This window comes from Ylistrum balloti, unplaced genomic scaffold (genome assembly GCF_031769215.1).
Source record: "Ylistrum balloti isolate Yb309-2 unplaced genomic scaffold, AGI_CSIRO_Ybal_v1 Utg371540, whole genome shotgun sequence".
NCBI classification, from domain to species: Eukaryota; Metazoa; Mollusca; class Bivalvia; order Pectinida; family Pectinidae; genus Ylistrum; species Ylistrum balloti.
Window position 1 is genome coordinate 5,645 of NW_026782794.1, and position 239,533 is coordinate 245,177.

At 36.8% G+C, this 239,533-nt stretch overlaps 5 protein-coding genes and 4 pseudogenes across 6 annotated transcripts; 7 read left to right on the top strand and 2 right to left on the bottom strand.

Moving 5' to 3' along the window:
* Nucleotides 1-5,872: 5,872 nt before the first annotated feature.
* On the bottom strand, nucleotides 5,873-27,598 carry LOC132562868 (regulator of telomere elongation helicase 1-like; the record flags this gene model as incomplete). Its single annotated transcript, XM_060227644.1, has 28 exons — nucleotides 27,497-27,598; nucleotides 26,907-27,132; nucleotides 26,507-26,591; nucleotides 24,614-24,695; nucleotides 23,686-23,746; nucleotides 23,082-23,166; nucleotides 22,728-22,812; nucleotides 21,959-22,024; nucleotides 21,586-21,739; nucleotides 20,585-20,623; nucleotides 19,817-19,895; nucleotides 19,235-19,335; nucleotides 18,680-18,738; nucleotides 17,504-17,578; nucleotides 17,243-17,321; nucleotides 16,926-17,058; nucleotides 16,552-16,665; nucleotides 15,766-15,806; nucleotides 14,892-14,977; nucleotides 11,719-11,765; nucleotides 11,594-11,648; nucleotides 10,990-11,067; nucleotides 9,322-9,462; nucleotides 8,415-8,530; nucleotides 8,122-8,245; nucleotides 7,353-7,506; nucleotides 6,929-7,026; nucleotides 5,873-5,911 (listed from the first exon to the last, which is right to left on the bottom strand). Coding segments are annotated over exons 1-28 (2,604 nt in total), but the record flags the coding sequence as incomplete, so codon positions are not given.
* Nucleotides 27,599-31,275: 3,677 nt separating this feature from the next.
* Nucleotides 31,276-70,276, top strand: LOC132562889 (stathmin-like). 2 transcript variants are annotated; one of them, XM_060227665.1, is made up of 7 exons: nucleotides 31,276-31,293; nucleotides 51,758-51,823; nucleotides 65,543-65,703; nucleotides 67,793-67,984; nucleotides 68,330-68,476; nucleotides 69,330-69,470; nucleotides 69,975-70,276. In XM_060227665.1, exons 2-7 carry the CDS (start codon nucleotides 51,814-51,816, stop codon nucleotides 70,035-70,037), a joined length of 714 nt encoding a protein of 237 aa, XP_060083648.1. In that variant the 5' UTR covers nucleotides 31,276-31,293; nucleotides 51,758-51,813; the 3' UTR covers nucleotides 70,038-70,276. The 2 variants fall into 2 exon arrangements, with proteins under 2 accessions (XP_060083648.1, XP_060083649.1); XM_060227666.1 differs by lacking the exon at nucleotides 31,276-31,293 and adding an exon at nucleotides 63,187-63,318 and having other exon boundaries at nucleotides 51,795-51,823.
* Nucleotides 70,277-85,155: 14,879 nt separating this feature from the next.
* On the top strand, nucleotides 85,156-95,358 carry LOC132562881 (uncharacterized). The gene is made up of 2 exons (XM_060227655.1): nucleotides 85,156-85,473; nucleotides 92,966-95,358. Exons 1-2 carry the CDS (start codon nucleotides 85,192-85,194, stop codon nucleotides 93,350-93,352), a joined length of 669 nt encoding a protein of 222 aa, XP_060083638.1. The 5' UTR covers nucleotides 85,156-85,191; the 3' UTR covers nucleotides 93,353-95,358.
* Nucleotides 95,359-118,044: 22,686 nt separating this feature from the next.
* LOC132562869 (putative surface cell antigen sca2) lies at nucleotides 118,045-119,785 on the top strand. Its single transcript, XM_060227645.1, has 2 exons — nucleotides 118,045-118,110; nucleotides 119,039-119,785. Exons 1-2 carry the CDS (start codon nucleotides 118,045-118,047, stop codon nucleotides 119,783-119,785), a joined length of 813 nt encoding a protein of 270 aa, XP_060083628.1.
* Nucleotides 119,786-135,773: 15,988 nt separating this feature from the next.
* LOC132562891 (uncharacterized) lies at nucleotides 135,774-137,037 on the bottom strand. The gene has a single exon (XM_060227669.1). It carries the CDS (start codon nucleotides 137,035-137,037, stop codon nucleotides 136,222-136,224), a length of 816 nt encoding a protein of 271 aa, XP_060083652.1. The 3' UTR covers nucleotides 135,774-136,221.
* Nucleotides 137,038-208,605: 71,568 nt separating this feature from the next.
* On the top strand, nucleotides 208,606-209,379 carry LOC132562870 (type I iodothyronine deiodinase-like; annotated as a pseudogene).
* Nucleotides 209,380-221,606: 12,227 nt separating this feature from the next.
* Nucleotides 221,607-222,386, top strand: LOC132562871 (type I iodothyronine deiodinase-like; annotated as a pseudogene).
* A 5,516-nt stretch (nucleotides 222,387-227,902) lies between these two features.
* On the top strand, nucleotides 227,903-228,676 carry LOC132562893 (type I iodothyronine deiodinase-like; annotated as a pseudogene).
* A 3,028-nt stretch (nucleotides 228,677-231,704) lies between these two features.
* Nucleotides 231,705-235,828, top strand: LOC132562885 (type I iodothyronine deiodinase-like; annotated as a pseudogene).
* The last annotated feature ends 3,705 nt before the right edge of the window (nucleotides 235,829-239,533 follow it).

Sequence of the window (239,533 nt, forward strand, 5' to 3'; positions counted from 1 at the left end):
GATGGTCGCGGAATGGTTGGCACGGTTTTATGGTCGCGGAATGGTTAACACGGTTTTATGGTCGCGGAATATTTGGCTAGGTTTTATGGCCGCGGAATGGTTGGCACGGTTTTATGGTCAAGTAATGGTTGACACAGTTTTATGGTCGCGGAATGGTTGGCACGGTTCTATGGTCGCGGAATGGTTGGCACGGTTTTATGGTCGCGGAATGGTTGGCACGGTTTTATGGTCGCAGAATGAATGGCACGGTTTTTGGTGGCACGGTTTTATGGTCGCGGAATGGTTGTCACAGTTTGATGGTCCCGGAATTGTTGGCATGGTTTTATGGTCGCGGGATTGTTGGTACGGTTTTATGGTCGCGGAATTGTTGGCACTGTTTTATGGTCGCGGAACGGTTGGCATGGTTTTATGGTCGCGGAATGGTTGGCACGGTTTTATGGTCGCGGAATGGTTGGCACGGTTTTATGGTCGCGGAATGGTTGGCACGGGTTGATGGTTACGGAATCAGTAATGGTTGGCACGGTTTGATGGTCGCGGAATGGTTGGCAGGGATTTAATGGTCGCGGAATGGTTGGCACGGTTTTATGGTCGCGGAATGGTTGGCACGGTTTGATGGTCGTGGAATGGTTGGCACGGTTTTATGGTCGCGGAATGGTTGGCACGGTTTTATGGTCGCGGAATGGTTGGCACGGTTTGATGGTCGCGGAATGGTTGGCATGGTTTTACGATCGAGGGGTGGTTGGCCCGGTTCTATGGTCGCGGAATGGTTGACATGGTTTTTGAATGGTTGGCACGGTTTTATGGTCACGGAATGGTTGGCACGGTTTTATGGTCGCGGAACGGTTGGCATGGTTTTATGGTCGCGGAACGGTTGGCATGGTTTTATGGTCGCGGGGTGGTTGGCCCGGTTCTATCGTCGCGGAATGGTTGGCATGGTTTTATCGTCGCGGAATGGTTGGCCCGGTTCTATGGTCGCGGAATGGTTGACATGGTTTCATGGTCGCGGAATCATTGGCACGGTTTTAATGGTCGCAAAAATGGTTGACACGGTTTTATGGTCGCGGAATGGTTGGCACGGTTCTCTGGTCGCGGAATGGTTGGCACGGTTTTATGGTCGCGGAATGATTAACACAGTTTTATGGTCGCGGAATGGTTGGCAGGGATTTAATGGTCGCGGAATGGTTGGCACGGTTTTATGGTCGCGGAATGGTTGGCACGGTTTTATGGTCGCGGAATGGTTGGCACGGTTTTATGGTCGCGGAATGGTTGGCACGGTTTTATGATCGCGGAATGGTTGGCACGGTTTTAATGGTCGCGGAATGGTTGGCGCGGTTTGATGGTCGTGAAACGGATTGCACGATTTTAATGGTCGTGGAATAGTTGGCACGGTTTTATGGTCGCGGAATGGTTGGCACGGTTTCATGGTCGCGGAATGGTTGGCACGGTTTTATTGTCGCGGAATGGTTGGCACGGTTTTAATTGTCGTGGGATGGTTGGTACGGTTTATGGTCAAGGAATGCTTGGTACGGTTTTATGGTCACGGAATGGTTGGCACGGTTTTATGGTCGCGGAATGGTTGGCACGGTTTTATGGTCGCGGAATGGTTGGCATGGTTTTATGGTCGCGGAATGGTTGGCACGGTTTTATGGTCGCGGAATGTTGGCACGGTTTTATGGTCGCGGAATGGTTGGCACGGTTTTATGGTCGCGGAATGGTTGACACGGTTTTATGATCGCGGAATGGTTGGCACGGTTCTCTGGTCGCGGAATTGTTGGTACTGTTTTATGCTCGCGGAATGGTTGGCACGGTTCTATGGTCGAATGGTTGGCACGGTTTGATGGCCGGGGAATGGTTGGCACGGTTTTATGGTCAAGTAATGGTTGGCACAGTTTTATGGTCTCGAAATGGTTGGCACGGTTCTATGGTCGCGCAATGGTAGGCACGGTTTTATGGTCGAGGAATGTTGGCACGGTTTTATGGTCGCGGAACGGTTGGCATTGTTTTATGGTCGCGGAATGGTTGATACGGTTTTATGGTCGCGGAATGGTTGACACGGTTTTATGGTCGCGGAATGGTTGATACAATTTTATGGTCGCGGAATGGTTTGCATGGTTCTATTGTCGCGCAATGTTGGCATGGTTTTATGATCGTGGAATGGTTGATACGGTTTGATGGTCGCGGAATGGTTGCCACAGTTTTATGATCGCGGAATGGTTGATACGGTTTGATGGTCGCTGAATGGTTGGCACGGTTTTATGGTCGCGGAATGATTGATACGGCTTTCTGGTCGCGTAATGATTAGCAGTTTTATGGTCGCGGAATGGCTGGCACGGTTTTATAATCCTGGAATGGTTGGCAAGGTTTTATGGTCGCGGAATGGTTGATGAGGTTAGATGGTTGCAGAATGGTTGGCACTCTTTTATGGTCGCAGGATGGTTGGCCTGGTTTTATGGACGAGGAATGGTTGATCAGATTTTATGGTCGCGGAATGGTTGGCTCGGTTTTATGGTCGCGGAATGGTTGGCACGGATTCAATGGTCGCGGAATGGATGGCACGGTTTTATGGTCGCGGAATGGTTGGCACAATTTTATGGTCGAGGAATTTTTGGCACGGTTTTAATGGTCGCGGAATGGTTGGCACGGTTTTAATGATCGCGTAATGGTTGGCAGGGTTTGATGGTCGCGGAATGGTTGGCATGGTTTTATGGTCGCAGGATGGTTGGCCCGGTTCTATGGTCGCGGAATGGTTGGCATGGTTTCATGGTCGCGGAATGGTTGGCACGGTTTTATGGTCGCGGAATGGTTGGCACTGTTTTATGCTCGCGGAATGGTTGGCACGGTTTTATGGTCGCGGAATGGTTGGCACGGATTCAATGGTCATGGAATGGTTGGCACGGTTTTATGGTCGCGGAATGGTTGGCACGGTTTTATGGTCGCGGAATGGTTGGCATGGTTTTATGGTCGCGGAATGGTTGGCACGGTTTTATGGTCGCGGAATGGTTAGCAGAATTTTATAGTCGAGGAATGGTTGGCACGGTTTTAATGGTCGCGTAATGGTTGGCATGGCTTGATGGTCGCGTAATGGTTGGCATGGTTTTATGGTCGCGGAAGGGTTTGCACGGTTTTAATGGACTTGGAATGGTTAGCACGGATTCAATGGTCACGGAATGGTTGGCACGGTTTTATGGTCGCGGAATGGTTAGCAGAATTTTATAGTCGAGGAATGGTTGGCACGGTTTTAATGGTCGCGGAATGGTTGGCACGGTTTTATGGTCGCGGAATGGTTGGCACAATTTTATGGTCGCGCGGTTTTATGGCGGAAAGGTTGGCACGGTTCTATGGTCGCGGAATGGTTGGCACTGTTTTATGTTCGCGGAATTGTTGGCACGGTTTTATGGTCTCTGAATGGTTGGCATGGTTTTGTGGTCGCGGAATGGTTGGCACGGTTTTATGGTCGCGGAATGGTTGGCAGGGATCTAATTGTCGCGGAATGGTTGGCACAGTTTTATGGTCGCGGAATGGTTGGCAGGGATCTAATTGTCGCGGAATGGTTGGCACGGTTTTATGGTCGCGGAATGGTTGGCACGGTTCTATGGTCGCGGAATGGTTGGCACAATTTTATGGTCGCGGAATGGTTGGCACTGTTTTAATGGTCGCGGAATGGTTAGCACGAATTTATGGTCGCTGAATGATTACCACAGTTTTATGGTCGCGGAATGGTCGCGGAATGGTTGGCACGGTTCAATGGTCACGGAATAGTTGGCACGGTTTTATGGTCGTGGAATGGTTGGCACGGTTTTATGGTCACGGAATGGTTGACTTTGTTTTATGGTCAATGAATGGTTGGTACGGTTTGATGGTCGCGGGAATGGTTGGCATAGTATTATGGTCGCGGAATGGTTGATACGGTTTTATGGTCGCGGAATTGTTGGCACGGTTAAATGGTCGCGGAATGTTTGGCACGGTTTTATGGTCGCGGAATGGTTGGCACGGTTTTATTGTCTCGGAATGGTTGACATGGTTTTATGGTCGCGGAATGGTTGGCACGGTTTTATGGTCGCGGAATGGTTGGCACGGTTTTATGGTCGCGGGATGCTTGGCACGGTTCTATGGTCGCGGAATGGTTGGCACGGTTTTATGGTCGCGGGATGGTTGGCACGGTTTTATGGTCGCGGAATGGTTGGCACGGTTTTATGGTCGCGGAATGGTTGGTACGGTTTTATGGTCGCGGAATGGTTGGCACGGTTTTATGGTCGCGGAATGATTAACACAGTTTTATGGTCGCGGAATGGTTGATACGGTTTTATGGTCGCGGAATGGTGGATACGGTTTTATCATCGCTATATGGTTGACACGGTGTTAATGGTCGCGGAATGGTTGGCAATAGTTGATGGTTTTTGAATGGTTTGCACTGTTTTAACGGTCGCGGAATGATTACCACTGTTTTATGGTCGAGGAATGGTTGGCACGGTTTTATGGTCGCGGAATGGTTGGCACGGTTTGATGGTCGCGGAATGGTTGGCACGGTTTTATGGTCGCGGAATGGTTGGCATGGTTTTATGGTCGCGGAATGGTTGATACGGTTTTATGGTCGCGGAATGGTTGGCACGGTTTTATGGTCGCGGAATGGTTGGCACTAGTTTATGGTTGTAGAATGGTTTGCACTGTTTTAATGGTCGCGGAATGTTTAGCACGGTTTTATGGTCGCGGAATGGTTGGCACTAGTTTATGGTTGTTGAATGGTTGGCACTGTTTTAATGGTCGCGGAATGGTTAGCACGGTTTTATGGTCGCGGAATGGTTGATACGGTTTGATGGTCGCTGAATGGTTGGCACGGTTTTATGGTCGTGGAAAGGTTTGAACGGTTTAAATGGTCGCAGAATGGTTGGCAGGGATTTAATGGTCGTGGAATGGTTGGCACGGTTTTAATGGTCGCGGAATGGTTGGCACGGTTTTATGGTCGCGGAATGGTTGGCACGGTTTTATGGTCGCGGAATGGTTGGCACGGTTTTATGGTCGCGGAATGGTTGGCAGAATTTGATGGTCGAGGAATGGTTGGCACGGTTTTAATGGTCGCGGAATGATTGGCACGGTTTTAATGGTCGCGGAATGGTTGGCACGGATTTGATGGTCGCGGAATGGTTGGCACGGTTTGATGGTCGCTGAATGGTTGGCACGGTTTTATGGTCGTGGAATGTTTGATACGCTTTTATGGTCTCGAATTGTTGGCACGGTTAAATGGTCGCGGAATGGTTGGCACGGTTTTATGGTCGCGGAATGGTTGGCACGGTTTTATGGTCGCGGAATGGTTGGCAGGGATTCAATGGTCACGGAATGGTTGGCACGGTTTTATGGTCGCGGAATGGTTGGCACGGTTTGATGGTCGCGGAATGGTTGGCATGTCAGTCATGTCAACATTTTTACTCTTCTCTACCACTCATCAGCTCACAGAGTTACATTTACTCTGACACTGGCACCATTTACTGTATATATAAGCCCAGACTTCATCATTTCAAATCATTCCCTCTTCAGCACACTAACAAGCAAGACATACGTGCAAAACAACATCAGGTAAGTCTGTTTCTGAACACATTTCTATTATGCTCTCCTCGTACACTCTAACAAACATGAATCTCCAAAATTTTCTATATATACACCTCTTTCCTTTCCAAGTACTTGCTATGTGCTGATTTGCAATTAACAATTAGCACTAGCCTGTGCTGGTACAGGACTGAGGTCCATTCAACTGTTCTCCTTTATCTTTCTTGATATCAGCAAAGTGACCAATAGATTTGTTTCATTCGCAAGGGCCATCTTTTGACTAGAAAATTCTTTGACAGCTGCAAAAAGTATAACTACAATGTTTACTCACCGCGTCAAAGGAATCATCCAGTCTATCAGAATCTTTCCTCTAAAAATGAAACCGACAATTAATTAAAGTTTGTGCTAGGTTGATGGCAAGGATTTTATTTCTAGACATATATCTGATTTCTGTTTTCTCTGGACGAACTCCTGATAGAATTTTATAATAGTAACAAGAGTATCAATGAAACTGATGAATGTTCCCAGAAAACGATTTTTTATTGGACACACAATTTTAACAAAAGCAATAATTCTGTAATTAAGGGATTGCAGTTCATAAATTTGATACACTGTACTTTGTCTTAGAATGGTCAATATATACACTTAGTTTCATTATCCTACTTCAAATGCAAGAAAAGTTGTCCTCCAGAATTTTAATACGACTTTCCTCCTGTAATCAGTTAGCGTGTGTAGTGTAAACTGAATGGATAATGTAGGTACGAAATGGACTCCGTTCAATTATATCCGAGTGACCGATCAACTTGCTTCACTTCCACAAACTGAACCCTCCATAAATCAGCCAAATATCCATGCCCATTAGATCAGAACCAAAAGTGAGCAGGCACCAAAACACTTTGGGCTGAAAAAACCTACATACAAAAATCAAGAACGACCTCATATTGATAAATTTCATTGTCAAAATCAAGATGGCCGGATGTCTGCCCATTGTTTGTTTCTAATGAGTACGAGAACTTTCTGAATGGACACCACAACGCAAAGGACCAAGTGCACCTACATATGAGATTCAAGAATACCGTAATTCATTTACTACTTCTCATGTAAGAGTGGCAATTTCCATTATCAAAGTTCAATATGACTGCTTGCCGGCCAATTTTCTTCTGATCAGTTTTAGAATTATAAGGAGACCACTAGCCTGACTAGGGATGAAGGGAATTTTCATAGGAAACTTGTGGACGATCCATCCACTGCCTCTCCAGGTAAAGCAATAACAAAATTGTTGAAGGACTGACTATGCACTGATGACTGACCATAGATGCAGGATGACTTGAACAGACAAATATCTGATGGCAAAGATTGTCATTTTTTTTTATAGATGAAGACTTACCTCACTTTCACACAGAGCCCCCAGCAGATCCTGTTTCTTGATTCTGACTAATGGCAGTCTTGTCTGTTCATACTGACTTCGTAATAAGGCATTTTCCTCTACAATTAAACATATTGAATGTATTTCATAAGATTATTTTGAAATTTCTCTAGACAAATGTCTGCTTATGTAACTTCTGAATACATCCTTTTATTTCTACATCACATGTATGGGTTTTTTGTCATTTTATCTACAAGTAAGCTCTATTTTGTTAGGTAAAGTTAACCTTGATCAGCGGTTTTCCTATAAATGTACATTTAAAAGAAAGTTTTCCTATAATTCTATGTGCTTGTAGATTTATTCCATAAAATGTAGACAATCTTCTATTCTAAATTCACAACCCAACCTTACACTAAGTATACAACAATTTTCTGAAACTGATTACCTGCTGTGTTTCGTAGACTCTTCACATGCTCTACCACCTTACGAGCCTGATCTAGCTTCGGTGTGACCTTTGATCTTGACACTGTGGGGGCAAAGTGTGCTCCATGACAACCTGCTGTTGACTGATTTTTCTTTTGTAGTTGTGGAGCTGGCAACTACATACAAAATAAGGTATGTTTAGTATATAAGTTAACTGAGATACATAGTGTTAAACTAACACTGTTAAGAAATATGACAAAAATCTAACATCATTTGAATTGCACCATATTAGTCATCTGTGTAGGGCTGTCATTTCGTCTAATAAGAAAGAGAACATTATGGTTTTGTTTGTCAGGTCACACAACACCTATGTCATCCTCAATACCCAAGGGTTAGGATCCATTTTTTCTTTCTGCATGCCAGGAACATTTCCTGGCAAAATAGGTGGCACAAGTGAAGTAATTTGATTGGCCTAGAGTAGGTTTCAAGTGAAAAATCTGACTAATCACACCAATACGTACCTTTGAAGATTATAATGGAGTGACACTGAACTTCAAAAAAAGTCAAAGATAGTACCAAATGAAAATGAATGACAACTTCTGACCACCAGGTTTACTGCAATGATAGGCCATCTATCAAAATATTAATCTATCTTTAGTCAAATCCAGATCTGCCACTAACAATCCTGGCTATGACAATCATGTTGGTTTTGTAATCAGTATTAAGTTGAGTCTCTTCTGTATCAAGGGTCTAAAGAATTACTTGACATAGCTGGCCACATTCTATCTTACCGTTTTCTCTGCAGTTTTGAAGAACACCATAATGTCCTTTAGACTTTGCCCGAATGTGCTGTATTTGTTGACATGTGGACGTACCCATATAGGTAACTGTTTCAAAGAGTTCTCATAGGAAAACCTATCAATAGAAATCACAACATTCTTACTGCCTAAAATGGATTAATTTCCAACTTCAACAAAATATCATTGATCTTGAAGAAAACAGTAACATATTTCACTTTCAAGGATTTCTTGTAACATGAAAATAGAAATTTACCTTAAAACTGTGTAACCATGATTCTACTTACCTTGTATCACATAGTATAATAGCACCGTAGTCGTCGCGATGCCGTATTACACGCCCAATAGCCTGATTGACAGCTCTAGATGCCTGTTGTTTATACCAGTCATTTCCAGTCAACGTCTGAAAACATAGAGTGTATGTCACAAGGCTGATTGTTTGGGCAAACAACATTCCTTTATCAAATATTTAGGTTACATGAAGTAAATGATAAAATTCTTCTACTGTGTTGATGGTGCTAAACTATAACCTTCACTAACAAGCAGAGAAGAGATGGCACTCACAATTGCTTGAACTTTATTTGGTCTTTAAAAGTTGGATTTTTGTCCCTTCTTTTCTTTAATGTTTGTTTTTTGGGGTTTTTTTTAATGAAATTTGTATATTTTCCTCAAAAAATAGTGACGATAATCTTTAACTTTCAAAACCAGGAAGGTTGTCTGTCGGTAACGTTTTTTTCTGATCAGTCCCGAAATCATAAAAAGGGCACAACTCGGGAACAAGAAGAACCATCGAGATATTGCCAAGAATTAGCAATAACAAATGTAGTACGTTAATTTGTTTTCTTGGATTAGTCCCAAAATAGTGCACAACTATGGATCAAGGGAAGCCACCCAGTACTTTTCATGAAACAACTATATCAAGAAGACATCTTTATGGTGGGCTAATATAAAGCTATGTGGTAGAGGGAATGCCATACTTCCTTAAGAGTATATTTTTGAGACAATTCAATGTTATTACTGAAAACCACTCCATCATTTTTCCAAAATCTAATTCTTAATGTTACAAACATTTCATTGGCAGACTCCCAATCATTTGTGAAAAGTTGATAAGCTTGGCTAAAATATCAGAGATCAGAGTGCTAGACATACTGACAATGTGGGCAGTAAACCTCTCCACTAGTTTAAACACTTCACCTCGTATGCCTGTTTGCCTTTCATTTCATCAAGAAACTCCATTTTGAGTTTGACCTTTGGATCCATAAGGGGCGGGTAAGGCAGGCCAGTGATGATAACTGCTCGGCCATTGATATCAGAAAAGTCCAGACCCTCGCTCACCTGACAAAACAGAATGCAGTTTTTTATATTTATACCTCTGAAATAAATCATGCATACCACTTTGAACTTCACAAACATCTACAGGTAATGTCAGTCTCCAAAAAACTATACACATAAATGTGCCATATTATAAGTATACATTTAATCCACAACAGAAGGAAAATAACTAGATTTGAGGAACATTGAATGAATACCATAACAACTCTACATAACATCAAGTCTAAAAATTCCAAAAGTTCAATATTTCAAATGCAAGCTAAAAAAAAATTGGTATTGGAGGACTACATCACTAGCCTCATAGGAAAACATCCATACAGATATCTTATCAATGCAAGGACTACAATTTCTACTGCCCTGTGATTAACCAGGTCATTTTGAGGTGGGGCCTCCTTGTAGTGGCTGGTGACTACCCTGCTGAACAACACATGGAAGGCTCATCACAAGCAATACAAAGCAATTAAGGTAAAGCATCTTGCCACCAGCCTGTTTCTCAGCTTCCTGTGAAATAAACGCCAGGGCCAACAAGCATCTAACCATGCACCTCGGATCTTCTCCTGAGGTTACATAGGGCAACACTCTTAAATGAGCTATCACAGCTCTTTTCAACGGTCTGTTAGATATTTTGACATCATCCTGAAATAACACATCCTTGCTACTGCCTTGGTAACATCAACAGTAAGGAAAATAAATCTCTGTAGCAAACGACACACCTAGACAATATAGTTGACAAGAAGGCCACATGGGTTTATGTGAAACTATATGCCATTTTTTAATTCGCAACAAAAAAAGAGTCAAAACAATTAACACCCCTAAGGCATAGATTCATAACCATTTTTTGTTAGCACACCAACTGAGTCTTATCAACAGTTATGTATCTGTCTAGCGACATCTTCCTTCTATAGCTATCTAAAACTATAGTTTGAAAAGTTTTCACTTGAAAAGTGTAGGAAGTCTTAGTAGATGCTAACTACTGCTACCCTATTTGACAGCACAATGATATTGCTTTAACAGCACTAATAAAATCTAGTAGTATTATAAGTGTTGTAGTATCTACAGAATAAATTTTCTGAAATTGTTATAGGCTGTACTACTGTGATTATTGATGTTGTTATTTGTACCTAAAAGAACTATCATGGACTTCTTTACCAATGATTGATCACATCACTTATTAGGGACAAAATATCTTATAACTGTTGCTACACATCATGTGGAAATTTTCTTTTTCAAGGAAGTGAGAATAGCAGTCATGTTAATTCAATAAATATTTTTCTATCAATTACAATTTTATGATAATATTAGGAGTTAATATAAAAATATGTAGATACTTATCTAAATACCAGTTACGTTAACTCAAGAACTTTTTTTATCCATAACCATTTCCTACAGTCTCATTAGTTAACATATCTCAATATTCCATATATATGGTCCTAGAAACTAATCCACCTTACATCTGCAGTCATATGTGACATAATGTTGAAGGGGAGTTTTAGAAAACATGGGATACAATCCTGATGTAATTCACTCTACCTTTCCTCTACACACAGCGATGAAAATAGCTCCATTGAGACTGGGGTCATTGATTTTCTCATAAAAACTTTCCATTGCCTGGAAGTAAAGCAAAATATCAGTATACTTATGAGAATGTTTACAAACATATCGCTTTATACTCAATTCTTTTAACCATCATTAGTACTGTCATATCTATAGTCATAATTATTACTGACTGATTTGACTTGGTTGGTAATGAGAGTCTAAAACTGGCTTTGTAATTTCATAATATGACATGGAAAAGGTCTATGAACAGAGAACTATAGGCATTTACATGGATTAAATATAAAATCAAGCTCATGACTGATATATAAGAGCATTCAAGGCAAATCTTACCAAAAGACAGAAAATTACAGAAATGAAAGAAAAGTACAGTCGAACCTCGTTATCTTAACTCGTATAGCTCAAAGACACCTTTTTAATCTAAGCATTCTGTCGGTCCATGCATCACTGGACACAAAACAGTCAAACTCACTTAAATCAAATACTGGGTTATCTTTTTTTCAATGGTTCCATCAAGTTTGAGATAATGAGGTTCGACTGAATATGATGGAGTGACGACAGATTCATAAATATCTCTCACCTCCTGTAGGGCCATCTTCAAAACCTCTTGTAATTTCTGAACAAAATTAACTTCCCTATATGAATACAAATTTTGTCAGGTGCATCCTATCCAATGTTGTTTTCTAATTTATATATCATATTGGCAAAATTATACTATTGTATTGGGTGATTCTGTTGTAGATATTATTTTCCTGTAAACAAACATATACAAAACAAGGCTGATCAAAGCTCAAAGGGCTAGGTTTCCTATCAATGTTGTTTTCTAATTTATATATCATATGCATCCGTAATTTCTATGGAGAAGTGACCTACCTGACAGTGCTCCAGAAAATGTACCTACATGTATCTACATCCCTAGATGGACATGAATACAAATTTTGTCAGGTGTACACAAAATAGCACACACCATCAGATATTTTGCCCTCTAGTAATACCAATGTGTATCTACAGTCTATGGAGAAGTGACCTACCTGACAGTGCTCCAGACATTTCCCCTCACTGTACCTACATGTATCTACAGTCTATGGAGAAGTGACTCACCTGACAGTGCTCCAGACATTTCCCCTCACTGTACCTACATGTATCTACAGTCTATGGAGAAGTGACTCACCTGACAGTGCCCCAGACATTTTCCCTCCCTATCACTGTACCTACATGTATCTACAGTCTATGGAGAAGTGACCTACCTGACAGTGCTCCAGACATTTCCCCTCACTATCACTGTACCTACATGTATCTACAGTCTATGGAGAAGTGACCTACCTGACAGTGCTCCAGACATTTTCCCTCACTATCACTGTACCTACATGTATCTACAGTCTATGGAGAAGTGACCCACCTGACAGTGCCCCAGACATTTTCCCTCCCTATCACTGTACCTACATGTATCTACAGTCTATGGAGAAGTGACCTACCTGACAGTGCCCCAGACATTTTCCCTCACTATCACTGTACCTACATGTATCTACAGTCTAAGGAGAAGTGACCTACCTGACAGTGCTCCAGACATTTTCCCCTCACTGTACCTACATGTATCTACAGTCTATGGAGAAGTGATCTACCTGACAGTGCCCCAGACATTTTCCCTCCCTATCACTGTACCTACATGTATCTACAGTCTATGGAGAAGTGACCTACCTGACAGTGCTCCAGACATTTTCCCCTCACTGTACCTACATGTATCTACAGTCTATGGAGAAGTGACCCATCTGACAGTGCTCCATACATTTCCCCTCACTATCACTGTACCTACATGTATCTACAGTCTATGGAGAAGTGACCTACCTGACAGTGCTCCATACATTTTCCCTCCCTATCACTGTACCTACATGTATCTACAGTCTATGGAGAAGTGACCTACCTGACAGTGCTCCAGACATTTTCCCTCCCTATCACTGTACCTACATGTATCTACAGTCTATGGAGAAGTGACCAACCTGACAGTGCTCCAGACATTTTCCCCTCACTGTACCTACATGTATCTACAGTCTATCCTGACAGTGCTCCATACATTTCCCCTCACTATCACTGTACCTACATGTATCTACAGTCTATGGAGAAGTGACCCATCTGACAGTGCTCCATACATTTCCCCTCACTATCACTGTACCTACATGTATCTACAGTCTATGGAGAAGTGACCTACCTGACAGTGCTCCATACATTTTCCCTCACTATCACTGTACCTACATGTATCTACAGTCTATGGAGAAGTGACCCATCTGACAGTGCTCCATACATTTTCCCTCCCTATCACTGTACCTACATGTATCTACAGTCTATGGAGAAGTGACCAACCTGACAGTGCTCCAAACATTTCCCCTCACTATCACTGTACCTACATGTATCTACAGTCTATGGAGAAGTGATCTACCTGACAGTGCTCCATACATTTCCCCTCACTATCACTGTACCTACATGTATCTACAGTCTATGGAGAAGTGACCAACCTGACAGTGCTCCAAACATTTCCCCTCACTATCACTGTACCTACATGTATCTACAGTCTATGGAGAAGTGATCTACCTGACAGTGCTCCATACATTTCCCCTCACTATCACTGTACCTACATGTATCTACAGTCTATGGAGAAGTGACCTACCTGACAGTGCTCCAGACATTTTCCCTCACTATCACTGTACCTACATGTATCTACAGTCTATGGAGAAGTGACTCACCTGACAGTGCTCCAGACATTTTCCCTCACTATCACTGTACCTACATGTATCTACAGTCTATGGAGAAGTGACCTACCTGACAGTGCTCCAGACATTTTCCCTCACTATCACTGTACCTACATGTATCTACAGTCTATGGAGAAGTGACCCATCTGACAGTGCTCCATACATTTTCCCTCACTATCACTGTACCTACATGTATCTACAGTCTATGGAGAAGTGACCTACCATACAGTGCTCCAAACATTTCCCCTCACTATCACTGTACCTACATGTATCTACAGTCTAAGGAGAAGTGACCTACCTGACAGTGCTCCAAACATTTTCCCTCACTATCACTGTACCTACATGTATCTACAGTCTATGGAGAAGTGACCTACCATACAGTGCTCCAAACATTTCCCCTCACTATCACTGTACCTACATGTATCTACAGTCTATGGAGAAGTGACCTACCTGACAGTGCTCCATACATTTTCCCTCACTATCACTGTACCTACATGTATCTACAGTCTATGGAGAAGTGACCTACCTGACAGTGCTCCATACATTTTCCCTCACTATCACTGTACCTACATGTATCTACAGTCTATGGAGAAGTGACCTACCTGACAGTGCCCCAGACATTTTCCCTCCCTATCACTGTACCTACATGTATCTACAGTCTATGGAGAAGTGACCTACCTGACAGTGCCCCAGACATTTTCCCTCCCTATCACTGTACCTACATGTATCTACAGTCTATGGAGAAGTGACCTACCTGACAGTGCCCCAGACATTTTCCCTCCCTATCACTGTACCTACATGTATCTACAGTCTATGGAGAAGTGACCTACCTGACAGTGCCCCAGACATTTTCCCTCCCTATCACTGTACCTACATGTATCTACAGTCTATGGAGAAGTGACCTACCTGACAGTGCCCCAGACATTTTCCCTCCCTATCACTGTACCTACATGTATCTACAGTCTATGGAGAAGTGACCTACCTGACAGTGCCCCAGACATTTTCCCTCCCTATCACTGTACCTACATGTATCTACAGTCTATGGAGAAGTGACCTACCTGACAGTGCCCCAGACATTTTCCCTCCCTATCACTGTACCTACATGTATCTACAGTCTATGAAGGAGTGACTCACCTGCCAGTGCTCAAGACACTTCTCCATGACAGGATACGACGGAAAGAACACCAACATACCATTGGGCACCACACGAGCAAAGTTCACTGGAAAGACAATCAATTTGTTTTTTTAATTTGTCACAGTTGTTGTCATTGTCAGAACAAAAGTCATTTAAGTTATCAGTAAACTATTTGAGCTGTTACAGTTAAAAATCTGATTTCCTGAGTGTTAATTCTAAGCAAACTGTGTTGGGATAGATGTTTAACATTCTTATAATGTTTTCTATCACAATAATTGTAGTCTTTTTCAATTATATATGGTAATTCTATTTGATTATTGCACAAATTGGATGATTATGTATTCAGTGGTACATCAAGCTCGGAAGCCCATCTTCTCCACACCAAAGACAAAGCAATCATTTCTAATGTAAAAATCTTATCTTTTGGTCTACCAATTTTGAAGTATGAATGTGTTAACACTTTCAAGTTAGAAGTAGAAATACATGGAAATCAATATTTTATGTTTAACATAATAAAAAGAAATTCTAGTCAGCTGATGAATATGTGCATGTGTCTTGGGAACAACTGAAAACCTAACAAATATTTCTACTGATGTCTGATAATCATAACATTATCATTACGCCATAGCTCTCTTTATTTACAGCATCCCAAGTAAAATTATCCTCAAAATAAATATACCTCCTCTCCTCCTATCATCCTCCAGTATTCATCCCTTGTTTAGCTGTTTACCATGACTGACTAAAGATAGCAATGGTCACTTTATTGACAGATTTATTTGTAAAAGAAATATAAATTCTCTTAACATATAGTCCTGTCAGTTTAATCACAAAAAAGAGAAAAAAACAGAAAAGGCTGTATCATCTTTAACTTACCTATAACATTCCCCAGTGATGACTGATAACTAGGCTTAAATCTACAATAAAGTGTGAAAAGTTCATTGTAAATGATGACTTAATGATTAAGGAATTTTACCAATCCTTTTTACCAAGTAAAAATGCAAACAATTTTTGGCAAATACAAGCTAGCATTTGTCATTGGTTGCAATACAGCAGATATAGTATCAAACCAATTATGATATCTTTTTTATTCACTTTTGAGTAAACCAGGAAGACTTTAAAACTGAAGAAATCAAAAGAAGGTGTGTCACTTTGTACATTTCTATTCATTACCTTACCAGTAAAAATCAACCAAACTGGTAAAAATAAAGGGAACAGGTTTTATTCTGAATGCATGTATTGACAATGTGACGGATTCATTTACTTGTGTAATTTGTCCAAATCAACACTGTGTAGAGAAAGACAAATACAGAATTATTGAATTACAATCTATGTAAATTCCTTCACTTAAAACATTAGAGAGTATTTCACTGCAGAGAAGAGTTCTTGCTATCATTATTTCATTGTGATTTAAACAGTTATCTACATTTGCGAAAAAATAATGCATAAAAAATCTCATTTGAAAAGATGGAGGCACTTATTTTTTATAGTGCAACAGCACAAGAGTCAAAATGATATTGTTAATGCTTGTATAATAAGCATAAGGAAAATGATTATTATTAACAGAAAGGGTTGTCATCCACAATCGATATTAGTGCACTGCATGACATGATCATCAGTTGTGTTTTTACCTCAATAGTACTAAATACTTGTAATTGATACCTTGTTTCATAATTAGAGTTGAGTACCACCCCATCTGGCCCTTTTTGCATGGTCCCTATCCAAACTTGGTGTTTCTCTATCACATGAGGATTCTCCAGTCGCAGAGGAAATGGACTGAAATACAACACATATATTTCATAGAGGTCATATCTTTTCACTTGACTTTCAGTGAACAAGTATATATTTACAATGTGATAACATACATCATGGTTTAACTCTGATTTTATGACCAGTTACCCCTTTTAATTTGCAAAATGATGAACAGGTAAACGTTTACAATTCCTGTCATTAAATATTAATTTTTTCTTGCTAAATTTTACTTGAAAAATGAAAGATAACAACATATGCTACATAGTTCACCTGTCAGTACCTACATTTGCATTTCTGAAGTGAAGGAAGTGATCGGCGATAGTGTACCACTAGTCAGGATTACATTCTTCACTCCATGAGCAACCAGATCCAGCATACTATGACCAGGGCTGAAGCACCAGTAGCTCAGGGTACGACCTAGCCACACCGCAAATATCATCAGTAAGATATACAAATGATAGAGCACAAAAGATGAAGCACCAGTAGCTCAGGGTACAGTCTAGTGACATGGGAAATAATCATAACAATGGATTCCATATTATATGAATTTAATGTTGAACCTATTTTCACATAACTTACTGTACAGTTATGTAACACCTACCCTGTTTGTCTGCCGTCTTGCTCCATAAATCTGCCTTCTTCCCAAACTTTTTGTCAGTTTTGGTTTCTTGTATATGAACCTATTAAGTAGATATCAAAAGTCATTTTCAACAGGTGGCATTAGAATAGGGACTTAAACTCAACTCCAACAGCAATTTCATATTCGTCAACATTTCAATTTTCATTCAGGTACAATTGTTGGAAAAACTCCAACAAGATTCTGACAAAGCATGTATTACTTGTTATTCTATAGATGACTTACCTTATAGTATTTAGCTATTGACTGTTGATGAGAGTGCATTGATTCTCCAAGACGAGTCTCACGAGAGAAAACAATCTACAAAGAATCGGGATTTGAGTACAGTTGACCAATAAATTAAGAATTCCTTATAAATGTTTATCAAACAACACAACTTAACAAATAGACTAGTAAAAGGGTTTAAGCCTTGAATGCCCTTACTCCTATCCAAACCAGAATCTGATCAGGTGTAGAACTTGGTGTCATGATATCAAGGAGTAAATCCATGGAGATGCTCTCAAGATCGGACAATGATTTGGTAGGAGCAAGACACAACACAGCAGAACAGGATGGGATAAGGAGACATGAGTAACACCACATGTCACACACATACACACCATACAATAAATGATGGGGGCACGAACATACCATTATAAAGGTTTGTTTACTCCAGTAATGTACCAAAAAGTACACTGAAGTGTATCAACAAAATATTGTCTAAAATTAACATTAGGAGTATGAGAATATTCATATTGTGAAGTAAAAAAGTAACTAAAGGTAACGTATAAACATTTGGGGGCTGTGGATGAAATACTCTTCTGAGCAAAGGAGCCTAAAAACCTACTAGATTTGACCAGATATTATTATGTAACCAAGATAAGCCCAGTGTCTGCAGATTCTAGTGAGTTGTAACTTTCTGTTTTATCTATCAAGGCTATTGTAACAAAATGACCCCAGGACTCCAAAATTCATCACTTCTATGACATGGTTTGGTTTTCTGTCCTTTACTATTAAGCAAATTATCAGATTATATTCTCTAGGTGGTACACCTAAATAACACCTTGAATTCTGGTGTAGATAGATGTTTTACTTGAATAGCCCTCACTACTGTTAACATACATATGTAACCAATAATCTTTGTTTAGAATGTTTTGCACAGAAAATATTTTATTAAAATATGATTGCCCTTATTGGAATTTATAAACATTATTTACACAGCACTTACAATGGACATGCTAATTCATTATTGTGCAAATTTGCCAAAAAGGTGTTACTGCCCTGAATTAGATAGTGCCAAATTAAATACATTTATAGAATTCAATTAAATTCTGAAGCAGATTCTGCTTTTTAACAGCACTACTATTGCAGTTTTTCAGGATTTTAATCTGTTCATTACTAATTTCTGATGCCACAGTGTACCTTAAAGACATCAGCCATCTTAGAAAGCCCTGTAGCTTTGGTGGTGAAGCCAGAAGATGCTGGAAAATAAAAAACAATAATGCAGGGCAGTCAGCTGTAAATCTTCGGATAAAAAAAGGTTTTAGATAAAAATTATTTTGATGGAAAAGAAATCCTATAAAAAATTATCATTAAATCATGACAAGTAATTCATTACACTGTAAAAGCATAAATTCTCATTGGGCTAAAAATTAGTGTTTTTTAAATTAAATGTCAATGAATCGTACTCAATTAAGTTTTTAAAAAAATTGTCAAATTTTGAACAGTTAAGTGATTTCTTGCCATATGCATTTGGGAGGACCCCATGAAATAAATTCCACACAAAAATAAATGATTTGATAGTAATTAAATAAATTCATTTCACCATCATACTTCAACAGATCAAGAAAAGATCAAACAACAAGTTGTGTACAACATTACAGAAAAAGAATGTCTACTACACATAGCTTTTTCTTGGTGTAAACAGATAATTATTGTATTTAAGGTGATACAATCAAGGAAGGCCTTCATACTTACTATCACTTGTAAGATAGTTGATCATCTTAAACAACAAGTCAATGAAGAAATTTTTCGTCTCAAAACCGATGTGTACTTTAGCCAGAAACTCAAACATGAATCTTAAAACAGAAAAAAGTCAACTGCATATTGACTAAAATCAAAGGTCCTTAATTTTTATACTACATAATCCAGTAATTTGATTACCGGTATTGACTAATGAAATTATCTTTCTTGAAATTCAGCATTCAGTCAAATACATAATAGTTAACAAATGTGTAACATATTACAAAAATTCTAAAACCTTTTAACAAACAAAATGCCTGAATTAGAATATCACAAATTATCCTCTAAGATAGGTATATGATATTCCAGGGTCCATACTGTCCAGCTGTCCTAATTTCAGGAACATGTAGTCTATATGTTATATGTATCAAATAAATATATATGTTTACCGCTAGAATGGAAAATATAAACATAACATTTTACACAATATATATATCTCCCATTTATCTACCAAAATCTACCAGCATTGACGGTGTTAAATGATATTCACAACTTAATTCTATTCAACGAGTGAAAGTTTTGTGATGCATAACGTACATGCCAGGGTGAGTGATACCATTTGACCCTGTGCCTATGTCCAAACTGTCCAGGTTGTCCTCCAGTTCCTTTAGGGTAGCTGTAAGAATAATAAGTCCGTGAGTAAAGAACAATAGTATTTATCTATCAAAAAGCCCACATCTGGAATTAAGACTACTTATCTTTTAACTTTTCATTGAACTATCAACAGATGCTTTTTCATCGTTTTGTAATAGACTCATACTCTACAGTTTACACCAGATGTAATGTGTTGGCAATCTGAAACAATCACAGGATAACTTGTATACCTTGACAGCTAAAGACAAGAATGTTAACATCAGGTCCTGATGTTTATCATTAATCAACATTTAAATTTCCCAAATGTCAATTTGGCCAGTTGTAATACACATACTGAAGGGTAGAGATTCACCATTCACGTTTGACTAGCATAAAACATCTGTATTTATTAATATGTGGCTTTTGAAGAGGACATATTTTAAAGTATACATGTTGCTGTCTTTGTAAACATAATTTGCTATAGAACAAAATGAAAAGCTGCAAAGATGGAGGTAAATAATGAAAGCATTTCAAAACATTTAATGAACTTCCGAAAAATGTGTTTTCTATCTATAACAGACACCTAAGCACAAATACACTGATCCCAGCCAACACAAAAACATGATATGAAATTATTATTTTGCAACATATTCTTTGATGATGAAATTGAAATTTCCCTTTAAATAAAGTGATTTTGCATAAGATGACCATTTCATGATCTACAATGCTCACATTTCATTCTCAGTAAATCTTCAAGGTTGAATTCTGGTTCTGTAATGAAAAAAGAAAGACAATCAGCATTTCCACACAAAATAAACAGAGTTTATCTATTTCTTGTGAACCCACAAAAATCCTTTTGTGTACTGGGATATAATCAAAACATAATTCATAGACAACGTGTTTCATACTATCACAATTAGAGAAAATGTGCAAGAATTGCAAAGCTCATAACAATGCTTGAGAAGTGGAAGGATGATAAGCCATTCTTTGTCCTTTTTATTTTATACTTTATGTGAATATTGCCTTGAATCAAACTTGAATAAATAGTTGTCCAAGTGCTATGATACATTTCATCTGTAAATCTGTCCAAAAACAGGACTACTGTATCCCAGTGTATTTTTGCTCTTGTTCCATCTACCTCATGTCCATTTCACCCTCTTTGATTACATAAAAGTGTTATAGAAGTCTCACAAATTTTTATCTCCGTCTTGAAATTGAAGTATAAGGACAAATAAGCCCATGCCTGGAAATAATCCTACAAATTTCTAATGCATAATCAAATAAAAATACTAACAAATGCTATTTCATTGTCCTGTAATAAGCCCATCCCTGACTTTGATTCAAATTTCATGTCTTAGTCCCTTGGGTATATCACAGGATAAATATAGTAGAATTTATCATGCATCCTCAACAAGCAACATGTGGATAAAGTTTGGGATGTGAAATTAACACTGTTTACATATAAAACATATGTTTATACATCACGACATGTAGTATGAAGATAATGTGATTCATATTCTGGACTATATTTCTCCAGGTATGAGCCCACAACTTACACAGTTTCAGCAGGAACTTCAAACAATGCTTGCTATTACCATGCACTCACTTCTACTTCGGATTTCTCACATGATAAATCAGGTAATTTATCTTTATTGTTTCACTTAACTGAAAGCATCCAATCAGAGGTTTCAAGTGACAATGCTTAACACAAATACAAAAAGATGTATGTCTACCTGGCACACTAGATTCTGTCATTTCTACCAAAGACTGGCCTTCAGCCTGAGCCATCTCTACAAACTTGTCAGCCAATCGACACACTTCTTCTATAGCTGTGGCAAGGTCAGCTGTTGTAAGGTCAAAGGAGGAGCTATCCTCACAAATTTTCTCCTGTAATATGAATTTTATACAGATACTAGAGATCGGAAGACGAACTCTCCTGTAATATGAATTTTATACAGATACTAGAGATCGGAAGATGAACTCTCCCCACATATTCTTTCATACAACATATGAATTACAAATGCAAGATTAACAATTAAGGAATAAGGAATGTCTACCACACACAGCTTTAAGATTTTAACTATCTAGGAGTAAAGAGATTCCTACCAAGTTATGGGCTTCATCGAAAATAACAATGTTCCCTTGCAACTCAACCCCATGGGCTTTCCTTGACTGAAATTTAAAACAAAATTGTCAAAACTAAAAGTACTAGTTAAAACTTTTCATAAAACTGATACATACTATGTTTCTTTTTTTTTTAATCTTAACATTATCAAACAAATGTAAAACAACAAATCGGACATATCACATAGTTACATATTTATCATTGTTACCTTATCAAGATCTGTTATATATTACAAACTCATGAACTGTCAATGCATGTAAACAAATTGAGGTATTAAAGGTTATGATCAAGATGGAATGTTACAGGAGAAAAGAAGAACAAGAAGAATAAGGAAACCCAACAAAACATACCATCAGTCTTCTTAGACTAATGGGAAGACCCCCTTGGAGATGAGTCAAGGGGATATCAACCGATGGGAACCATAAATAAGTTTGCAAAAATGAGGCTTGCTGAGTGTTTGCAACTTATCAATCTTTTCCAGAGGGTTGAGATCTCCTAATCTCACCAACAAGGCGTTATCCTGCTACCCTCCTTATGTATGTGATTATGTTGTCAAAATGCTTTGTATTGTTGAAATGATATCATAGATATGAAAGGGGAATTCCCTCTACTTCAACCCAAGAGTGAGACAAGGAAAAGTAAAAGTGCTCATGCACCTGGCCATGATAAAAGAAATAACATGTCTTTGTTCATTCAAAAAAAATCATATTGATACCTTTATGTATCCGAAGGGACACAAAAATCACTCACCTTAGCATCCAGTAAGTAATTGTATGGCATGAATATAATTTCAGAATCATTTTTCAGTTCTTTAGCCATATAATAAGGGCAAACTCTGAAACAAAATTCATGATATGCTAGACATTAATATGAAAATCAGAATTATTAAGTTGAGTTTTGATCAGATAGAATAAAAGAGAACTTGAAAATATGAATTATACAAGGTACAATTAGATTAGATCCAATGTTTGAAGTCAGTCATCATCAATGAAGGAAATATTTTTTAATACTGGCAATTGAAGACTTCTTTAAAATGGCAGAAAAATAACTATCTCTACTAAAATATTGTTGGTAAGTTTTATGTGAAGCTGTTTAATTTCCTACTTGTTTTTCTCCCCGTAGCCCACCATATCCTCAATGTCAACCACATTCCCCACCAAATGTCGGGCATCACTGTTCCTCTTGATGTCTGCAAGAAACACAAGACTACACTTCACACAAACCAGATAATGCAGGATAAATCTTTCTTAACTTTGAAGCCTATGCTACAATATTGTTACATTTGATTTGTCATGAAGTTGGAACTTCATATTATTTGATAGAAAATACTCAACTACTTTGCTTGGTCTATGCTGTGTATTGTTTGTGAATTACATTTAAGCATAGAGCAATGGAGCTAAAGCCAATGTCATAGTTGTTGATATGATGGACAAATGGATCCTGTTCACAGCTTACCTGGATACACAAAGGTATGTAGGGGAATGATAAATCAGAGTTAAACCAGTAAATCAATCAGAAAAGGTTAGGGGCCGGGTATTCTTTAGGAGTAATTCCACTGGTTTCACCACATGTGTCGAGTTCTCTGGCCTTTGAAGACACTTTGGGCAAAACCTTAAGGCATGTAGCTAATAAAGATTAAAGAAGTGGCTCAAATCTGTTTTGATAGGTTTACTGCAAAAATCATGACTTTTAAACACAAAATTCTCACCATCAAATTTGTTGTAGTAGAAACAGGTTCTGGCACTAACCTTCGCACGACACATATGAACCTAAAAGAGGAAAAATAATTTAACACTGAGGATGCTTGTGATTAAATATACATTTGTAGATAAAGTAGCATTGACTTGCCCTCCTAAAAAATGCTACATTTATCCTGCCCAGGGAGCCAGCACATCACCTCTGACTCAGGGGATGGGCTTATTACAGGACATTTGTTTACAACTTTAACACAGGTCATCAAACAGATATGGTTCCATTAGTTGATAGGGGCTTTTTGTCTGATAAATATAGTCACATAATGAATTCTCTCAAAATACAGGCAGACTGAAAATTGTATTGTCTGAGAAATCAGTTATACATCAGAATGGCATCTCACTATAAGCTCTAATAAAGGAGTACCATACCCCTAATTCCAATAACTGGGAGTGCCACATCCAAAACTCCAGTAACAGGGAGTGCCCACCCAAACCCCAATAACAGGAACTCTCCCAGCCAAACCCCAATAACAGGAACTCTCCCAGCCAAACCCCAATAACAGGAACTCTCCCAGCCAAACCTCAATAACAGGAACTTTCCCATCCAAACCTCAATAACAGGAACTCTCCCATCCAAACCCCAATAACAGGAACTCTCCCAGCCAAACCTCAATAACACAAACTTTCCAATTCAAACTTCAATAACAAAAGCAAACGCACCTAAACCTCAATAATATGTACTATCCCACCCAAACCTCAAAAAAAATGATCCCACCGAAACCTTAAAAACAGGAACTATCCCATCCAAATCTCATTGACAGGATCTATCTAAAATAGAATCAAGTGACAAGGAGTCATATGTGAAATCAAAGTATAAGAACCCCATATAAGTCAAAGAAACAGAAACAGGAAGAGTTCCCATCCTCCAGATCAACAACTTACCTTATTAGTGTTACTGAGCTCCTTCCTAACCTGCTCATGGATGCACAGTTGTTCTCTGGACCCAATCACACTCACCTTCATGCTAAATATATAAATTACAAACCAAACTTCATCCAGAGGTGACAACGGTTCAGATATGAACTACATTAGTTAAAACAACTGCCTTAAAAACCCATGTAATGTGCGCAGTTGTTTTTTGTTTTTTGTTTTTTTTTTTTAAATAAATGTCCAAAGTTGGGGGTGTGCACGTTACATAGCTAAAGGATTTTCAAGGTTTTTTCATGGAAAAATTGAGGCCGCCATCATTGTTTGTCAGGATTATCTGGTACTTAAAACTGACATATAAAGGATTTGACTATTTATTCATAAACAAAAAAAATAGGTCAGAAAATTACATTATATATTAATACAAACTAACCAAGTGGGTATCATGCAAAACATGGACGAAGTGTTTGAAAACATGATGGCAACTATACAGACAGATAACTAACAATCGGCAAAGACACTGGCCTGTTTGGGACATTGAAAATATGTTGTTTATAATTTGATTATCTTCTGAAACACTTACATGTGTAACTGTTAAGAAATTGACAGGTTTCATCTTAAAAGCAGAAGCCATGAGCACATGTCTGTTTTCATGTGTATTGATGGAAGTTAGCATTTACTTATTTGTATACAGAGTAATGATTGAGACTTATCATCAGACTATGGATTTAATTTATTATCTATTCAAATTGATCTTATTGATGTTTAAGAAGCATATATCTTCTAATGATATAGAGAGAATAGTCTTTGTGTGATTATCTTACCACAATGTGTAATGAAATGCCATTCTTCTTTAATTGATACACATTCCATGTGATGCCATTCCATGCACAGTATACCGATTTCTTATATATACAGAGTTGGGGCTTCAATTTAAATCACCTGACATGTACTCAATGTGACAACGAGACATGAAAGAAAAGTTAACTGGCATATATCGTATTTACCTGGTTTGGTCATGAATAGGTAGATAATGACTTGTACTTATGATTTCAACACTGAACACTGTTGTTTAAGGCTAGTGGTAAGACAAGTGCCTGTGTAAGTAAGATAAATAAGGGATAACTGAATAGGTCAGTAAATGATGAGACGTCTGATGGCGAAGAAAACAAACAAGTCGATGCACAAATATTAGACTGTAATTAAACAGGTTTTAGCTGAACATTCCGAAGGTGATTTTGACAGAATTTTTGGGTGTGCACATTTTGCAAGTAATATCAGTTCCAAAAACAAGTTTAAAAGGATGCAAAGTAAATAGCAAAACTTCTGTAAGACTTGTACAATCAAAATGGTAATAAAAGCTTCGACATTTAAAAGAGATTAATTGAAAATTTAGAGATATGCTTATATGATAAGTTGATTAACCAACAGGTAATTAACTCTATTCACATTCCATCAAATATTTTAGAAGAATCTATGACAGCTCATCAGTTGGTAGGTCATCTGACTGCTGCAATCTTGCAAGAAGACCTGATGTATTTATCAATTAGCCGAGATCACAGAACATTCTATGCTATTGTGGTAGTGTCCTTAACCAACACACTTACCCCAAATGCAAATGCTCTGGATAGTAAATGAGCCAGACCTTCCTATTAATGGAGGTAGCCAGGAGCTACTTCAAAGAACCTGCCTCAAAATGAATCCTGCCTTTTGACGCCTTAATAAACCCACAAACAAATATCAAAAATTTTTCATAGGCATCAACTAACCCTGAAACAATATTAGTCATGTCTCATAGAAGAAAGTAAAGTATGATACTGATTATGGCAAATGCAGCACTAGACATTTCCAAGCATCAACACAAGACACAGGAAATATATTAATTGAACCTGGAACATGACCTGTTACCTGTTGTAAGCAGTCCTCTTGAGTTCATTCACTGCCTGAGATAACTGAGAATGAGTCCGGGAAGCATATATAATCTTGGGTACAGCTATAAGAACAGACAAGAATGGCTATATTTACTGAACCATCATCCTAACAGATTATCCATTTCAAATTTTTTCAGCACAAGTTTCTCCCCTGTTTGGTATAAAGATAGTCATTGACAATGACTTGTGAGATTACAAATTATTCTGCTCTTGTCAAAATGCTACAATGTTCATGATCAGGATTTCGTCCTTCGTATTTCACGAGAATGTAAATATCTTTTTATTAATGGATATAAATTAAAGTTTACTTTGTATAAGGGACCAAACAAATGATGTAAAGAAATTATTTTTTTCTGATTACTATAGAGAAAACCCACCAAACTCTGCTCCTCCCCATGTCTGTCCAGTTGAGGCCTCCAAACTCTTCACTAGGGTATTGACATTCTCTGGCCTCACAGAACCCTGTTCCACAAATGAAGAGATGTGAATCTGTCTGTTTAGCTCTGTCTGGGCCTTGCGTCCTTGGAGCCAGGCAAGACTGGCACACAATAAACACAGTGTCTTTCCAGTTCCAGTTGGGCTTTCCAGCACAGCATTTTGACTCTGAACAGGAAATGTATATTCTTTTAATTACAGACTGTTTTTTTTCTCTGACAATAGACTTTCACATATACCAAATTCATTTCAGTTCATGTATTAAAACTTGATTTATATTTTTCTTTCAAATGTTTATTTTCTGATGCTACATCAAAGATCAGATCATCTTCAGTACTAACAACAACTTGCCAAATATGTTCCTTAGCATCATTACCAGCAGACTCAAAAGAATTTCAACTATTTTCACTTTGAAAACTGGCAGACAGTATAATACATTAACCTTTACACTGAAATTTGATAAATTCATTCCATAAATGTTCTTTATACATATTTGGTATCAAATTAAAGATCACCTAATAGAATATGTTACCGTTTGAAGGCTTTCTAGAACCTTATCCATATATGCTTCCTGACATGCATATGGGTCAAAGGGGAAGTTGATGTGGACACCTCTTAAACTAATGGTAGGCATGCTTGCTTCAGTCAGTCTATCTCAAATCAGGAGACTCTCTGAAAAACAATATCTCTTGTAATGATATTCCATGTATTCTAGGCTAGTGGCCCTGCATCATTCAGAGTGTTTTAAAGTGTCTTATAGGTAAAAAAAACTCCTAGAGGAGTAGGGGGAGAAAAATGTCCTGTATGTCTTTGGTCATCGATCAGATCCTGATGGAATCAAAGATGGATACCTATCAGTATTCAATAGAGCCTCATCAAGGAAGGGAAATGCGAATGACAGAAAAGTTGGGGCACCAATATCTCGATTCCGTGGTTTTATTATTAGTTTCGTCTCGCTAACTGAAACATGCTCCATCTTCTATGTCATTTGTCTTATAAATAGATTCCAAATAAAAGCAGTGATGTAAACTTAATTTTTTGTTATGATTTCAATCAAAAGTATCTTATCATTAACCAACTAAAAATTATGATACATTGTAAATTTAAAGGTTTAAGTATTGATTTAATTAAACTGCATATAGATTTACATGCATTGTCTACACCCAGTGACTAACAAATTTCAATACTGGGGTCGTCAATATAAAAGAACTATAGATCTTGCTGTAGATACAAATGTAGTTTCCTTCTAAATGGATTGTACACAGATGCTTGTAACTACTTACATAATACTAACTTCTTAAAAACAAAAATTCATTTAATTTAGGAAAATATCAAGCATTGTTGATAGAGTCAACCAATGATAATATTGTTGACTACCTGAAGAACATAATCAAGTGTAAACAGGGACAGGTATAATTCTTTTTCAATCAATATGCTGACAATTTCATCAAGGGAAATGCTATACACTCAAATGTTAATTCTAGATCTTGCCTTTGTGGATTGATGACAGAAACAATGATGCCTTTACTGATATGCAATGTTCCATTTCAGTTTAATGAAATATGTATTACCTTCACAGTTTGTAAATATGATTATAACATTGTGCTTTCATATAATTTTTTATACATGATCACTCGTTTTGAATAGCAATAGTTTTCATGTTCTGAACCTAAAGAAGTAATCATGCTAGGAAGTCTTGAAGCCATATGTGTTCTTTTCTTCATGTCAGTTGAATGTTTATGCTAAGTATGGAAGTCTAAATCGTTTCCATGTGAACTTAGGATGAATTTCCACACTCAAGTTGCAGGAAATTTTCAGTCAATCCATGTAGTTTCTGCAAAGTAAGTTTTACATTTCATGTAAGTATACCTGCCTGTATGTTATTACCTGCCTAATCTGTTTTATATGTTGTCTCAGAGCGATATTATATCAGATTCGTAAAAAAATGTGCATGAATGAATCCAAAGTCAATTAATACGGATAAATAATTTTTTTGATGAATGGATGAGTTGTAAAATGAATGTACAAATTACATACTGAATGAATGAATGAATGAATAAATGAATGAATGAATAAATGAACAAGATAATGCAAAGCACGACATTATCCCCTGCGCCCCTGTTTAAAAGAATGAGACACAATCACATATATATGTTAATATTACAGCAAGCTTAATTTCTATTTGTTATCTTTTTAATTCTGCCATAGAAAGTACTGAAATGAAGAACTTCTACTAGAGTACTAGCTTGATGCCTGTACAAAGTTTTGAGTACTGGGTAATTACTTTGAACAGCTTATGGAAATTGGTCTAAAAAAAGGCCTGAACTTTTTTATTTGGCCTATCTGTTTCCATGGTAACAGAAAAAGCATTTAAATGGAGAACTTTCCCATAGGAAAAAATACTAGTAGCTTATTAAGAGTAAAAAGTTTTGATTATTATCTTGAACAGTTTCAGAGCACTGGCCCAGAAAAGCTGAAATTTGTAAATTTGGCTATGTTTCCATGGTAACAGAAAATATAAAAAATGGAATATGGTCAACAGCAAAAGGCAAAACTTGGGCACTAACTTAATATATACAGCAAGGGATTATGAATGTCATTACAGTGTTGAATGAAGACATATTTGTTCAGATGCTGAATCTTAGGTCCCAACCCTGGCAGTAGTCTATGTTTGAAAGTTCTTGGGCAATAAAATTTTTTTTGAAAAAAAGAAAATCACAACATGTATATCAGTCTGATTAAAGTTCATAACATAATTCTCTATATTCTATACCTAAATATTTTTTATATATATTATGTGCATCATTAAACTGTTAACCAATTGGGGATTGCTCCTGCACTTGTCTATTGGCCTTTGAAATATTACAATTCATTATTTGATATAAAATATGAAAAATGAAGCTGTATATTCGTAATCATACATTCTTAATTTACTTAATCTCTGTAGTATATATGTAATATAAATATCATTATCAGTGTAAGGAGAAAAAAATCCCCATAATTAGATCAAGATAATTACTAAGTAGTGTAAACTACAATGTCAGGTATGCCGGCCTTTTATCCAAACTCATTTTACAGAAGGATGTTATTCTTATCTTGATAATGAACAAAATAAATCTGTGATCTATTCATTCTTGGTGCAAAATCTTGTGTCCATCAAACTGTAAATCTGTTGTCATTCTGTGTAAGAAACATAGCAAACCAATACCACATCTGCTAACATTAAACAACGTCAATCTATACTTTCTGATTTATCTGAGCGAAAGTTTGAAAGTTGACAACGGGACAACGACTGTCACAAAGTATTTTTTCCGAAACGTGCCGAGGATGAAACATCCGACGTTCAGCTGTTCAAACGTCATGCCTCAGAGAACAAATGGTTACGCACATGTAGGCCTGTGATTTATAAGAATGTGTCGGAAACCAATAATAATCATTATTATCCATATTTCCTAATTTATCAAGCTGTAGGCTAGTCAACCTTTCCCATCATAAGTTACATAACAAGAAAAAAAGGTTCACCTGTCAGTTTCCTCAGCTGATCATGAACTATCCATTGATAACCCTCAGGGTTTCCTATAGTTAGCCTATCGCAAACAAATTTCAACTACATTAATATGATTTCCATATACTTACCATTCGAATAGGTTTTAATGTTAAATTACAGCTACAACATATTGTTATTTGACATGTGCTTTCCTTCCATGTTTTTATTATTTTTACCGCTATATGACGTCATATATCAGTCACGGACAAAATGAAATGTCGCCATCTCTAAATGTAAGATATGGATATTTATGATTCACATCTTTTACAACCTTTCATTAACAGAGCAGTTTGATAGAAGTATTTATTATGGTTATTTTTATATTTTAAAAATTGTATATTTTAATGACCAATAGCATTCAAGCTGCGAATAAACGCGGATCGCTCGAGAAGCGCGCGTTGTAAACGACTAGAGAAAAAAGCCGCAACGGTGACTGTACGCAGGTAACGTTGGAAAGCGAGTGTTTCACCCGACTGTCATATCAATAATTCACCTTTGCTATATGCTGTATTAGGTGTCTCAATTTACTCATTTAATTGACTCATGACATAAGAAGCTTCATTTTGTATAACGTCAATTTTCCTTTTAAAAAACAGTGCAATTCTTGCACGAATATATTGATGAAATCCTGATGGATAAATTATGATAAAGTCCGCTACTTCTGATATTGCCAGACAGTGCATGCACACTGCAGACATTTTATGCTGTCTACAAGGTGATCTCATTCCAGATTTTGGATTTTTTTCAGACTGCCCGGGAAACATTTCCTCATTGAACGAAAGGTTCGTATGTTTTTTTTCTTCTGTCCATTGTGTCATGGGGCTCTGTAATCATAACGATGCGACCGGTAAACCATTATATTTTGTTTGGCGTTTTATTAATCAAAGTTGAATGGGTTTATAATACATGTGTTTACCTCCAGCGTGAAGAAGTTTCATTTGTTATATTAAAATATAGATACTGATCGCATAATAGAACATATTATCATAATTTATAATGACTTAATGATGGGGGATTTCTAGTCAAAGAAAAACTAAATAATTCATTGTTTCAGGCTGCATGTCGCATGAGAGATGCTTCGATTTTTCAAATGCAATTCATGAGAAGTATTTATTTCATAATGAACATAGTTTAGACTCATTTATTTATGTCCCAACTGATATTTGGCAAAGATCATACTACTGCCGAAAAACAGAGAATAAGTTGGGTTATAGAGGTTGGGAGAAGGTGCACAAAGGTCCCACACATTCTTTCATCACACAAGATGAAAATCCTTTGGACTCTTTGACACATTGCAGGTAAATCATAAAAGTTCCATGCAAAAGAAAAGACATCTATCCAATGAAAAAGACAGATAATAGATATTAAGGGCAGCTTTAGCTCAGTTGATAGAGGACTTTACCTACATAACCTCAGGTAAATATCTGATGATTTGTGTATCTCAGCTTCAACAGAACAGACTATTCCGACATGGTTGTATCTTTGGTCAATAAACATCATCCTAATAACTATGTTATACAGTGAGGTAGGCACCAATTTCTACAGACCTTGCCTAGAAATGACCCAGACTGTTCACTGGGTGATAAATATGGCAAACAAACCTTTGAAAATTCTTTGACTTCCTACTGATGAAATGTGCACCAAATTGCAATTGAACATATGATAATGATATACTATCAGTATGAAATGACGGGTCGAGAGGAAGTTACATTACAACCAAGATTTGTCTATGACTTATGTGCTTCACCAGGGTTCAGAGAAATTCAATCACACAAAATCTAATTTCATCATGTACATTTCCATTGAGAAAAAAATGTTTGCATGAAAGTTAAAGAAACAAAGGAAAGGTTCCTATCACCTATTTAGGTACATGTGAACAGCAATGTACAAAAATGTAAATAATGTGTTTTCATCGGATATTATGAATACTCCAAAAAGCGTTCCATTTAGTTGATCACATTTGGCCAGTATGATTTTTTTTCTTTTAATTTGTATTTTAGGTAGACATAGAAGTAGCAATTGCTGTTGAAATTTTTTTCTTTCTAGCCAAGATGATTTTCAACAAACATCTATTTCTTTTTGTAAGTGGACGAGGTTGATTAATAACAGTAGCGCCTTGTACAGTAATGGAATCAATCAAAAGATATTATCATTTGAAGTTGTTCAAATAAGACCATGCAAAAATATTATTCTCAGTAACATGGTTTATGCATGCTGTTGTACTTGCTATTGTAAATGAACTGCTTTGAGTAACAATTTCAGACATCGAAAATATAAGCAATTAAAAACTTGACCACAATCTTAAGTAGGACTAATCATAATTCAAAGACTGTGTAATCTAAAAGAGGGATGTCCAAAGACTAATAGAGACTACTTTGCAGAAACTGCTGCTGAAAGTGAGAAAGTGAAGTCTGGCCGCTTCAGGTACCTCATAACCTGCAGCTTGTTTTCTTATGTAATCTCATTAGGGAGGCAATGAGATAACTGCATAAAGCAGAGGTCAGCAACATGAACTTTCTATGAATATCTGTGTGACTTTGAATCATGATGCAAATCTCAATCAAATTTGCTGATCTAGTAAATTGAACCATCATTATTGAACTAACCAGACTCTTGCCTGCTCTTATCTACTTGTATGGATACTTATTAGCATTGATACTCTCCTTTGAAGATTACAAAGGAGGGAGACTAAATTTCAAAGTTCACCAGTATAACATAAGTATGTGACCTTGAGATTTGTTTGTACATCAAAGGATCAAACTTATCTTCTCATTTTATTGATAAGGTGTTAACAAGGAACCAATGTTTTCAAATTAGAATTAATTCTTTGACCTTGACCCCATATTTAAGGTCACAGGTGTCAAACTTGTTAAAACCATAAAACAACTTACTTTGCAATAACCAAAAGGCATAGAATTATGATATTTGACTTGAAGACTCCAAGAATGAGCCTATCAAGACATGCAAAACGAAATTATCTTAATCTGTACTTTTAAGGCCACAGAGGTCAAATTTGTAAAAACATTTCAAAATTTTATTCTCTGTAAGCAAAAGGCCTAGAATTATGATTTTTGCAGAAGGTAGGTGGGATGAAGCCTGACAAAGTTAGCAATATTCATGATTACAGGTTTTCAAAAAGAAATAACCTGAACTCCATGTTCAAGGTCATATGAGTCAAATTTGTTTAAACCTTCCTGTGTCTTATCAATCGAGATCTTGAATGTGAAGTCATAAATTATTTGTGAAAGGCATTACACATGAATACCAGGTGGGTGATGTAGGCCCATTGGACCTCTTGTTTTCAAATTATAATTTGATTATGCTTAACTCAAATGCTACCTTGCAAGATTTTGTAATGTGTCCAGTGCTTTTTTTTTCCCATTGCTGAAGCAGTCAATGGTAAGCAGATAGGTTTCTCTTAAAACACATGTTCCCGCTGTCTATTAAGTGATAGCATTTGAAAACTTTTTTCCATATGACAGCAAAAGGGATTATGCCAAACTACATATATTTTCTAACACCTAACAGAACTCTCACACAGCACTATTTTAAGTCAAACACTTGAACAGTTCAGGCATTCACTTTGTTTTTGATGAGGAGGTTGTTAAGGCAGTTATAAATCTACATTGAAGTCCAGTCCTGTACATATATACTTTGGATGGTACTCACTGAATATACGGAAGTTTTACAATGTGGTACCCACAATAAAGCTGAAAGAGACACACACACAAAAATTGCAGAACGATTAAGGGGAAGAAACAATATTTTGTGATAGTGATGTTCTGATTAATGCAACGAATAGCGATATTCTGATTTATTGACTTCATTGAGTATTGGTTTCGCCAATTAATTGACTTCAACTTTTCATGATCAATCATCAGTAAAATAAAAAGTGACATGCATGTTTCCTTACTTTCAGAAGAAAAATGTTTTGAATCATGATCCAGTAAAGGAATGTTACAAAGTGATCAAGTGTCTGGTTAAATGAGACATGTCCATATCACCACTAAAGCTTTAATAAATAATATGTTCAACTATGTATGGGACAACCTTTCTTTTTTTACTTACGGGCAAGAAAGCATGAAGTGCATGAAGCTCAAATTTTTAATTTTATCAATTTACCCCACAATATAAAAATGGAGATGTGTGTCCTTCCCATAAGCGATATTAGTCGATCATGGAATGGTTCTGATGATCAATCGTGGAATTGCAACTGGTTCTCAACACTAACTTTTGATGATGTATTGATCCTGGCTGATCCTCGAGGGCCTGATCTTGATTGGGATGGTTATGCCACAAGGGATAAGATTGACTGAAACTCTTCACAAAAGGACCAAAATGTATGGTAGAATAAAATTATTCATGACGGAAGGATCTTGGGGTGCTTTATTAAATTGTGCTTTCTATGACCCCAGAGTCTTGTTATTTCCACCAAGGAGGGGTAAAATTTACTCTTAATCCATTCAAGACAATTTCAGACATAATTGTTGTTTTGTCATTTCAGACATAATTGTTGTATTGTCATTTCAGACATAATTGTTGTATTGTCATTGAAAATGATCTTAACTTAAAAACATGGGATGATACTTGCATGTTACATACATTAAATACGTTTGCATTACATGTACAATGTAGTTAGGTAATTCTTTATTTCATATTTCACCAAGAACAGGAGTTTTTGTAGGAATTTGGTGAATTAATGCCCTTAAGTCTCTTGGTAGCATTCATACATAATTTTCTGCTGATCCTTCTGATATATAAAACTAAATGTATTACCGTATTGGATGTTAATTAAAAAAAGAAAACAAAAACAAATGTTTTATCTATTTGGTATCGCTAGAAATAGCCTTGAGACAGTACAGGAGATGAGCTTCCACTCCTCAGGCTACTGAAACAACCTTTTACAAACCACTTTGCAGTGAATATTGATCTGAACTGCAGACTGGAAGTCTGAAGAATAAATATGGACCATTTCATGTAGTCAGTGAGGTACCAACTACTACCTTTATATGTTTATGGGACAGAGAGAGGTATAGAAGAAAGCTGTGAACATTTCTTCTGAGCTTTTTGCAGAGTAATCATTGTCAAACTGCATGTCACTTAAGTTGAAAAAAAAAAACCAATTAATTATACACCTTAAATAAGGATGCAGCAAGCTGCTGTATGGACCAATGTAGCGAATGGTTGCTAATCTAAAATGGTAATTTCCAGCCAATCTGTATAACTTTGTTTTACATGAGTTATATACCATTTTTTGTCAACAAAACCTGCTTTATCATAATTTAAGGTACTAACATTTTAAGAAAATTGATACTTGTTCCTTTTAAAAACATTGAATTTATAATATTTGGATGGGACTGAGTAATATTTACTAGGAATGCAATGTTGTGACTTGTGTACATAAAATTTGTGTAATGAAGTATCTCAACTCCAGACTGGCAAACAAAGTGTTTCATTTTGATGCTAGGATATTATGTTTTGTCTTGTAAAGACAGAAATGTTTTCTATGTAATGTACATTGTTAATTTGACAAATGTGATGATTTTATAATAGTATATAAGTAGTGGTGGGACATTGATTACAGATTTGATGAATTTATCAATTGGAAAGAGTTGATCCAGCCAATGTGATTTTGCCGATTATAATCAGTTCAATAATTTTTAATTTCAGTATCCTTGTCTTCCTCTTGTTTTTCTTCTCTTCCTTTTTCTTTTTTTTTTTTTTTTTTCTCTCTTTCATTCATTTTTCAGTGTCAAAGTTATTAAAAGTTGTAAACCAAATATTTCCCCTAATTTTCCTCAACATTTCTCTCCAAGAGCCACCACTGTGAAATCTCTCTAGAAATGTGGTTGTAAATCTACCATTGCCACAAATCTCGCAAGAATTTGTTTTTTTGTAGGTTTATAGCCACAACTAGAGATTCTGAATAGTGGCAGCCATTGTAAATACTGGTATGCTGGAAAGTAAAGTTGTAGGGGAAAGTACACATATGCAAATTAATAGAAAAATGTTTCATCTTTCCATCGATGTGTAATTTATAACTATCACATTGTTGTAAAGTATATAAAACATTGTCTGAATGTTGATTGCCAATCCTTGCACGTTCATTAGGATTTAGTGGTTTATAATCCTGACTATCAAATGCGACTAGTATGAACACTTGAACGGTATCTTATTCAATGCATGGTCAGGTTCAAGTGATCTGATGAGTTGTGGCTATTGCAAGTGTGGAACCCTTGTAACTACTAATGGCAAAGTACTATTATAATAAAACCCTATCTCTCAAAACTTGATTTCAGTCCTTTTTTTCAAATTTAATGAATTTGATCAGGGCTTATCTTATTTCTTGCATATTGGGAGTGTTCTCAACATAATTCAGTATTTTAAGTATGTCAATCCAGGAACCATTTAATATGTTACAGACTGTTAACACATCAAGGAATATGTTTTGATAAAGATCCGAGTACATATGGCAGTATATACATGTACGAGTAGTATAAAGTGGCTAACATTGGCTGAAATCAGAACAGACAGCAAATCAATACTCAATTTGGTATACAATACACAACAGTTAGATACAACAGTTCAAGATCCCTTTTATTGTAGTTTTCCAACAACAAAACTGACTTGAATTTTCAACAGCAAGTGTGGATATGAAAAAAGGAATGTGGGTTATGGCATTGCCAAGGGATGACTTGGATGGAGTCTCAGTCTGTTGGAAAATCAATGATGGAGATAACTTAATCCCTAGTTGTTGCACAATTGTGTTTTATCTAAGGAAGCCCTCCCATGTCATACATTACATGTTACCATTGATTGGTGAATTTTTTTGTGTATAATTAGTGGTGTAGTCTTATACAGTCTGAACTCTCCCATGGTACACCTATAAATTTACTATCTTCTGGCATTTTATACATTTGTATGAGTTCAGACAGTCTTGTTCACCCTAGATCTAAAGTGCTAGTCATCTTCTTGGCCAGTATTTATACAGCTTCATGTGCATATTTGGTGATTTATTTTGTTTCACAGATGAGACATGATAATCTTACTTTTGATGGGATAAAACAACAAAGGTAACAATTATCTTGGGATTGTCTCTCTGTTGTATATTTTTCTTCAAGGGGAAAGGGATCTCATTGGTCAATTTTTAACCAATCTTTTTCAGTGATGGTATACTTGACCACCATGGCATAATGTTGTGTTTTTCTAAAAGATGTATTTCTTCAACGGTATGTGGAACAATTCTTACCCCCTTGATTTCCTAATGTTAATATTGTTCTGAAATCTCTTTTCTCAGTTTTCAACAGATTGTTTTCAATTTTGGTAGGTTTAATCACCATGGCATGAAGTTGTTTTGTCATGAATGGCAGTTTGATTCAACTTTATTTGAAGAGTTACTGTCCCAGGTTAATTTGAAACATTTTCTACAGGTTGGTAATGTTATTGGAATAGAAGTTCTTATTACACAATTAATTTTCCAGTGGTTGGGTGATAAGAACTTCTAATCTACTGCCTTTTGTTTTCAAAATGTTGATCTTGTTTGGAGATCTTGCAATTTTCAACCCATCACTTTAAAACTTGGTATACTTAAATTAAATATTACAACATTATTAGACAGCTTTCCCTCTTCACCTTTTAACTCATTACAATTTCTATACAATAAATCATCTATATCTCTCTCATGGGAGACATATATTGTTTTACTGAGTGATATTCTTATTATACCTTAAAGGACAATGTTTTCAGATCTGTTATTAGCCCACCATTATCAGATGGATTGCTCTACATCTGTTGTTAGTCCATACTCAGTCTTTGTTATTGCTAGTTCTTGAGAAGTAATGGATGGATCATTCTCAGCTTTCATATGAAGGTTCCCATTGGCTCCTAGTTGTGCTCAATTGATTTCGGAACTGATTAGAACATGATTTCAAAATGACCAATAAGAGACCATCTTGGATTTGAAAATAAATTATTATTATCACTTTTTCTTAGAGGATATCTATCAAAATAATACAAAAGAAGGGAAAAGGTTAAACATTATAGCACAAATAAAGACCAAACAATAGTACACAAAGGTAAAGGTCGCACTTTTATGAAAACAAATAAAGACTAAACAATTGTGGGTTTGAAGCTTGTAATGGTTCATGATACAGCTGTTCAAACTCTAGATACTCCATGTAAACTAGATTTATTGTACTGTATTTAAAAATAAACTAATGTTTTAAAAAAAAAATACAGTGTATGAAAATTAATATTGAAATACTATACACAGTAAGTCTTCACTAAATTTCCATTTGAAAAGAGAAAAAAAGTGGTTTGGAAAAGATTGAACACCAGGTGAATGATACATTCCCATTTGGCCTTTATTAGGACCCCGCATCAAGATGCAGGTTCCCTTCAGTAATTAGCTTGTCAGTCAGTCCATTTTTGCTTTCTGTAAAATGAAAATCTTGTTACAATTTCATTCTTCACCATATCAAAGTTTAGAAGTGGAGATGTTCTTGCTCGGGCAAAAGCCAGAGTGAACGGGGGTCCCGCCAGTGGAGACTAGCCCCTCTCCTGTCTGGCTGCAGGAACCGATACATACTGGCTAGAAAGGTGGTCGTATTTATACTAGCCATGTTAATTAACTGATGAAGTACTAATACACATTAGCTAAGAGGTATACATGGGTTGTCGACAAGGTCTTGCACGTATAAATGGCAATGGATTCGGCTGTTTACAACAAGATAAAGTTACACTGACCATCATACAAACTGCTTAGATAGGCTTCAGGTAATGACTTATATAATCAGGGACTAATACATGAACATGTGTAGTAGATCAGTGACGAGAGAATACCTCTTGCCACTGGTCAATACATAATTGTTCACAGTAGATGTCACTACTAAATTAACATAAGCAGATACATTATGATAAACCATCTGATTATGTCTAGCACAATTTTGAATAATTTAATCTTACATATTAACTTTTAATAGTTCATCTGCACAACAATTTGTGTATAATGTTGTCAGCTTCTCACCAAATTTGGTATGTTGCTTTATATTCAGGATACCTTGCATGGGTTTGATAACCAGTGTAATCCATCAGTAGTTGCAAGAGTTATGGGACTTTGAATGCCAAAAATATACTGCATATTTGCTTTTGGATCTAACTAAATTTGATATATGGGTTTATGTACATGCTACATTGCATGGATTCAATAAACATTGGAATCTCTTTCTATCTGCTAGAGTTATGGGACTTAAAATGCCAAAAATTTGTGATTTTAAGCCATTCTGCTCAATTATTTCCATGATTGTATTCTGATTTTCACCATATTTGTTTGTTGTCTCTTACACATGAGACCATGTACAGGTTCTGCTCCAACTCACCACAGTGGTTCTCATATTGATCATGTTTGGATATTAGATTGATCATTCCTAAGTCTTCCAAATGTAGACATAGTAAAGCGATAAGATGGCAATAATGCATTAAACAATCTGAGCTTAAGACTTCTACCTGGTATGTACTTAGAAACATTGTACCATTGATAGATACAATTAATAACAGAAATGACAATTTTATGTCAACTGTCCCGAAGAGTCTAGAAGACCAGTTGCTATTTAAAATACTACTACAGCTTGATGCCCCAGTGGATTTTGATCAAATTTGGTCTGAAACATCATTGAGGCAGGGCATCATTTCTTAAATTCAGAAAGTTGATTCGACCCTTGGGGACTCAAGGAACGGGGCCCCAGATGGGCAGTTAGACAATACTTACTTCAAAACATTACTCATCCTAATGCTGAAATGGATTTCATTCAAATTTTGTCTGTAACATCAGTAGAGAATGGTAAATAATTCTTAAATTCAGAAAGTTGATTTGACCCCTAGGGACTCTGGGGGATGAGTATTTGGACAATACTTTACTTCAAAACACTACTCATCTTAACACAGTGGTTGCTTTCAACCAAATTTGGTCTGAAACATCCTGGAAAATGGGGAAACATTTCTTAGATTCAGAAAATTGATTTGACCACTAGGGACTTTGTGCAGAGGCCTGAAATGGGAAGATAAACAATATTTTGTTAACTCCTGTTTTAAACCAGGATATATATCAACTAAATTTGGTCTCAAACATTGTTGCAAGTGCATTATTATTTCTTAAATTCAGACAGTTGGTTTAACAGCAAGGGAGATATCAGTGTAGAAAGGCAGACAATATTTTGCTCCAAAGTGCAACTCCTTCTTAATACCTGGGTAGATTTCAACCCAATTTGGTCTGAAACATTATTACAGTTGGGTTATTAGGGCTCTGCACCAAAGTGCAAGTACCCTATTGTAATCATGGAGTCTGTCCATCTGTCCATCAGCACTTTTGTTTTCATGCCACAACTTTAGTTTCCTTGGGCTGATTAAGCTCAAACTTCATACTATGCTTCCTTATCAAAAGTGCTGACATGGGATTGCTTTTTATCGTCAAAAGTCATGGTCACTTACTCTAAAAAGAAAAACAGTTTCTCTGCGACAACTAAGTTTGCTTTGGCAAAATTAAACACTAACCTCATTCAATGCTTCCTTACAAAAAAACCTTGCTTTGGATTGCTTTTCAGGTCACTGGGTCAGTGGTCCATATTACTGTTTCTCCAAGTAGAAAATTGGTTTCCATGGTATTACTTGGGTTTCCATGGGCCAATCAAACTCAAACTTCATACAAGGTTTTCTTACTGAAAGTGCTTGCGAGGGATTGTTTTTAAGATCCAGAAGTCAAAGCTTGAGGTTATTGTTCTATAGTGGAAAATCCATTTTGTGAAATAACTTGTTTGCTATAGCCAGTCTAACTCAAACTTGATGTAATGCTTCTTAACCAAAAGTGCTTGTTTGACATAGATTGCCATTCTAGTCCAAAGGTCATAGTCACTGTTAACTATAAGTTCGAAGCAGTTTCTGTGTGATCATTTGTATTTCCTAAATCAAACTTCACACAATGCCTCCTTACCAAAAGTGCTTGCTTGGGATATTGCTTTTCAATATCTAGTTCTAAGGTCGAGGTTACTGTTAGAAATAATTCAGAATTTTTTTTTTTTTTTTTTTTCCCCCATAACGATCTTTCTTGACTGTTGTGGCAAAGTGTACTTAAAAGTCTTGCCAGTAATCTGTCAGTCTGGGAGGGTGGGGGATTTCTAGCCCGTGTTGACCTGCCAGTGTACTAGTTATTTCTTAAATTCAGAAAGTTGATTCAACCTGTAGGGACCTTGGGGCAAGCGGGACCCTAGATGAGGAAATCAGTCAATTATTTTGCTCCAAAACACTACTCTTTCTTAAGTCTTAAATGGATTTTTGAAAGTGGAGAATCATTTCTCAAATTCAGAAATTGATTCAACCCCCTAGGGACAAGGGAACAGGGCCCAAAAAAGGGGAAGTTTGCTACAAAAAACTATTCCTTCTTAATGCCTGGGTAGATTTTAACCAACTTTCACCAGAAATATTATCAGGGAGTTGCAATGATATGAAACATGCAAGAAGTAATCCTGACCAAATCTTATTTTTCACTTTGGTCCAATATTCAACATAACTCTTCTAGAACAAATAGTCTGAACTATTTCTTAAGTACGCACCAATGAGAAAAGCATTTGGAGTTTGATTTGTTAAGGAAAAGGAAGAGATAATTTGCTGGGTTTTTTTTTTTTCCGTCTGATCAAAACTTCAACATCCATTCATTGATTGTCAGATGACTGAAGAGCCATGGCCCTCTTGTTACTTGATGGTATATTGCACCTCTTGCATTGAAACATCATAATAAATCATTGACATGGTTTATTTTTCATACCCCCGTTGTATGACGGGACATATTATCGTATGGCGTTGCCAGTCCGTCTGTACGTCTGTCAGTCGTAACTTTCCTTGTCCAAGCCATAACTTTTTAAGTCCTTGGTCTATTGTCACCATACTTTGTACACATATATATCTCAAGGTGGCGGAGTGTTGCATATAAAAATTTGCAGCCTCCCATGCACAGTTTCTGAGTTACTCCCCCTTAGTTGATTTTTAGGTCGCCTGAGCCAAAGGCTCATGGTGACCTATTGCCATCATGATTCGTCTGTCGTCGTGCGTCGTTAACTTTTCACATATTCAACTTCTTCTCAAGAACCACTGAATAGATTTTGACCAAACTTGGCACAAAGAATCCCCATGGGAAGCCGCTTCAAGTTTGCAAAGAAAAAGGGCATGGCCCCAATAGGGGCCCCAGGGGGGGGGAAAGGGTGTAAAATTAGGTAAATCTTTAACAATCTTCTTTTCATGAACCAACAGTCAGATTAAGACTAAGATTAAGAATATTGACCAAAGTTGGCACAAAGCATCCCCATGGGAAGCCGCTTCAAGTTTGCAAAGAAAACGGGTGTGGCCTCAATAGGGGCCAAAGGAGGTAAAATTAGGTAAATCTTTAAAAATCTTCTTCTCATGAACCAAAAGTCAGATTAAATTCATATTTGATATTTAGGGTCCTTATGGCATGGTCTACAAAGTTTGTGAATGAAAAAAAATTAGGTCAAAAACGGCCCCACTAGGGGGTGCTCAAAAGGGTAAAAAATTCAACTTTGACCGATTTCAACCAAAGAAAGCATGCCTTAGTGAAGGACATATGAGAATATGTTGAAAAAAGTGATTATGTCCTCTTTGGGGCCCATTAGGGGTGTAAAAGGGGCCATATGTAAAAACCTTCATTAAATGGCTACTTCTGAAGAACCAGTAGATGGATTTTGACCAAACTTTGCACAAAGCATCCCCATGGGAAGCTGCTTCAAGTTTGTGAAGAATAAGGGCGTGGCCCCAATAGGGTCCCCAGGAGGGGGGAAAGGGGAAACTTGATACACAAGGTCCTGGCAAGTGTTTTAACTTTTTGGGGCAATTCAAAATCCAAGATGGCCATCCTGGCCTCTGTTTGGCTAAGACATTATGGACTTCCTCTCAAGAACCATTGGGTGGGTCATGTTCAAACTTGGTACAGATGTTTTACACATGGTCCTGCACAAGTGTTGTTACATGTTTGCAACATTTTGAAATCCCCAGATTATTGACATATATTCCTCAGGTGACCGTTAAGGCCCCTTGGGCCTCTTGTTCGTAAACTTTCCTTGTCTTGAATAGTTTATGACAGGCGTATATTGTTTCACCCTGCGGTACTCTTGTTGGTCAAGTTATTATGAAAGGGATCATTTCTGTTGATGGATATTCAATTGTGTAGCAGATCATTGATTTTAAACCTACAAGATAATTGTTTTAAGAGCAATTTTTAGATATAGGCAAAACCTATGTGACAATTTATAGGTGGGCCCTTCCTCAACATTGGCCTATAGTTTCAAATTCAAAGTTTTGTTTACATCTCACTTAGGCTAGTTAATAACTTACTTTTGGGAATTTTTATTTTATAGATTCACTGGTCCAAGGAATAGTCACCTTACATTGTAGGGGAAATGTCAATGTCTTATAGGGTGAAAAAAATTGATTATGGCAAAATTTTAGGCATATAATGACCATATGGCTCATGATTTAGCTGAATACAGAAAGTTAATTGGTAAGCAGAAGACTGCCTCATATTAGGTCAGGATCAGTACATATTTGACATGAGCTCTTTTTCATTTATTTTTTTTTTCCCCTTTATATAATAATGCCCGTTTTGTTACTTCAAAATTGTAAGTGAAATGGACAGTTTTTGGTGTCTGTTTCAGGGCTCACCCTGGACCTAAAAATGCAGTAGCCAAAAAAGATAGCCAAGGGTGCTTCATAGTAGCCAATTTTTTCAAACAGTCTTGGTATATTGGTGATCGTTGGATACAATTACATCTTGAAATGGTATTTTGCAAGAAGTAATGGAGTACTCTTACAAATCAGATTTTTTCACTATATGTAATGTAATTCAATTACCTTATACAGTTTAACAAATTACATCCTAGTTTGATATTCCTCGCAACAATTCAAAATGTTTGCAGAAGGCAATTTTTTTCTGCATTTAAATATGATTACAAAGAGAGATTCCTGCTTGAATAGTGTTGCTGTGCACTTTGACCTACCCAAGAACAAGTGACACTCTAGGTGAAGATGCACCTTTCCCAGTTATTACCCATTTCAGTATATTACTTTTTTTAAATGCAATTTCCTGCATCAGAATGTATTGGTATTGAAAGCAACAGTCTGTTATATACATTTAGTATTGAGATCAATACTGTTTTAACTGCCTACGTGGTTTGGAGAATCAGATAAGTGCTGGGACAGGAGTTGTGTGTCTGGTTGCGAGGTGCCACTGGGCAAGTATATGTGCAGTTTTGAAGGCTTTGATGTAGTGATTTTTACCAAGCCAGGAGTTGTATTGATTGATACCTGTCTCCTATTTGCATTAAACCTTTGATAAGGCTTATACTCTGTTGACTGATATGTTCCCTATGTGTCTGGATGTCCTGTCCAGGTCAGCAGTCCCACAGGACTTTCAAGTGCTTCCAATCCTTAGATACATCCAAGAATACATTGTATCAGTTTATTGCCATCATCCTGCTGTGAAGTATATTTCCCTACCAGTGTTGTATGTTCTTTTTTGTTCTTTTTACTATTGTTTATACATTAATGATGGTCAGTCTTCATTTAAAATTTCCTCAGTAGATTTTTGTGTTTAATTACTCATAAGAATACCCATTTTCCAGTTAACATATAATCAAATTGGTAATTTGTATTCTAGGTTTTAGGTTATATCTTCATCACAAGGTGAGCCTGTAGAATTTGGTCACTTTGTTCCAGGATGCCTTGGATTTTGTGTTTTGATGACTCATCTCTTTGTGAGCTAAATATTTAGGTGACTGCATAAATTAGTTTATAGTATCTTAATTACTATGAAGCCTAACAAGTTATATACATGTGGTAAATGATTTTGTTTTTAATTGCTCATAAGTTGAGAGACATCCTGATTTAGTTAATTACTAGGCATTTAATTACTGCATCATGTATGGACAATTACCTCATGTCTGGTTATCTTCAGAAATGCTAACAAATGTTATTTAATTCAGCTAACTCCATCCACTCTCAAAGAGTGATATGAGTTGCCTCTAGAGATTATTTTGTTTCAAAATTGTCAATATTAAGATATGTTTTTACAGAAATCAGTAAGTATAATTATATTAACAGTTTTAAATTAAGTTTAATATATGCAAGAATTGATCTGAATTCAGGTTTTTTATAGTTTCTGTTTTCATCTAATAAGGTAATTACTTAAATGCCTGTTATTTAATGTTAAGTCTAATGCTGCCCTATTAATTGCTGTACTTTACGAACACTTGTTGGTCATCAACATGGGAAATGCAGAGGAGGATTATTTGTTACCTAATCATATAATTGTTGAAGTCGAGTCAGACTTGAACACCATTTTCATTTCCTGATGTAGTGCAGCAGACTGCAGCCTCTGCATCTTCAACACAAGATCAATATACTTAACTAAAACAATATTGAATTACCAGTTTTATATTTACCATAGAGTAAATGCAGTTCCTTCCCCTAAACATCGTCTTAATTAACTGCAAATGGCATGCAAATATGAATATTCATGTTGAATTGTGATTGGAAGGTGGTTTTCTATGGCCTCGCGATGACATCATGGAGTTGGTAATATCGCTGTACAGAGGAAATTGTCAATAATGAGGTGTGTACGTAATGCTGCTGTTCCGAATGTAATGTTAATGTTGGAGCCTTTCTGAGTGTGCTTGCTGTGTGCTTGCTGTGTGCTGGCTGACTGGCACAGAGAGCTGGGATTGTCAGAGCTGTAGTGAGTAGTCTCTGACTCATTTTCTGGCATTGTTAGAAGTAACAGACACTCCGAGAGGTAGCAACAGGTTCAGGAGGCCTTGTTTGATCCGTTCTAAATTTCATTTCTGACTTTATTTGTTTCACAGTATTTACTTTTGAAGATTTATTTACTTATTTTCTTGGATATGCTTTACGGAAGTTAAAAAGTTTGTGGATGAATGACGAAGAACCCTGAAGTGGATTTCCTCTTGATGTGTTTTGTTGGAGTATGTAGAGGTAAATGTGAAATTTCTGGGATTTAATTAAAATTAGGTTTCCAGTATTAAAAAGTTTCTGTGATTTACTTCCAGTATATAAAATCTAATTTCAGATCCACATTCCACTTGAGCATATAATGATTTGGTTTTTATGTTAATATTTAATGTAATGCAGCAGACAAAACCAAGCTTCATGTATGAAATCATCTGTCTTAAATGTGCCTTCAAGCTGCAGTTGAAATAGAAACTACTGGTAAAATTTCCAATGTATCTAATTGACTTTTAATGTATCAAGTTAAAAAAATATTGATTAAGAAAAGATTAATTGATTATTGAAGCAGTTTCAGAACTTGCTCATTAGCTGATTAGTTATTTTATATGGTATCTAGTGAAACCTGGGAAAAAACAAAAATGTAAAGATGTTTCACGTTGCGACAAAAGATTGATTATTGGTTGGTGTGTAGGTTGTGAGAACCTGTTTATGTATGGATATGATTGATGTAGCTCGGGATGACTCATTCAGCAGGTACTGATCCTGATAATGGCTCCAGATCCATGATCAGGTGAACAGGTGTAGCCTAGTGGAGCTGCAGTGACCTACATACAGCTCTCTAGACCAATGGCCTGACAGGTACTCTGTCCCTGAACTGATTGGGGCAGTTAAAGTACCTACAATGTACATTGGTTAATCATGATTAATATTGATCATATCTATGTAGGTGGTGTTACAATGGGTTAGTGGAACTTACCATTATTTATATTAGAATTGTTTTAGTAATGCTAATTGTGTATGTTTATGATAATGACAAGACATTGGTTAAGTGGCAGTGACTCATCATGGTAATTAATGGGGAATGTTTTATCTATTATAATCAACTAGACATGAAAGTTATTCTTCCAGTTGACCTATTTTCAGTTAATAAATATTTAATTGCAGAAGGATGTTTGATGAACTAGCTGGAAATAAAAGCATTAATTTTGTTTTCCACAGTTATAAATGGTTGATGAGTAGTAAAAGGTTTTGATGATATAATTGTCATTGTAGTCCTTAATGTATGTCGATTCTCATCTGTTATTAAGTTTATTGTCCCTGTCTGAGTAGAGATCAGTGCTAGACATTGAGATGTAAATTGTTAACTTGGGTTATCAGGTATACCAACACCATGAAAAAAAGAAACTAATAAGGAAGAAAGAAAAAATAACAGATTGAGGATATTACCCAATATCCACCTGTATGTGAGTTAATATCGTATCATATAAAATTCTCAACAGATTTGCTTCATATTGACCCTTTGGTATCAGCACGATTTGTCTACTCCTTGTATTAAGTTTTACAAATTGAATTTAATATTTCTTCATATACTGTGCTAGCACTTTTGCTTGACAATCTTTACTGGCTCTGTTACTGGTTTAAAAAAAATTAGCAAACCAACAGTTGAATTATTCAGGATATTATTGCCAAAAAAGATGCTGTTGTGAGTAGAAATTTAGGTTTGCAGTCAAAACACAATTTATGGAAACATTTCTAGAGTGTGGTTATGCAGTGGACTGTGCAAGGTCAGCAAGTTTACAGACAAGGTCATATCAAGACAATATACAAGCATTACAACTTCCACATCAGCTTTAAGTGCAAAAAGCATTCCTGGACTATGGAGAGTCAGTCAAAGAACCATGAAGAAGCCCATTGATTTGGCTACAATGTTGGAGTTATGCTTGTTTTTGTTTTACTTGGTTTGATTTGTTATTCTTTAATATCCTATCATGCATTGGTGGGCTGCAGCGCATCCATGTCTTGCATTTAAAATCATTTTGTGGTGCATCTTGCTGGTGCAGCTAAAGCAATCACTCTTCACTACACAGGATTTGACAAAAATCTTGTTCCATGATGAATCTTGGTAACAGTTGGACAGTAGTGATTATAGACACCCTAGAGTGGAGATCATCCCTTTGAGGAGGCAGTGAATTGAAGTACTTATTGATTGGCAAGTGCATGCTTCTGCGATGAGATCCTGCAAGCTCACCATCATACTATTTATGCAACTGCATTATTTAACACTGCAATATGAACAACATTTCAAAGTTATAAGTTGTCACAGATTTCCTTACTTGGTAGAATGTGGATGTGTTACCATTGTATGCAGTATACTTCTATTTTTCACTCATTGAGCACATATGGGACAAAATGAATTGTCAAGTCTGTTGTAATGTAAGCAGTTGTAACAATCTAGATCTGTTTTTGATTGCTAAATATATCTAAACAATTACGGAATCCTTGGTGTTGATGCTTCATCCTTATTCTACTTGTTAATACCTATCATCTATGGAGCTGTATTAGAATACCTCCGCATCCACCTTTGGTTCCTAGATATTTCTCAAATTTCATATATAGGTTCCTTTGATCCCTAGGCGTGCCCAGTAGATTTTGGGTCTGATCAGGAAAACAATGGCCAACAGGTGGCCATCTTTGATTTTGACTTTGAATGATGGTTATCGCTAATTTTGTGGAAGTACAGGATGGATCTCTTAAATTTCGTATGTAGGTTCTCCTTTGTCCCTAGTTGTGTCCATTTAATTTTGGGACTGAACAGAAAAACAAAATGGCAGACAGGTGGTCATATTGGATTTTGACTTAGCATGTTTGTTATCACTTTCTTGAGAACTACAGCATAGATATTTCTCATATTTCTCTCGTGTTGTGTTTTCCTTGATCCCTAGTTGTGCCTGCTTGATCTTGGTACTGATCAAAAGAAATAAATGGCTTCCAGGTGTCCATTTCAAATTTTGCACATAAAGATTATAATTAATATTTTTGCAAAGGAATGCTTAAATTTCTTATTATTAAGAGCAAAAACAGAGAAGAGAAAAGGAGGTGGAAAATCCAACTTGCAAAGAGCAGATGAAACAATGGTGGGCGCCAAGATCCCTTTTTGATATCTTGTTTTTATGTAACTTTCAATATTTTGATGGTGCTAACTTGAATAGTGGTATGATTCAAGATATACAAATGCACTTGACATTCTTTTCCCATAAATGAAAATTATGAAATTTATTGAATGATGGGATTAGTGCATCTCCCCATCTGGATATTGAGATTTCTTTCAAGCAAGTTCAGTTTTCCACAGTTGCCTCCTACAAAAAGGCTTTATTAGAATTTAGGCACTTAGCATCATTAACAAGTCCTAGAAGGCGAAAACAACTAATGGTCTGGTTAATTATAATCAGGCTCTACGAGATCATTCTAAATTTGTATTGAAACATGCTTTTCACCTGTGTTTGTTTTGTAAAATCTCCCAAATATCTGACATAATTTATTTTTCTCTTCCTTTTTATATATGTAGTTAATTTCATGGGGCATCTATTTCGCAGTTGTCCAGTTTGGACTTCATCTGGTATGTTTAATTGTACACACTTCTGTCAGCTGGTATCAATGTATGGTATTGTGCAGACTATAAACTGCACCCGAGTACAAGCCGCAGGGTTGGATTTTAGAGATTTTTTTTCTTTTTGATCCACATATAAGATGCACCAGAATATAAACCACACCCTTTCTTATGATATGGTAACTGTTATGTTGAGCAATTTAAAAATTTGTTTATTTAACAGACAACAGAAAGCAATTAATCAAGATTGTCAGTGCATTCAATAAAAGTTTGCAAATGAATTATGCACAGATAATCCTTTATTTTATTGATGTGATTGGAAAATGTAAAATAGCAATTACAGAAATTGTTTGGCTTTGGAGCCTTCAAAAATTGTCTATGCATATATATAGGGTGATGTTACATACAATTATCTTACTAATATCTTCATCGGTGTCTATACTGCAAAGGCAAAGGGTCTTACATATTGACAAAATTCTTATGGTCCCATATTATTTCTTGTAAGTTATATGAAGCCATTCTTATCATAAACAAGCATGGCGATTGTTCTAGAATTTGACCCGATGATCCATCGATCCCAGGATGCAACCAGCAATTGTAAACTTCCGCTATGGCTTCCAAAGCAACCACAGAAATTCAGAAGATATTGTTGTGAATCACATTAAAATGTATGATTAATTAAATTCTAGGGACTTACTTTTATTTCAATCTTAAAATCATCCAGTATATGGTTTTCGAATAAAGGTTCTAGATGATCTGTTTCAGTCACAAACATGTGATGGACAGGTACCCATTAAAAAAATTGGTACATGTGTCTCGTACTGGTATCCTTGGTTTAAAACACTTATTTTTTGTTCTTTCTGGAAGCATGATATGTTACACCAACCAAAATTATCAGGGTGCCAGGTCAATAGTGCTTGTAATATGCCTTGACAAAATGGCCATTCCGAAATGCATAATGTCCAGAATCAATGTCCAGACAACACTCTTTATTTTTTGTTTTTTTCATTTTGCCGAATTTTTTCGTACACATTAAGTGGCCCACCTGACTGCCAATGAAAAAATCAGAGGCTTACAACAGAAAATATGGTATACAAGTATTATACAATTATTTTCTGAATTTTTTATTAACTGAAAATGTTTGCTGGGTATGTATTATCTTTCCTGACTGTGAATATAAAGCAAAATCAAACATGACACAGGCTTTACCTTTATGACTAAACTTTTCAGCGTTTCAACCTTTGATAATTTTACTTAAATTTGTGCTTTTTTTTTTATTATCCCCTGCACAACGAAGATGGTGGGGTTATTCAAATGGGTTCCATCTGTCCATCATTCTGTCCATCCACTTGATATCTTTTGAAGGACTGGTCAGATTTTGACGAAGTTTGGTTGGTCAACTTGTTACCGTAATCCCTTAGCCAAATTCAATTAATAGCAACTCAGCACATATTTAATGAGGCTGCTGTGACCTGATTGGATGATTTCTTTAATCACTGTCGGATGCTTTCTCATATCTTTTGGAAAACTGGTAGGATTTTTATGAAACTTGGTTGGTACCCTTGTCACCTTAATCGCCTAAGTTTGATTAACGGCAAATTCCATGCATATTTAATGAGGCTGCTTTGATCTGATTGGTTGATATCTTCTCCAGTTTTCCATGTTGCTCGCTTTAAATGTGTATATTTTACAAATGAATATAGATGGTGGGGGCTCTTGATGATCTTAGTTTACAAGCATGTACATTGTGTAACTTAAGTTGTAACTTGTCAATGTGTCATGATACTGTTGTTGCTTTTGATGTAAATTTAGCAGTATTTCTTCCTTTATTGCAGGAGTGAGAAGACCTCAAGTGCCTTGTTTGTGTGTGTGATAAAGATAAAAAAAAAACATGACGACAGGTAAGGCAAATTTTGTGAAAAAGAATCTTTGTTTTGTTTCCAGGAGGAACTGATCAAAGGTAGAGTATTGAGCAGCATTACATTGAAATATCACATATGACAAGGAAACAGTTTCAATTCATATTTCGTATTATCTCAATCATTGATTTGATTAAGCTATCCATATATGTACTGCTTGCAGACCCATTGTTGCCTTGGCATATTTCTGAAAAATAATTCTTATCATAGAGAAGAACTCTAATTTGATGGCCAGAGAGGGGGACATTAACAATCCAGGAAGTATGCTACATTTAAGTGTCTCTGTCATTCAGCTTTAGATCTCTCTGAATACAATTAGGGTGGTAAATTGTACTGAATATTTGAATACTGTTCAGGAAATAAGTATTCAGTCACAAGCATTTGTTCCAGATCTAATAGGTAAAAATCTTAGCAAAACAGGCAGGTATACTTTTGAATTGTCACCCAATCTGTTACAAGTGTACCGAATTTTAGCAAAATTATTTCAAATATTTCTTTCTACAACATCACTTATCAGACACAACTTTATACATGTAGGTATGCAAATGAAGATTATTACACTGGCTACATTCAGATGCATAAATCTATTGTCAAAAGGACTTATTTGATACAAAATTACAATTCTAGCAGACAGAATCTTTAGTATTTGCAAGCACTGTCATGTCTTCCAGACATATTCCTAGTTTTCATTAAAGTTCATTGAATTTTATGTACATTAAAACATGGGTTTTATTGCTCTTTTTGCACATAATGCTATTGGTTTCTTGATATGGGTAACCAGCATGATAAAGAAAAAAAATGAACCTGTGATTTTTGAAGAGTCTATTAACATGCAAGTTACCATTCAAAAGACATATCAATGCATTTGCCAATATTCCAACAGTCTGTTATCTTTACCAATCTATATGCAATTCAGATCTTGCTAGCACATTTTGAAACAATCCAACATGTTTTGGACAAACCTATAAAAAATTGAATTCAAGTTTATTTTCACAAACATTCACCAATGTTTACTTGTTTTGACTGACCAGAGGTTTAACATATGTTGAACTGGTATATATAACAAATACCTCTAAAATTACAACAAAGAGTGCATGACAGTAATGATGAAAAGTATTCACCTGCAAAATCATTCACAATTAGTCAAGGAAAGGCCATATTGTTACAAGTTCATACTCCATTATCTGGTTAGCTAGTGCAGTCTTGAATGTGATTTAAATTCAAATAGCCATACGTCCATGTTCCATCGTCCTTCCATCCATAAACAATTATTGTTATCGCTATTTCTTGAAAAGTACTGGAGGGATCTTTCTCAAATTTCATATGTAAGTTCCCCTTGGTTTCTAATCGTTTTGATTTTAGAATTGATCAGAGAAACAGAATGGCTTCCAGATAAACATCTTGGATTTGGCAGTTAAATATCATTATCACTATTTCTGTAAAGGATAAATGTTAAAATTTCTTATCATTAAGGGCAAAAACAAGGAAGAGTAAATAAAGGAACAGATGCAACTTTTAAAGAACAAATAAAGATCAAAGAATGATTACCACAATAACCTTATTAATTTATGTTGACGAGTATTAGAATAAGATATTGTTTATTAAAAGTATGCAGTGCAGTTCATAATAATTGATACTTAAGTTTTTTCAAATCTTGTGCATACCATGTGTATATTACATAACTACTCGTTACCCACTAGCCAAATAATCTGAGTGAACAGCAGCAAAAACAAGTTCAGGGTAATTTTTGTTTTATAGTAGTTTCTCAAATTTCAATATGCTGCCAGTATTTTCTAGATGATGGAAGCCTGTTTCTGCTGTCCTTCCATGACCAATAACTTAAACCATGTATTGGACTGAAGATGCAGATACACCTGCTACCTTGTCAAAACAGACCCTGAGGAAATATCTAGTGATGATATATCACTTTAATTTTCTTCTCAGAATTTCAAGTAAAGCAATTATTTACAACATAAATAATAAATGCAGAAATTTAAGTTCATTATTAGTAAGTAAAATGTAGGGTTTTTAGAAAATCAGCTCCTGAATACCATAATGATATTCTTTTCATGATCAGAATGACGGTTTTACTCGGTATTATTAAACTTAGACTTTAATACATATAATAAACAAAAAATGCAAGCCATGCATTCAACAGCAAAAATGTCTTGCCTATTGCCAGGACTAGGCAATATGTTGAATCTGATTACTTTATCAGTATTTCAACATTGATTTCAGCTTTTCCAAGTTAATAGTGTAATTGATGCTGCAATTTTTTAAATATTACATCAAACTCAAAAAGCATGGCTCAATGATATGTAGATTTGCAGGATGCAAGAGAAACCTTCCAAATATTCCAGTTTTATTATCCACTCATGTGTTCATCATCTGTTCATACCATTGTCTTACGAGAAGATAAACATACCATTGTTCACTTTGGATTTTCTGACTTTTGTTGTAATCAATACTCTAAGCTTGCCTTTTATGCATAGAGATGTGGGTAAAACCTAGGCAAGGTTTTAAAGTGTGCTGAGAGAGCACCAGTATTGATCAGGTACCACCATACTCTGCTGTGATGTCATACCTGCTAATCGTATGACTTGGCATTATTCCACAATACCTCACATGTTCAATCGGCTTATTTTTTTTTTTTTTTTTTTTATGTATATATATATAAATCAGATTTAAATGTGCCATTGCAAGTTGAGGCTTAGTTAGGAAACATTTGAAATTGTCCCAGACTTAAGGTCAGCTAACTGTTCGAAGAAAATTAGTATCAAAACAAATAAAAAAAACACAGCTTTGCTACCTTTCCTTATCAAGATCCTTGTCCAAACTGTCAGGATGATATATAATTGGATATGTAGGTCTTTCTTCATTGACAAGTGTTTGCATTTGTGTAATGCAACTTACATGAACAAAAATTTAACAAAATATTAAAAGAATGACAAAAAATACAGAAAGGCAAAAAATGTCAGTTGAAAGATCAGCATGTGAATTGCAATGTATTGGTGTCTTGTAATATGATCTTACATTGATTTAGAAGTTTTAAACATCTAGATAAGAACCTTGGGAAGAGTTCTTTGTATAGCAGTATTCTTGTGATACAACTTTATGAGAGAAGTTGTCATTAAAACTAGCCTGTTTCCAAATGACTTTGCCAAAGGAATTTGTCATGTTAGCTGAACTCCCCAAAGTATGAATAATTACACTGTATTTTGCAACTGCTATCTATTAACCAAATTATTATTGAATACGAGGATGTGATGTTCTTTAGTTTTGCATTATGAATTGCTCATTTTACAGATTATTGGGCACATGGAAAACTGGCAAAGCCTGAGGTGTGAAAACAGCCTTTATTGCAGGCTTTTATCCACTACAACTCCTTGGTAGTTAATTCTACTCCAGATTACAAAATGGTTTTTTCCTGTTTAAATTAGATTTGCATTGATCTAGTTCACATAGTCAGACTTTCACTTCTGATAGTGTTAAGGACTGTGAATAATCAGCATCAGGAAGGATCACATGTCAGCCCATTGTCAGATCCTTGACATCAGGTTATAAATAGCAGGTAGTGTTATACTTTATTTGACCTACATTATTGCCTGGCTACTATTTTGAAATTTTATTAAAAAGCTTTAATTCAGCTTAATAATGCATCCTAGGAACAACTAGCTACTAGGTATATGTAACGCCACATGCTTCGTATCCGCTATGTGTTTATGTAAAAAGAGTCTTTCTTGTATATTTTGGGTTTTCTTGTGTTATTTGAGGCTAAGAATCAAACATGTTGGCCATATTTGTGAGTAATTCATCAAGGTGTAGCAATGGATGTTAAACTGCATTGAACAATATAGCAAACCTCTGCTATTGGTCATATTACTGCACATTTCATTGGTGATTGATCTTTAACCGTCATTTGCAGTAAAATATATCAAATATTCAATGTTATGTTATATTAGATTTGCAAGGTCACCTGAAACAAAGTCTCAGAGTGACCTATTGCAATCCCCTTTATCAAACATTGTGTGTCAAAAATTTTAACATTTTCAACTTCCTATGGAAAACTCCTGAACCGATTTCAGTGGAATTTTACAAAAACCTTCCATAGCTAAATGTTCACCAAAATTGTAAATTATATGGTCCCAACCCCGAGAGACCTGAGGGGTGGGGCCAAAAAGGGTCAGATTGACTGAAACTTCAAAAATTTCCTCAAATCCCAGGTATGGTAGAATCAAGTACTCTTAATGGATGGAAATACCTTAATGCTTTACCAAAGTAAGTTTCATGACCCCAGGGTCTCACATTTCCCTGAGGGGAGGGGGTAAAGTGTACTATATTTTATATAGGAAAATTACATTTTTAACATTTTTTTTTCAATTGGAAATAGGTCAAACTTGGTAAGAATTATTTATGTAAGATAGCTGCACATATTGGCCTTGGCTGACATCCTGGGGCTATTGAGCAGTTCCAGAAAATGGGTCAAATTGACTGAAATTTCAAAAATCTTGTTATGCGGGGGGTATACTGGAATCAGGTTGTCCGTCTGTCCGTCACTCTGTCTGTAGACACATTTTGTCCGGCTAACTCCTCCTAAACCTCTGAACCGATTTTGATGAAACAGGAATATTAAGGACCATGTGTAGATATGCATGCCCCTTTCTTTTTTTGGAAATTTTGGTTGCCATTGTAACTGGTCACTATCAACAAGTTTTCTAATAAATGTCCATAACTCCTCAGTTATTTGACCGATTGTATTCAAACTTAGTAAAAAGATGTAATTCAGTAAGGCCAATAATTGGACATATTAGACGTTTCCCAAACTGTTACCGTAGAAACACAATCCTGGCCTCTGATTGGTCAAAATTTAGATATTGTCCAATTTTGACCAAATTTGGTATATAGGGTTATTAGGGGATGCCAAACATAAAATAGGTTTCGTTGCCATAAAAAACATGAGTGTTTAGTGTAGATCAAGAACATAAGGGCAGACATTTTTTTGTCTCTGTGGCCCTTCAGTGGAAAATATTACTTCAATAAAGATGTAGGTATTGCAAGACTCTCTTGATCATGAACAACATGTATTCCACCCCTTCTGATTTCCAGAAATACAGGCACATGCAGAATATGTCAATTACTCTCAGAATAACACTAACTTATCTATTGACTCGTTGCAGTGTGTGGGGGTATTGGTCAGCCATCTAGGCGACAGTTCTAGTTTTCAATACCCAGATAATGTATAACCAAAATACTCTTCATGGATAAAAGTGTCTTTTTAATTCAAAGTTTGTGAGAAGCCATGCATTATGTGTATAATAAAGTTATATTACTTTTTTTTAACAAAATGATTTCTTTGACATGTTACAAGAAGAATTGTGACTCAGGTGACTGCTACAGCCCTTGGTGGGCCTCTTGTTTCCAATAAAAACATTTTCAATATTCATCTAATGTCTGAAATGTAACTTTGGACTTGCATCATCACCACTCCAGTATATAGGTCATCTTTTGCATCATGGTAATGCAAACAACTGTTAAACAGCCGGAAACCAATCAATGACATGCGCCTCGAACGTGATGTCGTAAAACATATATACCAACATATTCGTAATAAGAGAGAAATTGCTTTCAGTCTCCATGTCTGGGATGTAACATTATGGCATGATTAGCACAAGCACCAAATGATTTAATTTCTTAAAAACCTGTTCGGAGGCTTTTCACTAAATTCGCTATTATTGAGACACCAATCATAGTTTTTAAAAATTTTCTAAATGTGAGTTAATGTAAATTTCTGAAAAGTAATTACATTTCATCTATCTTTTTAATCTTAATCCATTCACCTTGTCTCATAACATTGAACAAAACAGAGATGTTAACATTTATTTTTGCTTGTGAAAACAACTCTTGACTAAGGACACTAAATTGGTGTGGAGCAGATGTAACATATTTTATGATGCTAAATTTTGCCTCATATTATAACCAGTTGATGACTTGATATTTCATCATTCTCCTTATTCTATCTATCTTGATACTATCTTTCATAATATGCTAATGATGTTGAAGTCACCATGGTAGTAGTATATCTTTGAAAAACAAAATAGAAAGGAATATGTTGAACATCATTAACTGTATACAGTTCTTGATCTCAGTGACTGGAAAATGAGATTACTGATTAGGGTAGCTGAAGAGTAAGACCAAGTGTAAATATCAGTCTGTGAGGTGATTCATGGCAACTAATCAGACTGGCAGGCCATTGATCCATGTATAGATGATTAGCTGCCTGTCTGTTGGGTGGCGACTGTTTACCTGGGCCCATTGGCAAGCTCATGTCTTCAGGGACAACATGCCCAGGTCATTACTACTTGTGTCCTATGAAACACTATGTAGCTGCTTTTAGAAATTGTGCAGCAAACTTCCTGACAAGCCTGTTTAGTGTAGTTGGTAATGTCACTGTGCATGAATCAGTGTTTTCCAAATGTTCATGTCTAGAAAGGAAACCAGGAAAAAAACTTATTTCATTGTTATGAAATTATTCAGTATGTCTTTCATTGAAAAAAAATATTCAAGCACAAGTTTTCTTCGAATGTAAAACAAATGACATTCCACTTAGATAAGAATGAAAACTGTTTAAATGCAAAATGAAACACCCATTATCAGCACTCTACTGTAATTTCAAAATATGCTATTGATTGTTTGCCTGTTAAGAACATACTGTGTAGGGAGATTTCTCTAACCTTTGTCAGCTGATCTCTACTGAAAATATTGATTCATGCAAATGTGTTAACATAATGAATTTTTCACCAAATTCAATTGGAATATGTGTTCATGGACCCAATACTCAATTGAATTTTACACGAACATTGTGATAAGAATCACATAACAAGTTAGGTTAATATTTCCATGAAATTGTTTTATTGACAAAACTCATTTTGGGTGCAGGTCCAAGATCAAGATGACATGAGAATGATTATAGTGAAAAGAAATACATATGATACCCATTCTATGCAATATGTTTCCCTTTGGGGCAGCTATTGGTTTTGTCAAGGCAGGCTTGGCATTGGCGTCATGCTTCTGTGGAAATGCGACACCCTGACTCATCTGTGACTCAGGGCCTGCTGCCATTCCATACTGTTTCACAACACCTGATTTACTCGCAGGCTTTCACATGTTGAATCTATACCGACTAGTTCTGACTGAGCAGAAATTAACAACAGTGTCAATCAAGAACATTTACTCTGGAACAATGATAAAGGACATCATATCTATTGCTATACAGTAGCCATCAGTTCTAGAGTATTCTTTCAACATACTGTGTATTCTTATCTATTGAAGCTTACTTGCTGAATCAATCAACATGTTTGATTTATAGACAGATAAGCATATGTTAGTAATTATGTATAATTAAAAGAAAGAGAAACAATATCTTGTAAAATATCTCAGAAAGATATTGATTTTGTACCAATGATTTATTAAAAACCAACATGAGTCAGGTTTTTTTCTGTGAATCATTAGCACTAGATTGTTTTGTTGGGATGATGAACAATATTATACCAAACTTATATTTCCTTTTTCACCCAAGAGGTTAAACAATATTTTACCCAATCATATTATCACTTTGCTCTCTTCAATAGTAATATCTTTTTGTTGGTAGATTTAGGAGCATGCCTGCAAGTGTTTTAACACACAATTGCCTTGTTATTCAGTGAATTGATATACTCATGAAATATATTAATGTATTACATATGTGTGATATTTAACCAATTATGGCATCAAATTTCAGTAATGAAATGGTATCACACACAGACTGCATTGTAATATGGAGACAATATAGATGTAGAATTGAGATTACCTTAGCCTCACATGGAAATGTCCATTCTCTACAACATTTGCATAATTAAATGATCATGTAAAAAGAGATCTTAATTAGTTTTTGTTTGACATGATATATGGATTTTATAATAAAACTTTTCTTTTTGAAATTAATATTCTTTTTTATGCTTTCCATAATTCACATATCAAATGAAAAGTCTTACAAGATCCTCCAAAACAGACGTTAATGTAAAGCTAGGAATTATCTTAAGAACATTTGTTGTTCTGTTGTAATGACAGTTGTTTTGTGTAAGAGGTTTTGTGTTCTGGTGGCTTACTGTAAAGCTTATGAGGAACACTAGTTTTATGTTATTGTGTAAGCGTCTGCTGAAGTGTCATGTTGTTGGAGTTGTAGAGACTATCCGGCTGTTCTCGGATGTTCTGTTTACCACATAGTCACTAGAACCAGACATTCTATTGATGTGGCACTTTGGATCCCTGCCCATGTCTTGGCATATGTGCTGTGCTGCAGATCTCTCAAGACAACATGAGAAGACTTGCTGCACCATCTACTGCAGGTTGACAGAGATTATATATGTGTGCTTGCAAGAATAATTCTATATTATTACCTCTGTCTGAGGCAAGGTAGTTGTATTCTCAAAGCCTGGTGGTGTAGTCTGCTGTCATTCAATATGATGGTAGAAATGGAGGATACACCCAATAACATTACAGATTCCCTGAAGCAATCCTAAAAAACTATCTGAATTTGAAATTTTCATTAGGTTGCACATTTAATGGTTACATGTAATCACGTGAGTCAACAGAACAACCAGAAGCATGGATTAAGCTTCAAGTCATATTGGATATTATCTCTTGGTTGATAATTACACCAACAATATTTGATGGCTTGCAGAAAGATAAGATATATTATTGCTAGAACAGAATTTGTTTGAACAGTTGTCATGACCATGCTGAATTTATAAATATCTGTCGGAAAATAAGGAAGGTAAAAAGAATAATTAAAACTTTTATCATTTCTTTTTGTAATATGATGTAAAGTAAAATTTGCAACAGTCATCTTACATTGTATTTCAATGAACCAAAGTTGTTCGTAAAACAGAAAAAGATTCTACAGAATCAAAAACAAGATTAAAAACAAGCTGTAAATTTATCAATAACTACTGATATTTTATTACCAGTCATCTAAAAAGACCAGCGAGTTCTGATTTTAAAATAGGTAATTAGGTCATCTGCCATTCCGTATCTATTAATAAAGTAATTTGTAAATATTCAGTAGTCACATAATCTAAGAATTGTTTCAGTCTTGAATTTGTTTCATTCATCCAAACCGAAAGTGTCATTTTATCAGTAGTTGTCTACCAAACTGACAGGTCAACTTTCAACAAAAATCAAGAGGTACAAAAAGAATTTACCCCTTCATGAGATCAGAAATGACATCCTAAAGATCAGTTTATTTGTTCCATTGTTGGGAGTACAAGTGACATTTACAAACCCAATGCATTAAGTTAGGCGACTTCTGACCACCAACAAGATGTACCAACAAAACAGTTGTGTGGAAGTTCCATGTACAGTTGGAAACTAGCCACAAACTGTAGCATTCCAGATAAAACTATGGAAATGCCAAAGCATATTGATTGATCAACTATGGTAGACGAAAAGGATACTGAATACAATGGTCAGATCATTTGAGATTTTGGAACTTTGCCCAAAACGTTTTCTCTCGGTGCATATGAGGGAGGATTTCAATAAAAACCCACATTATCTATAATTCATGTGCGCTAGTATTTCTACAATGTTATCCGTAGTGATGGGAATATGACAAATTCGTTAGACAGATCAGATGAGGCAGTTAATGTAGCAGGAAACAATAGTGAAAATGTTGGTCATAGTCAATTAGATGGACACATCAATAAAAAAGTAGAGATCTAGAATACACAGTAGTGTCACAACACTCTGGACCGGACAGAAACAGCTATGCAGCCATAGACTGTCCTTATACCTAGGTCAATAGCACTTGTGTATGTGCCTTATTGCTCCCCAAATCCCAGATGTGGAATGTCATCCTAGGGATGTGAGGACAACTTAATATCAGTCATAGGGATACCAGAATATATAGCATACTAGGGGCTTTTATTGGTCGAGATCTTCAACTTCCAACTTCAACTTCACTTTACATCATCAAAAAGGCACAGTTTTCATTGTGGCTACTTGCCATTTAATCTTGATCATTGCAATGCAAATGGGACACAAGAGAATCAACCTAGTTTTATTTGTAAAGACAGAAATCTATATGTATATTCTTCTGGCAATTTATTGGTTCTTTTGTCTGCACTGACAGAACTAGAATGATTCGTTCTTCTCTGATGAAATGTAACTAGATTGGGGACAAAAGCGTTTTTGTTTGATTGATTTTGCGTCTTTGTCAATCAACGCTACATCAAACAGAAACAAAGTCAGTCATTAATTTCTGAATAGAATCAATGATACTGTGATCAGCATTGCATAAGACCTCTCATAACTTATATTTGTGTTGAATATTACCTTCTTCAGCATAATATGTAACAAGCTGTTTACTTTGTATCCTAAAGTTGATTGAAGATCTCAGATGTGAGGTTTATGTTTCTAGGAAAGCTTAGGTTATGGTCCACTTTGTGCCTTTGTCAGTGTTTCCTTTGACACTCCCATCAAGTGATGTATCTATTAGCTACAGCTGTAAGGAAACTGGTTGTTCATGGGTGGTTAAACCTGCAAGCTATAAACAAAATGAAGAATTTGCTAATAGCAAAAATAAAAGTTAGAAATTTGCAGGTACATATGATTGATTGTTTGTATGGGTACCTAGTATACTGTAGATAAAGACTAATCAATACTCTGTAGTTCAACTGTACACTGGCAATTACTTTTTTTTTTAACTTGACATGAAACCTTATGAAGACAGAATCTGTCAAATCTTTATTCTAATATATTGAAACTTGTATGTTATTTGGCTGATTAAATTCTGAAAAGTCATTTGAGAACCAGATTATGTAAACAAGTGTTAAGAAAAATCCAGTGATTACCAGCATTTTATATTTAATGCTGTTTCATATCTTAGATCAATAGAATAAAGTTTCTACTGACTACATCTCTGTATAATACATATTGAATACTAATATACTGTTTCTATAGTTACTCTGAATAATACATATTTAATACTAATATACTGAATAATACATATTTACTAATATACTGTTTCTATAGTTACTCTGAATAATACATATTGAATACTAATATACTGTTACTATAGTTACTCTGAATAATACATATTGAATACTAATAAATTGTTTCTATAGAACTAATATACTGTTTCTATAGTTACTCTATAAAATACATATTGAATACTAATATATTGTTTCTAAATTAATACTGACATACTATTTATTAATACTGACATGTAGATTCTGATTCTATTATTATCACTGATATCTTACTAACATGCTCTCTCTTTTGTTACTAATCCTGTTCTTTTAAATCAACAGTTTGCAGTAACTGGCTGAACATATTTTCGTGTATGCGACATACAGTTCCAAAAAAGCCAGCTATCCACCCACAGGTTCACCCGAACAAACGGGCGTTCGATGCTATAATTGTATGGAAGGGGAAAGGTGAAAGTCAGTACCGTTTCACACTCAAGTCTTGCATGTCATTGACGTGCAAATTTGGTGTTGTCTTGTGAGTGCTGTATTTCATTTTAATTTTGATAAGAAGAATCGGTTTATTATGTGAAGTTTGTCTACATTAAGTTTGCTTATTTTTCATTGTAGGTAGATTTGCTGTCTTTTTTATGCAATATGTGTATTTTGTTTGAGTTTTGCTGTTCTGTGTTGGGTTCATAAAAAAATGAATTCCGATTAATTAAACAACATGCAATTTGATTTTATTCTTGTTTAGAATCTACAGTTTTATGAGTTGGTAGCAACTTGGTATATTTTTGATGTATTTGTAAATTTGCCTTGGGAATATTGAAACCATGAATCCCAGCTGAGTTAATAAACTTGTTGATTTTTCTGAAAAAACACCAGCCTGTAACATTATTTGATTTAAGAGATCCCTGGATAGATCACATCAATATAGAAAGCAGATTATGGAGTTGTTGATATTGTTTAAATCTCCCAAATAAATACATTTGAAAGTATCTGAGTTTGATTTCAGATAAAGTATTAGCAGTAACAGTATGCCCTCTTCTATTCTATGAAACTTATCTGTGATAGGTCAGGCTGGTGTGATCAGATGGGAAGTTTGTTTATCTGTGATAGGTCAGGCTGGTGTGATCAGATGGGAAGTTTGTTTATCTGTGAAAGGTCAGGCTGGTGTGATCAGATGGGAAGTTTGTTTATCTGTGATAGGTCAGGCTGGTGTGATCAGATGGGAAGTTTGTTTATCTGTGAAAGGTCAGGCTGGTGTGATCAGATGGGAAGTTTGTTTATCTGTGATAGGTCAGGCTGGTGTGATCAGATTGGAAATTTGTTTATCTGTGATAGGTCAGGCTTGTGTGATCAGATGGGAAGTTTGTTTATCTGTGAAAGGTCAGGCTGGTGTGATCAGATGGGAAGTTTGTTTATCTGTGAAAGGTCAGGCTGGTGTGATCAGATGGGAAGTTTGTTTATCTGTGAAAGGTCAGGCTGGTGTGATCAGATGGGAAGTTTGTTTATCTGTGAAAGGTCAGGCTGGTGTGATGGGAAGTTTGTTTATCTGTCAGGCTGGTGTGATCAGATGGGAAGTTTGTTTATCTGTGAAAGGTCAGGCTGGTGTGATCAGATGGGAAGTTTGTTTATCTGTGAAAGGTCAGGCTGGTGTGATCAGATGGGAAATTTGTTTATCTGTGAAAGGTCAGGCTGGTGTGATCAGATGGGAAGTTTGTTTATCTGTGAAAGGTCAGGCTGGTGTGATCAGATGGGAAATTTGTTTATCTGTGAAAGGTCAGGCTGGTGTGATCAGATGGGAAATTTGTTTATCTGTGAAAGGTCAGGCTGGTGTGATCAGATGGGAAATTTGTTTATCTGTGAAAGGTCAGGCTGGTGTGATCAGATGGGAAATTTGTTTATCTGTGAAAGGTCAGGCTGGTGTGATCAGATGGGAAGTTTGTTTTCTGTGAAAGGTTATCTGTGAAAGGTCAGATGGTGTGATCAGATGGGAAGTTTGTTTATCTGTGAAAGGTCAGGCTGGTGTGATCAGATGGGAAGTTTGTTTATCTGTGAAAGGTCAGGCTGGTGTGATCAGATGGGAAGTTTGTTTATCTGTGAAAGGTCAGGCTGGTGTGATCAGATGGGAAGTTTGTTTATCTGTGAAAGGTCAGGCTGGTGTGATCAGATGGGAAGTTTGGTTGATGCATGTATTATATTTATTTTCTGATTAGCTGATGACTCTTGATGTACATATTTTCTGCTTTTTTCAAATCTTAATTATTCTCCTCTTTACATAATGGTACATAAATGTGTGTTTATGCATGTGCATTTGGAATATTCCCTGTAAATAGGGAAAATATTGTCAAGGGAAAGTGAAAAATGTTATTGAAATGAATTTTTCTTACCAGATACATTTTTTGGGGAGTTGATTGAAGTTAAGTATTCTGCATGAAATGCATTAAAAAGCACAAGAAGATTGCTAACTTAAAAATACAGTTTCAAATTTGATCATGTAGTGTATATAGAATTAAAATAAGATCAGAACAAGTGATCAAATGCAGAAATTAATTAGTCAGTAATGGATGAATAATTTTCTAGTTTTATTCCCCATTTTCTTTGACTCTACATACCCAATTTTTCATGTCATTTCTTTAAACCTTATTTATGTGTCTACAACAAATCTGACATCAATGTATATGTTGATGCACAGAAGGAACCAAAGAGAGCTATGGAGGTGTGGCCTATGACTACATCCTGAAACCTGCCATGGAGGCCTCATCCAGACCTGTCTCACCACCCAAAGAGAAAGAAAGACCACTTACACATGATCAAATTGTCAGAAAACTAATGAAAGCTGAAGAAAGGAGACAGGTATATATTTACAAGTTGTCGTGTTAACTTTTCATGTCTCATATTTTAAATTAGATATTGTAACTTCATGCTAGGAATAAAAATCTACAGACAAGGTAGGTAAGTATGTTGGAATACCAGTTATATTGCTCATAACAAAATGCAAAGGTAGTGTTTTGCCTATAGCAAAAGGTCTAAACTCTGCAGTAAAACTAACATTAAAAAAATTATATTAGCACATGTGAAAGATATCAGCAAGGCCAGAATTGGCAAAATGACAGCATCAAGTAAAGTCTGATTACTAAAGACCAGCCCGTTTCATCACCTTTGATAATTGTCATTATTGACTTAGGCTCCTTGAACTGATCACTACAAATAGAACTGTTCAACAAAAAGACTATTTAATTCTATGCAGATATTTTATGTAATCCTGAATGGACATGAAGAAGATTGTATATAAGTGTAACACTGTCAAGTTGCTTAGTTTTTAATTAGAAGTTTAATACTCTTGACATCAGCTAAAAGGTCATTTGGACACAGTGTTACTCTCTAAGTTCATGTCCATCAACTCCAAGGCTAAAATTAAGTTATTATGTCATTTCATCTTATGGGTCATGATGACCTATAGCCATTGTGCTTCATCCATCATTGTCAGTCATGCAAAAACTTTTGACATTTTAAATTTGTTCTAAAGTTCCACAAGTGGGATTGAGCTCAATCTTATCCTGAGGTGGTCCCGACCAAATGTTGTTATTTTTCAGGTATGTCTGAAATCCAAGATGGCCAACATCTTGAAACTTCTCTTTTAAACTTCTCTAGTTCCACTGGTGCCATTGAGCTAAAAATTGGTGGTAATGTTAAGGAAAGGTAGCCAACAAAGTGTTGCTATTTTCGACCTTGTTAAAACTTTGATATGGCAGTCAGGGAGGTCATTTTGTAATGTGATTGTGTAATCGTGGTTTTTCTGCACAACACCTATTTTAAACTTCTCAAGTTTCACCAGTGGGATTGAACTCCCAACGTGTCTGAAATTATCCTGAGATGGTCCTAACTAAGTGTTGATATTTTTTGGGTTAGTCTGAAATCCAAGGTGGCCGCCATGGTCGCAATAGCCACCATCTTGAAACTTGAAAAACATATTCTAAACATCTCCAGTTTCAGTGGTGCCATTGAGCTAAAAATTGGTAGGGATGTTAGGGAAAGGTAGCCCACAAAATGTTATTTTTTGCTGTGTCAAAGCTTTCACATGGCAGCCAGCTGCAGCTTTGCCTTCAGAAAGGAAACTGACTCAGATTTTGGGTTGAATGCTGTCTGAAAACTTTACTACTAATAGGTAACACTTGTTACAGTTACCTACTGCTCACCAAAACTACTATCTACAACATGGGAAACAGCTTCTTAGTAAGATTTCATTCAAAGTAGAAAAAAATAACTCTTCTCCCTGCTGAAAGATTTTGTAGTAGGATGACCATTAAAGCCCATAGGCCTCTGGTTGTTAAGAGAAGTCATTAGGAAAGAGAAAGATATGAAGATCATCAGTTTTATATGGCCAGCTTTTACAATAATGCCAAGGAACAGCTCTCAGTCTATATATACCTCCAGAAGTTAAAGCCTAAATGGGTGAATGGTTCAGATAAAGCAGATCAGACTATTTTGTTAAATACCTTGGTGCTTAGAGGTCAGAATATCAGGGTTTGTAGAAGAGTTACAATGTAGGGTCTGTGTATGTTTCTGGCATCATGATATATATGGTGTACTTTTTTTTAAGTGTAAAATTCCAAGATTAAGACAGACACCAGCACCACTCTTTAACCAACCTTTATATTTTAATATGTTAAATAATGAACCTCTCGGTGGTCTACATTGTCATAAGTATCATATATTGACATTTAACGTCTGCTCTTAAAACTTTTTATGATTCAATGTGCTGGTGGAGATATTACTTTTTATTGGTGAAGTCTACCCTGGTTTTTATATGATTGATGTTTTATGACAGTGAGATTAGCATGCTTCTGTCAAAAGCTGCAAATAGAATAATATAGTGTGTCACAAGTATGACTAGTGATCATGTTTAATTCTGTATTGCATCACTTTTCTATCTACTTTATAGTCCATAGAGGCACAGAAAGTGGAATTTGCTGCACGAGAGAAAACAAAAATCCAAGAAGTAATGTCAAAATCGATGGAACAGGAGGAGCAGTTTGCCAGAGCTGCACACGACAAGCTACGTAGGTCTATGGAAATCACAAAGGAGAACCGCAAACTCCAAATTATGGCTCTTCAAGACAAGCTCCGAGATCATGTACGTTATTACCACAACTTCATTTGTTTGTTAGATATCTTGATGCCTTTCAGCTGGTTGGATAGTTTCAGATTTTACCATTAACTATATTAGAATTACTGTTTTATATGGTATTCAACTTCAATCTTCCCCGTCTAACTATAATACTGATCATTTACGGTTAATGAGTCGCATTGTTGTTCAAGATATTCCAAGCACATTCTGTCAAAGTATTACATAATATATGTATGAGAAAATTATAATGAGTAAAACACATACAAAATGATGTGGAAGATTTGACTCTCAGTAGACTGGATGTTGTTTTAGATATTGATGTTGTCTTTGATTTGTGTCTGATAACAACAGTTGGCCAGGGTGGAAGAAGTTTGTAAAAATAGTGACAGTATGGCCAAAGATCTCAGCTTAAAAGAAAAAATTGATCAGAAACTTGAAGCAAAAGAGGAAAACCGTAAAGCTCAACTGCAAGCCTTGCTAGTCCGCCTCAAAGATCACGTAAGATCAGTGTTTGCCTGTCAGTATGATGTTCTGGAGTTTGGGCATGGCTTGTCATTTCACAAAATATCCTGGCATGTTACTTTGGAGAATCAGTCAAAAAATTATATTTCTCCTGTACGGTGTTAAGCAAATCAATCAAACATATGATTCAGAAGAAAAACATTTCATGTACTCGAATGTATACATACAGTGCTTGTTACTATAGTAGGTGTGAAATGACCTGATTGGCTGAACAGTCCTCATGCCCATTCTCTCTTCATCACCTTTGTGTTTTATTCTGTTGGCTTCTTATCTATCATTCTCATTATTTTAGAATACATTGATAAATATATTTTCATGTGAAATGATAGTTTTATTTCCCACAAACCATCCTTTAGTACATTAATATCTAAATTAAATTGCTGTTTAAAGAATGCTTTTCTGAATATCATGTATAATTGTTTGATTCAAATTTTCACATATTTTAAAATCATAGAAGCTGTTTGAGATATCTATCTCCCTAATCCTTTTTATTTTTCTGCTTGTAAACCTGTCATTTTTAACTTATTGTTCTGTGTATCCTTGTCCTCATGTCACTTTACTCTGGTGTGTCTTCTTTCTGATTTCACCAACATAGAGGAAGAAATTTCCTCATATCTGGCCATTTATTACAATTAGAAGAAAAGTTATTTCAGGTATAATTTTCAAAGGCAAGTGCCCTTTCATCATTTCATGCCAAAGTGAGGCTTCCTGTTTTTGACTTACATTGTTGTAAAATAGAGCAGAAGATTACACTTCATAAAATTTGGTTGTCATTACCGTACATAAATTTTCTGTTGCTAATTTCTGTCGCATGGACTGTATTTGATAGGCAAAACATATTGAGGATGTTTGCAAGGCCAGTGAGAACATCAACAAAGCACAGGAAGAGAAAATGATAAACAAGATGGAAAATGCTCTAAGGAACCGTGAAGAGCACTTGCGAGCACTGCAAGATCGGCTCAAGGAACATGTAAGATTGAGGACTATCTGTTTTTGGTGTGGGCTTCAAGTCTAGCTTTCAATTTTATATGAGAAATGGGAAATAATTAGTGAATACAATGCTGAACGGCCAACTGTTGTTTGTGGTGGTGACTTGGATTGTTTTGTTTTAGAAAAATACATGAGCATGCTGTTGTAAACTTTTATACACTTAAAATTTTCTAACTTTTTTCATGTTTGTCTCCTTTATTAGAATGAAACAAATAATGAAAGGTTTTTTCTTTTCTTTTCTTTATTTTTTAATTTCTTATTCAGTAAGATAATTCTGGTATTTTAGAAATTAGTTCTTGACTAAGTATTCCCATCAAATATGGAAATATTCTTTAATGGAAAAAGAGAGAGAAATTTAAGTTTGAAAAATTGTTATAAGACATTGATGATAGAGAAAAACATACAATATTGAAGGAGACAAACTCAAAGATATTTGAAACTATTTCTCACAATGCAATAAAATATTTTCACTGTTGTTTTCCAGGAGCGTAAAATTGAGGAAGTCCGGAGGAACAAACTGAATTTACAGATCACCAATTCTGACTAAGGGGTATAACCCCTACCTATCTACCCCGCCCTTTTACTCTGCCCTGTGTTCACGGTGTCGTCAAATGAAAGGACAAAGAACAATGTCTGCACAGTTTTATGGATTATTTATCTACATTAAACCAACCTTGTACTGTTTTTGTGAGAAAGTGTGATTGTCAGTTTTCATGTTGATCTCCCTGGATGTTAAGTTTTGTTTAAATGCATACCTCTTTATCGTACACAGTATTTTCTCAATTTATTGGCAGCTTCTATTTTAAATTTTTTTTTTTTTGTTATATTTTCTCTGTTGAAGGCTTTTTGGCAATATTTAAATTTACATTGAGCATTTTCATTGGTTGCTGAGTATTCATGTGAACAGAGTTTTATTTTGTACTACAACCAGTTAAGAATCAAAATGCTGACTACATGTCAAAGTGATTTACTGCAGTAACACATTGGTATCAAACTGGTTGAGTTATTTTGAAACCCTAGTCATATGGAAATGTTTACGTTTAAACATCATATATTTTGTACTTTTTTTGTTATCAGTTTACATTCCATGTCATTGATTTCAGGTTTTCATTTCTGATTATTTTTTTACAAAAGCACAGCATTGAAGTCATCTGATTTTTGTCTCAGAGATGCACCCCATCATCAAGCAGTTTCACATTGTTTATTTAAAAGCATCTTTCCTCTTCAACAGTATTTTTGATTTTGAGTTGTGTGTAACCTGCACTGATTACGAAATATAATCAAGTCTTTGTTGTTAGTAGTAGTTAGTGCAGCGATTTGTGTGAACGATTACTTCCTCTAGAAAAGACACATAGAGAGTCTATAACTAGAGTAAAGAGAGTAACCTTGTGTATGTAAACACTTGCAAAGTTTTTTTTTCAGAATTCTTTTTCTTCTTAATTGTTTTCTGTCTCCAGAATAAATACAAATAAATAGAGAATCAAACGCATTCTGAGAGTGATCATTCAGAAGACATTAGGTCATTGTCGTGTTTTGGTAATGGAAGATACAACAAAGTGTTTATTGTTAGTGACTATGCAATTCTGGAAGTCTGACCAATAATTTCAGTCCTACTGGAACAGAAAGATTGAAAACAAAGGCTGTTATTAATTAAGAATGAATTTGTTGTTGGATTCTGTGTGTTCTTTATCAGTTCGGTTTATAGACAGTGCCAGAAGTTGTTATTCAGAAGCTGTTAGGTTCTCTTTTATGTTACAACAATAATAAAACTTACTTCTCCGAAAGGATATAATGTATAACATAGTAATAGTACTTACCAGGGGTAGTTGTAGTGTTTGTTTACCAGCTGAGTTTGGGTAGGCCTAACAAATGTCGCCAAATATTGATAACAAAATCTTAGTATTTTCTTAAATGAAATATGCTTAAGTTAGGCAGAAAAACAAAACTAGAATTTAATTAGTATAAAATATTGACATTTTCCAGATACCTAATTGCGCAAGGTTGGCATGAGAAAAGACACTGAGTATAGAAAGACTAGTGCTGGATAGTTAAATGGAGATACTCAAGTGCTGAATCTGTAAATAGCTGTATACAAATAACAAGTAGTAGCTTAGTGTCTGGTAGTTAATCTCTTGTATGTTTATTTGCACTAAGCAATGCATACCAGTTTGTACAGTTCCTCTCCATATAGGCAATATCCTAGGTTAGACAGTCAATCATAACAATGAATGGTGCTTTTGCTGTGTACAGCTCAAAAAGTGGTGTAAACGTAATTCCTTAGAGCAGAAGAACTTTTAGCATCAACATCAAGTGTGGACAAGTTTGTGTTACGATAAAATTCTGCACAATGCACGAAAAAAACTGCATGCAAATAAATGTTTGATGAGAAATATTTCTTGTCAGCAACTGTGTTAGAATGTTTTCACCCTGTACAAGTTTAGTGCTATTGATCAAGTTGGTGTTTGGGACCAAAACAAAACCATGACTGCCATGCATGTTAATACTATGTATGTTTCAACACTGTTATGTATCCTCCGTGTAATCTTCATACTCCATGTAACAGTATCACAGTTCATAGGTATTGTTTTGTGTGTGACTTAAAATTGCCAAGTTACTATACTGTACTGTGTCAAATTTTTGTGCCATTGATGGTGAGAATTGTCATGTTGATGGAAAATTTGTAGACATATAATATATTTCTTCATCAGTATAGCTTAATTGTGACAATTTTGCTTCCAGTTTTACATTTCAACTTCATGGAGAATTTCATCTATACATGTATGTACATAATGAGCTTATAATACTAGATTGATAGTGGACAACTATCTTAGAAGTATGTATCATTGAGTGGTTCCAGTATCATCCTGTTGCTTTTCTAGCCATTTGTCTTCATTCAATTAACAATTGATATTTAATTATCTTCTAGTCAAATCCATGTTATCTAAAACTGTTTGTTTGACAATCTTGTGTATTTCTGTTTCATATTGATAGCTTGGTGTTACGGGTGTAGCTTCAATATAAGGAACTTCCCCACAACATGAACATTTTATCGAAATGTAACAAAACTTGTGTTAGGAAGAACTTTGGAGTTGGGAGTGCCAAGTGCTACACCTGTAACAATAAATTTATAAAGATGTAACCACAAGTTGCTAAGTATGCTTGATAGCAAAACGAGTCGAGCCGACAGAATGACACCATCAAATGGCGGTATTCAGATTGTCCTGTTCAAAGTAATTGTTCTATGGCATGCAACTTTGTGTCTAACTGTAAGACTGCAAATTACAGTCCTGTTCACCAATAGATACAATTATTTAGCTTTTGTATGTTTGTATTTTTTGCCGAAATTATCTCTTTTTCTGTAATGATCAATAAAACGCTTAGTTTATGAAAGTCTTTGTTTCTTATTTCTGTCATAAACAGCTGGACAAGATTTATGTGCATATTTGCAGTAAGACACTGGGTCTTAAAAGCAAATGTGATACTTCTCTGCTAAATTATGTATTTAGTCTTAAGTGTCTCAAGTTGTCAGTTCTCATTAACACGACTTGTACTGATAATTAGCAAAAGTTTTGCTGTTGCAGGTAAAATTTTAGAATAATGCTGACTACTCAAAAGTACAACCATCTTCTCATTGTTACTGGTACCTTCCGGAGACCACAAAAATCGCCCCATGTACGAGTTTGTTTCAATCCTCCAAGGTCAAAATAAGACATTTTCAAGAGATGTAAAATTGAGCTCTCCATCCATCTAGGGCAGCTTTTCTGAGCCACAATTTAAAAACTAGATTTATGAAACATTTCGGTGTAGTGCTGTAGTTGTGTGTAATAATGAAAACTAAAGACTTATAGCATCTATATTAACTTACTATAAGGTAGATGTGACTATTGAGATGTTTCTACCAACAGCTAGGTACACAGGTGTCCTGAGATTTTAAGGTGTGTTAACTTCTCTACCTTACATACTTACTATAAGGTAGATGTGACTATTGAGATTTTTCTACCAACAGCTAGGTACACAGGTGTCCTGAGATTTTAAGGTGTGTTAACTTCTCTACCTTACATACTTACTATAAGGTAGATGTGACTTGAGATGTTTCTACCAACAGCTAGGTACACATGTGTCCTGAGATTTTAAGGTGTGTTAACTTCTCTACCTTTACACACCTCTACTACATCCAAGTGTGGATTATTACCCACCATCATATGTTGATGGACTGTTCTAATTGCTCTTCATCTGTAGTCTATTGTCCGTCTGGCTGTCTGTAATTCTAGAGACTTTTAACTTCCACAGGTGTATACACGTACAAATAGTGCTACTACCTGTATGTAATTCAGTACACCCGTCTCTTTAATCATTATTTGATATTTACCTTCGTTGTCGGTACTCTTGTTTCTTTAGAAGTACTGAATAAATCATTTTCAAATTTCCAGTGTAGATTCCCATTCATTCTTTGTTCTCCAGAATGCATTCTCATGTTAAAGGGGAAAACAAAATGACCAACAAGCAACCATCTTCGCTTTTGACAGTCGAATTTTATTAGTTATTTTTGGAGAAGGATGGATCCTTCCAAAAGAAATGTGTATATGTAGGTTCCCTTTGGCCCATTGTTGCGTTCTTTAAATTGTAGGAATGGTCAGAAAAATAACTGACGAGTGGCTATCTTGGATTTTGTCTTTGTAATTTTCTTAATATTTTGATTTCTTGGTAAGTGCAGATTATATTCCTTTTGATTCTGGGCATGATCAGAGAGATAAAATGGCCGACTGGCAACCATTTTTGATTTTAACCCATGAAAATTTATTATGGCAATTTCTTAACAAGTACTGGATTGATTTTTGTCAAATCTTTTAAATCGCTTCTCCTTTGTCTCTAATTGTGCTTTTCTGATTTTGGGAATGATCGGAAAACCAAAATGTGGGATTTGACATATGGTTGATAGTGGGAACGTTAAGAATTGAAAAGATCAAAATAAAGCCCAAACAATATTCGGTGCCAAGGTCCCTCTCGGATCTGTTTGTATTTTCCAAAGCCAACCATTTCACTTCTAGTGTTAAAGGTATATTGTATTAGTCCTGTCCCTCCAGTTTGTAGGGAAGGTGGACATATAGCGTTAATCTTGTCCCTCTGTCTCCGTCTAGAGAACTTATTGTATTTGGTTCATACATACTTGCAAAATGTCATAATATTATGTTCTGCATCCTATTTTAAAGTTTTCAAGGTTAAAGGGGTCTAAGGTCAGCCTGACAACCTGTGAAAATCCAATGCATAGAATCAGGACATCCTTGCATGTCTTAGTCTCTAGTTTTATATCTGTTCGATTGAAACGGAGAATTGGTGCATTTAAGTATCAATTTAGTAAGGACTCTCGTTGAAATGGTTTTCTATATAAACTTAGCTATATGTATAGCTTAGTATGTACTAAAACATCAGTTCTTTTATTGTTTAGAAATCACGTTGCTTCTGTCATAACATGAACTAGATGGAACATAGTAACATCGCCCAAGAGATCGACGTTCATTATTGCTTACAAGCTACAGTGGATTTTGATTAACTACTAACTCAACCTGCCTTAAGATTGTCAGATTTCAGAATACCTTTAGATGTCTTTACAGACAGACTTTGTTCAACAGCAGAATGATACAAGTTTGGATTTAGTATTTCTTAAACGTGAAGTCTGACATTAAGGTTGTTATAGCCAGAAGAATGGTTTTTGTTGATGATTAAAATAAAGAATGATGGAGTGGATTTGGAAGAAGATTTCCAATTATGCTTAACACGTAAAAATACTTCCTCTATCTATATAACAACAAAATCGTCGTGGACGAAAATTGTGTTAAAATATAAGTTATTTTCATACTGGTATATAAATGACTTCTGACAAGGCTACCGATAATTGTACTATTACCCTGAAGTGGGGACTGGATATAGAATTTGATGCTAGGAAACGACCGTTATCAATGACAGCACGACAAGCCATTAGTCCATCAGGACCATTTAATTACAGACCTCTCTAGGGTGATATCCATTGTATATAAACCGATTGATGTCCAGCTAAGGTTCTGTACTAGGTACAGGACTTGCGACCTTCTACGTGGAACCGTCTGGTATTAGAATCCATCGCTCAGGAAGTCGGGGACTTAAGTAATTACTACTAATATTGAGGTTGAAACGTTATCAATATACACAGACCAAATGGTTCAGTGTCGGGAGAGTTCCACTGGGAGTGCTTTACTTGTCTTGTCAGGCAAAAGAACAATATTGTATGTGTTGATGTTTTCATTTATATTCATTTCCCGTCGTTTAATTTTGAATATATTTGCCCGTAAGGAAGACAAAACTGGCAGGAACACGACATAAGCCTGGCAAATGCCACGTACTTTGACGATCGACGTTTTCTCTGTGACCCTTTGCTCCTGGTCAACAGACCTGCTCCATAGTGTCTACATTTTATCCCGAAATATACCAGACAAGTCCAGGTACTATTACTGGGGAATCGATAGAACGACAGGCCAACATCATCAAAGCGAGTTCTGTCCCTTACACTATGTTTGGTTTGGTTTTAATATTCCAGGAAGAATTATTAAAAGTGAAGCTAAGCATATATTTGTATCCCCGCCATGGTCTGTCTGTCCGTCTGTCTGCCTATCTGTCTGTTACAGACTGAGATTTCTTTCATTCGATTTTAACTAAACTTGGTATATTGCTTTATATCGATACGATTACGGATGAGTTTTTATGGGTCAATATTTATAGGGCTTTATCTAATGTAAATATGTGATATTGTTAGTATTTCTGTGTGAAATAACAAGCAAGCGATACTTAAACAATGCCATACAAAAGATCATCTTAAAGTGCTATTTTGAAGTGTAAGTAGCAAGTATTCGTAAATTGATAAAAAAACGAGCATTGCCCTTTGAAGTGTTACGATAGCAAAGCTTTTACCAATTAAACAAATCTATTACTTATAAATGAAATATTGAAAATCATCGTCGATAAAAATGTGTTCTTTACTTTTTAAGTAAAATAAGTTTCATTTTTCTGTTAATACATATTGATTTTTTATATATGTTTATAATTAAAGAGCTGAAATCTATGCATATATCACAAAAGAATCAGATCTGACGTATTATTTCAAACTATGTTTTTCATTGCTTTTGCTATGGTAAATATTTCTCTGTCTAAGACAAGAACTAATAAGGATTTTTTTTTCCACTTTCCTGCACAAATTGGTGATTTTTTTTAACAAAGTGGACACGGGTTGTCTCTCTTTAGATACATTTTGTAGAAAACAAAGACGGAAGTGGTAAGATTTCTTCTGTATATCAATTCCACGGTTATTATCATCAGCACCACGGTTATTATCATCAGCACCGCGGTTATTATCATCAGCACCATGGTTACATCTACGATGCACGTTTTAATATCAAGAAAGAGATTAGAAAGTTTAGAAGAAACGCCGGATAAACGATTACTTTACATCTAAGACATTGGATACACGTACGTTTAACCCACCATGATCAGATGAAGGGCTGTTCAAAATCGCCCGACGTCTTTATCTGTGACCCGTCCATGAACCGTCCGTGCAATCAACACTGTTTCCTCTGTGTTGTGTTGAGTCATCTAAGGAGTTTTAGAAGAGGGTTTTTTTGTTTTTTTTTCTTTTTGACCGAATTTTATAAATAAATTTTAGAAGAGTTATTGTCTTCGTTCATTTCAGTTTTTTCCTCTTTCAACCGATTGCGATTCTGATCACACTTAATAGCATTATTGTCATGACATGAAATTGTGCATTTGACATTTGATGAGACAATTATCGTATAGTATTGTGTTGTGTTAAAGTGTACTGTATTGTATTGTGCTGAATTGCATTGTAATGTATTGTATTGTGTTCTGTTAAATTGTATTGTATTGAATTATATTGTATTATATTGTACTGTATTGTTTTATTGTATTTTATTGTGTTAAAATTGTGCTGTATTGTATTGTATTGTTGTATTGTATTATTGTATTGTATTGTATTGTACTATATTGTATTGTATTGTATTGTGTTAAATTGTGCTGTATTATATTGTATTGTACTGTACTGTATTGTATTGTAATGTATTGTATTATTGTATTGTATTGTAGTGTAGTGTATTGTACTGTACTGTATTGTATTATATTTACTGTACTGTATTGTATTGTTTTGCTTTGTATTGTATTCATTGTGATACAATAACTTATTTCTTGTATCTGAAATAATATTCTATTGATATCGTTTCCTTAGGAATATGATCCGCGTTACATTTGTGAAGTCATTCACCTCAGTGTATGTTGAAACTCGACAGTAGTCAGGTTTCTCCCGAACAAACGGGATTAATTATTTAACTTCCGGACTGAGAATTTTATAAGAGTTCACTTTATTTTGCTCTCTGTTGACAGTCAGGCTCTACCCTTTGGTATATACCATCCATATTACCTGATCTCGAGGGATATTGTCTCTTGTAAATGGCAAACAACTTCAGTGACTTTTTACGTATTCTAAATTCGGAACAAATCAACACAGTGTAAATGTTCTATCCAATATTTCAGCACTCAGCTTTTTCAGAACATTAGTTTTCACGCGTACGCATGGGAATCGGATTACTGTGGACGTGCCGAGGTCCATATCACCTCGGTAAATTATTTCATGTGAAAAACACATTTCAACACGTTGGGGTATTACGTAAGACCAGAGCAACAGACTTACATATACAGCTTCTCAACGGTATAAGACCTCAAATTCTTTTAGGTCTATTGGGAAAAAACTCCTTACTGGTAAATATGTTGGCTGCTTCCTCATTTACATTTGTACAGTGCTGATTACTGCCACTGCTGCCATAATTTTCATATAAACATGCTTAACTACGCAATACACCATATTATTTACTTATATTTTTGTACCTCGTCCAGAACATCATGCTGAGAACAGTGTACCACGTGACCCTCTCTATTACATTACATCGGTATATCGACACCACAGTACTACATAGCATTCTCTGTTACATTACGCCGGTTTATCGAAACCAATATACAACATGACACTCTCTGTTACATCGCGCCGGTTTATCGAAACCAATATACAACATGACACTCTCTGTTACATCACGCCGGTTTATCGAAACCAATATACAACATGACACTCTCTGTTACATCACGCAGGTTTATCGAAACCAATATACAACATGACACTCTCTGTTACATCACGCCGGTTTATCGAAACCAATATACAACATGACACTCTCTGTTACATCACGCCGATACATCGAAACCAATTACAACATGACACTCTCTGTTACATCACGCCGGTTTATCGAAACCAATATACAACATGACACTCTCTGTTACATCACGCCGGTTTATCGAAACCAATATACAACATGACACTCTCTGTTACATCACGCCGGTTTATCGAAACCAATATACAACATGACACTCTCTGTTACATCACGCCGATACATCGAAACCAATATACAACATGACACTCTCTGTTACATCACGCCGGTTTATCGAAACCAATATACAACATGACACTCTCTGTTACATCACGCCGGTTTATCGAAACCAATATACAACATGACACTCTCTGTTACATCACGCCGATACATCGAAACCAATATACAACATGACACTCTCTGTTACATCACGCCGATACATCGAAACCAATATACAACATGACACTCTCTGTTACATCACGCCGGTTTATCGAAACCAATATACAATATGACACTCTCTGTTACATCACGCCGGTTTATCGAAACCAATATACAACATGACACTCTCTGTTACATCACGCCGATACATCGAAACCAATATACAACATGACACTCTCTGTTACATCACGCCGGTTTATCGAAACCAATATACAACATGACACTCTCTGTTACATCACGCCGGTTTATCGAAACCAATATACAACATGACACTCTCTGTTACATCACGCCGATATATCGAAACCAATATACAACATGACACTCTCTGTTACATCACGCTGATTTATCGAAACCAATATACAACATGACTCTCTCTGTTACATCACGCCGATATATCGAAACCTTCACACCACGTGTAAATCTCTGTTACATTACGCTGGTATACCGACACCAATGTACGCCGGTATTTCAACACAAACACAACACGTGGTACTTTCTGTTACATCACGTCGGTATACCGACACCAACTTACGCCAGTATATCGACACCAACATACCACCTGGCACTCGGTGGTACATTACGCCGGTATATATACACCAACATACCACGTGGTACTTTCTGTTACATCACGCCAGTATACCGACACCAATGTACGCCAGTATATCGATACCAACACACCACATGGCACTCTGTGGTACATCACGTCGGTATACCGACACCAATGTACCACGTGACGCTCTGGTACATCATGTCTGTATAATGACACCAAAGTACCACGTGACGCTTGGTGGTACATCACGTAGGTATACCGACACCAAAGTATCACGTGGCACTCCGGTACATCACGTCTGTATAATGACACCAAAGTACCACGTGACGCTTGGTGGTACATCACGTCGGTATAACGACACCAAAGTACTACGTGACGCTCGGTGGTACATCACGTCGGTATACCTTCACCAGAGTACCACGTGACGCTCTGGTACATCACGTCGGTATACCTTCACCAGAGTACCACGTGACGCTCTGTTACATCACGTCGGTATAATGACACCAAAGTACCACGTGACGCTCGGTGGTACATCACGTCGGTATACGAAACCAAAGTACCCCGTGACGCTCGGTGGTACATCACGTCGGTGTAATGACACCAAAGTATCACGTGGCACTCTAGTACATCACGTCGGTATACCGACACCAAAGTACCACGTGACGCTCTGGTACATCACATCGGTATACCGACACCGAAGTACCACGTGACACTCTGTTACATCACATCGGTATACCGACACCAAAGTACCACGTGGTACTCTCTGTTACATTATGTCGGTATATCGACACCAACGTACCACGTGACACTCTGGTACATCACGACGGTATATCGACATCAAAGTACCACGTGCCATTCGGTGGTTCTTCACGTCTGGCCTATCCCAAGACTTGTTCACGACGCCTGATCACTGACTTAGAATAATGACGTGTTCAAGACGCCTGGCCAATAGTATCTTCGCGACTCGCAAATGACTTGTTCCCGGCTCGTGGCAAGTGATACGTGCATGACACCTTGTCAATGACTTGTTCATTATGCCAGGCCAATGGCGAATTCCTGATGCCTGGTCAGTGACTTGTTCCCGTTGCTTGGCCAATTGCTTGATCGCCTAGCGTTGGACTTAATCTCGACGACTGGCCGTTGACTTGTTCCAGACGCATGGACAACGATTAGGTCCGATGCATGGACAACGATTAGGTCCGATGCATGGACAACGATTTGGTCCGATGCCTGGACAAAGACTTATTGGCGACACCTAGTCAATCACTTTTTCCCGGAGTCTTGTTCACCACAATGTTCGCAATGCTTGGTCGTGACTGAGGTTTTCGATATAAGTTTTGTCCCAGAAAGACTATGTTACAATTGACACATGGTGGTAGGTCTAGTTTTCATGAATTTACCAGAATGTGATGAACTTGTTTATCTACCTATCTATCGAACGTATTGATTGATTGATTGATTGATTGATTAGTTGGTTGTTTGGCTGGTTGGTCGGGGTGCTTCTTCTCAGTGTTTCGGACAGCAGCAAAGTTTTAACAGTGAAGATGGGGAAAGTCTAGCTGTGAAATTATTACAAAGTACGCTGTAATATGTGTGAACACGTTTGCTTAACACACAACTAAATGAATTCATATTATATTAGGACAAGAAGCCATTAGTAAATGGTTTTCTCTTTATAAATGGCCCCTGTAACATTAATCATAAGCCCCCTTCCTTTCTCGGACTCCTAGTTTCTGATTCCGTTGAAAATATTCTCTTAAGAATATTTGTATGAGTAACCGATGTGTAAATCTCCAAACACGGTTTCTAACGGTCAATCATTGTCAAAACTAGACCCGTGTTCGATGTACGGAAGTGTACCATTCATTCCTATAATATCGCTATTAATTGTTGATAGGTCCGTCTCTAATCTAAACATACAGCGCAAACCCCGCAGACATTTGTCTACCTGCACCAACACGAGGTGTTGTAAGTGTTTGGTATTTACAACCATTGTCAGACTTGGTGATAAGCGGATACCTGTCGGATACCTGTCGATATGACTCCTCTTGTGACGTTGGCTGTGGTTTTGGCAGTCCGTGTCAGGGACTCAGCACTGATAAGGAAAAACGGGAAGGCCCTATCTTATATCACCACGCCACCTGTAGAAGACCTGTCCGGCATAGTTCATGCTAATACAAAAACTCATGAACAGGTTAAAAGAATTCGAGGCATGTTCGGAAATTCCACCGATATCTATAACTTACACGTCACGTGTCAATTTATCACAACATTGCGGGGCGCTGTTTTATTGTCTCTTAAATTTCCCTTGTTGGTTTGGGATAATCTGACTCTTGGAAAATACGGGGATGTGATGTCAAAATCTAATCATGAATTCCACTTCCATTTCCCAATCTTTGATCTATTAATAGTATTTCAATTTATTTTGATAACGTTTTGATATAACTGTTGATTTTTTTATACAAAATGTTATGATGATAACCAAACACGGCGGTTATTATGGTCGACGACGATGTTAAAACTAGCCAAGCCCTGCTACATATCCCATAATGCCTGGTGAACGTATTAACGTTAATGTGTTTTCGGTATATTGAAGACTTTTTGGGTTGGTTTCCTTATGTAACATTTCTGATCATCGCTTTTACCAACTTGTAGACAGTTATTTTAAATACAAACGTCAAGTAAGGAGCGAAATGGCTGAAACATCCACGGTCCCTCAGACTGGATTCTGTAATAGAGAGTGCTATTTGGGACGAAAATGCGTCCTGATAATTTGACAGCTGGGTTACAGATGTTTTCAAAAGCTCGAAAAATATGCAGTTGCTGTTTGTGGTGAAAAGAAATGTCTTCCCGGCTAAGTATAAATATATCTAGTGGTGATTCTCATTGCGAACATTCGTGAATTATGTTTTGATTGGTCGCCTGATTCTTACCACGTCAATTACGGAACTGATTGTAAAATAATCAATAATGATATATGATCGGTTTCACGGAAAGGGGTGTGTTTTATTTAGAGAGGAAAGAGTATGGATGAAACATAGTTATATAGAAAATTTCTATGAACGTATTGTATTTTCTAGAAAATATCTCTCGCGCATTTTGGGGGCCTATTTTAACATTTGCACGGTAGTGTGTGTTTATATTATCTGTGTAAGTTGTTGGATCATTGTATTATATAATTAGTTAATTAACATAAGCAAGGCACGTGTTAAAAAAAAACGGTGGGGTCTCTTCATTAACATTACATTTGAAATAGTATACCCATTCTTATAGAAGTCAGGGGTTTAACTGACTGAGACCTTCTGGATGATATTTAAACAGATCTGCTCGGCAATTATCAAAATGTCAACGAAACACATAACGACTAAACTAAATCTGTTTGTGAAGTTTGGAAAAACAACAAAAATCAAACCAAAACGAGGAAATTATTATCAGTTATCAAAATAATGTGTTATTAAAATACGAATTGTTTACCGTTATTAACTGACTGCAAACTATTTTTTTTTTTTTTTGAAAATTGTCACATTGATGTTCATTACAAATCATAATATATTATCGAAATATTGATTTACCGATAGCAGAGACGTATATATCACATGTGATATATACGTCTCTGCCGATAGTATGTCTACTATATTAACCATTGAATGTGTTCTCTCACTGCTCACCAACAATCAATCACTCAAAACAGTGAGAAATATTACCAACAGTTTGTACTGTGACAGACATAGTGTTCTCTCACTGCTCACCAACAATCAATCACTCAAAACAGTGAGAAATATTACCAACAGTTTGTACTGTGACAGACATAGTGTTCTCTCACTGCTCACCAACAACCAATCACTTAAAACAGTGAGAAATATTACCAACAAACAGACATAGTGTTCTCTCACTGCTCACCAACAATCAATCACTCAAAACAGTGAAAAATATTACCAACAGTTTGTACTGTGACAGACATAGTGTTCTCTCACTGCTCACCAACAACCAATCACTTAAAACAGTGAGACATATTACCAACAGTTTGTACTGTGACAGACATAGTGTTCTCTCACTGCTCACCAACAACCAATCACTTAAAACAGTGAGAAATATTATCAACAGTTAGTACTTGGTCAGACATAGTGTTCTCTCACTGCTCACCAACAACCAATCACTTAAAACAGTGAGAAATATTACCAACAGTTTGTACTGTGACAGACATAGTGTTCTCTCACTCCTCGTCAACAACCAATCACTTAAAACAGTGAGAAATATTACCAACAGTTTGTACTGTGACAGACATAGTGTTCTCTCACTGCTCACCAACAACCAATCACTTAAAACAGTGAGAAATATTACCAACAGTTTGTACTGTGACAGACATAGTGTTCTCTCACTGCTCACCAACAACCAATCACTTAAAACAGTGAGAAATATTACCAACAGTTTGTACTGTGACAGACATAGTGTTCTCTCACTGCTCACCAACAACCAATCACTTAAAACAGTGAGAAATATTATCAACAGTTTGTACTTGGTCAGACATAGTGTTCTCTCACTGCTCACCAACAACCAATCACTTAAAACAGTGAGAAATATTACCAACAGTTTGTACTGTGACAGACATAGTGTTCTCTCACTGCTCACCAACAACCAATCACTTAAAACAGTGAGAAATATTACCAACAGTTTGTACTTGGTCAGACATAGTGTTCTCTCACTGCTCACCAACAACCAATCACTTAAAACAGTGAGACATATTACCAACAGTTTGTACTGTGACAGACATAGTGTTCTCTCACTGCTCACCAACAACCAATCACTTAAAACAGTGAGAAATATTTCAACAGTTTGTACGTGTGTGCTCACCAACAACCAATCACTTAAAACAGTGAGACATATTACCAACAGTTTGTACTGTGACAGACATAGTGTTCGTGCGAGTTTTTTTTTCACATGTGTGTCTAAACAGAAACAGGTGGACAATCTGACTTGTGTGTGTTTCCTTAGCTACCAACAAATAGTACATTTATTGTGCTATCATCAAGATCACGTGTTCTCATGTCAAAATATGTGACACTGACCTGATATAAAGTGATTATCAAATATATAGACTGTTTTTCATATTAATTTCGGAAAATATCCCCAACCGATAATTACATGAAATTTGTGTTGACTTTTTAATAACTCCGTTGAATTCGCCCTCTATCATTACTCAGTTGAAAATGTGTAAATATCAATAGCTCTTTTTCATTCCGACTAAAGCTCTGTATATTAACCTGTGTGCTTTTTTTATATTATTAGCTTTTATGCTAAATCTCTCAAGTCTGTGTGAGAGTTTTGTGTGTTTAGGAGCTGACTCACTGTGTACATTCCCCAGTGTTCGTTGGTTGTCAGGTCCCCCTAAGGTAGGAAAAAACGTGGTACATATATACAACACACCATCGGCGCGGCCTTCCCAGATAGTACATAGCCTCTGTCGACGACGGTTCTCATACATGAACCGAACATTACCGAACTTTAACGATCTTCGCCGAGGAAGGAAACAATTTCGTTTAAGGAAAATGGATAGCACTTGTGGAGAATTTAACCCTGCAATGGACAATCGTGATAAATACACAGAATCAATAGAACTGTCCAACAAATGTCGAGAGTTTTACAGACGTAGAATGGAGAGCATGGAAATGTCTAAACAGCGACTATCCCCGACTCTCCGATCCGGAAATAAGACCAAGAAATCATCAATTGACGTTGCTATGGAAAAGTTGGGTACAGAAATGGTAAGTAAGATTCCTTGTGTTGTTAACCCAGTACATGGAAATACTCCGCACTATTGGTGATACATTGAAACGGTGGTATTCTGGTCCCTGTAAATATGTTAAAACTCCACGAATACAATAATTGTAGTTGTAGCAATGGTTATTTAACAACCATAAATTTAAATTTCTGACAATTAATGGAGTACAATGACAAGGAGAGTAAAGAATAACTCCAGTTATAACACTACTAGGGATAAATGACTGGTTGCCCACCAACATTCGTTAAATTATGGCAAAGCATGTTGCGTGTTGTTTGTTTAGGGAATTCCTTAACAATAAGTGACTAGCTCTTCATATCGTCAGTCTATATATCAAACACCAGTCTTTTAGAACGATAAAATACAAATAAAAACCAAACAACACGGAGGATCGATATTCGCGGAAAAGGTTGTAAATTATTTCCAATTATGGATAGAATTTGTATTTGTTTTCGTTTTGTTTGTGTTTTTTTTTTTTTTTAATTTTTTTTTCATCCAACGAAACAGTTACCAGTTGATGGATATTAAGACTATAAATGAGGGAAAACATGTTTCCGTTCTCTCTGAAATAATGCTAATAAAATGTTTGGCATTACTGTGTGGTGTTCATATTAATCAAGAGAATATTAGAATTTTTACTTCTATTTTTACAATAAAAACGTTTTCCAAATAGAGTGGAACTTCTCCAAACCGACCATGCATTGGACATGAATATTTGGTCGGTTTAAGGATGGTTCGGTTTGTAGAAGTGAAAAAAAAAATATAGAGAAATGCATTTGTGAAAAAGTGAAAGAAAAGGTGAAAAAACAATGATACTTGTATCTGGTACATATATACCGAAATCCTGTCATTAAACTCATGAACCTGGCAAATATATGTTACAGCTTGCAATACTAGTTTCATAAGGAGTGCGACAACAGTGTACGTGCATATGTAACCAGGAGGACTTAACCATAATTTATGTAACACAGTATCACCGAGTTAGCATGAGGGAGATTTAAGAGTAGGGCCCTTACAAAATTAGTTCATAAATTACTATATACTGTACAGGCCACGGTAAACCTATCAAACTGGTGTTCTATTTCCAACCCTACCTCATTTCCTACAACTTCCCTTTCCGTTATTTCAAGTTCATTGTGACCTTTGCTATCATCACTGCTATTTTCATCAACGTTCTTTCACGACTCCGTGGTTTTTGAGTTACATACAGAAGGAATTTCAGTGTTTAAGTGTCCCTACAATATCGTCTTTGTAAAATCGTCACGTACGTTTAAGTGGTGAATTTTACATGGTAAGGAACGGTGGTGTTTCGTGGTGAAAGTTACTTCATAATAGTTGTTGGTGTTTTACTGGCGATATCTAACTGTGAAAACAGACGTTGCTTCATTTTAAATGTTACTTTGTAATATTTTCTTGTTTTTAACTTCGAAAATTACTTTGTTATTGATATTGATAAATAGCAGTGAAAGTAAGGTAGTGTTTTTATATTGTCGTGGACGGTAGAATTGTAATTTTTATAGTGTGGACACTAGTGTTGCTATTTTTAATGGGCGGTAGTGTTATTATTTTTTGATGGACGGTAGTGTTGTTATTTTTTAATGGGCGAGTTTGTTATTTCTTAATGGGCGAAAGTGTTGTTGTTTTTAATGGGTGATGGTGTTGTTAGTTTGTAGTGGAATGTAGAATTGTTATTTTTTAATGGGCGATGGTGCTGTTATTTTTTAATGGGCGAGTTTGTTGTTATTTTTTAATGGGCGAAAGTGTTGTTTTTAATGGGAGATAGTGTTGTTAGTTTGTAGTGGAAGGTAGAATTGTTATTTTTAATGGGCGATGGTGTTGTTATTTTTGAATAGACGGTTGTGTTGTTATATTTTGATGGGTGAGTTTGTTGTTTTTTAATGGGTGAGTTTGTTGTTATTTTTTAATATACAATAGTGTTGTTACTTTGTAATAGACGTTGTGTTGTTATTTTTTAATGGGCGATAGTGTTGTTAATTTGTAATAGACGTTGTGTTGTTATTTTTTAATGAGCGATAGTGTTGTTAATTTGTAATAGACGTTGTGTTGTTATTTTTTAATGAGCGATAGTGTTGTTAATTTGTAATAGACGTTGTGTTGTTATTTTTTAATGTACGATAGTGTTGTTAATTTGTAATGGACGACGGTGCGTAATTTATTGCTTTCAGCAGTCTATACATATATCAGTCTTATCAGAAATTATACTGAACCACGTGGCTTAAGTTACAAAATAAAAAAACAAGGCTTTAACTATGTAATATGATGAAATGTCTGAGCGATGGTGTACCCATAAGAATACTGCAACAACACCATTCTATTCTCAGACGTGCCCCCGTAACGACCTCAGTTATCTACAGGAGGAGAGAAAACAGATGAGGATAAGAGAGAACGGGAGAGGGGGGATCAATTATATCACTGTTACGACCGTGCCACCCAATCAAACTTGTTGTTTGTCGACCCTGCCACCAGACGGCGCTCTGTTGGTGTCAGTGGTAGCAGGTTTTTTACTGAGACCACGAACACCAGTATAAAACACTACAACCAAGTCCATTATATATACAGGCGTTTAATTGAGAGTAATTAGCCGTCTCAAGGAATCCTATTCTCTAACCGACAAAACCTTCTTAATTCCTTTCTGTTATCATTAAAACATGTTTGTACTGAAAAAACCTTGGAGTTATTTTAATTCCAGTATGGAGTCTGGATTCGGTAAATACCACTCTCAGTTTACAGATAATTTATGTACGTATTTGTTCTCTCAACATGACATATTTACACTCAAACCACAATTTTAATGAAGATATACCGTGATTTTTTTTAATTTTTTAATTACACCAAAATAAACGTGAAATATGTTCACCGAAATCAATTTTACTCTTTAACCCTTAGTTGACAATTTTTCGGCAAGATAGCTCGATGTAGACAGGACTCGTTAAATAATTTCATTTTCTTTCAAAAATAATTATTGTGTCTAGGAAAATCAGGTAGATATTTGAGTGGTGATATCTACAAACAGGTGAAATAAGTTCTGATAATTCTGGTTCAAAATGGGAATTTTCATTTATAAAATGGTTTTGGCAAAACCCACAATCTTGTATTTCCAAAATATCAATAACCCCCACCCCCGAAATTGAACAATCCTGAAGGCATCTCGTGTGAAGAATAATTCACAATTATTGACGACATTGGGATAAGTTAAACCAATACAAAGAAAGTAACAAAACTGAAACAAATGTGTTAAGTATTTTGACTCAAAAATAATTTGACTTCGTTATCGAAAAAATAAAAGTCGTTATAATTCAGAACTAATTTAAATTAAGAAGCGGTGTGTTTTTTTCAATTTTTCCGTTATTGTATTTGTATGTGTTTGTAAGTGACAGGAGTTGAGTGCCGAGAGTCACGTCTCCTGACAATAGGGACTCGCACCCACAAGGGCTATATCAAGTGTTGTATGGATTATCGTTAGATGCCGAAGTGTCGGGGAGATACTGTAACGTTGTACTGTTCTCCCAGTTACCAGCATCAAACAAACGACGATGAAAGGGTGATATGATGTTTAAATTTAGATAGGTGACAAAAGCGGTTAATCCAAGGTAATGGACAAACAAACAGACATTTACTTTTATATTCTTCTATTGTTTGCCTTTCATTTACACGGCTACGGAATAACATACAGACACGCCCTCTGATTGGCTCAGGTGTCATATTGTGATGACGTCAGTCACCATGACTTGACCAAAAACGAACCGAGATATGGCGGTATCGGTTGTAAAATAAAAGTATTCTTTACACAGTAACCCGTGTAAAATGTATAGATCTGTCGAATGTCGAGTGGAGACGTCTGTTTGTGAAGGCAAAGACAGTCTTAAGGACTCGGAGTCCTTCTGTGGGTTTACAAACTTCCACTCCATAATGTCACACGGTGGCTCAGACATGAGATTAAATAAACCTAACCGTAACTTGTTCAAAAGTGAATTCAGATAAACAAGTTATGACTAAACATTCAAACATTAAGAGTAAGCCAAGTTATTTTACTTTGATCCTATACAGAATACATATCGTGGGTTTCGTTTGAGGTCTGTCTCAAATTTGAAAAGACGAGAATAGTTAACATTTTCGAGCACATACGTGTACAAAAGATGCTTCGATGTCGCTTTTGTGGTAAGGTTTGTGCCCATTTTCGTGACAGTTATATTTTTGGAGAAATTGTTTTGTGTGTTTGTTCTATTTATATTAATTCCGTAATGGCTAACAAAGGAAACACGATATGTATGTGATATATACGTTCGCGTAGTTTGAGTTGTGAAAGCCGATCCTGTAGTGCTGTCAACAGGTTCAATGGTACCTTAATTCGGCATTGTGCAGAAAATGCCAATCTTTTTAATTGAAATAATTCCAGTTTCTTAAATAATTGTCCGCCCACCTCATTAAGTACATAACTTCTCGGTGAACTACTGGTGAAATACGAGAGTTTACGATCAGTTGTCGTATTATCTCATGGCCGAACATGTTACGTGCCTGCGACAGGCACCCGGCGCCCTGCAACTATACAGAACGTAGATATTTATGTGGCCATGTTGTCTTGGTTGTCAGAGCGACTGGGAACTCCCTCTGTCATACAATCCTCTCCCACCATCAATGACAATTCACATTGAATATCCCCATTAATACCAACATTTTACTACCGATGTCAATGCTAACAACACTGACAGTTTCTCACATTTCATTTAAGTTAGTGTAATATCAAATCTTTTCAATGCATCGAAAACTTTTCAATTTTTTTCCTAGTGTTTCTTCGGATTTCATATGAAACGTGAATGAGTCACGGTTTCTATATAATTAATGATGATTATTATGAGGCGTCAAATATTCTGATATCATCTAGACAACACTCTGTCAATTGTGTTCTGTGTCTATAACAGTTTCGACGCAATGCCTTTTCAAGACATCAAATTGCAGTTTCTCATATGGCATGTTTTAGTAAATATTTCCAAAATTAAACAGTTATTATATTAAGGAGATTATTGTGATTCATCTCTAACGATATCATCGCGATGATGTGGTAATTCATCCTCCCGTAAACGAATACTGTTAAACAGCAAAATGTACTCCATGAGTTTGATATTTCAGCTTCCGGTTATTCCCCGATGTATGTGACTGGCAGGTGATTTATTTCGAAATATGACTGATGTTAATAAAAATCGATATAAATTAAGAAATTTGAAAGGGTTCTCAGATGAACTCAAAAAGTTTGTGAAAAATGATATAATTCCGTACTATCTGACCCAAAATGGCGGAAATAAATATTATTCAAAAACGAAACTCAAGGTAATGTATCCGTTTAAATTTTTGTGACGCAATTATTTCATACAAAGCATCTTTGTATAAATCAATGATATTGTAGTGTCACAGTCCTTATTGATGTGTATCAACTTTATTGATTCCAACAGTAACAAACGTTCACTACCTTAAGTGTTCTCTGTGTATGGCGCCATGAACGCTGCTTACTGTAGGTCCATGTACACAGGTGAGACGAACCAGCTCGAGGTCTCGTGCAAGGCCAAGTACGGGAACGTATTTAAGCTGGTAAAACATGTATTCTTCACGTCCATACAAAATACTCTACACAGAGGAATTAAATGTTTAAAGAATGTCAGCGTCTAAATCCCGCGATGACAAGCTGGTCACAGAGATAAGGAAACGTGCCATACCAACGATATATTAGACATATATCTCTCAAATGTACACTGTTAAATGATTTGACAGTTTTGTAAGGGTTTAAATCGTCTGAATATATTTCTTTTTACGACATGACATGTTTTTAAAAGCTTTTGATATTGCTAATTCTGTGATATATGATATTTATGTCAAGATGCCATTTCAAATCGTACATGGTTCATCTAAATGTAAGACCCTAAAGACGTAACACTGGTTTGGAGTTGAATAGAATACGTAAATTGTATATAGAATATAGGTATTTTTCACAGACCAGATACTCTGTTATATTTCTAAAACTGTATAGAAGAATACTATCTACTGTGGTAACAATCAGCACAGGATCAGCGCCATGCCACAAACACAACGACTGATGGGTACACTGACATTTCATGCGCTAGAACGATAGTGGGAGACTTCCTAACAGATCGTGATGCTGAAATACGGAGACAGAGCGAAAATGAATTAATAACGAAGACAAAAACGGGACCTGCGTATTTTCTTAAACGGTCTTAACAGACATTAATGTACAGAACATTACGGGCTGTTTATAATGAACATGTAATGAAACTGCACTCTTATATGAAACATGCACTCTTGGTTGCGCCGGTAACGCACGAGCACATCAAAGTACGACCTCTGCCGGTGTTGCGGTTTACGAGGTTTTGTCGTGGGGCGATAAAACGGATGTGATAAACACTCCCTTGTTATGTTATATGTTACAAGGACAGCTAACGATCTCCGTCACAAGTACTGTAATCCAGTCTCACAGCTCAAAGTACTTTAATAAACTAGTAGTGTACAATATCGCTCGGATATATGTACGAAAAAACGCTTTTTTATTCGTGATAGAATAACACTGACAGTATCAAATGCTATAAGAAAGCCGAGCTGATATGTATGGTGTTCTGTCTCTAATCAGACTATCACTTGGCGGTGTTACACGCTCATGGTGTCTGCGGTTGCACACGTGCATTCAATAGTTGTGACAAGAGGAAGTAGGTGCAACAGCTGACACGTGCTATCGGTGTCAAACATCTGATCATGTGACCTGGGGGAGTGTTTCTTACAGTCAAATAATGTAAAAGTACCAATTATAGCAAAATAAAATAAATTTGATAATAAGTTAAAGGTGTCGCTGTGTGCTGATGAAATCCTAAAATGTAAACTCAAACACAATCGTAATAAACCATTCAGGTACACATGAGGTTACCGTCGGGATCAGCCTAACTGCCTCCTTTATAGATAAACAGGGGGTGTTGCCTTCTTTGTTGTTTTGGGATTGTCTGGTGTAATCCACTTGATTCTCTTGTGTAATTCTTATCAAAGCAGTTTTGAAGTAACAGAAGTTGGGTAAATCATTCCACATATATCATAAATAATACATTCGCCTATGTGGCTTGTTGTAGAAACGATATAATGTGATATACATAGGTCACATGATTCTACAGATGTCATTTTTAAAGGTCACGTGCTTATTTTTAATACCAAATTGTATCTTTAAAACACATATCTTCGGGTTCATGTTCCACACATGGAGTATTTATTGTCTCTAACCGTCCTAGTATAGAGGTTCCGTCATGAATTCTGTTGATGCATACTAGTATTGGATAGTCACGTGTTATATTCTGCTATAGTACAGTATTGTTGTAGTATATACTGTCTGACTAGAGTAAATATACCTATAGTACAGTACTGTTATGATATATATATTCTGACTGAAATAAACCTTCGTTTTACAGACCTCCCTAATGGACCAGGACATGTCCCTGATGAAGCAGCTCCTGATGCTGAACGAGGCTATCGAGGAGTTGAAATTCAATCGTCGCTATAGCAACAGTTCCCTCCCTGATAGCTCAGGTGACATTGTCAGTGACTCGGACGACGGATCAGTGTCCGAGACAGACATGTTTGTGTCAGAAGAAGACTTAGTCAAAATGTGCAACAACTGTCATCTTGGTAACGTTCTGACAAACTCTGTATCTGCATCATCATGTGACAATATCAACCGAGTATCAACAAAACAGAGCAACGTCATTCACAGTGACGTATTCCTGGACAACACGACTCACGACGAGCAAAACGTTTCATATGATTCAGGGTTCGAGTCTAGCTATGTGTCGTCATGAAACTACATCACGTGACACTTTTCGAACTAAAGACGCATTGGTGCTATACATTTTTTACAAACACGTGCGTGCACGGCCTGGAATACCCTTTACAGTTTCCGATTTTATACAACGATGGTGATCGCCAGACGACAGATGTTTACAATGTATCACATCCTTCGTCACCGTACCGCAATAGAGCTGCTTGTCTGAAACCACTGGACTGGAATATAGAGTACACAAAAATAACATGAGAGAATTAACTCATTCGGACTTAATTGGCTTTGATAACTTATACGATAATTGGAATTCTATGGAAAATAAGACTGAAAAATGCAGAATAAAATATCCTATTATAATTTAAGAACCATGTAAAACAACTATGAATTAAATTCGTATACCGTGATAAACTTTGGTACGCTAGGACTGACGGACGAGCAGCTTCAGATGCGGTACGGACATCCATTATACATTCCGACCGGCTGACCATGTCGGCTACCTATCATTGTACATTAAGTAGTGCTGTGGTGTCTTACCCGCGATAGTAGAGGTTTTGCCTTCAAACTTTGGTTAACTCCAAACCCGACGGTATCCACAGAGTGGATAGACTAAAAAGGTGTAACACACCCTGCTGGGGCAGGGAACCATGACCCTGGGGAAAATGAAGCCACGGCCCCGGGGTGTGGTCATGAACCCGTATGAGTACCAAACGAGCCGTAAACGACGTGTAGATACTCATACGGAGATCATACAAAACAAATATGTTTCGTTGAATAAAATTGTACAACAATAATATAGAGACGAGCAAAAAATAACTCACAAAAACTAGATCGAGTAACAGATGAGTCAGAAACTTATACAAAATACACGCGAGCCAGTGTTACTCATTGGGTAAAAAAAAGTCACTCTCAAGATTTTCACGTGAGTCTGGAACTCATGCGAGTGGCAGATTGCTCAGAAATTCGCGCAAAGTCAAACACGCATCTGAGCAGCAGATAAATCAGTAGCGCGTGAGAAGCGTACGAGTCAGTAACTCATGAGTAGCGTACAGAAACTCAGATGATACAATTGTATGTGGCGCAAATGAGCAACTCTCTCATCTGACATACGAGTTGGAAACACGTGAGTAACTGAAAACTCAGACACTCGCCACTGAGTAACTGTGGAAAATCACATGTATCATTTGAGTATTAAACTGGTAAGCCCAGCACACACCTTCAAAAAAGTTTCTGACAACAATTTAAACCACAGGAGTGTAATTCTTATAGCAATTTATCGTGGCAAAGCTTGAATCAACACGTGATGGCGCTGAGAACGACGGCCTCGTAAATATATCAATGTTATTTTGAAAGTCCGGGTGTGTGCTGGGCACATCCGGGTTCTGAAGCTCCTTCGAATACCCGGAAACAGAATTTCGAACGATTTCGGATCAGAGAGACTTAGGATGGATTTTCACGTTTGATATAAAGTGACTAGCTGTAATTCGAGCTGTATTAGATATTTGTTTTTGTTCAAAGTAAACAAGATTTTTAAAAATCAGAAGCTATATGCCTGACAAACGTGATTGATTCCGTGACGTGTTCCATCCTAGGTTATCTGTGGTAACGAGACAACAACATCAGAGTCTCTCCCGCTCTCAGATACACGTATAACATGATGTGATCAAGTTGAACGTAAAAAAACAAAATCGTATGTTCACATTAATTCGAATAAGAAAAAGCAAATCACTTAAAATTCTTTGGTTATTTAAGCAATTTTTAATTAAGCGTAAAAAAATACCATTGATCATAATACTAAAGATAACGGTAAACCCCCACCCCCTCCCCCATCCCCCCAATCTCCTCAGTTCCGCTATATGTAATATAGGGGAACTTATTTCAAATTCAAACAAACAATTTCAATGATGTTTAGATTTTAAGTTTTATTGCATGATGTTTTGGATAACGATGATTTCTTTTATCTGTTTTGTTTTTATTTCACACTGTTTTTAGTGAAAAGAGATGTAGATGTGTAATTTTTCATGTGTAATTTTTCATTTTATTTTTTTGTGGAGGTAGGGATAAAGTAGTGGGAAAGAGGAAGGGATAATAAAGGATGGGGATGTCTTGGGAGGGAAGGAAGGAGGGACAAAACGGAAGACCTGGAGACGAAAGAGTTTGCATAAAGGATGAGGAAATGAAGTAGAGGTTGAGGGGAAGGGAAGTGGGGGTTGAGGGAAAGGGAAGTGGAGGTTGAGGGGAGGGGAAGTGAAGTTGATAGAAACGTATATAGAGTGAGAATGGAGGGAATGGGGACAAAGGGAATGACCTGATGGAGACAGGGATAGTATTTAGTGGTCTGGTCAGATGATGTGAGAAAGTGCTAAATCTATATATAACCTGTATCAATCATATCTAAACTATAATTGATGTGCCTATTTACTACCGATATATCAATATTTAAATTTATGTTTCGATGTTAAACAACCTTTGGAAAATATGAATAAAGCAAATTTACCTTAAAGATTCTTTTGTTATATATCCAGAAATGAACCTTAATTATCAAGTGTAACTGGACGGACAGCTAGTGTAAGTGGTGTCACCCTCACGGTGACAGAAATGTTTCACTCCACAGCCATTCACAGAATTAACAGAAGGGACTTTTAGATATAGTTCTATATCATTATTACTATCCTTGCTGAGCGAAAAAGCCTTCTTATCAGACAACCAAACCTGAAAAAGTTTACTGACAACAGCAGGTGACATTTTAGATGTAGTAGAATGGTGGAACAGATAGGACAACTCGTCCTTAAGAATTTGATTGGCACCCCCGTCCGGCGCACTTCCGCCTTTCAGCGGGGTTGTTTCCGTCGGTGATGATATCCGCCCCTTCGACTGACTCATAGTTGTCTCCCTTTATAAAAAGATTGAAATAGTAAAGTTTTGTCTCTCTTATTAAAAAAATAAAAATGATAAAAATTAAAAAAAAAACAACAAAAAACAACAAGAAACAAAAACTCTTTATGTTTTAAAGTGAATTTCACGTTGATCAAGGAAATCTTTGTGAACTCTAAAACTTGACTTAAGTTTTAGGTAAGTACTGAGATCACCTCATGTATCAAGCTTTTAACGATAGACCTGTCATACTTTTACTATAGTTTGCTAATAGGATTTTGTACAGTGTCATTTGTATATAAAGTGATCTACAGTAAAATAAATTGTGACAAGTCCCTGTGATATAAGTAACCTAACAATGAAGGATTATATATTAATATATATCGGTACACACACGATCATTATTCCTCTTCGCCATGATCGGTGAAATCCCTAGTTTTATAATGCTGTTTATTATTTCGTTAGGATTTAAATAAACAAACTGCTTAAAATTGAACTTATATCTTTTCTGTAAAACACATTTACTGAGCAGGTTTATCAGACAAATTAATCTAGATAAGACATGTCTGCTTCGGTTTGTTTACTTAAAAACTACACCACCTCAACGTTTTAGAGTGAATGTCCTATTTATAGCTGAGTTTGTAGATAACACTCCAATTAAATTTTCAAATAAATGTGTAGAGAATGTAAAAAAAATCCAAACATCACGGCATTTCACGGGGGAATGGGTCTATTACAGCGAATGGACTTTGTATAGGTTAGACTATCTCATGGCCTTGCGCCACATCAATAAATTCATGTTTTACATTTACGAGGTATATCAGGCTACTATTTCAATAAATATGTCTTTTAAAACAATCAACTTGTCCATATTTTTTACTTAAATCAGTAAACCAACCTTTTAAAAAGGGTCCCAATTCAATAGCTTTATCAGGGACGCGTACTACACATAAATCATGATATTATCCATGTTTTTTTTTTTAGGAATTATGTCCATATTACTTTCACATTTTCTCATTTGAGATAAATCCCACTTTAAGTAACACTTTGTAACTGGTAGAGACTGTTGAAAGGCTGTTTTCCACTGGATTTGGGCGATTCGTCTCATACAAAAAAGATTTGTCGCTCCTGTCAATCTGTAATCATATAACACAAGGCGTATTTTCATGTGATGGATTCAAAAGACAGCGCCTTTACTTCTTTCCTTTTTTCCAATAGACTATTTTCCCCTATAGGAACTGTGCAGAGTTAAAAAAAACACATCAAAAATATTGTAATATGTAGGGAAAATATAAACACATTTTCCATTTGAAGAAATTTAAAACGTACGTTCGAATGTATTGTAGACACAAGACCGTAATATAGACAACCATGACACACAATAGAGGGACAGTTCAATGAAATTCCCTTCTTCTTGTGAACTATCATGACAACGGCCATAGTTTTCTTTACGTCTTCATGAGATAGCCAATGAAAATCAAAGCAGCATTGGTACTTCTGGAGTCCCTAAAATTAAACACCTACGGTGTCCGGGGAAATGAAATCGACCACTGCGGATACCACTTACGGAGTGAAAAGTAGTGATCCCAAGATTTAGAATTTAGGGGAATGTTTTGGAACTTGTATTGAAAAAAACGAAAGGGGACAGCCCCCTTCCCCCGCCAGCACTCCTAGCTCCGCCACTGATCATGAGCTACGTATTATCTCAGTTTCAACCCTGTACACTTTTACCGGTGGTGACTTGTTTAAAGTTTCGGGCTGATTTCAATTATTTGTTAGTTGACTAAGTACAAAGTGTATACATATATGTAATGACTTGTATGTTTAGTTGTTATTTAAAGAATTATATATCAAACACAACCGATGGGATCCGACATATCATTTCGTCAAAAGTAGAGTTATTGTCCATTAATACCAAAGGAAACCCTTCACAACTTCCTAAGTTACACCTTAACTATCTACCCAGGTTTACAGGTAACGTATATTTGTAACGGTTATCACTGCAGATCTCTGGTAAATGACAGCCTCGTAGTCACTTTTCCGTTATCGTGCGCGACAGGGGGTACCTGTCTTTTATGCTACCTGTAAATCGATACACCCTCCATCAAATTACCTACTCAACTCTGTCAGAAAAACCGCGCTCGGAAGCCATCGGGAGGATCACCTTAATATCTTAATTGAATTTTACTTCGGTTCACGAGAGACTTGATACATTTGAATATATACCATAAATTTCAGCACGTGAAATTCAAAAACGTGCTAAAGAGTCCACTAATGTGTATGTGTAAGAATTCACACGTTAGATGAGGTATAAGAGATTGTAAACACATCTCCGGAACTCCAGCTTTATCAAACAGATGTATGCAGAGCAAAATCAAGTATTGACAGTAAATAGTGTAGAGAAGTGACGAACACACGCATACAAATATTTGATAAAATTAATTAAACAAGTAAATAAAGACAAGTACATACGGTCCCAGCAGGAACTGTACATAGTGGGGGTCACACCTGTCCAGGTGTACTAGCTGATGATTTCAGGTGTACGTCACTAGATCTGACGAGGCGATTGTGTCAATATGTACTAGGAAACTGGCCGTGGGTCAAGTTGTTAGTTTTGACGGGTAGAAGTAGTTAGCACCCTAACCTACCGTACAGTATGTAAATACTCATTCTATTATATCAATACTAGACTATGTTTACTCAAATATTACAGTTTTAACTTTTTGTTACTTTAAATAACGTGTTTATTTGTCAAGTGAACTGGACCCTTGTGTATCGGTAGGTAAACATGCCTTAACTAGAAAGGATAACGAATAGTCAGAGTGATCAGTACCCTCATGACCGACTTCTAATGTTTATTACTATATGTTGTGACACTAGAATTACGTCCTCGGGATTACAGTGCTACGATGTATTTCAGCTTCATATATACATGCACCATAGAATACTTCAAAAGATAAATTATCTTGGCGGTCAAAATAAGGTAAAGCAAATGTAGACGGTACTTATTCACCTCAATACATAGACGATGTCTGTTGATATTTGTCTCATCTTTATTCTCAAGACCAGTAACGAATGCTTATTAACCTACAAAAGGACTGTAAAGCTGGTACTTATTGACGCTCATAGAGTAGGACTGTAAAGCTGGTACTTATTGACGTAATACAGTATGCCTGTAAAGCTCATGCTTATTGACGTAATACACCTGGATTGTAAAGTTAATGCTTATTGATGTTCATACAGTAGGACTGTAAAGCTCGTGCTCATTGATGTTCATACACATGGATTGTAAAGCTGGTACTTATTGACGTAATACAGTATGCCTGTAAAGCTCATGCTTATTGACGTAATACACCTGGATTGTAAAGTTAATGCTTATTGATGTTCATACAGTAGGACTGTAAAGCTCGTGCTCATTGATGTTCATACACATGGATTGTAAAGCTGGTACTTATTGACGTAATACAGTATGCCTGTAAAGCTCATGCTTATTGACGTAATACACCTGGATTGTAAAGTTAATGCTTATTGATGTTCATACAGTATGCATGTAAAGCTCGTGCTTATTGACGTCATACAGTAGGCCTGTAAACCTAGTACTTATTGACGTTCATACACTAGGACTGTAAAGCTAATGCTTATTGATGTTCATACACTAAGTCTGTAAACCTAGTACTTATTGACGTTCATATCCTAGGAATGTAAAGCTAGTGCTTATTGTCGTAATATAGTAACGGTGACTGATATATAGGACATGTAACTGACTGATGGCTTATTGCTATAGACTGACATACTTAGACTCTCATGCTTATTTACTGTTTTACATTGAAACTTTATCGGGTGCTGATAACTCCTATTTCATAAACAATGCATTCTGTCCTGTAAGGCCTAGCATTCAAAAAGAATTCTGAATTTTTCAATCCATCCGTTTTAAACATACACTACAAGCTTTAATTTATTTACAATAATAACACCTAACATCACAATAGATTGAAAGTTAATACTTTCTCAAAATAGCTCATTACTGGGACATTTTACCGTTTAGTTGGTGGGTTTAGAATATAACATATATTAACAACATTTCCAGAAGAGAGGCGTTACTACAGGTTGCTTGCTAACTTGTCAAGGAGGCCGTATCAGCTTCTATACATCACACTGGCGTGCTGGAGTCGTGTTGTTTCTACAGCCGAGATATCGTTTTCCATTCCATTTCACATCTCATAGTTTACATTAAAACGAAACCCCGTTACACAGTAAATGGACACATTGAATTTGATGATATCTGAAAAATAGGATAAAAGCAATAAATTACAGCGTACTCCGGAAATCCTATCCATGTCTTATCGGATTCAAGGACGTTTCTGGTAGGGAATCAAGTCTGATGGGATAATCTATACCTCCCTGCCCCGGGTAAGATGGTGTTATGTCTGGACAAACCAACTCCCACACCACCCTCTCTATTGTCTAGATCAGACTCAGCAATAAAATGAAATACAAAGGCCTTTAAATCAGCTTATGGGTGTTATATTTCGGTTTGTAAACATTTTGCTTACAAAACAGAATATGGATTTTGCCTAATAAATCGTATTACTATCTTTTACTAGAGTTTAACGGTTTAGCCTTGAACTGCTGCCGGCACAGCTAAACTAGCGTCTGTAAACAACTAAAGTCTGACATATGTGTACATTTTTTTTTTTGGGGGGGGGCGGGGGGGGAGGGGGGGGGGGGGGTATGCAGGAATCACGCTGTCCGTTCGCCAATCTGTCTGTGTGAGGAACTTGTCCGAACAACACCTTCTAAACTCATGATCCGATTTGAAACTTGGGAACGAATTTCAACGAAAATACAGAAATATTACCGGCCATATAGAGATGTGTATGCAGATTGAATTATGAAAGCTATTAAAGCCTATCATTCGACACATCAGATGTTTCCATTATTCATTATTATGGAAAAAATAACGGAGGCTCCTGATTGGTCAAAACTGAAGTGATGTCCGATTAATGTTAAAATTAGTACATTGGAAAATACACTGGTACTTTTTCCCGAAACCTTAGTTCTCCTTTGTTTGTCATGGTAACCAAACGAAGACCTATAGTTGGACAGTTTTTTTTTCCAAACTGCTATTTCAAACCTTGTACGTTGTTAACCGAATTCAATGGAAATACACAGGAGCTAAGAGGAACCGTATGTTGATAAGCATGAACATTTATATAAAACCCCTGTAATGTATGACAAGGGATTTGTATATGTCACGGGAATTTACAGGTCATATATACAGCGCCGGATTCACTGGGACTGGAACTCAAATAATGGACGTATACATCTTATATATTTGTCTTCTTTCTAAGTTTTTATAGATAAAGCGTTTTGTGTCACGTGAGTGATAGGCACTCTATATAACTGTATAATTCAAGTAGCCCTGCAGGTAGGGCATGATGGTAAAGGACGAGTAAATTAGGGATAGGAATCTTGATATTTTCTTTCTGAACAATTTATCATAAGTCATAAATAACGTGGGTTATATCCCTTGGACCCGCGCTCGCCCGCCCCCTCCCCTCCCCATACACACACACGAATGAATGTGTAATGCATTAGGATTACCCTTGCGGTCATTTTCTGTGAAACCTACACATGGTAGGATAGGCGAAGTATTCCGATTGCGTGTGATGGAAAGCCTTATGGTTTTAACTTGTAATATAAAGTTCACAAAACAAAAACAATGAAATCGTCTTATGTATTTTCTCAAATTTGACCCTTATAGTTTCACTCTGGTCACATTTTGGTCACCGACATTTTTCTTCATATATTTATCTGTACCTGGAGTATCGTCCCGGGTTATCACGTGTCTTAAATAATTCATAATTACACAATTATTTTGACCTAAATAACCTTCGACCTCAGTCTCTCTACACAACTGTGTTGTTCTTTGATATTGCTCCTATATTTTCCCACTGTTTTCCTTTCATCACGTTTCGTGTGAAGATAGGAGGCAACTGATCTGACATCGTACGATAGTTTCTCACAGGTTATAAAGAAATTGTCTGTGCTGGTTTTAAGTGTTTTAGTACATTGGGATGGTTTTTAGTGTTTTAGTACATTCGGATGGTTTTTAGTGTTTTTTAGTACATTGGGATGGTTTTTAGTGTTTTAGTACATTCGGATGGTTTTTAGTGTTTTAGTACATTGGGATGGTTTTTAGTGTTTTAGTACATTGGGATGGTTTTTAGTGTTTTAGTACATTCGGATGGTTTTTAGTGTTTTAGTACATTGGGATGGTTTTTAGTGTTTTAGTACATTCGGATGGTTTCTCGTGTTTTAGTACATTCGGATGGTTTCTCGTGTTTTAGTACATTTGGATGGTTTCTCGTGTTTTAGTACATTCGGATGGTTTTTAGTGTTTTGGTACATTGGGATGGTTTTTAGTGTTTTAGTACATTTGGATGGTTTTTAGTGTTTTAGTACATTCGGATGGTTTTTAGTGTTTTAGTACATTCGGATGGTTTTTAGTGTTTTAGTACATTGGGATGGTTTCTCGTGTTTTAGTACATTGGGATGGTTTCTCGTGTTTTAGTACATTGGGATGGTTTTTAGTGTTTTAGTACATTCGGATGGTTTCTCGTGTTTTAGTACATTGGGATCGTTTTCTCGTGTTTTAGTACATTGGGATGGTTTTTAGTGTTTTAGTACATTCGGATGGTTTTTAGTGTTTTAGTACATTGGGATGGTTTCTCGTGTTTTAGTACATTGGGATGGTTTTTAGTGTTTTAGTACATTGGGATGGTTTCTCGTGTTTTAGTACATTCGGATGGTTTTTAGTGTTTTAGTACATTGGGATGGTATGTTTTACATTGGGATGGTTTTTAGTGTTTTAGTACATTGGGATGGTTTTTAGTGTTTTAGTACATTGGGATGGTTTTTAGTGTTTTAGTACATTGGGATGGTTTCTCGTGTTTTAGTACATTGGGATGGTTTTTAGTGTTTTAGTACATTGGGATGGTTTTTAGTGTTTTAGTACATTCGGATGGTTTTTAGTGTTTTAGTACATTGGGATGGTTTTTAGTGTTTTAGTACATTGGGATGGTTTTGGTTTTTAGTGTTTTAGTACATTGGGATGGTTTTTAGTGTTTTAGTACATTCGGATGGTTTTTAGTGTTTTAGTACATTGGGATGGTTTTTAGTGTTTTAGTACATTGGGATGGTTTTTAGTGTTTTAGTACATTGGGATGATTTTTAGTGTTTTAGTACATTGGGATGGTTTTTAGTGTTTTAGTACATTGGGATGGTTTCTCGTGTTTTAGTACATTCGGATGGTTTTTAGTGTTTTAGTACATTCGGATGGTTTCTCGTGTTTTAGTACATTTGGATGGTTTTTAGTGTTTTAGTACATTTGGATGGTTTTTAGTGTTTTAGTACATTCGGATGGTTTCTCGTGTTTTAGTACATTGGGATGGTTTCTCGTGTTTTAGTACATTGGGATGGTTTCTCGTGTTTTAGTACATTGGGATGGTTTCTCGTGTTTTAGTACATTGGGATGGTTTTTAGTGTTTTAGTACATTGGGATGGTTTTTAGTGTTTTAGTACATTGGGATGGTTTTTAGTGTTTTAGTACATTCGGATGGTTTTTAGTGTTTTAGTACATTCGAATGGTTTTTAGTGTTTTAGTACATTTGGATGGTTTCTCGTGTTTTAGTACATTGGGATGGTTTATCGTGTTTTAGTACATTGGGATGGTTTTTAGTGTTTTAGTACATTGGGATGGTTTTTAGTGTTTTAGTACATTGGGATGGTTTTTAGTGTTTTAGTACATTCGGATGGTTTTTAGTGTTTTAGTACATTGGGATGGTTTTTAGTGTTTTAGTACATTGGGATGGTTTCTAGTGTTTTAGTACATTGGGATGGTTTTTAGTGTTTTAGTACATTCGGATGGGTTTAGTGTTTTAGTACATTGGGATGGTTTTTAGTGTTTTAGTACATTGGGATGGTTTCTCGTGTTTTAGTACATTAGGATGGTTTTTAGTGTTTTAGTACATAGTCATTGGGATGGTTTTTAGTGTTTTAGTACATTGGGATGGTTTCTCGTGTTTTAGTACATTGGGATGGTTTTTAGTGTTTTAGTACATTCGGATGGTTTCTCGTGTTTTCTTACATTGGGATGGTTTTTAGTGTTTTAGTACATTCGAATGGTTTTTAGTGTTTTAGTACATTTGGATGGTTTCTCGTGTTTTAGTACATTGGAATGGTTTCTCGTGTTTTAGTACATTGGGATGGTTTTTAGTGTTTTAGTACATTCGGATGGTTTTTAGTGTTTTAGTACATTGGGATGGTTTTTAGTGTTTTAGTACATTGGGATGGTTTTTAGTGTTTTAGTACATTCGGATGGTTTCTCGTGTTTTAGTACATTGGGATGGTTTTTAGTGTTTTAGTACATTCGGATGGGTTTAGTGTTTTAGTACATTCGAATGGTTTTTAGTGTTTTAGTACATTCGGATGGTTTTTAGTGTTTTAGTACAATAGGATGGTTTTTAGTGTTTTAGTACATTCGGATGGTTTCTCGTGTTTTAGTACATTCGGATGGTTTCTCGTGTTTTAGTACATTGGGATGGTTTTTAGTGTTTTAGTACATTCGGATGGTTTTTAGTGTTTTAGTACATTGGGATGGTTTTTAGTGTTTTAGTACATTCGGATGGTTTTTAGTGTTTTAGTACATTCGGATGGTTTTTAGTGTTTTAGTACATTCGGATGGTTTTTAGTGTTTTAGTACATTGGGATGGTTTTTAGTGTTTTAGTACATTGGGATGGTTTCTCGTGTTTTAGTACATTCGGATGGTTTTTAGTGTTTTAGTACAATGGGATGGTTTTTAGTGTTTTAGTACATTGGGATGGTTTTTAGTGTTTTAGTACATTGGGATGGTTTCTCGTGTTTTAGTACATTCGAATGGTTTTTAGTGTTTTAGTACATTCGGATGGTTTTTAGTGTTTTAGTACAATAGGATGGTTTTTAGTGTTTTAGTACATTCGGATGGTTTCTCGTGTTTTAGTACATTCGGATGGTTTTTAGTGTTTTAGTACATTTGGATGGTTTCTCGTGTTTTAGTACATTCGGATGGTTTTTAGTGTTTTAGTACATTGGGATGGTTTTTAGTGTTTTAGTACATTGGGATGGTTTTTAGTACATTGGGATGGTTTTTAGTGTTTTAGTACATTCGGATGGTTTTTAGTGTTTTAGTACATTGGGATGGTTTTTAGTGTTTTAGTACATTGGGATGGTTTCTCGTGTTTTAGTACATTCGGATGGTTTTTAGTGTTTTAGTACATTCGGATGGTTTCTCGTGTTTTAGTACATTCGGATGGTTTTTAGTGTTTTAGTACATTCGGATGGTTTTTAGTGTTTTAGTACAATAGGATGGTTTTTAGTGTTTTAGTACATTGGGATGGTTTTTTTCGGAGTGTTTTAGTACATTGGGATGGTTTTTAGTGTTTTATTACATTCGGATGGTTTTTAGTGTTTTAGTACATTGGGATGGTTTTTAGTGTTTTAGTACATTGGGATGGTTTTTAGTGTTTTAGTACATTGGGATGGTTTTTAGTGTTTTAGTACATTGGGATGGTTTCTCGTGTTTTAGTACATTGGGATGGTTTCTCGTGTTTTATTACATTCGGATGGTTTTTAGTGTTTTAGTACATTCGGATGGTTTCTCGTGTTTTAGTACATTCGGATGATTTTTAGTGTTTTAGTACATTTGGATGGTTTCTCGTGTTTTAGTAGAAAGCCTCTGATAAGTGCTTTGCCTTGATAATATTTCTACAACAATATCGGTACATTTTCTGTTTTATGTTGCCCAAGTCGACATCCATTTATCTCTGCTCCGTTCAAGCTGTCTCAATAAACAGTCAAGTATGGTTTGGAAGGGCAAGACAGCAAGAGTTGTCCCTCTTCGCATAACACACGCCTCGCCAATTGACCAGGCTCTAGTCACATAACAGAATCTTTCCGTCGACCACCAGATTTTGATTTACACAGAACACTGTTCCTATAAAATATTGTAATTAAAATTGTATTAAATCCATACGGTACTATCTTCAACCTTTAATCGTCTTACACTCCCGTGTGTACAGCCCTTCACACTCAACACATTCCCTTGGGTGCAGCACACTTCATATTTCACTTCCGTTTGACACCCAAGTATGGCAAATCTAAATACTTTATTGCCAGGCTTCACCGTCAAGTGTTAAACTCTTGGCGTTCAATTTTAGTTGGACTTTGTTATTTAAAGGGATACGAAACCACAGTAAAACACGATTAGATGTACGCTCCATATTGATACGTCAATGTATCTTCAACATAATTCATTTGGTTCAAACGATAGAAGTGAAACTGTTTTACGATATATACATTCCATTCACGAAAATTGCAATTTGATTTAAACTTAGCAAAATTTATTCTGACAGGTATTCCACCAAGTGAAACAGTCACTTTGACGGTGTACCATCGTCTACAATAATGACGTCACACTGGTCACATGTAGGACACGTTGTCATTTATTAGATAACATATTGAGATTTCTGACTTCCGGCTAAAGCCATATGTGAAGCTACGTAATTTTTAACATAGGACGATGGTCACAGATTTCCTTCATCAAATTGAAACTGAAATATTGCAATATGGAGATATCTTATCAGAAAGCAGAAGAGCTTCAACAAAGGAAGGTATTAAGGTACTAAGTAGAATTCTTATAAACATGCAGCCATCTTGTCTCCGTGATCAATTCTGAGGATCGAGGAAAGTAACCTGTGATGTAAAACACTTTGAGAACTTATGATGCACAACCTGAAAACCCTTTTCCTTTAATCAAACAACATCAGAAAATTTCACCTAGAGTCGTGGAATCAACCTTTGTTGAAAAACAAGGAGAGCAACATTTGATAAGTGAGAAAGTGTCGTACTTCTAAATTAAAATCAAAGATGGTTAACCTAAGATTAAAGACATGACGCAGTTTGACCTACTTTGGTCTTAGTATAACCGGTTTTCCAACCAATTAGTCATATTTTCTACATATAAATATATATATTACGATATAAAAGTCGAATTCTTCAAATCATATGATGAGATTTCTAGGCAGTGTCGTCAATTTTATTGGTAGCCAAACTTGTTTCTTAATACAAAATTCACAAAACATATAGTTCTCCAGAAATTTTTATCATATAGCATCAATTCATCACGAAATGAAGCGTGATCTTATATATTGACCAAATATGGCCTGCTCTTGTTAAGGCTGTATCGCTGTAATCACTACAGAAATCTCCTGGAATGGAAATCTATTACGCACACTTATTTCGGTTTCGAGCTGTCGGTTTCGATATTTGTAGTAAGAGAGCCTTCGTCTCGCATCAATATAGCGTAAGTAGAACACAGCACAGACTGTCTGAGACCCCGACCTTGAACAAAATAGAATGTATGTTTTGTAATGACCATCAACTAATGAAGAAGCCTAACGGGACTGCTGACTCTCTGTCCTAAGTCCGTTCCCTGTCTTATACATATCCGGTCAGAGAGAGTACACAAGAAAAATAAACACAAGGTGCATCAGGGGTGAAACAGGGAGGAGGAGGGAGGGGCGTAAGGAATAAAGTGAAGTGGAACGGGTAAAAATCTTGTAGACAATGAGAGGGGTAGTAAGAGGGGTAGGGTGATTGGACTGATAGGAGGACTAGGGTATTTAGCCTTGATAGTAGGAGGGGTAGGGTGAATGGACTGATAGAAGGACTAGAGTATTTAGCCCTGATAGTAGAAGGGATAGGGTGATTGGACTGATAGGCGGACTGGGGTAGGGTGAATGGACTGATAGGAGGACTAGAGTATTTAGCCTTGATAGTAGGAGGGGTAGGGTGAATGGACTGATAGGAGGACTAGAGTATTTAGCCTTGCTAGTAGGAGGGGTAGGGTGAATGGACTGATAGGAGGACTAGAGTATTTAGCCCTGATAGTAGGAGGGGTAGGGTGATTGGACTGATAGGCGGACTGGGGTAGGGTGAATGGACTGATAGGAGGACTAGAGTATTTAGCCCTGATAGCAGGAGGGGTAGGGTGAATGGACTGATAGGAGGACTAGAGTATTTAGCCCTGATAGTAGGAGGGGTAGGGTGAATGGACTGATAGGCGGACTGGGGTAGGGTGAATGGACTGATAGGAGGACTAGAGTATTTAGCCCTGATAGTAGGAGGGGTAGGGTGAATGGACTGATAGGAGGACTAGAGTATTTAGCCCTGATAGTAGGAGGGGTAGGGTGAATGGACTGATAGGAGGACTAGAGTATTTAGCCCTGATAGTAGGAGGGGTAGGGTGAATGGACTGATAGGAGGACTAGAGTATTTAGCCCTGATAGTAGGAGGGGTAGGGTGATTGGACTGATAGGAGGACTAGAGTATTTAGCCTTGCTAGTAGGAGGGGTAGGGTGAATGGACTGATAGGAGGACTAGAGTATTTAGCCTTGATAGTAGGAGGGGTAGGGTGATTGGACTGATAGGCGGACTGGGGTAGGGTGAATGGACTGATAGGAGGACTAGAGTATTTAGCCTTGATAGTAGGAGGGGTAGGGTGATTGGACTGATAGGCGGACTGGGGTAGGGTGAATGGACTGATAGGCGGACTGGGGTAGGGTGAATGGACTGATAGGAGGACTAGAGTATTTAGCCTTGCTAGTAGGAGGGGTAGGGTGATTGGACTGATAGGAGGACTAGAGTATTTAGCCTTGCTAGTAGGAGGGGTAGGGTGATTGGACTGATAGGAGGACTAGAGTATTTAGCCTTGCTAGTAGGAGGGGTAGGGTGAATGGACTGATAGGCGGACTGGGGTAGGGTGAATGGACTGATAGGAGGACTAGAGTATTTAGCCTTGATAGTAGGAGGGGTAGGGTGATTGGACTGATAGGCGGACTGGGGTAGGTTGAATGGTCGGTTAGTAGGACTAGAGTATTTAGCCTTGATAGTAGGAGGGGTAGGGTGATTGGACTGATAGGAGGACTGGGGTAGGGTGAATGGCCTTGCTAGTAGGACTGGGGTAGGGTGAATGGACTGATAGGAGGACTAGAGACTGGGGTAGGGTGAATGGACTGATAGGCGGACTGGGGTAGGGTGAATGGACTGATAGGAGGACTAGAGTATTTAGCCTTGATAGTAGGAGGGGTAGGGTGATTGGACTGATAGGCGGACTGGGGTAGGGTGAATGGACTGATAGGAGGACTAGAGTATTTAGCCTTGATAGTAGGAGGGGTAGGGTGATTGGACTGATAGGCGGACTGGGGTAGGGTGAATGGACTGATAGGCGGACTGGGGTAGGGTGAATGGCCTGATAGGCTAGAGTATTTAGCCTTGCTAGTAGGAGGGGTAGGGTGATTGGACTGATAGGAGGACTAGAGTATTTAGCCTTGCTAGTAGGAGGGGTAGGGTGAATGGACTGATAGGAGGACTAGAGTATTTAGCCTTGCTAGTAGGAGGGGTAGGGTGATTGGACTGATAGGCGGACTGGGGTAGGGTGAATGGACTGATAGGAGGACTAGAGTATTTAGCCTTGCTAGTAGGAGGGGTAGGGTGATTGGACTGATAGGAGGACTGGGGTAGGGTGAATGGACTGATAGTAGGACTAGAGTATTTAGCCTTGCTAGTAGGAGGGGTAGGGTGATTGGACTGGATCGCAGAAGGATTATAGTGCTTGAATTGGGATGCGGGAGTGGTAGCATGTTTTGACTTGATTGCAGGGTCGTGAGATATGTTGACAGGGATGTATGAAGGGTACTGACTTTGGACTGAGTCCCTGATTTCCCAATGTTTATTCAAGTCGATATGCGAATCGACACTACATTGTCTTGATGAAAGGGAAACATGACCACCACTGCGTCATATAGTCATTGATAAAATTAAAATCCAGATTGCACGTGCCCAAATGAGTTTCACTAATGACTTGAGTGCATGTATATTTAATGAGGTTTGGGTAAGGCCGGTGGTGAAATTAAACGTTTCCATGGTAACATCATTATTCCGACGTTATTATGACTAATTGGTGTTTGACATTTGTCTAAATGCATACTGCACAATTACATTGGAGATTCTGTTACGGGAATGCCTTATAATGTTGAGTATTTCCTTCGTTTGTGATATAGATAATCCTACCACCTTCACTCGATCATCTTCACTCTCGGTAGATAATCCACACATCTTCACACTCGGTAGATAATCCATACATCTTCACTCTCGGTAGATAATCCATTCATGTTTGCTCTAGTTAGATAATCCACATATCTTCACTCTCGGTAGATAATCCACATATCTTCACACTCGGTAGATAATCCATTCATGTTCGCTCTAGTTTGATAATCCATTCATGTTCGCTCTAGTTAGATAATCCACTTATCTTCGCTCAAGGTAGGTAATCCAGTCACCTTCGCTGTAGGTAGATAATCAGCCACCTTCGCTGTAGGTAGATAATCCAGTCACCTTCGCTGTAGGTAGATAATCAGCCACCTTCGCTGTAGGTAGATAATCCAGTCACCTTCGCTCTAGATAGATAATCCAGTCACCTTCGTGTTTGGTAGATAATCAGCCACCTTCGCTGTATGTAGATAATCAGTCACCTTCGCTGTAGGTAGATAATCAGCCACCTTCGCTGTAGGTAGATAATCCAGTCACCTTCGCTCTAGATAGATAATCCAGTCACCTTCGTGTTTGGTAGATAATCAGCCACCTTCGCTGTATGTAGATAATCAGCCACCTTCGCTGTAGGTAGATAATCAGTCACCTTCGCTGTATGTAGATAATCAGCCACCTTCGCTGTATGTAGATAATCAGCCACCTTCGCTGTAGGTAGATAATCAGCCACCTTCGCTGTAGGTAGATAATCAGTCACCTTCGCTGTAGGTAGATAATCAGTCACCTTCGCTGTAGGTAGATAATCAGCCACCTTCGCTGTAGGTAGATAATCAGCCACCTTCGCTGTAGGTATATAATCAGTCACCTTCGCTGTATGTAGATAATCAGTCACCTTCGCTGTAGGTAGATAATCAGTCACCTTCGCTGTAGTTAGATAATCAGTCACCTTCGCTGTAGGTAGATAATCAGTCACCTTCGCTGTATGTAGATAATCAGTCACCTTCGCTGTAGGTATATAATCAGTCACCTTCGCTGTATGTAGATAATCAGTCACCTTCGCTGTAGGTATGTAATCAGTCACCTTCGCTGTATGTAGATAATCAGCCACCTTCGCTGTAGGTAGATAATCAGTCACCTTCGCTGTAGGTAGATAATCAGTCACCTTCGCTGTAGGTAGATAATCAGCCACCTTCGCTGTAGGTATATAATCAGTCACCTTCGCTGTATGTAGATAATCAGTCACCTTCGCTGTAGGTAGATAATCAGTCACCTTCGCTGTAGGTAGATAATCAGTCACCTTCGCTGTAGTTAGATAATCAGTCAGTTAGATAATCAGTCACCTTCGCTGTAGGTAGATAATCAGTCACCTTTGCTGTATGTAGATAATCAGTCACCTTCGCTGTAGTTAGATAATCAGTCACCTTCGCTGTATGTAGATAATCAGTCACCTTCGCTGTATGTAGATAATCAGTCACCTTCGCTGTAGGTATATAATCAGTCACCTTCGCTGTAGGTATATAATCAGTCACCTTCGCTGTAGGTAGATAATCAGTCACCTTCGCTGTAGGTAGATAATCAGTCACCTTCGCTGTAGGTATATAATCAGTCACCTTCGCTGTAGGTATATAATCAGTCACCTTCGCTGTAGTTAGATAATCAGTCACCTTCGCTGTAGGTAGATAATCAGTTACCTTCGCTGTATGTAGATAACCAGCCATCTTCGCTGTAGGTAGATAATCAGCCATCTTCGCTGTATGTAGATAATCAGTCACCTTCGCTGTAGGTAGATAATCAGTCACCTTCGTGTTTGGTAGATAATCAGCCACCTTCGCTGTATGTAGATAATCAGTCACCTTCGTGTTTGGTAGATAATCAGCCACCTTCGCTGTATGTAGATAATCAGTCACCTTCGCTGTAGGTAGATAATCAGCCACCTTCGCTGTAGGTAGATAATCAGTCACCTTCGCTGTAGGTATATAATCAGTCACCTTCGCTGTATGTAGATAATCAGTCACCTTCGCTGTAGGTATATAATCAGCCATCTTCGCTGTAGGTATATAATCAGTCACCTTCGCTGTATGTAGATAATCAGCCATCTTCGCTGTATGTAGATAATCAGTCACCTTCGCTGTAGTTAGATAATCAGTCACTTTCGCTGTATGTAGATAATCAGTCACCTTCGCTGTATGTAGATAATCAGTCACCTTCGCTGTATGTAGATAATCAGTCACCTTCGCTGTAGTTAAATAATCAGTCACCTTCGCTGTAGGTATATAATCAGTCACCTTTGCTGTATGTAGATAATCAGTCACCTTCGCTGTATGTAGATAATCAGCCATCTTCGCTGTATGTAGATAATCAGTCACCTTCGCTGTAGGTAGATAACCAGCCATCTTCGCTGTAGGTAGATAACCAGTCACCTTCACTGTAGGTAGATAACCAGCCACCTTCGCTGTAGGTAGATAATCAGTCACCTTCGCTGTATGTAGATAATCAGTCACCTTCGCTGTAAGTAGATAACCAGTCACCTTCGCTGTAGGTATATAATCAGTCACCTTCGCTGTATGTAGATAATCAGTCACCTTCGCTGTATGTAGATAATCAGTCACCTTCGCTGTAGGTAGATAACCAGCCATCTTCGCTGTAGGTAGATAACCAGTCACCTTCACTGTAGGTAGATAACCAGCCACCTTCGCTGTAGGTAGATAACCAGCCACCTTCGCTGTAGGTAGATAATCAGTCACCTTCGCTGTAGGTAGATAATCAGCCACCTTCGCTGTAGGTAGATAATCAGTCACCTTCGCTGTAGGTATATAATCAGTCACCTTCGCTGTAGGTAGATAATCAGTCACCTTCGCTGTAGGTAGATAATCAGTAACCTTCGCTCTATGTAGATAATTAGTCACCATTGCTGTAGGTAGACAAGTGGGCCAATGTTTGCTTCTTGATGAATAACAGTTGTATTTCTTCCAGTGGGGTTGAAACGGGTATTTTTCACGAGAAGGTAGAACATGTGAATAAACACCAGAATTTCTATTTCCCATGAAGCCTTATAATCCGACCACCTTCATTAAAGATTAATAGAATCATTCACATACTTAGAGTTCAGATAAAATGATTTCAGCACAAGAGGATTATAATTCTAAGATGGGAAACTCGAGGCTTGCAGTGATCACGAGCTTGAAAGTTTTCCCCATCTGATTGCCGTCCATCGAGAGGTAATTGCTTGCTTTGCCGATGTCTGTTGGAGATAACCACTAAACAATTGTCTGTCGGAGGTAACCACTTGGCTCATTTCTGTCGGACGTAACCGCTTTTATAGTATCTTTCGGATGCTGGTATCTGCCGCAGGTGACTAGCTTGTCAAATGTCTGTAGTGTAGCTAACTCCGCGGCTTATGTCTGTCGGAGGAAACCCCTGAGCTTATGTCTGTCGGAGGTAATCGTTTGGTAATGACTGTCGGAGGTAACCCCTGAGCTTATGTCTGTCGGAGGTAATCGCTTGGTAATATCTGTCGGAGTTAACCCATGAGCATATGTCTGTTGGAGGTAATCGCTTGGTAATGTCTGTCGGAGGTAATCGCTTGGATATATCTGTCAGAGGTAACCCCTGAGCTTATGTCTGTCGGAGGTAATCGATTGGAAATGTCTGTCGGAGGTAACCCTTCAGCTAGTATCTGTCGGAGGTAATCGCTTGGTAATGTCTGTCGGATGTAATCCATGAGCTTGTGTCTGTCGGAGGTAATCGCTTGGTTACGTCTGTCGGAGGTAACCCCTGAGCTAGTGTCTGTCTGAGGTAATCGCTTAGTTACGTCTGTCGGAGGTAATCGCTTGGTTACGTCTGTCGGAGCTTGGTTACGTCTGTCGGAGGTAACCCCTGAGCTTATGTCTGTTGGAGGTAATCGCTTGGTAATGTCTATCGGAGGTAATCGCTTGGTAATATCTGTCGGAGGTAATCGCTTGGTAATATCTGTCGGAGGTAATCGCTTGGTTACGTCTGTCGGAGGTAACCCCTGAGCTTATGTCTGTTGGAGGTAATCGCTTGGTAATGTCTATCGGAGGTAATCGCTTGGTTACGTCTGTCGGAGGTAACCCTTCAGCTAGTATCTGTCGGAGGTAATCGCTTGGTTACGTCTGTCGGAGGTAACCACTGAGCTTACGTCTGTCGGAGGTAATCGCTTGGATATATCTGTCGGAGGTAACCCCTGAGCTTGTGTTTGTCGGAGGTAATCGCTTGGTTACGTCTGTCGGAGGTAACCCTTCAGCTAGTATCAGTCGGAGGTAATCGCTTGGTAATGTCTATCGGAGGTAATCGCTTGGTAATATCTGTCGGAGGTAATCCCTTAGCTAGTGTCTGTTGGAGGTAATCGCTTGGTAATATCTGTCGGAGGTTACCCCTGAGCTTGTGTTTGTCGGAGGTAATCGCTTGGTTACGTCTGTCGGAGGTAACCTCTGAGCTTGTGTCTGTCGGGGGTAATCGCTTGGTTACGTCTGTCGGAGGTAACCCCTGAGCTTGTGTTTGTCGGAGATAATCGCTTTGTATTGTCTGTCGGAGGTAACCCCTGAGCTTATGTCTGTCGGGGGTAATCGTTTGGTAATGTCTGTCGGAGGTAACCCCTGAGCTTATGTCTGTCGGGGGTAATCGTTTGGTAATATCTGTCGGAGGTAATCGCTTGGTAATATCTGTCGGAGGTAATCCCTTAGCTTGTGTCTGTCGGAGGTAATCGCTTGGTTACGTCTGTCGGAGGTAACCACTTGGCTGATTCTGTCGAAGTAACCGTTTGGTTTTGGAACGCTACTGTTTAGTTAATATATGATGTCATTTATCCAACCATATCTAGAGAAACATTGAGTCAATCTTTAAACCAAAGAGGACTAGCTAGTTATGTATGTTATCAACTTCTGTTTGTCTGAAATGGTTATACAAACAGTAACAATACAACGACATCAATCAGTTTTCTTGTTACATTGACCAGGATCCATGAATAATCAGATCAGATCTTAAATGTATTTCTTCTCCGAACACCCAAATGTGTTATGTAGAGTTTTGAGCGGTCAGTCCTAAAATCGCTTAAAAATGTTATTTTTGCGTGTAGACTTGGATTCCGTTTTGAAGGATTGAGTAAAAACGATATTGACATTTAAATCCCGAAATGAATAGTTTCCTAGCCTTTGTGTCGCTAATGTTTATTTGGGAGAAGAAATTCCAGGCTGACATGCACGAGAAAAGATTAAAGTTGTTGCAGTGAATTATATAGGATTCAAAGTCACCTTGACTGAATTCAAACTGGGTTTAAGGCAAGGAGGTGGCTGAATATTTCTTAACATATGTCATTTTGTTTAAACTTTAGCATGTTCGTGGATAGTGAAGAAAAAAGACGAAACAACAAGTATAATCCACATTAGTCTGGCATTGTATTCAGTAACAAACTACTGTCCAGAACGCAACATGTCTACAGCTGGTAATGGTTAATAATCAGTCAAGTGGTTTGTTTCACGATCTTATTACTAAATTAGTTTGTTTCAAATCCGACGCGATCTCAATCGCCACTACAGGAAACGAAATATCAATGTAACACTACACTGAGACCGGACATTGATAGAATGCTTCGACCCTCTTCAAACTTCACGGAACATGATTTGCTGCCGATAGTGATCACGCGCAGACCAATCTTATGTGGCGATTTCTTTCCATGTCACATTCCTAACTTCAAAATGATTAAAGAGAAATGTTTAAAAGGGAATACTTCATTGTTTATTGAATTAATACCTAACATTTGATAGGTTGATGTCTGTTTGACACTGTTGACTTGTCTCGTATTGTGTCAGTTTGATCGATGTACAAATATATGGATGCTGTTTTATCCCATACGACATTTCGATCTATTAAATTCACATAGAGAGATGCAAACACATGCGCTGTCAAATATTAAAAAAATTGGCTGATTAATATTGAACGTGTAAGATACCACATATTTTTAGAAATTGTCGATCATATTCAGATACGGAAAACTGATTTCTTAAATGTTTTACATCTAGTTTATTATAGTGCCAAATAAGGAATGCGAGTTATGAGAAAATATCTCCCAGAAAGCATTGCGGATTCCTACATGACATTCTTGTAAACAAAGTCACCGCAATGCACTCTTGGGGAGATTGTTCCATGAAAGGTTTCTCTTAATTCAAGTTGATAAAATCAGGCGTATTTTCAGCAAATGACGGGAGTATTGTTTGATTTCACCTCTTTAGCATAAACATGGTTATTTCTAAGACACTTCACTTGCTACTTTGTACGCTGTGAGTTTATTGTATCGTGACTACAGTTTGAGTAGCCAGCGTACTCTCGCCATCACGAGAGCGGACGTATAATGACGCGTTTCAAATACATATACATAATTATATATATCATAAACCATCATATGTGGTACAGCTGACATGATGATGGCCAGGTTCATTTCCTCTGCACAGACTCGCTTATTTCTATTACATAATGGTCAATTATTCCAGCATATGCGTCAAAATAAAATGTGTATCTATTTCAAATATCGTCTTCTTAACACAATAAACATGAGAAGTATCACCTGTTATTTTCTGTTTTATCTAAGAAAATGCATAGGCATTAGCAAAGGATGTGCAGATACATTTCGTGCATTGCTCCAATTCCAAACCTTTGGACTGTCTGACCTGAATTTTTGGCTCTTCCCGTCACAAACTTTCTATCGACTTTGTGTCTTTAAACGTTTCACTAAATTCCTTGTAACAGTAAAAAACAACATTTTTCTGCCGTTGAGATTCATTGGCATGTTTTTGGCCGACGTTCCTAGTCATTCTCGCCAGTATAATTTTCTACTTTCTGATTGCGTGAGGTTTTGGTGACTATTTCTAATTTACCCTATTCCCAGGTTCTACTTTCTTACCTCGTGATTTTTTTCGTTACTGTTTATCGTCACAGGCTATTGTTTATTTTCTAACCGTATGACTTTTTTTTTTACTATTTATTGTCACACAATCTTCTCATTTCCTGTTAAGTGACTGTTCGACCTATACAGCTGTGACGTATTGAAGGACCGTAGAGACTTCATCAATCACTAGGTTGCTGTCCATGTTCTTTCGTTGTAAAATCTAAATGAAAATTAGTTGATGCGTTAACTATAATTATATCAGATACAATTTTAGTAACATTTTTAATGATTTAATGAATTTAATGCAGTCGGCTCGAAAGCCACTCCTAATCGTTGATGATGCCTTGATAAATTTCCTCCGCCTCGTCCCGGTACCAAAATAGGGAAAGTAACTAAACCTTTCGGGGAGAGATTGGACACATTACCACGGAAAATTGCTTTGCGGACGACCATATGTCTACTCAGAGATTGAAGTCTTGGACCAGGAAACTTTATATCGATCGGAAAGTCTTGATAACCCGGTTTGGGGAACATAGGAGGATTTTAGGTTTTGTAACGTGGTCGTCTGTTGGGAGGGAACAGCGGCTATCTGGCAAGGAACTAGTGATTTATTGATTTTCCAACATACTCACTATGTCAATAGTACACCAAACAGGTTCCACTTACTCCAGAAATCAGCTGCTATCTGAAAATAGTACCTTCTCTCTCCCCAAAGCCAAAAGGCTTTTTGATTTTACCGAGCGAAGAACTGCTTTACCATCGCAGCACGACCCCCGTTTACTCACACGAAAACATGCATCTATTTGGCAAGGCGGCTAAATGTTCCTCAAGGGAAGCATGCATACTTGAGACATTCTCAGTATCACACCTTTCTTTCTCGGAGGTGCCAAGTGATTATTGTGCTTTAAAAATTCTAAATTAATAAGATGTCCCACGACTGTTTTAAATTTTCTCTGTATTACAAAGTTATTTTTCATTATATAATACTTACCGAAGCGATGCTGTCCTTGTTGTCAGATAATTTAGTTGGATATATATAATGAAATCTTGAAACATATTTGGCATGGTAGGATTTTAAATTGTCTCTCAAGTACATGTTTGTGTCACATAAAAATAAAAAGAAAAAAAAAGAAGTTTCGACTGTAAGCCCAGGGCGACAAATCAACCTTCTCATTACAATAAAATATCCTTATTCTGTCAATCATTTGTCGAGTTGAAGATTCGTTATCTCAAAATTAACACCTGATCTTATTCTCTTGGTAAATTTTTCAAGAATTTCATTGTAAATCTTGACTCACATTTTGCAACCGTTTCATTGATTTTAAGTGTGTATTTCGGCTCTGTCTTTTTCATTTCCATGTAGACAAGCAGATGTGTAAGATGTTTTGCATTTTTCATAATACCGAAATTGATCAACATGGTTTTAATAATTTATCACTGAAATTGATTGAATAAAAACACACATTAAACAAAACGAATTGAAACAAAATTGCTTCAGAATGTCGTGATATTTCTAAAAGTAATAGGATGACGGAGGCAGTGAATTCTTAAAGCAATTAATTTGCGAAGGCAGACATTTGTTAAAGCAACCAGACGAAGAAGTCAGCTAATTCTACAAGCAACCAGACGAAGAAGTCAGCTAATTCTACAAGCAACCAGACGAAGAAGTCAGCTGATTCTACGAGCAACCAGAAGACGAAGTCAGCTAATTCTACAAGCAACCAGACGAAGAAGTCAGCTGATTCTACGAGCAACCAGAAGACGAAGTCAGCTAATTCTACCATAAGACGAAGTCAGTTAATTCTACAAGCAACCAGAAGACGAAGTCAGCTAACTCTACAAGCAACCAGACGAAGAAGTCAGCTAATTCTACAAGCAACCAGAAGACGAAGTCAGCTGATTCTACAAGCAACCAGACGCAGAAGTCAGCTAATTCTACAAGCAACCAGAAGACGAAGTCAGCTAATTCTACAAGCAACCAGACGGAGAAGTCAGCTAATTCTACAAGCAACCAGAAGACGAAGTCAGCTAATTCTACAAGCAACCAGACGGAGAAGTCAGCTAATTCTACAAGCAACCAGAAGACGAAGTCAGCTAATTCTACAAGCAACCAGACGGAGAAGTCAGCTAATTCTACAAGCAACCAGACGGAGAAGTCAGCTAATTCTACAAGCAACCAGACGGAGAAGTCAGCTAATTCTACAAGCAACCAGAAGACGAAGTCAGCTAATTCTACAAGCAACCAGACGGAGAAGTCAGCTAATTCTACAAGCAACCAGACGGAGAAGTCAGCTAATTCTACAAGCAACCAGACGGAGAAGTCAGCTAATTCTACAAGCAACCAGAAGACGAAGTCAGCTGATTCTACGAGCAACCAGAAGACGAAGTCAGCTAATTCTACGAGCAACCAGACGGAGAAGTCAGCTAATTCTACAAGCAACCAGACGAAGAAGTCAGCTATTTCTACAAGCAACCAGAAGACGAAGTCAGCTAATTCTACGAACAACCAGACGAAGAAGACAGACAATTCTTAAGGCAACCAGAGGATGAAAGTATTCGATATTAAAGAAATCAGAGGATGAAGGCGAACAATTCTTAAAGCAATCAAAAGGTGACGATAGTCCATTGATAAAGCAAACAAGCAGTCTATCCTTTCATCAGTGGACAAAGACAGCAAACTTCAAGTAGTTCAAGCATGATGGCGATAAGGGATAGAGAAAGGATCTTTCCCTAGTTTGAGGGTAATAAAGAGAAACCTTTACCCTTGAAGGAGATTCCTGACTGTCTAAAACTTGGCAAAGCCTCGGGTTAAACAGCCATTATTCTTCTTCACGGGTAGAGATATATCTGTCTACCCTCAAACTAGGAAATGGTCCTATTATTCTAAAACAACCAGACAACGAAGACAACCGAGAGAGGCAGAGAACGGCAGTACCCAGTTCTAACAGGAATCAGAGAGAGGCGCACTGATCCCAAAGGATGGAGACTAATGAGACGGTGGGTCATGTTTAGGAGCTATAATAGCAAAACCAAGGGTATGATAATTAGGAGGATAGAATGTCATTTCGTGAAAAAATGGATATTCTGAATAGAAAGATACAAATGTTGATTGAAACAGTAATTCTTTTGTAAACCAGGTATGTAATATTGTGTATTTTTACAGAATGTGTTGTTATAGAACGGGCGTTAAATTTGAACTAATGGTCTCAGCATTTCCCTCGAAGCTCTATTTTTAAATCGAGCAGGGTACAGATTTCTGTTGGACTTTCGGCTGGTGTTGTAAAATAACGTACTCGTGGTTGATTACCTGAGTGTATTAGACTAACACTCATGACCCGAGTGATCGTTATTCTTAATTTTGTGTTGTTACAGGTCAATGTCATTATCAGGACCTTAAAAAAGGTGCAACATCCTATGCCTAAACATTATCGTCAATGTTCCATGAAAATAAGACCAGATTTTCCAGAAGGGTTAAAGTCCTCTGATTCATCGACGACACCTGACATGTAATCAATTTTAATCCGAGTAAATAATGTCACGTTCCCAAATAAGGACAAGTTAAACAATAACAGAAACTCACGTCTGACTTCATATCGCTCAAAGAAATAGAATATAAAAAATGAGATCATTTTAACAATAAAACATTGCAATAATCTTCGCGAAACTGTGTTACTGGAAACCCTGTTTTGTGAATTTATCTGTCAGCTGTCTACATCTTCCACGAAAAGTGCAATATTTTGAACAAGCATTTTAAAATAGAGAATAAACATGAACTTGTTAAAATCACAGATTGCTCTTATAGTTTTTTTTCGTGAGATCATATTCAAGATTCGAAAAAGGCTCTTTGCAATTCTTTAAATTCCATATACTATTAATTCCGCTTCTTGAGTTTACAGCTTCCCTGATCAGATACACATGTAGTTGTAGGAATGGTGGTAAGAAATGCTGATTACGATTTCCTTGATAAACTAGACGAGGCGCGGAGAATTTAAGAAGTTTCGTAAAGTTTATGTATCCAATATAAACAAGGAGGGTCCGTATCCCTATTAATCGGTAATCGGTAACCAATGTATGGTTAGGTAGTTTTTTCTTTTATTTTTATATACTGAAGTGTAGATTTCACCACCAATAGAATGTACTGTTAAGCGTTTGTCTGTGGAAGTATATGATCACTGTATCACAGGGATGCTGTTAACAATACTAGAACAATATCACAATACACAGTTGTAGCAGCAAAGCATATCTGTATTATTTGCAGGCATACAATATTCTTTTTGAAAAAAAAAGAATTGCCGTCATTGACATGTACAATCTAGTACTGTGTTTTTAGTATTATATAAAACATGTTCACATATGAATCACTACATACATGTCTAGAATAGAATGCATCGTTTGAAACTGCAGCATGTCACTGAAAATAACTTCAGAAAGGAATGTTTCAATAGCATATGAAGGGTAGAATGGTTAGTTTTAATAGCTAAACTTTTTGTCAAGGCCGCGACGAGTTAAGTTAATTGTGAGTTAATGACAATTTTTGTCAAGGCCAATTCTAGGTTCAGTTTAGTCACTGTAAAGTAAAGCATTTTTTTAGTGGCAGTTCAGAAGCGTGCGACATTTTTAGCCCATGGCTATGTCTAGTTTGAGTATTGTTGAATTAGCGAGAACTTTTGTTGGTTCCTTTTCTGGTCCAATGATCAATGAACATTCGTCACTAATTTATGGCCGAACGTCACAATTTGTTAATAATTTATCTAAACAAATGCTGGATCTTATGATCAATGTAAGATACCATCAAACTTTGGTGCAAAAGATTATTCACACAATGATTTGAAATTATAACGAGCTATCTTATCAGCCTAATGTGAAATCATTTATTTTCGCGAGGTTGTATTTTGCGTGGATTTCGCAGTTACACTTAACCCATGAATAGAAATGTCCAAGTATTAGTAATCTGTTTAAAATAATGACATTTTATTCAAATTTTAAGTAGTTTCGTGGGTAATGTGAATCCATGGAAGAAAATATAATATAGATTTTATTGAAAAAACCCACGAAAGTTAAATACCACGAAAAAAATGATTTGACAGTAACATACAGCCAAGAACTTGGTTAGAATAGTGATTGCTTCTTCTTTTGGATTGGATGTTCTCAATCAGAATTTAAACACATTTTATCCTTTATGATGATGTGTCTTGGTAAGAACAAGTCCAAAATAACAAACGTTATGAAATTATAGTACATTTATTTGCTGTATGAGATATGGCAGACATAGAACAACTATTTTATTAGTTTAACACATTACAATACAGCTAAGGAGAGGACGAGAATAGTTTTTGTAACAGACGACCATGAACGTATCTAATGTAAAAGCGACGGCATGAAATATAGATAATATCATGATATCAAGAACAGCAGTAAGGCGTGTAGCAAATTCAAATGATTTAGAAGCATACAAGTAGTAGATAACCATCTTATCTCACGCAGGGCCGGATCTAGTGGGAGGTTCCTGGGTTTCGGAATCCCCTCCTCCAATTAATGTTAGCAAAATATTTCAGTCAAAGAGCTCAAAATTCTTGTTGTATTATGTCATGATGAGTGTTGTTTTACAAAATTCTATATAAGGAAAGGCCAAAATACATGTTTGAAATGCTGAAAATTGTTTCCGGACGGGGAGGGGGTAGGGTGGGGTGGGATGGGTTACCCCTGAACCCCTCAACAGGGGCGTTGCCCTCTATATCCACATTGGGGGAGAACGTTACGTAAATTTTAATTCTTGTAATCGCTTTGCCCGTGCGTTCGTGCGTACGTCTAACAAGCCTTATGTAAAAAATATATAAAGATCACAGATTTAATTTCAAGTTTCATGCTGGTATGAAAGAATAACGTTTTTGCACTACAATTTTTTCATTTACTGAGAATATTCCTATCAAAGCTAATTTCTTCGATCGGTTTCAAAAACTAGAATAAAACACAAATTAAGAAATTTCATAATTTCATGAAGGATTATTTTGAAACAAATCACTACGCATAACAGCTGGCGTGATATGGCGTTACGTCATTGACAACAAATTCGCGCCATTTCAGTAATTCAAAATTCGTTCATGAGTGGGCTAAGCGTATGCTATTCATTTTAGCACAATATATGTAGCCTATTGTTAAATTTATTTTTGTTTTAGCGGTTTAGCAATAAAGCAGATACAATCGATTTTTTGAGTACCGCCGAAGTCTAATATTTTCATGCAGTTATAGCACTATAAAACCATATTTATTCTAGTGATTTTAGCACCATGCTAGAGGTAAATTGACAAAACCAAAAGGATGAATTGTCAAAACCAAACGAGTATATTGACAAACCGAGTTTTTTTATATTTTAGCAACACGCCAGGGGTATTTGACAAAACCAAAGGGATGTTTTAACAAAACAAAACGGGTTTTTTTTAGCACTATACTAGGGGTATTTGACAAAATCAAAGGGATGTATTGACAAAACCAAATGGGTATATTGACAAAACCAAGTTTTGTTAAAAATATTTTAGCACCATGCTAGAGCTATATTGACAAACCAAAAGGATGAATTGTCAAAACCAAACGGGTATATTGACAAACCGAGTTTTTTTTTTTATATTTTAGCAACACGCCAGGGGTATTTGACAAAACCAAAGGGATGTTTTAACAAAACAAAACGTTTTTTTTTTATTTTAGCACCATACTAGGGGTATTTGACAAAACCAAAGGGATGTATTGACAAAACCAAACGGGTATATTGACAAAACCATTTTTTTATATTTTAGCACCATGCTAGGGGTATTTGACAAAACCAAAGGGATGTATTAACAAAACCAAACAGGTATATTGACAAAACCAAAGTTTTATTTATATTTTAGCACCATGCAAGGGGTATTTGACAAAACCAAAGGTAAGTATTAACAAAACCAAACGGGTATATTGACAAAACCAAGTTTTTATGTTTTAGCACCATACTAGAGGTATATTGACAAAACCAAAGGGATGTATTGACAAAACTAAAGGGATGTATTGACAAAACTAAAGGGATGTTTTGACAAAACCAAACGGGTATATTGACAAAACCAAGTTTTTATATTTTAGCACCATGCCAGAGATAAATTGACAAAAACAAAGTGAAGTAAATTTACCATTGTTTCAGCAATATATTATGCCATTCTCCAAGGACATGTTCAGCAGGGATTCTGGTAATGACCTTATGTAATGACAATGTTTACAATTTAAAAATATCACGCCGAGGTTATCGGAAACAAAGAAATTAAAAAATAAAACACACAGAAAAAAATGTTAAAGTGATACCAAACATTTGGTATTTATCTCCTCTGGGAATGTTAATGTGTGTCTGCACGATCAACAGCAAATCCAGCGAGTGTCTTCATTGTGATTAAAGAGGAAATGCAAATCGGTGTTAGGAATGACATGAATTTAAATGTCACAAAAATAAGCTTCCCCTTTGATTGTCGCTATTTGGTAATTTATCTCTAGCACAGGGAAAACAGGAAAACAGAAAAATCGTATCATTAGACGAAATGTTTTTATAACGTCTAAATGCTTTTATCAGCAAATTGAACTACTGTGTTTATCTATTACACTGTTTCTGAAATGATTCTCCTCGGAGAGCACGCGCCACTCATCGATAGGACAGCCATTACGACAGGATGTAGGAATGTGTTCATCTGCGAATTCAACGTCATCAGGAGCTGTCGTGGCGACCGATGGCTTGACAGATGAGGCAAGCGTTCCCTGGTTGTGCTGTATCATCTAAACGACCCCAGTATCAGGTCAGGCTCCAGCACCAGCGCGTGAATCACACGTGCTCCTCTTCCAATCGATTTCGGAACACTGTCAGTCAAATTTTATTTATTCCCTACAATACTTGATTATAAGCACCGATGAAAACGCTCTCGAAACCTTGTATTGCCGTGCACACGAGGGCGCTTGTAAGACTAGTAAGGACAAGGGAACGGAGATAGTAGAAGTGAGACTCAGACTAACCGCTGTCGAGGTGGTCGTTATGACGCAACAACAGGCGTTATGCATATTAAATACGCGAACTTCGTTTTTTCTTATACCCCGAGGAGTTCCGATAATGCAGGCCATTTTGTGTCGAACTGATGCATGTTCCTCATCAATAAAATCGTCGCGTGAGAAGTAATTTGCCATGAAGCCGGCAATCTGTAATGGAGGTTTACTTTTTTAAATGACAAAAACTTGACTGGTAAGATGTATTTTCTTTAAGTCAGAACATGTACGAATAATCAATCAATCAGGATTAGAATTCCTGTATCTGACAATCTAGATTTGTGTGAAACATTGTAAGAGTTTAAAATCAATAAATAAAATGGATCATTGTGGTATGTTTCCCATTGGTGTTCTTCAGTACTGCTTCATTACAAAAGTGGTAGTCGCCATGAGAAAGGAATAAGGCACAAATATATATCTTCACAGATAGATGATCTACACAGAAAGACTATATTGATAATTTACATCACAAAAGGCCTAAAGAACACCAACATGTTATACTTTTCATGATACAAACATCTATTAATTTTACAACTATGATAAACTTGCACTCGATGACTTAAAAATGTCACACACGCTGGAGTCGATGACTGTGACGTTGCCAATGAAGTGTCACAGTATTTGGTATGTTACTTAGTAGTATAAAGGGTATGCTTTAAACCGCACTTAAGATTAAAGCTTAAAAATGCACGATAGATATTTTGTGAAACACTGTTTTAAACATCCCTGCCGTCTGTCTTTTTACTAATTTGTATAAATATGCATTGAGCATGTTTTACACTTTATGTTTTATTGTTTTTATGGTTAATAGGAAAGGGAATTATATAAGTTGAATTATTTTTGTGAAAGCGCTTTGTTTTTATTAAGACAGTTATATATATATTAATTATTTGGTCTTAAGATTCTTAATCTATGTTTGATCTCAAACATAGCTTGCATTTCGTGAGAAAATGAAAATAAACAAAAAAATCTAATGTTACGTCACAACCCATGACCGATCAATTGGTGATGTCATACCACTAATCTAGACCCGTGAGTCAGAAATTCCCAGCACCGGTGGACTTTGGAATTTCAAGGTCTTCCAAATTAAGATAACCACATGCTTCTTGTTAAAGTTATGGAAATAAGTGCTGACTCATGCACATAACCTAGATTTTGACAACATGATGTGATTAATCTGTTTTATAATGGAGAATATATACTTTTACGAAAGCAAAATAGTGTTTCTAGATGACATTAATTCCAAACAAGTTTTAAAATTCCGTTTGGGATATGTTTTGACGTCACTTCGAATGAATGGTGTGCACGGGAATTTGCGCTGAAGATACAAAATGACGTGACATCCTTTGTGTACACCACTCGGAAATTTCCGTTCAAATGAATAGTGTTCAAACCATGTTAAAACTGTTACATTTTAAAGTGTAAAAAGACGGACGAAGACAGAAACTTGAACCCTTTTGTTTCGATGATGTTGAATTAAAAACGTAACTTAGGAATTATCATTGAGGTTTTATATAGATGTCTTCTTGGTCACAATCATTGGTCTTACATGGTAATCGACCTTCATGGTTATTATTGGGACATGAGGGAATTATTATTACACACAACCACGCGATACAGATTACAATGACATATCAAACAGCGGGGGAGAGTTCCATCTTCAATACCGGATAGGAAGATCAAAATCAGGTTTCTTACACATATCATATGTTTCATTGTTTCGTTTAAAGAAAGTTAATAATCACAATACGTTTTAGAAGGAGAATTATCATACGACTTTGGCTGTTGCAAGAACGTTAAACAAATTGGGCGAATAACGTCATAACAGTAAGATTCGGGATATTATGACCTTGACCTAATGACTTGTTCAATATAGAACCAAATTGTTAATGAAAATGATGTAATGAGACAGTCTGATTAAATAATAATAAATAAAAACTAAAATCCTATGATAAGGACAGCTCCTTTAGAAAGTACAATAACAGCGATGTAGAACAGTCCACCAGGCGATAACATAATTTACGTACATATCACACCCGGACATTATATGTAGGTTTAGTTATACTCACAAATTTCTACACGCTATCTTTAAATTTAGTTATGGTGATATACACCAGAATAATGTTAATTAAGCTATGATCACAATCAACAGGATAATGTTAATTTAGCTATGGTCACACACACCAGGATGATGTTAACTTAGCTGTCACATACACCAGGATAATGTTAATTTAGCTGTCACACACACCAGGATAATGTTAATTTAGCTGTCATATACACCAGGATAATGTTAATTTAGCTGTCATATACACCAGGATAATGTTAATTTAGCTGTCATATACACCAGGATAATGTTAATTTAGCTGTCACATAGACCAGGATATTGTTAATTTAGCTGTCACATAGACCAGGATATTGTTAATGTAGCTGTCACATACACCAGGATAATGTTAATTTAGCTGTCACATACACCAGGATAATGTTAATGTAGCTATGGTCACATACACCAGGATAATGTTAATTTAGCAATGGTCACATACACCAGGATAATGTTAATTTAGCTGTCACATACACCAGGATAATGTTAATTTAGCTATGGTCACATACACCAGGATAATGTTAATTTAGCTATGGTCACATACACCAGGATAATGTTAACTTAGCTGTCACATACACCAGGATAATGTTAATGTAGCTATGGTCACATACACCAGGATAATGTTAATTTAGCTATGGTCACATACACCAGGATGATGTTAATTTAGCTATGGTCACATACACCAGGATAATGTTAATTTAGCTGTCACATACACCAGGATGATGTTAACTTAGCTGTCACATACACCAGGATAATGTTAATTTAGCTATCACACACACCAGGATAATGTTAATTTATCTGTCACATACACCAGGATAATGTTAATTTAGCTGTCACATACACCAGGATAATGTTAATTTAGCTGTCACACACACCAGGATTATGTTAATTTAGCTGTCACACACACCAGGATAATGTTAATTTAGCTGTCACATACACAAGGATAATGTTAATTTAGCTATGGTCACACACACCAGGATAATGTTAATTTAGCTATGGTCACATACACCAGTATAATGATAATTTAGCTGTCACATACACCTGGATAATATTAATTTAGCTATGGTCACATACACCAGGATAATGTTAATTTAGCTGTCACACACACCAGGATAATGTTAATTTAGCTATGGTCACATACACCAGGATAATGTTAATTTAGCTATGGTCACATACACCTGGATAATGTTAATTTAGCTATGGTCACACACACCAGGATAATGTTAATTTAGCTATGGTCACATACACCAGTATAATGATAATTTAGCTGTCACATACACCTGGATAATATTAATTTAGATATGGTCACATACACCAGGATAATGTTAATTTAGCTATGGTCACATACACCAGGATAATGTTAATTTAGCTATGGTCACATACACCAGGATAATGTTAATTTAGCTATGGTCACATACACCAGGATAATGTTAATTTAGCTGTCACATACACCAGGATGATGTTAACTTAGCTGTCACATACACCAGGATAATGTTAATTTAGCTATCACACACACCAGGATAATGTTAATTTAGCTGTCACATACACCAGGATAATGTTAATTTAGCTGTCACATACACCAGAATAATGTTAATTTAGCTATGGTCACACACACCAGGATAATGTTAATTTAGCTATGGTCACATACACCAGGATAATGTTAATTTAGCTGTCACATACACCAGGATGATGTTAACTTAGCTGTCACATACACCAGGATAATGTTAATTTAGCTATCACACACACCAGGATAATGTTAATTTAGCTGTCACATACACCAGGATAATGTTAATTTAGCTGTCACATACACCAGGATATTGTTAATGTAGCTGTCACATACACCAGGATAATGTTAATTTAGCTGTCACATACACCAGGATAATGTTAATTTAGCTATGGTCACACACACCAGGATAATGTTAATTTAGCTATGGTCACATACACCAGTATAATGATAATTTAGCTGTCACATACACCTGGATAATATTAATTTAGCTATGGTCACATACACCAGGATAATGTTAATTTAGCTGTCACACACACCAGGATAATGTTAATTTAGCTATGGTCACATACACCAGGATAATGTTAATTTAGCTATGGACACATACACCTGGATAATGTTAATTTAGCTATGGTCACACACACCAGGATAATGTTAATTTAGCTATGGTCACATACACCAGTATAATGATAATTTAGCTGTCACATACACCTGGATAATATTAATTTAGATATGGTCACATACACCAGGATAATGTTAATTTAGCTATGGTCACATACACCAGGATAATGTTAATTTAGCTATGGTCACATACACCAGGATAATGTTAATTTAGCTATGGTCACATACACCAGGATAATGTTAATTTAGCTGTCACATACACCAGGATGATGTTAACTTAGCTGTCACATACACCAGGATAATGTTAATTTAGCTATCACACACACCAGGATAATGTTAATTTAGCTGTCACATACACCAGGATAATGTTAATTTAGCTGTCACATACACCAGGATAATGTTAATTTAGCTATGGTCACACACACCAGGATAATGTTAATTTAGCTATGGTCACATACACCAGTATAATGATAATTTAGCTGTCACATACACCTGGATAATATTAATTTAGCTATGGTCACATACACCAGGATAACGTTAATTTAGCTATGGTCACATACACCAGGATAATGTTAATTTAGCTATGGTCACATACACCAGGATAATGTTAACTTAGCTGTGACATACACCAGGATAATGTTAATTTAGCTATGGTCACATACACCAGGATAATGTTAATTTAGCTGTCACATACACCAGGATAATGTTAATTTAGCTGTCACACACACCATGATAATGTTAACTTAGCTGTAACATACACCATGATAATGTTAACTTAGCTGTCACATACACCAGGATAATGTTAATTTAGCTGTCACACACACCAACATAATGTTAATGTAGCTATGGTCACATACACCAGGATAATGTTAATTTAGCTGTCACACACACCAGGATAATGTTAATTTAGCTATGGTCACATACACCAGGATAATGTTAATTTACCAATGGTCACATACACCAGGATAATGTTAATTTAGCTATGGTCACATACACCAGGATAATGTTAATTTAGCTGTCACATACACCAGGATAATGTTAATTTAGCTATGGTCACACACACCAGGATAATGTTAATTTAGCTATGGTCACATACACCAGGATAATGTTAATTTAGCTGTCATATACACCAGGATAATGTTAATTTAGCTATGGTCACATGCACCAGGATAATGTTAATTTCGCTGTCATATACACCAGGATAATGTTAATGTAGCTGTCACATACACCAGGATAATGTTAATTTATCTGTCACACACACCAGGATAATGTTAATTTAGCTATGGTCACATACACCAGGATAATGTTAATTTAGCTATGGTCATATACACCAGGATAATGTTAATTTAGCTGTCACATACACCAGGATAATGTTAATTTAGCTATGGTCACATACACCAGGATAATGTTAATTTAGCTGTCACACACACCAGGATAATGTTAATTTAGCTATGGTCACATACACCAGGATAATGTTAATTTAGCTATGGTCACATACACCAGGATAATGTTAATTTAGCTGTCATATACACCAGGATAATGTTAATTTAGCTGTCACACACAAAAGGATAATGTTAATTTAGCTATGGTCACATACACCAGGATAATGTTAATTTAGCTATGGTCACATACACCAGGATAATGTTAATTTAGCTATGGTCACATACACCAGGATAATGTTAATTTAGCTGTCATATACACCAGGATAATGTTAATTTAGCTATGGTCACATACACCTGGATAATGTTAATTTAGCTATGGTTACATACACCAGGATAATGTTAATGTAGCTGTCACATACACCAGGATAATGTTAATTTAGCTGTCACATTGACCAGGATAATGTTAATTTAGCTGTCACATACACCAGGATAATGTTATCGTAGCTGTCATACACACCAGGATAATGTTAATTTAGCTGTCACATACACCAGGATAATGTTATCGTAGCTGTCATACACACCAGGATAATGTGAATTTAGCTATCACACACATCTGGATAATGTTAATTTAGCTATGGTCACATACACCAGGATAATGTTATTTTAGCTATGGTCATATACACCAGGATAATGTTAATTTAGCTAGGGACACACACACTAGGATAATGTTAATTTAGCTGTCACACACACCAGGATAATGTTAATTTAGCTATCACACCAACCAGGATAATGTTAATTTAGCAATAGTCACAAACACCAGGAAAATGTTAATTTAGCTATGGTCACATACACCAAGATAATGCTAATTTAGCTATGGTCACACACACCAAAATAATGTTAATTTAGCTGTCAGACACACCAGGATAATGTTAATTTAGCTGTCATATACACCAGGATAATGTTAATTTAGCTATGGTCACATACACCAGGATAATGTTAATTTAGCTATGGTCACATACACCAGTATAATGTTAATTTAGCTGTCACATACACCAGGATAATGTTAATTTAGCTGTCACATACACCAGGATAATGTTAATTTAGCTATGGTCACATACACCTGGATAATGTTAATTTAGCTGTCATATACACCAGGATAATGTTAATTTAGCTGTCACATACACCAGGATAATGTTAATATAGCTTTCACATAGACCAGGATATTGTTAATGTAGCTGTCACATACACCAGGATAATGTTAATTTATCTGTCACATTGACCAGGATAATGTTAATTTAGCTATGGTCACATACACCAGGATAATGTTAATTTAGCTGTCACATTGACCAGGATAATGTTAATTTAGCTGTCACATACACCAGGATAATGTTATCGTAGCTGTCATACACACCAGGATAATGTTAATTTAGCTGTCACATACACCAGGATAATGTTATCGTAGCTGTCATACACACCAGGATAATGTTAATTTAGCTGTCACATACACCAGGATAATGATAATTTAGCTGTCACATACACCAGGATAATGTTAATGTAGCTATGGTCACATACACCAGGATAATGTTAATTAAGCTGTAACATACACCATGATAACGTTAATCTTGCTATGGTCACATACACCAGGATAATGTTAAATTAGCTATGGTCACATACACCAGGATAATGTTAATTTAGCTATGGTCACATACACCAGGATAATGTTAATTTAGCTATGATCACATACACCAGGATAATGTTAATTTAGCTATGGTCACATACACCAGGATAATGTTAATTTAGCTGTAACATACACCAGGATAACGTTAATCTTGCTATGGTCACGTACACCAGGATAATGTTAAATTAGCTATGGTCACATACACCAGGATAATGTTAATTTAGCTATGGTCACATACACCAGGATAATGCTATTTTAGCTATGGTCACATACACCAGGATAATGTTAATTTAGCTATGGTCACATACACCAGGATAATGTTAATTTAGCTGACACACACACACCAGGATATTGTTAATTTAGCTGTCACATACACCAGGATAATGTTAATTTAGCTGTCACATACACCAGGATAATGTTAATTTAGCTATGGTCACATACACCAGGATAATGTTAATTTAGCTGTCACATACACCAGGATAATGTTAATTTAGCTATGGTCACATACACCAGGATAATGTTAATTTAGCTATGGTCACATACACCAGGATAATGTTAATTTAGCTATGGTCACATACACCAGGATAATGTTAATTTAGCTATGGTCACATACACCAGGATAATGTTAATTTAGCTGACACACACACACCAGGATAATGTTAATTTAGCTGTCACATACACCAGGATAATGTAAATTTAGCTGTCACATACACAAGGATAATGTTAATTTAGCTGTCACATACACCAGGATAATGTTAATTTAGCTGTCACATACACCAGGATAATGTTAATTTAGCTGTCACATAGACCAGGATATTGTTAATGTAGCTGTCACATACACCAGGATAATGTTAATTTAGCTATGGTCACATACACCAGGATAATGTTAATTTAGCTATGGTCACACACACCAGGATAATGTTAACTTAGCTATGGTCACATACACCAAGATAATGCTAATTTAGCTATGGTCACACACACCAAAATAATGTTTATTTAGCTGTCACATACACCAGGATAATGTTGATTTAGCTATGGTGACATACACGACTATGGTGACATACACCAGGATAATGCTAATTCAGTTGTCACATACACTAAGATAATGTTAATTTAATTATGGTCACATACACCAGGATAATGTTAATTTAGCTGTAACATACACCAGGATAATGTTAATTTAGCTATGGTCACATACACCAGGATAATGTTAATTTAGCTGTCACATACACCATGATAATGTTAATTTAGCTGTCACAAACACCAGGATAATGTTAATTTAGCTGTCACACACACCAGTATAGTGTTAATTAAGTTATGGTCACATACACCAGGATAATGTTAATTTAGTTGTCACACACCAGGATAATGTTAATTTAGCTGTCACACACACCAGGATAATGTCAATTTAGCTATGGTCACACACACCAGGATAATGTTAATTTAGCTATGGTCACATACACCAGGATAATGTTGATTGAGCTGTCACATAGACCATGATAATGTTGATTTAGCTGTCACACACACCAGGATAATGTTAATTTAGCTATGGTCACATACACCAGGATAATGTTGATTGAGCTGTCACATACACCAGGATAATGTTAATTTAGCTGTCACACACACCAGGATAATGTTAATTTAGCTATGGTCACATACACCAGAATAATGTTAATTTAGCTATAGTCACATACACCAGGATAATGTTAATGTAGCTATGGTCACATACACCAGGATAATGTTAATTTAGCTATGGTCACATACACCTGGATAATGTTAATTTAGCTATGGTCACACACATCAGGATAATGTTAATTTAGCTGTCACATACACCAGGATGATGTTAACTTAGCTGTCACATACACCAGGATAATGTTAATTTAGCTATGGTCACACACATCAGGATAATGTTAATTTAGCTGTCACATACACCAGGATAATGTTAATTAATCTATGGTCACATACACCAGAATAATTTTGATTTAGTTGTCACATACACCAGAATAATGTTAATTTAGCTGTAGTCAGATACAGCTGGACTCTAAATATTACTAATTACCTCTGTTAAACGTTTAATTATTTTGAATCATATATAATCATATCCAACATTTATAAATTAATTAAATTCTGTAATTCACAGAACAAATGAACACCTGCTGAACGAGGTTACCCAGCGTGTTTAGATCGTTGACCTGCTTTATTCAATGTTCATGGAGGTAGAAATGTACATACCAGTTGACCTAGTTAATCTAATGATGATATAGCTAAAATGCAGACAGGCGTTGACCTAGTTAATTCAATTTTACAGAGCTGACCTGCAGACACACGTTGACCTAATTTATCTCACGTTTATTGAACCAAACTGCATTCTTGCGTTGACCTAGTTCTCCTTTTTCACAACTAAAATAATTATTTGAAATTAATTGCATGTATTAATGACAATCTGAAACAATTAAATTCTTAATGTTTATTACAACGTAAAAAAACGCTTGACTACTGATCTGCCAAAGACGTACCGCAACATATATAATATCTAGGAACGCGAGCTTTAACATGTTCTCTGTTAAAATGCTGCTGAGTCAATGAAAAATGGGAAAATAATGAAGTACTAACATGTCTAATATTGCTCCATGTTCCATAAGATCAGTGATTTAGGTCTACCCTGGGAATCTAGGTATCGGGGCGTCTACTGCTAATTTGCCAGTAACAGGATCCAATCTACTTCCGAGACACAATCATCGTTTTCAGCATTACCATGGAAACATGCTGTTATCAGCACTGAATATGACGTCATCCAAAACATTTGGGGCTCAAATTGCTGTTCTAATTATCTAATAACCGTGAATAATAGATTTCGTTTTCGAAACCTTGACAATGTTTTGAACAAATTATACGCTTTATTTCGCAAACCTTAAAAAAACTGAACAGACTGAAGTCGGCAACAGAAGCAATGTGTTACATAGATATCTACTTTACATGTGCAATTTAAATACCCAAGCCTATTATAACTGTAGGGTATGTAGCTAGGGTGTGTCAGCAGAAAAACTTCACAATTCCAAGTTCAATCACAATTTTAATCAAAATTTATATCAATAACCATCTAGAAAAAGAAACCACGGAAAATCTGTGTAAATCAATACAAACGTTTTTTTCTAATGTAATATCATTGTAGACATATACCACGACACTCTTACCATAAAAGTCACATATACTAACAGCCACGTAACAGTTTTCGGTGGTCCCTCGAACGGCTCGGCGTACAAAAGGTGTCCTTACAGTATCCTCGAATAATACACTCAAGGATGAAACCCCAAAAAGGGGGCGCTGTTGTAAAGGCCGATGTTGTCAGTCACAAAGCCTTGTACTTGCGGTAGTTCCTCAAAAATACATGAATATTTGTATCGGTATTTGATTTCACGCTAGCAATTGTCCCATCATGTTATGAGGATGTAGTAAATGATTAAAAGGGCATGTTTCTCAGAAGTTACTCCTGGGTACAAGTGAGTTACCGTTAGTGAGATAGGTATGATTTGGATGTGTGAGCCTACCCTGGTACACGTGGTAGGGTTGCTGACTTTGATGTGCTTTGCATATTACGATAAGGGGTTTACAGCCCATGGGAGAATGGGGACACAACACTACTACACATTCGTCACTATACAACCTTTGTTGACAGTTTTACAATGATGTAAATCCTCCTTGTTCCCAAGTCTTTGATCGCTGATCAATGTTGATGAGTCGTCATCCACCATTTCGTTGTCGTCGTCTATAAAAGATGAGCGAGCACTCCTTCCTGGTTCCTCGGTGTAATCCTTGATAGACTGCATGGAGGAAGTCTTTGTGAGACCTCCTTCGCGATCGTCTGCCTCCATGTCCGAATCTTCGTCGAACGATCGGCGTTTATCTGGGTCGATGAGTTTAGCAACGATAGATGAAAGTGGCTCATCGTCCTCACAAATTGTGTTATCAAGCCTGGAAGTCTCTGTCTCGTTCCACGAGTTGGCGGTCTTGATAAGAGAATTATCTACACAATCCTTTCTATCGACGTTATCCTTTCTCTCCTCGTTGTCGTTTGATATAGATTTCACATCTGTTCCCTTACTTCCCATTTTCCTTACTTTTTCCTCCTGTAGGTATTTAAGTCTTGCAATGACTTGCTGAACCTTGTGGAATGTTGTCCGGGTTTCCGGTTCAATATAAGTGTTGATAAATTCATCAAATTCTCTGTCTTCTTCTATTTCTCTCCTTTCACGCTTAAGATAGGTGATAATACCGATAATGATTCCTCCAGAATAAAACAGAAGCGTTACAACTATATACAGCAGAGCTCGAGACTCAGAGCGTTCACTAGGCGCGGAGGTAGCGTTGGCACTACAGGGTGATGGGGTCTGTTGTGACAGTAGCTGCTCAAGAAGTGCCTGAACACATTCAGACACATTCGCTGGTACCGCGGGCATCGCTACACACTACGCTGTCCGCCGTCACGTTAGCCTGAAATGAAAAAAAAACATGATAACAATTATTTGGTAATTAAAACCAAGTATTCTAGATCTGTTTTTGGGCTATTTATAGCTTTATAGGGGCGGATTAAAATTATGACTAAAACCCGTGAGATGGATTTTGTTTTAAGTTTTAATCAGAAAGTGATTCCACAATACAATATTGCACATAATAATTGCATTGTTTTTATCTCGACCTGATGGAAATATCTAAATACCATGTGTTCGATAAAAAATCGGCTAAAGGCTGAAAATCGTAATTTGTAAGCCAGTCGCGTGATGGAGAGGCCTCGTGCTGGTCGTCAGTATTGTATGTGGGGTGGTTGGTCGGTGAATCGATTGATGTGTATCAATGTTTTATCGGTCGGCACACTGTTCCGTCTCCAACTGATTAAAGATGATCTCGTTGGGTTTATTTGTCCATAGTAGAACTCGTGAATGTATATACCAACAACTATACATTAGATATCACTGCGAGATTTGCTGAAGATATCATACGTTTCAGGGAAGGAATCTGTCATGGCTGTTGTCATTCATAGTAAATATTGTGTCACCGAGAAATTGCAATTAATGTTATTGTTGAACATTTCAGTTCAACTTGTTCAGAACAGATTTAACATATTTGATAATCCCCTCTTCGATCTCAAAACACGGAAATGGATAACAATGACCATTCTCTTTCCAAGAGATAAAAAAGGTTTGGCCAAAACGGCCCAGTATCTATATGACTGATCTAGGTCTGACTAACACTGACCAGTCTCTGTGTGATATAGGTCTGACTAACACTGACCATTCTCTGTGTGATATAGGTCTGACTAACACTGACCATTCTCTGTGTGATCTAGGTCTGACTAAAACTGACCATTCTCTGTGTGATAAAGGTCTGACTAACACTGACCAGTCTCTGTGTGATAAAGGTCTGACTAACACTGACCAGTCTCTGTGTGATATAGGTCTGACTAACACTGACCAGTCTCTGTGTGATATAGGTCTGACTAACACTGACCAGTCTCTGTGTGATATAGGTCTGACTAACAATGACCAGTCTCTGTGTGATATAGGTCTGACTAACACTGACCAGTCTCTGTGTGATATAGGTCTGACTAACACTGACCAGTCTCTGTGTGATATAGGTCTGACTAACACTGACCAGTCTCTGTGTGATAAAGGTCTGACTAACACTGACCAGTCTCTGTGTGATCTAGGTCTGACTAACACTGACCAGTCTCTGTGTGATATAGGTCTGACTAACACTGACCAGTCTCTGTGTGATATAGGTCTGTCTAACACTGACCAGTCTCTGTGTGATATAGGTCTGACTAACACTGACCAGTCTCTGTGTGATAAAGGTCTGACTAACACTGACCAGTCTCTGTGTGATATAGGTCTGACTAACACTGACCAGTCTCTGTGTGATATAGGTCTGACTAACACTGACCAGTCTCTGTGTGATATAGGTCTGACTAACACTGACCAGTCTCTGTGTGATCTAGGTCTGACTAACACTGACCAGTCTCTGTGTGATATAGGTCTGACTAACACTGACCAGTCTCTGTGTGATATAGGTCTGACTAACACTGACCAGTCTCTGTGTGATAAAGGTCTGACTAACACTGACCAGTCTCTGTGTGATAAAGGTCTGACTAACACTGACCAGTCTCTGTGTGATAAAGGTCTGACTAACACTGACCAGTCTCTGTGTGATAAAGGTCTGACTAACACTGACCAGTCTCTGTGTGTGTGATATAGGTCTGACTAACACTGACCAGTCTCTGTGTGATATAGGTCTGACTAACACTGACCAGTGTCAGTGTGATATAGGTTTGACTAACACTGACCAGTCTCTGTGTGATAAAGGTCTGACTAACACTGACCAGTCTCTGTGTGCTAAAGGTCTGACTAACACTGACCAGTCTCTATGTGATAAAGGTCTGACACTGACCAGTCTCTGTGTGATATAGGTCTGACTAACACTGACCAGTCTCTATGATGTGATAAAGGTCTGACACTGACCAGTCTCTGTGTGATATAGGTCTGACTAACACTGACCAGTCTCTGTGTGATAAAGGTCTGACTAACACTGACCAGTCTCTGTGTGATAAAGGTCTGACTAACACTGTCCATTCTCTGTGTGATCTAGGTCTGATTAACACTGACCAGTCTCTGTGTGATAAAGGTCTGACTAACACTGACCAGTCTCTGTGTGATAAAGGTCTGATTAACACTGACCATTCTCTGTGTGATAAAGGCCTGACTAACACTGACCAGTCTGTGTGATAAAGGTCTGACTAACACTGACCATTCTCTGTGTGATAAAGGTCTGACTAACACTGACCAGTCTCTGTGTGATAAAGGTCTGACTAACACTGACCAGTCTCTGTGTGATAAAGGTCTGACTTACACTGAAGGTTTGACTAACACTGACCAGTCTCTGTGTGATAAAGGTCTGATTAACACTGACCAGTCTCTGTGTGATAAAGGTCTGACTTACACTGACCATTCTCTGTCCATATAAAAATGAAAGAAATCCTGTTTGTTTCGATGTAACTATTTGTATCTTCCCCTCTTGAGACCTGAATGAACTAAATGTACTGATAGTTACGTCGTTGTAGATATTTACGTGGATTTTGAATGAGATTTCTATCAAATGGATATGTCATCACGTGGTATCGTGTGTAACTGGTTTAATGTCGCTAGTACAACCAAATTTACGACTGATTAGTCTGACCAGAGCGTAAACACAGAGTCCTTTTATGTTTCTATCCAATCCTGAATTACTTGTCTAAAAATTAATGTATACTACGGGTTTAACATCTCTCACGAGAGACGAGTTCCGAATGTAGACAGATTAATGGATATTCATTATTGTCTTTAAATTGCTATGGTGACTAATGATGATATATATTACTACATCAAGACATCAAGTCAATAAAACAATATAATCACCGGAAGTGACGAGAGAGAATCATTACCGGAAGTATTAAAATCAAGTAATCTTAAGTGGTGTTTTGAGTAAAATATAACCTGTGAGAGAAGTGCCGGGAAGCAGGACGGAAGCTGTTAAAACAGAAATATAAGGGTATCGGATCAGACGACTGTAATTTAATTTTGTTAGTTAATATTTCTGTATCAGTGTCACAAAATACCGCGTTCTTTCTGGAACAGATACATTGTGGCACCGGAAATTTACAATAAGCCACTTTAAGCATTACTATATCGTTCAAAAAACTTTATCAGCAGATACGGGACATTGGATATTTGCATTGCATTCACTTTATTTCATCTTGGATCAAAGACTTGGGTTTTGTAAGTAAATGTAAACAAACATGACGGTTGTTTCCGCGATGGTACGCTGGAAGATGACTCAGAAATAATGACAAGTGATGATATTATGTTACAAATAGTAATGGTGTGACCATTACGGAACAGCGGTGAGGGACCACTCCGGTACAGGCCATTCTGTGTCCAGCACCGATCGATCTAAATGCAGTAGTATAATCCTGCGTATGAAAGGCTGAGCCACAAAGTGCCTGGTCCTCACAACAGGTCACAGTGATACTAACACAGAGATAAAGGCTGAGCCACAAAGTGCCTGGTCCTCACACCAGTTCACAGTGATACTAACACAGGGGGAAAGGCTGAGCCACAAAGTGCCTGATCCTCACAACAGTTCACAGTGATACTAACACAGAGGGAAAGGCTGAGCCACAAAGTGCCTGGTCCTCACAACAGGTCACAGTGATACTAACACAGAGGGAAAGGCTGAGCCACAAAGTGCCTGGTCCTCACAACAGGTCACAGTGATACTAACACAGATAAAGACTGAGCCACAAAGTGCCTGGTCCTCACAACAGGTCACAGTGATACTAACACAGAGGGAAAGGCTGAGCCACAAAGTGCCTGGTCCTCAAAACAGGTCACAGTGATACTAACACAGAGGGAAAGGCTGAGCCACAAAGTGCCTGGTCCTCACAACAGTTCACAGTGATACTAACACAGAGGGAAAGGCTGAGCCACAAAGTGCCTGGTCCTCACAACAGTTCACAGTGATACTAACACAGAGGGAAAGGCTGAGCCACAGAGTGCCTGGTCCTCACAACAGGTCACAGTGATACCAACACAGAGGGAAAGGCTGAGCCACAAAGTGCCTGGTCCTCACAACAGTTCACAGTGATACTAACACAGAGGGAAAGGCTTAGACACAAAGTGCCTGGTCCTCACAACAGGTCACAGTGATACTAACACAGAGATAAAGGCTGAGCCACAAAGTGCCTGGTCCTCACAACAGGTCACAGTGATACTAACACAGAGATAAAGGCTGAGCCACAAAGTGCCTGGTCCTCACAACAGGTCACAGTGATACTAACACAGAGATAAAGGCCGAGCCACAAAGTGCCTGGTCCTCACAACAGGTCACAGTGATACTAACACAGAGATAAAGGCTGAGCCACCAAGTGCCTGGTCCTCACAACAGGTCACAGTGATACTAACACAGAGATAAAGGCCGAGCCACAAAGTGCCTGGTCCTCACAACAGGTCACAGTGATACTCACACAGAGATAAAGGCCGAGCCATCAAGTGCCTGGTCCTCACAATAGGTCACAGTGATACTAACACAGAGGGAAAGGCTGAGCCACAAAGTGCCTGGTCCTCACCACAGGTCACAGTGATACTAACACAGAGATAAAGGTTGAGCCACAAAGTGCCTGGTCCTCACAACTGGTCACAGTGATACTAACACTGAGATAAAGGCTGAGCCACAAAGTGCCTGGTCCTCACAATAGGTCACAGTGATACTAACACTGAGATAAAGGCTGAGCCACAAAGTGCCTGGTCCTCACAATAGGTCACAGTGATACTAACACAGAGGGAAAGGCTGAGCCACAAAGTGCCTGGTCCTCACAACAGTTCACAATGATACCAACACAGAGGGAAAGGCTTAGACACAAAGTGCCTGGTCCTCACAACAGATCACAGTGATACTAACACAGAGATAAAGGCTGAGCCACAAAGTGCCTGGTCCTCACAACAGATCACAGTGATACTAACACAGAGATAAAGGCTGAGCCACAAAGTGCCTGGTCCTCACAACAGGTCACAGTGATACTAACACAGAGATAAAGGCTGAGCCACAAAGTGCCTGGTCCTCACAACAGGTCACAGTGATACTAACACAGAGGGAAAGGCTTAGACACAAAGTGCCTGGTCCTCACAACAGTTCACAGTGATACTAACACAGAGATAAAGGCTGAGCCACAAAGTGCCTGGTTCTCACAACAGGTCACAGTGATATTAACACAGCGATAAAGGCTGAGCCACAATGTGCCTGGTCCTCACAACAGGTCACAGTGATACTAACACAGAGGGAAAGGCTGAGCCACAAAGTGCCTGGTCCTCAAAACAGGTCACAGTGATACTAACACAGAGATAAAGGCTGAGCCACAAAGTGCCTGGTCCTCACACCAGTTCACAGTGATACTAACACAGAGGGAAAGGCTGAGCCACAAAGTGCCTGATCCTCACAACAGTTCACAGTGATACTAACACAGAGGGAAAGGCTGAGCCACAAAGTGCCTGGTCCTCACAACAGGTCACAGTGATACTAACACAGAGGGAAAGGCTGAGCCACAAAGTGCCTGGTCCTCACAACAGGTCACAGTGATACTAACACAGAGATAAAGACTGAGCCACAAAGTGCCTGGTCCTCACAACAGGTCACAGTGATACTAACACAGAGGGAAAGGCTGAGCCACAAAGTGCCTGGTCCTCAAAACAGGTCACAGTGATACTAACACAGAGGGAAAGGCTGAGCCACAAAGTGCCTGGTCCTCACAACAGTTCACAGTGATACTAACACAGAGGGAAAGGCTGAGACACAAAGTGCCTGGTCCTCACAACAGGTCACAGTGATACTAACACAGAGGGAAAGGCTGAGACACAAAGTGCCTGGTCCTCACAACAGGTTACAGTGATACTAACACAGAGGAAAAGGCTGAGACACAAAGTGCCTGGTCCTCACAACAGTTCACAGTGATACTGACACAGAGGGAAAGGCTGAGCCACAAAGTGCCTGGTCCTCACAACAGGTCACAGTGATACTAACACAGAGGGAAAGGCTGAGCCACAAAGTGCCTGGTCCTCACAACAGGTCACAGTGATACTAACACAGAGGGAAAGGCTGAGCCACAAAGTGCCTGGTCCTCACAACAGGTCACAGTGATACAGAGGTATCTAGTCCCGTAAGTTAATCATTTAGTTTCATCTAGCCATATGTGACAAAGAAAACAGGACCCAATTACATATATTCACATGTACTGTCACAAACAACAAAACAAGACCGAATGACGTCTAGTCACATGTACGGTGACAAACACAACAAGACCGAATAACATGTATTTACATGTATTGAGACAAACAACACATCAATGCCGAATGTCATCTAGTCACATGGATCGTGACATAAATACAAAACAGAAATACATGTACATCTAATTACATGCATCGCCAGAAACAAACAACATAAGGCAGAATTACATCTAGTCACGTGAACCCTGACAAACGACACAAGGCCGAATTTCACGTAGTCACATGTACCGTGAAAAACCACACTGTCTTACATCAAGTTATGTGTACTGTGAGCTACAACACAATTGCCTAAATTACATCTAGTCACGTGTCCCCTGGGAATTAATCACAATAACGCGGTATTTTCTTGATGTATTTACGCTGAGGCGAATTAAGTACCACATCAACTGGGAATCATTAAAACAAACCCTGGTGATCGATGACGTTATAGATAGATTGGTTTAACATTTAAATTGTGATCGATAACACAAGCTTGTTGTGATGGTCATCAGACAAGCCTTTGTCGAGAGTGGTCACTTGGTACAATGTCACAACGGACATGACTACAATGTGGCCGAGTACATGTGTACCTTTTTCGTGGTCCCTTGGTACAATGATGCCACTACCGACAAGAAACCAATGTGGCCATGTATATGTGTATGTTGATAGTGGTTACTTGGTACACTGATGCCACTACCAACAATAACCAATGTGGCCAAATACATGTGTATGTAGATAGTGGTCACTTGGTACAGTGATGCCACTACCAACAAGAAACCAATGTGGCCATGCACGTGTGTATGTAGATAGTGGTCACTTGGTACACTGATGCCACTACCAATAAGTTTGTTGCTCTGGAAGTACCGACATACATTCTGTCAGAGCGTTGTAGTAGTTCCTGTATAGACCTACCAATAAGAGATGTCGCCAGTTGCCCTTGTTAATATTGGACACGCGTACGAGATGGCGTAAAAAATTACAATGAATTGGAAGAACTGCAACCGGAAATGATCGAAAACAACTTAAGAAATTTAAAGAAAGCTTTCATTTTGCACAAAAAAAATCTCACTTCAACGAAAACATACTTAACATTGTGAACCATCGAAACTCCTATTTCCAGGATAATTTTACGTATCATAATTTCGCGGTGACAAACTTTTACGAAATAGATTCTATCATATTATACTACTACTGATGTTTAACGACTGCCACTGTCTCCATTCGCGGCGATTAATTTCGCGAATCTGCTTCGATCACAAAATTCGAAAAGTATATCGCTCGCGAAAGAGAGTCGATTAACAGTACAAGTAATCAAGTTAACTGTTTTCGTCAAAATTTCTTTTCCGGAAATTTGTACTACAATGTGTTTGGTACGACGTTTCACTGGTTTCATCCTTTAAATTCAGTCTTCCACTTATGGTCTATTTCACTTATTCTTTCATACAGAGTCGATAATAAGCACGCAAATTAGCATGAAGAGTTGGCGAAACGGATAATCGTGATTTGTAGTGATCCAGTTACACAGACAGGTTTGTCGGTATGACTGCTGCAGTATGATAAAGTTCCCTTCGTCATGCAAAAATAGTTTGACTAATTACAATAGAAGCCGATATAAAAATAAGGTTGCATGCATGAATATTCATGTCAGAATCATTTGGCGGCTTTCCGTTTCAACCTTTTATGAAATCAAACCCATTTAGACTCATATCTGCATGCATATCAGTGTCAAAGGAGTATGAGGAATGAGATAAAGTTGATATAGGCGAGTCGAGTAGCAATATAGCAAATTATCAGTATGATAGGGGCTTGACGAGTATCCTGCTCCAGAGCGGTATCCGAGACGTGACAGCCTCCAGTGCCAGACAATCGTATTACAACATGTGCCACCAGTTCCAATGGGAATCATATGACCTTTTCACGTCGTGAATATTTCAGAAAGACAAGGAAACGTAGCGTGCCTAATGGTCTTATGTCAGATCCTAAAATGGCCATCATTCCATACAACTAAGATAATTTCCATCCTTTGGCACCAAAGTATCTCTGCATAGTTTCCTTTTGCAGATAAAAATAGCAAGGAATACGTCCGAGACTATTCAGGTTACCAATGAAATATGACGTTACTAATGTGCATCCTGGGGTGGCGGACCGGGACACTAGATGGCGCTAATGACAACCAGAGGTCGCCACTCTCTCAAATTACCTTCCGTCGCTGTGACGAACACCTGATAGATATGGGCTAGCCTTGTGCTGACATCCTGAATGTGGTTAAGGAGCCAATTGACAAATTATTTTCTGTTCATTTACTTCCGGTTTCTTCTTTGTGTTCGGATCTGGAGTGTCAGTCATCTTCGCTTTTCTGCTGTGGTAATAATGAGTCAAAATTACCCACACGTACAAAATCATTAGAAATGCCAGTTTGATTTTTTATCACCAGTTGTTTTTTTGCCATTTCATAATTTTCGTACCATTATAGTGACAAAGACCAAAGATCATTAAAGCACTGTTTCGGGTTCAGCTTCTTATGACCAAGACGGTTGTAGCACCCGTAACCCTTCAAACGTTTTATTGCAAGAATCGCGGTAATAGAAGGAAATATCACCTGTCCTAATTAGTCAATAAGAAATCCCGAGGAGTTCCGAATATTGATCTGCGAAACTCATAATGTTAACGTGTTCTTTCACAATAATCATGTCGCTATTGGATTTTGAAAGAAACGAGAACATTCCGTCTTATTCTGTCACGTGATACGATACAGTATTGATTAATTTGATGTTTTATGTGATAATTATTCCTTTGTAGAACTTGTCATTTTCCCGACAGATAAAAAAACCCACTGTTCTCAAAATAATTAGTTGTTTCCCCCGAAATGACCAAATATTAGTAAACATAACATGATTTGCTGACATAGCACGCTGTTTGAGGAAACTTAATTCTTGTAGCAGGGCCTTGTGTCGATAACGAGGCATGAGGTGTGATAACGAGGCTTCAGGTGTGATAACGAGGCTTAAGGTGTGATAACAAGGTCATTCTCTTGCAGTGATTGTGGTCCATAACACATTAATGACACATTGTATTTAAGATATAAAACTCAATAGAGATTTAACACTTTTAGCTAACACCGTTAAAATAATCCACTTTCAAGGCCGTAACATTTCCTGTGTCCATAACCATTTGTTGGCCAATGTTCCTACAGAGCACGTCTATCTCACACAAACGTGTGAATGTTTAAAAAGAAGACAAAATTAATTAATGTCTCAACGACCATCTTTCGCGCTATCCTGTGTAGACCCAATATCATCACCAGTCGCTTTCTCTTCAGTGTTTGTTTTTATGTTCACATTTAGCTTTTAAAGAAAACGTCTTCAGCCCGCATTTCCACCATTACTTTATCTAGGTACCGAGTTCTCCATTAGTTTTATACAAAATAGCAATTCATCATAAAAGTAAAATTTATTTAATGCTGTAATAAGACTTTCGCATTGTGACAATTGTGTTAGGTTTTCATCAGCTAAAACTTTCCTTTACACTTCAAACATTAATTTTTCATAGGTTTTAGTTGAGACGCATTCGATGGCCTTTGGAAAGCGTTGATTCCGTCTGAAGCAGAATACAATCTCCACATGTAATTGTGTTTTGAGCGACTAATTCCTTTTAGTATACAACCATGCAAATGGATTCTGATAAAGTTGGGATTTGGGCATGCATATAAAAGGTTTTCACATTCTAAATTTAGCTGGAAATGCTGAAAAACAATACGAAAAGTTTCGTGCCTGACATGGAGTTATGATTTGCAAACTCCAGATTGTTATCCTGTCCAATGCACTTGAGAAATCTGCGCGTGTCTCTGAGAAAATGATTGACGGTGGCAACTTTGACCTAGAAATCAACTTAATCTACATTAACTAGCAAACTAAATTCCTCACTCTTACTACATCAGACAAACTAATTTAAAATATATGAGTTTACCATGTTTATCGCTACTTGAATAGACGGGATCGTTTGAGACGAGAGTTCCCTAGTAGTAACTGGAGGCTAGATCACCTAGCAACATACTGGAGGCCCGTCAAAATACATGAGTAGATCTGATATCTTTTGACGCTTCGTGTCAACCATGTACATAAGTTCCATTATTCAATGCAGATGATGATTCAAGGTGTGCCGTTAGATTCCTACCACAGTTTTTCTCTTTCTAAGACAGTTATCACGGATTATCATGTTCTGTTCTGGCTTTGTCTCCTTTGACTCGATACTTTACCGCAATTGCTTTGGATAAATAGCGATGGGCCTCCCGCATGATATGCAATGATGAAGCTACCAGCTACAACAAAGTGGTTGTTGACAGGGGATGACAAATAATTAACCATAAAAGATCAATCGTAATTTTTCATCCTCTTATCAAGATTGATGATTTTCTCAAGAGTGATATTTCAAGTGACAGCTACTTCTTGTTCGTATTTTCTAACAGAGAGATGTCAATAGCAAATATGTACAAGGTAAAATGATGTCCAGATTTGTTGATTAATAATGAGAATTCTTAAGTTTTCCTAACAATGATGTTTGACATTTAATGTTGCTCATGATAAAACCCGATCGCTTTCATTTCCTTTGAAGTGAAACAGAACAATGATGTTTATTTTTACTCCATCAAAGTACAAAGAAAATTGTACAATAAATACCATGCCAAATGACAGAAATGTAGAGTAAATTATGCCCCTGGGGAAAAGAAAATTATATATTTAACGATGTTAACGATGGCAGTTGTAATTACAAGTAAACATAGCTTCCTCGACCACACGATCACGGGTAGTGTTACATGTCTAAGATGTTCCTTAAGAGGACTATAAAAGTCAAAAATCGATTTCAATACTGAATTATTTACAGAGGAACAAAACGCTTTAATAGCATTCCCTGGTATTAAAGCAGGGCATTTATTAAAAAACAATTGTAAGAGCATATTTAGATACAGATTTTTTGCTGTCCAATTTTTCCCGGAAAAACGAATATTCCAAAATAAGGAAGCATTTTTTGAGGATATCATGGAACAAATCACGTATGTTTTCACGTTATTTTATTTGCATCATTTTGTTCTATCTCTGAAAATAGCGAAAAATCGGTGAAAACAACCTTTTAAGTAAAAAACAAGATCAATGGTCAGATTATATCGGTGGAAGTAACTGGGTCAGATTAGATCAGTGGAAGTAACTGGGTCAGATTACATCGGTGGAAGTAACGTGGTCAGATTAGATCAGTGGAAGTAACTGGGTCAGATTACATCGGTGGAAGTAACTTGGTCAGATTAAATCGGTGGAAGTAACTGGGTCAGATTAAATCGGTGGAAGTAACTGGGTCAGATTAGATCGGTGGAAGTAACTGGGTCAGATTAGATCGATGGAAGTAACTGGGTCAGATTAGATCGGTGGAAGTAACTGGGTCAGATTAGATCGGTGGAAGTAACTGGGTCAGATTAGATCGGTGGAAGTAACTGGGTCAGATTAGATCGGTGGAAGTAACTGGGTCAGATTAGATCGGTGGAAGTAACTGGGTCAAATTAGATCATTGGAAATAACTGGGTCATATTAGATCAGTGGAAGTAACTGGGTCAGATTAGATCGGTGGAAGTAACTTGGTCAGATTAGATCAGTGGTAGTAACTGGATCAGGTTAAATCAAAGGAAGTAACTGGGTCAGATTAGATCAGTGGATGTAACTGGGTCAGATTAGATCCTTTGATAAATGTATTTCGGTAAGGACAACCAGGTGTCGCCAGTAGTAGATTATAGTATATCATATGATATTGTGTACACTAACGTACCCAGCCCTGATCTACAGTTTTCCGCTGGAGTCAGGGTCTGTATACAACTAGTACCAGTTAATTTTGTCGTCATATATCGATGTCAATGTCCTTGGTTGTCTTTATTACATTGTTGAGTACACCAATCTTCTGAGTGCCCTATTCAAAAACGGAAATCATTTTTGTGCAAACAGAAGACGGTCTAATTAATAAAGGATAAATTTCAGGACATGCCTCTCGTCAAAATGACTCGTCAAATAACTCTGTTGTTGACATCAATAACGCTGCTCTTTAGAAATGGCAACACTGACTTTAAAAGGTCAATGACTGTCCTTCTTATCTGTCCCTCCAAATCCTGTCCTCTTTCATAACAATGACTTGTCTAAGTTTGAATAGCTTATTAAAACACAGGGAAACTTTAAGGAAACGTCACGTGATGTGGCATGTCAGTAGGAAGAACGCTTTGTTACAAAATGTTAACCCTAAATAAGACTCCGCACGGGGTGTGTGTAACGGTATCGATACTGAAGGAGAGATTTTGTCTTTGACGCAGTAAAAATGAACTAAATTTAACTTTCTAAAAAAATCCATATCGTAACTTAATAGAAATAGATTTGTCTTCGCCGAGAATTTCTGATAAGATTTTAAAACGAATGCATTTTAAGGAAGCCCCTGTGGAACAAAAACTAATACCGTATTCATACCAGGATTGTCGTTCCAGACAGTTTATCGATATATAACAGATGCAGGCAGTATGTCATCACAAGACACAATAATAATGACTTCAGCTACGGGCGGTATACACGACAGTGCTAATACAGCTACGGGCAGGATATAGACACACGACAGTGATATTACAGCTAGGGGCGGGATATCGACACACAACAGTGTTATTACAGCTAGGGGCGGGATATCGACACAAGACAGTGATATTACAGCTAGGGGCGGAATATCGACACACGACAGTGATATTACAGCTAGGGGCGGAATATCGACACACGACAGTGATATTACAGCTATGGGCGGAATATCGACACACGACAGTGATATTACAGCTACGGGCGGGATATCGACACACGACAGTGATAATACAGCTACGGGCGGAATATCGACACACGACAGTGATATTACAGCTATGGGCGGGATATCGACACACGACAGTGATATTACAGCTACGGGCGGGATATTGACACACGACAGTGATAATACAGCTACGGGCGGAATATCGACACACGACAGTGATATTATAGCTATGGGCGGGATATTGACACACGACGGTGATATTACTGCTGTGGGCGAAATATAGACACACGACAGTGATATTACAGCTACGGATGGGATATCGACACATGACAGTGATATTACAGCTATAAGCGGGATATCGACACCCGACAGTGATATTACAGCTATGGGCGGGATATCGACACACGACAGTGATATTACAGCTAGGGGCGGTATAACGACACATGACACTAATACTGACTTCAGATGTTGGCGGTATAGCGACAATTGACAGTGATAACAACTTCAGATATGTGTGGTATGTCGACACTTGATACAATGATATCAGCTATCACGCAGTCTATCGACAAATGACACTGTTCATATCGCACATTTATCTTGGCTAAGCGAAATAGAATTATAGACGATATTTTGATGAGAGAAAACGGACAATTACCTACTATTCCGTTATAGCACGTGCGCGATTCCATACAATCTTATGGACAGGCGTGTGCAGTTGATCGAATAAGATTGTTATTTTTCCTGGATATAAAACATTCACCGACAAGACAAGCTTTTCTGGAATAACAATTGATTTTTTAGCATCTTAAAAGTTTAAGATACGACGAGAAACAGATTTAGATCGATCTTAGCATCTATGTCTAGCTAACGTTGTAACACCTCGTAAACAGTTAAATATTTCCTATCGACCATTATTTGTTGGTAGGAATATTTATTGCTTTATGTATAAAGGTATCACAAGACGATCGACGTTTTACATACATGAATTCACAGGACGGTGTTTTGGTGATTATTTGAAGTGAAGTCCAAAAGTTTTACAATATTTTGTGTAGTGCTGCTGTGAAGTTCATGAAGTTCGAGTTAACATAAAGTAGTCCATTGTTTGGACAAAGGAAATATTTTATCTATTCAATTAATAAATTTATTTATTCATATTTATTTAAGTAAACAGCGTGTTTTACGCTGGTCGGCTTCTCAACGGACTATATATGATTACCAAGCTAGTGATATATATATACACCTATTAGGGACTACTTTTGAATAAGCTTATATTCCTACGCCACTTTTGGAGATTACTAGTTACACAAACTGGGTTGTGTTAATTACCAGGGTGTGAAGAGACAGTCCATCATTGAACGTCCTCCAAACACATGGAAGCAAACTTTGCTGGGCACGATCACAGTCTCGGCGATAACTACTCGTTAGACTGAAGTTAATCACTCCGTGAAATGTCATTGGCTTTGCCAACGGATCAAACGAAGCCAAAGCGAGGCGTTGCTAAAGGCTTTTATCACGTGACCGACTGATTTTAAAATTCGTTCGAAGGCACATTTACTAATGATTGATTAAATTAAGCAAGGGTATGTAGTTTTTACTCAACCAATCACATGTCTGATAGTGTTCGCAAATATATAATTACATTACGCCTGATTTCATGTGCTACGATTTTAGAATTCAAGTTCCAAATTGTCTGACTTATGTATGTAAATTACCAAGGCTTCAACAGTTCTGAAAAAAAAGTATCACTAAATTCATTAGTGGAGCTCTGCGCGTGTTTAACGTGGGCTGCCAACGGGAGACTCTTGCTACAGAAGTACATGTTAAGGCGAGTCCCGCTCGGTTATTAAGATTATCGAACCTATTTATACCTAATAATCTCGGTGAAATCATTACTTAATTTGATGTATGAGGCACTTCCCAGCTTGATATACCGTTACTGATATTCTAACTCATTTCTATCGTGTTTCTTTAGCGTTTATAGGGCAGAAATTTAAAAAGTTCAAAATTTCCAATTAGCGAAGTTTTTACAGCCATGATAAAGTTTTTAAAAATAATAACAATAAACACATCTATACTGGGTTTGCGTTTTATATCAACTGTATCTAAGTCACTGATTTTACGACCAAATCACCCTCCTCTTATCCAACCTTCAGATTTTGCAGGCGTATGGGGTCTATTATACATGTATTACCACAGCTTAATTTTATCACGTAAAACTCTTCACCGCGTAAATATCACCACGAAAACATCCTCACTGCGCACATATCGCAGTTCACTAAATTTGTCTCAAGACCAACTCAATTCATCATCCCATGAAATCGACATAAGCAAGATTCAATCCTTAAGTGAACATTCTCAGAGCATGCATTGTATTGCGTCAATATCTTTCTATCACTATAGGTGGGTGTTATTCCAAAACATCAAGTAATAATTCCAGCTATCGTATAAAAAACATGTTATACCGCATGACACCTAAGTATGTTACAATTAGCTGACAAAATGAACTTTGACGACAGGGAGATTCACAGACTCAATCTTTCTTCGGATTTTTTTCTAATTTGAAGATAACAAACAGTTTGTTAAACACGCGTTTTCTCAGAAACAGGTGACATGTGACGTTCATGTGATCATGTAAACATCGTCACAGCGTACATGTTATCGTGTAAACATTATCAAGTAAACATCGTCATCGAGTACATGTTATTATGTAAACATGGTCACAGCGTACATGTTATTTAAACATCGTCACAGCGTACATGTTATTTAAACATCGTCACAGCGTACATGTTATTTAAACATCGTCACAGCGTACATGTTATTATGTAAACATCGTCACAGCGTACATATTATCATGTAAATATCGTCACAGCGTACGTGTTATCATGTAAACATGGTCACAGCGTACATGTTATTATGTAAACATCGTCACAGCGTACATATTATCATGTAAATATCGTCACAGCGTACGTGTTATCATGTAAACATGGTCACAGCGTACATGTTATTATGTAAACATCGTCACAGCGTACATATTATCATGTAAATATCGTCACAGCGTACGTGTTATCATGTAAACATGGTCACAGCGTACATGTTATTTAAACATCGTCACAGCGTACGTATGATTATTGCTATCATTTTAACTCTCTTTAGATCATGAAATGTAGCATTCAACAAGCACCGAATCAATGTAGAAAAGAAAAGGGAAAACCAAACAACCAAACAAACAAAAGACCTCGAGCTCTCAAAGTGAACACCTACAACTAGTTCCGCGCAAAAAATGAAAGTCGCAAACATTTCGCAAATTATTAATTCATAGAAATAGTGACAACATGAGGTTATAAGATGGACACGTTCTCATATTCACGTGATATAACTATTTACGTTCATCATAGCGAAAATAAGAAAATCGCCATGTACCTTTTAGTTCGGTAGTGGTAAAATAGTACCTTTAAGGTATTGTTGGGGCTGCCTTCACACGAAATATGAAATATTCGAATACTGATATCAGACAAATAGAACGGCCAACATTTAAGAATCTGTAACATAGAGCTGAAAGGTACACATGCACTGACCTTGGAATCAAACCTAGTAACACTACACACTGCCCACGGAGTAAAACCTAGTAACACTACACACTGCCCACGGGGTAAAACCTAGTAACACTACACGCTGTCCATGGAATAAAACCTAGTAACACTACACACTGTCCACGGAATAAAACCTAGTAACACTACACACTGCCCACGGAGTAAAACCTAGTAACACTACACACTGCCCACGGAGTAAAACCTAGTAACACTACACACTGCCCACGGGGTAAAACCTAGTAACACTACATACTGTCCACGGAATGAAACCTAGTAACACTACACACTGTCCACGGAGTAAAACCTAGTAACACTACACACTGCCCACGGAGTAAAACCTAGTAACACTACACACTGCTCGTGGAGTAAAACCTAGTAACACTACACACCGCCCACGGAGTAAAAGCTAGTAACGCTACACACTGCCCACGGAATGAAACCTAGTAACACTACACACTGTCCACGGAATAAAACCTAGTAACACTACACACTGCCCGGGGAGTAAAACCTAGTAACACTACACCCTGTCCAAGGATTAAAACCTAGTAACACTACACACTGTCCACGAAATAAAACCTTGTAACACTACACACCGTCCACGGAATAAAACCTAGTATTACTACAATCCTCCCTAGAAATCACACCCAGTAACAACTGGTATTAGAATATGGTTCTCTGAACTACAAATTAAGCACTTCTGAAAAGCTATTTGAACATACCATTAAATTTCCTAAGTCCAACTTCAGCAATGTCATCGAACACAAGACTTTACAGATACATAAAAGAAATGTGTGATTCTATTTCAATTAACCGGATATTGATGCGTTTCATTCTGATATTGTAAAACACCCTAGCATGTGAATTTAAATCAGCACATATTATATTGACAATTGTATTTTACTTTTACAAATTATGACATTTACAAAATAGTAATGATTAATAATAATAGCAATAAGTGTAGGACACTTTGAGTTTTGTCTACGTAGTAGACTATTCCGATCCAGTTTCTACCAATTTAAACCCCTCGTCATTCTGTATTCATGATTCTGGTTCACCAACCGTGGTTCGGCATCATATCTTATCAAATGAATCTTTGCTTTGGTCGATGTGTTTTTGAGTTATTGGTGAGTTAGTTATCGACATACATGTCTGTTGTATCGCCTTAAGACACACCAAAGACGTTACGTTAATCGGATAGTATCCACTTTAAGACTGCGCATTGAACATATATCGAATTAAGTTTTCATTTAATTTCGACCAACTTCCATATAAGGAAACTTGACAGGTAATCGATCGAAGTCATTCTCGACGCTTGTGAAACTTTCATTTCACTGTCAACACATACTAAAATCAATGTACTTAAGTCCCTTGTGCTAAATAAGCCGAACATTTTTCAGAAGACTAAGTGATTCACGCTGATTTTCCCGGGACCCACAACCAAAATGCTATCGGCTTTCGTTACAAGCTTTTCTAACGCTAATGGTATTTTATCCCTTACAAAAATATAACGTTACTCTCTGTGTGATTGAACGATACAGTAGAATTAATCAATACACTAGAGACATTAGAGGCAACTGAATCAGATCTATTAGTTTAACCTGTCACAGTATCTTCATGCCATCGACGGTCTACAGACCAGTGAGTGTAGACATACCGGGATAGCCTCCCTTGACAGGAAGCAAGTCTCCTCGGTTTACATACATTCACACTGTACTAAGCGTTTCTATAGTTGTCAGTGTCTGTTAACTGAAATATTTTGATTAATAATGGCATTCAATGACCGGTCACATTCAACAATCCTGCCACATTCCACTGACTTGTCACATTCCAGAAGCCTGCCACATTTCACTGCCCTGTCACATTCGACTGACAGGCTACAATCGACCATCCTGTCATATTCGACAATCCTGTCACATTCCACATTCTTGTCACATGTCACTGACCTGTCACATTCAAAACTCTTGTCACATTCCATTGACAGGCTATATTCCACCGTCTTGTAATATTCGACAATCCTGTCACATTCCACCATCCTGTCATATTCGATAAATCCTGTCACATTCCACATTCTTGTCACAATTCACTGACCTGTCACATTCAACAGTCTTGTCACATTCCAGTGACCTGTCACATTCCAGAATCCTGCTACATTTCACTGACCACTAACATTCCACAATCCTGTCATATTCCACACTCCTGTCACATTTCACAATCTGTCACATTCTAAAATCCTGTCACATTCCACTGATTTTCACATTCTGGTTCTCAACATTCGTAATTGTCTGTCATGTACTCAATGTCCTCATCACTTGTTGGATGACGGTACCTCCCATTGTGAAAACAAATCGATCGCGATTTTTTGTTTACATTGTTGTAATCCAATATTCCTGGGACAGGTAAGTCAAACCTATTGACGGTACTGTATCTATCACTTTGTGGATTTAGGTCATTGTAATCGATCTGACCTCTGATGGAGTGGTCAGTCTGATGGACTGCCGACAAACAGTCCATAAATACTACTCGGCCATTGTCCAGACCTGTGCCATAATTGATGGTGATGAATGCGACCACTAAGGGAATACTGGTCAGTCACCTTTCGAGACTTCGCTAGATTTGCCGACATCGGACAGAAACAATCTGATTCTTTGCAGAACAGAAGTACCTCGTACACTGATTTGTACTGCCTTGGTGGCATCACTTAATTTTCGGTTCATTATCAGGGTTTGTGTAGCGTAATGTTTATATGGAAATACAGAGGCCAGTTTTTTGGTTGTAAAAGTTTATGTAAAAATCCGCAGATTTGTTGAGTTTCAGCTAATATTTTTAAAAATGTTCTTGTCGTACATAAACATTTTTTATAAACTAACAGCAAACGACCTTCTCTCGTCGAATGGAGAGTGAATATATCATCTATTTACTGTGAGCAATTACACCATGTAATCAGGGCCACGTTATTTCACTTGGATTGCACGGTTTTTTTTATAAAGACGCCAACAAATTAACAAAACGGAGTTACTACTGTCAAAATGATCAATTCCTAATTGCATTTTAACATTTATTCTATTTTTTCACATTTATCAAATACTTGTTCATGTGAAATAGTTGCTTAAGGTAGAATTTATGTACAACGCACGGGGATAACCATATCTAACCCTGGTTCTTTATCTATATATAGTATTTTCGAGAAAAGAATGATATATCAATCTGCTGACAAAAATATTGTGAACCGATATCCTATTTCTTTAGATTCAAAACAATTTAATCGACAACTGGGGGAATGTATATTTGTATAACGCTGAGTCTTAATTGGTTGTATGGTAAAACATATTTCAGTCAATTAGAGGGCGTGGCGGCAATTTTGATCATGAATGAACTACTAAATGTCAAGCACAGGAAAAAAACTTTCTGATCACCATTACACTTGTGGAATCTAAGGAAAGGTGGACACGGTAAACTGATTACGGTGACTTAGTCAACCGTGAAGTATTAAAGTAACTTCTAATGTGTACATAATCATAATCAATGGTAAATTCCCCTAAAGGTGAAAGGACAACGTCGGAGGGAGCAGAGGATGAGGTTTGATCCCTCGTAGGGTACATATTTCATATATTTGTACTCTCTATTGGAAAAAAAAGTACTTCGTTTAAAAAAAGGTGCCTATTTGCGTGTGAAGTGGTTGTGAGAGTATGTATGTATATGATTAGATTATGGTCGCAAATAGTTGTGGTCACGGTATAGCCTAATTTGTAAGTTATATACTGTACTTCTTCATTAATCTGTATGGCTCCCAAAACTCCAACCAGAACGCGCAGCACGCCCTGGCGAGGTGTACTCTATCTGAAAACGTTCACATGATTTGAAATGCTACCTCTTGTGAGGAGCCATCGTTCGATCCCTTTTGTTTCTAAAATAAATCAAGTTTAATGTCGATAATTTCTTCTTCGAGTTCCCTGTAAGTTCGCGAGCACTAGAACACAACGGATGGTCCCAACAGGCGTATAGTATGGACGCTCTAAAGTGCCGTATGCAGCTAGAATGATTAAAGTTTTTGTCCTTTTGTTTGGGATAAGATTCAACAATAACAGGAATAGGGATAAGTTTTTAATGTTCGCTATTATGATATCATTTTGAAATATTTGATGTTCTTGTGATAGAGTGAACGCATTTGATGTTATATCGTCGACTATGACGACGACGACGATGATGGTTTGATGTGGTTGCATCACTCAATGATTTAAATTTGTAGAGCGGAAGTAATGATAACGTGATGATGACGTTAATGATGATGATGATGATGATGATGATGATGATGATGATGATGATGACGACGACGACGACGACGACGACGGTGGAATGTTTGAACAGAAATATTGTTTTTGTTCGTTATGTGCCTCTAGTTGTTACTGAATCACATTCACTTCTTCATCTATCCTTACTTTTGTTTTTATTGGCACCTCGTTCTTCAGTTTCTAAGGTTACAATGCAATGCCCATGTAAGCGTCACGTGCGAGATAACATCGGAAAGAGCACCGTAATTATGAGAGATAACTCCTAGTTCATTCATCCATATCCGTCAATCCATCATCCGCCCTTATGTCCGTCTGTATGTCTGTTATGCCATCCTCAGGGATTCGTCATGTGGTCTTCTATGCAATTTTTACCAAAACAGATTCGTATTTAAAATTTGTCATCAATCTAATTTTATCTCAACCTTCACATAGCCATCTGAATAAGTCACAATAACGTATCTAAACGCAATGTCCCATAAAAATGCAATCGTTATCTTCTCGACAATTTAAAAATAAATTTGATTTAGATAAATTTTGCGTGCTCGAGTGATGAAAGAAAACGTGGCGGGATGTGTTAGTTGGCGCCAGTCCAATAACTGCAAATCGATTTCGTAAAATAATTGATTTATTCTCAATTCAGGAAGCATGTCATATTGTAACAAACGGAAACAAATTGAAAACAGACACCCGCTTCTTTCTAAATGCATCAGAGAATTACTGTTGTGAAGTACAAAAAGATTGAGGCACACAATTCTATATTAAGCAAAAGACTCTCGGCTCACAGCCAAACTATTGATTGAGGGTATTATTTTCAGAACTTTGTAATTTTGTGTTTATACTGTGCTTACCTTTAATTGATTTCGAAATTAAAGAATTATTAAGACGAAATTAAACGGAGACGAAGTACGCTGAGATGCTCCGAAAGGATACTTTGTTCTGGACGTTTCTGGTACAAAGTCAACCTCCTTATCTCGATATACACTTGATTAAATAAGATTTATCACATTAACTCTTACTGTGATGTACAACTTTTTATCCGAGACATACACGATTTAAAAACAAGATCTGCTTTCTAAGAATCGGTTAACATCAAGATTGTTATGGAAATATAATTTCCAACATTACGTCTTCGCTTGTCATCATAAATAAAGACTTTAATCAAATTCCTTAAAAGGGTTATAAGATCGAGGATGACAGCTAATCCTCAGTTCTAGAAAAGATAAGAATGAAATTTAAATTGAAATAATAAATTCTTAATCACTTTATCAGATATTTATAGCCTAGCCTTAAAATGTGCCGCAGGTGGCAGGCGCTGATCCAGGATTTAGAGTTAAAAAGGCGCACATTTTAACTGAAAAATACCCTCCTGTGTATTGTGGGCCTCTTCCTATAAGGGAAGTAATCTAAAAGACAAAGTAAAATAACGTGATGGTATATTTATTGATCAATTAATAAAAAAAAAGGGATTGTGCCGCATGTAAATAATACGGTACCCCTCCCCACGAGACCCGTTCTTATGTACTTCACGGCAATCACACAACGATAGAATGAAAACAACAGAAGGCTGGTGAATCAGGGCTAATTCTTTAGTATAGTAAGGATTCGCGTCGACGAAATTGTTTCTTCAACGTCTGATTTTGAGCGTAGCCCCGTTTTTTTTCATCAAATACTAATAAATGATGTCTGCAGTTGGGCAATTCGATAGACCTATACATGTTGTGATAATGGAATTTTAGTTGGCAAATTCTAGGGGGCCCCGTACCCGTTGCGACCCTCTCTGTATTTGGTTAGTTGGTCTAGTCTTAGAAAACACATGTGGAGTAAGCCATCCCTAAAAATGTAGCAGTAGTAATGTAGCAGTGGTTGATCCGGTCTTATGTACCGGTGTTGGGACCTGTCTTATGTACCGGTGTTGGGTCCTGTCTTATGTACCGGTGTTGGGTCCAGTCTTATGTACCGGTGTTGGGTCCTGTCTTATGTACCGGTGTTGGGTCTAGTCTTATGTACCGGTGTTGGGTCCAGTCTTATGTACCAGTGTTGGGTCCTGTCTTATGTACCGGACGTCGATCCAGTCTTATGTACCGGTGTTGGGTCCAGTCTTATGTACCGGACGTTGATCCAGTCTTATGTACCAGTATTGGGTCTAGTCTTATGTACCGGTGTTAGGTCCAGTCTTATGCACCGGTGTTGGGTCCTGTCTTATGTACCGGTGTTGGGTCTAGTCTTATGTACCGGTGTTGGGTCCAGTCTTATGTACCAGTGTTGGGTCCTGTCTTATGTACCGGTGTTGGGTCCAGTCTTATGTACCAGTGTTGGGTCCTGTCTTATGTACCGGACGTCGATCCAGTCTTATGTACCGGTGTTGGGTCCAGTCTTATGTACCGGACGTTGATCCAGTCTTATGTACCAGTGTTGGGTCTAGTCTCATGTACCGGTGTTGGGTCCAGTCTTATGCACCGGTGTTGGGTCCAGTCTTATGTACCAGTGTTGGGTCCAGTCTTATGTACCGGTGTTAGGTCCAGTCTTATGTACCAATGTTGGGTCTAGTCCTATGTACCGGTGTTGGGTCTAGTCTTATGCACCGGTGTTGGGTCTGGTCTTATGTACCGGTGTTGGGTCCTGTCTTATGTACCGGTGTTGGGTCCAGTCTTATGTACCGGTGTTGGGTCTAGTCCTATGTACCGGTGTTGGGTCTAGTCTTATGTACCGGTGTTGGGTTCAGTCTTATGTACCGGACGTTGATCCAGTGTTATGTACCGGTGTTGGGTCTAGTCTTATGTACCGGTGTTGGGTCTAGTCCTATGTACCGGTATTGGGTCTAGTCTTATGCACCGGTGTTGGGTCCAGTCTTTTGTACCGGTGGTTGGTCTAGTCTTACATACCATATATGAATCCATCACCGGCTAGTCTGCTCATCCTAGCACTCAATGTCCTCACGCATTCATCTGTGGTCACCCTGCTCCTGAAATCACCAACCTCCCTCCACGATCTCGCGCATTCATCTCTGGCTACCCTGCTCCTGAAAGCACCCACCTCCCTCCACGATCTCGCGCATTAATCTCTGGCTACCCTGCTCCTGAAAGCACCCACCTCCCTCCACGATCTCGCTAGCGTACTCCTTTAAGCATCTTACTTTCCTCACTTATGCATCCATCACCTGTTAACCTGCTCTTCCTAGCATTCTCATTTTCCTCCGTCCTCTCGCGTATTTATTCCCTGGTAGCATGCACCAACCCCTCTCACTCCACCCGTCCACACACACCAAGGACCCATTTCCCTTTATTTAATCCCGTTAGCTCTTATCATACAACACGAAAATAGCTACTTATCACCACACTGATTCATTTCCATCTTCCCCAGACTCCCAATGTCTCCTGTTTGGTATTTCACTATACTCAAGAAATATCATTTCGAACTGATTTTCATTTAACAGCCGATGTAACTATGTTGTCTTGTTGCTAATACAACATACGTACTCGGCGTGATCCCAATCACTTTCTCATCGTAGAACTAACGTACCGATGATTGCGTACATGTTGCGTGACGTCGAATGAATTCGTGATCAACTTTGTGTTAGAGTTATCTATGTAACCAACTTCCGCCTTTTAATGGTGCACGGAGAACATGAAAATCAGCTTCCGGAAACATGTAGTGTATTGTGTGGAAATTAACTAAAAGTGAAATAGCAAGAACAAAGTTGTTGTGGAAATTCATATCATTACATTTTTACCTGTGAAATATAGAGAATTATCTCATTGATAAAAGTGTTATTTTTCACTAGTAAAATGTACTAAAATATTAGGCACATATATTTGTTTTTACTGGAGAAACTATTAGATATCCTCAATTTCTAATACATTCTGGTCTATTGAGATCATATATGAATACAAGTGGGACTGGTTCGATCTTCGGGGACTCCAAGAATTCCCGGTTCGCAGAGTGTCGGAGATTGATAATCTCGACGTTTAGTATCTCCCATATCTACAGATTGAATCGCCCGAGCGACCGGTAGAACTAGAGGTTATCATGACCCAGAACCGTTTTGTTGGATTGCTCTGTCAAATATCGACGCTAAGCATTATTGTTATGAATAAGTAAAATTATTGTGACAAAATGACCAGAGTTTGGAGAAAATTAGCTTTCAAATAAAAGGTGATGAGAATGCCCACATCCATTCTTTATTATGACACTAGCTGTTTCGTAAATGAGTTTGCCAGAGTATACAGCCTTCCTTGACGTTATTGTACTAAAGTACTAAATTACAGATATTCGGAAGTGAGTATACCAGTGTGGGCTCAACGTCACACTGTATTGGTAACCACAACATTTAAACTAGTTTGTTTACTGGGATTATTGACCCGTGAACAGTCAGGGTCATTTTCAGGCTCCTTTTATTGACTGGTAGCTTCCTCGGTGAAAAACATGCGAGGGTTCCGTCGCATACCTTCCCAAACAATCAGGGTAAAGTGTCTTGCCCAAGGATACAACCGTAGCAGTATAGACCGGTCTGTGTCTCCACCTCCTGGAAACACTAACTGCTGCTGAGAGAGAGCGTCGAGTTACGCACCTTGGATATTCATCTGAGGTTACGTAGGCCAAGGTTCGAACCGACTGGACTAGTGTGGCCCCACATTCATACCCAAGTACTACACAATCTGTCAAATGTCTCTCAAGAACTGCACATACCCAATTACTAATGAAAAAGCCTTCAAAATGAGTTTTGACATTCTCGCAACGCCTCTTTCAGTTAGTCATGAATCATTAAGTAAGGGATGGGGGAGTTGCACCGACATCCAGAACTGGGTAAAGACAGCTGGTAGGGATGGAGAACCTGCTGCCAGTTTTAATTCTTTAAAGGTTTGACTATACCCGAACAAATCAAACCACGTGACAATCTCATTACATGTTTTAGAGAACAGACCCAGTTATATGTCAGAAATATTCCTTTAAGTGATTCATACTCCGAACAATTCTTTATTCTTATTTTTTCTCAATTAGGAAAAATCAGAGTAACAATAATAAAATCCTTAATTTCCTTCAGATAAAAACTCCTGATTTCTAAACCAATCAAATAAAAGCGATTTATCAATCGAGATTTCTTGTTCTCTGCAGTGTTTGATCTTTAATAAATATAAAACATTCACCAGTTGGTCATTTAAACTAATTACTGACCTATTCTTCTGGCTTAACTTTTTACATGTAAATATGTTACAAAAACGTTTGTGCTTTTGTTCTGCATTTTTTTCATTTACATTCATCGTTTTGTGATTGATCGGCTTGACAAGAAAAGAAACCGAGTATGAAATGTCATAAATTAAAGACTGCTGACAACTCACTCCATCATTGTTGTATATTACAGACTGCTGACAACTCACTCCATCATTGTTGTATATTACAGACAGCTGACAACTCACACCATCAATGTTGTATATTACAGACAGCTGACAACTCACACCATCATTGTTGTATATTACAGACAGCTGACAACTCACACCATCAATGTTGTATATTACAGACAGCAGACAACTCACACCATCAATGTTGTATATTACAGACAGCTGACAACTCACACCATCAATGCTGTATATTACAGACAGTTGACAACTTACACCATCAAATGTTGTATATTACAGACAGCTGACAACTCACACCATCAATGTTGTATATTACAGACAGCTGACAACTCACACCATCAATGTTGTATATTACAGACAGCTGACAACTCACACCATCAATGTTGTATATTACAGACAGCTGACAACTCACACCATCAATGTTGTATATGAGAGACTTCTGACAACTCACACCATCAATGTTGTATATTACAGACAGCTGACAACTCACACCATCAATGTTGTATATTACAGACAGTTGACAACTCACACCATCAATGTTGTATATTACAGACAGCTGACAACTCACACCATCAATGTTGTATATGACAGACTACTGACAACTCACACCATCAATGTTGTATATTACAGACAGCTGACAACTCACACCATCAATGTTGTATATTACAGACAGCTGACAACTCATACCATCAATGTTGTATATTACAGACAGTTGACCACTCACACCATCTATGCTGTATATTACAGACCACTGAAAACTCACTCCATTAATGTTGTATATTACAGACAGCTGACAACTCACACCATCAATGTTGTATATGACAGACTACTGACAACTCACACCATCAATGTTGTATATTACACACAGCTGACAACTCACACCATCAATGTTGTATATTACAGACTGCTGACAACTCACACCATCAATGTTGTATATTACAGACAGCTGACAACTCACACCATCAATGTTGTATATTACAGACAGCTGACAACTCACACCATCAATGTTGTATATTACAGACAGCTGACAACTCACACCATCAATGTTGTATATTACAGACAGCTGACAACTCATACTATCAATGTTGTATATCACAGACTACTGACAACTCACTCCATCAATGTTTTATATTACAGACAGTTGACCATTCACACCATTTATGCTGTATTTTACAGACTATTGACAACTCACTCCATCAATGTTGTAGATTACAGACAGCTGACAACTCACACCATCAATGTTGTATATTACAGACAGCTGACAACTCACACCATCAATGTTGTATATTACAGACAGCTGACAACTCACACCATCAATGTTGTATATTACAGACAGCTGACAACTCACACCATCAATGTTGTATATTACAGACAGCTGACAACTCATACCATCTGTGGTGTATATTACAGACTGCTGACAACTCACACCATCAATGTTGTATATTACAGACAGCTGACAACTCACACCATCAATGTTGTATATTACAGACAACTCACTCCATCAATGTTGTATATTACAGACAGTTGACCATTCACACCAACAATGTTGTATATTACAGACTGCTAACAACTCACATCATCAATGTTGTATATGACAGACTACTGACAACTCACTCCATCAATGTTGTATATTACAGACAGCTGACAACTCACACCATCAATGTTGTATATTACAGACTTCCGACAACTCACACCATCAATGTTGTATATGACAGTCTACTGACAACTCACACCATCAATGTTGTATATTACAGACAGCTGACAACTCATACCATCAATGTTGTATATTACAGACAGTTGACCACTCACACCATCTATGCTGTATATTACAGACTACTGACAACTCACTCCATCAATGTTGTATATTACAGACAGTTGACCATTCACACCATCTATGCTGTATATATTGACAACTCACACCATATGTTGTATTACAGACTGCTGACAACTCACACCATCAATGTTGTATATTACAGACAGCTGACAACTCACACCATCAATGTTGTATATTACAGACAGCTGACAACTCATACTATCATTGTTGTATATTACAGACAGCTGACAACTCACACCATCAATGTTGTATATTACAGACTACTGACAACTCACTCCATCAATGTTGTATATTACAGACAGCTGACAACTCATACCATCAATGTTGTATATTACAGACAGCTGACAACTCACACCATCAATGTTGTATATATTACAGACTCACTCACACCACTCACATCAATGTTGTATATGACAGACTGCTGACAACTCACACCACCAATGTTGTATATTACAGACAGCTGACAACTCATACTATCAATGTTGTATATGACAGACTACTGACAACTCACACCATCAATGTTGTATATTACAGACAGCTGACAACTCAATGTTGTATATTACAGACAGCTGACAACTCATACTATCATTGTTGTATATTACAGACAGCTGACAACTCACACCATCAATGTTGTATATTACACACAGCTGACAACTCACACCATCAATGTTGTATATTACAGACAGCTGACAACTCACACCATCAATGTTGTATATTACAGACAGCTGACAACTCACACCATCAATGTTGTATATTACAGACAGCTGACAACTCACTCCATCAATGTTGTATATTACAGACAGTTGACCATTCACACCATCTATGCTGTATATTACAGACTGCTGACAACTCACACCATCAATGTTGTATATTACAGACTACTGACAACTCACTCCATCAATGTTGTATATTACAGACAGCTGACAACTCATACTATTATTGTTGTATATTACAGACAGCTGACAACTCACACCATCAATGTTGTATATTACAGACAGTTGACCATTCACACCATCTATGTTGTAAATATTACAGACAGCTGACAACTCACACCATCTGTGCTGTATATTACAGACTGCTGACAACTCACACCATCAATGTTGTATATTACAGACAGCTGACAACTCACACCATCAATGTTGTATATTATTGACTACTGACAACTCACACCATCAATGTTGTATATTACAGACAGCTGACAACTCATACCATCAATGTTGTATATTACAGACAGCTGACAACTCACACCATCAATGTTTCATATTACAGACAGCTGACAACTCTTACTAACAATGTTGTATATTACAGACTGCTGACAGCTCACGCAATGCTCTATATTAGTTTTTCTCAAAAGCTTTCATGTTTATACTTGTCACAGGCATTTTCTTTTCTTTTTTATTTCGATAAATTCGTTTTGAAATTTTAGAATATCTTGATCTTCGTTAACGAAATGCAGCCGAGTGCAACAGGTGTCCGGGAATGCTTGTCGGCGGTTAATATTACTACATGTTCATTATTACAGTTATTTTAATCCATACTTTTATGATTTACAGAATGTATACTTTCGTTCGAGCTGATGAGCACTATACCTTTTAAACTGTCGCAGATTAGCAAAATTTAATCAGTTTAGTAATTATCTTTTTCCTTCATTGTTTCCTCATTTGTCAGAATAGAACGACGTCTAAAAGGCCAACACAACGTGATTAGATTTAAAATGCTGTTCGTACTGTTCTTTTACTAGCAATACAGCTGTATTCACATTTTAGAATTAAAAAGGAAGATCTTCTTGTTGTACAATCTGGATTCTAGCTTTACATATGGCTGAAAATCAATGACTCGTCGTTAGAACACAATCCAGTGAAAATACATACAGTTTTCAATCTTAAGAATATTCATGGTTTTTATGGAACAGAATATCCGTTCACGACTTTTTACAGAATAATTAATAGAACATCAAGTTAATGGTAGGCTACACAACGAATAAACAGCACGTTTGTATAAAGCAATAGCTGTAATTATATGGGCTAGAGGTCTATTATACTGTACCTACACGGGCTGTGTGTGTCTATCTATTATACTGTAACTACGTGGGCTGTGTGTGTCTATCTATTATACTGTAACTACATGGGCTGTGTGTCTATCTATTATACTGTAACTACATAGGCTGTGTGTGTGTCTATCTATTATACTGTAATTACATGGACCGAGAGTCTGTTTTTTATACTGTAACTTCCTTTAATGTGTTGTGCCTTCTTAACCTTGCGTTGAGTATTTGTACATTCGCTTCCTGTTTATACGTTATTCTACAAAGAGACAAGTCATATGTGACTCAATCATCTGGGCTATGTATAAATTCAGAATATTTCTAGTCAACAGAATATCAGAATAATTTATCAGAAAACAATTTTATGATCATAAAGATAAAAAAATGAAACGATATTTATCAATGTAATAGTGAACATGTGTTACATTCTTTATTTGTATGTAACGCACGTGCTGCCGGAAAAAAAGGGCAGCAGGACATCGCTGGATGAGGAGTGCACGTTTGTCGTCAGACAGCTGACGTTCGACAGATGTCGTTTATAACCTGAACACCTTAAACTTCTACATAATATCATCGATTCCGTAACATGCATGACGGAAATTCTCGTTATTCGGCAGACATCAATAAATTAACAGTTCCTAGTCTGGTTATTTACACGGAATAGATAGACCTTGACGATTGAACAAAAACCGTCAGTTTTTACTAACAAACCTTCACTTCGAACTGTAAAATAGGTTCCCAAGTCTGTAATATATATGGTTAAAAAGCTTTAAAGACAACCGTCAATGTACCAGAGACGGCCTAAGTAAATTATTTTAACTTACGTTGTCACTTCCAATCAAACTCTATTTGAACAGGTGTAAGGTTATTGATTTGTCTTACCTGTATGTTCAGAAAGTCCCATATCCATAAAAAGTACCAATTTACATAGCGGTCAAGTCCTAGTGACAGGAATAGTCTGTGGTGAAACCAATTCACACTGACCGTCCAACAACACAAAAAACACAGCCTAAACTGAAACCTACATCTCCACGTGGTTGCTGATTGACAGGTGCGCGTTAATAATATATATAATTGGTTTCAGTGGTACTTACAACGTGTAAAGTAACACTACATCAGCCGCGTGTTTACGTTAGCCCAGCCCCTATAGTCAGAGAAATATTGGGGTAGGACAGACCCTCACATCAATACACGGCTCCTCCCCTGATAATGAAATCATATTTCAATGACAGATTCATGTCATAAACATCGATATACGACCAGGCGGCGTCTTCATATTCCAAGTCTATATTTCCAATTTAGAAAACAATACGGTTTATTGAATAGCTAGCCAACAGCGGTAACTCGAGTAGGGGGCAATATTGATGTTTTCCAGCCATGTGGGGTAGCGTAGTAGCGGACGAACAGACATTTCGATTTTATATATGATTAAATCACATTTCATGTCGAATGCACGGATTCAAGTTTCATCATATTGTATGTATATCAAGTGGCAGACACAGATTACATAGCAAATTTCTGTCCAGTCACTGTATTCAGGATTTCGTTATTTAGTGATAACTCATATCAGTAACAACCGGGTATGATTCGAATCTCCTGGGCTAGTAAGTATCAGCTAAAAGGGACATGTATTCTTAAAATAACCTGACAGTTTTTTAAAACTATGATGCATATCATAATAAAAAGTGCCGTTGTTTTAAAGAAGGAGAGACATTTGAAAGCTTATCGCAGCGTGAATATGAATCAAGCTTATTTTTGTACACGTAAGTTACATGGTTATTATCAACGGTCCCAAGTCATACGTTTGTAAATATTTGTATTTAGTACGAACGACCTTCAACCATGTCAAACATAACGTAAATCATGACTCAAAGATTCCTCGTTTATTAGAATAATGCGTTTTGAAAATTGAACATATCTGACCTTGAATAATTGACCTTGACATTGGGTTGTTGAACAAGCTTAATATTTCTTCATTCAAGTCAAGCTGTATGCCAAATACCATACCTCCAGGCCTCGGGATTAAAATTAGGTATTCTTAATGACCAGTGTGACTTTGAATGATTGCTGAGATAAATTATTTGAGGAAGATTGACAGCACATTTCTAACTAGCTAGTTTGGGAGAACCCATCTTTATTTTCGATCAAACATGCCCTCCAGAAACATCGATGTAAGTTAATATATTTCATTTGAACGAAACCAATCGACTATCACAACAAGTTATATAGTAAATATCATAACCGTAAGCATTACGGAGTGAAGTTGTTAGAAGATCTTCGCTTTTGATTCTACAACATTGACAATGTACAACCAAGGTCAAATAATTGAAACAAATAGGAAACGTTTTACAAATTAATCTGCTACATGCCAAATATAGGTATCTTACATATAAAAATGTATGTCATGTGGTTCTTTAGAAGTCATTCACAGTGAAGAAGTTAATTTCATGTCAGTCAGCTGAAATATTAAACGATTTCTCAGCCGGGAGCATTGATCACTCCCTGACCTTCACCTTGGGTCTGATTGTGACTGTAAAATCTCACAGACCGTGTAAACTGGAGTAAGGTAGGCCAAATTAAAATAGATGCAATTACATTGTAGGTGTTCATGGAGCAATATCCATATTGTTTTGTGTTTATAAAAGAATAACAGAGTTGGTGTAAACAATGATCTGTCTTCGACATTTGTTGGTGTAACATGCTACCATTTATGAATGTTATTAAATACACAGATATAGAGAAACATCGATTTTATTCTGATAAAGTAGAATTTAACAATTCTTTAACTGTCAGCTCTAAAAAATAAAAAAAATATATATGATTTAAAATCATTACATTTGCAGTTCGAGTTATTTTCCTCTAAAACATTATTTTGTAGTAAATATTTCCAGTATTAATCTTATTTATATTCTATATTAATAATAACTTAACAGTGCTTGAATTTACAATATTTCATGGAAGATTGCTCCATGTAGCGACAGTTCTTTATGTAAATGGAAATTTTCTAATATTTAATCTCGAATAAATCGTGTAAACTTGTTCATGAATCCTTTCTGATTTGAAAGATGTCTGGCACTTCCCAATCATTTTCACGGACAAAATTTTGTAGAGCGATATCGTATCACCGCGGAATCTTCTACATGATCGTGTTGGTAGTCACAATTTCACAAGTTTTTATATTCTCTCGGTTTAGGTTTTTTTCAGATACTGAAAATGATTATCCATCACATAAATGGCCATGTCATTAATATCTTAAGACATATGCGTAATAACATTATTATGACGTCATAACTATGCCATGTCTTAATGACGTCACAATATTGTCCCGGTCAGCGTACCATCCATCTGTTTTTTAAGTTGTTAAGTTTGTTTGTTTATAAGAAATTCGAGCTATGATATGAGTCAGGCTTTACGTGGAAATAGCAACGCTTTTATGCTATGCCGCGTATCAAGAAAATAAAACAGAAATTTCGGTTAATGGTTAGTGCTTCGGGAAATGAAGAAAATTTGAGGCGCTACAATCGATCGCGTAATTATTGTACCGTTGACGTTTGTGTGTGTTTGTATTGTGACGTCATGGTACATGAAGCAAATAAATGAATTAAAACATATGCCATTTTCATTTGTGTAAAATCCTTATTATGCTGAACGAAAAATAAAGGAAAAACATACGAATTCATGCAAGCGAAACTGCTATCATTGTATTTTCCATTAACATTAGCCTTGAGTAGTGCGGCCAACTATGACGAAATGTCTGGAACATTACCGGTATACAGCTTGGTTCTTATGATAATCAGAATCGTGAAACCCTAGTACACAATGAAATGGCGAGTGTGGTGTCTAGTTCAACTTCTGAACAGGAAATGATTTGAACAATAGATGTTTTCACTGAGTAAGCCCCCCTGTACATTGGCATTGCTCCTTGAGCAGATATTTAGCTGCCCTACTTCAGACAGTTATATTGGACATCCACCGTCTGAGTCGACCTCTAAAACCTCTTATAAGGTAGTCCTTTGTGTTATGGAAACCATTGTCTACGTCATTTAAATTCCAAGGTTAGTTGTTGGCGGTTTTATTCACGTCAAGACAAGAATTGAGTATAGATCACATTTCCCTTTTACCAAACAACGCCTCGCTACGGGATCTCAATCTCTGTTGTTGTACAGTTGTCATGGGGACCTATCCCTGTTGTACAATTGTCCCGGGGACCGATCCCTGTTGTTGTACAGTTGTCATGGGGACCTATCACTGTTGTACAATTGTCCCGGGGACCTATCCCTGTTGTTGTACAATTGTCATGGGGACCTATCACTGTTGTTGTACAATCGTCCTGGAGACCTATCTCTGTTGTTGTACAATTGTCCCGGGTACCTATCCCTGTTGTTGTACAATAGTCCTGGGGACCTATCCTTGTTGTTGTACAATTGTCCTGGGGACCTTTCCCTGTTGTTGTACAATTGTCCTGGGGACCTTTCACTGTTGTTGTATAACTGTCCTGGGACCTATCCTTGCTGTTGCATAATTGTCCTGGGGACCTTTCCCTGCTGTTGTACAATTGTCATGGGGACCTTTTCTTGTTGTTGTACAATTGTCCTGGGGACCTATCCCTGTTGTTGTACTATTGTCATGGGGGCCTATCCCTGTCGTACAATTGTCCTTGGGACCTATCCCTGTTGTACAATTGTCCTGGGGACCTATCACTGTTGTACAATGGTCATGGGGACCTATCCCTGTTGTTGTACAATTGTCCTGGGGACCTATCCCTGTTGTTGTACAATTGTCATGGGGACCTTTCCCTGTTGTTGTACAATTGTCCTTGGGACCTTTCCCTGTTGTTGTACAATTGTCCCGGATACCTATCCCTGTTGTTGTACATATGTCAGGCGGATATACCTATTGTACATATGTCCAGGGAATCGAAACCTGATGTTATAAAGATATCTAAAAGACATTTTGTTGTACAGATATCACGGGGTCCCACTATTATACAGATGTCAAGCTATGCACATGTACCAGGACTGATATCTTTTGTATAGTTGTACACATGTCCCAAGGACCAACACTGCTGTTGCACAGATGTCCTTTGGACCCTTTCTTATTGTTGTACAGATGTCCTTTGGACCTTTTCTTATTGTTGTACAGATGTCCTTTGGACCTTTTCTTATTGTTGCACAGACCTCCTTTGGACCTTTTTTTTATTGATGTACATATTCCTAGGACCTATTTCTGTTGATGTGCTAATGTCCTTTGGACCTATTCCTATTGTTGTGCAGATGTCCTTGGAACCTATATCCATTGTTGTGCTTTTGTATGAATTTTACAAATTCACACCTGCGAGATGGCTATCAACTATTCATTGGAAGGTTCAGGCAATTTTCCTTTGATCAGAATTCTGCAATATTCCTCCTTTTTCTGACCAAAACCTCTCCTATATTTACCACGTAAGATTAGATTTAGTGCTGACAGGTGCCAGTTCATAAGACAATGATAAGCCCAGGGGATCCATAAAAAGTAAACGTGTTGACTAAAACATCATTATTCTACAATCGATCTTTGGTGATTGTCTCCCTTGCGAACACTCTACGTGTTGGTAGTCCTAAATTCCGCAAGGAACATCACGGACAATTAATCACATGACTGTCTATAGCATCTCCTCTACCTTCCCCCTAGCACATCATCGTTTTTTCACGCGATATTTTGTCAAAGTATCCGAGAACATCGAAATAGCTTCCTGATTGGCTGTTTTCCAGCGGACGTGTAACAGATGACACGACAGCACAGTTCACAAGATAAAGCAGTCCGGCATGGCGACAGCTTCATAACCGTTTTATGAGCAATGAAGGCAATATAGTACTATATCGGAAATTTGTGTGTTAAGGTTTTGCTTTATCTCCACCTACCATGTGAAGGTCCGACTGGCAGGTACCTCGCAAGACTATCTATCTGACTCATCAGTTCTGTTTGTAGTGTTACAACTGTCGCGGACACCGTATCAAACAGAAACTGTCTCGAGACAGACATGGTTTCTGATAAAGAAACTCGCGAAACCAAAACAAAAATTGCCCCATAGTTACTACAATTACATTTGTGAGATAATTTTGAAAGAGAAGCCTTTGTCGCTTATTCAACTATTTTGTTGCTAAAAATCATTGCCTTCAGAATAATGTTGATTTACTTCTGCTTAAATAGTTCAGAATTTGTAGATCAACAAAAAATATTGTTTATGTATTTAAAAAAGGGGGTGTCAGAGATCAGCAGACGAGAAAGAGCAGCAGTTTAAGACGCCTGCATCAAAAGCCGCTATATTAACGGTATTAACAAACAGACATGACTCCGTGCTGGCTAAACCTTCAACAAAATTGGAATTAAAAAACACAGAAGTAGGCTTTGGAGCCTCGTAATACACCCACTGGTAACGAACTGCTGTCCGCAAATAAGATAAAAAGAGAGGAAAAAGGTACATTTGTATAAAATAACAGGATTTTATGCAAAGAAAGAAGGAACCGAGAGAAGGAATTGGAACCACGTCGTTGAATTGGTAAAATGAAGATATCACAGAAATATATCAAATTACAGGTACCAGTATTCCTGTGGATAAACTAACCTAGGTTATAGGTCTATGTCGTTTAACGTGTACCAACGGGGTCGCGTTAAGTCATTTAAGGTGTACCACTCTGTACCTTCAGAAAGTAGTGGAACGGGGTCGCGGTATTTGTGGATAGACTCTCTAAACAGTCACACATGTTGGACTAAATAAAAAAAATGCTGAAATGTAAACAAAATGTCGTAGTGTTTACATGTCGGTGTTGGTACTTTCAAAACAGGAGGGGTGTTTAGATTAAACATGAAGGGCAGTCTATATGATACAGGTGGCGCTGGTGATTTTGTTGGTACATATAGTGGGTTTATAAGTATGTAAACTACGGGGCCATACAGGTGCTGCTGATGACGTACATATGTCTTTCATCGTAATCAACAAAATTTTTGATTTACATGTTGGTATGCACATGATTATGAAGCCGTTCGATGGCGCTATCAAACCAAAATCCACAACAGAGAATGCATATGCCTCTCCTTTATGTACACCGGGAAGCCAGTAGATGGCGTTGATATCTACAAACATAGTTTTAGTGAATAATAAAATGAGAATATAAATTTTTGATGTTTGCAGAAAGAAAGTCTATTTAACAGTGAAATATCCGCGTTAATACGTAGACTCTGCGTGCAACACCTTTCTGGCAGGTGTTTCATTCACCGGAGTATTCACCGCCAACCCATCTAAAGTACAGAACCGACACAGCAAATTAATTGTTAGGAAAACAACATGACACGACCATGTTATACCAAGCACGGCACAGACGTGTCTAAGTACCAGACATAACCATGCTACCCTATGGAAGACAAAGGCCTGACAATGTACCAAATACAACCTGGTTGTACCCACATGACCAAGGTTAATGCAAAATTATATAAAGTAGCGAAGACTTGTTTATCTAAAGAATGACTACAACCCGGTTATAGCATGACATACGACTGGTCTAACCAATTTAAGACGGTGTGAAGCCAGATAGTATTCCAATGTTATAGCTGGATCAATGCGCGTGAAGAAATAATTTCTCACAAACACCTGCAAGCTCGCTTTTAATTCTTCGTCGATGTCACTCAATAGAGAACGATTTCAAGGACACGCCAGAATTTTCCATATCTACAAGTATATAGGTGGTGGTATTGAAAGCAAGTCTTTGTTTTGTTCAGTGGAAAAAAAATTGATTCAATTTGCCGAACATTGATGCTTTATTCCTGTAGCGGACTCTATTTTCATTTTGGTTCGCCCTCGGGAAAAATTCAAATCTGAAAAAAATACCATATATCCTTTGCATCTGGGCAATGGGTGAAAAAAGTCCCAAAATAAACGAGCAAAAAACAGAAACGGCGATGTGTAGTTTTACAAACCCTGATGGTTATTACATTCATTGCTATAAAAGGGTTAAAGGTGACCAAAAGTCACGTGCTTTAAGTATCTGTATGTAATTGAACTAAGGTAATCACAGAAGGAGAGAAAAGAAATCATAGTTTAAAATGAACTATTTCGTTATTACACTTAATGTTGTGTGACCTAGCTGTTGCTGACGCTGGTAATTTTACTTCCTCGTAGCAATGGTTCAACACACATTATCACACCTATAGCACAAATATGCATGTAGTAGCGATACAGAAATGCTTCACCATAGTGTACGCTGCTGATATTGTCACCTGCAGAGCGTGTTGTTTTTATAAATAATTGACAACAAAAAGACGATCTTATCCACAACATCGGTTACTAGGACGCCGTGTTAACTCGCTCCTTATACTACGGTGTCACGCTTGGTGACGCTACACTCGCTCCTCTTGGATCTTGGAGCTCTTTGTAAAACCAGCGGCCTATTTACTCTTTACATCTAAGGTCACGAGAGTAACGCGACAGCTAACATTCAGATACTTAAATGTGTAATGTTCTTAAAACACTTTGCAGAGCCATGGCCAGTGGTATATTTACAATATGTGCGTTCGTTACAGAAAATCTTTACGTCCCAGGTCACGACAGTGGCGTATAGCTAACCTCAGAACCATTACTGAAATATAAAGCCTTTGAAATAGTACATTAGTATTATTTAACCTTTTACCAGTAAAGACAAGGACCTTTCGGAACCCCAGAAAAAAGAACCTGTTAAATTGTCTACGCCAGTAGTTCAGAGGTCGACGCCCATACTTAAAAATATTTCGGATGCTGGTTCCTGGCACCAGGTAAAGCAATAAGTCGATGAAATTGTTGGCACTTACAGGTAGAATGTTATCTCCTGTAAGGTAACGATCGATATCCCGTGACAGATGTCAGAGAATAAACAGGTACACCTACAAATTACCTTGTTAATATGGACAAGGCTTTTAGGGGAAATTATATCGTAAAAAGACGTCGATCTTGAAAGCGATTATATCGAATCGACATTAAAGTAAAAAGTTCCTATAGAACCAGCTGCTTATAATGGAGAGAAAACAACAAAATTCTTACCTGTAGTAACAGTGGAGTTCTCAAATCCGATCCGTTAACATGGGCAAGAGTTCGTCATTGATTGGTGCATTCGTACCCTCCAAATGATTCATTGATAAACTCTATTGTACTACAATACGCATGCTGGTACGATGTACTGTCTATTAATAGGCCGATGTTGTCTCTCGAGATTTACAAAATAAATAGACATGCAGTACTAGGTAGTCATTATTGTCCTTATCATCGACCAATTAAATAGCAGGGTATGGCCCCATATCGACATCACGTGTCCACGCGCGATTTTCGCGTGTAGACCGTAACGATACATTAGGGAGCACGCACACGTATAATAGTAACATGCAATGAGAGCAACTCCAAAATACAAGGTAGAGATAACGACCTGCCAATTACAACAGGTACGGAAGCCCTGCATCTACATTATATACATCAACCAACACAACGTATATGTAGACGGGTTTTTTTTTTACTAAACGCTCGTGTGTGTTCTTCAAAACGACAACATTTCTGCTCGCGGCAGATTTAGCATGACATGATAGCGTTAACTCTCTGAGTTTGTACACAACTTTAGCACTTTGGTTCCAGACATAAGTTTCGAATACTTCTGGTCATGCGGTAACGTCTTTGCATCCAGCGAAGTTATCGACGGAAGAAAAGGTCGGCAATACATATAAGTATACATCTTGTCCTCTTAAAGAAGTGCCCCCACCCCTACCCTGCAGAATATGTTTTCCCGCGTCTTCTAATACGGTTACATTGGCAAGATCAACAGAGATCTGCTACCTCCATTGCAATGTTTGAGATCTTGATCTTTTCCTTTCTTTCATGTTTCGCTTTTTACTTCTATGCTTTATTTCCTACCCAACGTGTCCCCCGTGAGTCTCGTCCTCATTTAGCCGTAGCTGTTGTGAGGAATGACGTAAAAAACAAAACCAACCTCTTTAACATTATCCCTGCGTTATGTGTACTTCTACACACGTGTTAGCTTGTGTTATCCGTATCTTGTGTACTTCCTCAATATTCCCAAAGTGTCTTTCTATCACCTTTTCCTTTGTACTGATCACATCTCTTTTACTCAATTTTGCTTTGAATAACTGACACATGTATACAGACAATATTGGACAATTCATGTGTCGGTATATCTTAGGATTACTAAAACATCGTATGATAATCATACGTTTCTAGACTTGACTTGCAGAAGCCACCGTATAATTCAGAGAACATATTTTCTATGTCGAAAGACAAGGGTTCCCGTGTGGGGACTATCCATTTCTTTGAGATTTAGGCATCACCGGGAAGCCTACGGAGTTTTATGTACTCAAACCCCGGCTTGTGTAACAGGAAATTTGAACATGTGGTACATTTGTTTCAGAGAGGCAGTAAAACATATTCATTGAAGTTGTTAGTGTTACACATATAACTAGTCCCTAGTTATGTTGTTCTTAGTGTTACACATATAACTAGTCCCTAGTTATCATGCTCTTAGTGTTACACATATATCTAGTATCTAAAGTTATCATGTTGTTAGTGTTGTTATGTGTAACACTAACAACATGATAACTAGGGACTAGATATATATGTGTAACACTAACATATATCTAGTCCCTAGTTATCATGTTGTTAGTTTTACATATATATCTAGTCCCTAGTTATCACGTTGTTAGTGTTACACATATATCTAGTCCCTAGTTATCATGTTATTAGTGTTGCACAGATATATCTAGTCTCTAGTTATCATGTTGTTAGTGTTACACATATATATCTAGTCCCTAGTTATCATCTTGTTAGTGTTACACATATATCTAGTCCCTAGTTATGTTGTTCTTAGTGTTACACATATATCTAGTCCCTAGTTATCATGTTCTTAGAATTACACATATATCTAGTCCCTAGTTATCATGTTGTTAGTGTTACACATATATCTAGTCCCTAGTTATCATGTTGTTAGTGTTACACATATATATCTAGTCCCTAGTTATCATGTTGTTAGTGTTACACATATATCTAGTCCCTAGTTATCACGTTGTTAGTGTTACACATATATCTAGTCCCTAATTATCAAGTTTTTAATGTTACAGTTAGTGTTACACATATATATCTAGTCCCTAGTTATCATCTTGTTAGTGTTACACATATATCTAATCATTAGTAATCATGTTGTTAGTGTTACACATATATCTAGTCCCTAGTTATTACGTTGTTAGTGTTACACATATATCTAGTCCCTAGTTATCATGTTGATAGTGTTACACATATATCTAGTCTGTAGTTATTATGTCGTTAGTGTTACACATATATCTAGTCATTAGTAATCATGTTGTTAGTGTTACACATATATCTAGTCCCTAGTTATCATGTTATTAGTGTTGCACAGATATATCTAGTCTCTAGTTATCATGTTGTTAGTGTTACACATATATATCTAGTCCCTAGATATCATGTTGTTACTGTTACACATATATCTAGTCCCTAGTTATCAAGTTGGTAGTGTTACACATATATCTAGTCCCTAGTTATCATGTTGTTAGTGTTACACATATATCTAGTCCCTAGTTATCATGTTGTTAGTGTTACACATATATCTAGTCCCTAGTTATCATGTTGTTAGTGTTACACATATATCTAGTCCCTAGTTATCATGTTGTTAGTGTTACACATATATCTAGTCATTAGTAATCATGTTGTTAGTGTTACACATATATCTAGTCCCTAGTTATCATGTTGTTAGTGTTACACATATATCTAGTCCCTAGTTATCATGTTGTTAGTGTTACACATGTATCTAGTCCCTAGTTATCAAGTTTTTAATGTTACACATATATCTAGTCCCTAGTTATCATGTTGTTAGTGTTACACATATATATCTAGTCCCTAGTTATCATGTTGTTAGTGTTACACATATATATCTAGTCCCTAGTTATCATGTTGTTAGTGTTACACATATATCTAGTCCCTAGTTATCATGTTGTTAGTGTTACACATATATCTAGTCCCTAGTTATCATGTTGTTAGTGTTACACATATATATCTAGTCCCTAGTTATCATGTTGTTAGTGTTACACATATATCTAGTCCCTTGTTATCATGTTGTTAGTGTTACACATATATCTAGTCCCTAGTTATGATGTTGGTAGTGTTACACATATATCTAGTCCCCAGTTATCGTATTGTTAGTGTTACACGTATATCTAGTCTCTAGTTATCATGTTGTTGGTGTTACACATATATCTAGTCTCTAGTTATCATGTTGTTAGTGTTACACATATATCTAGTCCCTAGTTATCATGTTGTCAGTATTACACATATATCTAGTCCCTACTTATCACGTTGTTAGTGTTACACATATATCCAGTCCCTAGTTATCATGTTGTTAGTGTTACAGATATATCTAGTCCCCGGTTATGATGTCGTTAGTGTTGCACATATATCTACTCCCTAGCTATCATGTTGTTGGTGTTACACATATATCTAGTCCCCGGTTATGATGTTGTTAGTGTTACATATATATCGAGTCTCTAGGTATGTTGTTCTTAGTGTTACACATATATCTAGTCCCTAGTTATCATGTTGTTAGTGATACACATATATCTAGACTCTAGTTATGATGGTGGTAGTGTTACACATATATCTAGTCCCCAGTTATGTTGTTCTTAGTGTTACACATATATCTAGTCCCTAGTGATCAAGTTGTTAGTGTTACACATATATCTAGTCCCTAGTTATCATGTTGTTAGTGTTACACATATATATATTCAATAGTTATCATGTTGTTAGTGTTACACATATATCTAGTCACTTGTTATGATGTTGTTATGATGTTGTTAGTGTTACACATATATCTAGTCATTAGTTATCATGTTGTTAGTGTTACACATATATCTAGTCATTAGTTATCATGTTGTTAGTGTTACACATATAACTAGTCCCTAGTGATGTTGTTCTTAGTGTTACACATATATCTAGTCCCTAGATATCATGTTCGTAGTGTTACACATATATCTAGTCCCTACTTATCATCAGTTGTTAGTGTTACACATATATCTAGTCCCTAGTTATCATGTTGTTAGTGTTACACGTATATCTAGTCCCTAGTTATCATGATGTTAGTGTTACACATATATCTACTCCCTAGTTATCATGTTGTTAGTGTTACACATATATCTACTCCCTAGTTATCATGTTGTTAGTGTTACAAATATATCTAGTCCCTAGTTATCATGTTGTTGGTGTTACACATATATCTAGTCTCTAGCTATCATGTTGTTGGTGTTACACATATATCTAGTCATTAGTAATCATGTTGTTAGTGTTACACATATATCTAGTCCCTAGTTATTACGTTGATAGTGTTACACATATATCTAGTCCCTAGGTATGTTGTTCTTAGTGTTACACATATATCTAGTCCCTAGTGATCAAGTTGATAATGATACACATATATCTAGTCCCTAGTTATCATGTTGTTAGTGTTACACATATATCTAGTCCCTAGTTATCATGTTGTTAGTGTTACACATATATCTAGTCCCTAGTTATCATGTTGTTAGTGTTACACATATATCTGTTGTTAGTGTTACACATATATCTAGTCCCTAGTTATCATGTTGTTTGTGTTACACATATATCTAGTCCCTAGTTATCATGTTGGTAGTGTTACACATATATCTAGTCTCTCGTTATTATGTTGTTGGTGTTACACATATATCTACTCCCTAGTTATCATGTTGTTAGTGTTACACATATACATATATATCTAGTCCCTAGTTATCATGTTGTTAGTGTTACACATATATCTAGTCCCTAGTTATCATGTTGTTAGTGTTACACATATATATCTAGTCCCTAGTTATCATGTTGTTAGTGTTACAAATATATCTAGTCCCTAGTTATCATGTTGTTAGTATTACACATATATATCTAGTCTCTCGTTATCATGTTGTTAGTGTTACACATATATCTTCTGCCTAGTTATCATGTTATTAGTTTTACACATATATCTACTCCCTTGTTATAATGTTGTTTGTGTTACACATATATCTAATCCCTAGTTATCATGAGTTGTCAGTATTACACATATATCTAGTCCCTAGTTATCATGTTGTTAGTGTTACACATATATCTAGTCCCTAGTTATCATGTTGATAGTGTTACACATATATCTAGTCCCTAGTTATTATGTTGTTAGTGTTACACATGTATCTAGTCCCTAGTTATCACGTTGTTAGTGTTACACATATATCTAGTCCCTAGTTATCATGTTGTTGGTGTTACACATATATCGAGTCTCTAGTTATGATGTTGTTAGTGTTACAGATATATCTAGTCCCCGGTTATGATGTCGTTAGTGTTGCACATATATCTACTCCCTAGTTATCATGTTGTTGGTGTTACACATATATCTAGTCTCTAGCTATCATGTTGTTGGTGTTACACATATATCTAGTCCCTAGTTATCATGTTGTTAGTGTTACACATATATCTAGTCCCTAGTTATCATGTTGTTAGTGTTACACATATATCTAGTCCCTAGTTATCATGTTGTGAGTGTTACACATATATCTAGTCCCTAGTTAGGATGTTGTGAGAGTTACACATATATCTAGTCCCTAGTTATCATGTTGTTAGTGTTACACATATATATCTAGTCCCTAGTTATCATGTTGTTAGTGTTACACATATATCTAGTCCCTAGTTATCATGTTGTTAGTGTTACACATATATCTGTTCCCTAGTTATCTGTTGTTAGTGTTACACATATATCTAGTCCCTAGTTATCATGTTGTTAGTGTTACACCTATAGATCTAGTCCCTAGTTATCATGTTCTTAATGTTACACATATATCGAGTCTCTAGTTATGATGTTGATAGTGTTACACATATATCTAGTCCCTAGTTATCATGTTGTTAGTGTTACACATATATCTAGTCCCTAGTTATCATGTTATTAGTTTTACACATATATCTAGTCCCTTGTTATAATATTGTTAGTGTTACACATATATCTAGTCCCTAGTTATCATGTTGTTAGTGTTACACATATATCTAGTCCCTAGTTATCATGTTGTTAGTGTTACACATATATCTAGTCATATATCTAGTCATAGTTATCACGTTGTTAGTGTTACACATATATCTAGTCCCTAGTTATTACGTTATTAGTGTTACACATATATCTAGTCCCTAGTTATCATGTTGATAGTGTTACACATATATCTAGTCTCTAGTTATCATGTTGTTAGTGTTACACATATATCTAGTCCCTAGTTATCATGTTGTTAGTGTTACACATATATCTAGTCCCTAGTTATGTTGTTGTTAGTGTTACACATATATCTAGTCCGCAGTTGTCATGTTCTTAGTGTTACACATATATCTAGTCCCTAGTTATCATCTTGTTAGTGTTACACATATATCTAATCCCTAGTTATCATGTTGTTAGTGTTACACATATATCTAGTCCCTAGTTATCATGTTGTTAGTGTTACACATATATCTAGTCCCTAGTTATCAAGTTTTTCATGTTACACATATATCTAGTCCCTAGATATGATGTTGTTAGTGTTACACATATAACTAGCCCCTTTTTATCACGTTGTTAGTGTTACAAATATATCTAGTCCCTAGTTATTATGTCGTTAGTGTTACACATATATCTAGTCATTAGTAATCATGTTGTTAGTGTTACACATATATCTAGTCCCTAGTTATCATGTTGTTAGTGTTACACATATATCTAGTCCCTAGTTATCATGTTGTTAGTGTTAAACATATATCTAGACTCTAGTTATGATGTTGGTAGTGTTACACATATATCTAGTCCCCAGTTATCATATTATTAGTGTTACACATATATCTAGTCCCTAGTGATCAAGTTGTTAGTGATACACATATATCTAGTCCCTAGTTATATTGATCTTAGTGTTACACATATGTCTAGTCCCTAGTTATTACGTTGTTAGTGTTACACATATATCTAGTCCCTAGTTATCATGTTGATAGTGTTACACATATATCTAGTCCCTAGTTATTATGTTGTTAGTGTTACACATATATCTAGTCTCTAGTTATCATGAGTTGTTAAGGTTACACATATAACTAGCCCCTTTTTATCACGTTGTTAGTGTTACACATATATCTAGTCCCTCGTTATTATGTCGTTAGTGTTACACATATATCTACTCCCTAGTTATCATGTTGTTAGTGTTACAAATATATCTAGTCCCTAGTTATCATGTTGTTGGTGTTACACATATATCTAGTCTCTAGTTATCATGTTGTTAGTGTTACACATATATATCTAGTCCCTAGTTATCATGTTGTTAGTGTTACACATATATCTAGTCCCTAGTTATCATGTTGTTAGTGTTACACATATATCTATTCCCTAGTTATCATGTTGTTAGTGTTACACATATAACTAGTCCCTAGTTATGTTGTTCTTAGTGTTACACATATATCTAGTCCCTAGTTATCATGTTCGTAGTGTTACACATATATCTAGTCCCTAGTTATCATGTTGTTAGTGTTACACATATATCTAGTCCGTAGTTATCATGTTTTTAGATTTACTCATATATCTAGTCCCTAGTTATCATGTTGTTAGTGTTACACATATATCTAGTCCCTAGTTATCATGTTGTTAGTGTTACACATATATCTAGTCCGTAGTTATCATGTTTTTAGATTTACACATATATCTAGTCCCTAGTTATCATGTTGTTAGTGTTACACATATATCTAGTCCCTAGTTATCATGTTGTTAGTGTTACACATATATCTAGTCCCTAGTTATCATGTTGTTAGTGTTACACATATATCTAGTCTCTAGTTATCATGTTGTTAGTGTTACACATATATCTAGTCCCTAGTTACCATGTTGTTAGTGTTACACATATATCTATACCCTAGTTATCATCAATTGTTAGTGTTACACATATATATCTAGTCCCTAGTTATCATCAGTTGTCAGTATTACACATACATCTAGTCCCTAGTTATCATGTTGTTAGTGTTACACATATATCTAGTCCCTAGTTATCATGTTGTTAGTGTTACACATATATCTAGTCCCTAGTTATGATGTTGTTAGTGTTACACATATATCTTGTCCCTAGTTATCATGTTGTTGATGTTACACATATATATATTCCCTAGTTATCATGTTGTTAGTGTTACACATATAAGTAGTCCCTAGTTATGTTGTTGTTAGTGTTACACATATATCTGTTCCCTAGTTATCATGTTGTTAGTGTTACACATATATCTAGTCCCTAGTTATTACGTTGTTAGTGTTACACATATATCTAGTCCCTAGTTATCATGTTGTTAGTGTTACACATATATCTAGTCCTTAGTTATCATGTTGTTAGTGTTACACATATATCTAGTCCCTAGTTATCATGTCGTTAGTGTTACACATATATCTACTCCCTAGTTATCTTGTTGTTAGTGTTACACATATATCTAGTCCCTAGTTATCATGTTGTTAGTGTTACACATGTATCTAGTCCCTAGTTATCAAGTTTTAAATGTTACACATATATCTAGTCCCTAGTTATTATGTTGTTAGTGTTACACATATATCTAGTCCCTAGTTATCATCAGTTGTTAGTGTTACACATATATCTAGTCCCTAGTTTCATTTTGTTAGTGTTAAAAATATATCTAGTCCCTAGTTATCATGTTGTTAGTGTTACACATATATATCTAGTCCCTAGTTATCATGTTGTTAGTGTTACACATATATCTAGTCACTAGTTATCATGTTGTTAGTGTTACACATATATCTAGTCCCCAGTTGTCATGTTGTTAGTGTTACACATATATCTAGTCCCTAGATATCAAGTTTTTAATGTTACACATATATCTAGTCCCTAGTTATGATGTTGGTAGTGTTACACATATATCTAGTCCCCAGTTATCGTATTGTTAGTGTTACACGTATATCTAGTCTCTAGTTATCATGTTGTTAGTGTTACACATATATCTAGTCCCTAGTTATCATGTTGTTAGTGTTACACATATATCTAGTCCCTAGTTATCATGTTGTTAGTGTTACACATATATCTAGTCCCTAGTTATCAAGTTTTTAATGTTACACATATATCTAGTCCCTAGTTATTATGTTGTTAGTGTTAAACATATATCTATTCCCTAGTTATCAAGTTTTTAATGTTACACATATATCTAGTCCCTAGTTATCATGTTGTTAGTGTTACACATATATCTAGTCATTAGTAATCATGTTGTTAGTGTTACACATATATCTAGTCCCTAGTTATCATGTTGATAGTGTTACACATATATCTAGTCTGTAGTTATCATGTTGTTAGTGTTACACATATATCTAGTCCCTAGTTATCATGTTGTTAGTGTTACACATATATCTAGTCCCTAGTTATCATGTTGTTAGTGTTACAAATATATCTAGTCCCTAGTTATCATGTTGTTAGTGTTACACATATATATCTAGTCCCTAGTTATCATGTTGTTAGTGTTACACATGTAACTATTTCCCAATTATCATGTTCGTAGTGGTACACATATATCTAGTCTCTAGTTATGATGTTGTTAGTGTTACACATATATCTAGTCCCTAGTTATCATGTTGTTAGTGTTACACATATATCTAGTCCCCTGTTATCATCAGTTGTTAATGTTACACATATATATAGTCCCTAGTTATCATGTTGTTAGTGTTACAAATATATCTAGTCCCTAGTTATCATGTTGTTAGTGTTACACATATATCTAGTCCCTAGTTATCATGTTGTTAGTGTTACACATATATCTAGTCCCTAGTTATCATGTTGTTAGTGTTACACATATATCTAGTCCCTAGTTATCATCAGTTGTTAGTGTTACACATATATCTAGTCCCTAGTTTCATTTCGTTAGTGTTACAAATATATCTAGTCCCTAGTTATCATGTTGTTAGTGTTACACATATATATCTAGTCCCTAGTTATCATGTTGTTAGTGTTACACATATATCTAGTCATTAGTTATCATGTTGTTAGTGTTACACATATAACTAGTTATTGTATTTTTACATGAAGACACGTGCACGTTCAATTTGATTCAATTGTCAGTAACTCGGCATTGAAAATATTTTAGGATTCGTAAAGCACGATGTCAGAAGTAATTGTCGGCTCTGCAGATTTTGCCGAGTTGATGTGAAAATGATGAGGAATGATGTATTTCATTTGGTTTCCTAAAACGAATGCGGAGAGCTCTTTATGGTTGTGTGTGTATTAAATTCAAAACGGTTAGAACAAAACTAACAAAAAGCAAAAAACTGCATCTGTGATCATTATTGGACGGCTGGGTTGCCGGAACAGACAGTGAACATCCGACTTGTCTGGTATAGAGACATAATTATTCACGTGGAAATATAAACACAAAATTCAATTTAATATAATAAACGTGACACAAAAACTTGTTCGAGAAAGTAGGTCTCAATCTTTAAAGATTAATGGACACTTGGTTTCCTGTTTCTCAGGTTTAAAGTTTAAAACGCGGAACTAAAACACTGATCGATAAGATGCTAAACAAAATTATAGAGAATGATGAAAAGTTGTATGCCGTCCATATAACGAGGTATCACCGCTAGCATCCGTGTCCATTTGTTGTGGCGTCTAAGTAACAAATATTGACGTATATACAAAAACATTTAGCTAGACTTGTATATCAATTATAACATGGAAGGTGAGAATCAACATGAAAGCCACGAGATAACCTCTTCTATACAACCACACCGTATATGTAATAGTGATCTGTACCATGTCACAGATATATAGTACCAGGTCACTACACGTTCTGTACCATGTCACAGATATACAGTACCAGGTCACGACACGTTCTGTACCTTGTCACATATATATAGTACCAGGCCACGATTTGTTCTGTACCATGTCACAGATATACAGAGTACCAGGCCCCGACACGTTCTTTACCATGTCAAAGAAAGAGTACCAGGCCACGACACGTTCAGTAACCAGTCACAGATATACGGTACCGGGCCACGACATGTTCTGTACATTGTCACAAATATACAGTACCAGGCAACGACACGTTCTGTACCATGTCACAGATATATAGTACCAGGCCACGACACGTTCTGTACCATGTCACAGATATACAGAGTACCAGGCCACGACACGTTCTGTACCATGTCACAGATATACAGTACCAGGCCACGACACAGTCTGTACCATGTCACAGATATATAGTACCAGGCCACGACACGTTCAGTAACATGTCACAGATATATAGTACCAGGTCACGACACGTTCTACCATGTCACAGATATACAGTACCAGGCCACGACACGTTCAGTAACATGTCACAGATATACAGTTCAAGGCCACGACACGTTCTGTACCATGTCACAGATATACAGAGTACCAAGCCACGACACAGTCTGTACCATGTCACAGATATACAGTACCAGTCCACGACACAGTCTGTACCATGTCACATATATATAGTACCAGGCCATGACACGTTCTGTACCATGTCACAGATATACAGTACCAGGCCACGACACGTTCTGTACCATGTCACAGATATACAGTACCAGCCATGGCACGTTCTGTACCATGTCAGATATACAGTACCAGGCCACGACACGTTTAGTAACATGTCACAGATATACAGTAACAGGCCACGACACGTTCTGTACCATGTCACAGATATATAGTACCAGGACACGACACGTTCTGTACCATGTCACAGATATACAGTACCAGGCCACGACACGTTCTGTACCATGTCACAGATATACAGTACCAGGCCACGACACGTTCTGTACCATGTCACAGATATACAGTACCAGGCCACGACACGTTCTGTACAATGTCACAGATATACAGTACCAGGCCACGACACGTTCTGTACCATGTCACAAATACACAGGGCCAAGCCACGGAGAATTCAGAACAATGTCACAGATACATAAAACTAGGTCATAGTCTTTAAGAGCAACGTCACAGCTTCAGAATATACAATACTTTTATTTATATGGGAAAGATAACAAACACACAACCATTATTTCAGTATTAAACTATTTGCCGTATACTTGAATTTCTTTTTTGTACAGAATGGACAGGGTAATTATCCATGGATACACATGAGATTGATCATATTTCATAATTCTACTGTGTATTGTTGATGGTAAAGATCCACGTCTGACGATCAGCAGAATACATATAACAATATTGGTATCATCATACATTTATTCAAATGAAGTTGTATTGATTTGGACCTTGCCACATATGTAATACAAATATAAAAAATCTATAGCTATAATTGATCGCGTTGAGTTTTACATTGAATGTACAATTGGTTTACAGTATATAGAATTATCATTACCAAGACGTGATGACTTGTCAGTGGGGTGTGAAGTATTTATTTACAACCAACACCAGATCAGTGAGACCCGCTATTGTTTCCTTGGACCTGCCACTGTGAAGTAATGTCCATGGCTAGGTCCCATACGGACTATGCCCTAGATCTGGAGAATGTCGCGCCTCAATATCGAATAATTACATAGTTGTTGTTTTGTATAGAAAACCGACAGAACCATGACCGCGTTGGCTGTGTTAGAGAGTACAGGGGAGGGGAATATTAGTGTTAACTTCATGCTTTATCAAAAATCGTTGTCACCGACTCTTATATAAAACAAATCAAAATTTCCCGGTATGATTTATAAAGATACGACAGAACCTAACGATGAATTAAACTGAATCTATCATGAAGTTGATTCGTCCTTAGAAGAAAACTCACCATTAATAGTCAAGGGGCTAAATTTTGATACCTACGAAGTGATTCTGAGGGAAATCAAAGAAATTTCAATATCTCCTTGGGAAGGTACCTCAGCCACATAATTCCAAAACAGAACTCTCTAATTCTGGACAGATGACACCTTTTTATCCGTGGTATTAGATTAATTAAATCTGTCACCCTCTGGGAGTGAGATAGGGATGAAATTGTTTGTATTTATCGATATAAAACATGTCGAGTAGGCATGCGGACGAGCGGTCTTGTCACAACTTTTGATGCACTAATGATGTACATTTCGAAAGCTAACGCCATTTAAGGATCTTAGAATGGTCGAATGAAACCAGATCCAACAAGACTGTTTTGTTGGGCCAGACAAAGAATGACTGTTTTTCTGTGACCATTCCCCCCACGGCCACGATACACGGTCCAGTCTTCCAGAGACAGTCTACCGATGTGGCCGGGTAAATGGCTCATCACCTTGTCTATATCTAATGCCACTTAGACAATATCCCATATCAATATTGCAGAAGGTGATCTGGCACGGTCGATGGACGTAGCCTAATAGTTTTTTTCCTCTGGTAAATTCATCGAGATTAAAATTTAGTCGTATGGACCAGAATGTAAGCACCTCTCTAAAAGTCTGGCGTCTTGTTTCCTCGAAAGTTTTATGTCTGAAGCATGTCCTGTCTAAGAATACTTCCGTAATTGGACATCAGCCTATGAAGCGTTACTCTCAGACATCCCACGGGCATTGTGTCTTATAAGTACCAGAAGGGCTTGACGCATCTAACAAGTTACATAGAAATTTAGGTACTAGGTCTGTCGCCATTTTCCTCCTTAACTTGCTGATTCTATAGGAGATGATGTAGGTCGGCTCTGATTAGACTCAAACGTTTCGGCGTTTAAGACCCGTATTATGCTAATCTTAGCGTCGATGTGATATAACGAGGTCGTGAAATCATACATGTAATTATTTGACGTCGACATATGCTATTAATGCACGAGTTTTAACCTGAAATATCGAACGAACTTTAATTGGGGAGGAGGGTATTTCAAAAACCTGTTGGAAGTGATTGCAATATCTTCGAATAGTTCGGAAAGAAATTTCAATGGAATGTTTAGTCATTTTGATAACACCACACCAAGATCAGCGAAGTGTTGTCTGTCAGTGAGACACTGTTTAGAGTTGGGATGATGTTCCTGGGAGATTCATTGTGTACGTAAGGTGGAAGGGAATAAGACTAATGGACGTTGACAGTTACTTGAGCTACCGGTAGCACCTATTTGTAGTTTGTTGTGTTTGTTGTGGGGATGTCCTTCTCACTTTATATCTCTGTCGAGTCTGCAGGGTACTATTTCTGATCAGACTCGCCAACAAGCTTCTTTCTACCGGTTTGTGGTTAGGTAGGCACATACCTCTAACTCAATAATAAAAAATGAGGAAATTTGGTCCCATGAAAATCAAGCTTCATATAAAATTTACAGTTCACTGGTATATATGGTTGTTTTTACACCGAGGAATTTTATGGTGTGTTTTCTGTCCCCCTTTAACAATCACGTACATAAAAAATATGGATCTTCAATTATTTGTTCCTTATGTATTTGAATATTTTAGTAAACACTCGAAATGTTTGATGTAGATGAGTTCCAGACCCGGACTCAAGGGCTCGCCGCACGTGCAAGTGACTAGTCAGCAGTAAGGACTAAGCATGAATCTTGAGATACAAATAGACCAAAGCCATTGTTTTATAATCTATGCATTTCTCTAAATTCCCCCATTTAAACAAATACACTACTCTAAGCCATCTGTGGATATTTGGACTAATACCCACCTTCCTGACATCTGTGGATATTTGGACTAATACCCACCTTCCTGACATCTGTGGATATTTGGACTAATACCCCCCTTCCTGACATCTGTGGATATTTGGACTAATACCCCCCTTCCTGACATCTGTGGATATTTGGACTAATACCCCCCTTCCTGACATCTGTGGATATTTGGACTAATACCCACCTTCCTGACATCTGTGGATATTTGAACTAATGCCCACCTTCCTGACTTCTGTGGATATTTTGACTAATGCCACCTTTCCTGACATCTATGGATATTTGGACTAATACCCCCCTTCCTGACATCTGTGGATATTTGGACTAATACCCACCTTCCTGACATCTGTGGATATTTCGACTAATGCCCCCCTTTCCTGACATCTGTGGATATTTGAACTAATGCCCACCTTCCTGACTTCTGTGGATATTTTGACTAATGCCACCTTTCCTGACATCTGTGGCTATTTGGACTAATACCCCCCTTCCTGACATCTGTGGATATTTGGACTAATACCCCCTTTCTGACTTCCCTGGATATTTGGAGTAATACCCCCTTTCTGACTTCCTTGGATATTTGGAGTAATACCCACCTTCTCGACAAGTTTGGATATTTGGATCAGTACCTATCTTTGAATATTTTGTCCAAGACCTCCCCATCTCCCCCTTTTCTGACATCTCTGGATATTTGGACCAATACCCACATTCGTAACATCTCTGGATATTTGGACTAAGAACCCCCTCTTCCCCCTTCCTGACTTCCCTGGATATTTGGACCAAGAATCCCCTCGCCCCCCATTCCTGACATCTCTGGATATTTGGACCGACCTATCCCTCCATTCTCCCTGATATATCGGCTGACTTGTCTGTCTCTGCACCCGCCAGAGGTCAGTGATAAGGCTGACGTCATTAAAGAATTAAAGAGAGATTTTTATCGTGTTCATATGTACATGAACTACTTAATGGTTTTCGATTGATTTCTTAACATTTCACTTTCCCCATTAAAACCTGATCGATTCCTACGGCATTGTGGTATTTCAAAATTGTATCGTGTTTTATGTTCAATGACAGTGTATTGATGATAAAAGTGTTTTTGGTTTTGTGCGATGAATAATTGATGGTCGTATGAGTTAACAAACGTTTCCGAATCATCTCAGATAGCACGTATATTGTTAATGGTCAAGACAGGCCGTAACAGTGTTAGACCAATCAATTCAGCGTTTCAGCAATTTCACTGTGGTCAAACTAAATGCTAATTAAACTGATTGATGTAACTGTATACCCATTTTATGTCTTGTATATACATTGTATACAGGGCAGGCTTTTCGATGATTTTGTTAGAAACCTTAAGTTATATATAGTGTTAGAACAAGTCTTGACGTCAATACATCTGTTTTAATGTTCACATTGATTGAAAAAAGACACGATTAACTGATAATTACTTTGAGCTCTCTATCAAAAAAAGCATACTCGGATATAGCATATAATACATGGACTATGTCTCGGATTGTTAAAGAGATATGTTATATACAGATTTTCTCGGCCAGCCTGGCTCCAGTATGCTACCTTATACACAAGATCTCTATTTCACGCCCGACAACACGTCATAGCAATCATCCCAGATCGCATAGGGCGCCTATGGAGATAACAATAACGAGCACTTCAATTCCCGTTCTTACAGAGCAGCAATGATGTATTAGAGTGTTTGAAGAGGAAGTAATCCTTTGTATTTTTGTGTCATCAATCTTTGTAGTGATATATAAATAAATATATTTATCATGTGTTCTACTTGTTGCAAAATTCAAGATCACAATGTAACAGTATTGAACTACAGATGCAATAAATTTTACAATATAGTCCTACTTAATTATGCTATGTGTATCCGTACCATCTTCAGCGTACTGATAAGCAACACGTGCGTATCTTTGGTTTTGGCGTATATTTTGCAACGTTGTTACTGCAAATTCTAGAGTTAAACTTCCGGTCTGACTGTCGAAGTTCATCGTCATCAGAACAGGAGGTCGTGTGGTAATCCCATTTATAAAACAACAGCCTTAGTATAGATCCTGAAGCTATACATTACTTGATTGGACCATCGGTCTTCCATTGCACTTACTGGACGGAGTTGACTGAGGTAGAACACAATGGTTCCATGCTCTCTAACATCACAAATTACTTCTTATTATTACAAAATGGGACTCGAGTACAGCAGGAAAATATGCGTCATCTGGCATCAAATGTGTTTACACGGAGAACAAAGGCTATTTGAATATATTACAAGCACACATAAATGTCTTCTTGGAGCTGTCACGTGAGGTGGTGGTGGCAAAATAGACGGTAGACCAAATAGGAAATATTGAGTTAAAGTTCTACTGAAATCAGCAAAAGTATGGTCCGGGACCCTGTGAACTAATATTTTATAAAATATAAACACTGTTATATGCATTTTGGTCACGTGGTCTACTTAACATGCCATGTAAATCACGGATGATGCATGCATCTATCAGCAGAAATCTCCCGTCCCCGTGATGAATGTACAGGCGATAAACTACAATTTATTTCCGGAATTGTTCGGTAAACATCACTGTATCAACACTTATCAATTATAACATTTTATACAGGAATTTAAATTCGACACGAAATATTCAACAAAATCTTCGTCATTGAAAGATGTTTTATTCATTATTGTAAAGCAATATGCATTATTCAGGATGTACTACATGTTTATAGAAACGGACACAATGTCAGAAACATTTAGTCATCCTGATGTAAAAACAGAGGTGGAGCAAGGGACACAACTCGTTCAAACTGGTGATAACAGGCTATCAACATCGTCAAAACAATGTAAAGATGACGCAAACTCTGTTTAATTGAATTTCCTAGACGTAATATAATTCTAACCAGACATTTTCATAATTTTACCCTTTGTTGCAGCTATTTTGATAATCTAAAGCTTAGTGACGGTAATTTCGATTCAACAGCTCTAAATGATTTTATGCATTATTAATTAATAACTAAAAAAATTGAACGCTAATTGTACATCATCAGTGTGGCTGTAACATTATAATAGAAGGTCGTGACTCTACAACGCGGAGATTAAATAGACCAAGAATGTCTCTTACATAAGTACATGTAAGTCAAATAACTTTTGTAGAGTTGATGTAATTCATTAAATAACCCTGACAAGTTTCGACAGTTACCTACAGTGTACAGTAGTCGTACTGACACGTGACGGTTACCTACAGTGTACAGTAGTCGTACTGACACGTGACACTTACCTACAGTGTACAGTAGTCGTACTGACACGTGACACTTACCTACAGTGTACAGTAGTCGTACTGACATGTGACACTTACCTACAGTGTACAGTAGTCGTACTGACACGTGACGGTTACCTACAGTGTACAGTAGTCGTACTGACACGTGACACTTACCTACAGTGTACAGTAGTCGTACTGACACGTGACACTTACCTACAGTGTACAGTAGTCGTACTGACACGTGACTGTTACCTACAGTGTACAGTAGTCGTACTGACACGTGACACTTACCTACTATGTACAGTAGTCGTACTGACACGTGACGGTTACCTACAGTGTACAGTAGTCGTACTGACACGTGACGGTTACCTACAGTGTACAGTAGTCGCACTGACACGTGACACTTACCTACAATAGTTCAGAGTAAAGATTACTACAAGAATATCTTTGGAACTTTAATATTGAATTACGTTTCCTGAGCCGCATGAGATTTTCCTTCATAGCATGCCCACACCACCGCCAAGTTGATTAAAAATTCTGCCTTAACGGTGGGCGGCGCCTGAATTATACTGCCACAGAATCCATGCAAATGGTTGTATGGTCCTGAGGTGGGAATTTCGTACCGAACATGTTGTGAACCAGGTGTATCTTTAACACCATACGGACCAATCACTCTACCTGTGTTTGTGTGGAGCTCAATAGTGTGTATACCAACGAAAAACCACATGTCCACAGCCACCACATGTTCCATCTCTTCGAGAACCATCGTTTTAACGTATTCCAAACCAACTTGACCGGCGTGCCCACCTCCAATGCAGGTTCCGTGACAACGCATTTGACCGTTGCTGTAGACACTTTTTATTCCGAGAAGAACCGCAATGTTTTGGAATTCTCGGAAGTGAAATTCAATAGACACAATCGCGATATCTGGTTCTAATTCTTCTTTGTCTTGAAAACCAACTTTCCGCGAAAAGCTTTCAATTCTTTCATTACACGCGATTGGTTTGTCCGCCGACAGAGACCAGATTTGCTCTGGTACCGATTTCCAGACAGCTGGAACGTCTTCGGACCCTTTTCCGTTTCGGAACAATTCCGATGACTGCAGCAGGTGCTGTACTAGAGCGTTGTCCAGTAGATGGCGCTGTGGCCGGAGTATTTGCGTCAACCTTTCCTCCGGAAGTAATGGCATATTTACGAGTTTTATATATTCAACGAAATCTTCGAGCCGTTCAGGATAAATTGACACAAATGTCACGAGACATTGCATGAAGTATGCTTCCCGTCTTTGTGAAGTTACCGGAATACCTTTTCTTTTCATAATGAAATTCCTGTCTTCGAAAAAACTAATAGCTGTGTCCACCCGATTGTCACAAATTTCCAGATCCAAGAAAATTGTATCCTGATTTGTTTCCAAAAACTCAAGTGCCATTCTGTAGAGAGAGGGAACGGGTAGCTCCCTTGCAAAGTGGAAGACTTCAAAACAGTTACCGGGATATATGAATCGAGAGGCGTATTCACAACACACTGTGACGAGTGACGTAATTTCAAATTGGTGACATGCAAATATCATATCAAACACGCTGTTTTCTGTTAGAACTATCGTCCCTGTGTAAGCAAACCGAATTATTTCAGCAAATATTTCCTCTTTGATGTTATTAATTCGAATCCTCCTGCTTTCTACTGTCCTCAAAAGTCGCCTTAAATAGTCAGACACAGCTGCCACTATCACTCTGTGACAGCAGAACACTTCAGAATTTACCTCGAACTTGATATCACAAAACATACCTTTTTGCCATAAGGCTTGCATTTCTGGTAATACTGTGTTACCATAGTGATGAACTTTGCAAACAACTGAATCCGGAACGTCACATTCAGTTGACTGGTTGTCACATTCTTCTGGGTGACACGGCTTATAATCCGCCATACTGCTTCACGTCATGTATTACATATCTGGAAAAGAAACGAAGAATGACATTATGATATTAATCATTATACCTTTGCTAAAAATCCACGTTTTGTAGAGTAAGTCGTATCTGTGATGCTAAATATATATTTATACAGAGGTATTACCTCTTTGTGCTGTCTACATTAGTAAAGACAAGGACAAAAATGTTCAATGATTAATTCCGATAGAGGAGGAGCAAATTCAGTTTGGTGTTGCCAGGTGGAGAAGAAAATACAGATAACCATTTGGAGTAGATTTATATCAACCTCAACTTTCTCAATGCACTTACATTTCTCATCATGTGTAAAATTTACGACTTATCCCACGTTGTACAGTCCACTATTTACCAACTCCCTCCGCTCAAACGTTAATACACACCGAATAACTACCAACTACAGTGTGACTAGTGGGCTGCTAAAGCAAAGTACGATGTATTAAACGAGTTAAGGTGTTTGAAACATAGAAATAACTTAAAAAGTCAAGAGAAAACAGTTATCTAGGATTGGGGAGCAGACATCAAGTAGGTTTATCACGAGTTCTGTCAGGTATTCCTACATTGGTCACTCGGCACACACACCGAGTATCTTTTTCCGCAATTCATCCCTAATGTGACATCATAAAAATAATTATCGTTAACCTTTATGTTCATATAGTTATTTAGTTATGATAACTATACATGTAAACATATAGGGCTAGTCTGGCGTGGTAGCTTACTATGTTCTTTAAATCTAGAATGTAATACTCACAGGTTTTGGTGGACCACTGTAGGTCAGGGAGCATGAAGGACTGGACTGGGATGACGGGAATAGGTACGCGGGGATCAAGAGCCGGGCTTAGGTCTCCCTGTATACTATATGACAGTTAACATATCGAATCCAGCCTGTAATAAACTTCAGCACAGTCAACATGAATAGGCCCCCAACTCGATATTTTTCCTCGTTTTAGTGTTTCTAAGTTTCAGTTTCCGTCCGTGATCAGATATTTAGTCATGGGCATATTTCCTGAAAACGACATAGCTGAATGTTTTCCTTAAATAGGTATATGCTGATCGCGTTCTGCGCCATCGAAACGACCGTGGATGATATGTCCTAATATAGAGAGAATCTGAACCTGGTAGGAATTATATCTATTCCTTAGGTACAGTTGGGAGTGATGTGTTTCCTGGATACATCCAAAAGCGATATACTCGATAGATACATCCGCCAGTTATGTGTTCCCTAGATAGAGATGAAAGTGACGTATTCCCTTAATACAGCATGGTGTGATGTGTTCCGTGTATACACCTGGTAGTGATGTACGTGTATTAACGACTTAGATACACCCGAAAATGAAGTATTCCCTGATACACGCAAGAGTGATATGTTCCCTAGATACACCCAAGAGTGATATGTTCCCTAGATACACCCAAGAGTGATATGTGCCCTAGATACACCCAAGAGTGATGTGTTCTCTAGATACACCCAAGAGTGATATGTTCCCTAGATACACCCAAGAGTGATATGTTCCCTAGATACACCCAAGAGTGATGTGTTCTCTAGATACACCCAAGAGTGATATGTTCCCTAGATACACCCAAGAGTGATGTGTTCTCTAGATACACCCAAGAGTGATATGTTCCCTAGATACACCCAAGAGTGATATGTTCCCTAGATACATCCAAGAGTGATATGTTCCCTAGATACACCCAACAGTGATATGTTCTCTAGATACACCAAACAGTGATATATTCTCTAGATACACCCAACAGTGATATGTTCCCTAGATACATCCAAGAGTGATATGTTCTCTAGATACACCAGATAATGAAATGTTCTCTAGATACACCCAGGAGTGATATGTTCTCTAGATACATCCAAGAGTGACATGTTCTTTAGATACATCCAAGAGTGATATGTTCTCTAGATACACTCAAGAGTGATATGTTCCCTAGATACATCCAAGAGTGACATGTTCTTTAGATACACCTAATAATGATATGTTCTCTAGATACATTCAAGAGTGACATGTTCTTTAGATACATCCAAGAGTGATATGTTCCCTAGATACACTCAAGAGTGATATGTTCCCTAGATACATCCAAGAGTGATATGTTCTCTAGATACACCCAGGAGTGATATGTTCTTTAGATACATCCAAGAGTGATATGTTCTCTAGATACATCCAAGAGTGACATGTTCTTTAGATACATCCAAGAGTGATATGTTCTCTAGATACACTCAAGAGTGATATGTTCCCTAGATACATCCAAGAGTGATATGTTCTCTAGATACACCCAACAGTGATATGTTCTCTAGATACACCAAACAGTGATATGTTCTCTAGATACACCAAACAGTGATATGTTCTCTAGATACACCCTAGAGTGATATGTTCCCTAGATACACCAAACAGTGATATATTCCCTAGATACACCCAAGAGTGATATGTTCCCTAGATACATCCAAGAGTGATATGTTCTCTAGATACACCCAAGAGTGATATGTTCCCTAGATACACCAAAGAGTGATATGTTCCCTAGATACACCCAAGAGTGATATGTTCCCTAGATACACCCAAGAGTTATATGTTTTCTAGATACACCAAATAACGATATGTTCTCTAGATACACCTAATAATGATATGTTGTCTAGATACACCCAATAATGATATGTTCCCTAGATACACCCAACAGTGATATGTTTCCTAGATACACCCAATAATGATACGTTCTCTTGATACATCCAATAATGATATATTCTCTAGATACATCCAAGAGTGACATGCTCTCTAGATATACTCGTGGAGGAAGTTTCATTAGAAACTGTTACTGAAAATGACACTGTAAGATACAAGGAATATATTACTGGTTCAGATTTGGCCAAGACAGATTTCCTGTTGATAACAATCTAATCTCACGGTACATATAACTTGTTTTCAGATATACTTTGATATAACGGAAGTAAATGGTATTATTGGATGTAAACAACTAGCCACTGACAAGGGAAACAACTCGTGTTTCTCTGTGCCGTTGCTTCATTTAATGGCCATTGGCTAGGAGTGTTGACATTCCATGCGCGTAATATTGTCTTCGTTGTGTCGCAAAAATACTTAATACATCTTTTCCTATCGGTAGTGTAATCCGTCAAAAAGAACTGTAATTTTGATGGCTAGCCTTCGAGGTTTCCATGGCAACAATAATGACGTTGTATTATACCTAAAATTTACTTTTCCTTGTTAATATACATCTATATATCGGGATATTGCTACGTAAGACATTAATGAATACCATGCTACGTCAGACTAATTAGTCTGGTGTGATATTTGTATGATTCAATTTTCTTCCAGATCAATGAGCTGTTCAGCGTTATAATTGTGTAGAAAACACATACATGTAGAAGTCTGGTGATTTTTGTTTTTTGTTTCTCAAATTTAGTGGTATCACAGGCGGAGGAAAACTCTATTAAGTATTGGAATTAAAAGCCTTCGAATGACGGAGGAAAGCGTAGATTTAGAAAATAATTTCGACTATAACACAATTTACTGTCGCAGGAAATGGTGTTTGTATTGACATTACGTGCCAAGAGCAAGGTAAAAACTTAGGAGCACTTCATTTGAAAGAAGGCCGATTCAATAAATGAAATCGCCGAGAACATTCGTGAAAATTGAAGATTGACAAAATAGTTCTACCATGCCTCACACATACCTGCACACTGACCAAAATTCCTAGGCATGTGAAGGCTTGGTAATGACTTTACGTCATTTCGTTTATTGATATTTTGTGAATTAATGATCAACAAGATCAACCAAGGTCGATATTATTGTTTGCCAATATAAGCAAAAGTATGATGTCAAACTGTGATTGTCAATGTTTTAAAGTACATAAGTTTAACACAGTGTTATTAAACGATAAAAAACGGTGTCAATATTGACTTTACAAAGTCATTTGCAAAATCGTTTACGGTAAAGAACGATTTCATCAATTTTATGTGAGACAAACCGCTACATTTTAAACAACCCATGCAAGTGATTGTCATGACAACTTGGCAATCACGCTAGTCTGGCATATATATATTTACGTATGTTTAGGTGGGCCGTGATGTCACGAACGCGCCGGTGTGTGTGTTCGTATGGACCACACAGTACATTACAGGACAAATTGAATAGCATTATCTCCCTTGGGAGTGTAATGGTGACGTACCGTCAATACAAGACAAAGCCCAATAGATCCTGTCGATAATAACATTGGACACCACTCCTATCAAATCCATTCTGTACCAGGATTAAAGATTGCAAGATACATATTGCGAATTAGTGAGTTCATGTCCTTATGAGAAGACGTGAATATTAAATTTCAAACGTAAAACATGTTCTGAAAGGATTATTTAAGATCGATATGGCCGTCCGTTGTCCTGAGAGGATTATTTAAAATCAAAATGGCCGTCCAGTGTTTTGAAAGAATTATTTATAGCCCTTATGTCCGTCCGATTGATTATCTATAGTCCATACGTCCGTTAGTAGTTCCAAGATTGATTATTCATAGTCCATATGTCCGTCCGCTGTTCCATTGTTCTACGATAACTTATCTATAGCCCAGTGTCCGTCCATTGTTCCGAAATGGATTATTTCTGTACTTAGTTCTAAGTCCTAAGTTCTTGTTATAAGTAACCAGCCTAGTGTAGTAACTGTCCCCGACCAGTTTTATATTATGTAATATATTAAATACTAGTTAGTGAGTAAAACACATATACCAAACACGTTTCTAAACACAGTTTTAACGATGTGTGTGCTCATGTATGGGTTATCTTATTTGTTCGTGCAACATGCCATTTACAAATTACAAATCGGTAAAGATAACGACCCTGAGGTAACCAAACATGTGGTACTGAGACAAGCACATCAGTATTATCTACATTGTCCACATTATATCCTTACCTTTTTACTCTTTAGGTTTAACAAAGAAATGTGATCTATCTACCACAAAGGCTACAGATAACCAACAAGACACAAGATTGGCGGTTTTCTAATTGCACTAATTTAACCCTTTACAACAAAGGAGGCATATTCAGCGGTTGCTCCAATGAAAGGCTTGTATGTGGTATTAAGGGTATCTTTACTAACATAATATTTCAATCGTTTTAAGAATTCAAATGAGACTGTGATTAGAGATGTGATAAACATGGTCCTCCTTATTACATTTATTACTAAGAAACACATAACAATGACAATGAAAGTCGGTGAAAGTAAGCTGTGCATTATTACAGGTAAGAATTAGTTTTACATCAGGAGGTTAGGAAAAGCTGTCGACTTTGCAACTTTACCTGTTGATTCCGTTGTGTGATATAAAGCTGGACATGTTTAATATTCGTTAGTATGTCTGGTGGTTCCGTTGTGTGATATGAAGCTGGACGTGTTTGATACTCGTTAGCATGCCTGGTGGTTCCGTTGTATGATATGAAGCTCGATGTGTTTGATACTCGTTAGTTTGCCTGTTGGTTCCGCTGTGTGATATGAAGCTGGACGTGTTTGATGTTCGTTAGTATGCCTGGTGGTTCCGTTGTGTGATATGAAGCTGGACGTGTTTGATACTCGTTAGTTTACCTGATGGTTCCGGTGTGTGATATGAAGCTGGATCTGGTTGATATCATTAGTATGCCTGGTGGTTCCGCTGTGTAATATGAAGCTGGACCTGTTTGATATCATTAGTATGAATGGTGGTTCCATTGTGTGAAATGAAACTGGACATGTTTGATACTCGTTAGAATGAAGCTGGGCATGTTTAATACTCGTTAGTATGCCTGTTGGTTCCGTTGTGTGATATGAAGCTGGACGTATTTAATACTCTTTAGTATGAATGGTGGTTCCGTTGTGTGATATGAAGATGGACCTGTTTGATATCATTAGTATGCCTGGTGGTTCCGTTGTGTGAAATGAAACTGGACATGTTTTATACTCGTTAGTATGCCTGGTGGTTCCGTTGTATGATATGAAGCTGGACGTATTTAATACTCTTTAGTATGAATGGTGGTTCCGTTTTGTGATATGAAACTGGACGTGCCTGATGCTCGTTAAGTTGTCTGTTGGTTCCGTTGTATGATATGAAGCTGGACGTGTTTGATACTCGTTAGTATGCCTGATGGTTCCGTTGTATGATATGAAGCTGGACGTATTTAATACTCTTTAGTATGAATGGTGGTTCCGTTGTGTGATATGAAGATGGACGTGTTTGATACTCGTTAGTATGCCTGGTGGTTCCGTTGTGTGATATGAAACTGGACATGTTTAATACTCGTTAGTATGCCTGGTGGTTCCGTTGTATGATATGAAGCTGGACGTGTTTGATATCGTTAGTATGCCTGATGGCTCCGTTGTACGATATGAAGCTGGACGTGTTTGATACTCGTTAGTATGCCTGATGGTTCCGTTGTATGATATGAAGCTGGACGTGTTTGATACTCGTTAGTATGCCTGATGGTTCCGTTGTGTGAAATGAAACTGGACATGTTTGATACTCGTTAGTATGCCTGGTGGTTCCGTTGTATGATATGAAGCTGGACATGTTTGATACTCGTTAGTATGCCTGATGGTTCTGTTGTGTGAAATGGAACTGGACATGTTTAATACTCGTTAGTATGCCTGATGGTTCCGTTGTGTGAAATGAAACTGGACATGTTTGATACTCGTTAGTATGCCTGGTGGTTCCGTTGTTGTATACCTTGTCTTCATTTATAAACGTGGCATTACTCTTCTTGTTGTACTTTTTCAATAGTCTTAATCTTTGTAAATCTTGCTTTTGTTCTATTATGCTTTAGTATTGAATTCGTGTTAATATCTCGGTATTTTCTTTGATTTTTTAGAATTACACTTCCTAGATAAATGTAATACACAAACGTTGTTCCATGAAGCAGGAAAAGAATGATGAAACAACATGGATAAAAGAGATGACGCTAACCTCGCTGTTGCTTTCAGCATCTGATGACTAATTTTATTTGGTTCAACAGCTCATCAAAATGTCATTCTCACTGATGACTTCAGGAATTCGCAGATTTCAAAATCCATGTTTACAAAAGAGTCATCAATACTAAAATTAAGAGGAGGATGGAATTAAAAGGGAATTTCCTTAACAGAAATATCTTAAAGCTTCTTACTGAATCCTGCCTCTTTGCCGAGAGCAGGGTTCGATTAATCGTTTATACAAGACTGAGGCTCTTTCACGCAAGGATGATTCGGAAATAATACACATAATAAAGACATTGCAATAGAACAATGAGATTTTAAAGAATTTGTAAAATTTTCCTTATTGGGCCCCACCTCTCTAGCCGATGTGAATTCAAGATTGGTTCCTCTATCCCAAAGGATGATACTAATGAAATATGATGTAAAACCGTTCATCCCTGAAAAAAGACTTTTTCCTATTTTATTGTAGGGCCACGTCCCTCAGGGTTCAAACTCACTGTTTATTCAAAATCCTATCACATTTGGATAAAAACTTGTTAATCCTGCAGATAAAAAGATTTTCAAGAATTCCGTTAGTTTCTATACTATTGTGGCCCTTGCGGGGCCCAGACCCACATATTAGACAAACCGGTTTCCCTTCCTTTGTTTTTACTGAATCTCCTGCATCTCTGATTGCCTATTTTTAATTTACATTCGGTATCGTGTCTATCAAGTATTCAGTTTTACCGTACATAATCATTAAATCAACAAAAAATTAACGAAGAATGTTACATTATCCCACCATCTCTCACATTTTTGTCTTTAAAAATTCTACGATCACATATCAATAGCAACCAAAATATCTTTGAACCAATTACACAGCTATATATTCACGAGAAATAAAGTTATGAAAACCAGATTGTCGTTGTGTTAGATTTATCGCAAAGAGAGTGCCCCCTACCCGCTATGAATTATAAACACAGTATGATGACACAACGTTATCACCATACACACACGGGATCTCTTTTTATACCATTATATGGTATGTGCAAATAAAATATAGCCACAGTTTAATTGCTTGGCAACACCGAAAAACCAGATAAAACATCTGGCTTCATGTCAAACATATGCTTCCTGCCATGGAAATGCTCCATGATCTAACATAAATGCACAAATACCATCAAGACAATTTTCATGGAATCATTCTCTGTTAATGCCGTTCTGAAGAAGAAATAGAAAACTTTGGATCTATCAGCACCAAAGTCTTCGTTTGTTTCTACCCAGGGATCTCGTTTGACATGCAAAAAAAGTTTAAAGGCGAATATTTGAAAAGCGAAGTAATGCTATCTCTTCAAAATATTTTTATAAAAAGAAATTGAAAATTCTAAATCGAAAAAAAAAAAAAAAAAAAATGCAGAATTAAGCAAGCATAAAAAAAGACATGTAGTATCAATGTAATGTACCTTAGGTGCTTAAAGTTATCTAGGTCTTATGGACATATTCAATTCCACGAGATTCTGCTAAAACCGGAAGTGTGTAATTTATCATTGGCGGAACCACTCTGTCAAATACAATACTTTGCCGTTCTCCAGCATCTTCAAATGTCATTTATCATATCTGAGAGAGATTCTTTGACGTACAGTTAAACCCGCACGTAGTCGCATGTGTTTGGGAACATGTTAAGCAGTATTGAACGTGTAAAACATTATTGACATGGTACATACAATGACAAACATGTTTTCATTGAGACAATCCTTTATTTTCTGTCGAAGGTAACCCGCTCTATTATCTTTTACTGGATCTCCACTACTGAATGTATAGCATGAAGTCAGACAGTTTTTCAGAACTTATCTGTCGAAACGCTTTACACGTGAAATTGCATTCTTCTAGCCAGTGATACCGATGGATCCTGAACAGCCCAAAATGATAAATTCTACTTTACAGGGCTGTCTCCTCGATTACAGGGATTTCAATTAAGGTTTTTCCTTCCCTCTTTATTTAAAAGAGGGGTTGTGAAATGACGGTTTATTCTTGTAAACGGGTTAGGTCATGTTAACCTGTTAAAGCGCTGACCCTTATAGTGTTATATCGTGTTTATATTAAGTAGGTTGGTGATATCACCTTTCCGTTTGCCACACCGTATCCTGGCTTTGGAAATGCTTGCGCAGAGTATTTACCTGTCGGATGTAACAAGATCATTTTAAAATTATCTTTAGATCAAATCCCTCGTTCTCGTTATTGATCTTCAAAGGATTTAAACTAAAACCACTAGTTTTAGGTTCACAGACGTAAAGTTTAGCGAGAACTGGCCTCGGCGGTTTCCCGTAGCTTCACATGGGCCCTGGGCATACAACAACTTATCAGGTAAGTGAAGTAGACATGGAGTCCCACTGTACCGTGCTATCAGGTAAGTGATGTAGACATGGAGTCACACTGTACCGTGCACAATCCAAAGTTACACAAGGAAACGATACGTTTGGCTGGACCATCAGCCAAAAAGACAAAGTAGATCACCTATGCTTTAGTTCGACCATGACCTTTACCTAAAGTAATCTATTTGGGGATTACATTTAGGTATGTGCACTTTTTGTTTGCATTGGGACGTGACGTCTTTTTCACCTATGAATTACTATTTGGCCAGTCTGTCAATGTATGTGATAATGACACCAGAACTCGACTGGTCATTTTGGTTGGACTTTTAATCTCGACTGTGCTCCCTTGTCTGACGCAGGCAGAGTTAAGTAAGTAAGGTAACAATAGACAAAGGAGCCTAGGCGAAACAAAACTAACAATAGGCAGAGTACCGTAAGCGAAACAAAACTAGCAATAGACAGAGTACCGTCAGCGAAATAAAACTAACAATAGGCAATGTACCGTCAGCGAAACAAAACTAACAATAGACAGTGTACCGTCAGCGAAACAAACAAAACTAACAATAGACAGAGTACCGTCAGCGAAACAAAACTAACAATAGGCAGAGTACCGTCAGCGAAACAAAACTAACAATAGACAGTGTACCGTCAGCGAAACAAACAAAACTTACAATAGACAGAGTACCGTCAGCGAAACAAAACTAACAATAGACAGAGTACCGTCAGCGAAACAAAACTAACAATAGACAGAGTACCGTCAGCGAAATAAAACAAAACTAACAATAGACAGAGTACCGTCAGCGAAACAAAACTAACAATAGGCAGAGTACCGTCAGCGAAATAAAACAAAACTAACAATAGACAGAGTACCGTCAGCGAAACAAAACTAACAATAGGCAGAGTACCGTCAGCGAAATAAAATAAAACTAACAATAGGCAGAGTACCGTCAGCGAAACAAACAAAACTAACAATAGACAGAGTACCGTCAGCGAAATAAAACTAACAATAGGCAGAGTACCGTCCGCGAAATAAAATAAAACTAACAATAGACAGAGTACCGTCAGCGAAACAAACAAAACTAACAATAGACAAAGTACCGTCAGCGAAACAAAAATAAACTGACAATAGGCAGAGTACCGTCAGCGAAACAAACAAAACTAACAATAGACAGAGTAAAGTCAGCGAAATAAAATAAAACTAACAATAGGCAGAGCACCGTCAGCGAATTAAAACTAACAATAGACAGAGTACCGTCAGCGAAACAAAACTAGCAATAGACAAAGTAGCGTCAGCGAAATTAAACTAACAATAGGCAGAGTAGCGTCAGCGAAATGAAACAAAACTAACAATAGACAGTGTACCGTCAGCGAAACAAACAAAACTAACAATAGGCAGAGTACCGTCAGCGAAACAAACAAAACTAACAATAGACAGAGTACCGTCAGCGAAATAAAATAAAACTAACAATAGACAGAGTACCGTCAGCGAAACAAACAAAACTAACAATAGACAGAGTAAAGTCAGCGAAATAAAATAAAACTAACAATAGGCAGAGCACCGTCAGCGAATTAAAACTAACAATAGACAGAGTACCGTCAGCGAAACAAAACTAGCAATAGACAAAGTAGCGTCAGCGAAATTAAACTAACAATAGGCAGAGTACCGTCAGCGAAACAAACAAAACTAACAATAGACAGAGTACCGTCAGCGAAATAAAATAACACTAACAATAGACAGAGTACCGTCAGCGAAACAAACAAAACTAACAATAGACAAAGTACCGTTAGCGTAACAAAAATAAACTGACAATAGGCAGAGTACCGTCAGCGAAACAAACAAAACTAACAATAGGCAGAGTACCGTCAGCGAATTAAAACTAACAATAGACAGAGTACCGTCAGCGAAACAAAACTAGCAATAGACAAAGTAGCGTCAGCGAAATTAAACTAACAATAGGCAGAGTACCGTCAGCGAAATAAAACAAAACTAACAATAGACAGAGTACCGTCAGCGAAACAAAACTAACAATAGGCAGAGTACCGTCAGCGAAATAAAACAAAACTAACAATAGACAGAGTACCGTCAGCGAAACAAAACTAACAATAGGCAGAGTACCGTCAGCGAAATAAAATAAAACTAACAATAGGCAGAGTACCGTCAGCGAAACAAACAAAACTAACAATAGACAGAGTACCGTCAGCGAAATAAAACTAACAATAGGCAGAGTACCGTCAGCGAAATAAAATAAAACTAACAATAGACAGAGTACCGTCAGCGAAACAAACAAAACTAACAATAGACAAAGTACCGTCAGCGAAACAAACAAAACTAACAATAGACAGAGTACCGTCAGCGAAATAAAACTAACAATAGGCAGAGTACCGTCAGCGAAATAAAATAAAACTAACAATAGGCAGAGTACCGTCAGCGAAATAAAACTAACAATAGGCAGAGTACCGTCAGCGAAACAAAACAAAACTAACAATAGGCAGAGTACCGTCAGCGAAACAAACAAAACTAGCAATAGACAGAGTACCGTCAGCGAAATAAAACTAACAATAGGCAGAGTACCGTCAGCGAAACAAAACTAGCAATAGACAGAGTACCGTCAGCGAAACAAAAACTAACAATAGGCAGAGTACCGTCAGCGAAATAAAACTAACAATAGACAGAGTACCGTCAGCGAAACAAAACTAACAATAGACAGTGTACCGTCAGCGAAATAAAACAAAAATAACAATAGGCAGAGTACCGTAAGCGAAATGAAACTAACAATAGGCAGAGTACCGTCAGCGAAGTAAAACAAAACTAACAATTCAGACATGTTTCACAGTTTAATCGCTAATCTTACTAGGAACATCAATTATGTAGTAATCTTGAAAAAAATGAGAATGATATAGGCATATGCCAAACGTAGAGTGAGCTACTTAAGATAGATTTTTATGATTTATCTGCATGAGTTAACAAACACTAAACAAGGCAATTTGTATACCTTGTGCTTCTTTATCTCATCGATGTGCATCCCACGATTATTTCTCCTGCTCAGCAATATTTTTGTGTTTTTATATTTGATTATAATCATGAATGTTTTTATTTTATATGACAGCCATGAAGAAGCCTGGTGTACGTTGGACAGACAATGTTCCATTTATATGGATAAAAACAGCGGGAAAGTTATTTGTAATTTTCGCACGAGCATTATTTCTTACTTTTGTTGTCGTTCTATCGAATATTGCTTTCTTTAGAAACTTGATTCAATTCATGTCCAAACGTAAAGGAACCCCTGGAACAGAAACATTGGATTTTAACGTCTCTACAAGAACAATCACTACATGGACTCGTGTGAGGCTGGTCGATGCACTTGGAAGAAGAGCATTCCTGGGTCGTAAGGCCCCTAACACAGATCTGTATGATATGGGTACTAAATCTTACAAAAAACTTTACAGTTTTCAAAAAGCAGGACGCCCTCTGGTGTTGAACTTCGGAAGTTGTTCCTGACCTCCGTTTATAGCAAAAGTCGAGGAGATCAAGACGATCATCCGCGACTTTGTTGACGTCGCCGATTTCTTGACCATCTACATCCGGGAGGCACATCCCGTAGAAGGATGGCAGGTATTCGGACACCGTTTCGAGGATATGAAGGATCACCGAACACTGGAGGACAGAATCGAGGCCGCGGAAATGCTCCGGGACTTTGACCTCAAGTGTCCAATACTGGTTGATCCTATGGATAACCAGAATGTGATTCAGTATGCGGCCGAGCCGGAGCGTTTGTATATTCTGTACAATCACAATGTTATGTACTTTAGTGGTGTAGATGCGGAAAACTACAAACCCGACGTCATTCGTGCGTGGTTGGAACAATATCGGAAGGAGATATAGACAGTAAGAATAAAGATAAGGTGAAAATTAGGTGTTGTGAGCATATAGTACAGAACAAAATGGACAATACATTCGGTTCTATCTGGAGGTTTATAGAAACGCCGATTTACAATTTGATACATAACTTTGTTGCTTTGTTAGAGTACTATAATCAGGTAAATGCCCTCAGATAGATTCGAATTATCCCTGGAAATGATGAATCCTCCACGCTCGCTGTGTGAACAATTTCTGTGGTTTTCTTCCAGAAACACGTTGGGTTAGTGCCAGGATATAGGCGACTGGAACTGACTGCTGATATCACTCCACACTATCATCACAAGACTGCTTATACATCCATCATATACGATACATCAGTTAATCATGACCTTTCACAGATATTCCCCACATCATGCTTGTTGTACATGTTCACATAAAACAGTTGGTTTACAAGTTCCAAACTAAAATTTTACCTTATTTTAAGCTTACCCAACAGACAGATACTGTCAGTCATCCATTACTCGAACCATTTTTTTCAGGAAGACGATTAATGATCTGTTAAATATTTTGCATTAAGCAGCTAATATTTACTTGTAAATAATTTTAATAACCATGTCAGGCTTCTTACACAACGGGGTCATCTGTATTTTGTCGCGAATGAGTTTCTATTCAATTCAAAATCAAGATTCATAAAGCGGAAAACTAGAACGGTAGCAAGTACTGTCAAAGTTTTAATCTAAATTCTTTCGATAAAAACACTATTTTCGTCGAAATTCATGTAACGCACCTTTCTAATAATTTCATTATTGAAGGTATCGTTTTTAGCGAATTCAAAACACTCTCGAAAATGGCGACAAAATAGGATCCCTCGAAAATAACAGATTTTACAGTAAACGTTTGTATGGTAGACTTTAGGATAAGAAATAACACTTCGCTACAAGATCTTGTTTGATATCACATACTAAAGCAACAATTAGTTATGGTATGAGGTTAGATTGGAGAGGAACATGTTTAGTTGAGGGATAATCAGAATGATTATGTTGTGTATATTTTGAACTGATCCGTATGATTTATTTCCATAATGTTTCCTACGTTATTATCGATACTGATCGAACTGATTTGTAATCATGGCGTGGCACCACACGTATGACTTTCCTTAGATAAAAAAGAACATCTCTGGAAACGATGGCTTTACTAGTGTGCCTTTCTATAATAACATTGTGTACGGGTTTCTGATAGCTCTGATAATAGTTAGGAAACAAGTTACAAATGATCCCTGTTTGATGTCATATATTAAAGGTTATGCTAATATACCATTGTGTGTGTATGTGTTTTAATAATCATTATAACGATCAATCGGTGACAGGACAGGATAATGAATGGCAGAAAGTATCTCTAACGAGATTTTACACATTGTCTATCTAAAATCAATTGGAATAGGAAAGTCTGTCTTATCAATTTACATTGTATCTCGGTAAAAAATCACTTGCAGAAAGTGTTTATGGAGTAAATGGGTAGTCCCGGCTCCGGTTCTCTCATTTATGTCAACGTGGTTTTCAATGTGCTAAACAAGGTCAATAGTTTTAATTTGTAGTTAGCATTTAAGCTACTTTTACACAACTCAAACGAAACATTATCCAGACAAGTGAATTTTGAATCTTTTTTTACTATAGAGGTACAAGCAACCACATGATACTAACTATTTACCCTGTTATGTGTTGATTAGAAAGATATTTGCAGTTTCTAATTAGGACCTCCGTAATTGTTCAGGAGATTGAATCATCACATAGACATCACTCCGCTTCACTGTAATATACTGTAAACTTACTTAATTTGACACAATAAAATTTTAGCGCGATATAATTTTTAGCAAAATAGCGCAATGATGAATTAGCACATCCACGGTGATTTCTATATACACAATCTACCGACACCCCAATTAGCGCAATGATATTTTTCAGAGCGAAAAATTGCTAAAAATGATAATAGCTAAAATATGAACATTTAAAGTAGTTTTCATCAATTCTCTTACATAGTACATCTCAATACAATGAGTAGATTATTCTCTTACATAGTACATCTCAATACAAAGAGTAGATTATTCTCTTACATAGTACATAGTACATCTCAATACAATGAGTAGATTATTCTCTTACATAGTACATAGTACATCTCAATACAATGAGTAGATTATTCTCTTACATAGTACATCTCAATACAATGAGTAGATTATTCTCTTACATAGTACATCTCAATACAATGAGTAGATTATTCTCTTACATAGTACATCTCAATACAATGAGTAGATTATTCTCTTACATATACATCTCAATACAATGAGTAGATTATTCTCTTACATAGTACATCTCAATACAATGAGTAGATTACATAGTACATCTCAATACAATGAGTAGATTATTCTCTTACATAGTACATCTCAATACAATGAGTAGATTATTCTCTTACATAGTACATCTCAATACAATAGTACATTCTCTTACATAGTACATCTCAATATAATGAGTAGATTATTCTCTTACATAGTACATCTCAATACAATGAGTAGATTATTCTCTCTTACATAGTACATCTCAATACAATGAGTAGATTATTCTCTCTACATAGTACATCTCAATACATAGTACATCTCAATACAATGAGTAGATTATTCTCTTACATAGTACATCTCAATACAATGAGTAGATTATTCTCTTACATAGTACATAGTACATCTCAATACAATGAGTAGATTATTCTCTTACATAGTACATAGTACTCTTACATAGTACATCTCAATACAATGAGTAGATTATTTCTCATAGTACATAGTACATCTCAATACAATGAGTTACATAGTACATCTCAATACAATGAGTAGATTATTCTCATTACATAGTACATCTCAATACAATGAGTAGATTATTCTCTTACATAGATTACATCTCAATACAATGAGTAGATTATTCTCTTACATAGTACATCTCAATACAATGAGTAGATTATTCTCTTACATAGTACATCTCAATACAATGAGTAGACTATTCTCTTATATAGTACATAGTACATCTCAATACAATGACTAGATTTTTCTCTTACATAGTACATCTCAATACAATGAGTAGATTATTCTCTTACATAGTACATCTCAATACAATGAGTAGATTATTCTCTTACATAGTACATCTCAATACAATGAGTAGATTATTCTCTTACATAGTACATAGTACATCTCAATACAATGAGTAGATTATTCTCTTACATAGTACATCTCAATACAATGAGTAGATTATTCTCTTACATAGTACATCTAGAATATTCTCTTACATAGTACATCTCAATACAATGAGTAGATCTCAATACAATGAGTAGATTATTCTCTTACATAGTACATAGTACATCTCAATACAATGAGTAGATTATTCTCTTACATAGTACATCTCAATACAATGAGTAGATTATTACATAGTACATCTCAATACAATGAGTAGTACATAGTACATCTCAATACAATGAGTAGATTATTTCTCTTACATAGTACATCTCAATACAATGAGTAGATTATTTCTACTAGATTATTCTCTTACATAGTACATCTCAATACAATGAGTAGATTATTCTCTCAATACTAGATTATTCTCTTACATAGTACATCTCAATACAATGAGTAGATTATAGTACATAGTACATCTCAATACAATGATAGATTATTCTCTTACATAGTACATCTCAATACAATGAGTAGATTATTCTCTTCTACATCTCAATACAATGAGTAGATTAGTACATAGTACATCTCAATACAATGAGTAGATTATTCTCTTACATAGTACATCTCAATACAATGAGTAGACTATTCTCTTACATATTACATCTCAATACAATGGGTAGACTATTCTCTTACATAGTACATCTCAATACAATGAGTAGTACATATTCTCTTTACATCTCAATACTTACATAGTACATCTCAATACAATGAGTAGATTATTCTCTTACATAGTACATAGTACATCTCAATACAATGAGTAGATTATTCTCTTACATAGTACATAGTACATCTCAATACAATGAGTAGATTATTCTCTTACATAGTACATAGTACATCTCAATACAATGAGTAGATTATTTCTCATTACATAGTACATCTCAATACAATGAGTAGATTATTACATAGTACATCTCTATAGTACATCTCAATACAATGAGTAGATTACATAGTACATCTCAATACAATGAGTAGATTATTTCTCTTACATAGTACATAGTACAATGAGTAGATTATTTCTCTTACATAGTACATAGTCTCATCAATGAGTAGATTATTCTCTTACATAGTACATCTCAATACAATGAGTAGATTATTCTCTTACATAGTACATCTCAATACAATGAGTAGATTATTTCTACTTACATAGTACATCTCAATACAATGAGTAGATTATTCTCTTACATAGTACATCTACATCTCAATACAATGAGTAGATTATTCTCGTACATAGTACATCTCAATACAATGAGTAGATTATTCTGTTACATAGTACATCTCAATACAATGAGTAGATTATTCTGTTACATAGTACATCTCAATACAATGAGTAGATTATTCTCTTACATAGTACATCTCAATACAATGAGTAGATTATTCTTATACATAGTCATCTCAATACAATGAGTAGATTATTCTCTTACATAGTACATCTCAATACAATGAGTAGATTATTCTCTTCATTACATAGTACATCTCAATACAATGAGTAGATTATTCTCATAGTACATAGTACATCTCAATACAATGAGTAGATTATTCTCTTACATAGTACATCTCAATACAATGAGTAGATTATTCTCTTACATTCAATACAATGAGTAGATTATTCTCATAGTACATCTCAATACAATGAGTAGATTATTCTCTTACATAGTACATCTCAATACAATGAGTAGATTATTCTCTTACATAGTACATCTCAATACAAAGAGTAGATTATTCTCTAACATAGTACATAGTACATCTCAATACAATGGGTAGATTATTCTCTTACATAGTACATCTCAATACAATGAGTCTCTTACATAGTACATAGTACATCTCAATACAATGAGTAGACTATTCTCTTACATAGTACATCTCAATACAATGAGTAGATTATTCTCTTACATAGTACATCTCAATACAATGAGTAGTTTATTCTCTTACATAGTACATAGAACATCTCAATACAATGAGTAGATTATTCTCTACTTACATAGTACATCTCAATACAATGAGTAGATTATTCTCTTACATAGTACATCTCAATACAGTAGATTATTCTCTTATTCTCAATACAATGAGTAGATTATTCTCTTACATAGTACATCTCAATACAATGAGTAGATTATTCTCTTACATAGTACATCTCAATACAATGAGTAGATTATTCTCTAACATAGTACATCTCAATACAATGAGTAGATTATTCTCTTACATAGTACATCTCAATACAATGAGTAGATTATTCTCTTACATAGTACATCTCAATACAATGAGTAGATTATACATAGTACATCTCAATACAATGAGTAGATTCTCTTACATAGTACATAGTACATCTCAATACAATGAGTAGATTATTCTCTTACATAGTACATCTCAATACAATGAGTAGAATATTCTCTTACATAGTACATCTCAATACAATGAGTAGACTACTACATAGTACATCTCAATACAATGAGTAGATTATTCTCTTACATAGTACATCTCAATACAATGAGTAGATTATTCTCTTACATAGTACATCTCAATACAATGAGTAGATTATTTTCTTACATAGTACATCTCAATACAATGAGTAGATTATTCTCTTACATTATTCTCTTACATAGTACATCTCAATACAATGAGTAGATTATTCTCTTACATAGTACATCTCAATACAATGAGTAGATTATTCTCTTACATAGTACATCTCAATACAATGAGTAGACTATTCTCTTACATAGTACATCTCAATACAATGAGTAGACTATTCTCTTACATAGTACATCTCAATACAATGAGTAGATTATTCTCTTACATAGTACATCTCAATACAATGAGTAGATTATTCTCTACATACATAGTACATCTCAATACAATGAGATTATTCTCTTACATAGTACATCTCAATACAATGACAATGAGTAGATTATTCTCTTACATAGTACATAGTACATCTCAATACAATGAGTAGATTATTCTCTTACATAGTACATAGTACATCTCAATACAATGAGTAGATTAGCATTACTACAGTAAACATTGATGTACATCTCAACACTTCAATCTGACCCTGCTGACCATCTAACATCGTTTTGTTGTTATCTCAATGCCTGCCATTGTTTTGAGAGTACTACGTCTTTGTTTTAAGATATGAAATCCTGAATCTTAATTCTAGGGAACACCAATAAAAATGTGGTGCTATTTTTGTTGTACAAGATCTACTTTACTTAGTACCTAGACACGGCCTATATATCTACACCTACAATTCGATCTTAGCATTCAGTTTTGACTACCTAGTATAGGTATTGAACCATATGCTAATCTATAGAGAAATATAATTTTTCGGAAGAAACCCATAACTTGAGTGTCAAAGAAAGACTTTTATTACAGATCAGATGGTGTCAACTTGAACACACAGAAGGTGTTCCTTTAAACACCCGAAAGCCTCCTGTTACCAGATCACATTGAGTTGGTAAAAAAACAGCAGTAATTTACGTTATACCGCTAACCGGTTAAAGAAATTAACTGCATAGATTTTCCGTTGCTAAGTTCACAGTGTTTCTATGCTTTAAAATCCCAGTAGACGATTTGTCATGAGATTATTATGGTGTGTACATGTCGCAGTTGATTCGATATTAAAGTGTCTGTTCCAATTATCACGATGTTCGTGCAATAAGTCGTCAACGAACAGACACACTCGTAACACACGGTGTCAACAGATACAGGTTGAGGAAAAGTATCGTGAAGTTTCACGGTCGTCATAGTGATCTCATTGAGACTTATTCTATTTCTTTGGGTGATATGAAGCTGGTCGTGTTTGTTGTTTGTTAGTTTGTTCCTTTGTTGTATACCTTGTTCTCATTTGAGAACGTGACATTACTTATTTGGATTAACCAAAATTTACATGACGGGTGTCGTCGATGAAGCTGATGACGCTTGCTCTTCCTGAACGCCAGGTCTTATTATCATTATTTTTTTCGTTTTTTATTGAATATGAGTTTGAATTATGATTATTTAACATGTTGATATTTTCTCGTTACCGTTATTGAGACGAGAGAATTTCGTACAAGTACCAGTAGTAATTTACCACTGAATAGTAACAAATTGTCTTATACATCGACTTCATTGTCTTTCCTAATGATAACGACCCATTGACAGTCGGTCTTGGAATTATAATAAATCTAGACTGATGACGAGCAAGTAGAATCGTTGATGAATCATCATTACGTCCACTCTACTTTTTCTCCATCACTGACTGACTATCCACATAACTTCTAAGTCAACGATAAAATGATTGTCCATAGGTTTTTGTGTACCAGTACTTTGTAAACTTCTTTATTTTAACAATTTTCATTCCCGTCATCGACTTTAAGACATGAACTTCTCTTATTTCGGATAACAGGTTAATTTAATTCACTAGGTTTTAGAAAAGCTACTCGTTATTGTAATTTGCCAAGTTGGGCACTTTCAAAACATTTTAATAGCTTAAAAGAAAAACTTGTTCATACAATTATCTCCTGCAATACAATGTATACGTTTTATATGTGCAATGGTAAATCGACATTCGCTACTTTGAGAGTCACTCCCACTCCAATTTTTTCTATCATTTTGATATTTTCTTTACTAGACAAAGTCATCAAGAAACCGGATGTACTCTGGACGGACTGTGTTCCGTTTCTATGGTAAAATAGTCATTAACTTAAATAGGTGTTTTTTCGCTAGCATGACTTACTTGATCAGTTATTGTCGCCTTGTTGACCATCACTTTCTTTAGAAAGTTTATAATATCAAATGGAAAAGTTTAAGGAATTCGTGGAAGTAAAATTGTGATTTTAACTTATCATCAAAAGCAGGAAGTTTCTACCCAGAAATGGTAAATTCAAAATAGGGAAATTGAAAAATAAGGGACAGATGTAGAAGAGTGTCCTTGATATCCAAATCTGATGGGTAGATACGATGGACATGAAAAAAAGACGTCACTAAAATAGATTAAAGTGAAATTGAAGGCCTTTGCAAAGTATTAATGACCTGTTTTGATAAGCTGCTTGATAATTCCAGCCTCGTATGAAAACATTAAAAACAAGCCAGCAAACAGAGGGACACAGTTCCAATAGGTATACCAACCAAACTCGACGAAGATGATATCAACCAGAAAATCGATCCTTTTCATGATTTCATCTTCCGTTAATTTCTTCTTTGATTAAGACAAATATGTTTTAATATCGTTCACAACAATTTATTTGTACCGACGTTTATATCGGAAAAGTAAGCTGTAACAACAATTGCGTTCTTTCAATTTAGAATGTGTTATGGTGGTGTACAGAGTTGAGAAGCAGAGAAAAAGAATGGTTGTCAATTAGCTGTATGTGTTCTCAACGAAGACATTTGTTATATGCAAATTCGTTACGGGTTTCCGTAACAGACAGAAATCCGTAATAAGCATCTTAACATAGGTTTTTTCCTCTGCCTTGAATTGTTTTTGTGTGAAGAAATAATGTCCGTATTTTGTTTTAGTGAAACTACATTGGTATGATGAGACACAAGATACCATGCTTAAATCTCTACAACAAAATGTGTGTAAATGATACATGAAGAAGGCATATAACAAAGAATTACACTATCTGGCTTTATAAATGTATAGGAATGTCCCCAATCTTAAACCCACTGTGTGTTGTTGTCCTGATAAATGACACTATCGGTGTACTCAATGAAGACACCAAGGGGTCAAAATCTAAAACACTCTAAAACGGGTATATAAAGGGACTAATGCTGCCTGTCTCCCGATCACCTGTGTCTAGAGAGATATGTAAGGTGAGTAACGAACACGTTTCAGGTAATATAGTTGTACAGACGATTTATACCTTAAGCAATGAAGAAAGTGGAATTGTAATATACAATCTATGCTATCTATGATGAGTGACACAATGTGTTAGGCTGACGAATATTACTTCTTTTATCTTCAGAGTGGTACGATACGTTATATTTGATAAATAGAGTGGTAATGTTCGTTAGATTCACTCTACAGAGTGGTATGATGTTAGATTCTCTATACAGAGTGGTATGATATGTAAGATTCTCTATACAGAGTGGTATGATATGTTAGATTCTCTATACAGAGTGGTATGATATGTTAGATTCTCTATACAGAGTGGTATGATATGTTAGATTCTCTATACAGAGTGGTATGATATGTTAGATTCTCTATACAGAGTGGTATGATATGTTAGATTCTCTATACACAGTGGTATGATATGTTAGATTCTCTCTACAGAGTGGTATGATATGTTAGATTCTCTATACACAGTGGTATGATATGTTAGATTCTCTATACACAGTGGTATGATATGTTAGATTCTCTCTACAGAGTGGTATGATATGTTAGATTCTCTATACACAGTGGTATGATATGTTAGATTCTCTATACAGAGTGGTATGATATGTTAGATTCTCTCTACAGAGTGGTATGATATGTTATATTTGATAAATAGAGTGGTAATGTATGATATGTTAGATTCACTCTACAGAGTGGTATGATATGTTAGATTCTCTATACAGAGTGGTATGATATGTTAGATTCTCTATACAGAGTGGTATGATATGTTAGATTCTCTATACAGAGTGGTATGATATGTTAGATTCTCTATACAGAGTGGTATGATATGTTAGATTCTCTATACAGAGTGGTATGATATGTTAGATTCTCTCTACAGAGTGGTACGATACGTTATATTTGATAAATAGAGTGGTAATGTTCGTTAGATTCACTCTACAGAGTGGTATGATATGTTAGATTCTCTATACAGAGTGGTATGATATGTTAGATTCTCTATACAGAGTGGTATGATATGTTAGATTCTCTATACAGAGTGGTATGATATGTTAGATTCTCTCTACAGAGTGGTATGATATGTTAGATTCTCTATACAGAGTGGTATGATATGTTAGATTCTCTATACAGAGTGGTATGATATGTTAGATTCTCTATACAGAGTGGTATGATATGTTAGATTCTCTATACAGAGTGGTATGATATGTTAGATTCTCTATACAGAGTGGTATGATATGTTAGATTCTCTATACAGAGTGGTATGATATGTTAGATTCTCTATACAGAGTGGTATGATATGTTAGATTCTCTATACAGAGTGGTATGATATGTTAGATTCTCTCTACAGAGTGGTATGATATGTTAGATTCTCTATACAGAGTGGTATGATATGTTACATTCTCTATACAGAGTGGTACAGAGTGGTATGATATGTTAGATTCTCTCTACAGAGTGGTATGATATGTTAGATTCTCTATACAGAGTGGTATGATATGTTAGATTCTCTATACAGAGTGGTATGATATGTTAGATTCTCTCTACAGAGTGGTATGATATGTTAGATTCTCTATACAGAGTGGTATGATATGTTAGATTCTCTCTACAGAGTGGTATGATATGTTAGATTCTCTATACAGAGTGGTATGATATGTTAGATTCTCTATACAGAGTGGTATGATATGTTAGATTCTCTCTACAGAGTGGTATGATATGTTAGATTCTCTATACAGAGTGGTATGATATGTTAGATTCTCTCTACAGAGTGGTATGATATGTTAGATTCTCTCTACAGAGTGGTATGATATGTTAGATTCTCTATACAGAGTGGTATGATATGTTAGATTCTCTATACAGAGTGGTATGATATGTTAGATTCTCTCTACAGAGTGGTATGATATGTTAGATTCTCTCTACAGAGTGGTATGATATGTTAGATTCTCTCTACAGAGTGGTATGATATGTTAGATTCTCTCTACAGAGTGGTATGATATGTTAGATTCTCTATACAGAGTGGTATGATATGTTAGATTCTCTATACAGAGTGGTATGATATGTTAGATTCTCTCTACAGAGTGGTATGATATGTTAGATTCTCTATACAGAGTGGTATGATATGTTAGATTCTCTATACAGAGTGGTATGATATGTTAGATTCTCTATACAGAGTGGTATGATATGTTAGATTCTCTATACAGAGTGGTATGATATGTTAGATTCTCTATACAGAGTGGTATGATATGTTAGATTCTCTCTACAGAGTGGCCAATCACTGGCCGTGAAACATACATTTCAGAAGACCATCAATTTTGTGGTTGTTCCTTATAATAGGGCATTGTCATGTGCACTTGTTTTCTGTTGAACATAATGTACTTGTACACATAGATATTGTTCGTGGTAAAATGAACTCAGTAAAGGACATATTCTCTAACTTCAGTTCAATGCTACCTTTCAGATTTATTGCCTGATGGGTTGCATTGGGCGGGAGGCTACATTACATAGTAACTATATCTTCTAACAAAAGGTGTCATTGTCAGTGACAATGGAAGGTGTACAAATAAGTGAAGATAAACATTGATATTGGGTGCTCTTCTAAACATATATGTCCTCTTCTATAAAAGCCATTGTGTGCGTCCATGCCTTGTACTATAACCTATATTATCATGCTTACCGATATAGAAATATACTACACAAATTTTCCATTACATATATAAATTTTCAGGCGATGACTGATCCCAAAGACATAAATATATTATAGTAATATAATCTTTTAACATACAATCCCTGAATATGGTGGATCAGTATTTAAATATTCCTTTAGATATTATCATTTTCCCTCTGTTTTACATTTTGCATTAATTTTGAATTTTTATTGTTTTCACGAGGACGCATTATCATTGTTTTATTATGACGTAAGGAAACGAAAACTAATTTAGAAAATGCTGAGTCTATTTCCAATTGCAATATATCGCTATCATTACATGTCTTTTAACTAGGATTTTATTTTATCGATTATTTGGAATGTGTGTATTTAATAAGGAATGCCATCTTAAAAAGGAAATTTGAATGTATTGAACTTTGTTGTTTTTGTATATTTTATGTGACAGTTACACTTGTTATTTCAGAGTTTATTTTAATCTCAGACAGATTGTAATAGGGATATTTCCTCTTCTAGATAGAACCATGAAGAAGCCGGGTATACTATGGACGGACGATGTTCCATTTCTATGGGTAAAAAGGACAGCAGCTGTTATAAGGGTCTTGGCGCGTGCAATATTTTTCTCTGTTATCGTCATCTTATCGAAAATTAATTTCTTTAAAAAATTGATAAGGTCAAGGAGGAAATCAAATGGAGTCGCTGGAGTTGAAAAGTTGGATCCGAACTTATCAGTAAAAACAGTCACTTGTAGCACCCGTAATCGACTTGCAGACGCACTTTCAAGACAAACATTTCTGGGTCGTAAGGCCCCTAACACAAATCTGTATGATATGGATACTAAATCTTACAAAAAACTTTACAGTTTTCAAAAGGCAGGACGCCCTCTGGTGTTGAACTTCGGAAGTTGTTCCTGACCTCCGTTTATAGCAAAGGTCGAGGAGATCAAGACGATCATCCGCGACTTTGCTGACGTCGCCGATTTCTTGACCATCTACATCCGGGAGGCACATCCCGTGGAAGGATGGCAGGTATTCGGACACCGTTTCGAGGATATGAAGGATCACCGAACACTGGAGGACAGGATCGAGGCCGCGGAAATGCTCCGGGACTTTGACCTCAAGTGTCCAATACTGGTTGATCCTATGGATAACCAGAACGCACTAAAGTATGGTTCTGTACCGGAACGTTTGTATATCTTGTACGATAATACCGTTATGTATTTCGGAGCTGTTGGACCTGAAAACTACAAACCTGACGAAGTTAGAATGTGGCTGAAGCGCTTTCGGAATGATGCTGCACAATAAATGACTGAAAGCTTGATAGCGTTGTTTGACCTGAAAAAACAGTGTAGTTTAGAAACAGCTTAAACTTAAAGCGGAAATTTCAATGTTGAATAGTATTTTGTACTTTGTAGACAGTCGCGCTACTTTAAATGAGATTTTCTATGCAATACAATTGTAAATCACATATGATTTGTTCTCGTTTTTGCATTTTTTTTTTTAAATGTACGTTTGAAACTAACGAACGGATTTTAGATACTTTCCAACAAATTGTTTATTTTTATATTTTTAGATAGAACATGGTATATTTTTAATCTGTTATCAAAGATTGACATCGTAAATGACGAATGAAATTCCTTAGATAAATACAAATCTGTGGAAATGATGGATTCATTGGTGTGTCTATCTCTGTTAACATGTTGTTCCATGTTCTGGATTGTTTGTAAGATAAAGACTTCTGGTTACATGTTGTCAATGATGGATGGTACACATTAAAGATTCTGTTCAAATTTTCATGCTTTAGTCAATGTTATGCTGATTTTACACAGGAAAGGAGGATCTTTCAGCATGCCATGTGAAATAGTAAAATGATAATACGTCGTGCGGATAGTTCAGCTGGGCCCGTATCCATGAAACCGTTCTCGTGCTCAAACATGAATTTTGTGCTCAAGCCTTATGTCTTGTTTAAGTTAAAAATTAATAAATAAGGCTGATTTTGCTAAAGATTTTAAAACAAATTGAAAGGACTTCAAGCCAAAGTTATATTCAATGTTTATATTTGACATTTGTATTATTTTATATGATTTAGGCGAATTATAAAAGTTTGGCTGAACACAAAATCTATGATTGAGCACGAGAATGGTTTCATGAATACGGGCCCAAGAGAAACACAAAGGAAACACTTTTCAGTACAAAAGAATTAGATACATCACAGCCGAATAATGATTTACAACTTTGTCTATATTCTATAAGTTAGTTTATATAATGATTTACAACTATATTCTATAAGTTAGTTTATATAATGATTTACAACTATATTCTATAAGTTAGTTTATATAATGATTTACAACTTTGTCTATATTCTATAAGTTAGTTTATATAATGAACAAATGACACAGAAACATTATGTGTCTATACTGGTACGCTGACAAAGACCTGTTCTACATCGCTGTATAATAACCTGTTCTTTATGAGAGTCTCACACGCCTGTACCTGATCTTACCTATCAACATCAGGTACATTAATTCAAATTCGTGTAAAAGCGAAGAAATAACCAACACAACACAAATGACACAGAAACATTATGTGTCTATACTGGTACGCTGACACAGACCTGTTCTACATCGCTGTATAATAACCGGTTCCTTATGAGAGTCTCACACGCCCGCTCATGATCTTACCTATAAACATCAGGTGCATCTTAAAAGTACCTTCCGATGATATCGCTGATGGTAATAGTAAATAAACATTCTTAGAAAAAGGAAGTCGCCAGAAAGGAATAAATCAGTATCTCTATAGCACTTCTACAGAAAATGTGATGGGTCTTTCATCGTAGGTCACCAATGTGAAGGTGACCTGGGAAACCTTCCGTTCAACATCGACTCTGATAGTGTTACCATTCATGGTCTAGCGATTTCGCAATGGCTTATGATTGTTTTTATTTTCTGTGCAATAAATAATAATAATAAACAAAATTTCTGACGACATACGATGTTATTTAATTACCATTCCATATGAAGCTTTAGTCTGCCCTTAGCTTTGCGTTGCGTAGTTTAGATATGGATGCATGATCGCCATGTTTATATGTCGTTGTTTTAGTTACGAGGAGGATAGATTTTTGTTTCTATTTTACTATAAAATCATATCATGATCTTTTTATCTGCCTCGTTTCCAAATTAGTCAATACTCAATAATACAAGTAAAATGTGACTACAAAACCACAATATGCTATCGAGAAATCTCTCATTTGCATATTGAGTGTGGATGGTGATTATAATGATAACAATGAATCTCACTGAATTCAACATGTCATGACAATCATATCGTGTACCATAAAGGTCACTTCCTCTTCACACTTTAGTTCTATGTACATGCTTGCTACTCTACCACTGTAGGATGAAAATAGTTTGCCCTGACCGGAAGTGAGTATATTTAAACATTCAATATACACAAGTTATTATTAAGCCTATCGGTTTATCAACTAAATAACTTCAGTCCACTTAGGTGTGGAATATGTGTAAAGGTAAGTAACATTAAACACAATGGTGACACGTGCTATCACAACAAGAAATGATGATGATGATGATGATGATGGTGGTGGTGGTGGTGGTGGTGGTGGTGGTGGTGGTAGTCGTTTCTCGTCTCCGTGACTCTGCCCGTCGACGGGCATTGTCCAATCGACGTGAGTCGATTATCTGACAAGGTGAGGGGGTGCTTCCCTCATGGGTTGGAGTCGTCTGAGGGTTGTCTGGCCTGTAATTTTGAGACAACTCCTGTCACAACAAGAGGCTCAATATACACCTTCATACCTGTGTTAAGGTAATGAGGTCAAAGGGATGTCGGCAGGTGGGTAAGGAAGATAACCAGAACGTGAAGTAAGTTTATGGATTGGTGAAGGTTAATGTGTCTTCCGGTTATTTTTTTCATTTTACAACAACTTCCTCAGTCAGGGTAATGAGAAAATGAATAGGGAGCAATTTGAAGAAAAATATCAACGAATAAAATGCGAAAGACTGATCGGACGGATTGAAACTTTGTAAGACTTAAAATGACAGTTCTCTCTCTGCAAAAATCCTAAATTTGGGCTATACATCTCCGAATTACTTAAAACATAAAAAATAATAAAAAAGTTCTCCTCATAAGTCTGATTAATTCAACAATTGAAGACAACTTCTGTCACAAACACCACATACTTATTCACATTGTTTCCCTTGTTTGTGTTGTATAAATTAAGGGTTCGTGATAATATCTAGAGACCAACTGAATGATAAAATGTATAACATCTGTAGTCACTAGATTCACGAATAATAAAAACTATTAATCTACACAGCATTCACATGGCACGTTGTTCGTAAACCTGCATATCGTTTGTCCTCTGAAAAGGAAACAATTTCATAATTGAAATCGAAAAAGTCATTTTTACATATGTGTATCTCTTTAGATGTAAAGAAGTAAGTTTCAGCGGAATATGTCACATAAGAATCTAAAAAGCTCGGACTGTATCGAACGTACATGGAAGTTTCCTGGTATAGTTCTAATGGGCTGTTTTGACAGCGTTACACCCATATCGAGGTGATCGCCGCTGAGTCAGAGGTGTGTACTTCGGATAAATCACAATATCTGGGAAACGGAAGTGACGACGATGTTCGCAATTTCTTGGCTTCTTATTGTATAATTTGAGGTACTTGACAGCATGTAAATCTTGGTCAATCCAAGAAAGTAGTGTCACTTTCCCAAATGGGAACAACAAGCATCAAACACGTCCAGCTTCATATCGCCCAAAGAAAAACGTTCTTTGTTGTATTCACTGGATAGTTCTTCAGACAAATCAAAACCGTGCTTTGCATTGAATTGGAATTATTAATAGATTAGTAACGCGGTTACGTACTCGTCTTAATGAGGTGACACGACGTATGTATAAGATACTTGGTGGGATTACCCTGGGTACTCTAGTGTCCTTGAAAAGCATGATCTCTCGTGCACTTCCATCCGTGCCAACCTAGTGATTCATGTAGACTGATATACAAATGTAACTTGTTTCACAATTGTTGTAAAATGCAAACGTTGATATCTTCATATCAGATTCTTTGTCAAACGACTCTTCCAAGTAGCATTAACTATATTATTTACTAAGATAATGTTCTATATAATTATTACCTCTCACTAATCATTCAGACAATAAATTGGGACAAAAAACAAAAAACAAAAAAAAACAAAAAACAAAAAACAAAAAAAAAACAAAAAGAAATCAAAAATCAATACATCTCCCTTTGCTTCATTAATCAGTACTTTAAATACATCACAACTTTGAATATGTTTATTACAAAAACAAATCTTCGGGTTAAACCCTCTTTTGCTATTTGAATAGAAATAACTTGTGTATAAGACGTTTGATTAATCATGTCATATCTTTCCTTCGATATCAAAATTTGTAATTTATGATTATCTATGCACTTGAAACTGTAAAGTATTGTTTGTGAAGTGTTGTGAAGACTAAATAGCTTGATTTCACATTTTGGTGCTTGAACATATGCGACATCACCACTTTTCTGCTTTTGTTATATTACTGAGTCTGGGTCCATTTTGTCAGTGACGTAGGGGAGGTAAAAGATATATATCTTTACCGTTCTTCTTTGACAGTTGGTAAAAATCTTCATCGTCGTCTTGCATCGTAATTTTTAATACATCGACATCCATTCAGGTGGGTTGTATCTAAAAACAGTGAAAATGTCGTTTGTATATTTGCATAGGAGGTAATGACAGCTAGAGTAACACAAGGCCAAGCATTTACATTCTTACAATATATGATACACATTGATACATCCATTATCTAATTGGTTTGTGTGCCTGTGAAGTGACGGTTTATCGTATTATTTTGGTTTAGTGAAGGTACATTAATGTATAGAACTACAAGACATCGTGCTTCAGTATCTACAACAAATACATCCGAATATGATACAAAACATAGACATATATAAAGAATTAAAGTTTTTCTTAAATTGGAACTAGACATGATGACACAGCCTAGTTATTTTATGTATAAGAACGTATTTAAACTGCAGCCCGTTATTGTTGCTGACCTAACATTATCAGTCTAGAATTCGACTGGTATGTACACACCAAAGGGTTCACAAACTAAAACGTTATCAAACAGGGTATATAAGAGGACAACTACTACCTGTTTCCCGGTCACCTGCCACTGGCGAGACGTGTAGGGTGAGTTATTAACACATTTCTTATACTTTAAACAATGCAGAATGTTGAATTGTGATTTATGAATTATCTTGTCGGTCCAGTCATGAGAGTGATACAGTGTTTCAGCTTGATCATCATTATTTTATCCACAATACGTAAGATCCGATCTACAATGTAGTACCATAACCGACTGGATTTTATCCTTGTTTCCTCACATATTCAGAACTTCAATTTTGAATTGGAATCGTTTTCACGTCAGACGTATCAAATCATGTATTTTATCATGAAGTAATTACAAAGTATAGAAATCGAGTTAAAAAAGTTGCCGAATCTATTTCCAATATTGATTTTCTTTTCTATCAGTACATATCTTTTAGTTGTATTTTGGGGTTATCGAAAAGACTGTGGAATGTGAGAAATTAAGTCAGGTTAAAATTTCACATTGTTGTAAATTGTCTTACTGTCCGCTTTCAATAACACTTTAATCGCTTGTAATGTTGGTAATCAAAATGTTTCGTATTTAAAAGACTCCTTTGCCTCCTTGGTATTTTCTATTAGTTGTTTTTGTTCGTTAATTCAATCACGGCTAGATTTTGATATGAATGTTGTCGTTTCTTGATAGAACCATGAAGAAGCCGGATATACTATGGACGGACGATGTTCCATTTCTATGGGTAAAAAGGTCAGCAACTGTTATTAGGGTCTTGGCGAGTGCAATATTTTTCTCAGTTATCGTCGTCTTATCGAAAATTACTTTCTTCAAAAACTTGTTGAAGTCAAGGGCAACACCAAAAGGAATCGCTGGAGTTGATAAGTTGGATCTAAACTTATCATCAAAATCAGTCATTGGTAGAACCAAAGTTCTACTAAGAGATGCACTTTCAAGACAAACATTTCTGGGTCGTAAGGCCCCTAACACAGATCTGTACGACATGGATACTAAATCTTACAAAAAACTTTACAGTTTTCAAAAGGCAGGACGCCCTCTGGTGTTGAACTTCGGAAGTTGTTCCTGACCTCCGTTTATAGCAAAGGTCGAGGAGATCAAGACGATCATCCGCGACTTTGCTGACGTCGCCGATTTCTTGACCATCTACATCCGGGAGGCACATCCTGTAGAAGGATGGCAGGTATTCGGACACCGTTTCGAGGATCTGAAGGATCACCGAACACTGGAGGACAGGATCGAGGCCGCGGAAATGCTCCGGGACTTTGACCTCAAGTGTCCAATACTGGTTGATCCTATGGATAACCAGAACGCACTAAAGTATGGTTCTGTACCGGAACGTTTGTATATCTTGTACGATAATACCATTATGTATTTCGGAGCTGTTGGACCTGAAAACTACAAACCTGACGAAGTTAGAATGTGGCTGAAACGTTTCCGGAACGAGGCTTAGAGAGTGATGGTTGTTAAATCTGGAAATCTTTGCTTGATAAAACAGAAGAAGAGAAGTAGTTTAGGATCTAGTTTAAATGTAAACAATCGCTTCAACGTATTATCATAAGTCAGTTTAGATCTATAGTTTCGTGAGAGGTGTTCTGTTCCGAATAGAAGACGTACAGTTAATATGATTAGTGAAATTGTATCATATAATGTTTTGATACATTAGGCGAATTTTCGCGCGCTTTCTATGTTACTGTCATTTGTCTTTTAATTAATGTATCGGTAGGGTACGCCTAACGGAATGATAATTACCGCCCATCTATAAATATTTTTATATATTGGTGGACAATGTTGATGTTATCAGTTCGCAATCGAGCCCTTAGTTATCAAGTTATGACACAACACAATGACGAATGAAATTTCTCAGGTAAATACAGGCACCTGTGAGATTGATAACTTCATTGCTGGGCCTCCCCTTGGTAACTACACGTAAGCGTTCGACTTTCTGGGCTGTCTTGGAAGCATTTTTGAATGAAGACTTTCGGAAGGTAACAGAGATACCAACGTGACGATAATAGGAAGTCACAAGGGTATCACAGTGACAAGCCTTATACTATGAAAATCTGGACAGTTGGCCATCAGACTTTATTGGATATGAAATATACAGCGAAATATAATTTTAATAACAATATCTGAATTAAAGGATAAATCTAAGTGTCTGATCTCAGATGCTTACAGCTCCAAAGCTTGGTCATAGTTAACCAATGGTTAACGAAAAGAAAATATGAATTAAACTAGAAAATTATTATTTTACCTCTGTAGATTTGTTTACATAAGAAGTTGCAGATTTTTAAATGTCAGAATTTGCTTTGAAAAATGCCATTATTTTTTCCCAATGGCAATAATGACATATTTTCAGTAATCACTGGTTAACTCTAATGGAGCTTTGAACAAATGGGGCCTGATGGACAGTTGACCGAAGCTGTCTATGTAACTTATTCTAATGAATTTACATTGCGGTTACGTTCACTGTACTTTACTTGGATAACTCGAAGTTTTCCCACGATCCCGTCCACTTCTACATAACGAGGTTCAAGTATTCACGACGACGTTATTGATTTCAATCGAAATATTTTGTTATCATATTTAGACATCACAAATGACGAATGAAATACCTCAGGTAAATATAAACACCTAAGGAAATGATAGATCCATTGGTGTGTTAATCTATGTTAACTTTTTGTTCTATATAATAATTGTCTGTCATATATAACATATTTGAGGCTTTTCACTTCCTGTTACAAAGTGTATATATATGAAGGGAAGATAATACTGTGTTGTACCCGACGGTAAGCGTATGTCTAATAAAAGATCAAATGACAGAGGCAAAAGGAGAGTTATTATTTTTTTCTTTGTTTTTTACCTTTAAAAAAAATCGTGAGAGGAATTAAACAACAGAAATTTATCAGCAAGTTAATATTGTTGTCCCTTACAAACATTCCGATATAGAGGTGTTAACAAATTTCTGTTTTTATTGTTATTTACAAGATAGGAGGGGAAAAGAGGTGGTGATAGAGTGTGTATGGGAAGGGAGTTCTCGATTTATTGACCAACGTCATGCGATAATTATTGTGCCATCATTAAATTGTTTCACAGGGAGGCTTTGATGAAGCGTAAGTTTGTAACTACCGTTTAAACACACGTTACCTTGACGATTGTCTCCTGATTTAAAAGATACTAAGATCAGGTAAAGATACATAAGCATGCAGATGTAATACTTACCGAATTCCTTGGAGGATTTCAACAAATTTCGTCTATAGCCGCAGTTAATACTGCCATGGAGATACAGCTGTATAAAACGATTTCATCAGTTATTCATTATATCTAAACACCCCTCACAACAGTATTACGATAGACAATACCTATTTGTCAATAACGCTGTAACCAGTAAAATAGATATTTTATCACAATGTAATTCTTTATTGGTTCTGTAAAACACGTTGATTTGTGAGTACACGTGCACTAGATCGTCACGCTGGAACTATTGACGTGTTACATGACACAGCCATATAAGAATGCGACAGTTTGTAGCAAACCGACGGGTCGTGATGTGTTACGTCCTTTGTACACACTGGTTGTCATTCTTCCATATAACTTCCATGTGTAACCTTAAAAGGGAAAGGACATAAGTAAAATGTAATAATATATATCTACAATATGATTGGATGGTCTTCTACCATATAGATGATGTTGTAATGTCATGTTTATACAGTGTTTAAAGCGTTTAAAAAACACCTGTATGATGCCATTCACTTGTATGTCTTTAGTGCAATCTTTTAATATCAGATGTTTGTTGTAACCTGCATGTCCCGTTTTAGCTCATTGGAATAGTGGTAAGGTTCAGAATAGTTATATTTACTGGAAGTTCTTCTAAAACAATAACATATATACAAATTAGGAAATCAATTGAATTTGGGACAAGTGCGTCTCCCGATCTACATTTTGACGTATTTCATTATCACTTTGGTTCTAATGTATTTAATTCTAAATTTGCATTAAAACGTGTCATTCACTTATGTACCATTAGTTCAGTCATCTTCACTGATTACGTACTTTATTTATTATAGTAAGAAAAAATAATTAAGGTAGATACCAACATTTCAGCAGAATCGTAATTCAAACTCAAAATTCGATGACACGATGGCAAAATATAAACAAAATATTTAAACAGAGTCCCATGAAAAATGTACCAGGAGAATAAGACCAAGTGTTCAGGAAGGGTAAGCTTAATCGACGATATCCGTCGTGTGGATTTTGTTATGTCAAGTTCCCAAGTGAGAACAAAAGTAAATACCAATGAAATCGGGAGGTATATTAACGAGCATCAAACAAAATCCAATTCTTCTCAAAATCCAGTAATATTACATGAATGTGTTGAATCCCCAGATTGTAACTCTTATTTGAATTTTGGCATGAGAAACCAACCTCGACTACAACTGTTATGTATGTACACATACACATGAAGAGGTCACAAACTGGGTCGATCAATATGCAGCGTACATACAGGTTTTAGCGTTATCTGATCCCAATTTCTTACAACTGCTACTTCGGGAGCTTGTAAGGTAAGTCAGATCATATTAAAATGTATTAAAACTGTAAAATTGATTTTTATACCGTACAAAGAGGAGCTGCGAGATTCAACACTTTGGCATGATGTAGATATTGCTGTGTTGGTTGTTACGTTCACTTGTGTGTCTCTTGTATAATTTTTGTCACGTCTGACTTTAAGATGATGTAGTAATCATGATGCCGAAGACACATCTATGTCAGTTGTTTCATTTCTTTATGTTGTGCATAATATTTTTCAAGCAAAATTCTGTCATCAAGAAGCACGTTGTTGATCGTTGAGGTAGTTATGGTAGTATTCGGATGATTATGATTATTAAACACCAGTTGTAAGTGTGGTTGAGCTAAAAGAAAACATTGTGTAAGTGAAATTCACGAGAGCAGGTGATATGCTACAACGATTAGGTGTGATTATTTACAGATGGGAAACCATACCGCTGTTCTGACCACACATGGCCGTGTGATATATGCCATCAAAGTGATGTCGTTGGCGCCTCTACAATCAACTGTTTCGTTTTACAAGTTTTATTGTAATCAAAATGATCTCATAGGAAAAAATGGTTATTTCCTTGTGGGATATGAAGTAGGACCTGTCTGGTGCTCACTGGTAGTAGATCTTTTGTTGATAACGTGATTTTTCATCTGGGGAAAGTAGCGTTATTTATTTGGTGGAACTAGATCAATTTGGCTGGTGTCATGGATTAAGTAGACGCTTACCGTTTTGGAACACCTGGTCTTGATAACTTGTACTTGTTTAGGGTGTCTTCGTGTAAATCTGTCTGTTGTTCATATTTTATATTCCATCAAATTTGAGTTTGAATTAAGATTTTGTTGACTTGCTGATTCTGCAAAACTTGATGTACTTCGTCCGTGTGCAACACTGCAATAGAGACATTCTTAGATTGTTGAGAGATTTTCAACTACACCATCAGATCTGACTGTAAAAGGTCACAGAAAGGTCATAATCTGTGACGTTCTGGATATGTACATGGAAGACGAATGGTTACAGAAAGCTAACATAACCATGGTTTCACACTCTATATTTCATCGAATCTTTGTGTCTTTTCTAACTTATGTCTGTATTCATCACTGATACTATTAACACCTCTGATATCCTCCTTTTCCTATAATAGTTTTGTTTGTTAATTTATTATCAGTACCAATAAGCTACAATTTTTTTTAAACTTTTAACTTTTTAAAGCAAAAGTATTCTAACAGCAAGGGCGTTACCCTTATCCCCTCTCCGCCAGCGTCTTTTCTGGTGTACATACTAGATGCATGTATGTACCCTGGACAATTTCTTAAAGACAGAAAACAAGTTTTGTGTAAATAATTCACAATATGACGATAACAGAGACAGTTCTTATTCTGGGAGGAGAATACATACAGTTTCAAAATTATAGATTACAATTTCCAGCTGGCATTTTGTACAAAGATGATCCTAAACAAGGTCCCTAGCTCATCAGATTTACATCCCTAAAATGTCTCATTTTATCACGGAATGGGATAGAAAACCAAGACAAGGGATCGACATAAATCTCTTAATGTCAAATACCTGACCAGATTATTCTTAATTCTAAGTTCCATTAGTTGGTGTGTTACTTAAATACCATGTGTTATTGTAATTGATCATGCGTGTAGCTATCCATTTTCAGAACTAAAAATGAAATTCCCTCTTCCAAATATCATTGTATTGAATGAAACTTTTAATAAAATAGAACCCATCTTTTCTGTTCATTCATGTGAGTTATCATTTATATACTTCATAGATATATTTAACTCTGTATCCTAATAAAAACACTCATTCAAACATTTAATGTTCTTCACCGATATCTTCCCATCATGAAAAGCGAGAACTTTTATATATAATAATCAAAACCTACATCAATTGTATATGTTATGATGTATGTTTGAGCTCCTCCACACAGTTGTTCATTTCCAGGCCAGACTTGACCAATAATGTGTAACAATGTCACTTTAAATGTCACAGTGTTAGTCAGCATGTCAATACTATTCAGCGTTCCGGGTCAGGCGTAGATGTCTTTCATGATATTACGAGTACTGGTGTTGGATGGGATTATTAAAATGGTCCCGTATATTTGTAGAACAACGAAGTATGCCCATATATATTTAATTAGAACATACTTCCACACTGTACACATACTATACGATACACAGGAAGGCAGTCTGCTACAATCTGGTTATTGACCGTAGAAGTTACGTAAACAGAAGGTTCGTAATATAGGACGTTCTGATCGTTCTAAGTATGATATAGAAAATGCTGATTTCTCATAACTTCAGTAAGGAACCTTTAGCTTTGGCAGCAGATAAGGTAAGTAACGTCCACGCAGATATCATATACCAATATACACTATAATGTTGATGCTTTTTATTGTTCACCGAAGATTTCAGCTACATCATTAGCATTGTTTTCATTTGCATTGTTCTTGTATTATTTTTTACTAAATGTTTCATTTTTCAGGCAAAATTATGAAGAAGCCGGACGCCCTTTGGGTGGACGATGTTCCATTTCTATGGGTAAAAAGGACTGTACTTATCCTTCTAGCTTTGGTCCGCCTGTTTCTATTATCAATTATCGTCGTTTTATCGAAAATTACTTTCTTCAGAAAGCTAATACGGTCGATGGCCAAAGCTAGAGGTATTGGCAAGACAGAAAGATTTGAGATGAATTTATCAACAAAAACAATATTTACAGCCACACAGATTCTGTTTACAGATGGAATTTTTAGACAAACATTCCTGGGTCGTAAGGCCCCTAACACAGATCTGTATGACATGGATACTAAATCTTACAAAAAACTTTACAGTTTTCAAAAATCAGGACGCCCTCTGGTTTTGAACTTCGGAAGTTGTTCCTGACCTCCGTTTATAGCAAACGTCGAGGAGATCAAGGCGATCATCCGCGACTTTGCTGACGTCGCCGATTTCTTGACCATCTACATCCGGGAGGCACATCCCGTGGAAGGATGGCAGGTATTCGGACACCGTTTCGAGGATATGAAGGATCACCGAACACTGGAGGACAGGATCGAGGCCGCGGAAATGCTCCGGGACTTTGACCTCAAGTGTCCAATACTGGTTGATCCTATGGATAACCAGAACGCACTAAAGTATGGTTCTGTACCGGAACGTTTGTATATCTTGTACGATAATACCGTTATGTATTTCGGAGCTGTTGGACCTAAAAACTACAAACCTGACGAAGTTAGGTTATGGTTGAAACGTTTCCGTAACGAGTCGTAATGGATCAGAAATGAGGATGTAAAACTGTTTGATTTAGCAAACAAGTAGTTGAAATATTTGGTTTACAAGCAGAAGGTAATCAATGAATTATTTATGAAAGACCAGACAAGACACGAGTCACAAATATTGCCATTCTTTGTCGTCATGCTTTCATGAAGAACTCTTCTGTGATAAACTCAGGCAAGCGTGGGATTCGGTTTACTGATACGATCTTTCTGCAAGATGTTGCAGTGACATTGTAGCTAAGCAGGAAAGAATACTTTTTGTTCTGAAGATTCGTCATCGAATTTCATGTTCGTACAGTTAACAAGACAATAATGACGTAAATACAGCGTACAGTTACCAAGACAATAATGACGTAACTACAGCGTACAGTTACCAAGACCGTAATGATGTAAATACAGCGCGCAGTTACCAAGACATTTATGAAGTAACTACAGCGTACAGTTACCAAGACCATAATGATGTAAATACAGCGTGCAGTTACCAAGACATTAATGACGTAACTACAACGTACAGTTACCAAGACAGTAATGACGTAACTACAGCGTACAGTTACCAAGACATTAATGACGTAAACACAGTGTACTTGATTGTTCTTTTCGTATTAAACTCTATTTTGCGAATGTACATCTAGCAATTATTCTTACTTTTTAATGTAACAATGTATGCTCTTTAATATATGAACTATTGTTTAGTATCCGTGTTCTGATTATAACTTTTTTTGTACATCTTTTATTTAACCTTATCTTTATTATTTGTAGTCATCTCTTACGCAACCATTCTATGACGTCACAAATGACGGATGAATTTCCTTAGGTAAAAAACAAACACCTTTGGAAACGATGGATTCATTAGTGTGTCTTATGGATGTCTCTATCGTAACATAAATATAAGTTGCTATTAAAAGTTCCTGTAACAACCATGTTTTCTTATTATTTTTCTTAAATATCTTTACTATAGCTGGTGTTAATATATTATATACAGGGAGAGTAACAAACGAGGGGTACAGTAGCTGGTGTTACTATATTGCATACAGGGAGAGTAACAAACGAGAGGTACAATAGCTGGTGTTACTATATCATATACAGGGAGAGTAACAAACGAGGGGTACAATAGCTGGTGTTACTATATTATATACAGGGAGAGTAACAAACGAGGGGTACAGTAGCTGGTGTTACTATATTATATACAGGGAGAGTAACAAACGAGGGATACAATAGCTGGTGTTACTATATTATATACAGGGAGAGTAACAAACGAGAGGTAAATAGCTGGTGTTACTATATTATATACAGGAGAGTAACAAACGAGAGGTACAATAGCTTGTGTTACTATATCTTATACAGGGAGAGTAACAAATGAGAGGTACACTAGCTGGTGTTACTATATTGTATACAGGAGAGTAACAAACGAGGGATACAATAGCTGGTGTTACTATATTATATACAGGGAGAGTAACAAACGAGAGGTAAATAGCTGGTGTTACTATATTATATACAGGAGAGTAACAAACGAGAGGTACAATAGCTTGTGTTACTATATCTTATACAGGGAGAGTAACAAATGAGAGGTACACTAGCTGGTGTTACTATATTGTATACAGGAGAGTAACAAACGAGAGGTACAATAGCTGGTATTACTATATTATATACAGAAGAATAACAAACGAGAGGTACAATAGCTGGTGTTACTATATTGTATACAGGAGAGTAACAAACGAGAGGTACAATAGCTGGTGTTACTATATTATATACAGAAGAGTAACAAACGAGAGGTACAATAGCTGGTGTTACTATATTGTATACAGGAGAGTAACAAACGAGAGGTACAATAGCTGGTGTTACTATATTATATACAGGAGAGTAACAAACGAGAGGTACAATAGCTGGTGTTACTATATTATATACAGGAGAGTAACAAACGAGAGGTACAATAGCTGGTGTTACTATATTGTATACAGGAGAGTAACAAACGAGAGGTACAATAGCTGGTGTTACTATATTATATACAGGAGAGTAACAAACGAGAGGTACAATAGCTGTTGTTACTATATTATAAACAGGAGAGCCCCATGCGTGATTTGACTCTAAGTCTGATAGGAAAGCATTTGGCTCTAAGTCTGATAGGAAAGAATTTGACTCTTAGTCTGATAGGAAAGCATTTGGCTCTAAGTCTGATAGGAAAGGATTTGACTCCAAGTCTGATAGGAAAGCATTTGGATTTAAGTCTAATAGGAAAGAATTTGACTCTTAGTCTGATAGGAAAGGATTTGACTCCAAGTCTGATAGGAAAGAATTTGACTCTTAGTCTGATAGGAAAGCATTTGGGTCTAAGTCTGATAGGAAAGAATTTGACTCTTAGTCTGATAGGAAAGGATTTGACTCCAAGTCTGATAGGAAAGGATAAATACTTTCGTCGTTATCTCACTTACGGTATATATCTATTAAACTTGGTATGTTGAAATACAAACAATAAAAATACAATACGGTTAATTGTGAGAAATTAAAGCAGTGAAATGTACCATTAACAAAATTAGAAATTTCCCGGAATCCATTCTGAAAGCACCACTAGAGAGTTTCCTTAAAAAGGATAAAAAAACCAAGTGATTTCATACGTATACAACTATGTATATCATAGGAACATATAGAAATATGTTATTCAGGAGGAACATATAGAAATATGTTATTCAGGTGTGCGTGTGCATTGCATAATCTTATACACAATAATTAATTTCTATCTTAGAAAAGTGTGTAATAAAATCAATATGAAAGGCACATTTTTAAAATGCTAAGTCATCATACAGAACACGATTCAACTTGCCGTTATCGATCCGTTACTTAAGATTGTAATAACAACCACAGTTTACCGACCTTTTAATGTTACCGTTGGGATGTTTGATCGAAAAGTAAATATTGATGTATAGAGCTCAAGAAAATGAGAGAAAAAACAGTAGCTTATAGAACATATTGTTGATACCTAATAGGATGGTTGTACTTCTGATGTCATAGTACATTTGGCTATATGTATGACCTAGTTATTGACCTCTGAACTTAGGATGCACATGTATCAACGAAGGTCATCATAGGTGATTTAAATGTAGTACAAAGATGGCGACTGATGTTGTAATATGTCCGCCTATGTTGAATTGGTGGACGCAAGATAAGTACGGACATAATATATTGTATGTGTACATAAGGTTGATTTAGACAGCGACACAATGTTAGGGAATTTTTTATAGTATAATGAAGAGAGAGAACGATGTGTGTGATATATAGAAAACAATGACGTAGGTTTAAGTTTGCTTTACCTCTGCTCATGAAATATTACATAATAACAATTTGTTGAAAAAATATTCAAAGACGATATCAGAAATTATAATCACTATTGACGATAAAATATACTTAGTGATAACATTACTTTTGCACTGTTCACCAGTCTGGACAGTGGTTTTTCATTATATCAATATTCCCTGAATTTTGTGTCGGTTCTTTACTATGTACCCTACAGGTTTTCCTCAGAGCCGTATCTGTTTACCATGGTGGCTCTAGACCGATAAAATCTTAACAAATGAAACGGCTGAGAGCCGAGGCTCGGATACAGGTTTCTTTCCTAAGTACTCTGTCATTCACGCAATATTCATAATGGTTTGTTCATTGTATATATAAAAGTCATGTCTCTACTTCTAGTTACATCTATTTGCAATTTGTAAGCTTTATGTCAGTAAAAGATTGTCAGCATCGAACTGAAAATCATCAGACATAAAAATGAGTTTGGTGTACCGGATATGAAAATTAAAACAATTTTATATTGCTATTAAGACCACCTCGCTATTTAGACAACCTAGCTATTCAAACCACCTCGCTATCAAGATCATCCCGCTATCAAAACCATCTCGCAAACCACCCCCGCTATTAAGACCACCTCGCTATTAAGACCACCACGATATCAAGATCAACCCGCTATTGAGATCACCTCCCCATTAAGACCACCTGCCTATTGAGATCACCCGCTATTAAGATCAGCTCTATGTTTATCAAGTGTTAAACTGATCACTCAGATATGATCACTGTGTTTTTAATGTTATTAAAACAACACATCGTTTAAAAGTTTGTGATAATACGGACAAGAGCGAGGATAAGAAACATTCAGATAACTACGCTATCAAGACCACCTTTGTCCAGTCCCTGATGGGGTCAGTTTAGTGATGTTTCACTGTGAAGAAATAGACAAATCTAGACAACTTTCGTGCGAATATTTAGTAAACTAAGCCTGATTTTACTAACAGAATGATTGGAATGATAATTGTTGTTGTTATACAGTAAAATTACACGGGAGAAAGTAGGTAGAATTCCCTGATTGTAACTATTATATGACATGTGACCTGAAATAATCAGTCTCGACTACCACCGTTATGTAAACATGGAGGGGTGACAAACTTGGTCGGTCAACAAATGGGGTACATACGGGCACTGGCGTT

What these genes read in the sequence shown, in the direction of transcription:
- LOC132562889 (XM_060227666.1), top strand. An exon ending in AAGCTGAAGAAAGGAGACAG is followed by an intron (nt 65,704 to 67,792) that starts GTATATATTTAC and finishes TCTACTTTATAG; the next exon opens with TCCATAGAGGCACAGAAAGT. An exon ending in AAGACAAGCTCCGAGATCAT is followed by an intron (nt 67,985 to 68,329) that starts GTACGTTATTAC and finishes TGATAACAACAG; the next exon opens with TTGGCCAGGGTGGAAGAAGT.
- LOC132562881 (XM_060227655.1), top strand. Translation starts at nt 85,192, where the DNA reads ATGAACCGAACATTACCGAACTTTAACGATCTTCGCCGAGGAAGGAAA. An exon ending in AAAAGTTGGGTACAGAAATG is followed by an intron (nt 85,474 to 92,965) that starts GTAAGTAAGATT and finishes TTCGTTTTACAG; the next exon opens with ACCTCCCTAATGGACCAGGA.
- LOC132562869 (XM_060227645.1), top strand. Translation starts at nt 118,045, where the DNA reads ATGCATCTATTTGGCAAGGCGGCTAAATGTTCCTCAAGGGAAGCATGC. An exon ending in GCATACTTGAGACATTCTCA is followed by an intron (nt 118,111 to 119,038) that starts GTATCACACCTT and finishes TTCTACCATAAG; the next exon opens with ACGAAGTCAGTTAATTCTAC.
- LOC132562891 (XM_060227669.1), bottom strand. Translation starts at nt 137,037, where the DNA reads ATGCCCGCGGTACCAGCGAATGTGTCTGAATGTGTTCAGGCACTTCTT.